General features: G+C 39.5%; 22 protein-coding genes and 3 long non-coding RNA genes across 38 annotated transcripts in view; 15 read left to right on the top strand and 10 right to left on the bottom strand.

The window, feature by feature from the left end:
* The window catches only part of LOC146470217 (uncharacterized), a 2,561-nt gene extending 1,831 nt beyond the window's left edge, over nt 1–730 (top strand). The window contains exon 2 of the long non-coding RNA XR_014867073.1: nt 1–730. This exon is cut by the window's left edge and continues 738 nt beyond it. This is a non-coding gene — a long non-coding RNA (uncharacterized LOC146470217).
* On the bottom strand, nt 537–2,091 carry LOC146470218 (lipase member K-like). The gene is made up of 2 exons (XM_085122346.1): nt 1,844–2,091; nt 537–698 (listed from the first exon to the last, which is right to left on the bottom strand). The coding sequence occupies exons 1-2, from the start codon at nt 1,943–1,945 to the stop codon at nt 537–539; spliced, it is 264 nt and encodes an 87-aa protein (XP_084978472.1). The 5' UTR covers nt 1,946–2,091.
* A 7,100-nt stretch (nt 2,092–9,191) lies between these two features.
* On the bottom strand, nt 9,192–16,450 carry LOC146470219 (uncharacterized). Of its 3 annotated transcripts, XM_085122260.1 has the most exons (4): nt 16,222–16,450; nt 15,806–15,907; nt 13,438–14,165; nt 9,192–12,031 (listed from the first exon to the last, which is right to left on the bottom strand). In XM_085122260.1, exons 3-4 carry the CDS (start codon nt 14,132–14,134, stop codon nt 10,260–10,262), a joined length of 2,469 nt encoding a protein of 822 aa, XP_084978386.1. In that variant the 5' UTR covers nt 14,135–14,165; nt 15,806–15,907; nt 16,222–16,450; the 3' UTR covers nt 9,192–10,259. The 3 variants fall into 3 exon arrangements, with proteins under 3 accessions (XP_084978386.1, XP_084978387.1, XP_084978388.1); XM_085122261.1 differs by lacking the exon at nt 15,806–15,907; XM_085122262.1 differs by lacking the exons at nt 15,806–15,907; nt 16,222–16,450 and having other exon boundaries at nt 13,438–14,454.
* Nucleotides 16,451–19,172: 2,722 nt separating this feature from the next.
* On the top strand, nt 19,173–20,768 carry LOC146470220 (uncharacterized). Its single transcript, XR_014867068.1, has 2 exons — nt 19,173–19,309; nt 20,282–20,768. It is a non-coding gene; the product is annotated as an uncharacterized LOC146470220 (long non-coding RNA).
* Nucleotides 20,769–22,677: 1,909 nt separating this feature from the next.
* LOC146470221 (non-selective voltage-gated ion channel VDAC2-like) lies at nt 22,678–33,567 on the bottom strand. Its single transcript, XM_085122311.1, has 11 exons — nt 33,483–33,567; nt 28,727–28,799; nt 27,740–27,789; nt 27,548–27,632; nt 26,982–27,049; nt 26,825–26,877; nt 25,625–25,735; nt 24,632–24,748; nt 24,231–24,270; nt 24,002–24,112; nt 22,678–23,020 (listed from the first exon to the last, which is right to left on the bottom strand). The coding sequence occupies exons 2-11, from the start codon at nt 28,794–28,796 to the stop codon at nt 22,871–22,873; spliced, it is 855 nt and encodes a 284-aa protein (XP_084978437.1). The 5' UTR covers nt 28,797–28,799; nt 33,483–33,567; the 3' UTR covers nt 22,678–22,870.
* Nucleotides 33,568–35,690: 2,123 nt separating this feature from the next.
* LOC146470222 (uncharacterized) lies at nt 35,691–42,843 on the top strand. Its single transcript, XM_085122321.1, has 8 exons — nt 35,691–35,849; nt 36,423–36,541; nt 37,773–37,805; nt 38,254–38,325; nt 38,756–38,814; nt 39,699–39,742; nt 40,287–40,485; nt 42,014–42,843. Exons 1-8 carry the CDS (start codon nt 35,762–35,764, stop codon nt 42,045–42,047), a joined length of 648 nt encoding a protein of 215 aa, XP_084978447.1. The 5' UTR covers nt 35,691–35,761; the 3' UTR covers nt 42,048–42,843.
* LOC146470223 (AN1-type zinc finger protein 4-like) lies at nt 42,434–57,708 on the bottom strand. The gene is made up of 13 exons (XM_085122280.1): nt 57,310–57,708; nt 54,518–54,593; nt 52,663–52,730; nt 51,751–51,805; nt 51,093–51,152; nt 50,090–50,167; nt 49,227–49,290; nt 48,422–48,502; nt 47,323–47,393; nt 45,572–46,136; nt 44,806–44,863; nt 44,165–44,303; nt 42,434–43,430 (listed from the first exon to the last, which is right to left on the bottom strand). The coding sequence occupies exons 1-13, from the start codon at nt 57,410–57,412 to the stop codon at nt 43,295–43,297; spliced, it is 1,554 nt and encodes a 517-aa protein (XP_084978406.1). The 5' UTR covers nt 57,413–57,708; the 3' UTR covers nt 42,434–43,294.
* Nucleotides 57,709–61,788: 4,080 nt separating this feature from the next.
* LOC146470224 (uncharacterized) lies at nt 61,789–62,604 on the top strand. Its single transcript, XR_014867074.1, has 2 exons — nt 61,789–62,255; nt 62,424–62,604. It is a non-coding gene; the product is annotated as an uncharacterized LOC146470224 (long non-coding RNA).
* LOC146470225 (uncharacterized) lies at nt 62,442–76,742 on the bottom strand. 3 transcript variants are annotated; one of them, XM_085122247.1, is made up of 12 exons: nt 76,345–76,728; nt 73,964–74,194; nt 72,907–72,970; nt 70,369–71,521; nt 70,068–70,166; nt 69,088–69,336; nt 68,543–68,632; nt 67,360–67,503; nt 66,160–66,191; nt 65,942–65,990; nt 64,486–64,549; nt 62,442–63,272 (listed from the first exon to the last, which is right to left on the bottom strand). In XM_085122247.1, exons 2-12 carry the CDS (start codon nt 74,163–74,165, stop codon nt 62,695–62,697), a joined length of 2,724 nt encoding a protein of 907 aa, XP_084978373.1. In that variant the 5' UTR covers nt 74,166–74,194; nt 76,345–76,728; the 3' UTR covers nt 62,442–62,694. The 3 variants fall into 3 exon arrangements, with proteins under 3 accessions (XP_084978373.1, XP_084978372.1, XP_084978374.1); XM_085122246.1 differs by having other exon boundaries at nt 62,443–63,272; nt 64,432–64,549; nt 76,345–76,725; XM_085122248.1 differs by lacking the exon at nt 64,486–64,549 and having other exon boundaries at nt 62,976–63,272; nt 76,345–76,742.
* A 4,378-nt stretch (nt 76,743–81,120) lies between these two features.
* On the top strand, nt 81,121–93,254 carry LOC146470226 (uncharacterized). Of its 2 annotated transcripts, none has more exons than XM_085122300.1 (13): nt 81,121–81,198; nt 82,992–83,066; nt 83,738–83,791; nt 84,752–84,830; nt 85,598–85,646; nt 86,311–86,434; nt 87,217–87,325; nt 88,780–88,848; nt 89,752–89,853; nt 90,838–90,873; nt 90,992–91,106; nt 91,905–91,991; nt 93,044–93,254. In XM_085122300.1, exons 1-13 carry the CDS (start codon nt 81,155–81,157, stop codon nt 93,166–93,168), a joined length of 1,068 nt encoding a protein of 355 aa, XP_084978426.1. In that variant the 5' UTR covers nt 81,121–81,154; the 3' UTR covers nt 93,169–93,254. The 2 variants fall into 2 exon arrangements, with proteins under 2 accessions (XP_084978426.1, XP_084978427.1); XM_085122301.1 differs by lacking the exon at nt 81,121–81,198 and adding an exon at nt 81,598–81,701.
* A 1,330-nt stretch (nt 93,255–94,584) lies between these two features.
* LOC146470227 (uncharacterized) lies at nt 94,585–97,366 on the top strand. The gene is made up of 3 exons (XM_085122318.1): nt 94,585–94,775; nt 94,870–95,009; nt 96,571–97,366. The coding sequence occupies exons 2-3, from the start codon at nt 94,880–94,882 to the stop codon at nt 97,203–97,205; spliced, it is 765 nt and encodes a 254-aa protein (XP_084978444.1). The 5' UTR covers nt 94,585–94,775; nt 94,870–94,879; the 3' UTR covers nt 97,206–97,366.
* Nucleotides 97,367–99,526: 2,160 nt separating this feature from the next.
* LOC146470228 (zinc finger HIT domain-containing protein 2-like) lies at nt 99,527–101,777 on the bottom strand. The gene is made up of 2 exons (XM_085122286.1): nt 101,165–101,777; nt 99,527–100,364 (listed from the first exon to the last, which is right to left on the bottom strand). Exons 1-2 carry the CDS (start codon nt 101,683–101,685, stop codon nt 99,596–99,598), a joined length of 1,290 nt encoding a protein of 429 aa, XP_084978412.1. The 5' UTR covers nt 101,686–101,777; the 3' UTR covers nt 99,527–99,595.
* Nucleotides 101,778–102,606: 829 nt separating this feature from the next.
* LOC146470229 (sec1 family domain-containing protein 2-like) lies at nt 102,607–121,869 on the top strand. 2 transcript variants are annotated; one of them, XM_085122268.1, is made up of 18 exons: nt 102,607–102,855; nt 103,585–103,617; nt 103,975–104,202; nt 105,026–105,166; nt 107,755–107,832; nt 108,344–108,475; nt 109,229–109,401; nt 110,272–110,368; nt 111,224–111,351; nt 111,517–111,634; nt 112,870–112,955; nt 113,091–113,190; nt 114,011–114,071; nt 116,235–116,334; nt 117,623–117,683; nt 118,161–118,255; nt 119,481–119,613; nt 120,478–121,869. In XM_085122268.1, the coding sequence occupies exons 1-18, from the start codon at nt 102,673–102,675 to the stop codon at nt 120,565–120,567; spliced, it is 2,037 nt and encodes a 678-aa protein (XP_084978394.1). In that variant the 5' UTR covers nt 102,607–102,672; the 3' UTR covers nt 120,568–121,869. The 2 variants fall into 2 exon arrangements, with proteins under 2 accessions (XP_084978394.1, XP_084978395.1); XM_085122269.1 differs by lacking the exon at nt 103,585–103,617.
* Nucleotides 121,870–123,658: 1,789 nt separating this feature from the next.
* LOC146470230 (uncharacterized) lies at nt 123,659–156,853 on the top strand. Of its 6 annotated transcripts, none has more exons than XM_085122232.1 (20): nt 123,662–123,873; nt 130,246–134,635; nt 142,463–142,546; nt 143,156–143,312; nt 143,398–143,486; nt 144,547–144,630; nt 145,325–145,418; nt 145,842–145,913; nt 146,415–146,479; nt 147,190–147,296; nt 148,364–148,424; nt 148,828–148,874; nt 149,598–149,702; nt 150,865–150,945; nt 151,085–151,177; nt 151,406–151,509; nt 151,890–152,008; nt 153,687–153,840; nt 154,991–155,091; nt 155,354–156,853. In XM_085122232.1, exons 2-20 carry the CDS (start codon nt 130,304–130,306, stop codon nt 155,465–155,467), a joined length of 6,063 nt encoding a protein of 2,020 aa, XP_084978358.1. In that variant the 5' UTR covers nt 123,662–123,873; nt 130,246–130,303; the 3' UTR covers nt 155,468–156,853. The 6 variants fall into 6 exon arrangements, with proteins under 6 accessions (XP_084978360.1, XP_084978359.1, XP_084978358.1 ...); XM_085122229.1 differs by having other exon boundaries at nt 143,156–143,311; nt 143,391–143,486; XM_085122230.1 differs by lacking the exon at nt 123,662–123,873 and adding an exon at nt 128,422–128,570 and having other exon boundaries at nt 143,156–143,311; nt 143,391–143,486.
* Nucleotides 156,854–158,314: 1,461 nt separating this feature from the next.
* On the top strand, nt 158,315–164,092 carry LOC146470231 (uncharacterized). Its single transcript, XM_085122263.1, has 3 exons — nt 158,315–158,609; nt 160,804–161,506; nt 162,210–164,092. Exons 2-3 carry the CDS (start codon nt 160,813–160,815, stop codon nt 163,952–163,954), a joined length of 2,439 nt encoding a protein of 812 aa, XP_084978389.1. The 5' UTR covers nt 158,315–158,609; nt 160,804–160,812; the 3' UTR covers nt 163,955–164,092.
* A 4,369-nt stretch (nt 164,093–168,461) lies between these two features.
* Nucleotides 168,462–178,423, top strand: LOC146470232 (uncharacterized). Its single transcript, XM_085122264.1, has 3 exons — nt 168,462–168,766; nt 172,757–173,438; nt 174,117–178,423. The coding sequence occupies exons 2-3, from the start codon at nt 172,766–172,768 to the stop codon at nt 175,853–175,855; spliced, it is 2,412 nt and encodes an 803-aa protein (XP_084978390.1). The 5' UTR covers nt 168,462–168,766; nt 172,757–172,765; the 3' UTR covers nt 175,856–178,423.
* Nucleotides 178,424–209,709: 31,286 nt separating this feature from the next.
* Nucleotides 209,710–228,507, top strand: LOC146470233 (putative N-acetylated-alpha-linked acidic dipeptidase). The gene is made up of 6 exons (XM_085122266.1): nt 209,710–209,858; nt 221,393–221,748; nt 223,878–224,088; nt 224,958–225,140; nt 225,485–225,782; nt 227,022–228,507. Exons 2-6 carry the CDS (start codon nt 221,453–221,455, stop codon nt 228,302–228,304), a joined length of 2,271 nt encoding a protein of 756 aa, XP_084978392.1. The 5' UTR covers nt 209,710–209,858; nt 221,393–221,452; the 3' UTR covers nt 228,305–228,507.
* LOC146470234 (uncharacterized) lies at nt 212,286–215,920 on the top strand. Its single transcript, XM_085122243.1, has one exon. The coding sequence runs from the start codon at nt 212,344–212,346 to the stop codon at nt 215,374–215,376; it is 3,033 nt and encodes a 1,010-aa protein (XP_084978369.1). The 5' UTR covers nt 212,286–212,343; the 3' UTR covers nt 215,377–215,920.
* Nucleotides 216,142–216,789, top strand: LOC146470235 (uncharacterized). The gene has a single exon (XM_085121920.1). The coding sequence runs from the start codon at nt 216,142–216,144 to the stop codon at nt 216,787–216,789; it is 648 nt and encodes a 215-aa protein (XP_084978046.1).
* A 2,884-nt stretch (nt 228,508–231,391) lies between the features above and the next one.
* LOC146470236 (uncharacterized) lies at nt 231,392–234,783 on the bottom strand. The gene is made up of 3 exons (XM_085122297.1): nt 234,605–234,783; nt 232,691–233,385; nt 231,392–232,098 (listed from the first exon to the last, which is right to left on the bottom strand). Exons 2-3 carry the CDS (start codon nt 233,145–233,147, stop codon nt 231,392–231,394), a joined length of 1,164 nt encoding a protein of 387 aa, XP_084978423.1. The 5' UTR covers nt 233,148–233,385; nt 234,605–234,783.
* A 2,184-nt stretch (nt 234,784–236,967) lies between these two features.
* On the top strand, nt 236,968–240,487 carry LOC146470237 (collagen alpha-1(XXII) chain-like). Its single transcript, XM_085122317.1, has 2 exons — nt 236,968–237,258; nt 239,505–240,487. Exons 1-2 carry the CDS (start codon nt 237,159–237,161, stop codon nt 240,200–240,202), a joined length of 798 nt encoding a protein of 265 aa, XP_084978443.1. The 5' UTR covers nt 236,968–237,158; the 3' UTR covers nt 240,203–240,487.
* Nucleotides 240,488–241,309: 822 nt separating this feature from the next.
* On the bottom strand, nt 241,310–244,605 carry LOC146470238 (von Willebrand factor A domain-containing protein 1-like). Its single transcript, XM_085122314.1, has 2 exons — nt 244,478–244,605; nt 241,310–242,482 (listed from the first exon to the last, which is right to left on the bottom strand). The coding sequence occupies exons 1-2, from the start codon at nt 244,578–244,580 to the stop codon at nt 241,764–241,766; spliced, it is 822 nt and encodes a 273-aa protein (XP_084978440.1). The 5' UTR covers nt 244,581–244,605; the 3' UTR covers nt 241,310–241,763.
* An 885-nt stretch (nt 244,606–245,490) lies between these two features.
* Nucleotides 245,491–257,382, bottom strand: LOC146470239 (tetraspanin-33-like). Its single transcript, XM_085122312.1, has 8 exons — nt 257,225–257,382; nt 254,777–254,962; nt 254,121–254,195; nt 253,568–253,663; nt 252,842–252,964; nt 251,466–251,507; nt 250,160–250,276; nt 245,491–248,471 (listed from the first exon to the last, which is right to left on the bottom strand). Exons 1-8 carry the CDS (start codon nt 257,291–257,293, stop codon nt 248,340–248,342), a joined length of 840 nt encoding a protein of 279 aa, XP_084978438.1. The 5' UTR covers nt 257,294–257,382; the 3' UTR covers nt 245,491–248,339.
* A 2,153-nt stretch (nt 257,383–259,535) lies between these two features.
* Nucleotides 259,536–277,484, bottom strand: LOC146470240 (uncharacterized). Of its 3 annotated transcripts, none has more exons than XM_085122241.1 (12): nt 277,176–277,484; nt 273,954–275,984; nt 273,070–273,266; nt 272,319–272,519; nt 271,306–271,475; nt 270,236–270,274; nt 266,455–266,669; nt 264,727–265,197; nt 263,128–263,220; nt 261,965–262,149; nt 261,057–261,170; nt 259,536–260,008 (listed from the first exon to the last, which is right to left on the bottom strand). In XM_085122241.1, the coding sequence occupies exons 1-11, from the start codon at nt 277,351–277,353 to the stop codon at nt 261,066–261,068; spliced, it is 3,885 nt and encodes a 1,294-aa protein (XP_084978367.1). In that variant the 5' UTR covers nt 277,354–277,484; the 3' UTR covers nt 259,536–260,008; nt 261,057–261,065. The 3 variants fall into 3 exon arrangements, with proteins under 3 accessions (XP_084978367.1, XP_084978365.1, XP_084978366.1); XM_085122239.1 differs by having other exon boundaries at nt 263,128–263,223; XM_085122240.1 differs by having other exon boundaries at nt 263,128–263,223; nt 272,319–272,516; nt 277,176–277,483.
* A 1,737-nt stretch (nt 277,485–279,221) lies between these two features.
* Nucleotides 279,222–281,124, top strand: LOC146470241 (uncharacterized). Its single transcript, XM_085122302.1, has 2 exons — nt 279,222–280,144; nt 280,710–281,124. The coding sequence occupies exons 1-2, from the start codon at nt 279,319–279,321 to the stop codon at nt 280,877–280,879; spliced, it is 996 nt and encodes a 331-aa protein (XP_084978428.1). The 5' UTR covers nt 279,222–279,318; the 3' UTR covers nt 280,880–281,124.
* The last annotated feature ends 3,683 nt before the right edge of the window (nt 281,125–284,807 follow it).

The following is a 284,807-nucleotide window of genomic DNA, read 5'->3' on the forward strand; positions in this document are numbered from 1 at the left end:
TGATTGATTGATTGTTTGTGAATAGCCGCATGTCCAGTTTGGAGCTGATTTATACGGAAGACATGAAAGACAGACTCGCTGACTTGTCTTGAGGATCATACTACTCATCTGATGAACCTGATTCACAGTAACACTAATCCTTTGCTTCAGAAGTTTCAAAATGTTGCTGCAGAGAACAACGAATTCCCTGCAACTCAAATCGGAAACAAAACTGCGGACGAAAAGGAAAACGAATCGAGTAAACGTCACTAGTCCTTCGTGATTTTCATGAGACATTACATTGAAGATGAATCACATGATCTTCCAGCATTTGGTAATGTCAATCAGAATGGTTTATATCCAAAAGTGTTGCAGGCGGAAAATAACGACAAAGTGTAACCTGGTAATCTAAATACCAACCATGTGGAAAAAGAAGATGATGAGATTTATGCTGGGTTGGAATCAACTCCAGAGTTTGCTAATATAGAGTTCTGCGGTATGTTCCTCGTAAAACTCTTGTTGTTGAGGAAAATACCCCGAAGCTGAAAGATGAGTCTTCAAATTCCAATCTCAGACTTCTGTAGTGGTCCGGTGACACGGAAGTCTGAGATTGAAATTTGATAACTTCTGGACGCAACAAACACAGTTAAAATATTGCCATCCTCTGTAATTACATCGTACTCTTCAGCAGGGTAGCCATTAAAATGAATCATCTGAGTCTACAGAAAAATACAATATAAATACATATTTACCATTGTTTCACATTGTCCATGTCTACAAAAAAATATGCCAGGTAAATAAATTAACACTTGCAACCTGGGCCCAGTTGTTTGAAGCCCGATCAAGCTAATCATGGATTAACGTGAACTTTAATTCGAGTTTAATAACTAATCAATAAACATCCTTCCAATGAGTTTTGTCCTTCAGTCTGGATTTAGACTTTACTTTTAGCTTGAAGTTAGGCTTTGAAATCACTTTTAAAGAGCGAGATGAAAAGCTCGATTAACTTTTAATCGTAGATTAGCGTTAATTGGCTTTCGAACAACCCGACCTTGCTGAAGAGAGCTTAAGTACCCGGCTCTCCAGAATACATAGATACTAGTAGGCCTAAGAAAAAATCTGGGCATTTTACCCAGGTACAGGCATAACCACCAAGGCTAGTACTCGGGCACCGTTCCTGGGTACAGGCACTGGTCTGAACAGGATTGTCGGTTCCCATACTAATAAGTTCCTCGTGTCTCCACACAACACCACTGTCAACAAAATGTAAACAAAACGGAAGGCGCCTAACCGACAAACAAGAACAAGATTTCTTCTTGGGCACCAAGCAGTCTGAACAACATCTATTGCAGTGTCTGGGCACAAGGAACTGGCACAGGCACCTAGTGTAAACAGGGCCTATAAAGCCAATAATGACTGTTTTGTTTAAGAATATACTGTACAGATGAGATACACGTTTCGTCAAGGTTCATGGCTTTAATGTTTTAGTACTTTCTCTAAGTAGTACGGATCCTCTTTCAATAAAAAAAGTAAGCTAGTCCCTTTCTGCGCTTTTGCAAGTTCTGAAGTCGTTCTTTATAGAGATTGCTTTGCAAGACGCAGCGCACCCTAAATCAAATCACGTGATGTTTAAGAACTTTTAGTCAATAGAGTAGATTTCAAACAAGGTAAACACAAATTATACCGCTTAAGGAAAACTCAATGATGCATCGAAGATTGAAAGCAGTTCATATATGCCCTAGTACACTACTCGCTACTACGATCGTTATTACGTCAGGAATATATAAGCTTCCTGGTGGTATACAAAGTCAACATTTGATGGCCGCCATTTGAAAACAGAAACAAGAGTCAAACTGAAGCTTACCACGTTCATGTTCTCTTCTGGAAGGGGAGCATCTTTGGCTGAAATACCACTCCATAAGGATATAGCTAGTAAACAAACAACTGCCCTCTCAAATGTTTCCATCGCGGCTCAGATTAAACAGAAAATAGAAGAAAACGAGGACAACAGCGGCAACGGCACGAGAATATAGACTAACTCGACCCAGGACCTTCCACTTGAAAGCATTTGTGGCGTTTTCGATTTCACCAAAATTTCTCAATCGATTGGCAGCAATCCGGGCTCCAATCTTCCTCTTCGTTGCTGTTTCCTAACAAAGTGTTATTCCAATGGCCAAATAATCGTTGTTTGTTGTGATCGGCATAGGCGTACCGGGAGCGTGTTAGGGACACGTCCAATATACCCGGGGAGTCAATCGATAAAAATCGATATCGACTTATCAATCGATCAATCGATAAAATTCGGTAAATCTGATTTGCTTAATATCGATTGTATCGATGAAATCGGCAGAAATCGATGACGCACTCGTTTCGTTTATCGATTTATTTTGGTTTTTACCGATGTCATCGATTTCATCGATTTTCACCGGAGGATTTTTTTGTGTCAGTGACAACATTTGGAGAAGAAATGACAACTGACTTCATGCAAACAGTACGATTATTGACGAACGATTTTGAAATATTATGAGCGTTCATCACTTTCCGTTGATGGCTGATTACGGCCAGGTTAGTACGCTCCAGATTTTCCCCTATTTTTGTGATTTTGAAAAATAGACAGGCCAGACTCGACGACTACGTGGTGTGGTGTTGTGAAAAGTGGCCTCTTGTTATAGCAGGAGTACCTAACTACCCTTTTAGAGAAAATTAATCGTATGTTGCACTTAACACTAGCTGAGTGTCTCTACGTCAATCTTGGTTACAATTTAAAGTTCCTGGAAAAAATACCCGCTCTTCACTGCCAACGAGCAAGACTTTTACATGTAAAGGGGAAGTATGATGGGGTTTTTTTTACCTCTTTTGTTAAAAATAGTAAAATAGCTACAAAATAATTCTAGAACAACGGAAGGAAAGAAATCAACTCAATTCTTGAAAGGAACAACTCGTGATCTGTTCTAGCGCATTTTGGAGACAAAAATGCGAGAACCTGAAAAACGTTAGCCTAACGTTTTACCTACTCTGTCTCTGGCCAGAGGCACTAGTCGACAGCTTTATTGCACTGGGGTGATAATTTATGACAAAACTAGACAATTGTTTTTTTTGGTTTTGTTGACAAGCAAACATTTTTGGGTTTTGAAATGACATCAAACTCGCGTGATACTTCCTCTTTAAGAAATGAAAATCCCAGTCAGCTGTAAGTGTGATGTCTATCAACAAGCCAGCGAGCAAGTCAGCTTGTAGGTACACAGTATCCTCCTGAGACTTAATTTGTTTATACAGTCGAGCCTCCCTTTGCGACCACCTCTCGTAAGTGACCACCTCTCATTAGCGACGTACCACCTTTCCAAAATACTAAAAGTTTTCAAGTCAAATCACTATCATGATGGAACCTCTCGTTGGCGACCACCTCTTGCAAGCGGCCACCCGCTCGTAAGCGACCACTTTTAGAGATAATTGTTTAACATTATCGATTGTTTTTAACCTCCCGTAGGCGGCCACTTAACACACAATCTGCTGTATCTCTTACGGGTGGAAATTGAAAAATGTGTCGCTGTAACATATTGCCCACATCATTACAGTGGACGCCGTAAACCTCACAGTGAGAGCTACCGATATAGCTTAGCATTGAAACAATTAATAAAACACAAATGCACCATACTTCACACTGAAATAAACTTTAATCAGATTGAATCCCTTGTAGGAAAAAACTCTCTAATCTTTTATCTTTCTTATCCTTTTGCGTATGTTCCGTTCCCTAACAAATTTAGACAGCGTCACCTGGAGTAATAAAAGAGTCAAGTTTTTTCTCAGTCGCTGTATTAAGTAATTTGTGAGATACAAACAATAATCACCATAGACCCTCAGATTTTTTGCTTAAAATAACTTTGGACCAGTCTAAATTTACTTGTAGCAAAGAAAAGTTATTACTATGGGTTTCGATAAGCACTGACAATAGGGTTAGGTCTACGCAATTACCATATGTAAATAACCCGAAATTTAGACCCCCTGTGGTCTGACCTCTGGTAAGCGACCACCTCCCGTAAGCGACCACATATCCTTCCCATATCTTTGTCAGCAAACATGGCAACAAGGCTCGTCAGGACCGAATCGGGCAAGTTATTTTCTTAGAGGAGAAATAATGTCGGGCCTAAAATGGAGCCCTGAGGTACTCCGTAGCTGACAGTCAGTGGATCAGAGGTTTAATCCAGCACTGTTAAACGTTGCTAGCGACCCATCAGGTAAGAGCTAAACCACTACAAGAGGCTGCCTCCAAATCCGAACTCGTGCAACCCCTTTGCAGCAGGTAGCCATGGTTCACCCTATCAAAGGCCTTAGACATATCCATATAGATCATGTCCACTTGTTATCCGTCGTCTAATACGGAGCCCACGTGGTCCAAAACTTCCAAAAGGTAGGAGGTTTCATGATTTCCCTGTAATGAATCCATGTTGAAAATTTCTTACCACCTCGTACAGCCTATCTTTGAAGTGCTAAATACTCATCGCACAAAGACTTTGTATACCAGTGATGGTAATTCTTTGTGTTAACTCGGCCTCGCCCTTTTTAAAAACAGGAACAAAGTTAGCTTCCTTCCAGTTCTGCGGGAATGAACCAGTATTTCAGATCAGATGAGATCAGATCCTGTTGCTTTCGTGACATTAAGGGTTTCGAGCATGGATTGGACTTTGCTAACCGTGAGCGCGTTGGCAGGTCAGTCCAGATGAAGGGAGAGGGGGGGGGGGGGGGGTGTCATGGCGAAAACTGATGCGAAGTAGGACTGAGTCAAATAAATTGGCGATTTCCCGAGGATTTTCAGCTGAAGATCTTAACGGCGTACGATCACCTGGGTCAGTGCACTGGCTGATATTGGCATCAAGACTCGATCAGGAATTTTTGGATGCGGTTTGGAATTCAGCTTTAATATCGACAGAAAACGCTTTGGGTTTGCAGGCACGTAGGAGGGGGGATTCGAGGGGTTCGAACGAACCCCCTTTGACGATCAATAATGGCGGAAGAAAAACTTTTACATAAAGGTTCTGTGGTCGAAATACATCAACCAAAGAGAAATAGAGATATAAACCCGTTCTTTAGGCCTTATATCTTATCTTCAGTAAAAATAAAAATTGTTAAGAACCCTTGGAGATTAATTTTAATGACGTTTTATTTTTGCGGTAAAACCGCCTCCGCCCGAAAAAGCCATAGAAAAGCATGCTTTGCGATACGTTTTGTTCTCTGAATGCGATTCACTTCAAACTTAATAGTTCAAGCCTTGTTGAGTTTCACGCGTAATTACGTACAAGTTCGCCTGAGAACATTCACTTGTGAATGTGAACGTTCCATAAGCGCAATGTGGAGGTTGAACAACTACATGAGGTGTACCATGAGAGAGAGTAGGTTGTCCGCCCTGGCTCTAATGCATATCAAAAATGATATGCCTGTCAGTCTTCACGAGATAATTATTTGTTCGAAGGCTTACACCCGAAAATGATGCAGTTTACCAGCTTGGTGTATCACTATCAGCAGATCGAATAGCTATCAGAACTTGACAGGGCGCGGAATGTACATTGAACTTTCTTGTTTAAGTGGAACAATTATGCCGTTGAAATGATGTATATAGCTTAAAAAGCTGCTGTGAAACAAAGTTGTGGTTTGCCTAAAATGGGTCTCAAAATGCAGGAAATGAGGTTTCTGGGAACCTAGATTTTCAAAAATTTCCGGGGGACCATGCCCCCGGCCCCCCTAGTAAGAGCGCCTCCGGCGCTCAGCAAGATTTGGGGCTCAACGAACACCCCTTTCGAAACCTTAGTTACGCGCCTGGTTTGTGTTGAGGTCGGACTCGACGAACCAGGAAACTTATCACTGCTGTTCCGCAGCACGCTCTTAACTCTTTTGTGCAAGTTTTTTTAACTTCTTCCTTTGATGCAGTGGCTTGAGTTTCAGCTTTTGTCTTCTAGATTACTTTTTCTTGATCAAATTAAGGGGCTGTCCACATGGAGGGAGGAATATCCTAACACTAGGAAGATCCCTGAGGGCGGATCGACCTAGCGACATATGTTTTCTGTATTCAGTTTACATGCAAAAAGTTGTACTTGGCCCTAGTGTTAGGATCTTTTTTAGAGATAGGACAGTAAACTACCTTCGCTCGGAAGATCCTAGTACTAGGGACAAAAAAGAACAAAAATGGCGGCAGCCGAGCGTTCAACTGCTAAAGGCAAACAATTTTTTCTCTTTGCCTTCAGACCCTCAAGGTCGTCTTTTGCATAATCGCAAAAAAAATCTCAGGGTTTTTGGTGGGGCTTTCATAAATGCGTTAAGGAGGCTTGCACCAGTTTTTTTGGACTTAAGGTGGAAGTTTTGAGATTACAATCTCGCATACAAGATAAACTTCGATCTCCTTCACACTACATCATCATTTTAACATTGTGATCAAAGTTAATTTTCTCATCGATTTCCAAGCAACAGCTATTACCATAGCAACGAAAGCGCATAGCCTCTCATTTTAAACATTGTCGATTATCTCGAAATATAGTCAAGCACTTTACGACGAAACTTTAGGGATTTTAACTACTCAATCAAGACAACTTGAAGCGAAATTAGAAAAAGATCTGTAAGAGCGTTTTCAAGTAACTAATGAATCAATTTTTATGTGGTGATTATGTTTATTCCCGCATTTTTCACCAATATCTATGGCAAAATAAAACTATGCCATGGATTTCCGCTTCATGGCCCACCAAAGCAATGCTGTCGAAATAGCCATAGCAAATGGACACAAAAACAACAGATTAAGATCCGATTAAGAACAAAGACGACGATAGTGGGCGAGATTTGACCGCCATCTGAAGTGCATTGACCGATTCTCCTTCCTTTTTCGAAAAAACATTCGTGCACATTTTGGGGATTGTAATAGTATAAGTAAATCATATGCATGCAGATTGGTCAAATATAACGACTGGTGTTATTAAGAAGAAAAAAAAAGAAAGGGTATAATGTTTAAATCCACGGTCCAAATTTGAGTCCATTCCATTCTGTATTTATGGTGAGGCGATCGGGGATCATTTGCGGTCCAATCTGGGGATCATTTCCGGTCCGGGGATCATTTGCGGGCCTGTACAGCCCTTTTAGGTACTCCTGTTATAGTTTTGCTCTCACGAGTATATCTCTTAAGGATTTACCTTTTTTGTATGAAATAAATGGAGGCTCTTTCAATATTTCCCGAAGTTATGGTTGGTTTTGAATTAAATGGCAATTGCTCATCAAGATGTTATGTTTTTAGCCGTTTAGGCAACTCCGAGTGGTACGTTGTGACCAAAGATAGAATTCTGTTTCGCACTTTCTCTTTTTTGTTGTAAAGAGGGTTCTGTTTCGTGAATTTAACCTCAGTGATAATTTTTTCAATGAGATTATGGTGATAGCCTCTAGCTCGAAAGGGCGTTTTGCAATAGAGGGCGTACATACTTTCACATATCATGTGATTGTTTCAATATACAGAAGGAGTAAAAATTTGCCAGTTTCGCAATATGTAAATTAAACATCTGGTATATTACAGATCGAAACCTCGCTGTTGATCATCGGCGAAGTGAACCTTTTCTGACCACTGGTGGTTCTCAGGAAGAAAAATATGTGTACTGAAAAGTCTCTGTAGGTTTAAAGTGTGTGCGGATGTCAAGGATTCTTGATTGTAGAGTCTGGCTCTCGCCTTTGAGTTGTGTCCAGAAAGTTTATTTCTTTTTTTGAGATTTCAGTCGTTAATTTAATTGTAAGGTGGTGCCTGTTTGCAAGGACAATCGAAAATCTTCTCTCCTTCTTATCAGCACTCCAAAGTGAGAACATGTCATCAGTATCTTTACGACACAAGCGGCTTTGTTTTTCTTTGGCTGATTATTTCCATCTCAACCGAAGCTAAGATATAACGATGTTTGCAAAGCGGCGGCCATTTTTTGCCCATTACCGTTCCGTGTATTTGAAGATAGTTTTTGCCGTTGAATTCAAATGAACTCTCTTGAAGGATGATCCTTAGAATTTCTCTGAGAGAGTGAGTAGAGATGGGGGTGTTATCCCTGTAGTAAGTCTGGTATGCTCTGCATGCCGCCGATTTCCTCTCCCTGCCATGCGGGATATTTGTGTATAGGCTTGTAACGTCAAGGGAGACTAGGAACGTTTCCTCTGGGAGGGTTGTCCTTCCTATGAAGTTTACAAAGTCAGGAGTGTCCTTAAGATAGGACTTTTGTGATTTAGCCAATGGCTGAAGTATGCTGTCAACGAATGCTGAAATTCGTTCGGTGGGTCCGTCATTTCCTGATTTGACTCAGCGCCAAAAATGGTGGATTCTTCACTTCAAAAGGGCAAGGGAATTTGTACACCTCTGTCTTCAAAATCACACGGCGATTTTCTATTGGAGTTGCCTGGCCACTCTTCTTTCTTAATGAAGTTTGGCGGGTTTTTCTTGATAACATTTCTGCACTAGCTTTCTGATGTTAGCTGGAGTGTGTACTTATCGGAAAGCGGAGGTTGCTGCGATTCTGTACAAGTTGTTTTCTGTAAATTCCTACTGAACGCGTAAATCTCAGGAAATCTTCAAGTCCTTTTGGAGTATCTAGTTTTCTTTGCCGCTTTTTTGAGAAGATCAAGCTCTTGGCACTATTTGAACAAGCCTATTAAATCAGTGTTACCTAATTTGCCAAAATAAGTTGTCCCAAACTACTCGCAAAAAAGGAAGACTCGAAAATCCAACCGATCTTCATAGGGAGAAACAAAACCCGCGGAATCGAAAGAAAGCCAGACGTACAGTATAGCCCCGCCTTGTCGAAGCTCCAAGGGAAAACGGCTATTTTCCCTGCCCTGGTAGTCGGACGCGAAAGGCTTTCCAGAATTGGGGAAGGAGAGATTTGAACTTAACCCGGGTGGGGTGGGAAATTTGAACTTTAAGTGTCAAGTCTTCTCCGGCTGAATACACGTGGTTCCTGATCCACAGACGAGTTCAAGGGGAAAATGACGCTTTTATGAAATATTGGCTCACCAAGGGATCACGAAAGAGGGTCTACACAAACTTTGCAGTGTTTCCGCCGATTTCTAAGGAGTGTATAGAAAATTTATTTGAATGTAAATGAACCAGTTTTGGGGGGAGGGTATTTGATCGCCAAATTCGGCGCTAGGGGCAGGACAGTTTGAACGGCTCTTTGGTCCCGTGGGGCAGGAATTTGAACAAGCCAATTTTCAAAGTTCAAATGTTCGTGGGAAAGATGTTGGAGTTTCAAATTGATCGGCGCAGTTCGGAGACTTTGAGTTAGCTGATAGTGTGTGGTCAAATTCTTAATCACATTTTGTTCGAGTTGGCAGGGTTCTATGGTCATTTTATTTCAAAAACCGTATATATTCAATAATAATCTTACACTTCACGGAGCCCGAGCAGGTTACTTCATTTTTCACAAACCATAAGCTATAAGTGTGGACTACAACTAATGAAAGGCTCCTTCTGTAACCACACATTTCTAGATATAAGAAAACAATAATAATAAAACAATTAAGCTTTAATTTACAAACGATGTATGGAATTTTTTTTTGCAAAATTAAGCTCAATCACTAATTGAGAAATAACTTATTGAAAAAAATCTCTTTTTGGAGTTCAAAAACTCTAAGAAATTCTAGCACAGCCAAAAATTTGGTGCAAAAATACCTTTAAATTAGCAGCGAACGTCCCTAAGAAATCAGAGTTTTGGGGACAATCCTGACATGCGCAGAACGTATACGCAGTAGCAAAGTAGGAACCGTCCTTAATAACTGGAACTTCTCGCTAATTCGAATAAGAAGCAGTTTTCCTTCTTTGATCCTTACTTAGCAGAAGTTTAAACTCTGATTACTGGAATAAAGTTACAATTCCTAGTAACTCGGCCTTTTAACTTTCTCTAACAAAAACTAGTTTCTCCCGATTTGATCCTTACTTTATGGTTATTTAACCTCTGAATTTTTTTTAACTCCCAAACAATTCTTCGTTTCCCCTGACGGTTCAAGTTTCCAAGAATCTACTTTTTCTCAAAAAACATAGTTGTCAACTCAGTAAAACGCGTAAAGTGAATTAATACAACAGCTTTTTTTTTTCTTTTTTTTTTCTTTGTTTTTCAAAGCGGTTACCGGGTTTGTACCCATAGCTATCACGTCTTTTTTCATTTTCTTTTCCAGAAAATCGACAAGGAATGTTAGTTAAAAAGGAATAAGTTAACTGATATACTAAAATCGGTTCTAAAATGGGTGCATTGCTATCTTGAATTCATTAAAATCAAACTCCTCTAATGGAAAACATGAATACAGTGTTTTCTTATGTCAGTAATATACAGCTGTCCAGTGGGTGACACAGCAACAGAACGCGGACTAACAAGACCAGTGTGTTTACCTTCTATTTTGCTAACAAGGTCGCCATCAAGCGTGAAAATCTGAAGTCTACTGTTATCAAGGTCGCACACCACCAGGTTTGAAAAACTGTCAACTGAGACGGCAGTAGGATAACGCAGCTGTCCGTCACCAAACCCGTGTGTACCGATACTGTGCAGAACCATTCCATCCTTGCTGAATACCTTCACATTACTTGTCGAGTGATAGCAGGCAACAAACATGTCCTGATGAGAAACGGCATAGCCCGGCGTCTCATGATCTGGATCACTGATGGTGAGTAACAGCTGTGTACCGTCCGGGGACAGGACCTTGACTGTATTGTCACCCCCGTCACACACCACCATGCGTCCATCACGTGCAATAGTCAAGTTCATTGGGTACTTCAGGTGTTTGTGTGTGATGTTTTTACCTACTTTGCCGCTTTCATTTAAACAAGAAATCTTATCAGAAGCAATGACTATTACGTTGCTAGATCTGGTGAATGCTACCGAAGTGGGTTCAAGTATTTTTTTACCACTCATAGTGTTCAAATGTTTTCCTTCTGAACTAAACAACTGCACCGTATTGTTAACATAATCAGGGACTGCAACGTTTCCTGTGTTATCATCTATTGCAATGCCACAGGGAAACTCAAACTGTCCTTGTGCTTTCCCGCGTGACCCAAACGAGAACAAGTGTCTGTAATGATGTGGAGACACATGGAGACTCCATGGATTACCAGTCAGCGGCTGACTGTTAACTTCAATTACCACGTCATGTTGTCCAACGCAATCTGGTGTGTAGGTGATGCTGTATTCACCATCTTTGCGGTGAGTGATGTTGTGATTTAGTTCCACTCCTGATGGTGTCTTTACTTTCACAGTAATATAATCATCGTCATCGTAACACTGCTTTTGATTGGAATCTTTTGTTGTTATCACAACCTCAGCTTCATTTCCGACATCTGCTTCTTTCAAGCCTTTTCCTTCTGCTACTGACTGCAAATGGTCCGTGTTACTAACAACTATTCGACCTGGAACAGCGCATCTCAGAGTCTGAACAAGCTCGTCATTGATCTCGTACCTGGCGTGCAATGCTGTGTGCACCGGCGTTTTAATATTCACTTTCTCTACGTTTAGAAGGCCTCGATACCTTTCGACGAGAGGCTGACGCACTTGAAGAATTTCAATGCTTTCGTTTCTTTGTAAAATGGCTTCACAATACTCCACAGATTTTTGTAACTTGCTTATGGAAGTCTGGAAGTGTTCCAGTTGTGTCGCGTGACCTCTTAACTCTGTTTCTTCCTGAAGATCTAAATTGGTCATCGTAGTTGTTTCATGCTTCTTTAAAAGCTGTATTAGTTCCTCAAGAGATGTTAATGCTTTGTTTCGAGCGGCGGCAATTTCCTCTCTGCTTCTCCTCGTCCTTTCTTTAGACCTTTCCACTTGTATCTGGAAATCAGCAACCTGTTTCTTCATTTCTTCTGCAATCTCCTCTATATTAACTTTGCATTCCTTGGCGGCTTGGTGGATATCTACTTTGGTGTGATGACTATGACGTGTCTGCCCACACTTGTCACAGATGCACACTTTACACTGTTCACAGAATGACGTAAGAAGTTCATTCTCGTGATGTTTCTCTCGGCACACCAAAGAGGTATCGAACAACATCTCTGCGTTGAATATTTTACCTTAAGCAGATCGAGTATAAAAAGGGTAAGTAAAATCATATTAGTACTTAAGAAGGTTGTTACGGCTAAAATGAGAATTGGTATTTGCTTTTTTTTTCACTTGAAAAATGAGATTTCGTGCATTGAGAGTGGAAGTTGATCATTAAATTTGGACACTGGAAATGCTATCCAAAGCAAAATCTGGGCTGGAAGCTGGGATTTGAGCAAACTTCAGGCACGGAGGTGACATTGAAATACTCAAACGCTAGGTAAATACTAAAAGGGCAGAGCGATTAAATGTTCTAGTTGACTTTAATCTTAAACTTTTTAAGTTAACGACCGGAATTAAGTTAAAACGTTCTTGGTTGTGGTGTGTGTTTGGGGCGAGGTTTTGTTAAATATTATTCACATCATTGGAGAGTATACAATGCAGGTTATAATAATGAGATTACTTGAGTTTTTCCAAAAAAAATTCCCAAAATAGAAGCAATAAAAAATAACTGTATTACGAGGCAACACTTGACGTTGCAAGGCAGAGAAAACAATGGATCTCGCAGCTTTATTAAAAAAAAGAAAATGTGTATTGTTCTTCCCCTGCCAATAGTAGCGCAACGTAATTTTCTGCACAGCGAAAATTTGCATAGAGGGAAGTCACTCGGGCAATTGTCCGCAACTTGTGTCTCAAAGGAGTTGCGTTGCAAGTTGCAAGGAAAATTGCCTGGTTTAATCTTATTAATAATTTTCTTAATGGGACGTATCAATTTTAGCTTTACACCTTTTGATTCGGGTGAATAAGCAGGAAAAATTAAGGAGGGTGGGAGGTCGGATGAGGAGCAGTTGGTCCCCCTTCTATGTTGTATTTTTTCATTGCAGTTAAAAAGCGAATCTATAGTTTTAAATGGAAAAGACGCATTTATTCCTAAACACTGCTAACCTTCAAGATACTCTTAAAAACATACAAGTGGCAAAAAGTAAAAGATTGTGTTTTTTACCATTTCATTTTGTTGAATGCGATGGGTTTCTTTCTGGAATTTGCTGGTACGAAAAGCTTTGATCATGTACTAGTGGGAATTTATTTATTTATTTATTTATTTATTTATTTATTTATTTTTTAATTGGTGTAAAGGTTCCAGAGCTCTTGGCCACTCAAGTTGGATTTTCATCGTTTTCCAGAACACATGTTTGAAAATTTTCCCGCCGTAGAAAATGATGTTAAATGTAATAGATTGTTGTCCCGTAATTTACATTATGCTGTGCGGTTCTGGCAAGGCACGATACTTTTGAGCCCAGTCATGCTAGAAAATAGTAGGATCACAGAAGCGCCCCCACTTAAATCATCTCACCTTAGATCCTTGATACGCAACAATGAAATATGGTTTATATAAATAAATTAACTGGGGTTTACATGGAAACGTAACACAACTCACCTTCATCACTTGTTTCAGTCCTTGAAGTCACAGCGGCTTCTACCAAGTCATCGATCTTTTTTGTGAGTTTTTTGATGTCGCTGTCCATTTCGTTCAACTTGTCCTTTATGTTGTCTTCGTCGTTTTTCCATTGACGAAGAAGTTCTTTGTAATGTTCCTCCACTCCAGGGTCCATGCAGTCTGTTTCAAGATTGTCAACAGCTGCTTTATAGGCAACTCCTCCCAGCCGTACCAGAGTGTCCCGGATCTCACTCCAATATTTGTTGAACGTTGTATCGTCAACAGAAGCACGTTCAGCGTGAGCATAAACAGTGTTTCTGTAGTACTTCACACGGGCGATGTCTGCCTCAAGACTTATATCTGTTGAGGGAGGAAGGGCGTCCCAGCCTGATGCAGGAGCAGCTAGACCACATATGTTTCGAAACAGAACCATTAACAGAGTGATGTCAAAAGAAGCTGATGAAACGGAAGAAGGGACAGCAGGGAAGAGTTTGCCCCACTGAGTTGGGTTGATTATCTTCCGTGCTCTCAGTGACTGCAACATGGGTTTATTTCCCGCCAAGACAGCTTGTAGATTTGCTGGTGAGTGGATGCCATTGAATTTGTCTCTCAATGCCAGGGTACCAACGTCCACCAACAAACGACACAACCGGGCATAATTGGTCGTCTCCTTGGTGGATGCCGCTGCTGTTGCCATGGAGACCAATTAGTAAAGCTTTCTTGCCAACCTAAGAAAACAAATTTAAGTTTAATTTCGGCGGGTAAAATCTTTAACAACAGTGGTCACAGTGGGTTATCTAACATGCAGTACTTTCTTGTGACACAGTGCATTGTGTTACAGTGGCTGTTCTAAGTGAAAAACCAAACCTGCCTGTCGCCTCTTTTATTTGATACAAAATGAGGCCAGAGAGCCAAAGTTGTTAAACTTCTGACACCTTTCTGGTTCAGCCACTGTCCTACCTCGTCGTGTTTTGATCCAGAGCCCATTCGATAAGAAGTCTTGTATGTACAATTGTGTTGTACAGGGTCATGGAACTTTTAACTCCTTGAAGGAAATACTAAAGGGTGATCACTCAATGGATAGCTAAGGAACAGTGCTTTCCTAGAAACTGCTTTTCATGATGAACAAGATATTTCAATTACTGGAGTCGGAGGATACCCTGAAGTATGATGATCGCGATGGTCAAGGTGGTTCTAGGTTTTGAGTGCGTGGTTGTATTTCATCTTTTGAGTCCGCTGTTTGTATTTCATTTGAGATCGGAGAGTGTCATGTTTTTATTTAAATCTAACAAAGATCTCACTTTTAAGAATTAATAAGGTCAAGTACTATTCCTTTTCCTTCCACTTAAACTGTCTAGTATTAGCTAATTCATACTTAAAAGGTACGGAAATTAAGATTGCGTATATCTCAACACCTATAAGCATGAATAAGCTGATACTAGGCGGTTAAGTGGAAGGAAAAGGAATAGTATTTGACCCAGTTTATTCTAAATAGTGAGATCTTTTTTAGAATTTGAATAAAAACATACCATATAGATATTCAGGAAAGCTTTTGTCTGTTTGTCTTTTTCTCTTCAACCATAATATTGTCTTCTGTCTTCATAGTCAGATATGTAATCTGCTCCAGGTCATGAGGTTTTCTGAAAACAATTTCTAGTATGATCTCCAATAATGAAATGCCGTAAATAGGAAATATAAATAGCCTTGAAAAGCGCGTGAGTCAGATATGTATCCGCTCCTGTCATGACGTTTTCAGAAAGAAATTTCCGGTATGATCTCGAGTACCGTAACGCAATATTTCAATTCCAAAGGGAGGATAGCTTTAAAAATCTGCGAAGGGTACAATAAAAATAAATCAGCATCACGCGTAATGCTAGTATAGCCATCTTATTTGACACCAAGATAAGCCAATGACTGAAAATTGTGGTCTTCGGATCACTTGTCTCTTGCCCAATGATGCGTACATGCATCTAACTAATACATTTCAGGACATAAACAAAATATGTTTTCTCGATCAGCCATTCAGGCAAACATCACAAGCAATCACATTGGAAGATTCATTCGTGTGAACAAAACTGAATCCTCTTTTTATCAGAAGTTAATTGAACAGTTGCAATAGAAAAGTCTCAAGGTGACAAACAGATTCAAATTTGTGTCTGAATGCAAATGACGTGTTTTCTGGTCACGCCGGATTCTTTTCTGAAATGCATTTAATGATAACAAACAAGAGTTAAGTTCCGTTCATGGCTACTAAAATCGAGAAATCACGATCGATCTTAGAACCGATCAAAGGTGTTATGGGCACGCTTGCGTTACTGAAGGTACAAGTTATGCATATCCAAGATCGGTATCAAGAATTGAAACAAACCTGAAATGTCGCAATACTGATCACAGATCAGGGAGACGCCCCACAAGCTGAAGTCAGTAGACCGTGGATCGGAATGGAAACCAAAATGTGCCTTGATAAACCCTGAAAAATAAATAAAATTCATCTGAAATTATGGCGTATTATTTGTACCGCCATGACTGAGGTATGATTAAGTCTTTGATTTGCTTTGCGAGGTACCAATGAGCAATATTTCTTTTGCGTGTGTTCGTGATCAGAAGCGACGCCACTCACGCGAGCGTCGTCTGAAATCTTCCAGTACGCTTCTGTTCTTTTATTCCTTCAGCACTTAAGAGTTGAAAAATTATCACTGATCAGGGATTGGAAAAAGAATACCATGATTTGTGACCAAGGAAATAGTATCTCAAGTCAAAATAAAGTCGATTTAAGAGGCATACCTGTGGTGAAGCCGTTTCTTTAAGCGAACCAGGAAGACACTCGTGCGACTGAATCTCAGCTTTCTTTCCTTTTTCTGCACAATTTAGGAACGATTTTAGTCGCTGTTTTAACCGCAGATCAATGTGACTTGTTTATCTTGCCAAATAGAAAATTGCGACACTGAAATGAATATCAACCTGAAGTGATCTTCAAAGTTACGAGATTTCTGAGAAAGAAGGGAAACTTGAATGTTGTTTGCATGGTAACAGACTCGAAGGAACAAAGGTTGCTTTTGATGGATGTCAAACAGTCTGGGATACTAACTGGGATGGGCAGGGGAAGAGTGGAGGGGAGGGGTGGGAGGACAGAACTGAGAAGTGAAAGGGAAGTAAGCAGATGAAGTTCGTTTCCAGTTTTGTCTTATTTGTGGATTTTACCTTTTCGCAATGTTTTTTCGTACTCATGGAGATCAGCCTTCTGACCAAAGAGTTTATAGTATTTTAATGCGCGTTGAAAACTGGGATTTACGCACAAATTCAATCCGAATTTATGACTCAAATTTCTGCAAGGCTGATCGGACTGCGTAGAAAACTTAACACGACAGCGACATGATAGAAACTAAACCAAGAATCAACAGAATGCAGCACCCGTGGACAGCTGTTTTGAGCTTGTTGGCTCTCGTCCCAGCTCTCGTCAGCACGGCGTAGCACAGCAAAAGGTAGAACAACCAACGCGAGTCGAGTGGTCTACCAAATGCACGTCTTTTTAGATCCGATATGCTGTACTTTTTAACATGGTCTGGCCATGCACCTGTGAAGGAAAATTTTGCTTTTCTCCTTTAACTTAATATTTCAGTTCTTTTGTTCATTGCTCGTAGTCACGCGCTATGACATGGACGGATGTCTGAATTTGGGCCCATCCGAAGTCAGCTACTACGTGCATTTGGTAGACCACTCGACTCGCAATGGTGTTCTACTTTTTGCTGTGGTACGCCGAGAGCCAACCAGCTCGAAACAGCTGTCCACGGTTGCCGCATTCTGTTGATTCTCGGTTTGGTCTCTATCATGTCGCTGTCGTGTTAAGTTTTCTACGCAGTCCGATCAGCCTTGGAGAAATTTGAGTATTTTATATTTTGGCTGATTACATCTTTACAGATCCTGCGTACACTTGCAGCATTTTCGATGTGCGGTTCCTTGCTTATTGTTTGCTTTTAATCTAATTTATCACTTATTTCCTCCTGCAGCTATGTATTTAATCCCTTTTGAAATGTTACCATGTCTCATTTCATATTTTGCTTGAAAACCTTTAGGGTAAGGAAGTCTTCTAAATGACATGGCTCAGTTGTGGATTGCAATTTTGTCGCTGAGCATCCCGGGTGAGCATCGAACTCGTCCATTTCAACTGTAGAAATACAATCTCTCTGTATTTCAACGGCTGTTGAGAGCTATTAGCAAGATCACAGTGAATATCTCGAGCATGGATTCTCTGTTGGGACAAAAGAACATGGCTACAGTAAAGACGTTGTCTTTATGGGGAGGAGGTCGAAGCTCGTGGCGGTTCTTTTACCAAGCGAAAACCTGAAGCGACGATAAGTTATGATGTCACATATATTTGTTGACCTATCGTGATGCTTGAGAGCTCAGATCACCTGATAGCTCATGATAGCGTAGCTCCGCGCGCGCGTCCCGAGCCCTATATATAGCTAAGAAAATTTGGGAAACCCATGAATACAAAAAATTGGAGTTTAGTTATGACGTCACTTATGTCCATCCGTACGGACGTACGCAGTCCCACAAAATGCTAATGCGCCAGTGTTTGTTTGGTGGGAAGTTGCATGGCGAGATGCCTTTACAACGGAAATGCAAAAGAAAAAAAAATACAGAGTTAATTTATATGTATTTCTTGGATATGTTGACAAACGTGGAAAGAAAAGAAAGAGAGAGAAGAGAAAACAAAAAAGCGGAAATGATTAAGCAAAGTATTCTCCATTTAACGTTTATTTAGAGACTAGAATTATTACTATAGGACCAGAATTCATGAAGTTTTGAATTTCCAACATTTTTCCCCGGGCCGCTCTGACTTGCTCTTAATACACAAAAAATATTATTATGAGGTGTAATTCGACGGACGTTTACAAATCATTTCTGAACAAAAATGCTTTCTTCCAGACAATAATCGATAATTGTTGTTTATGTTACGTGTTTCGAGCTTTACACATATACTTTAAACGTTTCCATACCACCAATATTCGCAGAGAAATTATTATAGCAGAGTAGTTTGTTGAACTTTCTACCAAGTGTAATTAGTACAGTTTCATTAATGTGTCTCGTGTATTTTTTTGTTCTTTCACACGGCTCATGGGATGGAACTAGACTTGTGCGCCGAAAGAGTGACCGACGAGCTTGAGTGAACTCTTACGAAAACAAACTTTCAGAACGTCTAGATGGAAAAAGAAGGCCTTCGTGTCAGACTTTTCTTTCCCTTGAGGGCACCGTGAATGAATGAGGTCTGGGGTAAACTTTGGGCTGGAAATATTGGGATTTTTTAGCCCCCTTCCCCCCTTCATTACAGTTTACATTTTGTGCTGTAAGCCTGCTGTGACTTTAAACCGCCGGGCTTTTCGCTGATGGTGAAATCCACGGAACAAATCTCTAATATCTTTGATGTAATCAAGATTGGACATGGAAGGTTGTCAAGGTTATTGAGTAACGGACCCAGAGATTTCTAGCCATTCATGTGGTATAAAAAAAACGAGAAAAAAAATTAAAGTATTTCTGACAGTTAGGCTTGCAAAACCAGCCCTTTTGCTTTTTAGTTTTTGTCTAACTATTTTGCTTTATTTATAAACTGAATCGTAGAAAGCCAGATAAGCCGCCTCAACAAAAACGTGGACGTTCGATAGTTAAAGCGCGCATAAGTTGATTGCTACAATTTGCTTTGATGACGTTGTTTTCAGTTTTACTTCGTTTTGCGACGCGCACTTATTCAGTCGTGCCGCTTTCAAGATGGGAAAAGTTATTCATGTTAACATGAAAATGCGTTTGATACTGATTGGCAATTATAATCCTATCGTCGTTGGAAACCTCCTCAACAACGCTAGCAATGAAGGTAAGGCTTGCTTTTAAAATTCGTCTAAAATTACGAATCCTGGGATTTTTTCGTATGGCGTTAGTGGCAGGAACGTTAGGTGACGTGCTAAAAGTCGTTGGTTAACTAATTGCAACATATTTTTTCAAAGGACTATTTACTTCTGATTCCTTATATCTGCAACCGTTAAAAGTTTTCGTTAAAATCTATAAGTATTATTTTTAAGCCTTCCCTTTGCCGACTCCGGCGCTCAATTTGAAGTATTATCTTTTGTTTGGGTTTCGTGGCCATGGTTTCTCTTCTTTCTGACGTAAATGATGTTTTCGCACGCGCTTTACTCGGCTGATTTGTTGGAAACGTTACATTTCGTTTTGTTACGAGGAAAAATGTAGTCAAGGACTGGAAATGAATTTTAGGAAACCAAAAGAAACATGTGAGGGATATGATATAATCTTAAACGGTACGACTCTGAAAACTCGAAAAACGTATTTTCATCCTGGAAATTTATAGCTCACTCACGTTATTTGTTCTCTCGCGCGTTGATCGTTTTCAGTACGCGTCGTCAGTGTGGCACGCGCAAAGTGTGAACCGTTGGATAAGCGTTTGCTTATTTGTCATTTTTTAAACCCACGAAGGCCGAAGATTTTCTGCCGAAACGTTTTTCTTAGTTTTGTGACAAACGGTTTGTTTTTAACGTTTTTACAAGTCAGAGTCGTACACATTTAAGATCACTAGTTCTGACTGCAGTTTCAGTATTTTTCATATGAGGGATATAATTTAGCTTATCAATTTTTTGTATTTATCACCGCTATCCTGTTCTAAATTAATTTGATTTACAAACGTTATCAACTTCAGCTGTGAGCCTCGAATTAATTTTATTAGCCTGTATGTCCGTTTAAAAACAGTGCTAGCGTCATTACCCTAGAAATTTTTGTTTTCTGGCTTTTGTTGTCTGCGCCTAATCCAAGCTTACCTTTCTTTGTTTTTCAGTAGGTACAGAAGAAGAATTGTTTTTCCGTCGATTCGCTGTCCATGTTCAAGAAGACTTCAGGCACTCGGGTGCAACTATTGATGTCCGCCTTATGTCTATTGACAACCTTGTTTCCGTGTCGGTTGACACAAAGAACAAGATTAATCCTTGGAAGTGTGTGCTGGTGATCAGATTAATCCTTGGCTATGATTGATATGATCGCTACCACATACTTACAAGGAAAACCAGACTGGAATGAAGCAAGTTTTTAATTTCGAGGCCTGGGAACAATATCTGGAGACGCGAATTGCTTCCAGCACTCAACAGTAAACAGCAGACCAACTGCGTATCGTAATAAGAGGGTTTGAAGCTTGACTGGCATTTTGCGCACTTGATGCAAAGTCTATGCAAGTCAGATTGGCTCACTGCTATTAGTGACTTTAACCACAGTTCCAATGTTCGTTTGCCAGTAATAACTTAGCCAGTATGTCAACTAAAAAGATTTTGTCTCCCCTTTTACTGAGTTTGTGAATAACCGCATGTCCAGTTTGGAGCTGATCGGAAGACATGGAAGACAAACTGACTTGTCTTGAGAATCATACTACTCGTTATATGAACCTGATTCACAGTAACACCAATCCTTTGCTTCAGAAGTTTCAAAATGTTGCTGCAGAGAACAGCGAAATCCCTGCAAATCAAACCGGAAACAAAACTGCAGACGAAAAGGATAACAAACCAAGTAGACATCACAAGTCCTTCGTAGTTTTCATGGGACATTACATTGAAGATGAATGACGTGATCTTCTTTCAGAATTTGGTAATGTCAACCAGAATGGTTTATATCCAGAAATGTTCCAGGCAGAAAATAACGATAACGTGCATCCTGGTAGTGGATACCACACATGTAGAAAAAGACGATGATGATATTTATGCTGGGTCGTAATCACCACCAGAGTTTGCTAATGTAGAGTTCTACGGTATGTTCTCAGTAAAACTGCCTCTGAATACTGTTATTATTATATTATTGCAGGGACAATGCTCAGTTTATTAGTAACCGGAATCCGACGAAGTGTGTGTCACGGGAGCCATTTGTTGAGGAAAATACTTCGAAGCTGAAGGATGAGTCTTCAAATTTCAATCTCAGACTTCTGTAGTGGCCCGGTATTGCCCGTGCCATTAAAGAAGTCTGAGATTGGAATTTGTTTACTTCTGGACGCAACAAACACACTGAGTTCTCGAGGATAAAGGTAGGTTGCCTCACCTTGTTGACATCGGGAACCGCATACCTGCTTTAATATTTGGAGAAAACAGACAAATGCAACGGGGGCGTTAAAGCCGCATCTACTTTAACGGATATTCCATCCAATGGTTCCTTGAACCAAAAGGAATTGATGTGTCCAATTTGGACAGTATTTAACATTTACCGCGGGATGATCCCACTGTAAATGCTAAATACTGGATGCAGGAGGACAACCATATTTTCGAATATGGCCCCCTCAATTCCCTTCATACGTGGCGATAAACCATTACAAGTAGCCACCGTAAAGAAAAGGAAGGACAAATGAATGACAATTTTTTTTTGGCATTCCATTTCTCTTTCCTTTCTTTACTAAATATTACGGTTAGTAGATATATGCATATCTGACAAAATAAAACGTTAGTTTTTTTCTAGATAAATTGCTTAAAATCCTTTTCAATTATTATAGTTCTACGGTGTTTCCTCGTAAAACCTTGCTCTAAATACCAGTATTGCACGGACCATGCTCGGTTTTATACACCCTGAGAGCAGAGCCCCCTTTCGTCTTTTTCTTTGCGAACGAAAATCGAGCAAGCAAAAGAAAGTAACCGGAATCCTACGGAGTGTGTGTCACGGGAGCCAATCTCAGACTTCTGTAGTGACTGGCACACTACAGAAGTCTGAGATTGAAATTTGTTTACTTCTGGACGCAACAAAAACTGTTCTCGAGGATTAAGAATGGTTGCGTCATCTTGTTGACGTCGGGAACAACATGCCTGCTCATCTGGAGAATACAGACAAATACACATCTGCTGGAACGGATATGTGTAACTGCTGCAATTACTCGTGGACATAAAGTCGTTTGGCAAAATCTATCATGAAATTTTATAAATTTATGTACGAATTAACTGAATTCAACTGGGCTATGGGCCATTGAAAATGTAGTCTTGGGATCCGTTTTTTTTTTTTTTTTGTTCCCATGTCTGCAGTTTTAAAAGGAACAAAAAAAAGGTAAGTCGATAGTAATAGAGAACCCTCAGTTTGTGGAAGAAACACAAAAAATGACGAGTTAAACAGAACTTGTGAAGTAGATGAAGGGAATCCATTTTGGGTACAAGTTCATTTGAAATTAGAGATTGTATTTACAAGCTCAAGACAAGATAAGGAAGTTAATGACAAACAAATATTAATTTGAAGTTTATTCAAAACAAAACAATTGCATACAAGCATGACTTTACACGAATTTTAGCCTTAAGCATTCCACCGTTTCAGAAGGATTCTCACACTGGATGAAAAACACTAAGTTCAAATACACACTGCGTGGATTTGGCAGTTAAAATACTGTCAGAGAACAGTACAGTACACAGCTAATTCATTAGGCTTCTAAATCTAGACCCAAACCAATCTTGTGTCCACCTTGATTGAGATTCTTGGTGTCAATCAGTGAAGACAGCGTGACCTTGATTCCGTCACGCAGACGCTGGGTATAAGCCAGACCCACTTGACTGGTGTTGTTCACTTTGGTCTGTAAAAGAGTAAGGGAACAGTTTTTGAAGGGACACTCAAATGAAAGTGCTTATTTCTTGGCATTAAAGAAACTTTTTCATTGTGATGCAAAACCAGAAGATCCCAAACAAACAGGCATCAAACAAACAACTCCACAGGTGTAACGGCCTGAGTAATAAATAATGGTAATTGAACTGAGTGGAGTGCAAATTTGGTCAGAAATCATACGTGTGATTTCAAAATCGAACGAGCGCGCAGCGCCAGTTTGATTTGAAATCACACGTATGATTTCAGACCAAAATTGCACGACACTAAGTTTAATTACCACTTTATTACACCTATTTTGAAATCATAGAGTTTTATTGTCAATTTTAATACTCTATTTTTGTTACTTAATTTCCATTTTGATGGGCTAAAGAAAGGAATGCGATTTAGAGCAAAAAATGGTGTAATTTGGGAATAAATGACACCGTTGAGAGCCAATCAGATTTCAAGGATAACCAGTGATTTCAAAATGGGTGTAATAATGCCTTTAATTGAGTGCAACCACAACAAGAACAACACAATACCAAAAAATACCCCTGAAAGCTACTGAGCAGCACTTGCATGTAGCCCTGTTTGTTAGTCAGTTGAGTCAAACTACATAGTGATAGATTTGTTGGCAGATGAAACCTTGCAAGAATATCCAATGGTTTGAATGAAAGCTACTGAGCAGTGCTTTTCTATGGTGGAATACCTGATGCAAATGTATATTTTGTGAATTTTGTATTTCTAATTTGTAACCTTGTTTCTAAGGTCCACCCCAACCAGTTGAGTACAAGACACTTGCTTTCTCTATGGCTCCAGAGAGGGTAGAGAGGGTCCATAACTAGTGGAATTTTTTTCCTGTTCTGAAACTTAGTCATACTTCAGAAATGACAAATCGATCAATACTTCAGCTACTTGCAACAAAATAATGATAGAAAGGACTTGAGTAGTTGACCTTTTTATAGTCACTTACCCTAATAGATGTATCCTTGTCAATATCATACTTGCAACCAACTTGGAAAGAAGTGTTGCTGCTTCCAGAAGCCCAGTTCAGCTGTGCAGCAGCCTCAAGATTGCTATTAATCTAACAATGAATAAAATGATATCTCAGTTTTTGGGGAAGCACTTGCAAAAACTCTTGACTACAAGACTTGTTGGATCAGTTTATGATAATTATTTACACACCATCCAATTTAATGTACCTTGTGATAAATTGCTCCAGTGAACCTAGAAGCATCATTCCTAGAAAAATGAGGACAATTATAAAAAACTTTAATAGAAATTCTTTTTTTTAAGCTAAAGAAGACTCCTGCTGGTTAAGAAATCAAATAGAAAACAGAAAACAGACAATGAAACAACTGCTTGAGAAATGAGAAGATGGGACTCGAGATGTACAAAGTCAAGGTACCACACAATGTGGTCTTCCGTCTGAGACAGTAAGAGGTCCAAGAATCATTATTGTTCAACATTGCCAGAGACTAAGCTATTTGGGCAAAAAAAAAAAAAAAATATGAGTACCCAGATTCCACAAACGCAATGACTCTTGATTAGTTTTGGCAGGGTTCCTTTGTGTTTCACAAAGAGTAACTAGTAATATACTCACACAGAAGAGTGGATGTTGAAGTCATCTGATCGGTAACCAAATGAACAGTTGTTGGCAATTAGCTTTGACTTGGCAGTGTCATAAGCAGCCTGGTAACCAGCTATCCAGCCTTCATATCTGTAGATCAAAGAAAAAAATTGTCCATCAAGACTATTCAAAGTGGTAAATGTCCTCTCAATCAGGTAAAAGCAACAATTGTTCTGAGAAACCAGGCATTTATGGAAAAGTGTGGCATACTTTAAGCCTGGTGAATAAATGAGAACGATGAACCTGGTTTAATGGCCTTAGCTTCAACGAGTCTCCTGTAGCTCAGTGGCAGAGCATGCAAACTATTTGGAAGGTTTTAGGTTCGACTCCTAATAGGAGTACTCGGATTTCTTTTTTTCCAAGCTTGCCTGTGTCACTCACTGAATAATACATCATTCTCAGATATTTATGATTTTATAAAAACTTGTGCACAGCCACAAAAAATTCAAAAACAGATTCTAAGGGTGACTTGATGTGGATAAGTTTTACTTTGTAGAATTAATAAATACTTTGGATGTAATGGATTGGTGGGGGTGGGGGGGGGGGGGGGTAATTTCTGATCCAAAGAGTAAATTTTACAAAGAACAATTGCATTTAGATGGGATTGACATTCTCAAAGTATGATCAGTCACCAGTTGTTCAAAGAGTGGACATATGTATCCAGTGGATAAGTCGCTATCCGCCGGATGTAATCTATTATATTAGTTGAAGTACATTTTACCCGCTGGATAGTGATTTATCCACTGGATAAAGTTATCCTCTCTTTGAACAACCTGGGACGAGCACAGTAAGTTAGCCAATGAAATGAAATAAAATTTACATTTTGGTCTTAAATAGAAGGAAATGATAGGAAGTACATGTAATACAAGTAGTCAACTGACCAGGAAGGAAATTGAAATATAAACTACAGACTTGCATGTAAGCACAATTAACAGGACAGATGAATCCCAACTTTCACACACATACCCCACAACTGCTGATGCCTGGACAGCTGGTCCAGCAAAATCAAAGTCAACATCTGCAGTTCCATGGAAGTAATCCAGCTTGTAAGCACTCTTAATCTTGGCTGACTTCTTTCTAAATTAGACAAAATAGACAAGACTTTAGCTTCTTATTATTATTATTATTATTATTATTATTATTATTATTATTATTATTATTATTATTATTATTATTATTATTATTATTATTAACATTCTTGAGGTGTGTTTGAAATAAATCACCTGTCAGGGAGAGGAAAAAAGTGCCTGCTAGCTTGTACATCTACAGGGCAGGGAGAGTGGTTGTTCCTAGGGGGGTGGGGGTGGAGTGGAGTGGGATACTCCCCTACATAAGCTATATTGGTATGTGCAACATCAAAGGGTATGGTTTTGGGGCCATTTTGGTCAGAAAATGAGTAAAGATTTTAACCCTTTTGGTTTGAAAGTCTGAAAAATGTGTACCGATTTGATAGAAATGGGAATGCATTCCAGAAACCAGGGGGCCTGTTTCTTGAAAGTCCCAAAACTCACCAGGCCCGATAAGTGTCTGGTGATAAATGTTTCTTATCAGAAGTCATTTTTGTTAGCTATGATTACTAAGTTTTAAAATCTTATAATTCTATGAAAACATTGGCCAAGTACCATGTATGTAATCACTGCATAATCGGCGAACAAACATTAAAAAATATACTTATCGGGCCCAATAAGTTACCAGGACTTTCCAGAAACGGGCCACAAATGTGAAAAAAGGGTACTGGAAAATTACATATTATGGCCTGAAAGAGAAGAAGAGTTTGGAGGACCAAGCTCCACACCTCCACCAAAAATTCCAAGGAGAACCCATGTCTATTCAGGAAAAAGAAAGTCATTTTCAAATAGACCATATTCGTATTCTCGGTATTGAACTGGATCGAGCTTACAATGGAGGCTATTGCGGGGGAATATATTAGAAACTTTTTGCATGTGAAAAGATTTCCCCGCATAAGCCTCGTGTGCAAGCTAGTTCCAGTTCAATACTGAAAATACAGCAGAGGTTTCAATAAGTTTTTAAGCAGACGGCAAAAACTGCAAAGTAGGTGGCAAATTTAGGTCAATTTGCTTAATATAGAAGGCGAATTTCGCCTGTTGCCTGCTCTTATAGAAACCCCTGAATTACGGTCTATTGTATTATTTTGTAACAACTCACCCAGTGTTTGGTGCAAAGCTTGCATCAAATTCCATCTTAAGTCCTTTTGCTAACTATAACACAAAAAAGTCACAATATATTACATACTATTGGAATCAGGTATACCACAGTGCTAAAAAATATATATTGTTGAAAAGGAAAGGCTTCTCAGAGCAACCTGGTCTTCCACTGTGATATTGGTGGTTATAACATTGTCCGTTGTCCACTTGTCAGAGAAGGTAACACCTGTCACATCAAACAAAAAATCATGATGTCAGCTCAGACAGTACGACAAGTAAATTGCTTGGGTGAAAAGACAAAAGGCAGTTAACTTACATGGAGAACTTCCTCGTGAAAAAGATTAAAGTAAAAGCATAGTGCACACGCTTTACACAGCAGTGGCATGGGATTTCATAGCGCACTTACATTCTTTCAATTTCTTTTTTTTTGGGGGGGGGGGGAGGGGGGGAGGGAGGTAGAACAGTGAGGTCAAGAAAAGTTTATTTTTTTGCACTTTGGTGGGGGTGGCATAATCTTCCAATAAAGTACACCTCATTTGTAATAATATTATCATCGACCTGCAACGTAAAACTGGCTTAAGTGTCAAACAATGTTGTAAGTTTGGTGCCATCATTCTGGACTTGGACTCACAACAAAGGTCTTGTGTACAAAAAAACCTGTTAACATGGTATGTCACTGTAGCCTTCAACAATAACTGTTCATGTAAGCATCCCTACCACTTACCATAATCTGAATACTTGTATTTTGTCTCCAAACTACCAAACACCTTTCCTGAATCATTATTTGATGAGCCAGAAGTTACAAATTCCTAGAAATGTAATACAAGCAAAAAAAACACACTTAGGATGCTACATGCACAAACCATTAAGTTTAATTGTTATGTTATTCTTAATTTTTTGCCAAATAATTACTCACAACTCCTTTCTTTGTTTTTGTCTTCAAGTCAAGTTTAACTGCTCCAAAGCCTACAACAAGAAAAGAACATACCATCAACACATTCTTTTAAACCTTACAATACAACAGAAAAGCCTTGACAAACTGACAAGGTAATGGCACTTAAAAACTCGGCATTCAGTGAATCTTACGACACAATATGGTGATGGTAAGGAATTCCAAAAGGACAAAAACAGGCATGATATTGTGGTATTGTCGAGCCTCTCAGGACATTATCTAGAACTACTAACTGTTCCCAGGGAGACTGAGTTTCACAAAACCTTCTGGTTCTGGAAACTGAAACACCTCTATCATTTTAACAGACAGTCACCCTGTGTCCCTTTGGGGATATTAGAGAAATTCAACCGACAGTATGCTAATGATCTACATTATTCTTTACAGCATTAAAAGTCCTGTCACATACCATGATGAAATTCTTTAAAACTACATGTAATTCTATCAGGGAACCTAGCAACAAACTTGTTATGGATTCTGAGTTTGCTTAGGACTGTACACCTCAATTGCAATGCAATGCGGACGATACAATTAAAACGTAGATGTAAAAGGGACATTGTTACTAACATTTTACTTGAATTTTGTAAAAAAAAAAAATGTTCAAAGAACCTTTTCTCTGAAATGAACTAATATTATTGTTCTTACAGCACCAGAAGGAAAATGTTAAGTGACTTCTTCAAGGAGGAACAAAGTATAACCAGTTTTAGTGATTTCTTCAAAATACACAAGGAGAATTTGAAAACATTGCCATAATCCATTTTAGCCCTGGCCATCTGCAGCCAAGAGAATTGATATTTGTTCCTATGCACTAGGAATCATTATTTTAGCATTTCCATTGATACAAATATATTTTTTAGCTATTCACAGTGATGCAAAAATGGCGAGGTTGACCCTTTAAACATGGTACTTGGTGATGAAAACCAGTTATTGCTCAAATGTCGATCAGCAGCTTACCATATCCCTTTCCAAACACATCCTTGGACTCTTTGCCAAGGTCATCGTACTTTGGTGGAACATTAGCCATCTTCTACAATCAAAGAATGCAAACATCAATAAAGATTAACTCCACCTGATACTTGACGTTGTTCAACTATAAAGCCCTGGTCAACTGAAGATGCATAAAGATGCAAACAGGAAAGTTGCATCAATAGGCCATTTCCGAGTTGCTATGAACTTCTTTATGAAAGCGAGGCTAGGTGCAAAGCTTTTCATGCGAAAATTACTTTTGTTTGCATATGAATGAAAACTAATTTCCATGATAAAAAGTTTGCACTTAGCCTTGCTTTCATAATGAGGTTCAAAGCAACTCAGAAATGGCCTATTTGTGACTATCTGGAAAATCAAACCTCTACTAAGGGCTACTCTCAAGAAAAAGGCAACTTTGTGCCAAAGGAGTTGGCCATAAACAAGCCTTGGATGTGGTTAAACATTAAATGCCTTGTGTCCAGTGGTATACATACAAACACACTTGCTCATAAATTATTTCCTTACAGAAATAATTGCTGAAGAAATATTCTGATCACATTACTCCCAGTCAAAAACAAAACAATGGACACAACAATAACCTTTGGTGCAGATATTTTCTAGCAGTGTTAAACTGGTTCATTGTGAATGCAATAAAATAATGTACAGTGCAACACCCACGTTGTAGCTCACATTTCAGACTATTTCCTTTCATAATTTGAGTTCACCAAGGTTAAGAAAGTCTAGCAAGTTCCTGCTGCCAATTAATCAGAAATGTGAAAAAAATCGTTCATGGGTATGGCACAAAGGTGTTTACATTGTTCTAACTTATTTTTGGGACTGACATCTAGGCCCGGTTGTTTGAAAGCCAATTGATTTAATTATTCATCTATATTGCCCAAATATCAACATGAAGTTTTCAAATGCACATTACAACAACTTAAATTAAACAATACAATTAAATTCTATTGGGCAAAAACGGTTAAAAAAAACTGAATAATCACTAAACTAAAAATGCATGTGAAGCCCACACTTTGGTTTAATTGTTCGAGAGCTTGTGCAATTCAAAATCCTCAAAATCCTTTTTTCCGCAGTCAAGTGATCTTTGGACTATTTTATTTAATTTTGAACTCCAAAAAGAGAGAGCCGAGAGAACAAGCAAAATTTGCCAAAAGTTTACGACACAACGAGGGAGCGATTGAGTGAAATTCGCCTCGCATTATAACTTATTCATTGCGCATGCACACATTTACAAGTCTAAAATGAAACTGTATGAAGTTATTTCTATAAAAATTGAGTAAAAAGTGAAATATTCTAAGAGTTAATCCATGATTAAAAGTTAACCAGGGTTTTCATTTCACTCAATTAAATGTATTTAAAAGCTAATTGCTAATGGTAAATAAAAGTCTGAATCAAAACTGACGAAGAAACATAATTTTGCAGAATCTTAATTAAAGGAGAAGTGTTAAATTTGAATCAAAGTTCACAACAACCCAGGATTAGCTTAATCAGGCTTTGGACAACTTAGCCTCCCACGCAGTTGTTTTTAGGGGACTCGTATTACCTCCTCCCCACAAACGCCTGCTTACCCAAGCGCCACATTCCTTTCCGCCGCTTAGCCAATCACAGTGAATCTTCTAAAATCTGGAAGGTTGACCTTGACCTCAGAACGCCTCTCGCAGGAACAGTGAAAAACATCACCGGGGAGACAGAACTTGACCGAGCTTACGTAAGCTTTGAGCTCACGTTCAAAATTTCTTGTTTAAATGCCTATCAACTGCATGCAATCAAAGAATTTAGGACGGGAAATAGCAATATTTTCGTCAATTTGCCGACTGGTTACGCAAAGTTGCTTTGATATTTATCAAGCTTTGCCTTCAATTTTGTCGACCTTGTCGGTGTGGAGGAAACCGAAATATTACCCGATATGTCGGTAAACTTTGAAGATTTGGCAGTTGAACTCGCTTTGTTGTAGCAATTTGTTCGGGGGCACGTGCGACATTTTCCACAAGGACCCGACCACAAGTTGATCGGCTCTTTGTCGTTTAACTTCCCGTTTAGTAGTCTTTAATGGACTGATAAATACTGCAGATCTCGCCTTGATACCTTCTACATTCTTCTTTGCTTTCTCGAATCAGGTAAGTCTCTCGTGGCACTTCGTACAAACAAACAAATCTGCTTCAGAGTTTCCGCACCCGTAAGAGATGATATCTTTATCGATTGTCAACTCAATCAGGCGGGGAAGATCGAGAAAACGTCGCACAAAAAGCGCTTGTATTCTAATTCGATATTTGTTTAGGCGTTTCAGCCACGACCAGCCATTTCAGAAGTAAAATATATATATGTATATTCCAACTTAGCTCACTCATCTCTCAAGACTCACATGTACCAGAGACTTTACAAAGCTCGCGGTAAACGGAAGCGGCCGTTGTAACCAGCAATTTGATTTGATATCATCAGACAATAACTCGATGGTGACTGGCTAGGGTGCTTGGGGAGTAAAACAATGGGAAAGGAATGTGGCGCTTGGGTAAGCACGCATTTGTGGGGAGGAGGTAATACGAGTCCCCTAAAAATGACTGCGTGGGAGGCTATGGACAACTGGGCCCTGGGGCCAGTTTCTCAAAAGTCCCAGTAACTTCCTGGGCCCGATAAAAACAAATATTACCAAAGATACTAATCAGGCCTGGTAAGTTACTTGGACTTTCAAAAAATGGGCCCCTGACCAGTAAAACTAAAAAAGAAGATTAATAGCGGGTTGGTTAATGCAGGTTGGACTGTACTCATAATGACTTACATTCACTTTATAGAGTGTTTTCACATGACGTCACGGCGGCCATGTTGGTTTCCCAAAACAAAGAAATGGCGGCCATGTTGGTGTCCCAAACTTAACCTCTGGGAATTGAACTCTATTTTTATGCAAATACTTTCTTTTGTTTCAGTAAACCAATATAGCCGGTAGTCACGTGAATGAAACCACTCTATTTGACACAGCTCTAATTTGCAGGCAATTTGTAGGAGTGTAAGCAAGGAGATGGCATCATCGGCTCTCGAATCTCTTTGTGATGGCCAAATTGCCATATCAACTCGGCTGATAAAACAAGTACTTGTGAGCCATTGCAAGTTAGTGTATGGAGGTTAACATAATTTTATTCAAACCTGCATTGAGTGGCACCTGCATTACTAGGGATTATTGGATTATAGGCCTTATCATGGTTTTCAACACCATTTTTGAGGAGTAGGCAAACACGTCTTGAAATAACAGTGTTTGTTCGGAAATCTGATGTCAAATAATTTTCATAAAACATCACTTCCAAAAAATTAATGAATTGGAAACTTTTGCACTAGGAAAAGGATCTTAAGAAAAAAAATTGGAGGGATGTAGCTGTGCCTGAAAGCGTCCAGTCGTGTTTTGAACTTTCCATACATTTCCCTGTATTTTTTCCCACAAACTATTTTTAGTAGCAGTTCACAGCTGGTTCGCTATACAGACAAATGCATGGAAATGTCAAAACACAACTAGATGCTTTCTAGCACGGCTACATTCCTCAGTTATTTTCTGTAAAAGCCTTTGCATAGTGCCTAAAGTTTCCAATTCAAGAATTTTTCAGAAGCAATGTTTTATGAAAGTTATTTGACAAAGGATTTCCATACAAACACTGTTATTTCCAAGACGTGTTTGTCTACTCATCAAAATGGCGTTGAAAACCATGATAAGGCCTATTAGCAACTCTCCTTCCATGGCCAGGCTGTGTTTTACCAAACTAACCATTATGAACAGCAAATCCAGGAAAAGAACAGCATAATGCTCTTCAAGACTCTCAACAAATTCACACATATATTTTTTCATATTGTTGACATTTGTTGTAATGGCAAAGTAAAAGATACCATGAAGCCAGGATAATCACATCATATTTTTCAAAGTATTCACAAAGAAAGCAAAAGATTCCAGGACTTAAAAGTCCAACCAAAACGAAAATTCTTATAGTAATCCCATTTCGATTTCTGAACATAATTTGGTTCAAATTGATATGTACATCCCATAATTTACGGATTTCATTTATATTTGTACATTGAAATGTACACATTTCAAAATCACGAAAGTACAAATCGACTGAAAGAATTCTGGAAGGATTCCTATCCATATTTCAAGAGCTATATTAATAATGACGAAACAACGTGGAAATTCACCGCGACATGTTCCATACCGAAATCATACGCCGAAATATCGCAAGGGAAGGTAGACTTACACACGCATGCCGGAAGAATTGTTCTCGTTTAGCTTTTAACATACAAAATCTTAACAATAATGACGAAATGAGATGATGACTATTGCATGTAAGATTTCGTCAACTCCCTCTACCATCAATTCAGCTTAACCGCAGCGTCGACTTAATTCGGGTCAATATTTTCCTGTTAAAACAAAGATTAGTTCTTACAGGTACCTCAGAACCAGTAACTAGTTTTACGAATTTTGTGCTGCAATGCTAGTCTTGTAGATGCAAGTTTTTGATGATGGAGTGCGGACTTGAGGTAGAAAATAGCATGAATCATCAGAAAATTCAATATGCCAGTGGCCACGCGCAACATGCATGTGCGCCGACTGATACTCCAAAAGCACGACAATTCAGCAGCAAGTAGCTTAATTCTAACTTCGTATCCTGTCCTATGAGGGAATTTTGTGTTTGATTATTCGTTCCTTTACGCTGTGTTTAGATGTCAGAGGAAAACACGGCTTAAATCTTACCTTGTATCCGTCCGGACCAAAGAGTCTCGACTTCCAATCTTGTGCTTGACTTGGCAGAGGCTGATGTAAAGTAGCGTGGGGCGACCGAAGGAAAATGCAGGGGCTACGTCATGTAAAAATCTCGAAATATTATTCTTACAGTACCGTGCAAATGTAAGTTGACAGTCTCGACTCGAAACTCGATCCTCGATCCTCGAAGCTATCGAGAATCGAGTATCGAGGTTCGAGGCTCGAGTTTCGAGTTTCGAGTATCGAGACGCTCGAAGAATTTTTCGAGGATCTCGATGGCAGCTTTCGAGGAAACGATTAATTTCTCGAACCTCAAACAATAAGAGAGAACAAAAGCGATTTTCCCATGGCTCTTGCATGTGGTGTTTTTTTTAGTTTGGTCGAAAGTTGAAGTAATTCAAATCAGCGGCAGTGAGTGTTCGATAAATCTGTTTCGGCGCGTTTCTTCCTTCCGCGTATTATTTAAAACACATCCGTTCGTCGTTGTTGTGAAATTAAAACATGCTTAAATTTTTTCATATGCTACACCAATTCTTTTTAATCAAACTTCAAACTCGACGAAGCGAGCTTAAAACTACAAGATTGCGGCCTTTTTGCGGATTGTAACACGATCGCTTCTGAAATATCTTCGCTGCGCAAGGATCATACTTGATTGTATTTGAATCCTTCGAATGAAAACTTCGAAAAAGCATATCCTTATGTAAAAACGCACAACATTTACGGTAGATTCGGCAAGGAACCGGGGAAACTTCAACGTGGCCGTTCGCTTGTTTTTGAGCAGACTTCGAAAGCCGCCGCGAATGTTTATTGCGGCGTAGCGTTACAAATTTGCATAAATATTATCGAGATCATCTCAAAAGGCAATGTCACGTTTTCTTCATTTTCTATCAACTGTTGATTGTAACCGTGTCCTTCTCTGACAGATAACTGGATTACTTGTTTACTTAACCCTGTTTTAACAGTGAAGGAAGCGAAACTAAAAGATTCCGACTTTTTCGGCCGCTAATTCACAAGCCGAAAATGGAAACGCGCGATCGGTTTTAGCCTCGCTAAGTAGTACGCTGCACATAATTATGCTTGATTGTCCTTTAATCTTTCGAATCAAAACTTCAAAAACAGCATTTCCTTGATTAAAAACGCACAATACTTTCGGTTGTAATCGGCAAGGAACCGAGAAAACGCTTGGAGAGCTAACTCTTTCCAGTTCGAGCATACACGTGCGCACATCGCTCCAACAAAAACGTAAACACAGTTGGCCGTCTCGCGGAGTTGGTTCCTGTAAAAAGGAACTGAACTGTGGCCTCGGATAAGAAGTGTGAAAAACTAATCACGCGAAAAGTTCTTTGTTCCCTGCCTCGAAACTCGATGCACTCGACTCGATACTCGATGCACTCGACTCGAGCCTCGATACTCGAAGCTTTCGAGTTTCGAGGATCGAGGATCGAGTCGCGAAGTTCGAGTTTCGAGGGACTGTCAACTTACATTTGCACGGTACTGTACCTTCTTTCTTTCACGCTCCTTCAGTATAAAATTAGTCAGAATCGAAATAAAAGCTCAAGTTGGTGTAATTTCTAGCTGTAGGACCCGAGGAGCATAATAAAAGCACGGAGCTTGGGAGTGAAAACAATTGCCAAGTTCATGTCTTTCCGGTTCGGGCCCAAGCTCTCTAGATTTGATAAGCTACATTGAGCTGATTGAGAGAGAACCTTGTAAAATATGAAACTCTGCATATATCAGCGTAATTGATTTTTCCACTTTGGAACCTTTCTAAGTTTGCAAAGTCAAGAGACCTCGTTCCCAGGCTCTCCCCTCTTCCATCCCCAGGGAGGTACGGTGTGGTATGGATTGTTGCCTCTAGTGGGAGGTTGTATACAGATCGGTATGTGCCCTTCCGCGCGGTTTCGTTAGGAAAAAATATCCAAGCAAACTATGCAGAAAGGCTTTGCGTGATGCTGGCAAATTTCGAATTTAGGTAGCTCGATTCGTGGTCAAATATATTATTTTAAATGTCCCTCTTCAGTCTCGGTGTGCCCATATTTGAGAAATAGCTGATTCTTTTCCTTCTGTCCGTTCTCCACAACAGAAATATGCTGACTTACCTTTCATTGAATAAGGCGTTAATCTGATTAAACTTTTTTTGAATTACTCTGAGTGAACAAATCAATAGATTGCGTGACAGAAGGTATACCTGTTGAACTCCCAATTGCACTGTCGCCTAGCAACAGCGTCAAGGTCAGCAGAAATACTGAAGAAGAACAATCACAAACAGTATGTCTGAAAAGGCCAGCGTTTTATCCTGGCGAGGATCAGATAAATACTACAACCCTTATATTGGCCGAGGAGAAGTACTTTTTACAGGTGAGATATGTAATAATATAGCCTTTTTGAACGAAGAAATTTTATTCTGCTGGCGTTGGAATGTTTGCGTCGAACCCACACGTGTTCATAATGCCGGGCGTTTCGACTTTTAGAATAACTTACTTTTACTAATATGCTCTCCATCTTTATTGATCCTTGAAGCCACTTACAAGGGAAGAATATTCGTAAAGTACTTACAGATAATTGCATTCTTTGTGGTCAAGACTAGAGAACCGTGCTAAATGACTTGTACACACTGACCAATACGCATTCCAATATCCGTCTGATCTATGTACACAGCCGAATTAATTATACTGTGCATTCGAACCTCGAATCCGCTTTAATTTTGACTCTTTAATGGGTCTTTAATTTATGTGCGTTATTCAAATATAAACTATCCATGCTTCTGTGTTGAACCAGTGTGATTTTAATGTTTGTCTTTGCATTAAAAATAAATTTAAAAAAAGGAAAATGTTAAAAGGTTAATAGATGTGTGACAAGCCTGGAAACCGAGGGGTAGTGGGATAAAATTTACCCATGGGTCTTACCTCTTCTCTTATATATATAACACAGGTCCTGATGGCATCCGAGATCACCAAGCTTCAGTCCTTGATCCCAATACCTATGTTGGAATTGGTACAATGTCACCGGAGGGGACCAGTGATCTAAACTACCTCTGGAGACCATCTAGGGTACATGCGATACTGTCTAATTGTATAGTTTTGTACCTTTGGGTGTAAATATTTGTCAGCAAAGATAAACAGTCCATTCCTCAGAATTTTGGGTGTGGCTGTTCTCCCAGGGCTCTGCAAGCTCTCCTTGTTCCAGATCAGGACAAGATTAATTATTTACATTCCATATTTTAGATCTAAAAATTATCATGCATGCACCATATATTTTTTATAGGTTTTCCAATCCAAATTAGTTTACTTCGGCCCTCCTACATGTACCTCAGGAATTCACATTTCATACAACTCCAATATTTCCTACAAAAGATCAAACAATCAAAAAAACATTATCAATAAAAAGGAGGAGAATTCATTACAGTTTTGTAACAGGTTTCACACTAAATTAACAGAAAAGAATGCAATCAAATCTGCTGTTACTTCTAGGAATTTCCTGTCGTGATAATTTCTGTGGAAGTCTAATAACAGCTCAACACAGAATTTATTTTTAATGTGATTGACTTTCCACAAATCATTCAAAAAAAATTCAGGGATTAGCTTCTGGGTGGGGGCTACTCCAAAGATATGTACCCCGCCCCCCAGTGGGTATGGTTTTTGAGCCACGTCTGAAAATAGGTATGGATTATTAAATACTTTGGTCTGAAGTTTGAAAAAGGAAATGGATTTTAGAGGGTAGGTCTGTAAAAAGGTGTGATTTTCAGTGGCCAGGTCAGAAATTAATCTTCGAAAATAGATGTATTATAATGTATTTTAGATCTGGAATTAAAGGGCCTTAGTCAGCCACACCTTTGTTCTTGTTTATATGCGAGAGTTTGGCATTATATTTTATTCGGAGCATGTCGAAATGAACGAAATCACTGTGAAACTACTAAAGATAATGAAACGTACTTTCAGGAACACAGCTTACAGTTATACGGTTTAGCAATAAGATTTCGCTTCACCATGCAATATCAATAATTTCGATGGCATCGAAAATGGCGGAGGCTGACAAGGGTCCTTTAATTAAGGGTCAGGGTTTGGGGACCCCAGGAAAAGAGGTCAGCTCGAGTCAACAACTGCCTTAAGTTGGCTTCCTGGAAGTTTTTCATGAGTTCTAATTGGATGGTGGATCTCAATAAAGTATACAAATAAAATTATACGTGGTCAGCTGACTTCATTATATTTAATTGCTCCTACTGTAACAGTCAATTTTTTTGGTTTGTTGATTTCTTTCTTTTTGCATTATTATTTCTCACAGGGCTGCCCTCATCCAGTGCCCAAGTCTGCAAAGGTAACCTAGCTTACCGTTCAATGTTTTATTTATGACTTTAATTTCAGTAGAAACTTGAGTTCATTTCAGTTTCAGCCCCAAGGGGTATTCCTGAATATCAGTGACCTTGCAGGTGTGAATGAGAGCCCAAAGTCCTGTGACCCAAAATGTAACCCCAGCATGCATACTAGTCTACTCATCTTCAAACAAAACCTTTAAAAAAGTTCCTGCCAAAATGTTCTTACCCAAAAAAGTTAAGTCACTTATTCAAGCCCACCAAAGCTGCTCGTACTTCCCTGTCACTAAATTATGTCACAGTACTTCCCCTGGGAGTTTGGGTTGCCCACTGGCAACAGTATAAGCCACAAATTTTGGCAGGCATCACATCCTATGGAGGAAGAAACCCTGATCTTTTCAAAGTTAATTTCCTTAAATTTGCAGGTTAATTTGTAAACGTCCTTTGTTGTAGGTTGGTGAAGTTGGGTGGGGTTTGCAGTTTTACACAGACTACCGGCTACTGCGAAGTGGGCACCAAATCAAGGTATGAAGTTATAAGTTTTCTGATCAACCTTAAAAAATCATAGCTGCATGAATTAACTCAAGGGATACAACATTTGCATTTCCTGTGAGATAATTGGTTTGCCCAGAAAAGTAAAATAGCTCAGCCTGATAAATTGAGGGTTAATTCAATTACATGTAGTACTACATTGCAATAATTAACACTCAGCTAGTATTTAATTTTGACAGTCACCATGACATCACTGACCAGGCCTCTATGTAACGTTCAGAAGAATAATTCTTCTTATTTAATTATTAAATACTATAGCTAGAAATATACTACATTTTTGCAAAGTAATAACAATTATTATTAAGAGAGCTATGATAGGAGCTAAATATTGTCCACAAACTGCAATATCTACAGAAAACTAAATTTTCAAACAATCTTAATTTAATTGTTATTTATTTTACAGCGCGGTGAGTTCAGACAAGCTACAGAAGACAGACACACACACCTTTATCAAAATCCTTGGTATGTACGACAGTGCTTTAAATTGTGATTTCATTAAATTATCCATAGACAAAAGTATTACAACCAGAAAATACAGATATAATTTACAGAAATGTATGTAAAGTACTCATGAAAAGTTTTGTTTCCACGGATGTATCATACACAATGACATATTATTATCATCATTGTTTAGGGACAAAATGGACAATAATGAGTACACCAATATATTAATTTTAATCCATTAAATTATGAGCCAAAATATTTTGAAGCATAGATTGAAATGGCTGTTTAAGAGATGAAACTTAAGCTCATAGGGGGTAAAGGGCAGGGTTTTTTTTTACCAAAATCAGAATACCTAAAAAAAATGCATATGTTATACCTACCAATTCTCACGCATTATGCGTGAGTCTCACGCCTGCGGACTAAAGACAGCGATCTCACGCATCAAGGATAATTTCTCACGCCTGACTCACAAATTTGTTATGTATTATTTCTTTGCTCTTTATAACAATAACAAAAGCTTTCAAATGTCTACAATCCGTTCAAATCGTAAGTGTTCAAAGGTCGTCAAAATATCTTCCGACATTCTCGGCAACGTTCGGAAGTCTCCGGAAAATCGTCAGAAATCTTCGGAAGTGGTTCAAACATTTTCGGAAATCCTGCTTATGACGTGGCAAAAATCTCACGTGTTTGACTCACAAAAAGTTTGCAGGTATAATATGTATATTCTTCTTCTAAAACGTTAATCAGATGTGACAAGTCTTTTACTTTGGCCATTTGGATATTTTGCTTTACCGGGCAACAGATGCAACATACATGTAGATTTTCAGTGTATTCCTTTTTCAGAGTTAAAAAATACAATGTCCCCAAAACACGTTTAAAGTAACTGTCACATATTTTTGTAGGTATGCAGGTCCAAATGATGAACAGACTGAGGACTATAGCAAAGGTCAGTTGTGGAAATTGTCAGCGTTACCACTGCAGGCAGAATTATTTCTGGAACTTTTTAATTGCCTTGGTTATGACCATTTTTTTCAGATGGAAGACAAAAGTGTGATAGCAAACCATTAAGCTAGTTTGTCACCCTGAAAAGTACCCTCTTCTTTCATTGATTCCAGAAATACAGCTGTCAAGTGACACAGTGAGGGACAAACTCGCAAGTTTCTGTGAATAGCACTTTCATGTGTGCTTTCTACTTGACAACCACTGAGAGATGAGATACTGTTTTTAGTCTGTGTATATCTTTGCAGACTGAATTAAAAGGTTCCTTTTGAGACATTAAAATTCAACTTGATATCGACATCCAGAGGACACAAACAACAGAAATGAATAAATTTTGATTATTCAATTTCCTTTGTTTGTGTACTCTTGGTCTAATTGTCAGGCTGAATTTGAATATATTGAAAAGAGTCTATTGAAAAAATTCATTTCATTTCAATACAATTCCTCTGCTAATTACTTTTTTAACACTGTATAACACTACATACATGTAGATGAACAGGTTCCCCTGTGCAGTCGGAGTGAAAGGCACATGGCAAATGGAAGGCCCAGTTCACGTCACTTCAGGTCCCATACACCCACCCCTCGGAGAACCCCTCAATATAACAATACCCCTGGACAAACAACACCTAGACCTCGGTCAGCAGTTCTTGGAAGTAAGCCACGGTCAGGCACTCATTCAAGTTCGACATCGTAAGTGTGCAGCAAATTGTGCTTGCTGATCAGATCGATGAGTTATGAAGAAGCAGAGGATTAGCAAAGACTAGCTAGGAAGATGAAGTGTTTGGAAAGAACTTATCAGAGACCAATCGTCTTTTAACCAGGCCATGTAAGACACACATTCCCATTCCCCAATTCCAGTGCACCTTACAAACTTCTTTAGTAAGCAGTTACAATGAAGTTAAATTGGTTTATACCTGCCAACTCTCACGCATTATGCGTGAGTCTCACGCCTGCGGACTAAAGACATCGATCTCACGCATCGAGGACAATTTTTCACGCCTGACTCAAATCCGGACGAGTTGTTCTTAAAAAAACTTAATTTCCTTTCAGATTTGCTATGTATCATCTCTTCGCTCTTTATAACAATTCCAAAAGCTTTCAAATGTCTACAATCCGTTCCGAATCGCAAGTGTTTAAAGGTCGTCGGAATATCTTCTGACATTTTCGGTAACGTTCGGAAAATCGTCGGAAATCTTCGGAAGTGGCTCGGACGTTTTCGGAAATCCTGGTCATAACGAGACAAAAATCTCACGCATTTGACTCAGAAAAAGTTGGGAGGTATATTGGTTGTCATAAATAAGAAGCTGTTAGAGCATTAGGTATACATGTTGCAGGCCAGGCTTAATCAAATTGACATTATTGTATGGCATGTACAGAACTCATCACTACAGTGCTTTAGAACGTCTGATATACAGCATAGTTAGCTAATAGGCACACATTTATACAAGATGAGTTTAGAAGTTGCTTTTACATGGTGTAATGGCAGATACTGTCAGGCATTATTAAACTTCTGTAGAAGTAGTTATATGTAAAATGTTCAGTAAGTGACAGATTAACCTAAGGGAGGGGGATTATCCCATGTAAAATATTACATGCAGATATAGCAATAATTTGAGTGAAAAGATGAAACATATTGTTATTACCTGTATGAAATCTTATACAACCCCCAAAGTTGGTATGCAGCAAAACAAAACCATAAGGAAGCCTAGAAGGACAACTCCAAAATATCAGAACTGTTCACAATTCAAAGATGGCAATGTTGGACTGGAAGATAGTATATAAAAAAGAAGTGACTGGTATGCATTTGTGACAAAACTGTCACAGAAGTCTGCCTTTTTGCTTACGTCAGAAGATAGTAAGCTCTTTCTCAGCCAACTGATGAGATACAACTAAATTAAATAGAAAAAGTACACTCCAAGTAAAAGAGTTGTGGAAAATTGTACAAGTCACTGTCACTGTTAAATTATAAACAATTATAGATTAGGGAGTTGTTTCTAAACTAAAGAAACTGTGGTGCTAAATTGGTGGTGGAGTGAAAACAAATATTTGCTTTTATCAACTGAGTTGATAAAGTAATTTGTCTGCTGAAAAGAAATAGGAGTGCTGATGTTGCGTTAGTCCTTCGTCATTCACTCTATCGCTTGAAACATCAGCACTCGAATCTCTTCACGATGGACGAATTACCTTACCACTGTTAATAAATGTTGTTACTTTGCAGACTACACAGTCAACACACAGACCACAACATGTAAGAAGAAAAAGAAAAAGGAAAGGATGTTGGAGTGTACAAGACACCAGTGACTCAACCTGACTATCTGTCTGATTGAAACTTTCTTTACCATGTGATGTGTTTGCACCTATGCACTGTCTTGTCTCCAAAGATCAACACCTTGCACACCTTGGGCTGCATAATTTTTAAAGTATTTTGGAATTTGAAAGGATTTGATGTTATAAAAGAAAGATATTTAATATAATTTGTTATTTTATATTTTGAAAGGAAAACAACATGGTTGAAGTAAATAAAGAGTGTGTGAATAGACAGGCTGGTTTGAAATTGAATTTACTGGCTCTTTCCCTTTCCCCTTTTACCAATTTCCTGCCAAATAATTAATTACTCAACAACAACAAAACATTCTCATCTGTTTGAATTGATTTTATTCTTACTCTTTCACCCACAGCTCTTCCTAACAAGAAAGCATAGTTGAAAGACATAACTACAGCTTTATATGTACAGTAGGATGTGATACAGATAAAGGACCTCTATGACGTTCTTGTGAGAGATACATAACACTAATCATTAATAAATTTTTGTCGTATAATTATTACACAATAAAAATTTATCTCTGCAATGAATACAAGTTTAAACCAAACAAAACTAAAAAAAAGAAGTAATCTCACCACACCATTTTTCTTGAGATATGAAAGAAATTACAGATACTGTATTCATTTAAAGTAATTAAGAAAATTCAGCAGTGCTAACAGAATTTCGGAAAATCTTCAAATTGAAACCCTTTTAAAAACACAATTAGAATAAATTATGAAGGGAAAACAACAAACATAAAAAGGAAAAACAAACCCTGACGGATTATTATATAATGTTGTGTGACATAATATCGTGGACCTTTTGAAATCCTAGTTTGCACAATATCAAACAAAGACTCAAACAAGAACTATCTAGTACCAAAAACAAAACATTACATTGGTAATGCTTGGAACCATGGCTTGTTATGCCAAATGCTACAAGAAGATCAAAGTAGAGTATCATGAAAGAAACAATGTTTGCCATTTTCAGACAAAAGAAATAACATTTTAGCTTACAACTCTCACAGATTCCATCCAAACTTAATAATCAAAACAGGAATAAAATTTAATCTATGACAGATGCCTCTCTTTCTTGTCTACACGTTTCATCTTGCGGCAGCGTTTTGTTGAATTATAATTATTTACAAATATGTTTGTCTTATAAAATAATACATCACTGGCACTGAAAGAAGAAGAATCATATTTTTGGCAGCTTGGGAGCAGCAACTACTGGATTATTCTGTTCAATTATTTTTCTTCCTTCACTCTTATAGTCGTATGTACAACTGTGAGCTTCTGCATAGCGGTGTGTAGCACAAAATGAATTTCCACATCTGTCAAAATAAATAAACAAAGGAACTTGGAAATATATGCATTGTTTTCCAAATATTTAACTTAGGATTCAAGGGATCAACTTGAGACTTGAACCTCTTTTACTGCACCTATCAATAACATACAAACTCTGGTACTCACGATGAATGAATGAAAACTTTAATAATTTGTCGTGGCTTCTAGCTTCAACAACCAACAGCAACATTTTTCACTGCCATCAACCAATGTAACATACCTCATAGGAATTTGGCTCAAAAGATCAGTTCAAATACTGTGATTGGCAGATCTCAATCCACTTCGTCAGTTTCTAAGCAGGGATGGCACAGTGGTAAGAGGACTCACCTCTGCCAATGCCGCCCAGGTTTGATTCCTGGACTTGGTGTAATAATTACATGTATGTGGGTTGAGTTTGTTGTTGGTTCTCATTCCTTGCTCCAAGAGGTTTTTCTCCAGGTTTCTGACCCCCCCCCCCCCCCCCCCAAAAAAAAAAAAAAAAAAACAACATTTCTGAATTCCAATTCAATCTGGAAGATTTCCCTTAATTAGTGCTCTGTGCTAAATACATTGACACTCAAATGAAGTGATTTATTTATTTATTTATTTTTCGTGTGGTAACACAGAATAATGCAGTGCTTGGAGTGTGCTAGAGTGCTCACTCTAAGTTTGTTTCATCCTGGTTCCTACTGGTGAACAAAGCACAATTTTTCCTACTGCATTTATCAGGAGTAAACCTCACCTGCACTGATATGTGGTGGCTAGCCCTGTTTTCTTTCCACAAGTAAAGCATCTAGTTTTCTTTTTAGGGGGTAAAAGTTGTGGCGGTGGATGTGGTTTGGTTTTTACTGGAGGAAGGTGGTGGTGATGTGATGGAGAATCTGCAAGTCAACACATTTAGACAACATGATCAGGGATGAACAAGTAAATAAGTTATTATTTTACTCATTTCAGTTGACAAAAATTTGTTGTTCGAGTAGCAAAATTCTCAATACTTTACTTATGATGTTTAAATCTAATTCGAACTGAAGGAATAGTCTGAAATGTCAGCTGCTTCCTCCCCCTAACCCATAAGGGTTGCAGGAGAAAGAGACTATTAATGCTTGGAATTTAAACATCACTCTCTCGAGTGCCCCCTTTGGTTTGGGGGGAGGAGACAGCTAACATTTCAAACTGACTGAAGGAACTACTGTAACAAAGAAAAGTTTATTTCAGTTTGTTCCACACAGTTGCCATTCTGGGGAAGACAACTTCAGACAGTTGTCTTCAGATCACCTCAAAATCTAGACCAATATCCATCATACCATGGACATAATTTTGAAGGGGCTATTGCGCTTACACAATTAGAATCTTTTGTCAAGGTTATAATTTTGAAGAACTTACTGTTTGAAGCACTTGTACTTCCATGGGAAATTCGATACGAATATGATAGAGAATCATTCTGAAAAGAAATTAACAGCAAGTCATCGTAGGAATATCTTTACATTCCAGGAAAGTGAAAGAATGGTTTCACACTTTATAATGGAAAATAAAATTGCTAAGTAAACAGTCAGGTGGGGTACAAAAAATAGAATAATCTAAACAGTAGCCACTATTTTGCAAAATCTTGAATAAAAACAATTTTTGTTATTGTCTAGATAGCAAATGGAGTCAAAGTTTGAGTCATGTATATTGCTGTAGTTTTCACCTTGATTTGGATCTCTTGGTTAAATCTCAACATGACACTACATGCAAATCTGAAAACTGTTGATGCTTCAACCCATTAAGCCTCTATTAACCCCAAATACTGACCAGCATTTTAATCTCTCCTTAGTAATAAGTATGTTGTACTTAATCAAACATACAAGTCATGAGAACCAAGGAAAATGCTCACAAAAGATGAAAATGTCTTGATGTTCCAACAAATTCTCAAGACCCAGATGTTTGATCAAGTAGAGATATTACATGTAAAAGGAGAAACTGGATGCTTGTCAATATTGCGGCTGAAAGGTTACAGTACATGAGATCCTTGATTAGTAGCAGCCACTGCCATTGAGAATTTTACAGTTACACAATATGGTGTTGCCAAAGGATTTTCGTACCGGAATCCATGGGATTGCCTATAGCTGGTAACAAGGCGTAGCGCAATTAAACTACCATTAACACTTACTAAGAGACCAGATCTTCTTCCTTCTGGAGTTGGTATTCTGTTTTCCATTGCACGGATCCTTCTAAATCCACCACTTCCTGATGCTATATCCAGAGGATACCTAACTTCAGAAGAATCTTCAGGAATCCTTGATCGCCGTAAATTAGCGCTCCCTGAAGAATAATCTAAACTAGTGGCCCCATGCGAGGGGCTAGAAGTCCTTGTTTCTTTGTGATGGTGATTCACAGGTTTTGAAATACTACCTAGAGGTTTGATTTCTTTTGAGTCTTTCACAAGCTCTGATATAGTTTTTCTTCCCTCTTTGAAAGCACTCCGTGCAAGAGTTCGACTTGAGGGAACAACTTTTGCCTCCTGGCTAGACTGTACTAAAAAGTCTGATACATCAATCTGATTTGCTTTTCGTCTCGTATTAACAGGTGGTAGAGGCCCTTTAGGTGTCATCCTGCTTGTTGCACTTGACTGTTTTGCAGGTGATCCCTGGCCACCACTTACGCTTGCCTTTTCAACAACTCTAAATGCAGTGTCATGAGGTTTCGATGCAGCTGATGCAGATGATAATTGCAACCTTTGAAAGAAATTCATAAATCAATAATTATTAATGAGCCACACATCCTATGAGCAGGGCAGGCATCATATGGACACCCACTTTTTGAAAGGAAATTTCACCAAAGTTTTAAAACATGTCATGAAAGACCTCCCTCTTACATGCAAATTTTCAATTTCTGACTAAAAGCCTTGTTTGTCCATTAAATACCTTGAAACTTTAGGAGCCTGTGTCCCACTTTGCAGTTAAACAATAAAAGCAATTTGGTAATGTATTTGGTAAATCTGTATTTATTTACCGCACATATCAAATAGTCTCATAGTAGTTTACAATAAAATTATTCTTCTGTGGAGTGAGATCCGACGTCAGCATGTAAAGGAGCAACTGGTAGTCCATATTTTGGTCTCATTTCACTCACCCAACTCATGCATGAATGTGAAAGACATATGAAATCAGAGATAGAGATAGACTACTGCACCAGACTCTTTTCAAACAGTGTGTGGGGATTTTTTTATGTCCCACAGATTAGTAGGAACAAGTGTTGTGAGGCCGGGCCTATGGTTTATCGTCCTTATCTGAGATGACTAGAAAGTCTAACTGTTCACAGACGTCATTGCAATGACAGCACTTTCTCCTCAGTTAACAATCATTTTGAAATTTCTACAAGATCAGTAACATTGAGCATGACGCTCCAGAAAGCAAGTCTATTGTGTTTTTTTTTCTGTTGTCTGTTGGATATCAGGTCTGCATGTCTGGTGATGTTGCGTCTACGGTATCCTCTACCATAACGCAATTTCCTTAGCTAGAGCTTTTCCTTGCTCCACATTGTCTCTGTTTACCTATCTATGTAAATGATTACCAGCAGCATACTGCTGGGAGTAATGCAGCAACTGACTAGCAGTCCTTCATGCTGCAGAAGCCAGATTAAGCCCCACCCATGTGGATCAATTGTAACATTTGTTTGCAAGTTTACCCAGCTACATGAGCCATCGTCAAGTCTGTTGTGTTGTTGTTGTACACAGTCTAAATTGTTCCCTGTAGTATCAGTTTTTTTGCAATACATCTCAAGACAGCATTTGGCTCAGCACTCACACGGAACTTGCCACGAAAAATTTACACTAAATGTGCAATTACCTTGTCCTTTAACAAAACCCTTCATTAAATTTACATAACTTAAATGTACATGTAATTTAATATCAGACATTACCTTCTCCTCGCACTAAGTATTGATGTACTTGTAGGTTTTTCAGTAGTTGGAGGCTCAGGTTGACATTTAGGCTAAAAAAAATAATAATAACAAAACAAAAGTTGAGCACTGTCAAGGTAACTTTATGTATTGCCAACTCTAAGGCAAATACCCTAGACTCCAGCTCTACAGTTACATGACTCTCCAAGAGATGTGTCTGCCTTAAGACAGTTTAGTTACAGACAGACAAATGAAATTTGACAAAGCCAACTGGGTGATACCATATTTCCCCAAGTAAGTGCTCAAGCTCTTAAAAGCGCCCTCCCCTGAAAAAGTGACATCTTGGTCAAAATAGCAAATAAGCACTCCCTCCGATCCCCCTCACTTTCTTAAATAGCAAGGTTATCAAAAGGAAAGCCTTGGTGTTTCTATTGCCACATTTATAATCTTTTCAAAATCAACTACACTGTGTCAATATAGGAGAACAGTTTCTTCCTCAAAAGGTCACTTCCAATTCTATCCCTATGTGCTCGCATCAGGGGCACCCAACGACAGTTTTCTCTCAAATCCTTTGAAACACAATTTTAGGCTATCTGGAGTGCCTTTAAAGCTCTGTAGGTTCATTTCAGGCCGCACTATAATATTTTTATATGTTCGGTCATTCTAGGGGAACTTGAGTCTTTTTGAAATTACTAGGGCATATTTGTCCATTTCTCGAAAACCATCGGTCTTATTTTATTTACAAAAATCTTAGTTGACCTTTCTTCGGTACCCGAAACCAAATTTTTATCAATCCGAAAACACTAGGTCTTAAATTTCCCATATCACGAACCTTCGAGGTGGAAATTCCCTTTAGAAAATTGTAGGGGATTAAGGACCTTCTAAACAGATAATTCACCGAAACGATCCATTGGGTGCCCCTGTTGCATTTGCATGTATTATGTTGAAGGTTTTTTTTTCCATAAGATGATTTACACTGTAGCCAAAATAAACTTTTTTCTCAACTTTCAACTTTCAAGGAAATACATGTATGGTAGCTGCCTTACAATGCCCACTTTAAGCAAGTCCGCATATGAAAAATAAATTCACAGCCTTGGCTGTACCTATTTTCATTCTATACCTTCAAGTTTTTCTGTGATTCCATTTTATTTTTTAGAAGCCTCATTTTGTTCATTGTAACACTGTTTTCCTTTATGGCCTCCTGAAAAGTGATAAACATGGTTTACTGTGATGAAGAAAAGAGGCCTACTCACAGGCAAGGTGTAAAAATTGGAAAGGATTGACCTTGATTCAAGAACAAGGCTGCACTCCTGGGGGTGGAAACTTCCATAAAAAAGTGATGGGGTGATCATCGTACCTTTTAGGGGTTAAAATTAGTGGTTTGGTACTCCTTAGGGTGCTAAAATCTAAAATGACTTCTGTCAGAGGCATTGTGGTACCTTTTAGGGTATTGAGCCGAAAAATATGAGAGGAAGTAAATGTCAGTTAACTAATTTGGTACCTCTTAGGGGTGAAAAATTGTTCGGACCACAACCACAAAACAGAATTATGGTACCTTTAGGGGTTCTTTTCAAATTTTCCGACGATCACACTGCATTCCTCATGTAGGCAATCAAAATTAGGATCTCAGCAAGGCTTTTGTCTTCATTTGTAGATGAGGTACAGTATACACATACAAGAGTTTATTTGTAAACCTTTAAATCCTTATTCATTCCCATAAAAGACTTACTTGACGGTATTCATCACATATTTCAGATATGTTTCTAGATATGTTTTGTTAGGAAGCACATGTATGTATGTATATTTGTACATGGTTGGGGATGGGCAGACGTAGGAACTAACTCACACCGTGGCAAAGAGCATAAAAATGTTACCATTCAGACTAGACAAAAAAGTTTGGGCAAACTAACAAAAGTCTTACAAACCTGGGATATAGGGGGTGGATTATCCTCTTCTTCTTCATCATACAAATTGTACATTGACGCACCACTATGACATAAGAAAGGAAGTGTCAACTTTTAGTTAGTTACCACATGTAGCAGTTACACCACTTTTTATCAAACTGGTGGCAAAAACCCATAAAGGATTTAATCTGATGGCAAGGGAATGCAGAGAGCTGATAGGTTTTGACAGTGGATGTTAACCACTCCGAGGAACAGTGATTGACACTGCACAAAATTATCCACTCTTTGAGAGTTGAGCCTTCTCTTCTTCATTTCTCATTATAACCTAAAATAACAAAGGTCGCTGACATACAACTATTTTCAGCGTAAATATAAAATACTAACTTTCCTTGCCATGGAGACCTAGCATTGCATTTAGGTCAGTCTCCATGGCAAGGAAAGTTAGTATTGTACATGCTATGCTATGTAACGGTGTAAATAAATAAATAAACAGGACAAAAAATTGCCATGGAGACCTTTATAACGACAGCTTGTATTGTGCAGTTCCAGAAAAAAATCCATATCCACCCCATGGAAGGTCACTGGAAATTCCTAGGGGAGGGGGTCTTAAAAGCCAAAATTTTAAAAGTAAAGTATGAAGCTAAACTGGAATTTCCTTGGGGGAGGGGGGGGGGGCTGCAAAACAAAAGCCCTTCCCTTCTATCTTCCATGGAGGAAGTAAGGAGATTTTTTGGAACTACAAAAAAGAAGAATACACAAAAAGGTTATTGAGGAAGCTTTAACACGTACAGTAGTCTGCACCCAGAAGAAGAATTTAAACTCTCTCCGAGGAAAAATATTTTACTTTTATCCACAATAAATTTGACATAATTTTCAACCATTACCTTAATGAGTCAGAAAGAGGAGTGAGAGTCCCATCACCTCTATCCACCACACGAAAGAAATTCAACTGGTCTCCATCCCTGATGACACAGAACAACGTTACAATCAAACAACTTTTCTTTTAAAAATATATGTCGTGGTTTAAAAATTATTTTTCAAACCAGTTTAATTAATTTTTATTATCCTTTGTGTAGTATTAATTACCATAATCCGCGACAAAGGGAAATAAAAATCAAACTGGTTTGAAAACTTTTAAACCAAGAAATATTTCAACCACAACATGTATACTTGTATGTTGCAAACAATGAAAAGTTTTCATCAATAAATTAATTGCAAGCACATCATCTGGAAAACACTCATGATCCTTGCAATAATAATATTATTATGATGATATTAGAATTAAAGCCAGCACTAATGAAGTGAAGGACAAAATCTGATTGCTTAAGTTTTGACTGTTATCAGAATTTTTTTTTCATCTGATTCTTAGTTCTTAGCTCTTACAGTTTTTATAACATGAATTGTTGTTCATTTTTTAGTTTCTAAATTTTAGTATATACTTGGCCGTGGATTACCTGTAAAGTAGTTGATTAAGCTAAGCGTAAATCCTACGTTAAATAAAGTATCCTCATTGTTATCATTATTATTGCTATTTGTCCGGACAGTTTGCAGAAATCTGTGACAGTCCTTGTACAATTGATGGGTTTCATTAGGGCTAGGAATCTGGCAAATTAACCATTTGTGAACACAATTCAACCAGCTTCTTTTAACATCTCAACTGACTTCTTTTCCGTAAATGAGCATATCCAAGTTAACTATCCTGCCCACTGGGGCACTAAGCACTTTACCTACATTTTTTAAACGAGACATATGGGGTGAACACAGATGCTGTATTATTTTAAATCAACTGGTTGAATGCCATTTGAAATGATCTGCTGGGATGGCAACACAGAGGCTTGACTTTATTCATATTTCTAAAGACTACTGAAATGTTATTTTTAATGTTACCTGAAAACAAGCAAGGTCACTTGGCGATTGTCTTTCGGAAGTTTGTCCCAGATTTCCTCTCTGCAAAAGCAAGAACACACATTTTCAATAAAACTACCATAAATTATTCCAACATGTAAACCAGGAACATTACAAAGGCCATTATAATGTCACAGCATAATTTAACATATATTACGTATAGCAGCCCTAGATAAACCTGAAATTAAAATACCTGTGATTATATTAGACAATTTAGGCCCTATAAGACACTAATACACTGTTGTCTTTGGTTATCAATAATGATTTACTAATGCAACAACAAGTAAAAACTAACTAACAAAAAAAAAAGACGTTTCGGTGTCATTGTGATACCATTGTCAAAGTAATTTAATGTGCAAATTTTGAGCGGATAGAAGACAGAACGGACTTAGTTACTTTAATTACCTTGACACTGGCGTCTTGATGATACCAAAATATTGCTTTGATCACTAGTTTTTACTTGTCTATGTAACAAAAAAACATAGTTTATACTAATGGGTTATATTATTCCACTCCAATAAAAGGTAAAGGTACCCAAATACTGGATTCACAAACTGTAATTAACCATTGACACTATAAATTGCAATAAGAAATACCGCAATATGAATAAATGACTAATTTGTTATCGTAACCATTTTACCTGTTGACTTCCATGTATTCCGCCATTTCCCTTAAAGTGGGATCTTCAACAGGTACTAGAAGAAATGTACAAAGACAAAACCATAATGACCACCGCATAAAACATAAACCATGGAACACACTAGCTCCCTTTCATGCTCATACCTGTTATTCATGACATTACCTAGCTACGCCCAAAGAAATTCTTGGAACAGTTCTTCAGTGCCAAAGAAAAGTTGCCAATGTGTATGGTGTGGTTCAGTCTTATCTTTGGTTTAAATTTTATTTTCCATTGATTCAAACTCATATCGTACATTACCATACCCAAGAACAATAGCAAGATAAAAAATTAAGCCAATGATAAATTTGGACCACTACATACATCATATATACTAGGGAGGTTGTACAAAGTACCAATGAATACAAGATGGCAAGTCAGTTTAAATTTGGCCACTACAGGTAGACTTCGAAGATTTGTTGTCCATGAAAAAAAAAATATATATGGTTTGAAGTTTCAGTGAAATAATGTAAGCTCACTGTAACAATATATTTTTTTTATTAACCTTACATGACACAATATATTATTATTTTACAAAACTGAACACTTACAATAATAACAACACTTACAATGTTTACAATACAGGATTAAAATACACATACAAACAAAAAGAAAAAGAAAGACAAAAGAAAAAACACACACATTGAGCAGCATGAATCCAGAGAGAAGAGAAGAACCAAACTGGAATGAGCTACTCGTTCAGGGATTCAACTGTAACAACATTGAACAAATTGTATTTTACACCCTTAACTTCTTGTTGCTGGTATTACATGTAGATTTCAGCGATACAAGCTTTGACATCAAACTTCTCTGCAAACTCCAGTAACTTTAACCAAATTTATCCAAAATACTACAACAACCAACAGCTCTACTCACTTCTTCTTGTATTAATGGGACCTCCTCTCATTGCCAGAACCAGCTGTAAGGTAGCCCCATCAGTGATACTGGAAAGTATAAATCATAACATTATGAGTGTGTCACAGAGTGATAAGAACACTTGTTTCTGCCTGTGATTTCTTAAGGGTCTATTTTGTGACCAATATTGAGAGTGGTCTACTGACTACTGTACTAAAATCAAGTCAGAGATACAAGTTGAGAATTATGCCAGAAATAGAATGAGTGTGATGAAACTAGTAACAATGATAATTTTAAGGACTCTCATGTTACTCAGTGTACTTTTCTTGTAACACCTGCATTGCTAAGGGTACAGTTACACTAGAAAATTTTTTCTGCAATTTTCCATGCAATCTCATTTGAACATGCCCTGAAAATAAACATGTCTTGCAATGTTTTTGTTGCAGTCCTCATTGCACAAAATAAAACCAACTTCTACTTCGTGAAACAATTGCGGCAACAAGAAATTACAGGACATGTTCATTTCAGGGCATGTTACACTAAGCAATAATTCCTGTAACTTGCGTCACAACAAAATTGCGAGACAAGTTGCAAGAAAAATTGCCTAGTGTAACAGCGTCTGTCTCGGATGGTGGGACAAAATAATTTTGTCTTCTGTTCGTACATGTACATGTATGGGAAATTACAGCCTGATTACCAAGATGAAAAAGGCCTGATTATTCGCTTTGGCCATGTCCTACTTGCCATGTCCTACAATTGGCAACTGTAAAAACTACGAACCGAATGTATACATCATCCACAAAAAGATTTGCCATCTCCACTCCCAGTTCTTGATACTGAATTTGTTTATCAGACTTGAAATCAAGGCTTTTATAGGCCATGTTTTACCTGTCCCAGTAACTGGCTGGAGTGTTCATGTGGGAAAGATTTTTCAACCTGGTTAATAAGATCTTGGTAAATGAGCTGGCCACCTTCTCAAACGAACATGACAAATTTATTTCAAAAGAAATAACAGTGAGGCGAAATCTCAGAAACGGGGCCAGCCTGGTTGACCATGCTAATAATGATACATTGTAAAGAGAGGCCCTTAATTTCATTACAAAGCACTAATAATCCTCCTTTACAATAAATTGATGTTGGACTGGCCCGGCCTAGTTTAGCAACTGCTTTCTGGAGGCCACTCCATGATAAGATGTAACTAACATTGTCTAATAAAATAATTGTTGTTGTTGTTAAAAGAAATGATTTAGAAATACATGAAACAAGAAATATGAGTGATAGGAGCCGACGTTTCGGTGCATCTTGCGCCATTATCAAGGTTACATAATTAATGATAAAAAGCAGTTTGTAAAAAGGCTGAGTTGAAGCAAATTTGCATAACATAGCGGCAAGCTAATTACTTAAATACTTTAGCACGAAGAGAATCGGACTGCACATTCAATGTTGGTTTGACTGCCTTGTTAATGAAATGTATATTCAAGAGCTTAAGCCAACATTGAATGTGCAGTCCGATTCTCTTCGTGCTAAAGTATTTAAGTAATTAACTTGCCGCTATGTTATGCAAATTCGCTTCAACTTAGCCTTTTTACAAACCTCTTTTTATCATTAATTATGTAACCTTGATAATGGCGCAAGATGCACCGAAACATCAGTTCCTATCACTCATATTTCTTGTTTCACGTAGTTGTTGTTGTTTTTTAATCTACGAGCTTAAACATTTCAAAGGAAATGTTATGATAGTGGGGGCTAAGTCAAGTAACCCTAGCTGTAAAGATTCATAATAACAGGAAATGAGATCTTTACACCTGGGAAGCAAGTTCACAAAACAGGTTGGCATAATTTGGATGATTGCAATGTAAAAGATAATATCACTCACTTATAATCATGGAGGCAATAATCATCTTCAAGCTCCACCGATCTCCATATCAAGTGTTGTTGAGACATTGGGATTCCTGCAAATTAGACAAAATCTACCTAAGTATAAATTAAAGTAAATTGAGCGGTTTCAGAAAAATCTTAATATCCATGCCCACCCCAAAGATGGCATTGGAAATTTCAAGTAAAAGAGGTAAGGTTGGTAAAGCCACACTCTACCCCCAAGTGGCCCACAGGGACAGAGTTTAAGCCAGTTTCAGTAGCACCTACTCCCCATCCCCACCCCCCCTGGATGGAAGCAAAGTTTCTTGTCTAAGGAAGCAACACACTTGAACTTTCCAAATTAATAATCAAAAGGTCACTGGCTCAACTCTCATCTTTCTGGTATAATCACTACGCTTAAACAATAGGTAATCAAATTTCGTTCATCGCTCAATTCCACTCATCCACATTCAGACCCTAGTACTATGCAGGATATTTATCACATGTACCTAGTTTGATGGCTCAGGACATCCAAACCAGTTATCAGAAGATCATAGGTTTAAACCTACTGGGAGAACTCAAATTCTTGCTGACTACTGTACGCCTGTACTGTGTCACTAATTTAAAACATACCATTGCATTTTCTCATAATTTTGTGCATATGCAATCACTGACATTCAAACTCTTACTAGCAATATACACAATGTTTGTCATATGCACTTACATTAATGGCCTTAGCTCCCAAGAGTCTCCTGTAGCTCATTTGTAGAGCATCCTGACTAGTAATTGGAAAGTCTTAGGTTCAACTCCTTTTGGGAGAACTCAAATTTTTTTCATAAGCCTGCCTCTGTAGCTGACTTGGAAAAACATCTTTCTCAAGTTCAAATTATAGTGAGAATAGGTATCTTAATACCATTCTTTAGTGTCACAGCTTATTTAATTACACACGTCAAAAAATTTCAGACATTTTACTAGGATAGTTCCTATGACCATTAACTTAGATATATTGAGGCTATCATTAAGGGTGCATTCGATTAATCCTATATACCGGAATAGGAATACATGCACCGATTACAAGAAATCTCTCATAAGAGGGTTTTGGAGTTACTACAGTACAAAATCCCTCTTAAACTATCATGTGTCAGCGAAATTTTGAAGAAATGTCTTCACACATTTACTTAAAAAGAGCTATTTCGCATATTCCTATTCCGGAATACATGTACAGTCATTGGAACTCAACCTAATTCTCGAAAACCTGTCAAAATAGGTCTTTATAGGTGACAAAAGTTCATCAAATTCTAATCAGTGAACAAACCTGATCGCACGTTACTTATCTCTGTATGCACTACAACTTTTCACTGTCATGCAAGACAATTAATTCTTCTCACATAAATTGCTGAATACACATTTGAGTAAATGATGTGCTTTACAGAGATCCCCTTTTGTGATATGAATGTATGAAGGTGTAAATGGAGATTTTCGTGCAGCTTCTAAAATTAATATTCTTATAAACAAAGTGGAATTCTAAAAGACGTGACAACAAATCTTTAGAATTTCGTGGAGCTAATACAAAGCCATACCAAAAGTTCAGCTGGTATAACACTTGTTTACTTATATACACACAAATTATGTTCTGCCAATGATATGGGTTTGAATCATGTTAAAATCTTAGAGTTTTTCTACCCCAGTACTATCGTTGAAGCTGATCAATTTTTATGGCTGAAATGATTGTTTCATGGTTCAATCTTTAACAAGCCGAAAACTCCTTCAAACACTGTGGATGAAAGGTCATGAAAACCTAACATGTAACCATTTACATTGTTCTGAGACCTACAAAATGCTATCGTTTATTTCTGGTTACTTTACAAAAAATGTATATTAAAATTAGCATTTTTGATTAGTTTCAAACTGGAAAGTGAAAGGGCAAACAATTACTAAAAGTCTGCATTTGATCACTGATCATATCAAGATCGATAGGGAAGAAATTTGTACAATTTCGACGAGAAATATAAAACAGGTCGTAATATCTAAATCCTACGGGGATGTTGGCAGAAACGATGGAAAAAAACAAACAAATCAATGGCCTAATTTTGAGTTCCATGAAGATCTGGTGTAAAGATACACAACGCTGTTGTATATTAAAATTGTAAATTTCAAGTTATTTCGTGCACGTAAGGTCTGTAACGTGAAAATATAATTATGAACAAGTATTTTCTGAAGTATAACAGCACAAATTTACAGCCACACATGTACGTATTTTTTTCAATTGGAACAACCAAAGGAGAGGTTGAAAAGCGGCACATTATACCAGAACTTTCGTTTTAGAATTTATGCTAAGCAAGCCTTCCACACATATTTTGTCGACAATTTTTGCCAAGTCGTTTTAATCAACCATCGCCAAAGGATGGAGGACATGAAAACACACGTACAATATATAGATGTAAGCTAAAATATTGTTTAAATTGGTGTGCCATTTTTTCACCTATACTTGGAAGGTTTTTAGGTTTGCAATCCCACACACGAAGCATTTTTCAAATGGAGTTTCATTTCGAGTCGGGTTTGCCTAGTGAAAATGTGTTTACAGATGGGGCAACACCACACATTTTAAATTATTTATATACTTAATGTAAAGACAGACCTTCGAGAACACGTCCATAAAGAGAGAATATTCAATCTGAAGAGATACATCTTGTATAGCTTCAGGTTAGCGATGAACACAACCACTGTTTGATTTTCTTTTTCTTAATCGCTCTTCACATCCCCCACGCACTGTTTTAAGCCGATCTTTTGAGAACCTGTGATTTAACTCACCTTCTAGTCGTTGAATCTTGGCTTTAACGCTCATAATAGTTTCAAAAGGACTAACACGCAGTTCAAAGGCAGTTCCAGTTAATGTCTCAATAAATAGGTCCATCTATGGACCTTTCCAACGCTGCTTTGCACCGCAACTCAGCACAGAGAATTCTTCGCTAAACACTCTTCGCCATCAATCCATGTTTTCATGTCCGCCGTATGTAAGCGACTTTTCGTACACATCCTCAGCTTTTTGTCCATACCACAAAGATGACAACAAAATTAAAGGAATATAACGACGATAACCGAGTATTTGAAGGAAATCGTCGAAATATTTCAGCCTCAAACATCTTGGGAACAAACCATTTCCGCACGTGTCGGCTCCATCGCACTTTCTTGTTTGTCCCCAGGTTACCCGGATGAAGGTTTGTTGTCATGGAAACTCCCGCAAAACTTTCTTTTGCTTGTAAACACAGGAGAACAAAAAGCAGAATGACTTCACCAATCAAATTATCGAATCCCGCGTCCTTTTAATTGGTTTTTGAGTTAATTTACGTAAGACTTATCTTAAGAGTACTTGAGAAAACAGTTGTCTTTCACAAGAAGACAATAATCCAGTGTGAAATTAAACCGTCAGTCAAGTGAACATGCACATGATTTACTTTACATTCTGTTTTCAATCAACAAAACTTCTGATCATTAGTTTCCAGTCGTCTAATGCGATACTTTGTTAATCACCGACAAACTTTCATATCCGTCTTTTTCTGCATGGATTAATTGCAAGACTCGAGTGATCTAAACAAAATTTCTGTTTTTCATACTCGCTGTTTCTCATTATTTCATGTTGTTGAAAATAGTGACTCGTCATAAATTATTAAAATTCCATCACGTACAGATGTACTGTAAATTACCATGGATGTTTTCAATTTAAAAGGATCTTTTTTCTTTACCGTGGTTAAATGCATTGCAGGAGTCTTAAACATAACTCTGTTACTCTTTATATTCAATACTATTTGGCTTGAAGATCGATCAGCGAATTACCGGTTACGTACGTTTATTTGACTGCCCGAAAGAAACTACGGTAAATCCTCACACAAAATCACTGAAGCCCCTTTGGTTAAAAACTCCCCTCGATTAAGTGCCCTTCTTATGGTAGCCTGAGAGAGCAGACGCCTTTCCGTTGTGTAACAAACCCCGGAAAAGGCGTCTACTGTCACAGGCTACTCTTATGGCCAAATTTTGAAATAGATCCCCCTTCAACGTACTATGTGAACCATATTTTCACATAGTATGTTATATCTTGCTTTTACGCGTTAACTTACTTTGTTCCTTTCATATTTAACAGATCATGCGATCATTACAGTGATCCTATGTGAAAATATGGCTGATTCACTTAATGCTAATATTCCTTGCTGTCCCATTCTCCAAACCTTCTCTGTTTTCGCTCCTATGCGAGACGGAGGAAACAGTAAATTTATGTGGAAGTGAAATACACGAAATTCAATGGTTCAGTATAGTGCTGGTCGTTTCAAGGTTGAACCGCTCTCCCGTGATACAAAAAAAAACTTTATTTTCCTTGGGCTCCTAATGGCTTCATAAATGCTAACACACAGATTCATGTTGTTGTTTTTGTATACATTTTACGCCTGGTATTACGAAAATAAATGACCATCTGACCATGATTTAAGAACAAGTAAAAGAGTGCCACACCCGCCCCACCCCCTCGAATACGCGAACCACAGCCTACTCCATCTTCACCCAAGGGCCAGGACGGAAGTTTGGTACCACCTCTAGAAATTTCAGGTTTTGTTGAGCGCAGGGGGCGGGCGGAGAGAGAGATTTGAGGAGTGTAGTGACGGTTAATCCATAAAACTCGATCCTTGAAGTTTTTACTTCTTTAGACATTGAATAGAAAAACCATCCGCTACAACTGTCTATAAGATAGGAAGATATCATGTTGAAATTCACTGCAGCGAAAATTGTCGTCTTTGTCACATGATCACACGCAAATTTGCAAACGCTTGCTGATTGAAAGTCACTTTTGCAACAGTATTGACGGTTTTTCGGCATCAAACAATTAAAAAATTTAGATTAAAAGGCTGCATGTCGAGGCTTCTATAACAAAGGGGAAAATTACTGAAATTACAAGCTTGCCTGTCCCAACATGCGCAGTGAAAGAAGAACACGAGAAAATCGAGTCAAGGTGAGCACGAAATTAATTTTTTTTCCTCACCTCGTGCGGTGGCATTTCCATTCAATTCCCGCCGTTTTTTTTCTTTCTCCCTTGTACTCGACAATCTCATGAGCAAATAGCTGTCGAGCACGAAGTGACGGCGTTTCAACCGTCAAACATTGCGCCCCGACACTATCATCCAAGTTTTGATACAAAAATGGCTGCTACTTGAAAAATCAGTTAATATAACAGAAAATAAACATCAACGGTCAGTTTCTATCCTTATTTAACCTACAGACAGCTTCCTTCTCACAGACAATTTTTCAAGATAAACATTTAAAGTTGGCCTATGTTCTAGTTCAGACATAATTGACTTGCTGGCCCGTAGCAGGCATAATCGGGCGGGGAGAGGGAGGGCCGGGGAGCGAGAAAAGTGGGAGAAAAAAGTGGGGACCCTAGTCGCTCCCCCTAGCCTCCCACCCTTCTCGGATTAGGCAATCCGGGTTCGCAGGCCATTCACTTCCCTTGTGATTTGTGCCTGTCATAACAAGTCCCTTATTTCTCGGACATTCAATTAGAGTTCACTCCGCCGGGCCCTCGTGATCTTACCCTTTAAGCCCCAATCTGCATGTTTACAATTCCTTCTTGCACTGTATCAAAGGCCCATCACCTCTGCGGGTAAAATATACAGTTCATTAGAATAAAGAAACTAATCACCAAACTATAAACTCTTCAGGGTGAAATAAATTTTACCGACAAATACCTTTATATCAAACACATGAAGTACGGTGTCGGAATGATCATGTTGATATTAAAGCCGGGGTTGATAAGTCTCCTTGAACATGCGCGTAGAGATCATCCTTGTCAAGCTTGCCACAGCGGTACAACAATCTCTTATTAAGGCCAATATCTCTCTACGGCAGAAACTTTATCGTAAAAGGTCCATCACCTCTGCGGGTATATTACGAACTCACAATATGACCAGCTCCCGGTTGGCTTGATAGCTCAGTTGGTAGAGCACTGCACCGGCATCGCAGAGGTCATGGGTTTGACATTGTTCGAATCCCGTTCAAGCATGAATTTTTTTCAGGATTTCTTTTCGCAACTGCTTAAGTTGCGTATACAACTGCGATGATCATTCACTTATTCCTTCGTTCTTCTGCAGTTCAAATGTATCAATTTTCATATATTCACTTTCAGAAAAAGGTCCCTGTGGTACGGCATTTAAAGGTGAGCACTTACGAAGGAAATAAACCCGTACATTTCATTGGCGGGTCATGTTGACTTTCTGTTTATTTTCGTTTTATAGAGTATAGATATTAAAAATAAATGAAAGAGAACAGGATTTTTACACTGGTTATGGCAGACTGTTTTGGCGTCAATTAACTAATTAACCGCAATATTTATTTTCATCGCTGTAAAATCTTATTTTTTTCCCTCAAGGTCCCGGAAATTCCATCTCTCTTTTTAAAATTAACATTCTCAAACTCGTTTAAAAAGCTCTTCAATAATTATAGGGCCTAGTTATAGGATTCAATTCATTACGGCGTCAGTTTTAGATTTCTCAAACCTTGAAATATAATTAACCCTTCACACCTCAATAGCGACGAGCATGAATTGTCTCCTAACAACACCACTTGCTGACGAAACATTCAGGCCACGAAACTAAAGAAAATCGCCAAAAATAAAACATTTGCATAAATTTCCCCCTATCTCGGTATTGGAGCTCAAAGGGTTAAACTAAAATACTTAGAAGACCTTACATTCAAGCAGGCTACAGTGGAACCTCTCCTTACGGACAGTTCACTTGGTCCCTGAGAGACCGAAATCCATATAAAGCCTACTTCTCTAAAACGGACACCTCTATAATGCGGATATTATTCCTGTCCCCCTGGGCCTAGTTATTGGAAAGCCGATTAAAGCTAATCCACGATTAAAAGTTTATTGAGGTCTCGCTCGTTTAAAATGGGTCTAAAGGCTAATGTCAAGCTAAAGGTAGAGAAAAGTGCATGAAGGACAAAAATCTTTTGGAAGAATCTTCATTTATTAGTAATTAAACTCTAATCAAAGTTCACGTTAATCCAGGGTTAGCTTAATCGGGCTTCGAACAACTAGGTCCTGGTGTCCGTAAAAAAGAGGTTCGACTGCACTCCATTAGTTTTATTTCCACTACGACAAACAACTCCCTAAGAGAGGCATTTGGTAGCCTGCGTAGCAAGCGTTTCCGTGCTGTTTCGGAGCAAAGAAAGACCGAGGAACGAGATTACTCGCGCCATTTTTCGCGCGGTCCTTGCTCGGAAACAGCACGGAAGCAGGCTAGGCATTTGAAAGAAGTCAATACCAGTCATCCCCAGACTCCTCTCTATTCAAGACCAACACCCAACATCAACCAACCTCATTCCCGCGAAAAATCCTGGGAACGAGGCTCAACATGAGTAACACCTATTCAAGAACAACACAAGGCAGAAACATCTCTAATTAAACAGTATTTAGACAAGCGTTTGCAAACTCGTGCTGGCAAATACAAAATAAGGTGTGTGAATGTGGTGATAGCCGCCTTTCACATTGAGTGTTGAAAGTATTCGCGTTTACTTTGGCTTTGGCTTTGCTTTGCAGCGCTCTGTGATTGGGTAGCAAGACTCGCAGACCTTTTTCAACCAATGAGAAGCCAAACCAAAACCAATCATGGCTTGTTCACACGCGTTTTCCCGCGCTTGGCACCGATTACATGTATATTGCTTCGAGTTCTGATTCGTTCATTGTGATGTTTGTGCTGTCGTGATTGGCCAGAGTATTTCATTTGGTTTTGGTTTTACGACACCCAGTTGAAACCAGCTCTATGAGTATAATGGACTTGAAACAGCTCTTAACAGTAAGTAAACAACCGTAAATGCTTTAAGGCTAGCAAACTTGCATTTGGTAACCATGTGCTCTTTACTCAAAAACAAAAAAAGAAAAGAAAAGAAAAAAACCGACAGAGAAATGGAAATAGAAAGAACCCTTTGTCAAATTTCGGATTTGGTCGATACCGGAAAGTTCATTTATACAGATTTGTCGTGTGAACAGGCGAGTTTCACAGCCTTTTGGAGTTGCCAACACGAGAATGCCAAGTTTCTGAAGCTCCCTGGAAAAAAGAACAACACATAAACCCGTTGACTCTTGCTGTACAAGTCTTCGAAGCTGGTTCCAGCTCTTTTCCGGCTCGCTTCGTCTTGTGTACTGACGTAATTTCATAAAAACTGAACGTGAGATACATGTTTTAGTGTCGGCTTTTCTTCCTCTTTGGCTTTCTCCTGTGACGACGTAGGAGACTTGGCCTCCCTCCATGACTTCACTATTTTTTCGATTGCACCAGGCGTCCATGAATGCGACAACGGTGACGCTTCTATCTTAGTCATTAGTTTGGACCGCGATAGCTTCCTACTGCGTAGTGGCATAGGGCTTGTCTTACTCCCTTTATCAGTGTCCGTTACCTCAATCTGCACTCCTGTTTTTGCGGAATTATGATCTAAATCTGTCCTATTTATCTCCTCACTATTACGATCACAAGAGGCTGATAAGATGGGTCTCCGGCTCGATTGCTCATAGTCGGGATCCGAAGCTCTTCTTTCACCTAGGCTTCTTAAGGTGCTTGGAGAAGCGCTACGCCTTCTCACGGAGTTTTCAGACTCCCAACCCGAGTCTTCGTTGTTTCTGTTAGAGCGCGCGGACGCGATGCCTCGCTTGCTACACTTGGACGAATCTGATTCGGATTCTCGGCCGTCTGAATCCTGGGGATCGGATCTTTGGAACGAAGGTCCCGATTTGTCTGAAAAGGAGTGTTACAGAAAGAAAATAAGCAAAGTGCAAAGGCAAACTGATAGTGCAGAGGAATAAATAACAACACTTCAATGCAAACGATTGCGTGACACAAGTAACTTTAACCTGTACTGCTGCCTGCTCACAAGTGAAGCGGACACCGGCATGTCACACAACCTTCTGAACTAACGAACGACATTCTCATAATCACAACCACAAACAGGCTATTCTGTTAGTTTCTCACAAAACGAAGACGAGTGAAGTCGGTTATGATGTTAATGTTTTCACGATGTAGGTTACCACTGGATTCCAAGATTTCGTATTAAAGAATGATTACGTAAAAACGGGGAAGAAAGCAATGAACAAATATAATTTCTTCTCAAGAATAGCAGTGTAGCTGTTCATTGTGTAAGAATTCCATTTGGGGGTTATAGTTCGCCCATGAGTTGTTAATCCCAAGACAAAAGCAAATACTACTTCAACGGCCGGTTTGTTAAGCTTGTCCCTATTTACGCCGACGGCACGTTTGCGTCACAGTAATCCAACCATATAACATAAGACAGATTTAGCATCGCGTATACGTGAAACGCGAACGGTAAAAATGACCACGTGGCCATGATTTTCCCGCCACTACGTGTTTTTTTTTTCTTGTACATATAAGCAGTTAATTGCTGAAAACAAGTACCCCTATAATTTTTCCGGCAAGTCATACATACTAGGGCAAATTAAGTTTCATGTTTAAAAATCCTTCAGAACTCATTCCTTACCGCACTTTTCTTCATGAACTTACCACAGTGAGTCGCAAACCAGCTTCATCGAAACTCTCTAAAATTAAAACTAAAGTCTAAAGTTTCACGCTTTTTTACGTGAAACGTGAAACGGCAAGATGACGTTTGCCGTTTCACGTAAACGCGATGCTAAATTTCTCTATTAAGCCTCGAGGCCTCTGAGCTCTGTAACTCGACTCGCAGCTCGTTAGGAGAAATGATGCTACAAAAAGTACATAAGCAACTCGGCTTTGGTAGATATGTAGTTTGATCTAAGAACTGCCAAACAGTGTTATTCTTGAGAAATTTGTGCGTGACAGTCATGTGTGATCGTTGAGTGACAGTTGAACACTAGCTGCGTGAGAAAGACATGAACGACGAGTGAAGTGCAGTGATGACCACCTTTCGGCAGATGCTCTGTGCTGGCGTGAGGTGATGAATATAACGAGCTAAGACCTTTCTGCGCCATGCTGATGCTCTGCTCCGCTTTCTGGATGTATTTGCTCAGCTGAACGTTGCTCTGAAAACAGGACGCAACAGGAATACAACTCGTTACATGATGAATGAGGCACATGATTGAAGTGATTTGTGTTTGTGGGTGACTTAACAGCGCATGCTGGTGAGTTTATCGTCCCACCCTTCTCACATGTTGCCGTCTGTTTGATTATAAGCTAGGCAAAGTGACACGATATCTTCGAGTTGTCAATCACCTCTGCTTCAAAGCGAGTTCTCTCTCTCTTTGAAATAGAGGGAAAATGCCAAAAAAAAAATGGTCTGGGTTGAAAATGACACTGGTCAGTGAATAGTGGGCCATCTGACAGATGTTGAGTTGAGGAATAATTCTTATTAATTACAGGACCTCCTGCTAGCTTGTTCCAGGCGTCAAATAGTGGGGAATGGGATGAGTAATAAAGGAGAGGAGACTGGACTGGAGAGAGAAGGCGCCCTCTTTCTCCAGTCTCTTGAGCGCTTTTTTCCCGCTTCCCACCATTTGAACGCCTGGAACAGGCTACCTCCTGCTTAAAACAACAACAACAACAAAACAGCTGCAACAACGCCAAAAATAACAACCATTCTTCTAGAAAATGACAGATGTCACGCCATCCTATCTATTATGAATAAAATATAAATAAAAGTTGACGACTTTTGTTGTTGCCCGGCCCGTTCTAAACACGGCAGTCATTTTGAATAATTTGGGCGCGGTCGTGTATCGAGAGGAATGGGACGAAGTTCCTGAAGTCAGGAAGTCCTCGGCAGAGTTTTTCGATCACGCTACGAGACTAATGATATTACGAAACGTTATACGGGTTCGATCCCAAAGGAAACTCCGTCCCATTCCTCGCGATAGATGACCGCGCCTAAATTATTCAAATGTGCAACGCTTCCGAAGCAACGAAGGTAGATGTGATTACTCTCTGTTGTTATCGTGCAACATATTTCCAGTATAAGACAACCAACACTATACCAAAAAGCAGAAAAACGACCACAACATTGCAGAATGCAGACAAACTCTAACATAGGTTGTATATTATCCCAGCAGGCCTGGAGCAGGTAAACCTAGTGTAAACCTAAACTAGGCAAACTACTTGTGGGATTACAGATAAGGGAAAGTCGGCACCGAGTCATAGGACACCCACACTGCCGGAGCTGTCTCTGTAACAAAGAGTATTGCTACATCTCCCTGGATGGGATGCTAGTCCGTTGCAGTGTTACCCCAGCAGTATGTCGCCAAAAAAACGCAACAGCCGAAGCGAGGCGTCGAGGAAAAGACGTTTGCTACACTTAGCAACTTAGCCTGCACCGCAGACGGTCTACAATACCCGGTAATAACCGGGGTTTATAGTCCGTCTACGGCGCACAATGTGGCTACGTCGGTACATGAAGGAAAAAGAGAATAGGAAAGTGTAATAACCTTTGATGATTCTCCCAAATGCTTCACAAAGGCATCCCGCAAACGGTTTCTGTAGAAAAAAGTTGAGACCAAAGGAGAATCAGCTTAACATTAATAAAACAGACTAAAAAGGAAAGTCTTATAGCCGTTTACCTATTTTATTCCCAAGCTGGGATTTCCAAGTAATTACAAGGTAAGTCACGAAGAAGTTAGTTTAAAATCTGAATTTGAGCACAAACCTGATATCTGCTTTCACTGTTTCCTTGGAAATCTGCCACCAGTAAAGAATATGTTAGCGCAATTTTTTGAATGAAGAAAGTATTAGTGATGGGCTGGGTGTGTGTGTGTGTGTGTGTGTGTGTGTGGGGGGGGGGGGGGTGTGGGGGGAAGGGGAGGGAGGGAAATCAATTGTCACAACAGCAAGGTTAGGACGCTTACAGTGCAGCACATCAAAACTTGACAATGTCCCAAGAAAAGTCGGTAAAGTAGGATTGCCCAGGTTTAATGTGGTTCTAAGAAGAACGTGCTGGTAACATTGATCGAGATTCGAAAGCCTGAGTCAAGTGGATTGTGTACTGTGAGTTGATGATGTCTAGTTACTGAAGCGATTGGTAAATGAAAGCATTGAACAGCAGTCCTCAGGAATAGAATGACCTGGAAGATCACACTTCACTTACTTAACGATAAGATTCCTGGGTTAAAAGCATTAACAATTTTAAGAAAAGACACCCAACTGAGTTGTCAAAATCTAATAAGAAACTGCACTCGGTAACAACAGCACAGTTTGATGATTTAAGGATTACAGCAAAACTTCTAAAGCCCTTCAGTGTATGATAAAACACATTTGATTGATAACCTATATGGAGCTTGTATGGCCTTGTTCAATCTGAGTCTCCCGCAGCTGAAGCATCCAAACTATACCTGGGACCGTGATGGCCTCAACTCCTTTTGGAAAAGACTCAGGATTTTATTTTTGTGACATTCAGAATCAGATTACATCTTCATTTACTTAGTTCAAGCTGCTTCCTTTCGTTACAAGAAAGAAAAGCTGAATCTCATATTAGACTATTAATTTTGCTACCACAAAACCCAAGCAAGATCATTTTATTCAGTAGGTCTTTTGCAGCATGTACCATTCTGTCTTGCACCTGTTATTATATAACTATTTCCATTTTGATTGCTGAAGCCTGTTAGAAAATAACACAACAATAACAAATAAAGGATATTACATGACGGCCCAGAGATACGAAATTTCTCTTTGAGTGTTGAAAAATACTTCACTTGTTCGCTGTGTTCACTCGTGAAATATTTTTTAACATGAGAAGAGAAATTTTGCATCTCCAAGTGGCCATGTAATGTTCTGTTTATTATTAATATAAACACAGATGAAATACCAAATCATTACAATAATATCTATTAACACATGAGCTTGCCCTTACCGCTCCCATGGTCACAGCTCCAGGGCTGGCGGTTCGATATCTTAGTTCTGTGATCTTCTGTTGTTGCTGTTGTATCTGATTTGTTAGGGACTTCACCTGTCTTTTTAAATATGCCATCTCATCTTGACTGTCAGTTTGAGATTCCTGATAAATCATTGGAAACAAATCAGTCATGCTGCAGCAACTACGCTTATCAATACGCTATTAAAACCTGTACATAGTTTGCACCATGTAATGTCTTTCTAACTTTTAAGTCTGTACACAAAATCCTGTTCAAGGCCATTTAGGTGACAGTCTTCCACACAGCCGTTTTTAAGTAAGGACAAGGGTAACATGATTCCCTTAAAAAACAACTGCCTGGGAGGCTATTAAGTGAAAGCTACAACTAAGATGTTTGTTCTATTGGTACTGAAGTACAAGTATCAGTACAACTTAAAGGGGAAGTATCACGAAAATATGATGTCATTTCAAAACCCAAAAATGTTTGTCTGACAACAGAAACAAAAAATAATTGTCTAGTTTTGTTATAAATTATCACCCCAGTGCAATAAAACTGTTCATTAGTGCCTCTAGCCAGAGACAGAGTAGGTCGGAATGGATTAAAACTTGAAAAATATTAGGCTTATGTTTTTCAAGTTTTCGTATTTTTGTTTCCAAAATGCGCTAGAGCAGAGTACAAGTTGTTCCTTTCAAGAATTGACTTGATTTCTCTCCTCTCGTTGTCCTCGAATTATCTTGTAGCTATCATTATGTGAAGGTCTTATTTCACCATTTTTAACAAAAAAGGTCAAAAACCCCATGATACTTCCCCTTTAACAGTTTTAAACCAGTCATATGTTCCAAAACTACTAAGTAACAAAAAAGAAGGTACTTCTATCTGGAGCTCCCCAATATACTACTAACAACTAAGTCTGTGATCAAAATCCATTCATGTGGCCATTCAAATGAAAGCTGCTGAGCAGTGCTTTTTATTTATTGTGCTGTGTGGTTCTATGTTATTAGTCTTGTATGAAATCTTGAGGTGTCACCATTCTAATGAAACCTACTAAGTAGGCCTCTCCTGTGGCACTCTTTACTGCTAACAACGTACAAAGCGGTTATTAGTTTTGCGTCTGTGGTACTTTTCTGTTCTGTGGTGCTGGACTGGTGTTCTCAATTTTGTCCCCTTTTTAAACCTGCTTACCAGTTGCTTCTGCAGCATTCTGATGGTGTGATTCTTGCTGTCTAGTTCATGTTCCAGTTCTTCTCTGGCTATCAACAGCGAGGTTCGCTCCTACAAGAAAAAATACAGTAGAGTTAAGAGGTAAAGAGTGGCAGGTATGTGCTTTGTAAAAGCTTCTTATTACAATGATAAAAACTGGATTATTGTATGATGCAATTCCAGTGATTTGATTGGCTTAGCAGCCATGGTATATCAGCGAAAATACCATGTCCAAGAAATAGCAACCATTAAATTGTTTAGTGGTTGTTCTTGCAAAGCGAAATCAGCAAGATCTAGTAATACCTCTTGATTCCACTCATACTTGTCGGATAATAATGAGACGATTATACTTTACCCAACTCGGTGCTACGTGCCTCGTGGCTATCTATCATCTCATATCCACTGAACCCACACAAAGTAATTCTTAATTATTATTATAAGCAATACAATATAAGCCACGCTGTCAGTAGCCCTGCTGAAAGTAGCCACCCATCGGCATCGAGTAACTGCATAGTATTCTCATGTACCGTAGTTATCTCAATGAGCTTCTCTTTCATTTCTCCTAATTCTTCACGCAGATTCTTCACTTCTTCACTCTCTCCAGCATTTGACTCAACTGGCGTCTGATTCTTTGGAACAGATGGTTGTGAGAGGGCTGTGATGAAATCCAAGTTGTCCACTCCTCCACTAGCATATGGTGGTAATGAGGGTGTTCTCGAAAGCCTCTGCTGCAATGTTGTGGCATCCATTGTCATGGTTCTGTGTAACAACATTCTCTGTTGGTGAATGGACAGAACTTGCAAGTTAGCAGATGCAACTGATTACAGGAGCACTGCCAAGAATCCTAACTGATAAAGCTGCATCAATTTTAAAAGAAGATGTTGGTAGTAGGTGGAGTACTACCCCTTGGCATCACAGGAACCATTGTTGGCATGAAAGGGTAAGCTGGTAGTCAGAGACAAGCACACTTAGCAAACAGTGGTTGAGGGCATAACCTTTTTAGTCCCAAAACAACATATGAAAGTGAACATACAAGTTTATTGTCACAGATAGTTGGTCTGGCCATATTGGGCCTTGTCAACATGGCGAAGCTTTAGGAAAGACAATCCCACATGAAAACTATAAAATGATGAGACAATGCAGGTACAAATGTGAGATTACTCATTACGATGATATAAAAACATCATGAGTAAAATGGGTAAGTGTTAATTCATCATAGCTGCCCAAATGCAAAATAAAAGCCCCCATTCAAAATAATTTAGGCTTGAAGGGGATTCAAACCTGTGACCTTGCAATGCAATGCTATGCTTTCATCAACTTAAATGTCAAGTCAACCAGGAGCTTGAAAATTGTAATTATTTGATATATACCAAAACATGGACGGCTGATATGTGTTGCACTCATAAAATGTTTCATCCACAGCTCAACGATATATCAACAATAAAAATTTTATAATTAATATTAACTTTTGGAACTGTACAAATGGATATCACATGTGATGACCTACCTTTCTATGTACGGAGTTTCTCTCAATTACATCTGTTTCAATGGAACCCCTTCTCGGCACACAAGAGTGTGAAAGCATCAATGGAGATACCACATCAGCCTAACACAACAACATTACATACACTGTCATGTCTTGAGACTCAAAACAAGTTAAAAAATTAATGTCATCACTGAAAAACTAGTCAGAATCTACTGGGTGATCACCTAACAAGTTGCTTCATGATCAATCATCATGTAGGCATGAATTACACATTTTGTTAGATCTATCAGAAAAACCTTTTGCACCTAGACCACATACCTACCTCTTGCAGTTCACGTTTCAACTTCAGCAACAGAGTCTTAAAGGATTTCAAATCTGTCAACATTTGCACGAAACCAGCTTCATCCATTTCTACAATGTCACTCTCTCCTTCCTGTACAGTCATTTGCTTCGGAGGGCGGAATGACACAAGAGTGGTGCGTCGGCGCACCAGTCCAGGTCTTTTGCCAGTTTTACCTTTTGGCAATTCAGAGGCATCTGATGGCACCTTTGGTAGGCAAAATGGTGACTTTGCAAAGCCATCAGATACCCCCTGGCTGCTTCCTGGAAGAGCTGGACTGTTATCATGAGATAGTTTAAAACTTGTTGACGGTTCATCTGAGCCATTTGACTTAGATACTCTTTGAGAATTAACATCCGTTTCTGATGGCAATTCGCTATTTAAACTTAAATCTCCAATTCCTGATGATACACCATGAATAAGTGAATCCAGTCTATCTTCAATATTGGTTGTATTTTGATGCAATGATGCACCAACAGTGCTTTCACTCCTTCCTGGGCTTTCCACAGAACTTTTCCCAACATGTTCATCTCTACTGGTAGTTAAATCATCACATTCTATGTCTGTGCTAGAGCCATTTTCTAGGCTAAGCCTTTTGGAAGCTTCTATCTCCTCACTTAAGCTAATTGAAGCTGACATGGACGAACTATATCCAGAATCACTTTCATTATCTTGCTTAAATCCTTCAATATTACCACCTGGAAAACTAAGAACATTGCTAGCATCAAAAGAAATCTCTCCATTGTTATTTGGCTCTTGACGGGCATCACGACGAGCATGGGACCTTTTCCTGGTGAAGCTCTTCTGTTTAGAAACAAAGGTCTTTGAATCCTTGCGCTGCCTAGAATAGGGAGTTTTGAATCTTACTGGCTGTTCATTGTTAGAGATATCTATTGTTTCAGAAGAGGATCCAACATCTTCATTCAACAAAGATTCCAAAGACTCCTCGTCCATTTCCTCCGTAAGGTCATATTTTGACGGTGAGATTTTGTCAGCAATCTCTGATAAATTGTGTGACAGTACATTGAGTTGCGATTCAGAAAGAACAGAGTATTTTTCCTCTTTTTTATTATCTTCTTGAGGGAGTGGTGGAGGTGGCGATGTTGGCAGTGGTGGTAAACTGCTATCTGATGACCTATCAACAAAAGATATAATCTTAATGAGTTTATATTATGCACAATGGAATGAATGTGATGGAATATTTTTTAAGCCTAGTGAATAAATAAGAGTGATGTTTTCTGAGTATGCCTGTGTCACTTACTTTATAATACATCATTCTCCCATCACACTCATTCCATTGTGTATATGCCACACATGACATTCCAATCCTAGTAGCAATTGCAGGACGTTTGTCCCATGAACCTAGTTTAATGGTCTTAGCTCCCACAAGTCTCCTGTAGCTCAGTGGTAGAGCATCCAAACTAGTAATCGGAAGGTCTTAGGTTCGACTCCTGATAGGAGCACTCGGATTTTTTTCGGAGTATGGCTGTGTCACTTACTGAATGATACATCATTCTTAGTTTCCATTATGTAATATGCTAGAACAAGTTTCAGACTGTTTAGTCCAAAAGTAGTAACACTAAAGGTTGCTTCTTTCTGATTAACATCTCTTGGGATTAAAATTTAGAAAAATAGGTTCACTTGAGTTGCTTCATATCAGAAAACTGTCAGTTGCCACAAAATTTCAGACTGAATCTCGTATGAAAGAGGCCAGACCAGTTCCTTTTCATTCATTAACAAGCCTGGTTAACAAGTTTTTCCTCATTGTCAGTGTGGAAAATATGACTCCATTGACAAATTCTTGGTAAAGAATACCTCATGGCAAGATCTGCCATCTCTCATACTTTGAATCACGGTAAAACATCACCCTGATATTTTTACGTGATTGAAGTAAAATGAATGGATGTGTTACTAGACTGGTGAAAAATACTGTTACATGGCACTTATAGTATTCACCTGATCAGCTGACCAACAAAAGGTTTATGATTAACATCAGAAAAGCTAATCACGATTTGTCATAATTTAATTTATAAAGCAAATTCTTCACATTTCCATACCCACCCCACGGAAGGTCATCGGAAATTCCTTGGGGAGGGGGGTCTTAAAAGTCAAAATTTTAGAGGCAAAGTATAAAGATAAACTGGAATTTCCTAGGGGGAGCAGGGGTGCAAAACAAAAGACCCTCCATAGGGGGAGTATGGATATTTTCTGAAACTGCACATTTTAAGTCACACATTTAGTTTTGTATGGAATTTCAAGGTCAGAAGAAGTGGGTTGTAAAGAGCATTGGAACATCTCAGCTGAAACAGCTACTAACTTAATAATTTACTATAATACACTCCAATTGTTATGCATATGTTTGGAGTTTGTATGATCACTCAGGCAATCTCTGGTTATTTTAATGATTTGCACAAAAGTAGACAAGTTAGATATACTGTAAATGGCATTTATAACAGGAAACAGTGTAGAAATTAATATTAATAAAAAATTTTATTTGATCTAAATAATAATTATACTCACCACACATCTTGATCACTCGTGACTGCGGTTTGTTGAGTAGATGTGTCAATGGGTTTAGAGGTATCTAAAGGAAGTAAAAACCAAATTGAAAGTTAACTGCTGATTTCTGGACCTTCCAAATGCAGACTCTAAAGTTCACGATTCAACCAACCATTACGCTTTAGACTGCCGTCAAACACTGCAACGGACCTCTCAGAAAATATATTATGTTTGGCACAACAGGGTCAAAAGCCCATGTTCTTTCTCTATGATTGGTGGATTTCAATCCACTTTGTTGGTTTCTGTATTTCTGCAGTCAGTAAGTTGTTGTCCCAATTATGATTGATGGCAGTAAAACACAAATTGTTAATTGGAGTTAAATTTCAGAGTCTGTATGTTTTTTAAAGGCAGAGTAAACAGATTTATTGTCAGTTCAGTGTCACTGGTATCATTACAGCAGTTTTTCATCAAGTATCAAAAGGAATTTGTGTTTGTTTTGGTTTTGTTCACTACGCTCTGTAATTGGTTATTTCAAAATTTGGGCCACTTTCTCAACCATGGATGTCTGACACTGTTCAGTCGGTCCCTTGCGGTCTTTCAAGTGTAGACATTTCAGTATTTCTATTGCAGGCATTCTACTGTACTTCAGGCTTCAGCTATCTTTGTTCCCTACAATACATGTACAGCTCCCATACAAATTAGGCAAGGTAAAGTTTTTCTCAACTAGTTTGACAACAGTGATGTTATCTCAACAGTAATTGTCAAGCAAATTAACTTGTAATGCAATTTGTCACTAAATATTACGTAATTCACAGTCTGAGTGACAGAAGGTACAATTATTCTAGAAATCTGCAGACTGCTGATAACAAGTATTGGAAATAATACATCTGGTCTTCCTCTTTTAGTGATTAGGGAAAGAGAAAAGGTCAGAATGCATGTAGATTGTTTTAATCTAACCACTAGCCTTAAGCCTTCTAGCCTAATATCTTCAAAGTCAATATTCTATGGGTGACTGTAAACAATAAATCTAGTCTTTCTAGTTTAACATGTTTAGATTCAATTTAGTCCACTGACGTACCCGGTAATGATGACGATCTTGTGTTAGCAAACCCAAATGAACGTAGGTAGCCTGGTGAGAGTTTAGAGTTTGACGTGGACGTGCCATGCCTTTGAGTCAAAACAACTGATTTATACCTCCCCTTGGGTGCTGTGTCGTTAGATGTTGTTGCTTGTGGACTGTTCCTTGCACCAGGTGGTGGCACTGTGTTTGTCCTAATCATTTTGTTGATTCAACTAGTCCCTGTTGAGTCTAAAATAATTTATAAGGACATCATTTAAAGTTGCCAGACCAATAACTTTCAACAATGGAGTGGATTTCCCCTAACAAGAACTTGAATAGTAGATTTTCGATTTATGGCAATGATACGGCTCTACTATCACACATTCATAGCCAGACATTAGGGAAGAGTGAAAAAATGATTTTGTCATGACTCACACTATCTTTTACCAATCCCCATAGTCACACAGTCTCACCCGACCGCTTCTATTATATGTAATAAATCTCATGGGAAAAAGGCCAGAGGCAAATTCAACAATTGCAGCTGGAGAAGAGATAGAGAAAAGGAAATACCAAGCCAAGACCTATCATGGATTGATTTTGGTGGTGTAAAGTTCTTGATGGCCCTACACCTAAGGGGGAGGGGGAGGGGAGGTATACGTAACCTCTATAATACCTTTTTTCAATTCATACCCATTTTCAGACCAAACTGGTTAAAATTTACACCATATTTCATATCAAAATGGCTCAAAATTCATACCCTTTGGCACCAAACATACCTGTAAAACTTATATAGGGAAGTATCCCCCCCCCATTCCCCCTTGGGGCTATGCTCCACAAAGGGCAATGGGCCTAAGAAGTAAGTCATGACCACCACAATAAAAATGTTGGTACAAGCTACAGTCAAACCTCCCGTAAGCGACCAGAAAAAATGTCAGGCCTAGGTGGTCGCTTATGAGAGGTCAGAGCAACAGAGACGTTTTTCAACTTTCCAAAATTACATTGCCAAAGAATTTCTGATTATCCAAGTTGACGGTTTGCCTGTAACAAATTACCTAATACGGCGAATGGGACAAGTCTATTTCGGGACACTAAGTGCCTCTGAGATTCATGTCCCCTGAACTACCCAAGAATGTACACCTGTACATGTGATAATGTTACAAAGGCAAATGATCCAACTCCTGACAGGGGATAGATATGAGGACATATGATACGTATGAGACAAGTGGTCGCTTATGGGAGGTTAAAAGCAAAAGAAAATTGCAATTTATCATCTCTAAAGTGGTTGCAATTGCCAACGAGAGCTGGTCACTTACAAGAGGTTCCAACTATAGTGATTTGACTGGGAAAATTTTGGTATTTTGGAAAAGTGGTCACTTAAGAGAGGTAGTTGCTCCTGAGAGGTGTTCGCAAAGGGGAAGTTCGACTGTAGTTAAATGTTTCACAACTTAGTTCAGAACTCACGCTATTGGAAGGTACTGAAAATGTACAGAATTAAACTAAATGAAATCTTTGGTTTTGGGCCAAAGGAGACACTTCAAATTGCCAATTATTTAAAAAAAAAAATAATTTCAGATGTTTTTGTCGACTGGACAGAAATTGGTGAGCCATCTTATGGATTCAATATTCCAGGAATGCTCTATTAAGCCAGATGGGTGGCTAAACATCTCGTTAAGATAAAATAACTGTGCCCTGCAGCTAAATAAAATTAATAACTATAGCTATGACAGCTGACAATTGACTTGCAACGGGATCGAACTAATTAACAAAATGAGTTACATCGCCTTTGTCTTATTCTTGATAGATTGTTTTTTAAAATGACGAAATCTTTAAGTTAAACAGGAAACTGTCAAATTAAAAGGCTTTTGCGCGAAATCGCGTCCGTTTAAAATCCAATTTGGGTCAAGGTCGTCGACCAATCTGATATGTGTGATGAGCGATGGATACTGTTTACAGTTCTAAATTAAGACAACGGCTTCGTTAATATTTTAAACGACGTTTAACACCATAACCTCAAAAGCCACGGGAAAACAGATCAGAGGAACCGAAATAAGAATGATCTTTCCCTTAGGACTAACCGTACGAGAAGATCATCATGTGTGATAAAACATTCGACAACTGATCATGATCGAAATGCAGTTTTGGTCACAAGCTGTTAGACACCTTTAGAGAAACCTGCAGAGGTATTAAATTAAGACGGCTTATCGTACAATGGACAACAGCTGTTACCCTATAACACGTCCTCCTTTGAAAGCGATCATTATGAAAGGCAAAAACTTTGCAAAAACTAGTTGTCGATTTGTAGAGAAACCGTAAGCTTTGATCGACAAGTTTTTCACGTATGCAGCGACCCAAAGCTTGTTACAGCGAAATAAAGGGAACAATTACACAAATAAACTTACCTCGACAGGAAAATAGATGACGACGTCTACCTAAAGAGTCACGGAACCTCTTCTGCTCATCACAATTCATGAGAATCAAATGCCATTCATGTTGAGTTTATTCCTGTTGTCGATCAGTTTCTTGAATACCAAGGTTGCAAAAGGTTGCTTGAGAGAGTGCTAGTCCCCAGACCCTCGCTTGTATTCAACGCTGTAAAATGATATAATTGCGCAAAAGCAATCAATCATTTCCACGAACTTTTCTCCGATTCCTTCAAACAATAACTAGCCGAAAATCCCCGTCGAATTTGTCAGAAAATGGAGCTTTAGCAGATCCTAAAGTATGTGAACTGAGATATAGGTCGACAAATAAAAGCCCAGAGAATCAATCATTTCAACAAAGGTTATGATTTACACAGATTTACATGACAATGCTTCAAGCTAATCTGCCTTGCAAACAGCATCATGTTCAAGAAAATTAAGCATAAAAAAGCAAATAAAAAGGAGTAGATTAATTCAAGAGAATATAAATAAGATTAACAAAAGAGACTTGACAAAGCTGATAAATTTCATCATTTAGCAACTCTTTGTTGCTGTAGAGGTCGCGGTTTTCTTTCTGTCCTTCTATCCGCCAAATCTTGGTTTACCAAAAATTTGTACTTCATTTTAACATAAATTTCATTACATGTACAAACGTTTGAGGGCTGTAAACACCGCTTTCCGGCAGTCCGAATTATTAACACCTCTGTGTCAATTGTACATGTTCCATCACTATTTTCCAGGTAGAGATATGTTGAACAAGTTCACCGATCAGCATTCAATGCCTTGCTATATATCACTGAAAAATGCGTAAAAAACGGCAATACGTTAGCTTACGCTCCCTGTCTATTATAGATGACCTCTCTTGAAGTCTGAAAATGATTTTTTTTTTAATTAGCGCTATTAAAAAAAATGGCGCTTGAAGTTTACGCCGGTTTCACATTCGTCATAGAATTTTTTCGACAGGCGTCGTGAGGTTATGATCTGCGAACGCAGACGCATTTCCTGCTGTGGCTTCTCTCCGCTGAAGCGACAGCCGGAAATACGTCTTCGTTCGTAGGCTATGAGGTTATAGCTTTTCCTGCTAAAGAAAACAACTCCAGTTCCAATATCTATAGTTTTTTGAAGGGCGTGATTTGAAAAACCTGAAAAGGAACCCGGCCAGGAAAACATTAATTCACATACGCAGTTAGTCCATTATCATATCCACGCATAAACACCAAGAAATTAACACTCCTCTTTTAACAGTAATAGTCCCTCGTTTTTCAGGTTTTTTCCTCGTGTTTTGCCGTTCAAGTAAACACGCGATTTTATAATCATCTACTGCCTTTTTGCAGCTCATTCTTTGTAGTTTTAATGTTCACTATTTCCTAGAAACTAGGCCCCATCCCCCTCATTTCATAATCCTCCTCTGCGATTTCGGATCCTTGCACTGCGAAGACCCCCAGGAACTTTTGCTCCTTAATTCGTGTTACTTACAAGCAGCTATTCAAGAAGAATCTTGAAGCAAGTGCGTTACGAGTAGCACCTTATGTTTCTTAGTGATAAAGCAAGCGAACTGCCTCGCGGGAGCAAATCGGGGAGCAGATGAGCGTTCAACAATCCCATGCAGACCATTGAACCATTGCGGAAGCCGCTAGTCCCGTCAGAAGAAGCAGAATTGGTCCTTTAAAAAGGAAATTAAAGATGGAAGCCTTGCCGTAAACGACAAAGAAAAGGCAAAGTTGATGAACGAGTTCTTTGCTAGTATCGGCACAAGACTTAATTGGTCGAGCCAATTACAGTTTTCAACAGCAGAACGATCGTATTAGGTATCCATGCAGTGCCTTCTGTCTCGGACATCCCCCTGTACGAAGATTTGGTCCAACGTAAACTAAAAGCAATTAAGCCAAATAAATCTGTAGGTCCAGATGACATACCACCTGAATTATTAAAACTAGCCGAGCCTGCCATCGTACCTCCCTTGACTAGACTATTTTCCGGCATTCAGTGCTTATGTCGTAGAAACCTTTACTGATTGGAAAAAAGCTCGTCTGATTCCGGCAGTGTATAAGAAAGATGATAAAGCCGCTATGAATAACTATCGACCAATATCGCTTCTAAGCATTCCAAGCAAGATCATGGAATCCTGTGTGTCAGGCGCTGTCGTTCGTCATGTCTACCATAATAACTGGTTACAGATAAACTATCGTGAGGGGCACTCTACAGAACTATTACAGAGGCGAGAGCAAAGCGGTCCCTGTAGCGTTTGTCGACTCGGTCGACTTCAAAAAAGTTTTTGACTGTGCCCCCATGCGATTTTACTGCATAAGTTGGAATTCCAATTTGGAGTTGAGGGCCCCCTACTATCATGGCTGACAGACTACCTGAACCGATCGAACTCAATATTAGATTGTAAACGGCCAGTACTCAACGGTGCTAAATGTTACATTCGGGATTCCTCCAGGGTTAGTACTGGGCCCCACGTTGTTCGCCTTATACACCAACGACCTGTCAAATCCAGTTCCCCTGGCACTGTTTCATGTATACGCGGAAGACACCACGGTCTATTGTATTGGCGACACTGTTGACAAGTATGTTACTTCTCTAAATAAAGCCTAACTGTTTGAATCGAACAAGTGGTGCTTAGAGAACTCTTTAACTCCTCACTCGGTAAGGTGCAAAGCAATGCTAGTAATGAGAAAACTGTACATCGGGCCTCTAAATTCTGTGTTTATTGGAGAGGATAGGATCACACTCGTCTTTTGGGCGTCACTATTGCCGGATGAACAGCTTTCCTGGTCACATCACCTTACTGATATAAAAGGTAGTTTCGCAAATAAGCGGAACCTCCTTTCTTCCTAGGTAGAGAAGCTCTACCGGTGACTTACCGGGCCCGATAAGTATATTTGTAAATGTTTCTTCGCCGATTACACCGTGATTTCAGACATGGTACTTGGCCATGATTTCATAGAATCATAAGATTTTAAAATCTAGTGTTCAAAGCTAACAAAAGTTAACTTCTGTTAAGAAACATTTTTCACCAAAGACACTTATCGGGCCCGGTATGTTACCGGGACTTTCAAGAAACGGGCCCCCAGGTCTGAAAATGGGAATGAATTTTAGAGGCCCAGGTGTGTGTTTAAATCTATAAATAAAAATAAGCTTAAAACTAAATATTGTTTCAAAAAAGATTTCAGATCCGAAGACTATTTTACATGCACAAAATTCATCACAAAAAAAAAAAAAATCAGTTTTTGGTAATTTTGAAAGCAGAAACATTTTTGAGTTTACCGAGATTAAGAAGCACATTCAGTTGGTTTGTACAACAACCAATCTTGAATATGTAGAAAAGGGATAAGAAAAAAAAAAAACTTTTCGGGCCCGAAAGCTCTTCGTTAGCTTTGAGAAACGCAGACCTCGTCTGGAAGAGTACCGGAGAACTACATACCCTTAAACCCGTATTGAGGGGACACCCACTGGGACTGATACCAAGTAAAGGGTTTCGCCATAAATTAGCAAAAGGCCTGGTAGAAACATCAGCACACTTGAAGGTTTGGGACAACTGTTGCACATTATGGGCAGCCCCTTTTTCATAAGTCCAATTAAAGTTTCAGTCATAATTGTTGCAAAAAATTATATATTCTTAGTTAAAAATTTCACTACTCCTCTCAAGAAAATTTCGTAATAAATTTTCAACTACAACAAGAACCATATAAAGTAAGTCGCTATGTGTTATAAAAAGGCAAACGGCTTAAGAAAAAAAGAACTGAAATATCCGTAAATGAAGAAGAGAGCGTTACTTAAAAGGTCCTGCAAGATCCTGCAAACGTATCTGTCGCTAAAGAAGACGAAGTTTCAACGACTAAATTCGATCATTTCATCATTTATTTGTCGATTACTGGGCCTTTTACAGGGTTTATTGCTACAAAATCAAAAGATTATCTCTTAGCATAGTGACCAGGAAACTCAAGACAATGATAAACATGTATTTGAATTTTTTTTATCAGTTGTCACCTAGATCGGACTTTTAACTTTAATTAGCATTTTGAAAACAAGGCCAGACTAAATTAGATTTAGGTAACTTTGTGTTTTCTTCGCTATTAAGTACGCTTGGTATCCAAAAAGAAAATTGGGGGTAACCATGCATTTTTCAGAAATGATGAAGCTTCATTTTAGGAAAAAAGTCCATACATCGCTTTGTATTTTACTGCTTTTTAGAATTATTGTTGCTTAATTATCTAAAAAAAAAAAATGCTTGGTTACCCCTAATTTTCTTTTTGGATTCCAATAGCCTTTGCCAAAACAGGCTTTTTCCGCATAGTCATAAACTGCGCAAAAATTCTTCTGTATTAGTAGTCACCGTCCTTAAACCGCTATATAGGTGGCCACTTAATAGGGGTTCGACTGTATTTGGTCTGAAATAGGGTCGTAGTTTGGAGAACTGAACCACACACCTCCACCAAAAATTCCGAGGAGTATTCCCCGTGAATCGGCGTTATATGTGGGTTGGGGATACGGATGGTCTTCATCGTAGAGGTAAGGATTTTTCTCTGGGAATTCGGGTTGTGAATTCTTGTTATGGATTCTATTGTAGGGAATTGACCCCAGGTGTTGGTCAGGTGGACGAAACTGTTAAAAGTGGCGAAGGTCGAAGGACCAGGAGCCGATAAGTAGGCTCCTAGAAGGATTTTGAATTAGGTCTTAACCCACATTACATGCCTACATTTCAGTTCAAGATAATGAGTTTCAGGGGTGGGGAGAGTTGTTGTCTGGACTCTTTAGCATCCCCTAAGGAATTCTTTTGGGGAAAATGGCGGGCGAACCGGAGGCGAAGAAGACTCGTTTAGAAATGAGGTAAATAACTTAATTTTTTAATGTAATTTATTGTAGTGATAAAATATCTACCACAATTTTTATTTGGAGTTATTTCAAATTATCCTTTTTGAGATCTCAGTGCATTTCCATGGCGGGAGTACTTATGACCGATCCTACACGTGTGCGAATCCATGCGTTGCCAAGCATCAGAAATTCCGAATGTTTCGCATTTTCTCCTCAAATAGTCAGTCAGAAATCACGCATTACAGTCTGCCTCTCGGAAAAGGTTCGCAGATTTCTTGTTTAGGTGTTAAAATTTTAGTAGTTTTACTGTAAACTGAGATTGACATTAGCTGCATGTGGCCAGTGAGTGATCATGATTGGGTAACATTCTTGCCTTCAATCGCACCAGTCCTTTCTTAGCATACACTGCTTAGCATATAAAGCCGTTGTGAACTTGTGATCGCCCTTTTCACACCCGGCATTTACGCTGCATCATCTTGTTGGTTATTCCTTACTGAAATTTCGGCGTACAACATGAAGTAAGTTGCAAACGTTTTGGAACTTCCCAAGAACTTATCACATGAGAGATGAATGTCACTTCGGTCGTAATTTCTACAAGCTATATATGTTCTGTTTCGATTTCTTGTGGCCGGTATTTTGTACTACCTTGTATGCTACAAAATCTGTTATCGTTTTATTTCCGTTCTTGATGCGTGTAATTGTTCTCCTGTGGCAAATTGTTTTGAAAACGAAAAGATCTGTTCTTAGCTTACTGCATAATCCATTCTCTATCATGGTTTATATATAAACATTACAATAATATTTACAGCGCATGATTGTGAAATTACTTTAATAACTAGTGGAAGTCTGAAAGATTTTCAGTGAAAACAACTAACTATACAGTGTGATTTGAACAAATATATGGCAGTTTACTGAAGCAATATTTAGTTTTTTAAAGCTTATTTTTATTTTTATATTTAATTTACTTTACTTTCCGAATGAAAATATCTAGCCTTGCTGCAGAACACCCAGTCAGCTGATGTGTTAATTGTATTATTCTTGCAAAAAAAAAAAAAGAAAGATTGTTGGATAGAAATCCAATGTTGTGTCATCTAGATTAATCTACCAATTTTCTGTTGTGTGGTACCGTGTTCACACCCCCTCCCCATCAGTTTGGTTTCTTTCGGGGTACTGTAACTGCGAACTGAAATTGTGGTTTGGTTTTATCAACTGAGTTGAAAAGGTATTTTGAATAATTTCCAGACCATTCAAACATGTAACAGTCTGCGTACGTTCTTTCTACATAGAGACATCTCAGAAAGGTACTTTGGAACAAAAATAATAGATTGTTTAAATAGGCACTCTCAATCTCCAAAGAATTAATTAACAAATGCTTCTATAATATATTTTTATTTTTCAGGTTACCATGTTTCCACCAATAATAATTATTTTGTATAGCTCCACTGTTCATTGTATAAACTATCTACAACCCACAATTTGTTGTTACGGTCTGACAGAGGGATAGTGCTTGAGACATCAGCTTTTGTATCTCTTTACAGTTTTCAATTTACATTTAACTGATCAGCTTACTTGGACATAAAGACTAAAATAATGTTGTCAAAATTTATTTTTATTCCGTGCTTTGCTGGCGTTATCGTGAATGGTTTTGTGTTTTCCTCGGTGGCTATGATCATTTTTGAGATTTTAAAGTGATTTTACAGTGTGATTTACAGGTTACCCTTACCATACTTTTCCATTTAAGGTAGATCTTAAAATATCTATTTTTCATTATCATATTGGATAAGTTTTTTTTTTTGTTTTTGCCACAGGGAAGGAATCATTCTTGGAATGGGAAATCCTCTGTTGGATATCTCAGCTACAGTTGACAAAGATTTCCTCGACAAGTAAGTTGATTTCAAATGACATCCAAACTACACCTCAAGCATGTCATGGCGTCACCATTAATTTTTTTCAGGGTGAAGCTAAAGCAAGACGATGAACAACTCTTTTATTAGGTTTTAATTACCTAAAATTGCTTCAAGTGTTTGCAATTAAGAAAGAAATTTTCAGCCAGCAATTTTATAGCTCTCTTTCAGCTGATGAAATTTACCAGTACCAATACTGTCTGTTGGCTTTTTCCTGTCAAAAAGTTGAGTTTATTGTATTTCCAGAAAAGTGCAAGTTGAGGGATACATTGAATACCATGTAGCCTGTGTAAGGGATTTCGAGTGAATAGGGCAAAGAGAGAGAGCCAAGCACATATTGGGGCCCCTAGACTGCACTTGGCTTGCTGTACTTGCCCATTCTCTTCCCATAATTTTACTCCACTTGGGAACCTGTTCACAGGCCCAAGTAATGCTGTGTACTTGCAATGGGAAACAATACCTCTAGAGCACTTACACCCTGTAATTTTTGTAATTGGCAAGAGTCTCCCTCTGAAATCAATAGCCGTCTTACCTGACAAAGAAATGTGCATTTAAAAAAAAATTACATGCATGTTCACTTCAGAGTGAAACAAAGTGTTCATTTTGAATGATGAACACTTTGCTTTTTTTTTATTTTCTTTAACTTGCAGATATGGACTAGATGCTAACAATGCAATTTTAGCAGGAGATGAACACAAACCAATGTGAGCTTTTCATTGTCTTTTGTGTATATACCAGTAATTGCAGTATTTTTGTAACAGCACTACTGCAAAAACGCCTAAGACAAACATCCAGTACAATCCTCTTCAACCGTTTTTCATAAAATGAGACTGTTGTACTGATTAATTGTGATTTGACTAAGTGTTCATTTCTCTTGAACCACCACAAAAAAAAAAAAAAAAAAAAAAAAAAACTTAAATTTAATTTGTTTACCCATGGAGTACCAAAGAGCTCTCTAGGAACTTATTTCAAAGGTGTATGTGCATTCCGGGTCGAGTAATTATTGGAATTTGGAATTGTTGGTTTTTGAGGACAGAGGAAAACCAGAGAACCCTGCAGCAAGGACAAGAACCACTAACAAACTCAACCATCATGTGGCACCGGGAATCAAACCTGGGTCACATTGGTGGGAGGCAAGTGCTCTCACCCCTGCGCCATCCCTGTCCCCCACACTTTCACTTAAATTTCTTGGTTTTCTTTCTTGCAGTATTGAATGCAATTTAGCTTTGTTTTTAATTCAATGGAGTTTGCTCTCTGTTTATGAACAAAAATGTTTGGTTTCCTTTGTAGTGTCAAAACTATTACAGCAATGTTTCACTGGTGAATTCAAGTTTATGAGAAAAGGACTGCCAAATTTTAGCAAAGGCCAGCAAATAAACAGAGGAAACATAACAGGCCAATTGAGGCAAAAAAAAAATCCAGATCCTACCATGACGTAGTTATGCCTCCAGCCCTTAGATTTTCTGTTTTCTTTCAAGTCCCAAAGATTGGCTGACATCAGCACTCTAACACATTCATTATGTGTTTTGCTGACGGGCTAGAACTAATTTCATTATTTCATATATATATGAGGTACCAAACCAGTTTTACTTTTAATAAAGACATCAACTGTTTGAAATCCTGTTTTTTTTACCCCATGAAAATTGCCAAATTTGTGTTCTCAGGTACAAAGAAATGGTGGATAAATTTGATGTGGAGTACATTCCTGGTGGAGCTACACAAAACACTGTGCGCGTCACACAGGTATGTACAGTTTAGGCCTCAGTTGTGCAAAGAGTGGATAATGTTATCCGGCAGATAAATTGTGTTTGATCCACTGGATAGCCATTTATTGGCTGAATAGCATAAAATGTACTCCAACTAATGCATTTGATCTACTGGAAAGCAATTTATTGGCTGGATTACATTGTCCACTCTTTGAACAACTGGGGCCAGGGGTTTTATTAGAAACCTGGACCCAGGTACTCAGGCCCCCATTTACCCTGAACGTGGTGGAGCGATTTGAAGATACTAGTCTGAACAAAACAAATTAAATGTGTGATGCCCATCAATTCACCATTTAGAAGGTTCCCACCTTCCCCAAACATAAATGAAAACCCTGACAATGACAGTTCACAGTTTGATGACATATAAAAATAATGGGAATATATTCTTTGTAATTGGAGGGTGTATTATGAGTGCTGCAATGAGGCAAAGCAAGTTTCACCACGTGCAGAAAATAGATACTCATAAATGGTTACATCGATCCAGCATCTTTGTAATAATGTGGGTTTCAAAAGTGAGGTTATGAAAACATCTTTTGTGTATTAGACTAGTTATGAAATAAATAAACAAAGGAATGATTACAAAGGTTGTCTTGATACTCAAACGGATTCTTTTATTTAAGTGCCTTCAAAAACTATAAAATTAATGGAGAATACTGAGGACAGCATACATCATTGATGATGGGGCTTTCGGGGCTAAAAATTATGAAATTGAAATGTTTTACTGATTTTATCATTGTATTGCAGTGGCTCTTAGGAAAGGATGCCAAATCAACATCCTATATAGGCTGCATCGGTAGGTTTTGTGCACAAGTTTTCTCCTAAAGATACATTTAATGCTGAAATAGCCAGAGGCCAACCAAGCACATTAAGGATTATATAAAACAAAGAACAAATTCTTCCATCTTGTCCCCATACATTTCTTATAAATTACAGTGCAATAACTTCAACCGGGGCCACCCAAGGTTTTTTTAACCAATCAGAAGCTGATTTGTTAACAAAGAATTTCGACTTTGTGGTTTTAAAAGCTAATCAGATTTATTCCTAAATTTAACCTGGCGGTGGGAACAGACATGCCAGATCCTAAAATACATGTATCCTGAAGCGACCGCGATCAAACTTCGGTTGAAATTTATAAACAATGTTTGAAAACCAGAAATGGCCTTTGTTCCAACCAACAAACCTCATGAAAATAGAGAAGCTGAAAAATGTGGATCTAAAAGGAAATCCGCTGACGGCAGAAGGCATTTCGCGCCTTCTTTAGCCGACTCAATTTCTAAGCTAACCAGCAGACAAATTTCTTAGCTACGACCCTGATTAAAGGGATAAACCAGCGGGAAAAAAAATACAGACACTTATGAGCAAAACCAAAAATCACCCTGAAATTTAACATAAGAGGGTTTTGCTCTCGGTCCTTCATTTACTTACCAACATTTTGATTTATTTTAATTTGTTCACAGGCGATGATGAGTTTGGTAAAATTCTCTCTACAAAAGCCACAGAAGCTGGTGTTAGAGTAAATTATTTAATTGATGGCGAGACGCCAACAGGGACTTGTGCTGTGTGCATCACTGGAAAACACAGGTACAAGATTTTACAAATTATGAAAAATTTAAAAACAAATTGCTGTAAATTTGTGCTCAGTACTACAGGCAAACCTCCCGAAGCGACCACCCAGAATGCCAAGATTTAGTGGTCATTTACGGGAGGTGGTTGCTTATGGGAGTCGAGCCAAAGGGGGTCTTTTCCATGAACAAGTTGACACATCTACTTATTCAAACATAATTTACTGCATACATTTTCCCAGTTACAGTACGAGCAGTGGTAGGTTGCCACTAAAATATCCTTGTAAACTCTGAGTAGCGTAGTACATAGAGCGAACATGGAGATCAGACCATGTGTCAAGTGGTCGCTTACAAGAGGTTAAAAACAGCGAAAAATTATGATGCCATCACCTCAAAAAGTGGTTGCGGTTGCTTTTGAGAAGGGGTCGTTTACGAGAGGTTCCAACTATAGGGGTTTGACTGGGAAAAATTTGGTGTATTAGATAGGTGGTCGCTTATGGGAGGTGCTTGCTTACGAGAGGTTGTCGCACATGGAGGTTTGACTGTAATATAAGTTTGAGTCAAAACTGTGGGACAAGAGTCTTTTGGAAGCATCCTTACTGATTAATTTTATAATTTAACTTTAATTTGTAAATGTTTAATGATCTTTGAACAACTGGGTCCAGGTGACAAGCAACAGTTGACACTTTGACCTCCAATAATCATTATTAAAAGTAAAATATTGCTAGGTTTTTAAATAATATGTTGTCTTATCTCCGCTAGTTTTTCTTTAATGGCAGGCATTATTAATATTCTTTGTAGGTCTCTTGTAGCAAATCTTGCCGCAGCAAACTGTTACAGCAAAAAAAACCATTTGGACAAACCAGAAAACTGGGCGTTTGTTGAGAAGGCTCAGTATATTTATATCAGTGTAAGTATTTAACAGTAATTCCATTACAAGGCGACAACCTTGCAAAAGTCTGTAGCTGCCCTCTCAGCTGTCAACAAATTTTTCAAAACTTTATAATTACTAATTTCTGTAAATAATTTACTGATTGAAATAAAGATTTCATTGTTACAAGCCAAAAATGTTTTACAATATATATGCATAGTTATACCAGGATTTCACTGCTTTTCTTTTCCATTAGGTAGGTAGGTAGGTAGGAACTTTATTTCAATTTAGATTATAGAGTAGCAAGATAATGCTAGTATCTCTGAATACAAAGTGTGTAAGAGTAAAGTAAAATAATAAACTAAAAAAAGAAATCTATGCAAAACTATTATATAAGATTGTTGTATGATTATCTAAAAAAATTACATTTACGAACTAACCAACTTAAAGTATTTGCAGTAGCAGCAGTTTGCATTTCATCTGGTGAATTGATCCATTAGAATACTCAGGGACCTAGAAAGCCTCAGAAAGCAAACAGGACATTTTGTTTGTCACCGAGTGACTAGTGTTACTTGGACCTTGTTCATGATTTAGTGCGAAAAGAGCATTTAACTTTCAAGTTATGTTCCAAGTTCAAGTGCTGCTTGCACCAAAAGCATTTCCGTTCAGTTCTGGGTGTACATATGTGTGGGACCGTAAGTTACATTAGTTGCTCTGTATTTAAACAAGAAGTTCCGTTATAAAAGGGCAAGCCCCTCCTTCATTTTACACCTTTTTGGGTGTGAGATGCAAATTTAGACGCTGTTCATTTGTGGCAAGTTGTTGACTCAAGCGTCCTCTGAAAAAAATGCCTCAAATATTATAATATCACTACAGCAATATAAGATGTCAAGTTCTAATACGTTTAACAAGGGTTATTCTGAAAACTAAGCTGATTTTATCGGTAAAAGCTGAAAAAAAAGGCACATGTTCTTTGTCAGTTGTTTATGCTCTGATGGTTGATTGACAACTGAAGGCCAGGCCAGGCCAGGCCACCTTTTATAACGGAACTTCCTGTTTAAAGATCAGCCAACTGGCCAGAGGTATCCTAGATGTAGCACGCGCTCCATTTGTCAGAACCGGCTCGCCAGACCGGTCAGTTCATAAATGGAATTTACCAATTTGAAGGATAAGTGCGTACCATTTTTGGAGTGATTATTTTTCAAGATTTGGCAGCACCATCCCTTCAAAATGACGCATTCAATCAACAGTCTGGCTGACCAGTTCTGGCAAAATGGAAAGCACACTAACGTTCCTGTTTGTTTACCAGTGTTTTGAGCATGCCCCAATTTTGCAGGCAAGGATAGGAATTGCACCTGATCGGAGGCTCATAAATACACTTTGCTTTGTGCTTTGAAAATTACTGAGTTGAGCAGAAGGCTACTCACCACTGCAGGATCCTCAGCTGCTTCAAGAATACGGAATTATTGATCAGAATTTATCTTTTTTTTCAGGGCTTCTTTTTAACAGTGTCTCCAGAATCTATCTTGGCAGTAGGCAAGCATGCTGCTAACACAAACAAGGCAAGTAAAAACACAATGCTGATGTTATGACAACTTATGTTAGAGAGATTGAGAATCATGGTTCAGCAAATGGAAAATGCCAGATGCATTTGTTTTCTTGTAAAAATGAGTGCATTGATGAGAACAGTGCAAAACAATTCTGGCATTCATGCTCATGTAAAACTACTCAATTTTACTGAGTAACCAAAAATAGCAAGCAGCAAATGACGGAAAATCATCGTTACATGGTCACCTCTGCTGTTTCCCGTTTGTTGTAAGTGCGATTTTAAATCTTTCTATTACTTGGGAGGAGACAAGTTTTAAACCAGCTTATTGTGTTCGATGTAGAAAGAATGCACTCCTAATACAGATTGCAGTCAAGATTGTGTGGGACAACTAACATTGATTGCCGTGAATGATATATCTTGGCATCCCCGCAGATTTTGCAGGGGAGGATGACATCATCACCATCTTAACAAAGGAGAGAGAGCCTGGAATCGAGATTGTCAAACGCACTCCCTAACCTTTGATTATTACTAGTTTATTGTAACACTTCAATCATAACAGATTTAAACTGCACAGAGAAACAATGAGAGCTCAATCCCAACAGTAACCATCGCCTAATTACTTGTTACGCTATCAATACCAGATCAAGCATACAGTTGATGAGATTAAAGAAACTGGCCACCACAGATAAAACGTCTTGATATTCAAAGAAATTCTCCTAACTGGTATCATAAAAAATATATTGAGTTCAGTAAGGAGAAGATACAGGCTTTTGTAAATTAACACCAAAGCAAAATTACTTGACACTCAACTGAAAACTGCCCTGAGAAAAATAATCCAGAAAGGTTACTTTACAAAGGTTTGTAAATCATAAGGCTTGTGCACTAATGATGATGACATCATTATTTTTACTTATAGCTTTTCATGATGAATCTGTCAGCACCATTTTTATGCCAATTTTTCAAGAAGCCGATGATGGATGCCATGCCATATGTGGATATCTTATTTGGCAATGAAGATGTAAGTACAAAATCATCCTGCTCCAAGTTTTCCTCGACCAGGCCCCAGTTGTTCAAAAGGCAGATAATTTATTCACTGGATAGTTCGCTATCCGGCAGATAAAACATGTGCAAGATTTTCCCCGATAGTCCTATAATCTGTGAATAGAGTAGAAGCATCTGTCATATTTAAGAATGGCATTGTGTGGAAAACTTGCCAAAAGCATTGGTTGGAGTACATTTGCTGCGCTGGATAGCGACTTATCCAGTGGATAAAGTTATCCGCTCTTTGAACAACCGGGATCAGAACTAGATAATTTCGAATTCCAAGTCTACAGTTCAATATAACAACACATACCATAAAGGGACCATATAGACGAGAAACTAATTTTCTTCATTGTACTAAGTAATTGTCAGGGGTTAACTCTGTGGTGGACTAGAGTAGTAATACTCCTGGTTGCTTCATACTAGCAACAGAAACCCTGGTTAAGCTGTGGCTAAGAGTGCTATCCATTAGTCAGAACTGGTCGGCCAGGTCAGATTGTAAACGGAATATACCAACTTGAAGGATAAGTTTTATCCTCGTCCTTTTATTAAATTCTTCAAAATAGCACGTACCATTTTCGGAGTGATTATTTTTCAAGATTTTGCAGCAGCATCACTTCAAAATGACGTGTTCAGTTTACAGACTGGCTGGTCTGGCCGGCCAGTTTGGATAGTTGGAAAGCGCCCTACGTGAGCTACATAAAACTTTACTTTGTACACTTGTACACAATACCTAAGATGGTGATAGAAACCCCGCTCTGCCCGAGGTAACGAGAAACTCCTTAGTCAAGTTATTTTACTTTGAAGATGAGTTGTGCTCAAAAAGCGAACTGTGGAAACCATTTGAGGGCTCAGTTTACGAGAAAAAAACAGCGGAAAATAGTTGGACTAATTGGAAATTAACGTTAGACATTTGATGAATTAGTCGGTGATATACAATTTGTATTTTTCTTCCATGCAGGAAGCTGGCGTTTTTGCAAAGGAACAGGATTTTGGAGTAAGTGCATGTGCAACATGTAATTTCCGTTGTTCCCTTGCGAGAGAAATTGCGCTGTAGACACCCATCTCTGATTATAGCAAGTTTACTCATATTTTTGTTGTTTTCGATTGAACAGACAGAAGACCTGAAAGAAATTGCACTCAAAATGTCTAAGTTACCTAAAGTCAATGAAAGCCGTCCCCGCACAGTGGTGATAACTCATGGCAAGGAGCCAGCCATCGTTGTGAAAGGTACTTCCAAACTTTTTTTTGCTTGTCCTTGTTCTTTTGTAAGTCCTACTCAAATGGCCTACACGCAAATTCGTCTTTTATTTCCCCTCCGTCGGAAGAGGAAATAGCATGAGGCCACGTCCACACCAATCTGGATTTATTAAAAAAAACCACAGCAACAACAACAACAACAACTATTTCTGTTGATTAGGCTTGGCAGGCCTTACGCACTCCGGATAGCGTTTTCAAAAAGATTCAATTTCGATAGTCAAAAACGCCCTTCTGTTGTAGATAGGTGGCCAAATTAGAGAAAATTAAATGCATTTTCAAAGTTATCCGGATCAGTGTGGACGGGGTGCGAGTTGGGTGGTGAATCGGCTACAACTGAGTTGTTTACAAGTTCCGCGGTGAGTCATCTGTGTAGCAACCGAGACCAACTTGTACCAGGTGCGTACCAAAAGGAATTGCTTTTGGATGCAAGTTGCTCGAAAGTGATACATTGTTGCTCACGTAAGGGATAGCAAGGTAAACAGTACTCAGGGGAACTTGAGTGCGAATTTGATGCAAGCTATCGCAAGCACATACAAACGAATGGAAAAACAAAGGTGCGGGTGTACGTCAACTTGAGGAGACTTGCGTGTCCATTTGGCGAGTTCGGCTCCAAGTCTTTCTAATTACGTTTGGGAGAAGTGAATGTAAAACTATTCGTACCTTTAAAAGGAGGAATTAATTCAGTTAACACGCTAAATCAATTTTCAGTCCTTCGTCTTTCCTTTTTTTATTATGGTCTTGGTTGACCTGTGCATGATCTCTTTGCAGATGGAAAAGTCACAGAGTACCCAATCATCCCAATTAAAGAGGAGGACATAGTGGACACCAATGGCGCGGGAGATGCTTTTGTCGGCGGTAAGTGCCATGACATGCTAATTATTTGTAAAAGCTGCTCTGTTTGTTCCTGAAACGCAATCTTCCAAGTTTTGTATTTCAACCAACGGTTTATGTTTAGATCGTCAGCACTGACCCGTCTTTTTCGGCCGTTCGCCATTCTCGCATCAGCGCCCTATTGTCTTTGAAGGAAAGTCAATTAATGGCTGCTCGAAGACTCGCTGATTTTACACTGCTGTCAAATATCACTTCTCGTCAGGAATCGAAAAAGCGTTTTTTCGTGGTTTGGGGTTTAATTTTTGGGGTCCATCCGTTGTTCGCGTATTTTGTGGCATTTTGTTGCAAAATTTCGGAGTTCTTCATTTCTCATTTTCCATCAAATTGCAGACCTTTTCTTTCAAAAGTAACGATGCATGCAAGCAAGAGCGAATAGCAGAAAGTAGCAGGACATTTTGTGCGGCTGCGCGTTAGTGTTCGCTTCTTCCGCGCTATTGAGACAAAGGGGAACTTTTTGCTGTCCAACCATTCCCCCCCCCCCCACGCCCGCCCCCTTCGTTCCGCGCACCTCCCACATCTAGTTAATATTATTTTAGCAAAATAAGGGCGCGTTCTTTTGGGACTATTCCGGAATAGGAATACTCGGAATGGACGGTATTTGTGTTCTTTTGGGAGCTATTCCGTTTTCGGAATGAACGGAATATCATTCTGTTCATTCTTCTCCCAATAACAGACTGAGCAGAATGGAAGGAATTCGGTTTATTCGGAATAGACAGAATACGCGTTGTTTTGGGAAATTTTTGGCGGGAAATCCTACGCGGCTGCTCGCGTGCAGACATAGTAATTCTCAGGTCACCTCCGCCATGGGTATTCCGTTTCCAGATTTTAAGAGCGTTCTTTTCGAAATTGAAATTCCGTGTATGCTGTTATTCCTAAACCGGGATAAGAATAGTTAGAATAACCCCAAAAGAATGCACCTTAAGTCCTTAAGATTCCATTTCGGATAGTTTTCATTCTTCTATGGTACTTTGTAGTTCTTTCTGAGTGTCTTTGTTGTTGCTGTTGTTTTTTTACAGGATTCATTGCCCAACTTGCCCAAGGAAAGTCTATAGACGAGTGCGTTCGCTGCGGACACTATGCCGCCAACTACATGATCCAGCAGTCGGGTGTCACGCTAACCCAACCACCAAACTTTTCGTAGTGTTGCGTGACCACAAAAGGATTTTACGCTTAGAAAATGAAATTCTCCCTTTCTGAATTGCGGAAATAAATATAGCTTACTTTTTATGTGTCAGTTTTTTTCATTTTTTGCTCAGCCCTATTCGACAGTTTAACGTTAATCAAACAATCTTTCAGAATTGTCACCACCACCTGGCGAGTGAGTTCACTTTTAAAACCTCTTGTAAGAGAACAGGCGCCTGACTACTCAAACATGAGCCTGTTCAGTCTATAAACAGTCAAAATCCCCTCACGTGAAGCTTCAACCTCCTCGGCCTAGCCTCAACCCAAAGTCTTTAAAGTAACTTCCCACCCACCCACTTCGTCGAGCTCTACTTACCACATTTTCCAGTCAACTGTTTTTCAAATAATAATCTGTTCCTTCACTCATTCTAGATTTCCCGACCGTTCTCTCTACTTTCTTCTATTCATTTTGCTCAAGATGGTTAAACTTGGCGAAAAGAGAATAATTTCCATAGGAAAAAAGTCCGAAGCTGTACGCAGTGAAACTTTTGCCTTTCTTTGTCCAACTGCAGATTACCACTGCGTTGCTGCGTACAATATACATTAACATCTTTTAAGTACAGACATCTTGGAAATAACTACCGCATCAGTGACTTGCCCGTGAAATAAAATTGCTCTTACTTAGAAACCCACTCCACTTACATTTCGTTTCCTTTGTGCGGCAAATGAAGGGTGGAGAAAATCTAGAATAGGCATTATTCAGCCCCTGTGGCACGCCCCACACTGATGTACAAACCAGAAAGTCAATTTGAAATATTTCCGCTACTTTAAAGGGGAAGTATCATGGGGTTTTTGACCTCTTTTGTTAAAATGGTGAAATAAGACCTTCACTTTGCTACAAAATAATTCTAGAACAACGAGAGGAGAGAAATCAACTCAATTCTTGAAGGGAACAACTCGTACTCTTTTCTAGCGCATTTTGGAAACAAAAATACGAAAAATTGAAAAACATTAGCCTAAGATTTTTCAAGCTTCAATCCATTCCGACCTACTCTGTCTCTGGCCAGATGCACTAATCGACAGTTTTATTGCACTGGGGTGATAATTTGTAAGAAAACTTGACAATTATTTTTTGTTTTTGTTGTCAGACAAACATTTTTGGATTTTGAAATGACATCAAATTTTCGTGATACTTCCCCTTTAAGTTTCCTGAGGGTGTCCAGTTCTTTTGGTTAGTCTCGAAAGGCGCGCGAGCAACGTTTTCAAAGTTGGCTTTGAAGGAATGGAAACAAGCACTCGGATCACAGAAAATCATCTTTGAACTCCACTCTCGGCAACAGCAATGGTAAACAAACCATAGATTTTATTCCTGCTTTGAGTTTTGCTTTCTTTGGGGAGAATTTGTCGACGCGCGCGCAAGAGTTAACCGCGCGAGCCGTTCCAAAATACGTCATAAAGGAGATAAAATGACAGCACAAAGGAAAACAATTGCGGCAATCTTCAGTTGCAAGCTACCTTCGGTGGAGAGAGGACGTGTTTTATTCTCTTCCGTATGAAATGTTTTCTTGGTACGCATAAAACAGTTAAGTAAGTCAAGAATAAATACACGGTGTAGTGTTCTTGAAGGTAAGAAACCGCCTGAATCGCGCATTAATGCTTTATTTTTCTGCGAAAATACGTTGAAATACTGGTTGTAAAGGGCGCTCTATTCTCACACCAGGTCTCGCCCAATGAAGGGTACAGTCGTGTTGATCTTCATTCTGCTGACCGCGGCGAGCCCTACTGGTCAGTCATTGTCCCAGTCAAGGCATGCTCTGGATAGCAATTCCTGGCATTTGACCCGTCTGAGCTTGCGCAGTGGTAAGTAAGTTTGCCTTGATCTAGCTGGGTATTCAAGTGCCTTCTCATTTTCCTTCTGTCCTTATTTGTCTACGAAGGGTCAGGAAGTGGCAAGCTGACGTGGGGGGGGGGGGGGGTGGGGGAGGCGGTGGTCGGGAAGTGGCAAGCTGAGGTTGCTTTTGTTCGTTTACTTACTTTGTTGTTTTCATATAACAGGTCATTGCTGTGATCCTATGTGAAGATATGGCTGATTCACTTAGTATGAATATTCCCTGCTGTCTCTTTCATGTTTATTCAGTTTGCCCAATTTAATTTTTGCGTGTTTTAAGTATCCCTTAAATGATAAGAATTCAAATTATTGCGAAAAACAAAACATGATCTTAAATTTTCTGGTGTCATTCCATTTGAAGGTTTCATACATCATAATAGATTTCGAATCTAATCTTTGATGACAGAGTTTTCGCCACCATAGTGCCTGGAACGAATCATTCAAATTGGTATCATAACCAGCAGACATCAAAATGCGGGCTGGCGATTTTAAAGCTTTTGAAGCTTATCAGGAAGGCCTTTGTTACAGTTTCCCCACACCTCATTACAATAATCGAAATGAAGTTGAACAAGACCATAATAAACATTGATTAAAATATTAAATGGGATTTGATGTCGTATCGGCTTGATTGCACCAATCTTTAAAGCAATCTTTTTAGAGATATTTTCAATATGACATTCCCAATTCAAAGTTCCCAAGAGATTTTGGCTGATGCTACCTGTTCCACAGCCATGTCATTTATAGTTAGAGAAGGACACTCTGAAACAAAGATTCGATAACTTCTGCCTAGATGCAACTAGCATAAACTCCGTTTTGTCAGGTTGAGGGTAAGCTTGTTGGCTGATAACCAAGTGTACACTTTGCTTTGATCGTAATTAAGACAATCGTTTAAATGGTTAACGTCAGCACTAGCAAACGTCAAGCTGACCAGTATCGTCAGCGTACATCCTGGTCTGGAAAACACGCTAACTCTTCCAAAACCACGCACCGATTATTTGAAGAGAAGTTTCTCATACAGTGTAGCCTGTGCAGCAAGCGTTTCCATTCCTGCGTTTTTCGCTGTTTCTCGCCTCATTTCGCGCGCATTCAAAATACAGAAAGCAGAAAACTCCACGGACACGCTTTCTTCACATGCTACATTCAGTGGAGCTCAGTTGTGGAACAGTTTACCAGTAGAATTGCGCCAAGCGACTTCCTTAAATGATTTTAAGACTAAGTTGAGTCGCCACACGTCCTTTAAGAAAAGCAGCATTTATTGTTTTATTTTTTTTTCTTTTATAATTCTAGTTAGGTAGATAGATAGTTAGTTGATAATGATAATTATGTAGCTGATGGAAATAGCGTGTATAAATAAAGTCATCCTATCCTATCCTTACATTTTTGCCTGACTAGAGAGTCGGGGTCCCCAGCTCTGTCACGTTACTTCGCCGCTATGATCCCCACCAGAAATTTTGAGAAGTATCTACCCCTACCTCCCCCCCCGTCTGTTGCTCCTTTGTGTCATAGTCTCACTTCAGTTAATTGATCTTTCAGGGTCCCTACTGCCGTCGCTTTTAGCCATATTCGGCAGTGTGTTCACATTGTCAATAATTGCAGTGGGCGCCAAAAGTTCCTTTTGGCCCAAGGAGAGAACAACTTGTGCCAAGGCCTCTTGCCTCTTCGCGCCTGCTTACGTCACACCTCTTTACGTACATCGCATCACGCAAGCAAGGATACGATTCACACAACACAGGGTCACGCAAGTTTGTGTAAATACGTGTATTGGACGGCTTGCGCAGAATAGCAGCTCAGATATTGATACACAAGTTGACTTGGAACTGTGGACGAAAAAGCGCGAAAAAATTCGCGAGAAGAGGAAAAATCGGCTGTCGAAAGGACCCAGAATTGACCCTGAAAAGCTAAAGAAAATCAACCATGAATGGGGCCAATTGTATGGCTTTAAGAGCCGTGATCTCTTCCACATTGAAAATGAACTGGATAATATTGTTTGTAAGGTGCCTCGCGCTGATTCAAAGAAAAGCAAAACCATCAAGTTTGACGACTCTGTGAAAGTCATCTACATCACGAAAGCTAACACTGGGCGTCGAATGAGCAGATGGAACGAACCGGGTCATGTATCGAGCCACTCTCCTCCTGAATTCACATCTAAAGGAGACGCCATTGTGTAAACCAACAAAAAAAAAATGACTTTTCAAATCTGTTAGCGCATAATACTTTGAATTTGCCCCAGGACTTGCCTTTACAAAATTTGTATTTAAAACATATGCGAGCGCGCGTACTTAATAGTTCCATTGTAGATATGTTATTAAATTTTTATTCTGGCCGCAAACCTTGACGTTCTGCAGTCCCTTTTTGAAAACTGTTGTAAAAGTGTATTCTGTGACAAAAGAGTAGGAGGGCGAACCTGGCCCAGTTGTTCAAAGCCTGATTAAGCTAATCCTGGATTAACGTGAACTTTGATACGAGTTTAATTACTAATCGGTAAAGATTCGTCCAAAAGATTTTCGTCCCTCAGTTTTGGCTTAGACGTTTCTTTACCTTTAGCTTGAAATTGGGCTTTAAAACCACTTTTAAAGAGCGAGATGAAAACCTCGAGTAACTTTTAATCATAGATTAGCGTTAATCGGCTTTCGAACAACCCGGCCCTGAACAAGAAGAGTGTGCGACAACTGTCGCCGGGTAACGGCAAGCACTTGAGAGACAATGCGGCATGATATGGGCTTCCAGATTACGCATCACACCACAGCACCCTATAATCACTCAAGCTCACGCTACACAGACTACCATCTCCGAAAATGATTGACGTTAATAACGTTTGGGTTCAATTCCCTCCGAGGCCAAATATTTTTCTTTGCCTCGTGCGGTCTCCCATTTCCCTATCACGGCTAACTCTCGGTGGAAAATTCATGCACGGGTTCACTTTAGCACTTTAACTGAGTTTAACCGAATGGACCGCAGAGTTAATTCCGGATGCATCATCTGTGTCATTGATGCTGAAGGCACAACATTTTTTCTACTTTCTCCACACTCGTGAGGACGTCTTCAAAGGCTTTTTATTACCAACAATTTCTACCTCTTCGGAATTGCCCGTGAATGTACAGCTTGTGATAAGAACTGGCTGTCGTCCTTGTTTATACCTACAAAAGACTTACGACACGCCCACCACACGAATAATTCATGTTTCCTGTAAGTCAAAACTGCAACTTAAAATGTGATCAACCAGTCGTCTCGAAGGCGTTTTGTGCTGAGCATATCGCTTGCGGGAAAGGTATGCCTTTTAAGAAATTCGTAACAAAAACTATTTATACTTCCAAGCCATTCAACGCTTATTCTTGAAGATTCAGGGACAAATAGTCGTGAGGAATGGAATTCACTTTTTCGCCTTTTACTTACGATTTTAAGTATACAGTCAACTCCCTTTATTGCGGACACACTTGAGACCTTGAGTTAGTGTCCTTTAAATAGCGAAGTGTCCGCAAGGCGAGAGTTGACTGTAATGAGTACATTGGCAAGAAAGTAGCGAGAGAAGGGGACAGTAACACTTGACATTCATGTCTCAAGATAAAAAACTGTTTTTCCTTACTGTAAATGTATAAGCTGTATTTTATGGCCATTAGCGAAACAACTCATTGAACGCGAGAAACGACCGGTTACCGCTGAAATGGGCAAGACAAACGTTTTGGCTTACCCTTCCTCCCCTCCTTCGAGGGAGAAGGGAGACCAAATTTCTTCAAGTTGTGTGGATACAAACCTGAAGCGAATTTGATTAAGTATTACATATTTAACGTCAACTCTGTGACCTAAGAATGTATTTAGCATGTCCTCAATTAAGGACGGTGCCTACTATTGTTACTGCGCATACGTTCTACGCATCTCGACATACTCGGGTCTCCTATGGGTGGTGCCTACTAATACAGGGATAATTTTGCGCGGTTTAAAACTATACGGAGAAAGCAGAACTTAGCAAGTGCTTTTGGTATCTCAAAAGAAAATTAGGGGTAGCCATGCATTTTTCAGAAATAATTAAGCTTCAATTTAGGAAAAAATCCCGTACATTGTTTTATATTTTGGCGCTTTTTAGAGATATTATTGCTTAATTATCTCTGAAAAATGCGTGGTTACCCCCAATTTTCTTTTTGGATCCCACGAGGCCTTGCTAAGATCTTTTTTTCCCGCATAGTCATAAGCCGCACAAAAATACTTCAGTATTAGTAGGCACCGTCCTTAACAGAGTTTAATATTCCACCCGCAGTTCAAATATGTATTTCATACATTCATACTTATTTATTCATCCTTCACTGGTATTACGATATTACAACATGACCAGCTCCCAGTTGGCTTAAAAGCTCAGTTGGTAGAGCACTGCACCAGTAATGCAGAGGTCGTCAGTTCAAAATTTTTTTCAGGCTTTCTTTTCGTGACTGCTTAAGCTGTGTACTAACTGCGAAGATCTTTCTTCTATTTAAATGATGCTTAACACACTGACACCAAAATAAAGACACTTTTAATGTATATTTTGCTCTTGCCGGTACAAACTTCTTGTCTAAATAATTCTTTCCTAGATTTCTGTGATAAGTGTTTTTTTCTTGGGTGGTTTTGATCCTCCCCAAGCCTTCTCCAGTTCCTCTCTTTGTTTTTGATGTTGTTTATAGTTTACAGACAGTTCACTATGTACAAGTTGTATGCTAAGGACAAGAGAATGCAAAATGTTGGTGTTGGTGTGAACCCAGGCTAACAAAAATTCTGCTTTCTTTTTGGCAAGCCACATCGATTTGTATAAATCTGTGTCTTTTTGCTTCACCACAGAGTTTGCCTTGAGCTTTTCTTTGCTTCCACTGAGAAGTCTACACAGATGAGAGAGAGCACATTCTACAAAGCTTACACTCTGACCTTCACCACCATCATGTCCTTTGATCAATGATACAACATCAAGAAGGGCACGATGAGACAATTCCTCTGAACAATACAAATCCTTATAACGTCGTACAACACTGAGTGAATTATGAACCACTGATTCCACGCTCTCAAACACTGCATTCTCTGACAGAACAGGAGAAAGCTGCAATAAGTTTTCTGCTGCTTGTTCTAAAGAGTCCTCTGGGCATCCATTGTACAGCCTCATGACATAAACATAGGAAAAGAGAACATCGATACAACTGAACTGCACATTAGGATTTGGACTTGAATTTTTCATGACTGAACTCAATGATGGAATTTTCCTTTTGACAGGTGGAATGTTATAACATCTATTTTGTTTCAGAGCTTCAGGTTTTTTGTGAGTTTCCTCTGTAGTACTGCTCTCTTCACTTATGTCCTCTATTTTCCTCCTAAAAATAATACAAAAAAAGAAATGTTTGCCAAAGTGAACATAAGTAGAGATATATAGTGTGCACAAACCAAAATTATTTTTCATGATATCCCTAAGTGACACCAGACCAAAACCCAATGACCCCACCCACATCCCACATTTCAAACCAAAATGTCACAAGCCACACCCAGTTTCTAGTCAATAATTCCCTTGACCAAGGGAGAACCCTCCAACCTCCTTCCCCCCCCCCCACCCCTCCCTACCAGGATGCCATTCTCCAGCTGGCTGCTCTTGCTGGAAACGAAAAATCCAGACTAAAATAATGTTTAAGATCTTAACGCGGCTTAACTAGGGAATACCCCGCCACTCCAAAAGTAATCCTGAAAAGAGTGGCTACGTGGCTACGAAGCTACGCGTACGAGCCGAAACAAACGCTCTACACATGAATATACCTCGCTCTTTAATCCAGGAGCCGAAACCACGTAGCTGCATAGCAGAGGTCACGTAGCTATGTAGCCACGTAGCCGAAGCCACGTAGCTGCGTAGCCACGTAGCCGCGTAGCCACGTAGCTGCGTAGCCACGTAGCAGCGTAGCCACGTAGCCGTGTAGCCACGTAGCCGCGTAGCCACGTAGCTGTGTAGCCACGTAGCTGCGTAGCCACGTAGCAGCGTAGCCGCGTAGCTGCGTAGCCACGAAGCTACGTGAGGGAGAGGGGGTGGTATTTACTACTGTTTCTGCGTAGCCGCGTATCCACTCGTTTCAGGATCACTTTTGGAGTGGCGGGGTATTCCCTAGTTACTCCCTTAACGCAAATTTACCTGCTTTTACTATCATCCCTTGAACTCCACCAAGGAACCCAAATGTCAATGACGTTGGAAATTGCTCCACTTTCCACAGCAGATTCGAAATCTCTCCGCTCTCTGTCTGTCAGGGCTGACCAAACAGCTTCAGGATCCGCGCTGTTGATGTCGATCTCATCGAGGCGTTCTTCTAGATCTTCAATTTCCAAATCGTTTTGAGCCTGTCTGTCCTGCTCCTCAAGCTTCGTCAACATTTCAAGCATTTTACGCTTGCTTTCATCACTTCCTTTCCTTTCATTCATCGCTTCCATGACGCACTCTTTGTAAAATAGCTCCGAACATTGCATGTGTTTCTCGGTCTTATAACACGCACTGGAGCAGTAACGGATATTACAACGAGGACAGGTGTACTTGGCAGTTTTTTTCGCGCAAAATGCGCAAGAGGAGTTTGCCTGACGAGCTGAAAGAACGTCCGCAAAACGCACATGCACTCTGTCCCCTTTGTCCGCCATGTTGGTTTTCTCGGGACTCGTTCCCATTCTTTTTCGGTACCATGGAGTGTCGTCCCACTCGCACAGCGGTGGTCTCCGAGAGAGCAGGCACGGAGGAGCGTGAGGGACTCTGGGAAAAGGCGCGATCTCCGTTGTGATGACTTGGAAATGTACTTTAGTTTTATTTAGTAAGGTTTTTTACACTTTCATACACTTCATAGGTCAGTATCGATATCTTGAGTGTTTGCATGAACAGCCACTTCTTGCTTGTTGAACTTCAACCGTAGCACATATGAAGGTCTATGAAGCTTGAGCGTTGTTGACACGCCGATACGGTAGTCTGAAATGTCAGCTGTCTCCTCCCCCTAACCCGCAGGGGGCGCGGGAGAGAGAGAGACGTCTGAATTCTGAGCGTTATAATGCCGTCCGGTGACGTCACGTACTTTTGCGAATATATATGGTAGGTAGTCTCTCTCTCCCGCGCCCCCATTCAGCCGCCTGGTCCTCCTAGCCGCTGGAGGCTGGGCACGAGGACCAAGTGCCAAGTGCCAATCAAATCCTGTGTCCCCAGAGCCTCCTTTCCCTCGTGGGAAGGCCCCGCCGGCTAAGAGGGACAGGAGGCTCTGGGAACGAGAATGCCGCGCCCCCTACGGGTTAGGGGGAGGAGACGGCTGACATTTCAGACTATATTCAGTTCCTACCGTGTACTTTGCCGTTACAATTTCTCATGTATTGCTACTTTCCTTAATAAACGGATCAAAAAATAAAAAATACATTTTGGTATTTTGGTCCACTTTGGCCTCGTTAGCGCCCCCCCCCCCCCCCCCCCCACATAAAATCCTACCAGATCCTCATCATGTCTAGCCTCCCACGCAGACGTTCTTAGGGGTTCTTCACGCGTGCCCCACTGCCCCACTGCGTGGGAGGCTACATCACTGTCTGTTCATGAAGTTTTTTGTGCTATTCACCAGTCCCCCTCCTGGTCCTCTCGGTCCCATCGGACTACGCGCGAGAGAGACTGGGTAGCATGTAAATATGGCGGCCAAAAGTGCATTAGAACGTGGAATCAGTACAGTCTGGCAAAAACTTCTAACTGTTGTTAACAATGCACTGGTCTACCTGGATAGCAGAACGGCTGAATGGATACATTGGTGTGGCAATCTTCAGGATTTTATAGACGCAGGAGCACTTAATGTTTGTGACATTTCTTCTGGGAGGGTGAGTTCAAACAATTTTAGAAACTGAAATTGTATGAATTGGATATTAAATTAAACTTAATTTGCAATAATGAATGATGCTAAATTATGAGTTTTGCCTTCTTGAGTTAAGGAGGTTGAGATAAAGCCTTGGGTTGAACCTTGAGAATTTCATATTTAAAATCAAGCCATCGACCGTCATTTTAAAAACAGTACGTAAGCTTATATTGCTTTGCTTGATGTAGGGTAAGCCTGAGTCGACTTAAGCTTATATAATTTTCATTTCGCCATTCATAAATTCTTAATGCCTGAAGACGTTTTGTTACAAATTAAAGGCATCTAGCGAAATAAAAGTGTGGGAATTTTCCTTAAATTCTTTGATGATTGTCAACTTCAATGATTTCCTTCCAATATTTTAATAAACAAGACCACGGGAAGTTGCTTTAATTTTAATTTTTTTTTAACAGATTTCCTTTGGATTCTGTACATTTAAAGTTGGTTAATGTGTCATAAAAGGCGAGTGCTTTAGCATGGTTCATGCTTGTGACAGTACGACATAACATTATGAAATTGAAAATGGTTAAGACATTAATTTTAGAATGGACAAAATTTTAAAACAAAGCTGTGCAAGTTTTTCCCTTGATACTGTTCAATTTAGTCTTAAACACAAAAGCAAGAATTTAAACGTTAATATTTCTATACCGCTTGATCTTTTTTATCATACACTGGGAATCATTCTTGTTTGTCTTAGGGGGACACACCAAAAATGTTGAAACATTCTTTGGTTTGTTTTTAACATTATTTTTGTTTAAACATTATTGTTAGCCAATCAGATGGCACATAGCTCTTTATTTAAAATTGAATTAGTTTTCATGAGAATGATGTATTATTCAGTAACAACACAGGCAAACTCGGAAAAAGAACTTCTGAGTGCTCCTATCAGGAGTCAAACCTAAGACCTTCCAATTATTGCTAGTTGACGGATGCTCTGACACTAAGCTATAGGAAACTCGGGGGAGCTGAAAAGGCCATTAAACTAGGTTCATGCTGCTAGGATTGGAATGTCAATGAGTGGCATATGCACAATGAAAGGAAATGTGATGTAATATTTATACAATGTTTCCCGAAATTCTCTTCTCAGGGTGGAAATGAGTCAGAAACAAAGGCCGTCTTTGTTGTTGGAACCCTCCTGCAAAGTGAAACACTGGACTTGATCCAGTCCATTGTAGAATCCAGTGATTTTCAGCACTGTACAATTCTTTGCACAGTACCAGAAAATGTTCACAGCTCTGCCAGACACACAGAGATTGCAGATGTTTCACCATTTGGGGAACTGTCGCAGAAGCTCAGGGAGTGGATGGGTGACATGGTGAGTAAGACTCAGAAATGTAGGAATACCTATAGCTAACCTGAAAATGGTCCTCCTGTTTTGCGTTGGTCTATTGTTTTGATACTTGTGGTCATCAGAGATGAAAGATGTGTTCAGAGCATTTACATGTAAGCAAGTGAGAAAATGGATGGGGAGACTTTGATCTTCCTTTAAACCCCAGTGGTGACCAGTGTTTCACAAGCAAATACAATCTTATGAAATTTAGAAGGAGAATCTTACTAGCTATTTATCAGAAGTCACTTAGGGCTTTTTTCCAGGCACCCCTTCGTTATTTGCCCTTATAATGTTACTACTTGATCAAAATTCATATGTTGGTCACAAGAATAAAGGACATGGTTATCAAAAATAATATTCTCCCAACTAGTTCAGTGAGGAGAAATTATATCCATGTTGATATTGGGTCTAATGATTGTGGGAGGCTCATACATGACAATCCATGCTTGAAGCACTGTAAACCTCACAAGTCTGCAGTCATGGCAAATTGTTTCTTGCATTATGCAGCAGATGAAGCATTGGAACAATGTTTCCTGAAGGAATTCAAGGACACATGCAAAAACTCCAGTGAATCTGAGCAAAAACAACAAGAAGCAATCGCTCTCAACCCTTCAATTATACAACTGAAATCCTTTGAAACTCAACTGTTCACTTCAACTGTGGCATGTGTTATAACTGACAGAAAAGGTGTAACGTTTTCCAATATGGTTTGAACAAACAAGGGTAAACTGTAATTAATAACATATTTACTCTTGATTGTCACCAATTGACTAGACTCATCCTAACCTTACTTTATTATCAAATACAGTATGCTACTGTTGATGTTCATTACCTGCCCTTATTTCCTGCTGTGGTTTGTCCTGGACTGTTCATAGCTCCTGTATTTTCAACATTCTTTCCACTTCTGCCATCAGATGTACCTCGGCTGCAAAAGTTCCTCAGGAGCACGGTATGTGTTAGGTTTTTAGTCATGATGCAAACTGAGACACCTTTTTGAGCTTGTTCTTTTTGGTAACAGAACACACATCCACTAATTAGGGTTCTTTGATATACACACTGAAAAAGTTGAGTTTGATCATTATCATGAATTATATTAATTATGGTGGTGGTGGGGCGATGGTGTAGTGGAAAGTGGTAAGCATCTATTTTTCAATTATACAGGGCTTCTGATATTTTGCGCGGTCGCGGAGCCGCGAAATTCAGGTATATCCGCAGAATCCCGCGAAATTCACATAAAAAACGCGTTATACCGCGAAATTCGTTAAAAATCCTACCAAATACATGTCGGTACAAAATATTTGAAACTTATCTTAGCTACTGGGGCCGTTTACTTCCCATAAATGCAAATTTATCTCAAAATTTCGTCACTGCCACGAGTAAACATAATGTACCATAACTACCAGGCGTTCCTAGATTAATGTTGTGAAAAACTGGGCACAAGAAATGAGACAACTTTTCGGTGACACTATACGGAGTGTGAAAGGAAACTGCTGTTTGTAGTAATGCAGGCACATGTTTAATCGTACGTGCTGGGCCCAGTTCCTCGAAGCCCGATTAAGCTAATCCTGGATTAAGGAGAATTTTGATTCGGGTTTAATTACTAAACAATAAAGATTTTTCAAAAAGATTTGCATCCCTCAGTTTTGACTTTGGCTTTTCTTCACCATTGGCTTAAAATTAGATTTTAAAAACATTTTTAACGAGCGAGCTGAAAACCTCAGACTTTAACTTTTAATCGTGGATTAACGTTAATTGGCTTTCGAACAACCGGGGCCAGGACACGATCTAAGACACAACAATGTTTTGACTACACAAATGGATTTGAACCTTCGATCACGAACAATCTTGCCTTGTAAACTGCAAAGCAACACAAGAGACCAAGGAGAGAAAATAAATTGTGTTCGGCTCTAAATTGCAGCTGTAAAAGGAGGTTAACCGGTCGGGCGTTTCAGTGAAGCTTATGTTTTTCTTGTAGCTCGAAACAAGTGCAATTGCCTTGAGAACTGTGTTGGATGAACTTTTGTGTTTTCTTTCTTGCCCTGAATTTGACATCCTTTCAATATTTTTTTTCTGGAATAATTCTTCTTGGCTTTCTTCTTTGTTTTTCGGCGAAATTTGCCCCCAAAATTCCCGCGAAATTCCCGCGAAATCGGCCGTTTTCTCCGCAAATTTGTCTCCAAAAATCCCGCGAAATTTGACTTTTTTCCCACGAATTATCAGAAGCCCTGATTATACAATTGGAAGATCGCAGGTTTGGTGGTTTGAGGCTGCATGTAGGTTGATGTCTTCATTGCTGTGTCATTCCCTCAGACATGAAACTTTGCTCCACATTGTCTCTCTTCACTCAGTTGTATAAATGTGTACCAATAACATTCTTCTGGGGTTACCTCTTTGATGGACTAGCATCCCATCCAGGGGGTAGTAGCAATACTCCTAGGTTCTTCATGTTACAGAAACCTGGTTAAGCTCCCGCCATGCAGAGGCGTAGCTACCTGTACGCACATACGCACCTGCGTTCCTGAAAAAGTCGAAAATAAAATAAAATAAAATAAAATAAAACCAGGTAAGATAAATTAAAATAAAATGAATAACACGAGAAATGACTAGGATGCGTCATAAGTGGTTGTTGGTTGAAAATGGCACTCCCCAGGCCTTGGTGGAGATGCTCGACTTTTCTATCCCAGAATTTTACCCTAGAATTGCTGTAGCAGTCAAGAACCTTCTCACATACACTGTGTCTACATGTGCTGCAGAGCAGGGCTTTAGTAGCATGAAAAGGCTAAACTGATGCCACTTCGGAATGCTATGTCAGATGCGAGGTTTTCCTCGCTATCCGTAATACATAAATTATTCACAAAGAGAAGGAAATAGACCTAAATGAGGTCTTTTCTGTCTTTGCTGGAAGGAAGGATAGACAGTTAGCTTTTTGTTTGTATCCGTAAACCGTTATGTCCCTTTTGCCTTTATGAAAGATAAAGTATCTATAGTTATGTTAATTTACAGTGCCTCAGTTTATTTTGCTCTTGACGATGTAGATCTATAGACATGTACACTTTGATGTGGCCCACAGTTGTAAAAAGTGCTCATTTGTCATTTGGCTTAATTAATGAATGAAGAGATCAAAGCACTTCAATAGTTCAATGAACCCAAGAAAGCAGCAAATAATTTAATGGCTTAGTTGCCATTTCATATCACGCTTATACTTATAGCATAACCTCACCATCCCAGGTGACGATAAAGAAAAATTATTCATGTCATCATGGCACGTGAAAAAAGAAATGAGAGGAGGGAGGGGGGGGGGGGGTGCAGGGCGATTTGAAAAATTGTGCGTACCTCTGAAAAAATCCTGGCTACGCCTCTGCATGTGGGCCAGTTAGGCTCATAGTGTTATGGAGACCATTGCCTGCCAAGGCAGATCCATTGCATGTATGGTGAATTAGAATAATACACAAAAAGCAAGACTAATGAACCTCAACACACATCTGCTTTAACCACTGATAAGTTTGAGTTAATTAACTTCAGTTAGTTATTTTTTAGGGTGACAAGAGAGTTTTCAATAACCTTAATGACTTTGAGATGTCTTCACTTCCGCATAGTTTACAACTTAAAATCAAGGTAGGAATTTCGAAACATTGCAATGTCTTTGTTTAGAGTAGGCCCTGGAATCATATACAGCAGGCAAGTCCTTCACGAGCAGGGCAATTCTCCTTAAGACTTACATATTAAGTAATATCTGAGACTTTGGCAGGGGTTGCGTTGTTGTCATACTTTCATACCACTGTGCTAATTGCCATGTGTTGCATCACTTTTCAGTTGTCATCTAAACAACAGTGGTAAATATTTTCTGCTTTCTTGACCATTCCTGTATGTGCTGAAATGATACTGTCCCCCAAAGTTTTCTTGAAATGTTTCTCTTTCCTCAGTCATCACTGTTTTTAGTATTTTCGGGGAGTTTAGTTGTAGTTTTTGGTAAAACCAAATATCAACTTCAATTTTGACGTAGCTCTCCACATTGCTGGAGAGTACTCCGCCATTTCTGAGCCACACCTGATTAAATTAATAAACTCTGTAATATTATTTTAACTATACTACAGACAGTTTCTACTTCTTGCTTGCATTGTTGCAGATGTTTGCATTTGGTCTGAACAGTTTGTTTGAACTTCTGGATGTGAATGAGGATTGTTATGGTGTGGGATACTTAAGCAAAGTCATTGCTACAGAGCTAGCGAACTTACCGGCAGCGAGAATGAGGAGAAAGGTAAACAAGGCAACATGTCTAATAAGTGCTGTTACGCTCTAGATTTTACTGTTATTAGATATTTACTGGGAATAGGCTATTGTGAAATTAATGTTTGGTTTATCACCAGACTTTATAACTAGAAGTAGATTGGCCACCGTAAAGCCTCAGATTCAAACACTGACATTTCGAACATTTGAAATTCATCAGTTGAGAGCAAATCAAGGAGTTGTGGGTTGTATATATTTATCCTATACCATAGAGAATACAGCCAATCAGAAAGCTAGAAACCTGTTGCATATTCTGCGGTATGCAACGGGTAACTATTCTACAAAACAATCCTGGCGTTCCTAGCTGCCTAAAAAATTTTTCCCACCAAAACAGGTCATAATTTTCATTGAGAAAAAAATACTTTCAACTAAAACATGGAAGAGGAATACCCCAATTTTGACCTTAATTTTGAATTCCTGGAACCAGACACCAAACAGGGAAGTTAATTCAATGAGTGGCATGGGATAAATTAGTTATACAGTGCTTTCTCTTGGTATACCGTGAGTATTCCGCTCATGACTGATTTTTCTTTGTATACATACACACCTAAAGGCTCCTGTGTATACTAAGAAAAATCAAGTCACTCGTGGTATATTTCACTGGGTTTAGTAATGAGTCTACTGAGGGTTATCTTAGCTACTCCCCTGGTTATTTTCTGATTGCTATAATCATTTATCTATCCTTAGCCGTTTCTTGATCCAGATGTCTGTTTTATTTCTTCAGGGCTCAAGCGGCCGTGGATCTCTCATTTTGATTGACAGAACACTTGATCTGGTTGGTCCATCAGGACACTCATTTGACACCCTTGCTGACAGAATCATTCAGTTGTTACCTCGGTTACCACAACACACCAGTGACATTGCTGTGGACATGTCTCCCCTCTGTTCCCATGGCAGGTACATCCTGTGCTCTAGACCACCTATTTTGACTACGTAGGTAGCACACAATTAAGCCGCAAGTGACTCACATGGCCAGAACCCACTAGAAGTCTCTTAAAAGCATATAAAGTAATAAGAGATGAGTATTGCTACTCTCCCCTGGGCCCAGTTGTTCAAAGTCCGATTAAGCTAATCGTGGATTAACCTGAACTTTGATTCGAGTTTAATTAGTAACCAATATAGATTTTTCGAAAAGATTTTTGTCCTGCAGTTTTGACTTAGCCTTTTTTTTGCCTTTAGCTGAACATTTGTTACCTAAAACATTTTTAACAAGCGAAATGAAAACCTCGGTTAACTTTTAATCGGGGATTAGCGTTAATTGACTTTCGAACAACTGAGCGCTGGATGGGAGGGTAGTCCATCACATGGTTATCTTGTCTGAGAGAACAATAGGGAACTTAAGCACAGACGTTTTTTGAGCCACGGACGGCAACTGGAAATTGAATTTTTCCCGTTTTGGAGCATTTTAACGCCATTGTGCTTGTAACGTCTAACCACAATCATCAACAAGAACTTTTCCTGTCCGGGGTAATTAGCAAAACCATGCCAAAAACAGAAACATTCGACTTCCAGTTGCTGTCCGGGGCTCACGAACGTCTGTGCTTAAGCTCCCTAATGTCATGGCAGAGCAGAGGCTATGCCTCACGCTACATTCCTTGAGATCTGATGTTCAGCACCCTAATCACTACACCACCAAACTGGGTATAATGACCAGTTGGCAACTATGAAAATCAGCAGTCCTCCATATCCAGCCCACTCTTTGCTTGTCATTTGTGTCTCAGTGTAATTTTGATACTGAATTCTCTTCATATTGTATGGTTTCTATAGTTCCACTCCTGATACTGTAGTGCCTGGTTGCCTGGCACATCCGAGAGATCCTCCTACCCAGGCTCTTCTCTGTTCTATGATCACCAAGAGACAAAAGGTAATGGCTACATAGTGTCTACTAAATCATGGACCATGTTCCACATCAATGTATTAACTCATGAATTAAGACAAGGAGAAGGGGTGATATTGTAAAGTTTGAATGACCAACCTGGGTTGATATTGCTTTAGGATATGGCATATACAGTGTCTATTAAGTCAACAAAAGGAAGCTTTATTTCCCCCATTCAGTCACGTTACAGTTTTAATTAATTATTTAAAAAAAGAGAGGGGCGCTGGCTACCTGGAATAATTACAAAGTAAAAGCAGGCAGGTAGCCAGGTTAACAAAAGTAATAATACCAGTTTAGGTCGGTACACTCACATGAATAAGCAAATATGACACAAAACACAGACATGGACCATGGACCATGTGCCACGTCTATGTATCAACTCATGAATTAAGGAGAAGGGGTGATATTGTAAAGTTTGAGCGAGCAACCTCAGTAATTATTGCTTAAGGATATGGCATATAGACAGCTGTGTGGCAAGGTTTTATGCGAGACTGAGCCAAATGTACAGATTTGTCATAACCAATGCCTTTTTGGATAGTATAATAAAAAGATAAGCCAAGGCATAAGCTCATGGATCGACAGTTCTTGAGTAAATTTGGGCTGAAAATCTAATTGTCTATTTCAGGTTATCAGAATAGGAGTTGATAAAATTTGAGGTGGCTCTGCACCCTTCCTAAAATATTTTTTTAAACTTTGCACAAAGTTGTAAATGCCTTAAATCATGCTGATCACAATTATTCATAAGTAAAAAGTGAGGGTAATTGGGCTTGTTTTGAGTTATGTTTTAATCAGTTAAGGGTCATATGTTTTTACTTATTAATACATGTTTTTCCTGAAATCAAGGAAAGCCTGGTTGATCTTTCACGACAGCTGCAAGAAGCTTTGACCAGAGAATCACTAATACAGAAGAGCAAAGGCATACAGAGTAAAGTCACATTAGAACAGCTGAAAATGATGACAGAACATTTCAGGTACATTTAATGTTGTCTATGACACTTGGTATGTGGACAAATGATCATGGTGATGATGATGATGATGATGATGATGTGTGTTGGGTCTTTTTTTGCAAGATGGTGTGATTTGTGTAGATGTAAGTAAGGTTTCCGTTTCTTTTTAAAATCCTGTTTGTCTTGCAGAGGTCAGCCAAAGTGTTTGCAAAGACATGGTGCTCTGCTACAGTTGGTGAGAGCAACAATAATGGCATTAAAAAGTGAACACACTTCACAGGTGGAACATTTACAAGCCATAGAGAAAGTGAGTGCTACATCAGTAAATATGTTGTTAGGGTGGTCAGATTATCTAATATAAGATTATCTAATATAAGAAAGATTGTCACAGTTATTACGCAACTTAAACAGTTGCAAAAAGAAAGCCTGATTTTTTTCAGGCTTTCTTTTCACAACTGTTTAAGTTAATTGCATACTTACTGCGAGGATCTTTCTTCTACTTATCTTTCATCCGCAGTTCAAAATATATGTTTCACATATTTACATTCATTTAGCTAAGATTAACTAACAACAAGAATAGCAAACTCAAACGGAGGGTTGCCCAATACACCCGCAATGTAATGTCCATGAAACTTAAGTTCCGCCTCTCATGATTTTGAGAGGGGTCATTGGATTTGACTGTCTGTTCAGTTTGTTCGGACTGTGATCTTGAAACACGAACCGTAAGGGGAAGATGACGGTAGGTAAATTGCTTCTCATCAAGGGGACTTTACAGCATATTTCACTCTTTTTCTGAGGTGATTTATTTGTTTTGACAGCCTGTACAGTTTTCAGTCCGTTGTGAATCTGAGAGAGGTCATTTGTTTTGACTGTCTGTACAGTTTGTTCAGACCATGATCATGAAATACAGGTCACCGTGAGAGGGAGATTACAGTCTGTAAATTGCATATCATCAAGGGGACTTAGAATATTCACGCTGTTTCTGAGAGGAAGGAGAAGAGGAAGAAGAAGTGAGAAGCTGGGCTCCTGGACTGATTACACCTGCTACACCGACAGGCTTTATTTTTACATTAACATGCAAATTTACTCTGTATTATTCTCCGTAATGTTCTCTCTCTATATATATTTCTTATGCAACTTATTATAAGTTGGTAGAATTTGTTTAGAATAAGAAGACTTCTTGTCTTTGGTGATCATCTCCTTCATTCCCATAACTTGTATATTTGATCAATTAGTAACGCTGCAAGGACAGATTAGGTGCTTGTCACTCTTGGGGTTTAAAGCGTTAAACAACAACAATGCCCATGAACCTAGTTTAGTGGCCTCAGCTCCCACGAGTCTCCTGTAGCTCAGTGGTAGAGCATCCGAACTAGTAATCAGGAGGTCTTAGGTTCGACTCCTGATAGGAGCACTCGGATTTTTTTTCCGAGTATGCCTGTGTCACTTACTGAACAATACATTATTTTCAACAACAATGTACTCGCTAAAGAATTTTCCATTCATATGACATGCTCTTCAAACAACTAATTGTTAATTCTTTAGGGTTTAATTCTTCACATTGGGGAACATGGTTCACAAAGTGCTTTATCTGAGTTAATAACTGCCCTACAAGCTGACAGTCAACAAAGGTGTGTATCAAAGTACATCACTGTCTGGGTGCTTGTGGCCCAGTTAGTACAACGTTCGTTTAAAGTCCTGAAGTCAGGATTTTTTTGAATTAAAGTGTCAGCTGTAAAATGATTTCTTTGGTGATTTTCCTGCAGGTTTGTTGATGTAGAGGACATTCTTCTTGTCTTGGTATTCCTGTACTCCCTTACTGGACAAGAATGTTACAACTCCCCCATGGAGGAGGAGCAGATTAAAGTGAGCAATAATTTTAATTCGAATAGCAGCAGTTTGCTTTGACACCACTTCTCCCTGATCGACTAGTCTTGTTTCAAAGGCAGTTACATCAAAACAGAAAGTAAGGTGAAGTCATACTTCAAATGTCCAAGGCCCACACAGCCAGTTTAACAACCCCCCCCCCCCCTTCAATGAGATGCAAGTCTGTTGCAGGGAGACAGGCCCCAGCACATTATCACTGCATTAATTTTATACATCATTTGAAGAGAAGTTTCTTGTCTAAGGAAAAAACGTGATGACAGACATACATACCACTTGGCCTTGAACCTGTTACCGTTGAAACCAGGGCATAACAACATTAGAAGGACACTGTTAACTGCGGTGGGTGAACACCTCAAGGACGTCGGTTATGCTCCTTCCTGTTATGTTGCCAACCGCTAAAGAACATTTTGAGAGGGTTGATTAGTAAGAACCTCAAGCCATGTATGACACTTAGGGCGTTTTCCATTTGTCAGAACTTGCCGGCCAGACCAGCCAGTCTGTAAATTGAATGCGTCATTTTGAACGGTTGATGCTGCAAAATCTTGAGAAATAATCACTAGTGCTATTTTGAATGACTAGGATAATACTTATCCTTCAAATAGCTATTGGTACAAACCGTTGATGAACTGATTGGTCTGGCCAGACAGTGTTGACAAATAGAAGGTTCCCTTAGTCCACAACATGAACTCGGGCCACTTTAATGAACTCGAGCCACATTAGTAGAAGGATAGCTGCATTCTTACAAGGACACTATCGCCGAGGCCTAAACTCTGATGTTGATTTGTTAAATCTCTCATAGAACATGTTGGTGAACAGCATACTCAGTGGAGATCTCAAATGCAGTAATGAAGCATTCTTAGGTCAGTGACATCTTGTCAGTTATAATAACAATGTGCAAAGCTTAACAACGGTCAAATGTAAAAAAAAAAGTAAGAAAAGTTAGTTGAAGGTAAAGTCAGTTTACCTCGAGAGGTCAAGGCTGATAAGTATTTCTGAATCTGTGACTTTACTAAATCATTTTCCGAAAGTACAAGTGCAGAGAGCAAACTCCTCTTACATGCGATGCTGGGTTTGGGAATTGATCATAGGCCACTATTTTCCCATTTTACTTTGTCCCAGTAAAGACCTGTTTTATTCTACCTTAGACCACAGTGAACACCTCTGTTAATTAACAATTATTCCACGAGCGCGCGTTGGATATGAGATGATAGATAGCCAACGAGGCGCGTAGCGCCGAGTTGGCTATAATCACCTCATATCCAACAAGCGCAAGTGGAATAATTGTTTTATTAAAAACAACCGAGAAATATTGCTAGATCTTACTGATTTCGCTGTGCAAGAACGACCAGAAGGCAATTTAATGGTCGCCATTTCTCGACCATGGTATAATTGCTCATATACCATGGCCGCTAAGCCAATCAAATCCCTCGAATTGCATTATACAATGATGCAGTTTTTAATAATTTCCCATACCTTATGGATGTGTGAATATTACGCTGGTTTGACCCTGCTTAACAACTCCTCAGGCTAATGCCACCCGCTAAGTCACTGCATTTTAACGAGGAAATCCAGTTAAAAGAGTTCTTTTGCAGATTTAGGCCCGGTTCGTACGTCGAACTTTACATGAGCCGAACCTAATACCTATTAAGGTCAACCCAAATAATTAAGTTCGGCAGTTGATTCAGACGTCGAACCTAACTGAAGTCAAACTTAATTAAAGCTCATTTGAGAAAGTAGATTTTCGTGGTCAGCGGCTGTTGTTTTTTCTCAACAAGATTCAAAATGGCGGGAAAGATGAGTTCTGACATGGAAAAGCTTGTTTGGTAAAATGGAATTGGGGGTGGTCAAAAGTTTATTTTAGTATTAGTTTTTATTGATATTTCTTATAATTCTTTATAGTTATATTTTTATATAACATTTTTAAATTCATGTAAAGCGCTTTTGATCATTTTAATGTTAAAAGGCGCTATATTAGGTGAATATATTATTATTATTATTATTATTATTATTATTATTATTATTATGATTATTATAATGAAGACAGGCCAAACACGGCTCCTATTGGTTGAGATAGGAAGAATATGACCTTCAATACTAATTTGTTCTTACGAGTACGTCTTTCAAAGATCTCCCTTTTCTGTAGGAAAGTAGGGAAGGGTCTTTATAGATCTCTCTTAGCAGAGGCTGATTTTCTATCAAGTGTCATTTATTCATCTGAATGGTTTTAGGTTAGGCACAGAAGGGTGATATTCCTTAACAAACGCCAAAATGTTTTTGCGCGTTTTTTGTTTGTTTTGTAGTGCCGACATTCTTTCGCTGAAATTGACTTCTGAGAGAGTTTTATCCATGAGGTTATCGAGGTAACCTCTGTAGCGTAATCTCTGTTTGAATAGAGTAATGTTTTCTTCAAATGTTGTTTTTAAAGATTTTGTTCTGAGAAGTCTTGACGCTTCGCCTTTGAGATAGCCTGTATTGGCTGTCGGTTTGAAGTGCGTGCGCACATCAAGAATAGATTCTTTTTTTTTTAAATCTTTCTCATATCAGACAAGTATATTTAGTCGTTTTGAGACAAGAAGAACAAGCACATTCCTCTTTTCCCGCCATCTTGTTCAGAATGAAGTCCTTTGCACATGGCAAGTCGATGGAACGCGCAGACCTCTGGGATAGATATAATTTATATAATTTATTCGTAACGTATGCATTTGGTTCGGCAGATGTAAAGTTCGACGTATGAATCGAAGTCGAACTTTTGCCGTTCTATTCGACTGGCGTAGTCGAATAGAACGGCGGGTCGACTCAAATGCAAATCTGTCGATCCTAACTGATTCATACGTCGATCTTTACATGCGCCGAACCAAATGATTAGGTTCGGCTCATGTGAGGTTGGACGTAGGAACCGGGCCTTAGTTTTTGAAAACGGTTGATATTCCTTGTTTTCTCCTCTGATAAATGGATTCCTTAGCTTCCATATTACTCCAAAGTCATAGTTGGGAGTGAATTTAATTTCAGTTGCATTCTTCTAGGTTCAGAGCTGTCAGAGAAGACTGTAAGAAGCAGAATTTCAGATGCGTTCGAGAAAGTACGAGGGGTGAATTTGGCAAGGCAGGAACTTCAAATGTTCAGGTACATTTAGAAAAAAAGAATAGCATTTGCTGCAACATGGTCACGATGCTGTTGGGTGAGTGTTGCATCATATTTGGTGCAATGTTGTAACAGAGATGCAATAAAATTGAGCAAAGTTTTGTATCATAATTACCGGTACTTACAAACTGCATTCAAGTACCCTCCAACGTTTCCTCCTGAAATTGTCTTTCTCTTTTATGTAAAAACTCAGGCCCTGGTTGTTCAAAGAGCGGATAACTCTATCCAGTGGATAAATCGTTATCCAGTGGATGAAACTTACTCCAACCAATACATTTTATCGGCTGGATAGCGACTTCACCACTCTTTAAGCAACTGTGGCCAGATGGCTCTGCACTACACATTTCATGAAAAAAAAAAAGCAACCTTATGTCTGGTTGCCCGAGAACATGATCACTTTCAAGGGCTAAAGGAAAAATTATTTGTGCACTGCTAGCGTGATCTTACCAGTTGGTTAGTAGTCTGGGTATGTCACAGAAGAGAGAGTGTTACAAGAACAGATAATGTGTGCTCTGCAAGATGACTTCCATATCTGCTGTTTTGGGACTCAAGCAATGGAGAAAACAAATGGAGAAGTGGGGGGGGGGGGGGGGGGCTCTCAAGTGAAGATGGTTTTCATAAGAAAGTTTGAAGAAAAAACCCTGAAGAGAGTCAGAAACCTGTTTATGGGTGTCTCGAGTTCATTTTCACCCCTAAGAGGTAACGGTTCTGCTAAGATGACCCTATTTCCTGCCTCATTTTTTTAAGCTATTAACCTTAATTAAAGATACCAGAATAACTCCAGTGATAGTCATTTTAGATTAACATACCAAACCACAAGTCTGGGGGTGGTTTTCTGTTAAATATCGAAAGTTATTTACATTTGCTTTGGTTTTGGTTTAACACGCTCTGTGATTGGTTTGAAAACTCACACCTCTTTCTAACCAATGAGATCGCAGGCGTTTCCCCGCGTTTGGCGCCGGTTACATACATTTGTTCCGAGTTGATTGGTTCGTTGTGTTTACGCCTGTTGTGATTGGTCAGCGTTGGTTTTGGTTTTACAACAGTCAACTAAAAACCGCTCTAACCTCTACAAGGTTCAACAAACAACCCTGTCATTTTAATTTGGAATCCAACCTTGTTAAACCAGGGGCACTTTTAAAACAATGTTCTAGTTATGTCATTACAGTGTTACAACTTTTATAACAACGCGTTGAAAGTTTGTCATAACAGTGTTGCAACGTATGTTGTTGTAACCAGTAGGGTTGTCTTTTTTATTCTGTTTCTACAGAAATGTATTTCAGGGAGGAACAGCTCTTAAGCCTGCACAATACCAACCACTTGTTAAACAGGTTCGTGTTTTGAGATAAATTGTTACCATGGTGAACGTGAAAAAAATATCAATTCTTTTTTCTTATGTTTACGGCTCTTGCTTTGGCTGCAATTGTGGACAAAACGTTTTGTGGAACTACAAATTTCACCGTTAGATTCATACATCGACAATTAGCCAAACAACATTGAGTGAGAGGGAGAGGCATGGTTAGTATCTATGGGAGGGGGGAGTGAAGATTAAATACTCTCCTGTCGGTGTTTTCTTCAAGGGAGATGGAGATCAACGCTTACAATAAGCATTTTGCTCAAGTAGTTTTTTGTCCGAGGTTGTGGTTCCACGGAAGCAAGTTTCCGTTGACCTCGCAAAATAACGCCACATCTGAAACTAACCACCTTGCTTATACTGCGGAGACTTTTGTGCTTCCGCTCGTCTTCTTATGTCTGAATGCATTCGATCAAATGTGGCAAAACTGGCCCTCCTTTCTTTCCCTTGTCAGATCATTGATGGTGTATTTAGTCCCGAGTCGCCTGATCTCCCAGATGTGGAGTTCAAGTCGCACGGATTAAAAGATTTCATCAAAACTGGATTTAGGTAAGCATGCAAAGTGACTGTAATAAGAGTTTGTGCTGCGCATACAGATTCGTGATTGACTGACTTTGTGGCAGGTTTTCCTTTTGGCCCGATCTATGCGGCATGCGGGCACATTGCAAAGGGGCTTTGATCATGGAGTTTTCTACGTTTTATTTGTCAAAACTGCGCATAATTGAAATTAAGTACCTTTTCTGGGACACGAAAAGCTCCTGGAACGCCAAGAAGACAAAGAGATTGAATACCAGTTTAACCGGCTTTTTTTTCTGTGCTTTTATTTGGACACCAGGTTTTAGTTGCATCACAGTTGTGAAGTTTACATTCAAGGCTGATACTCGCTTTATCTTTGTGTTTGGTCAACAGCTAATAAAAAAACTTCTTCCACTTAACCGATAGTCTTCTTTTAAACTTTCTTGCTTCATCTACCCTCAAAGGCTGTCAATCGCATGACTCTTCTTCATTACAGCTTTTTGCACAAAAGCTCTCGCGTTGTACCTAAGCAAAAAACGTACGTTAAGAGACGAAAGGCATTCCAGGAGTACGGCAGGCTACTTAATATCCTTTCATTCCGGCATTAGTTTTTTTTTCTTTTGCATGTAATGGTACCCGTTCCGTATATTTAAAACGAAATTTCCTCCCTTTTTTTATGCCTCAAAGATCGGTTTCAACCCTGGGGGCCTAAAACAGTAGATAATCTCCCGTTTAAAGCGTTTAAACAGCTGTTGGATAGCTTTGCCAATTAACTCTTAAATCCTTGAGAGGCTCATCGTTGCGCTGTAATTTTATCAAACGTTCTTTCTTATGCTTGAATTAAGTTTTTGTCTCTTCCTCTTTACAGTGCATTCCGATTAGCCTTTCCACTTCTAAAATAGCCTTAAATCAACAAGTATTCGTAAGTTCAGAAATGAATCGCAGAGAAAGACAGGGAGAGAGAGAGAGAGAGATAAGAAGAGTGTTGAGGTGTCATGCTAAAAGTTGTTAGACTTTCGTGTGGATCGGAACCTTTCAGGCGATTAGTCGGGAGGCTACGTGACACGTGCATTTCTATTCTCCCTGTGGTTGTCGGCGGTTTCATTCGACGTGGTTTTGACTATTTTCCCAAATGCCCCACCCCGCATTGATACCTCACAACACTCGGTGATAGGTAGCCTTTTTGGTCAAAGTCCTCACTCCACCTAATAACCCACTATAGGGAGTTTGACGTTGACTTGTTTTATTGTTGGTTCAGTTTATTTATGAATGTGAGCAAGCCTCGGCCCAATGACCATCCATTGCTGGTGCTGTTTATCGTTGGAGGAATCACGTGCTCAGAAGTTCACCAAATAAGGGAAGCGCTTGCGGCGTACCACCCCAACACGCAGGTGAGTTATTACACTCCAGATTTCGTGGCATTTTAGGACAGTTTATCATTTAGGCCGCGCCACAAACCGCTCTATAACCCGCAGACACCTTAATCCTAAAAAAAAGTATTTAGTGATGCGATCGATTGGGTTTATTCAGGATTATGGCTTCTGATTTATTTCGGCACAATGATTTCTACAAATCATTAAATCAGGGTTTTAGAGAAGAAGAATGCGAACTATGTCTTCACGTGGTGTGTGGGCACGAGTAAAGCAGATCTTGTTGTTAAATTCAACACTGTTTGGTTTATTCAAACACACACACGCGTTGTTCTGCTAAAATAGCTTTGTGAAACCACATGCCCCGGCACTGCTCATTACGCTGTCCAATATGGCTGACTGTGTTACTGGGGTTTGGTGAGTGCGACTTCCACAGTCAACTCCCTTTATTGCGGACACCCTCGAGATCGCGACGGGGACTGTGGGGATTGTGGTCTGGAAAAGCACTTTCTTTTCCTAACAATCTAAAAAACATAAACAAAAACAAAAACAAGAAGAAGAAAAAAGGATTGTCTTTTTGGGACAGCCCTAGGACCATATTCACGAAGGCCTCGTAAGTTAAGATGCAACCCAAGTATTGTTTGTTTACAAGAGCCTATTGTTTGAAAACGAGCGATACTTCGGAGGCCTTCGTTAATCTAGCCCCTGGTCCATACACTCCACCAAATTTCTAAAGGTGAGAGAGTTTGTTGGGGAGAGGGGGGTGGGGGCGCTCCAGGTCACACACATTGCAGGAAGCAATTTTGCTCAGAGAACTTCGGGGTACAACTGTTCAATTTTCAAGAAACTGCCCACCTGAATTCTTAATTTTCCATTCCTTTGCAGCTTTTAATCGGTAGTACAAGACTTCTGAAAGCTGGTGACTTGTTCAACCAAATATTACTTCAAGACAACCTCTTTCCAGCTCTTCATTGACAGCTTCAAACCAAAATAGGAGAGATTGTAACGCAGCCAAGCGATCTAGAGCTATACAGAATGGCTCAGCAGAAACACATTCAGTCAAATATGCATTGAGTGGATCCAGTGTCTGCTTTAATTCTTAGAGGATTGCGAGCATTAGAAATTAATATAAATTTGAGCGTGCCGTACCAGAAGGAAGTGTGTTAGGGTGTTACTTGGACAAATGAAAGCCGTAGTTGTTGTCCCAAGGAAAAGACTTCTGCTGAAATCCGATTATAGAGTTTGAGAAAAGAGCCCATGAGAAGTTCATGCCAGACGAGGGGAGAGTAGGTTTAACTCTCTAAGTCAGTTGCTGTTGGCAAGGCGTTCAACGTCCCGTTCCTCCAAAACATTTCTGGTTAACGAGCTGAAAAGTCCATTTTGATAGCTTGCGTAACAGTTGGACGGTAACAGCAAAAACACAGCCATAGCAACAGTGTTTCAACTTTCATTTTTGTTATACTTCCTTCGAACACAGTTCAACAGCACATACTCAGATGTTAAATTATTGGTTTTTGGCACTAAAACAGCCTTCGATATTCCAGTAAGTGATCACGTGATCAGTATCGAAAGGGATAAAAACGGCCGATATTACACTCAAGTATCGATATTTTTCAAGGAAACCCCAGTATCGATTATATCGAGTATTTGGTATCGACCTCAGCCCACCTGCAACGGCAACGTCAACACGCAACAACTTTCAGGCGCGGATCCATCCGGTGACAAGTTCCCCTTGGAAAATTTAAATTTAACTCTTTAAAGTGCTATTGTCTGGGTTTTCAAATCATTGTGACAGACATCTTCCATACTTAAACCTGGGAATTTTTCTATTCTAAAAATATCTATTTATTGTCAAAAATCTGACCGTTTTCCGTAAAACGATGGAAACCTGTCTGGATCCTGGCCTGACTTTTTCTAAATGCACCCATGCAATAACAAAAATTATAAACTTAAGAAGAGTAATTAGGAATGGTAGCTGTTGATATTGACGGAAACAAATATAAGGGCAAGTTTAATTTTATTCTAAGAGAGAACGGTTTTTAAGGTCCTTTATTTAATCCACAAAAAGCTTCATTGTCGACATTTTCTTGAATATGTATTTGTACGAACCTGTCATTTACAGGAAATGAAAGCTTTTGAAAATAGCTGATTGAAAATAATTATATTTATACATATAGGTTTACGCCTTTATCTGGTATTTTCACAGTTTGCGAATGTTAGTAAACGTTGTTTTTGGTCCGTCCAACGGAAAACGGAAAATAAACAATGAAAAAAGCACACTGTTTGTTGACATTCTTCTGCGTTAAGCAAATAACCTGTACTGTATGCACGGGTTTTATTTTCGTTATTTTCAATAAACATGCAACCTCTTTAAGCGAATCCTTTGTTCTCAGCCCTTGTATGAGACTCATCGATCGGTCGCGAACATTCTACCGGCTATTTTTGCGCGACATTCATTTCGTACTTCGTGTCGCATTTCAAAATTAAACTCGTCCGTCACCAAACGCGACTTGTCAAATTGCTAAAGCTTTCCAAACCTGTGCGTTTACGCGGCAAACCTCAAAAAACGTCCATTTATTGCTGAAATCTGAGTTGACAGCATTTTTTTAGCTTTGAATCTGCCGTTTAGCCATCAGATCACAAATCAGCCAAACCCTATCTAAAAGATACGACTCGGGATGCGACGCCGCCTTGCGGTTCGCTGTCGTGGCTAGGCCTCTAACACACGAGAATCACTAAAAATAAAAAGCTCTGGCACCCAGTGGTAAAAACAGTTTTCTTTTTTGTTTTCATTTGAATCAGAGCACGGGAAAGAATGCGTCGTAATTTGAAGTTTCACCCCAGGAAGTCTTGAAAGGGCTAAGTGATAGCTGGAAGAACTGGCTGCATGAAGCGTCGCGTAACTTCGGTCAAACTGCATGTATATAAACTGAAAATGATGTCCGACAAATTGCCGAGTTAGAATTATGAACCTCGCCCACCTCTGATATGTGAAAATACAGGGGGCTCTTCGGAAATAAGCTTTGCTTTGTACCTCGAAATTTTGAAAAGGAAAAAAAAAAGGTGAAAGGTTATATATAATTGGATGTCGTTCTTGTTATTTCTGTTACCTAATCGGGTCTTTAAATTAAATCAGTTTACCTTTTTGACACACCTGTATCGAATTAACCTAAATCTGCTTAGATTAATAATAAGCGCATTAAAATGCGCAATAATAATTTTTAGTATTTCAGACACACAAAAAATGAAAAAAAAAAAAAATGCAGAGCAGACGCGTTGTTGGGACGCGCTAGAAAAAAGAAGAACACTTTCTCTTTTTTCCCGTCCAACACGGTTTGCACTGCGAGGCAGGCTACAGGTAAATTATAACAGAAATACACATGATCGAGAATTGGGGATATTTATGAAATGGAAACATATTTTATGACATGAAATCTCACTGAAATCTAGCCTAATTTAATTTTTAAAGAATTTTGAGAAAAAAAAAAGATATATATATATATAAGCCAGCACATGTGTTTACCAAAGGAAAAGACTTGACCATGATTGCGAGAAGGCGCTGGGTCTTCCTTGTACTCTGCTACGAAAACAATTCGAGAACAGAGCATAGTTGTAGTTTTCCTGTTTAGACCAGGGATAATTTGATACAAAGATTTGAATCAAGATAAAAAGTGGTTTAAATGTTCGGAATCTTTGAAGTAGAAGGTCTGGTTGATATCCTTTTTTCCTTCTTAGAATGAAAGCTAGTCACGCTAGTTCTTTGTTCATCAAGCACGATTCTCATTCAAACAGGAAACGGGAAATTGTATTTTTAAAAAGGAAATTGCTTTCACAGGAAAAAAAAACATTTTTTTCCGCAATAGATTAACTCCATACTCTCCCTCTTGTAGTTTTTCTTTATAGCTTACAGGTGCTTTTCAAACTTTCTTTTTGAACTAAATATCCGGTTTTCAATGTTAACGAATGAGGTCTTTTGTCAACGAATTAAAAGAATCAAGGAGTACGGTATTATTTGCATACAAAGATGATAATAATGTTGATGTTCTGCATCGTAAAGAGGCTCGTGACGTCACACAACGGCGGTTTCCGTCAGTTTTCAAGAGCTTGGCAGTTGAATCTCTGTGGTACAGTTTTCGTTCATTACGCTGGTGTTATAAAAGATTGACATCGCTACGAGATAACGCCTTGCTGAGGTCAGGGATAAAGCACGCTTCTCTTGAGAGCAAAGACCCGCAAGAAATATGGATAAACCTTCGATGACACGAATCTTGTTTAGAAATGGTAAGTGAGAAGGAGAGAGCGATTACTGAGTTGACAGTGCAATGTTTGAGATCCAGTTGAATTGAGCTACGTATTGAGCGATTTCAGCGTGGTTTGACCGCGGAGATGTTGTGATTCTACTATTACGCTCTTTTCGAACACGTGGCTCGGTTCTTTTGGATTATTATTGGTGGTGTGTATTGCCTCATTATTTTCGGCCGACGTGATTGTAGAAGGAAATGCACTTTGACCAATGGACCAGAAATCGTCTATAGTAACTTCACTCGATTTAGCTTTCATGTTTCCTCTGGAAAGCCTGAGTGCAGCTCTACAAACAGCGATAGCTTAGTCTTAACTTTCGTGGTTTCCTCAGCCTAAATAATGGAAAGCCCGCTCGTGATCAATCAGTCAGTGTTAAAATTGTAAACGCTAAAGGGAATGAATCGAATGTAAATTAAAATGAATCGAAATTTCGATGCCGTCACTGTACACGTTAATGTTCTTATTCTTTTACTCCAGTCAAGGTTTACTGGTATCAAATTGTTGATCAATCTGAATGTATAAAGAGGTCGACCGAATAATATTTGCAGCGGTAGAGATCGTTTTCCACTAATACAGGCATTGTTTACCATTGAGGTACGGCGTCGGTTGAAAGGTACCCGGTTAAATTTAGAAACTTATATCAACCTTGGATCCGCTTCATACAACTCGTTGAGAAATCACGCACAGACATTTTCTAAAGAGTTGAGGTTCATCTTATCTTGGCTGTTACCTTTCAATGAAGGATATAAGTTTACTTAGTTTTTACGTTATCATGATTAAACGTTTTTATTTTTGAATGAATTAAACTTAACTCAAGAATAACGTGAAAACGTAATTACGTTCCTGGATTGGCACTCGTTAGCACATTAAATCACGCCTTACGAGAGGAAATGGCTCGATTAGAACTCGCCAATTCTTTCTTTCTCTTCTGTATGGCGAGATGCTAAATGACTGTTAGTTCGTATTGGCCGACCTTACGCATTCTATTTAACTTACAATTTCTTTAAACGGTCTTCTTTTAGATGTAAGCTTAACAAACAATTGGTCGATTTCATTGTGTATAAAATACGCAAATCTGTATGTTGTGCTGTGCTACCAATAAACGACAACTCAAGGTTTTTTCCTCCAGAATATCATGGCATAACTTGGTGTTTGTAAGCGCTTGCGGTTTTATGCGCCAGTACTTTAGTGAAGTGCGTTATCTGCAGGCGCTGTTGTATGTTGATTTTATTCATTATTAGTTCAAGATCATTCACTCTTTCCAAAATCTTTGTGTTGTAAATTATTGCTTCATGCCGTGAGGCATGCCAAGCACGGCGTGTTGAATAGATCGCAGGAAAACCACCTTGTGAGGTCGAATAAGTTAATCTAGTCGTCGTAGTTTTGTGCATATGCTTTAATGTTTGCGTTGTTTGCTTTGTCGTCTTTAGATACATAATGCACTTGAAAGTGTCACCTTTTTACATGAAGAAAAAATCTCTTTTTAAATAGTCTGTGGTGGTTTTAAAATTCCATGATACTTTTCGCTCTTGAAAAACAGCCAGCTAGCTTCACTCGTAAAGACGGTATCTAAAGCTACTGCTTAATAAAGGAACGCGGGGCTTTTTGTTAATCCATCGTAAATGTAGAAATGCAAACAGCGGTTTGATTGCTTTTTGTTACTTTCATTTGGCATCCCATTAGTGAATTTTCCTTACCTTTAATTAATAATTATTAATTTCAGTTATTATAGATTCTCAATAACTAAAAGAACAAATGTCTTGACATCTGCAGTTATGTGGTCAAGAATTGTGCAAATTTATACATTGTATTTTCATTGATCAATTGGCCTGGGAAAAACCCAGTTGTATATTACTATCAGATATGATAGATTTTCAATAACTAAAAGAACAAATGCCTTGACATCTGCAGTTGTGTGTTCAAGAATTTGTATTTTCAAATTGAGCATTCGTTTATTTATAGTAAACTGATCAATTGGCCTGGGAAAAAAAACAGTTGTATATTAAAATATGATAGATTTTCAAAACTAAAAGAACAAAATATCTTGACATCTGCAGTTGTGTGGCCAAGAATTGTGGAAATTACATTGTACAAATTGAGCATTCGTTTATTTATAGTAAACTGATCAATTAGCCTGGGAAAACCCAGTTGCATAGAAACAACTGGATAGTAACTGTGCAATGCTTTTAACAGGTGTTTTTCTTCTTTTAATTACTACTTAGAAATTTCATGCCAAAAAGTAAATAGACTGGTTATAGTTTTGATTTGCACTTACAAAGCAAAGCGTCAAAGATGTTTTGGTAACATGTGCAGTTTAGGTGTACTAAAGGAGATGGAGAGCAGTTGCTAAGCAACATGTGTAGCTTGATCGAAGTTCATTTTTCAAAAAACAAAATGCTTGACATGATTTGTACTATAATTAAGAATGTGTTTTTTTTTATTTTTTCTGCGTTCAAATGAGTAATATGCTATAGCCCAAGAAGTCCAGATCATTATTTTGTGTACATTGGGATGCTTTGCTTTTCATTCGGACCAAAAGCTCCCTACAATAATTTCAGATGGCATTTTCTCAGTGTGAAAAATATTGAACTCTTATTGACCATGCTTTTTCAGTCCATACCTAGATGTATCTGGAAATATATGTCCATATTGTCTTCACCGTTTATATGACCCTTAGGAGTTGATGGTGATACTGTCAATGAGATGATGAGAGAACTAAAAGAAAACGAAACTGTGTGGTATTTTTCCACTGGACCTTACCCCTGGTCAGTATTAATAATTAGAGTGATGAAGTTTGCTGGCTGATATCTCCTTTTTATCCACCGTGTTGAAAAATCACTAGCTGCATTATTCTTCCATCTTTTTTTATTTTTATTTTGATGACAGATGTATAATTATCAGTTGTTCCAAGAGCCCTTGTTGGATATGAGATGATAGATAGATGTTTGTGATGTTTCATGTTTCAAGAAAGTCAGCTTTAATGGCCACTTTTCTTGGGCATGATATAATGACTGATATCCCATGGGCACTTAGCTAATCAAAACTCTGGAAAATTATATCCAATGATCCATAATAATAATTATTAGGGATAGCCAAGAGATGATCAATTTCATCTTACAACAGTGAATTTGAACTGAGATTAGTGTAGCCTTTGAGAGCTTTGGATAGTGTGGAAAGTTTTTTATGTCTATCAGCAACATCAACTTTCTTTTACCATCTTACGTTACAGTAAATTTACATTCTGTAAATATGCTACACAATGTAAGCCCTGTGCTTGTATTTGTTAAAAGGTCGATATTTTTTTATATTTACTGGGAAGAGGTTATTACTGGAAGAAATTAGTTGGAAATTAGAGATGTCCTTGAAAAGGTGTCGGTAAGGAGAGGTTCCACTGTATTATTAAACAAAGATAATGAAGGGTTTTAACGTTGGGGGGGGGGGGGGGTGGGGAGAGGCTTATATTTGGAATATAATAACAATATCAAAAAAATATGTGAGAAAATAAAATAATAATTGTTACCTGATCCTGTCATATAAAGATTGGAAAACAAAATTAGCTTTCATTCATGATCTAAGAAATTTAAAGCCTGACAAGCTTTTGATTCCTTCATGGAATTTTTTTCAAGTGAGTGAGAGGTTAATTAATATTATTTATGTCACCTGACTTGAGGTGGTGTGAGTCATGCTCAGGACATAATTGAACCTCTCACTTACTTGAAAAAGATTGAAAGCTTGTAAGGCTTTAAATTTTTTCGGTCATGAATGAAAGCTAATTTTGCTTTCTAATATTTAAAATTAATGTTCTTCCATTATTGAGTTGTGTGTGCATTTTCAGTTTTGAGTCTAACAAAAATGTGATAGCATTGACTTGCTGTCTGTCTGATTACTCAGTAGTACTCTTCTGCAAATTTTCCTGCTCATTTTGAACTTTTCCCTGTCACAAACGTGCACTCAATTTTTTGTTGTCATGGTTGGTTGAGTGTCGTGTGAAATGAGAATTCTGGATTGATGGATATTGACAACTTCTGTACAAATTTGATATGATATGGGCTGAAGATTTCTTCCTTGGGAGTGGTTGACAGTGGTATTTTTGTGTGTTCAATTATTTTGGCCATCAGAATTAGTCACTTTGTAATTATGCATACCTTATCAGTTTCAGAAATGAACTGAATTTCCTGTTCTTCAAGTAGAGTACATAGCATGCTAGCAGAGATAAATTAAGACAAATTCCTTTACAGCTGACTGGCCCTCTACAGGTATTGTGTAGTTGTCATGTCATCAAGGGCAATTAGATTATTGCAGTGATTTATTTATTTGTTTCATAGACGCTTTGTTAAAGGTCACCTGTGTCAGAAGCAATATGTAAATGACATGTTTTGCATTCTTCTAGCATGTTCTTCTCTTCCCCTTTAGAAACAGTTAAATGTGCATGTATTAAGTTTCACATGGTGTCTGAATTGAAAACGGTGTTAAGGTTACGTAAGGTTACAATTAAGAGATCAGGTTTGTTTTACTTTACCTCTCTTTTGAAGTTAAAATAGCCATATTTTTGATGATTGATCTAAAGTTATTCTGCATTGTTCATTGAGACAAAAGAAGGAGGTTCTCTTTGTGACTCTTGTTGTGCATAGGCTATCTACATGAAGAAGTTATGATAATTGTTATTCTTTAACCCGGTAAGATGATACTTTTTGCATTAAGTAAAATTTCTGTTGTCAAAATGACATCGTAAAAAGTTTACAACCCAGAGTAGATTCACAAACAAGTGTAAGATTTCATAGATCTTTTATTCAGTTGTACTGTATCTTGACTCAGATGCACATGGTTTGCTAAGGAACATACAAGGTGTGTATTTTCATTAATGGAATTAAGTCTGCATTGCAGACTTAATTCATATACCATACATGTACGTGTACGTGTGGGATCCAGTGTAAGGATTGGAGTAAAACCTTCAAGACAATGCTATGGCAAGAATTCAATAATTCTTCTTGGTTGTAAATGTGTTCATGATGTATATGCAGAGGTTTAAAATTTGAGTTCAAGAAGTCAATCTGTGGCTCAGTTTGATAAGGTGCGAAAAATCTTAATGCTGTCATTTAGTAAACATAATATTATTAGCATTTAGCTGGCGTTGGGCTGATTATGTTGTAAAATCTAACCTTCATGAACTTTGATTTGATTGTGTGTCAATTAATAAATAGTAAAGATACACTGTAATCTTGTTGAAGCATGAGTTGGGATGTAAATAACATTACTGTAAATAACAATTGCTTGTTTGCGATGCTATTTTTTTACACAAACATTGCAAGCAATTGATGAAGCTCATCCAAACTACTTCATATAATATGATGTTTGTATCAATTTCTAATTATTAACTATGATATTTCGCGGTTGTCCTAGCACAAACAGCTTTAACAACCATGTTTATCTAGTTAATTAAATTAACGGGTGTTGCCGATTGCTCCTTTGTAACATTTTAAGTTGACAATGTGTCTTGCAGACCTTCAGTTGAAAGAAAACTTTCCAAAAGGCCCACACCTTGAGGCACTTTTATTAATCATCTCTTGGTGCAATGCAGCAGGGTTTCCTGGTCGTGTGGTTATCACAACTTCAGGACCAGTATGGAAGGGGGTGGGGGGGGGAGAGGGGGGCAAGTAAGAACACCTCTGAACTGAGTAAACATCTGAAATCAGATGTTTGCTCAGTTCACAAGTGTTATTACTTGGACACGAATGTACAATGAAAAGAGACTGAGAAGATGGTGGATGCTCCCGCGAAGGTTTGGGGGGGAGGGGGGGAGGGGGAAGCAAACACAGTACATGTTTGTAATTAAAAGTTTATGTAGTGGTCAGCGCTGTCGTAAAACTTTTCAGCACATGTTACATTGAGCTTTATTGCTTTAGGAGTGAAGTGAATGCACAACATTCAAGATCACCTGCAACATCTTCTCATAAAGAAAGATGCCTTCTAATAATCAAAGATCCATGTTTTTTGTGCAATTTATGCTTGCATGAAAAGAAGGTCTTAACAAGGCCTTTTTAAAACCAAAAAGAAAATTGAGGGTAGCCATGCATTTTTCAGAGATAATAAAGGTTCAATTTGGAAACAATGCTATACATTTTATGTATTTTAGTGCATTTGAGAATTATTGAACTGCTTAATAATTATTATCTCATAATTCTTTTTGGATTTCAACAGCTCTGGCTAAGCTCTGCTTTTCTGGCCTAGTCATAAATGGTACAAAAATATTACACTGTTAGGAGGTACCGTCCTTAATTACAGCTCTGTCAGTATAGCCATGTGTAATCGCCCACAGCAGCTATACGTAATGTATGTACTTCTGTATTTCAGTGATCAGCTTGCAGCAGTAGGCTAGAATGACAGTCTTATGGCAAGGTGACTTACTGACATGAGTGGTAAGGACAAGCCGGGAGTGACTCGCCGACTGAACCGTGGAAGAGGCACACAAGACAGCAAAAGTAAAACTGATTCTGGATGTTTTGTCGACGAGGAACTTGAAAGAAATGGCAGCAGTGACAGCTCGCAAGGATCGATCAGTTCATCACCAGTAAAGGAAACGGATTCTAAAAAGGTCAAAGCTATAGATAGAAAAATTGATAGTGTGACTCCAGTGTCTTCTCCTGAACCAACAATTGTTCATGGAAATGCACTGAAAAGTGCTCTTAATGGTAAAGAAAATGCCATGAATGAGAATAGAGGTACAGATGACGAGAATGAAAGCACCAGTACAGAAAAAACGGACAAAGTTTGTGACATTGTCGAGAAAACTCGACGCGCCAGCGATTTCTATTGCTTGTATTACAGTGCATCACCTGAGGGTACATTGACAAAGAGCAAAGTTGTTAAAGTGAAAAGTAAACCCCCAGTTCCTCCCAAACCAAAGACTAGGCGGGGCAGTGCCCCTCCATCCAGCTTCAATAACCTTGAAAGCGTTTGTCTGCGAAATAAAGACATCACAAAGCGTTTGTCTTACAATGAATGTCATAGTGAGAACTCAAAGCTCTCTCTTGAGAACTGTGAAGAACGTGAGAAAAGAAAATCTGTTGAAGAGCGGATCCTCCTGTTTGAAGCATTTGCCAAAAATGGTTTGGTTGAAAGCTCAGTCAATAATGTGCAATCATCAGCATTGAAAAAGACAACGGGTAACTATACAGAAGCAAGAAAAGCATCACAGTCTGAGAATGGATGGAACATTGTTCTTGATGAACAAAATGAATTAGAAAAAGCAGCTCCTCTAGCAGACAGTAAGACATTTTCTTTCAAAAGTAGCAGCAATTCTGAGTCTTTTAATCTCAGTGGTGAAGTACAAGAATACAGTGCTCCACTTGTGGAAGAAGATGAGTTTACAGTTGATGGAAGCATCTTAGGCCAATCTATAGTTAATTGTGATACTGTAGATGGAAACTGTCACAGCAGCAATGCTGAGAGAGATAACCTTGGCTTTGTTAATGGAATTGATGAAATTGAGGCTCCTGACATTGTTGTTAGTGATGAAAATGAAAATGGAGGCGACATTACTATTCACAAAAGTGATAAACACTTTGATCAAATGGTGACTGATGAGAAAAAAGTAGATGCGTGTGGTGATGTTGCTGAGAATAATTGCACTGGACTCAAATCTTTTGATGTCTTGAGGTCAGAAGATGACCACCGAGCAGCTGTGGCAGAAATACATTCTTCTTTTGGAGAACTGAAACAAGTCAACGATTGTAACAACACTACACCTTATCTTGAAAGTGTACAGGGGAGAGGTTTTACAGGAAATCTTATGAACCCTCGAGTGAACGAAATCAGACAAGAATTGTTAAGGAGTTCAAGACGACGGGAAGGAAATGGCAAGCAAAGACGTCCAGGATCAATTGCTGGTATCTCTAACCTTGAGAAAGATTTTAGTTCTCAAATGAAAAGAAGATCTTGGTCTTTTAGTGAGCCACAGCCAGCAGAGTCTAGCTCACCTTTTGTGCGGCAAGTTCACCATGTTCCTGCACCCAAACTCACCACATCATCTTGGCAATCAGAGGATGGGCTTTCATCACCATTTGTTCGTTCTCTTCACCAAAACAGACCAGTGTATGGCACACCAAGTGTTTCCCAGGAAAGGATTGGGTTGGGTTCTCAGCATAGACCAGGGCTGACATCGTTTGAGCACTCGGGGTATACGTCTGATGACAGCAGTGTTCATTCAGAACCTTTGTTTCAGCCAATGAGGTGCCGACCTCAAAGTCTTAACAATGGCCACATTTTCAAAAGCGTGTCTTATGATTCTAGCATCTCCACAGTGGACACTCTGATGCCCTCTTTAGCTAAGGTGAAAGGAAAACGATTTCGACATTCCCTAGGGAGCAAGGATCCTGTTCATGCCCTGAGAAGACAACCTGCTGAATTTGGTAAGGACTCACCTCATTTTCAACCAGTAAGTCATGTCCAGGTTCCTCAAATTCAAAACCTACGGCGAACTTGGTCAACTGCTAGCTCCTCAAGTGATTCGGAAGTTGAGAGGATCTTCAGTCGTTCAGAAGCTGCAGGTCCTGTTTATCCACAATTTCCCAAGCCCAAAATTCATGATGGTCTAGTGGGTGCTGTCTCCAAGCGCAAAGTGAGTGCAATGGAAGCACTGTTTGGCCATCAGTCTTCTAGAAAAACATGTAGTGTATTGAGCTCTGACTCTGAACAATCCAGACAGAAAACTGTTTCGGAGAGGTTTTCTAAAATTTCATCTCAGCACCATGAGGATGATTTATTGCCTGAAGAACTGGCAGAAGAATCAATAGAGTTTGACGAAACGGAGCAAAAAGAGATTTGGGAGCCAGGTTTAGAATTTGACGACACTGACTACAGTGAGTTTTACACTCGTTGCGAGGACAAGCAGAGCATCATTACCGCTGAAGCATTGAGCATTAAAAAGCTTCTGCAGTCGCCACAAACAGTTCTACCTGATCCTGATATTGAGTCTGTGGTGATGTCTGTGACTAAAAGACAGGTGTTACCACCTCAGTCAGAAGATCTGGAAACCCCGGATGTTCAGGATGTGTCATTCAATGGTGACACAATTGACACAACCAGTTATGAGCCTCAATTATGTGGGGAATGTTGTAGACATCACAGAGGAACTCAAACCCCACCTGCTGAAGTTTTCAGAGCTCTGTCTCCACCATCATCAGTTGGCACTCAAACTCCTCCTTTGTCATTGTCTCAAGAGTTGCTTCCACCATCGCTTTTGAAAGAGCTGCAAAAAGATTTGCAAACCCCTGCACCTACACTGCAAGAAAAGCAGTCGTCTTCACTGGAGCATTTTCGAGCAGTCTCCCCTGCCTCCGCTCCATTTGCAGATACAGACATGCTCTTGTCTCTTCAGAATAGTGACAAAGCTGTGTCTGTGGAAGAACTTCTTCAGATCCTTGCCAATATGAGGGTAGGCCCTCCGGAAGAAGCACCGAAACGAAGACCTGTCTCGGTGCAGAAATATAACTCTTCACCCGCTCAGAATGTTAGCAGCAGAACCAGCACCAACAGCCTTCCAAGCAGCTGGCATCATTTAGATAGCCCTGCTGCCGGTAAACAGGATGGTAGTGGGGATTTCAAACAACCTAGTGGTATTCCACCAAGGTCTTCAAAGAGTTATGACTGTTTAAGGCGGGGAATTGTTAACAAAGACAAGAGAAGTCGTGTGATTCAAGCTCAGGCTGTCGGGAACAGAGATAGTAACGAAAACATTCGACGAAAGCTCAAGGAATGGCACGTAAGATCGCAGCTCTTTGAAGAAGAAGTTGAGTGCCTGGAGGAGAAACGCAAGTTGTTGAAAGCCAATGGAGAGAAAGTTTTGAACGTTTCCTATGATGGAAGTCAATCTACAGAAAGCATTGAAACTGAGAGCAAGTTAACAAGAACTCACAGTCTGAAAAGACCACGAAAAGACAGGGCTTTTTCTCAGAAAGAAAGAAATGAGCCTGTAGCTAGCAGCTTTGATGAAAAACAACGGATTTCATTTCCCACAGTGACTGAAACACCTGATGGCAAAAAAAGTAAAGGCAGCGAAAAAAGCACAGAAGAAGTCAAAGATTCCCTCACGAGTTCTGAAGCAGAAGAGAGTAAATTGGAAATGACTTCAGACTCTCTTGTTGTAGAAATGCTTCAGAATGCTACCAATGAATCTCAGACCCATGAAGTAGCTAGCCCAGAAGGTGTCGATGTGTTCATTGATTACAGAAAGAGGAATGGAATGCACATCACAAGTACTCCAAAACCCCCACCCTACCCCGACAAGAGTTTACTTCGTAGGGAAGGTGGGGTGGGTAAAACAAACATAGACAAACTGTCCCCAGACAGCTTAAATGCTAGTAAGCCAGTCAGTGGTGGAGCAACAGAAGAAGTTCAGACAGACTTGGAATCCCAAGGTGATGCTTCATCATCGTCTTACTCCTCTGATGACGATCGGTTTGGAGAATTTTTTGGGAGTACAGACACTGTTGTATTTGTTGACACCGAGCCTAGCTCTGGAATTTCACTTGTACCTGATCTAGATTCATTGGACCTGAAACTTGTTAGCAGCAGCAATCTGTTATCGATTGATAGTGATGAAGACGAGAAAGATGAGGGCAGACTTGACGTCTTGTTAGGAGAAGTACGCAGATCACTTAACTTGGAATTTGTGGACTCAGACATCTTGGACAAAGCCATTGAAAGGTTCAAACAGCGTGTGTCCCCAAGGTCGGAAAATAAGGTAGGTGTTGATAATAACTGATTAAAGTGCACCTAACAGTAGATCTTTTTATTCGACGAAATAAATCTACTTTCTTTCTAAAGTGTTCCAGCGAAAAAATTTTTTGATTTGGTTGAATCCTCGATTTTTGGTGCTTCAGCGAAGGTTTGAAAATCGGGCCATTTTTGTTGCACGGCCGTGTTTTGGCGGGGAATGGATCGAGCTGCTGTGACGTCACGCCAGGGACGCAGGATCTTTCGCTTTCCAGTCTTTCTACTCATGTTTTGCAATTACATCAGTGATTACATGACCTAATATGCCTTCCCGATGTGTTGTTGGAGGCTGTGGTAACGTACCAAATCTAGAAAAGGGGAAAGGTCTCCATTTACTACCATATTATGGTGACCATCGTCCCGTTGCCTTGAAGAGACGGAAACGATGGGTGGATTTTGCAAAACTCAAGCGAGCGAAGTGGGAACCGACGGAATATTCTCACATTTGCTCGGCTCATTTTGAGAAGGACTGTTTCACAAGACAGTTCCACAATTTACTTGGCCAAGTAAAACCATTCTGGCCACATTTAATAACAGATGAGATGGGATTCACTGTCTGGCCAAAAATTCATGCCGTTGGAGCCCCAGTCGATGTGCCTCAGTCTGACCGAAGCAATGGGAAGGTGAGAAAATCTTCGATTCTTTGTATATTATCCAATGTTGTGAAACCGATTTCTTCCCTTTATTCGAACGTTTCGTCTTACTTTCGTTTCTATAGGTCTTAAAACACTTGTAGTGTTTAGAAAAAGATGTATTGCTGATGCGCTGTATATAAAAAAACGTTTTTAAGCTTCAAAACATTCAGAGGAAATGTCGCTGTGGGCGAATTTTTCGAGAGCGCTTAAAGACTTCATAAATTTGAAAAATTATTTTGACTTCAATTCGCTTGACAGAATAAAAAGAAAGCATCCAGCAATTAACTAAATTGTTCTAGTATACAGATCAAACAGTGTTAGCGAAATAGAATCGGAATTATAAAAGAAATCGCCGAGCGCGCTGTTAATGTATCCGCGCCTCGCTAAGGCAAAATTAATTCACAACAAACAGAATTATCACACTCGAAAATTCATATCTCTGCGAATTCGTGTTCAAATGGTTTCATTTTGGTCTCTTTCGAAAGCTTAAGACATGTACTGGATAGAAAAAGGAATATTCCTGATGCGATGTATAAAAGAAAACTGCTTTTAACCTTGTAAACACAAGAGGAAATGACACAACGGGTGAATTTTTCGAAAGCGCTCAAGACTTCGTAACTTTGAAGTATTATTTTGACTTCAATTTCTTTCGCCGAGTAAAAAGAAATCACCCAGTAAATAACTTCACTGTTCTAGTATACAGATCAAACAGTCTTAGCGAAGTAGAATCGAAAATAATCGAAAATAGAATCGAAGTAGAGCGCGCTGTTTGTGTCCGTCCCTCGCGAACGCAAAATTAATTCACAACAAACAGAACTATCACACTCGAGAATTCATATCTGCGAATTCGTGTCCAAATGGTTCATTTTGATCTCTTTCGAAAGCTTAACAATTGTAGTATTCAGAAAAGTCAGGAGCCGATGATGCGCAGTATAAAGTGTTTTGTATCTGGCTGTCTATTCCGGGTCGGCACGCGGCTCATCCGCATTAAAACAGGTCTTGTTCGAGGTCGCTGTTATCGAATGGGTTTGCGCTTGCTGAAGCTTCTTGTCGATAAGCGTCCATTTCGATTTCGGAGATGTAAATCATTTTGGAGTCATCCGAATCTTCTAAATCCTCCTCGATCTCGTCAGACTCCTCGGGCTCCTTGGACTCTTCTGATAACCGTAAAGAAGAAGACAAACACATTCTGAAACGGACTATGTGGAGTAAATCGCAAAGAAATAAACCGAAAAAGAGACGCATTCGATATCGTGTGGTCCCTGGGGTGACGTCACAACCATCGCTCGTCCCAGGCTTCCTAAAACGCGGTGGTGCAACAACACAGTCCCAACTTCAAAAGCGCATAGAAAATCGAGGATTCAACCAATTCAAAAAATTTTTTCGCTGGAACAGTTTAGAAAGAAAGTACATTTATTTCGCCGAATAAAAAGATCTGCTGTTAGGTGCACTTTAAGTGTTTGATTAAAGATAGACATATGCAGTGATAGACCAGTTTGTGGTAAATTGCACTGTACTGTAGACTTTGTTGAGTGATAGATGTTTTCAGGCTATGCTATTTTTACTTTATAAGAGCCTGTTTCTATCAGAGTATCTAAACTACATGAAGCAAAATGTTTAGCCTCCACTCTGTTAACTACAACCTTCGGGGAAACAACATTCTTGCCCTGCGTAAACCTAGGACCACAACCCATGGGTTGAACTCTTTTAAATATCTCTCTGCAGAACTGTGGAATTCTCTTCCTGACAATTTACAAACCTGTACAGGAACTACAAATTTAAGACTCAAGGAGATCGTAAATTGTAAATTTTAACACGTTAATCCTAGTGGTTACGCATTTCACTTTATTTGGTGTCGCTCCAGCGATTCGCAAAGAACACAGTCTCTTTTACTGATGTTTCCAGACTTTAATAAGGTTGAACTTGTCTCTCAACACCGTGAGAACTAAAGATTAAAATGTTTACAAATTACTCAACTGTACAAGATTACGCGGATGAAAAATAATTGTTGCGCTAAACAAAAGGTAAAAATTACAATTTACGCAAATGGATAAAAACAACTAAATGAAAACGCTAAGTACAGTGACATTGACTTGCGTTAATATAAATGAAAATTAGAAAACAATACAAAGCAACAAAACTTAAGTTACAAGCGTCGCTAAGTACGCGTACGCTAATTGAAACATTAACTCGTAATAACATAAGCAGCGAAAATATTTACCTTGGTGCTGCCTTCGAATAACTGGAACGATAGTTTCTACTTTAGCTTGGTAGACTTTAACTTGAACTTTCTTGCACTTTGTTGCACTTAAAAACCTTAACTTAACTTGGACTTTTACTAACTTCTTGAACTTGCTTACGACTTGTGACTTGTGACGAAAAAACTGAAACAGTTTGACTTTTTACTTAACTTGCGCTGTCGCGTGCCCTGTCGTGATCGTGTCGTGATCGGCAAGAGCGCGCGCTATTTAAATTACGCGCTTTCTAGAAACTTCTAGATAGTTCTACGAAAGACTAAAAGCATTACTTACGGAAAACCATTACTTAAATAAGCCGATTCCTAAGATAAATTACCGGCCTTTCTTAAACAAATAACAACTTGATAAAACGTTAACAATATAAACAAATGCCGTGACTCTCACGGTTTCTCGCGGTAGCTACATTTGGCATTTGGTGTGGTTCCAAAAATATCCATAACATTTCATTTATGAAATGCACAAAACATGGCACAAAAAACTGTTTGTATGTAAAAATAAAAAAAAAGACACTGTTTTGTCATGCCACATTTGCTTGAAAGTTTCCAAGTAGCAGATTTTGCTTCAAAAAGGTTGATTTTATGTTAAAATTCAATTGCTGTAAATATTTATTTTCATGTAATCACCCATCAAAACCTTCTGGTTAATTCCATTTGCTTGAATGTTAAAATAGTTTTGGTTACATGTTTGCATTTTTCCTTACAGCCAAAGCAACTTAAGCCAAGCAGGATTAATATCTTTTGTTCTTTAGCCCTTTGAACCAAACAATGGAAATTAACAAGGAATTACCTCCTCTGTTGCTTTGTAATATTTACATGCCTGCATAATTCTTTGAATTAAGCCTCCTAATTATGCCAAAAAAATATATAATCATATCTAATTATAATTTAGAAGTTCTGGTGTCTAGTGTTGCTATTTTTTTTTTATGAGTTGTGCAAAATACAAGTTTAATTTGAAACATGTACACTACAGCCATACTGCTTGCTAAAACATCTAATAAGAGATTTATTATCCAACTTATATGAAAGCTTTTTCTGATAAGTAGCAATAATAATAATTATTATTATTAAGAAAACTTTGAGGAAAAACTGAAGCAAGACCAACATGCATGCATGTGTTAGAAAAACTGTTTTGCTCTGTACAAATGTACTTGTTTTGCATGTTGTTTGAACATTAAATATTCAGTTGAATTGGATATAATAAGGAACCATTTTCCATTCGTGATATCCACAGACTATATGCTGAAGAAAAATGATGGGCTGTGTGAACAAGGCTCTATCTTTAGCCTGGTCAAAGGAAGGAAGTAGCAGAGTTTATTGATTCCCCTTTTTATTTTTATTTTTGTTTAAGTATTTATTTTTTCTTATTTCATCATAAGTGATTTGGATACATGTTTGCCCAAAACTCAGTGGGGTGGGGGGGGGGGGCTTATTATCACATAAAATGATTAACATGGACATGAGACAAGTATACAATTAATACATGAAAGTTCGTTTTGATATAGAGGCGCTAAACATTAAAAAAGAACATGCAAACAAGAACAAAAAGTTAGTTTTGACAAGAAATAGAAAAACCATTTATAGACTCTCTTACGTGTATAAAATGCCAAATATAAGAGATCATTTCAATGTTTTCACTGTTTGTCGAATACGAAAAGCCAAACTGAAAATGTCCAACTGTCAGCTGGTCAGGATATCTAAACCATTTATCAGAAGCAATATGAGCAGCAGTAGTGAGCGAACCAGTTTCCCTAAAGTTTTCTGGCTTAGCCCACAAGCTTTGATCTTGATCATGCATGTGCAGTTATTTTATTCAGTTATTTTAATTTGTCCCTGTATAAATGTTAACCTGCTGATAAGTGGTTATCTTGCTTCTCATGATGATTCATCAGCAGATTAATTACTTACCTCACTCAGCAGCATTTAGACAATCAGGAGTCAGATTAATTTGACCTGTTTTCTCGAGCTCTTGATACAAAATTCTCTGTACAAGTCTCTACATTTGTGGACAAAATTTTGTATCTTCTTAAAGTGCATGTACAGGTATCTCTTGCCAATTGGCTATTGATCTGTTCATTTCAGTTACATGTACTATGATGTACAAGCATGTGTATTTGTACAGTAAACAACATAAGACAAAGGCATGTTTTCCCTATGTGTAGTGTATCTTTAAAGGTAGTGAAACAATCCCAAATTATTTCATTTTGAGGAATTTGTTGGGGGGTACCTTGTAGACATTGCCTTTTTTCATTATTCAATTCAATTTTCCACTGAATAATTGCATGCAAGTAGTTTCTCCATTTCACTGTAGGTTAATGAGACATTGACTGTGTAACATGATCTGCTAAAGTTGTGTTTTTTGTCACTGCCCTTAATATAAACCACTTGTCAAAATGGTGATTAAAATCAAGTTAACATGTGCAATATGTAACACAAGGGGAACCAGTTCAGGGCCGTGTGCTGGCATTGTATTTTACAATATCTGGATCAGAAACTGACAGTTCATTTGTGGTGTGGTGTGCTGTCTTTGTTGTAATTCAATCAGGTATTGTACTGAAGTTGTTTTATGTAATTGGCAAGTTGAAAACTGATTTAGTTTTGTACAAATCTTCGTAATCTTTTTCCAATGGTCTTCTACTCATGGCATGCTTTCAACTGATTGATACATGTACTTTCTAATCTGGGTTGAAGGAATTTTCTTGCCTACAAATAAACAAATTTTCTTGCAATTGTTTAAGCTCTATTTACAATTATGTGTTATAAACAGCAATAAAATGTTTTTGTCCAAATGTAAGTGTAAAACTGAAGGCCAGAGTCCCAAGCCAAAATAATGTTTCCACAGATTGTTGCTCAATCTATGGTCTTGAGCCTGTGGATGAAATCTGTTTATAGGGTTATCTTGCATTGAAGCGAAAGCTACTTAATTGGCAGCCAACTTTCTTTTGAAGAGTCTGCAAGCAAATGCTGATTATATAAATTTCTTTCTAAGAAGAAATTTAACTTAATTTTTTAATTTTCTTTTATTTAAATGCGTACTCTAATGATTACTCATTTGAGTTTGTTGTTATGATATCAAGCATAAAAGTAATGATTTGCAGTCTGGTACGTACCTTTGATGTTGTTCTGAACTGCACAAGTGACAGTAGAAATTTGCCTCATACTCAAGCTGCCATTTCAATTTGTTTTTCTACCTTGTATGAGCTTGAACTAATATTGACATCCTAACAACTACCTTTATGCCATTCTATATTAAAATGAGAAAATAATGGCATTATTTGTGATATAACCCGAGAGTGTTACGACATATAATATTGTAAATTCCACTTAAAGACTTAGTGGTAATGTTATGCAGAGAGCTGCCAACCAAAGAATATGTTGACCAACAAATCTGTTTCAAAGTGGATGAAATTTTAGTTACAAATCTTTAGCCTGGGTAAAATCCTATTCAAACTAAGGGTAATGAACAGGACTTTTCTACACGTGACTGGTGCTTGAATTTTTAATGTTTTTCACGACAAAATTAGTCAGCTATTAGTCTGGCAAACAATCAATGCAAGAAATTTTTTTTCTGACCCTCATTTGAATAAAATAGAAAATAAATTATTATAATCATTTTCACAGTTATGGGAATTATATGTTGTTATTGTTGTTATCGTTGTTGATTTAAGAATTACTAAAATTTAAATAACTTTTTGTGATTTGCTTGGTAGTGCTGAGATTATTTAGGATCATGACCGGATTTTGTTTGAATGCTACATTATCTTTATTGAAACAGGCTTTGTTTATCTTTATCCCTAAAGAATATTTGACGGAGTTGATATACATGTACAAGCAAAGGTTGCACCACAGTTAGTAATTTAAAGCATTAAGTGTGTTCGTTGACAGGTCTTTTAGTAACAAAGAAACAAACTGTTTTAGAAATATAGCTTACAAAGTTTTAAAGGCTCAATTCATATATAGTGCATGAAATTCTGAGTTAGTTAGTATCTTCAGCTTGCATGATGTAAAAAATAATCAGCCATTTGGCTTGTGATCTTGATATAATGCATTGATCCCTTAAATGCCATAAAACTGTTATAATTGGCATTTTAATTACAAAGCTAATGGCAACCACTACATGTGCATTTGTAATTAAAACTGAGTAGCCTGCCATTATTGCATTTTTTGTACCTCTCTTGGCACAGTGAAAGTGTGTAAAAGTGAGACCATTTGAAGACTACGTGATGCTCACTTATTTTATTATTAGCCAGGTTTTTAGCAGTGCAAGGATTATATAAAAGTTGATTTGAGAGTTGAGAGTGATTTGCATGATGAGTTACTGTTAGAGATGCTGGTGTTTTGAAAACGCCAAATCAAGAAGTGGCAAATGTTCTCTGAGTCAGTTTCTTTCCAGCAAGGTGATTGAAGAAAGTCTTGGGCTGCTAGTGCCACCTTCTCATAGTCTTGAATTTTCCAATCTTGTGTCCAGAGTCCTCACGCTCTTTGGCTAGTGGTTGGTTGCAAGGAGAGACTGGGTACTGGAATTTTAACACTGCAGGAATCCCACAGTAAAAATACAGAACTGTTAACAGAGTGGCCAATCAAATGATTTATTTTTTTAATTTCGCCAGAGTCCATCCAGGTGACCAACCACTGGCCGAAGAGCCTGAGGACTTGGTATAAGATTGCAAAGTTCCCTCCATTTGTTTCTCAGGTCAAACTGAGGTTTTTGTGTGAGGGAAATAATATTGTTCTAAAATGCTTGGCATGGTTGTTTTTTGGTATAATTTGTTACTTTTGTGAAATACAGTAAGCTTAAGATAGCAATAGACTTTAATCATGCTTATTAAAAATTTTTGTTTAAAAGCAATTTGAGTGCAAAAGTCCATGATCCATTGATTAAGACAAAGTTTGTCTCATTCCACAGGTTCTTTCTGGTGAACTAAGCATGGAAGCCTATGTCGCACTTCATCAAGCAGATGAACTACAGGGAATCATTGGCGAAATCAAGGTTGAAAAACATGTTGTTTGGGAGTTAAAATGCCAATCTTTTTGCAGAGTGCAAAGGTGTTGCTGGGGCATGGTGATACAGCTTTCAGATTATTCTCATACTTAAGAGAAATAGTTATTATCTTTTAGTACATGTATTGTTCAGACAAACTATGGTACATGTAGTTACTTTGGCAGACGGAAAAGGAACCATTTGTTAATAATTTGATTAAGTAGCAAAGATGGGATCAAATTTTTCCTGTTCCTGCTAGTTTGTGGAAATTTGAATTGAATGTAGATGTTGATTATTTCTGAAATAATATTGTAATTTAACAAAGGTTGATTGATTGAGTGTTTCAAGAAGCTTATAGGATGGAGTTTACCTCTAATCCAGAAGATTTCAGAGATGAGAATTTGCCATGACGTGTCCATTTCAAAATAGTTGATAACAGAAATTATTAATCTTGCAAGTATTCTTGAGATCAATATTTTTAGATGCATGTTTTTGAATGTTGTACACCTGTAACTTTTATAGTTCTCAGGTGTGCAAGTATGTCGCCGCTTCAGATTTCAAGGGTTAAATACACTGTATTGGTCACTTATCATTGTTTATCAATGCTTGCACCTCCAGGGAGAGCTCAAACTACTCCATGATGAGAATGATATGCTTCGGGAACAAGTCGTTAGCCTGGCCAATCAGCAAACAAATGGAGAGGTAACAGAAAACAGCAGCACAGAGTCCTCGGAGAGACTTGAAAATGTCTACAAACTGTACAAACCTAAAACTGGTGAGTCAAGGTTACAGACTGAGTGCATAATATACATGTATCAACACTCAAGAAGAAATTAATCACTTTTTTCTTTTGGTTGCAGTTGATACAGATGATGAAGAGGAAACAGTGGAAGTTGATGTTTGTCTCAGAGGATTTTCCATGGTACCTCTTAGCCACCTTCCTGCTAAGGTATAATTATACACTTTTAAGATGTCATCCAGGAGATGACTCTTTTTGAGGAGCCAGCTCAGATGGAGGAACCTCCATGGCTGGCAAATCCTGTTTACCCAACTACAATCGGACATACTTATATGATTTTCTGCACACATGCAGACATGTGCATTCACACATTAAGGAAAGCAGGTGCTGACAGGACAATGGACATTTAAATCATTGGGGTGGGTAAGGGCTACCCCAGCCTGTGGTCCAAAATCACCATGAAATGCCATACCTGAATGACTTTTTGGCTTTTTTCACACCAACTTGTATTCACCTACCTTACACAAACTTCACTTCACTTTACATTTACTTGAATAAGAGCATGTGGTGGTTATTGTAAAGTCAGTACCTGGGAGGGTATGTTTTTTCAGGGGAAGCATCAAGGAGGCCTAATCACTTCTAAGCTTAAGTTTATAGTTTCTTCCAGGTCTCCTCACAGCTTTTTCTTTATATTTTAGTACATGTAATTATTGTGTGTTCCATGTCGTAACTGCTTTCGTGATGTGAAAGAAATTGATGGGGTATTATTCTTCAGACTCACAGAGGTTTTAATTTATGTAAAAAGAACATAAATAAGCCTGGAAACCAATGTTGTCTTCCAGGGCTTTGAGCCACAAACTTGGATTCCAAATGCATTTGATCTACCAGGAACTGCACTGGCAGTACAAAAATTCAGTTGTTTTCTGGCATTCTAGACTGCTTGTCAATCTACCAAATAAAAACCACCTCTCCATTAAATGTCTGTGTCGTAGATGTTTAAGGAGGCATAATTCCAGAGAGGCATTTAAGATAAGAGGAGCTATTTCTTTGCCATAATAGCAACTGTATACATGTATAGCCCAGGCCAAAGATTATTCTCTTGGCCACGTGTGGTCTCCCATTTCCCTGCTAACCCATGAAATTCTTACTGAGCATTAGCCCTCGCTTAGCTCTTAAACAAACTCTACAGAGTATCCATAATAATTTATATCTTTGTGTTGGTCGGTAAGTTTTGCAAACACCTCAAATAAATTTTGTTCTGTTCTGACAGAAAAAAGACATCCACTTGGGAACAGTGACTGTGAAGGGCGCTGACTGGAATGGCGTCATGGAAGCTGCAAGGAGAGCATTTGTGGTGAGCAGTAACATTATTACGATGACAATTTCATGTGCGGCTGAAAATCAGTGAACATTTTTAACACTGTTCAACTATGCACTTCCTAAATCAACCAAATGTTGCCTCAGGGAAAGCAACAACAAAATAAGTGCCACCTATGTTTAGTGTCACTATGAATACCCAAAAATCATATCTGTATTGACGGAAACGTTAAAATAATGGTTCAGTTTTGTTTACAGTAATAATTATTACCCTACTAGTGCACAGAAACTAGTTTTCATTATCTCTTGCTGAGGATGGCCAGGATTGAAGTGGATTAAAACTCGAAAAAAAATGGCCAATGATTTCAAGTTTTTTCCTGTGCATTTTGGAGAAATCGCCAAAGAACTGATGATAGTTTGGTCTTCCCAGGAGACATTCCTTACTGTCATATTCTCGGTGCTCTAAGAGCAATTTCATATTAGAGTTCTAAAAGGTATGTGGTCAAATATTTGAGTGGTTTTGATTAACATGCAGAGAAATCGCCATGACAGTGCCCCTTTAAGCCGCAGTAGTGACAAGCATCTTATTTCCTCTTGATGTCTAAATATGTATGTTGATTTTGGGGCATAGAGGGTTAATAGGAGATAGTTTACTCATCAATAGAGATTGTGTGCTCTGACTGGTGGATAACTTTGTTTTCTAACATTGCTTTTTAACACACTTGTTGTAGGAACATGTCAAGAAAATCGATCCAGACAATTACCTGGGTCTAGGAGCACACAGCATTCAAGGTGTTCAAACAGGAGTCATTGTCTGGAGTCCAAGTATGTATCTTATAGTTAATATCAGCATAAACAGACTACTGGGGTTACCCCTGGAACTTGCTACTATAGGCAGGAAGAAGAAGGTTGTGTGTTGAATACAATGGTCCAAAAGTCTTGCAAAAAAGGTCTTAACAGTACCCTTGGTATTCTACTGGTCTACAAGGTAAAGTCTGTGTGGAGGCCAGATCTGTATCATAACTCCTTCCCCTTTTCTCTGGATAAGGTGCTTGTGTATTGCAAGGCTATTATCCCCCATAATTTTGTTAGTCCTCTTGTACCCCTTTAAACACCTGGGGTAAAGGAGGCAAGGTAAAATAAGATTTCTGTCTGAGGGAACAATGTGACAAAATACGGACGTTACTGGTCTGAAAGGTGATTTTCTCCGCGAGACAATATTTATCAAATTGTTGCTTTTTTTCCCAGATTCACTGAAGCGACAGTCCCCTCGTGTAGAACTGTCACAGAAGAGCAACCCTTGTGTTATCCAACTTAAAGGTGAGTCAGTGGTCTTTGTTTATATTATGGAGCCATCAGAAGTTATTAATTTTTTCTGACTGTTCATTGTCCAGTAATGCCAGTAGCTGGCTTATCCAACAGGATGGCTGAAAGAGGAGCATGCTACATTGTTTTGTGACTAGCTTGACAGTACCAAATCTCTGGGTTGGGAGGGAGGGGGGTGGGTGGGGGCGGGATTGAGAGGCTCTACCCATAGAGTCAACCCTTAACCTTTTTTCCAAAACAGGTATCCCAAATAAAAAATAAATAAAAAAAAGCTGTTACTGGCATAGCAGGATTGTTCACACTGATCCATGCATGGTAATTTTGTGCCAGGAATTTAAGTTCAAAAAGAACTATTCCCTTGTATTGTACCTACCTCCCTCTCCTCCCCTGTAACAACTTGCCACCTTCTCAACACCAGAAATAAATAAGCCCTGGTTCTTTTCAGAGGATTTTGCAGTATTTTTGTCTGAAATATATCCATACTTGTTCTTTTAGACGGAAGCCATTTTTCATGTGATTCACTTGTTTATGACACATTGCTACCAAAAGAAACAATAGAGGTGAGAAAAGTTTGTTGTATAATTCATTACCCTTAATTTTATTAACTTACAAAGAGCAGGTACGGTCCATGCAATTGTGAAAAGCTCTTCTATAATTTATTATTGTGACAGTAAATTATCATGAAAGGTCCTTGAGGCCTTGTAATATACTGGAATGGATTTCTTGAATAAGTGTTGATAGAAGGCCTGCTTGTTGCAAACATTTTCTCCCCATGCATTTTTCCCCACAGCTTTTCATGCAACTAATTTATTCTCTTTTTTTTCACAACACCGTGCTTCCACCAATAGCGTTACTCCAAAGTTCACTATACCATATTCAAAATTTTGAGAATGACGTATTACTCAGTAAATGACACAGGCATTCTCGGAAAAAAATCAGAGTGCTCCTATCAGGAGTCGAAACTAAGGCCTTCCAATTACTAGTTTGGATGCTCTACCACTGAGCTACAGGAGACTCGTGGGGAGCTAAGGCCATTAAACTAGGTTCATGGGACAAACATCCTGCACACTGCCAGGATTGGAATGTCAATGTGTGGCATTTGCACAATGGAAATAATGTAATGGAATATGTTAAGCCTGGTGAATAAATGAGAATGATGTATTAATCAGTAAAATGATGTATAAATCAGAATTTTATTGTTGATTGCTGAAGGGTTAATTATTCAATATTGTGATGATTATGACTGAGAAAATTGCTCTGATCTTGACAGAAATATGTTGAGCAGCTGCTGGAACATAGATACATTGTCCTTTGTGGAGAGCAAGGATTAGGAAAGTCATATCTGGCTGCGAAGTTAGCAGAACATGTTGTTCAAAGGTGAGAAGTCGTTAATAGCCTGTGAACTGAATTGTTGGGATTTCCTTTAAAGTAAAGTAGAGTAAATTAATTTATTTAATGTCAATAACATGGGGAGTGCTTCTGCAATCTCCCGAGCCAGAGGCTCATGATAAAGTGCTTGACAATAATCCAGATCAAATTAGAATTTCCAACTGCTTGCAGTCCAGGTGCTGTGGTGTATTGCTTAGCTCACTGGGTGTCTGATCTGAAGGTCAGTCATGCAAGGCCTAGCTTCTGCCATATTGTTGTTCCATTAGACAGCAAATTTTATTCCACATTAGCTCTCATCACCCTGGTGTTATTTAACAAACTGATGGCAGTTTTCTATGGTCTATACTCTTACTGGATCATTGTATAATGCAATTCCAGGGATTTGATTGGTTTAGCGCCCATGGTATATCAGCCATTATACCATGCCCGAGAAAAGGCAATCATTAAATTGTCTTCTGGTTGTTTTTGCAGGGCGAAATCAGCGCAATCTAGCAATATTTCCAGATTGTTTTTGTTGGATATGAGATGATTATAGCCAACTCGGCGCTATGCGCCTCGTTGGCTATCTATCATCTCATATCCATTGCGCGCTTGGGAATAATTGTTAAATATACCATAAAATAACATCATAAAATATTCAAAACTCAAGTAGGGCCACTAACTGCAAGCAAGTGGTTTCACTGCCAAGTTTTGACTATTTAATGACGGCATTTTCTAGTCTGTAACAGTATAGACCATAGAAAAACTGCTATCAATTTTTTTTACAATAACTTGGAAAAAGTACAAGGGGAATTGGCTTTATTTTCCATTGAGGAAGCGTACACGTTACATCTGATGTCATTTTTTTTGTCTGTACTCTTAATAATAGACAATAGTAATGAGTTAAATAAGCGCACGGGAATTTTGACAGTTATTGTAAAAAGGGTTTATTTGTTTTAACTTGGGTGTGAGCATGAAGCACGTTTGCCACCCCTTCCCTGCCCCTACGTGGCCTTTGGTTTTTAATTCTCGGTTCAACATTGTCCTTATCTTTCACTATTATTGCTTTGTATCAGAATTGGATGGAAGAGTTCACCGGCAGTGGTAACTTTCAATGTTGCCCAAGCAACTCGAAAAGTAAGTAAGACATTGATTCACTTGAGAAGTGACAGTTCTGTAATTTGTTACAAACAGTGTAATAATCTAATCACTTGGTTTGATCAAAACTGCATCTTAAGATCTAGGTATAGGTTTGATTGAGTAATTGTGTTGCCTATAGAAGTGTCATAGGAGCCAAATTCGCTGAATGTAGAGAAATTGAAAGTCTGCATAATAGTGTGCTATTAATTTGCGTAGTCATCAGAAACACGTTCTTGACTGTCTTGACAGTCAGAGTGCAGGAAATGTTTGCAGAGAAGCTCCACTTAACTTAAGTTGTTTTAATTGTTTTATTAAGCCCAGCCCTAATTCTCGGCTGGTCAGGCTAGATCAGTGCAAGGAATACAACTCATGATTGATCTTTTGTGGATTGCTCTTACAGGAACTGAAACAAAATCTTTCTTGTCTCATGCAAAGCGGCATCTCAAGGTACTGTTGCCCTATAACTGTAAATGTCAAAAATGTTTCCAGTAGATTTACAGTGTAACGAACTCAACCGGGGCCACCCAACATTGATCACCCAATCACAGGTCATATTTCCAACAAAGGAGTCTGGCTTTGGTAGTTTGTAAACCAATCAAAAACGAGAACATTTCTTTTAATTTCAAAGTGTCGGTTTTTTTGGTGGCCCCAGTTGAGTTCTTTGCACTCTAATGGTGTTGAGACAAAAAAAAAATAATACTGTCACATCATTGTGCTGTGTTGCTGAGCTTAAAGGGGCATTGTCACCTTTTTTTTTAGTGTTACTATAAATAGCCAAAAAAACGTATTTGTTGCTATAAAAACGTTTAAATGATGGTTGAGTTCTGTCAAAAAACAACCCTACTAGTGACAGAAAGTGGTGACAGTGGCTAGCATTTTAGAGAAATCACTAAAAATCTGATTATAGTTAGTTTCTTCATTTAATGTTTTCCTTCCAGTTCTGTAAGAACAAAATAAAAATTTGTGGTAGAGAAAAGGCTCTTCATCAAATATGAGCAGTTTTGACTACAATGCAGCAAATAATCTTTGACACGACTAAAATATGAGGCGAAACTAAAATTAGGAGAACTGTCCCAAGGGACAAGTCAGTTTTCTGATAACAATCAAATCTTCACTCTGTTTGACTTTTGAGTCACTCATTGCTGCCTTGCCTGTTTATACTTTTCTCAGTGATCAGGACGGCAGGCCAGCCGTCATTGTTCTCGATCAGTTGAATTGTCTGGCTTCACTGGCCGATATCTTCGACCTTTCACTGCTGGAGAAGGACAAACACTGGTGGGTAACATCGTCAGTTAACTAGACTGCAAAACAGCCGTATTTTGCGTTTGGTCGAAATGCGAGTTCTCGTCAAGCGAAAGGTCTGGAGCGAGGATGGAAACGTAGAGTGAGACTGGGGAGAGACGCTAGGCTCGCGCTTCGCGCGCGAGAATTCGCGCATTCACAAAAAAAAGAGACTGTTTTGCAGTCTATCAGTTAACCTTCTTAAGAGTTTTGCATGTACTACTAAATGAAAGAACGTCACATTTGCTTTGCCGTAGTATCACTGAGGTCATGAGTTCAAATCCAGTTCAAGGTTTTCTCGTTACAGCCTTTCTTTACACTGGGGGGCGGCGTGGCCTAGTGGTTAGGGGCGCCGGACGTGTAATTTGGAGGCACCAGGTTCACGTCCCGCTCCAAGGCAACTCTTTGTAAAAAGTCAACTGATTTGCCTGCCACCAGTTGGGATTTTTAACAATGTTATTTTCAGTTTGCATATTTATTTCACTGGTTTATAGTGTCCTCAATTAGCACTACAGCGCTAAATACTTCAACACTTAAATAAAAGTCCCCTGAACACTCAAATGCACTTCATTTAGCAGGATCCCCACTTACATGTGGAACACGTCTGACTATGTAACACAAAATTAGCAAATTATCTTTGACCAGGGGGTTAGCTTCTATAGAAACTGGTGCTGCAACACTGGGTGCTGCAACACTGGTGCTGCAATTTTGTCAAGAGCGAACACAGAGGGCAAAATTACTGAATGCTGATTTGTCGAAACAGAGGGCATTTTTTCTTAATTTTTCTGTCACCGAGGGCAAAATTACTCACTCCTGATTGGTCGAGCGGCGAAAATACTTGCTCCTGATTGGCTGAGCACGCCATTTCTACATTTTGCTGGTTTTTTCATTTAGTGCCAACAACGACTTCTTTGCGAAAACTTTGAAAATACAAGTGAAAATTAATCCATAATTCTACTCGGCCTCTTGTAATTACATATACAAACAAGTAACTGTGGGCAACAATTCTCCAACTTGTTTACCGGTTCTTGTAGTGATATTTATGGTTACATGCGTTCCAACACTAGTGTTCCAATTCTACTTTGCCGTGCGAAGGTGCCTGAATGTGTCGCTTATTTAGATTGTGAAGCTAACAGCTTTGGGATGTTTGTTGCAGCCCGTACATCGTTGGAGTTCGGGACAAAAGCAGAAAAGGCCCTTTCTCTTCTAAGGAGTTGAACTTATGCCATTACTTCAGGTGAGTCAGCCTTGTTGCTTTAGTCAGTCAGTCAGTCAGTCAGTCAGTCAGTCAGTCAGTCAGTCAGTCAGTCATTAATCCCTATTCTTCTTGTGCTACCCAGAAATGTATTTATTATGATTATTTTATTTTTTGCCAGGTGGCTGCGAGTGTCAATAAAAGACAGGCAGTACTCTGGACTTCTTGACAGATTCCTGCGGCGTAAACTAAGTTGGAACCAACAGAAAACCAAGTGAGCAACTCTGCAATTAGATGAATTTGGAACTACTATTCTCGTCTATTTACTAATTCGTTTGAGGAAACGTAAACGCGCGTTTATCGTTTGCTGTGCTTTGTAAACGCGATTCTAAATCTCTCTCCCCCATGCCCGTGGTAGATGAACATTCCGGCCATCTTTGTAGGTTGTTCTTTGTCGTAATTCCTTGTAGCATGGTAAAACTGACATGCATGTTTCTGTTAGGGTTGAAGCTGACGATCTACTGCAGTTGTTTGATTGGCTGACTAAATTGTGGTGCCACCTGAATGAAATCCTGGAAGATTATTGTGAACCAGACTCCACTGTTGGTGAGTGTGTTAATTTTGCCAACATTTCGGTGCAGTGCCATTGTTCGGTATGTTTAGATGTTTCTTTAGAGTTCCAGCGAGCCTATTGTGTGGAGTGAAGCCGCACAAAACCCTTTTTTATGGTAGATGTTTTTATGGTAGACGGAAAGAGAAAATCCGAGTTCTCCCATCAGGAGTTTTGTTTTTCCGAGTATGCCTATGTTACTGGCTAAAAAAGCTCAATTATTTATAAAATCACCACATTCTTTTTCAAAACCCTTTTATGTTTCCCAAGTCAAGTTGGTTTTTCTTCGCCTCAACTTGTTTGCTCTGTTTGGTTCGATGATTTTTTTGACGGAGACCTTTAAACCAAATGTTTCTTATCTGAATTATTGTTTCAGGCCCCTCGCTGTTCTTCTCATGTCCAATGGATTACAAAGCCGCAGAAGGTTGGTTTGGCACCGTATGGAACTACAATGTCATACCGTATCTACACCAGGCCCTTAGGAATGGAAGAAAGGTACCTCTTAAGCCTGGGCTAAACTGTCATGTATTTAGCAGTTATTCCACGAGCGTACGGTGGATATTGGATATAACATGATGTATAGCATGCTGAGTTGGGTATAATGATCCAATATCCAACAGGCGCAAATGGAGTTGTTTTATTAAAAACAACCAAGAAATATTGCTTGATCATGCTGAGTTAATTTTGCACGAAAGACTGGAAAGCGATTTAATGATCATTATTTCCCTCGCATGGTGTATTAGCTGATGTCTTGTGGTCGCTTAACCAATCAAAGTTCTGGAATTTCATGACTAAGATTTGAATCAAGTCTAAAAAATACGGGACAGCTGAAGTGAAGAATTACGCCTTATGTTGCATTAACCTTTCAATAGGGAACTTAAGCACAGACGTTTTTGAGCCACGGACGGCAAAAGGAAAATGAACTTTTCCCTTTTTGGAGCGTTTTCATGCCATCGCGTTTGAAACGTCAAACCACAGTCATCAACAAGAGTTGGTAAGGAGCAAAACCACGCCAAAAAAGGAAACATTCGACTTCTTGTTGCCGTCCGTGGCTTACGAACGTCTGTGCTTAAACTCCCTGATGTTAAGTCGCCTACCGTATCGATTCACAGTAACATCCATGCACAATGTGTTGTTCAAGAGTTTGCCAATAAAAAAAAAATAATAGCAAAACAAAACAAGAAGAAAAAACAATGAATCTCAAGACGGTTAACGAAGATTTTACTAAATCATGAAGTTTGGAGTTCGCAGTAACAAGAAATAACAAGTAACGACCTTTATTTGGACAAGCGAATTGTGAAAGCCAAAAACTTGCGGGGTTCTGTCTAAGGCCGTGTTTACATGGAGGGAGGAAGATCCTAAAAGGCGAAACAACTTTTCGTTTGATTTACATGCAGAAATTTCGGACGCGGTGGTTGGCAAGTGAAAAGAGAAAAATTGTTGGGTTCATCAGCTAAACGCCTGGCCGACGCCATGTTTTGTTTGACCTTCCGTGTGAAGGTAATTTACATGGTGTTGGAAGAAATCCTGTCGCTAGAAATATCCTAGCATTAGGGCCAAGTACACCTTTTGCATGTAAACTGAATACAGAAAACATATGGCACTAGGATAATTGTTCATGTTGTATATGGCGCTAGGATGATTCGTCTTCTAGGATCTTCCTCCCTCCACGTAAACAGCCCCTAATTAGTCTGTCTGAGTAAACAGACGAGGATTTACGGTGTAAGAGCAGTGCTGACACCTCGAGACGTTTTCTTTTAACTCAGACTACAATCTTGGCCAATTGATTTCGAGACACTTGACGTTTCTTTTACAAGTTTTGTTGTGAAATTACCCAACTACCGATAGTTTGAAGTCCCAAAAAGAATCTTAGACACTTACTCCCCCCCCCCCCCCCCCTTCCCCGCTAAACAATGTTGAAGGTGACAAAATGTACAAGATTTTCGAGCCATGTCTGACTCCTGACTCTCAACATTGTTAAAGTGGGGGGGGGGGGGGGGGGGGAGAGGGGAGAGAAAAGAATTTTCGTAAAAAAGGCCAAGTGTCCCGAACGTTTTGGCCAGGATTGTATGTCACAATTATCACGGGACAGAAAAAAGAATTGTAAAATACAGTGGCGATGGGCTTAAAAACAATAGTAAGTTACTAAGTTTGCAACACTTGTTTTGAACAGATCTTTGATCGATGTATCAGTTGGGAGGACCCCACAAAGTGGGTGGTTCTGAGATACCCATGGAATAAGGACCATAGCAGGGTCCTTCACACGCTCCGTAAGCTGCGCCAAGTGGATGTGGTCCTCAATAGGAATCACCTGGGCTCAGATAATGGTAAGTAAGATCCTACTTTAACTTCCTGTCAGCGGCGGCTCTCACAGTGAATCAATCTCGTACCTAGAGTCCTCTGGACAGCGGTTGGTTGATTTTTTGATTGGCTGCCCCGTAACGGCTTGCAATGTTTTACCCCAGGAATCCTGCGGTACTGAGTAAAATTCCAGTTTCCTAGAATCTCTCCTGGCGATCAACCGCTGGCCAAACAGCCTGAGGACTCTGGGTACGAGATTTAAAGTGAACTTTAATTCTAGGGTCTGGTAGAGACGAATTCCCATAGTGCGAATTTTCAAATAAAAGCAACAGGACGTTGCTTTTACGTGGTGGTGGTCATTTTCCAATCTAACGAGAGAACACTTGTGAAAATTTGAAGTAAAATGAAACCTTGTTAGTTGAAGGTATCAATAGCAAGTGTTTCCTTACTGGAGGTGTCGGTTTATAAGGCGGATTGTGACGTGTGTTCCAACGTTTGAGAAAACAGCCACTATATGATAATGTTAAGCCAATGAATAATTCACCGTCCTAACAATCTAACATGCACCGCTTACTATGCTTTCAACTTTTTTTTTATTAGTGATAAAGTGTTTTGATTTTATATCACTTTTGAATAGAGCGAAAAAGGCGAGCGCGTTAATTAGAATGGCTCAGGACATTCTTTTCTCGACTGTTTACAGAATATATATGTAGTCCAGGGTTTTTGTCTTGTAGGCCAGTAACGGAAATTGGCCTTGAACTGGGAGCTGGCACAAATATCAGAGAATTGACCAAAAGTATCACTGTCAACTGAGAAATAATGGGAAATTTCCGAGTTACTTTGAACCTCATTATTTAAGCGAGGCTAAATGCAAAACTTTTTATTACGAAAATTAGTTTTCATTCATATAAAAACAAAATTAATTTTCATATGAAAACTTCAAAAGCTGTGCACGTAACCTCGCTTTCATACGGAGGCTCGAAGCAACTTGGAAATAGACTATTGTTTTTCTACTTGCAGCTGAAAAATCTGACTATCAGCTGAGATCGTAAAATGTCAGCGCTAAGGATTGGCCAAAATAATTGAAAAGTGAAACATGACCAACCCCATGTACTTTTGACGCAGATTGTATTTTTTGCGATATTCAGTAATTAGTGTTTTGTTAATTTTTCTCAGTTTGTTTCGCTGAGTGCATTGAAGAGAATGAGAAAATTCTTCGTGCCCATTCCACAGTGTCGAAAAGAGTTCGCACTGTTGTCCAGCAGAAAGTTCCAAAGGTAACAGTCTGGTTATCTTCGACGCTCGCAACTTCACGGCCATTTTGCTTTGCTTTGCATTCTTCTAAACATCGCTGTTAAAAAGCTTCTTTACATCACGGCATCCACGAGCACTAAAAGCCTTTGTAAACTGAACACGCATTTATAGTTTAAGCATATTTCTTTTCACCGCAAATGCGCTTTTGCCAATGCTTCTATTCACAGTAAAATGAAAGAGAATTTGACCTGCAAATTAAAAGGCAATTTATCTTTGCTTTTGCAGGCAGAGTTAAAAACAAAGCGAAAATCCGCTGAAAGGATGGAATTCCTTGGACGCGACGAAGACAACGATTCTTCCTGTTCAGAATCTGACAGCTATCTAGAAACCAGCATTTGAGCCCACTTGCAAGACCGCGCTAAAACCGGGACCAACATTGAAGAACACCAGCCGAAGAACCCAAGTTTGAGCACTCGTTGCAGACCTCTCCAAAACACGCGAAAATTGAACACTGATGAATGAGAAAGATATTCCGATTGGTCTAAACCTCGTTTAGACCTAACACGTGTAACTAACTTTTGTAGATAGATCGGAATTTCTACTTGCTAGAATACTTTAACATCGTTGTTCTCATCACAGTGTTTGCGACAATCGGCGGTTGTCAACGGTAACTTGTTCGTTCCCGTCGCAGCGGTCAGGTCATATGGAGCGTTAGCAACGACGAAGTCGACGGCTGCAAAAGCGTCAATTTTAAAATGGTTTTACGTTTTGTCAAACGTCGTCGCGATTATTCCAACTCAGTCACTTTAAATGTCAAATGTAGGTGAAATTTCCTGGAGTTGAATTCTTGGAAACCGCACCCAAGTTGAGAAATAAGAGAAAGCAAAATTCGTCGTCGAGTGTTTACGTCCTCCATAAAACTTCCCATCAGAAAATTTCACATCCTAGTCGTGCAGTGGCGGCAAAGAAATGTACCACAAAGTGTAATGAACGTTTTTGGCGTTCTCGTTTTCGTCCCCGCCGTCGTTGTTAAAGCTCCCTGTTGCTTCACTCCGCAGGAGTAGGAAACTGGCGTTGCGTGACATTTCGAAAAACAGAGGACCAAAGAGAACAGTGATTCAAGTGGTCACGATCCGTTCTTGTTATACCGTGCACGATAACCACCAGAAAAAATTATTCTTCGTACATAATTTTTGGACCGATCTCCCCGGTCTTTTTTTTTTTTGGGGGGGGGGGGGGGGGTGCTTATTATAACCGTCAAAACTCAAAACCCTTGAGATATAGCCATGCATGAAAATTGACTTTATTAATATGCTTTTGATTTTTGTCAAGAATTCGTATTGTTCCGTGACTGTCAGGGCAAAGTTTTCATTTTATCGGTAAACAGTTGTGAATATATTATGTATTATGTAGACAGGATTAAGCATGTAAGAGATATAGCTTATGTAATGACAAATTGTTGGACATTGATTTCAGACCATGTTACATATTAAGCAATTTGGCTAACAATATTTTGACACAGTGAAATTGTGTAATTTGCAGTACTATTTTTCAACTTGAGAGAGAGAGTTTTTATCGATTTTTAATCTTTTTGAAGTGTTTTGCAAAGGGAAAACAAGAATTTTGTTTGTAAACTCTAAAGCGGAGAAATTTGTTGTGAACTCTTGGTAAATTGAAAATCGAAGTTTTTATCTTAAAGCAAATCATTCAGTGTACAGGTACGTCAATTTAATGTATTTTACCTTTTGGGTTTTGTTGTAATATAGCTTGACAACTTTAGTATTATGACTGTTGTACTGATTCACTGAGTAGGCTGTGGACAAAGATTTTCGGCATTAGGGACCTTAAGATTTAGGGTTTGCTTTTCACCCCCAAACGTCGACCAGCAGTTTACAGTTTGGCGTTCGCCGTATGTACATAACCCGGGCTAAGATTGAGGGTTACTTTTTACCCTTGTAACGTGGGAAGCTCCCAGGAAAACAAGATGGCGGCTGCACGAAGGATAGTATCGATGCATGCACTAATGTGGTTGGTAATTCTTGTAATCTCGCAACTGAATCAAACAAACCTCTCATTCATCGAGATAACTCTTAAAGGAAAGTAAATTTGACGTTTAAAGGTGGTTTTATAGTTTTAAAACTAGGGAAAACTCTGCCGTAATTCACTTTATACCTCTAGACAGTGTTCTTGACGTTGAAACCTGAACGTCAAACGGGACGGCAGGATTGGAGTTACATGACTTTTTGCGGTTTTCGGGAAACGAGAGAAAACCTTAATCTTAAGGTCCATTTTTGGCTTTTTGATCCCGCGAAAGTACTTCGTCCCAATTTTGGCGTGGCCGAAAACAGAGGAAACCCTGCGCAGGCCATACATCGATACATTTTGCTTCCAAGCATACGTAATTGAATAACGTGCGAATCACGTGACATGTTTACCAGGTGGGGAAAAATCGGGGCGTTCCCACTCGTTGCATTTGTCGTTAAATAGGCCCAAAAAAACGTCGCTTGAAGGGTTTTAAGAAAGGGTGCGTTTTCTATCCCCTCCCCCACCTTTGAAATACATTGATAAATTTCAGTTGAGTTTGTACTACAAATTACCGGCTGTATCATACAAAACAAGTCTGCCGTAAAGCTAGATTCTACTCACTTCTCATCTAAAATTGTCTGTCACGGGACGAGAAACGGCTCGTCACAGACCATGAACTGTAGGGCCTTCAGTAACTCGATCTAAAGTTTAACTTCTGCTCCCTTCACTTCTTCAGTTTTATCTTTTGGTTCTCATTTCAAGTTTCAATCTAAAACAAAACGTTACTTACCAAACACCTCCGTCAATCCTTACTTACATGTCTTCTCTATCAAATCGTGTAAAATTTAAATCAGCAAGGTCAAAATAAACTTTTAGACAAATAAGTTAAAAGTTTCTTAGAACACCTCTCATGTCGCCTTGACACAATACAGTCAGCTCTCGCCTTACGGACACCTCGCCATTAAGAACACCCCGATAATACGAACAGCAGCTTTATCCCCAGCAAAAATAAATTACAGACGTTTGACTGAAAAAAAAAATTGCCGCTATTACGGACTCTCGCTATTAAAGACACTTACTCGCGTTCCCGAGGGTTTCTGCAATAAAGGGAGTTGACTGTTTTCAGATAACCATGACGTCATGGACGTACGCACATTTCGCCCCCCCTCTCCCCAGTCTCTTCGTTTTTCCTCGCTCCTCGCCTCCTTACTTCGCGCCGCACCCATCTATCTGAACGACTGAAACAGGCTATTTCGTCGGTGACCAATTGCTCATTGTGTGGACAGAATCCGTATTCAATCCTTAACTGTTTACAGAGTTACCTATAACATTCTAAAGCCATTTCCATCTGCTGTTCATAAGAAGCCGAGTAACAAGCTAATTGCCGGGCATTTGTCTGTACCTTGGTGATATTGTTTGCAGAGTCAGCCACCGACAAAGTGTCAGACCTCAGTTGAACGAACGACTTCCCGTTTGCCAGTGCTGCTATTTATTTATCGCACTTGTGATATCACAGGTTGGTTTATTTGTTGTTCGTTGTTAGATATTTAGTAATGATGCTCAATAAGATCGTTTCTGATGTCTATAAAGTTTTTCTCTGATATGGCTTGTTAATTACTATCTTTTATGTAACCTACATACTAACTAGTTAGACTTTAGATGACACTTCTAAACTGTAGTTTAACAAATGTTCTCGTGTCAGTTAATGGTTCCTAATATCACATTCACAGTGATTTGCACCAATCAAACAACGTCTCCAGACTTCAGCACTCAGCGATTAGCTATTGAGGCAAACTAACAAGTTTTGAATTCTTCGAGAAATTGTTTTGTTTTCACTGAACCAGATCTTCCTAACTTATCTTCGAATTAAGCCATCTCAGGATGAGTTGCAGTAGCTGTCAGTTTTAAAGGAGTTGTTTGCGGCCTTGGAAACTCCAGTGTCTTAAAAGAAACGGGCAAGAGAGTTGTGATATTTCCTGAACCGTGAAAAGTGAAAATGCTTAGTTGTCAGAATATTTAATGCCCTTTTTCGGCTATAATTTATGCATTTCAATTTAAATTTTGTTTTGAGATGCTGGGCATGCATAACGTTAATCGCCGAAACCAAGCTAAGGAATCCCGTTATTCCTTCAGATCACAAACAGAGATTGTCGTGCCGTTGATTGAAGTTATTTGGAACCGTCTCCGAGGATGATTGAATTCAGGCAGCGGGCCAAAACTTACATTCACGTATTATTTAACAAATTCATTCCAATTAATGAGGAACAAAATCTTTAGTTAATCTGTTATGTAAAGTTTCCAGCCTCCAAGTGAATGAAATGCTGGTAATGAAGTTTATTCAGTTCAGATGTCTCAGTTAGTGCCCCATGCCCCAGTTAATACGCGAATTGACTGATTAATTAAATAACCTATCACCGAGTTCATATAATACAACATGACGCAGTAACTTACTCAACAGCTTACCTAAGATATGTTCATTAGAGCAGTATAGCGCAAGGTTACAGAGAAAAAATAACACTATTTTTTCTAAATACGAGTGGTGAAGCGACTATGAAGTCATTATAAATTATATGTGTTGCTCATGTTAAGTTGCCTACTTGTGCGTGGAGTTGATATTCATTTTCTGTTAGCTGTGCAGAGTGCGCTTATGACTTACTTTTGACTGCGCATGCTTTAAATCCCCTGTATGCTGTTCAGTTTCCAAAATCAACCGATTACTTAACTCAGAAATAGAAGAATGAAGACATTTAAGGTGTTCAGAAATTGTTTATCTTTCAACCAAATCGAAACGATCACCCATCCATGCTCTATCAGAGGCATTGAATGCTATGTATTTTCCTATGATTAGAAAATGGTTTTTCACTTGAACGGCTTCTAATCTCAGCTTTTTCCATTCAAACGACAAAACTATGTCGTGGCCAATCTGGAAAGAGTTGGATATTCGCTTTAAAAATGCGGCCTAGCAAGAAGGAATAATGTAGGGTAAAAACCGACAAACCGTGAAAAGTGTTCGATTGTGAATATTTAATGTGTCGGTCATTTTTCTGGGTACATTTTTTTGTATTTTCAGTTTCCGGCATGCATGCCGGCATGCCTGGCAGCTTCCTCAGATCAAAACCTAATCATTTGGAGAAAACGCTTAAACCCGTTTTCTACTGCTCACAATCTAACTTGTTGCAATTTAATTTAGCGTTTGGCTATTATTCCCAACACAAATTGAGATCATTTTAATATAATTAATATTGAAGGTAATTTTGTAACCAAATAAACTAAACCTCATTTCCCTTTTTTGTTTTTGTCTTAACCTTTTGTCTGTGAAAAATAAATCTTGAATTAAACTATGAAAAGGTATCAGAGATAGCATGTCAACCCAAAAAGTTACCTTGACTGTGAGAGAATAGGGCTGTGCATAAATTGGCAAATTGAATAACTGTCTTTCATGTGCTGGTTCATAATAAAATGTCAAGGCTGATAACTTTAACAATTTTTTTTACATCATATCTTAACTCTGCTGTTTTTAGTGAATTATAAAATGGTAATTTTTCATTAAAATCTTAACTTAAATTGTTCCGCCAGGATGGTAACTTTAACTTGACCAAGAGGGTTTGTTTTCTCTATATTATAGTCGTACTTGTCCACTTTAATGAAAATGTGATAAAAAAAAAACTTATTGCTGAGCCAGAAATAACTGATATATTTACATTACACAGGAACTGTTCATGGCTTGTGCAGCTCCAACAGCATCATCTACCAAGGAGACTACAAACTATGCTCGGTTGTGTCGCTTCCTGGTGGATCTTGGCACTGAGGTCCTCAGGGACAAATTCAACACTATCCACTCATCAGCAAATCTGCAAGCTGTATTATCCGCAAATGTAACTACATTGCAGTCACTGAGATCACGGAGGATAATAAATCCAACACAGTGGGGTAAACTATTTCCTGCCATCTCGTCTTCCGTTTCATCAGCTTCTTTTGACATCACTCTGTTGATGGTCTTGTTGAGAAACATATGTGGTCTAGCTGCTCCATTGACAGGCTGGGACGCCCTCCCTACTGCAACAGACGTGAGTGCTGAAGCCGATATTGCTCGCGTAAAATACTTCAGAAACACCGTGTTCGCGCATGCGGAGCATGCCTCTGTTGATGATGCAACGTTTAGTAGCCACTGGAAAGACATCCGGGATACACTGGTGCGGCTGGGGGGAGTTAAGTACAGAGCAGCTATCGACCATCTTGAAATCGAATGCATGGATCCTGAGGCTGAAAAACACTACGTTGACCTTCTTAATCAATGGAAAAAAGATGAGGACAACGTGAAAGAGAAGTTGGACGAGATCAAGAGCCATCAGTTGGAAATTGGGAGCGGCATCGTAAAAGTGATAAAAAAGCTCGAGGAAATCAGCACCGAAGGTTAGGTTTCATCCTAGCACTTGATAGAATATTATAAATTTTAATTACTTCACAGATTTGAGATAAATCAAAATTAAAAGAAAAGAGATGTGAATGACGCACAAGTTGGAGATTGGGAGTGGCGTCTTAAAAGTCCTGAAACGTAGCTCAAAAACATTAGAGAAGTTAGTTCGATGTAGTTTGCTTGCACAGAATGGAAGGAAATATTAAGATAAAGTTGAATATCAATGTAGCAAAGAAATTGAAGTTATTGCTTGTGATGTAAATCATTACAATTTCTCTGATTGAAGAACCGTCCTAAAAAAGGTAAAAAACGTTTTTTTTTTCGCAGATTTCGTGCGTAACCTTCCATTAAGCTGTCTTTGTTCATGTCGAAATATTGGGTAGTGCTTTCCACGCAATCTTTGATTTGAGAATTCAACATTCTGTCGTAATTGATGCCCGTGAAAGCCCCCGCAGGTGGGAAAAATTATCCTGACAGCCCGGCAAATAAGATGCGCGATTGTTTAGACATAAAAATTGTTATTAACTAGTTGAAAAGTACGGGTAAGAACGTGCAGGGCATAACATACCAACTAGATGGGGACCAAGAAGTGATCTCGTGCGTAATTTCATTTGCATTAATTCACGGACTGTTTATAGACAATGACTAAGATACTAATAATTTCCATGATTTAACTTACGCAACATCTTGCTTTTATAGAAAAAAGCTTGAAATCCAAAGAAGGAGCCGTCACGTGTAAGGAGAAATATCACGAGAATGAACTTGTGGAATATTATTGCCAAGACTGTAGCGTTTGTATTTGTCACAAATGTGGACAAACACGTCACAATCATCATAACAAGATTGACGTGCGGCAAGCTGCTGAAGAAAGAAAAACTCAAATGAAGAAATTGTTTGACAAAATCAAAAGGAAAGTTGTCGATGTTGAAACGAAGATGAATGAAGAAACGGAACTGATAAAGAAAAGCGGAAACGAAATCTTTTCTGCGGAAAAGAAGATGACAGAAATTGTGGAAGAGAGAATTCGAATTTTGAACGAACATAAAATGGCTATGAAGAAAAAGTTAGCTGAAATTCGTGAAGCGGAAGAAGCACAACTCGCCAACAGAATGAAAAGCTTGGAGATTTTTGCAACTGAGCTAAGAAAATCTCTTGAGTGTGCTGAAAATTTCGTAAAACAAGGCACCAGTCTTGAGATTCTTCAAGAAAAGGGTACAATCGTCTTAAATCGCTGTGAAGAGCTTGCGGATGTTCAAGAAAAGGAGATTTACGTTCCTAGGTGTGTTACTTATCATGTACATAAAGAAGTTCTACCGTTTATTCCTGGTAAAGTAGCTGCCTTCCACATTGATCATCCTTCTCAATCGACGGCTGAAGGAGAAAGTTCAAAAGAATCAGAGTGCGCAGAATGTAACTTAACAGTTACTAAAGGAGATTCCAAACGAGAGAGGTGTCATGTGAAAGTGGGAGTACAGGTCAGCTGTCCAGATGAAGAAGATGTTCAAATGAAAACAGAGAATCGTGAAAGTGGTAACTACACAGCTCACTGCAAGTCACAGAATGACGCTGTAGATGAAGTTTATGAAAATCCGTTGACTGATAGTCCTTCGCGCGTGCAGGTTGCCCCACACATGTACAAATTAACTTGTTCCTTTGGACCCTATGGGCCAGGATCGGGTGAATTAAACGCACCAATCGGTGTTGCAGTTAGCAAAAAAACTGGGATCATTGCCGTAGGAGATGGAAGAAATAGTCGAGTTCAGTTGTTGGACTTAGAGTGGAAATGCCTGAGATCGATAGGAGACAAGGGCTCTGGGGATCAGATAATTGACGAACCACTATCAGTCGCATTTACAAAATCTGGTGACGTCATAGTCATTCATGGAGGCGTTGGTCAAGAAAACAAAATGTCGGTATTTACTGAACATGGTGACTTTATTACACACATCACTGAGCACCTGGTTATTCCATGGGCTGTGTCTGTTGATGCAAATGGTAACCTGGTTGTGTGTGACGGTGTAGAGAACACAGTCAAGGTTCTTTCCCCTGACGGTAGAACCCTGATACAGAGCGCAAGGGATCCTTACTCTGATGAGGCGCCGGAGTTCGCTGTTTATCACCAGGATATGTTTTTCGTTTCCTATAAAAGAGAAAGTTGTGTTAAGGTTTTCGGCAAAAACGGACAGCTGCTTTACAAGATAGGTTGCAAAGGAACTGGTGACGGGCAGCTGAAAAATCCTACTGGCCTCACTATAGATAGATTTGGGAACCTGGTTGTGTGTGACAAGGGTAACAAAAGAATCCAAGTTTTTTCGTTAAATGGCAAATTTCTAAACTCGGTAAGTAAAGGAATGAATCATCGCCCCGCATTTGTGACCGCTACAGAAAACGGTGATTTGTTGGTATGTGATCTTTTTGGAAATTATATTCATATCTTCCAATAAGCCGTAAGCATCGCAGCTAATGGCCTGCAGCGACTTGCAGACACACCAAAGCATTTTATCCGGTTAAAAACATGTACCTGCTTTTTCGTTTCTGATAATTTTATCGTCAACGAAAATTAGTAATAAAAAAGAAAATAAATATCGAAACAGACAGAGCACTGTAACACGGTACTTATACCTGTTGGTCCATTGCATCGCCCCCTTAAGCTTCCGCCGCCAGCCCGGCTCAGTCATGGGATGATAGTTTTTCCCGTTTGACCACGCGCATGATAGTTAACAATTATTCACCAAAGTGGAGGTAAATATCCATCACTTTCACCGACACTGAGGTGAATAATTGTTAATTAGTGTATACCACACAAGCTGAATAAGAAGTGGACCAAAAATTACTTTATTTTTGACAATATACCGACAAATGGTGGGAAATTTTAAAATCTCGCGTGCCTTTTCTTATTTTAGAAAGTTCCGTCTCGCTATCTTGCCGACAAATAAAACTTCTGGAGGCACTTGTTTAGTTGCTGCGTGTCTTTTCTTCGATTGTTGTGTGAAATTTGTCCTGTTGTTGAAACCATACTGCAAAACATTAGATGCTTCATTGTTTACATTGTAATTATAGTGCTCGACAGTTTTCGAAACAATGCATTGTATTTTTATTTTTCGCCTTAGAATATGAGGTTTGAAAGATTAAATAACTTACCATGCAATGCCGTCAAACCAAAATTTGTTGCCATTTCTGTTTTTTTTGTAATACCCGTCTCTTTTATCGAAATATTTTCCGTTTAAGTGTTTTAAGTAACCGTGGCGAAACGGGAAGCCATCTTCTTTCTCTTCGGTTGCTCGGAGGTGAATAGTACTTGGCTAATCACCTCCGAGCTAGCCAATCAGCGCGCGCGAAAAGCACTATTCACTTGTGTGGTATATACAATTGATGATAGTTCTTCGGTCAGCTGTTTTCTTCACCAGCGCTCTCAAGATTAATTTTCAGTGACTTCTTCCAACAAATGAAGGAAAACAAAGCAGGCAGCTGCTTTCTTTCGCCGCGAAAAATTCATCCCTGCGAAGGTTTGTTTGCGATGTTGACACTCGGCAGGTGCCTGACACTAGAGGCTCACGGTAAGCTATCGTCAGCCATTTATCACGAGTTTCTTTGAGCCGTTTGACCACCCGTTTGATAGTTGATAATAGTAAATGATAGTTTTGACTATCATCAACTATCATCGACTACCATACGCCGTTTGACCAGGGCTTAATGATGGCATAGCAACCTCAAGAGGTAATCAACAAATACCCATAAGGGGGGTTATAACCATAATACGACTACAGTATTACTCACTCGTATAGCGGGAATAAATTTCTGCTCGTCATTTTGGGCCTCAAAAGCATTGAGAGCAACGGCGGAATTCATGGAGTTTGAGGCGGATAAATCTTTATCGTAGTCGCGCAAAGCAATATTCAATGGCTTAAATATCGGAATTCGTAGAGCTTATGAAATCAAAGCGAAGAAGGATTTGCCATCACGAAAGATTATTCGAATACCAAATTTTTTCTGGAAATTCTCGATCGCTTCTTCGAAAGAGTAAAGTACATTATGCATGATTGGTTGAACTCAAATTTCAATGCATTTTGGTTACCAGGGCTTGACAAAAGTGGAAAATAAACGAAAACTGCATGTTTGGCAGGGCCCTTATGCCGGCGCGAAAGTCCACAAAGTGCAGTAAAAGATGTTTTATGCTTTTTTGTTGGCGTAAAGGATGCCTGAAGTTTCAGCTCAATTCTATGAGCTGCTGATGTTTCAAGCTGTTTTAAAATCACGGTCGATAGTCTTTAATAACAAGAGGGAGGAATAGCTCTATAGAGAGTTTTAGTTCCGAGTTTACCGTGAACCTCTAACCGCAGTTTGCAGTTACCCGTTTGCGGTTCGACGTTCAAACGTAATTCGATTGATTTCTTCTTGCAAATTTACGACGGCCATTTTGAATCAGCAGCCATGAATGGCTTTCAAGATCGAATAGGATTTATCAAATCAAGCATTTCGCCCAAATTTGTTCCTGCTTCTAAAATTCTTGCATCATTACGTTAGATAAAACAAGATTACATTATAAATGACATACGTAAAAACCTACCTCTACACTCGATTGCAGAAACGTTGACACCTAAAAAGCATAAACCGTTTACGATGAGACCCAGCGGATTTGTGCGTAGTGTTTAAACAATAATCTCATTTCCATAATCAATAATTTATCATTCTCATTCTTTACAATAAAAAATACAGTGCTGACTTAATTCTTCCGAATAATTTTCTAGCAAATATTGCTTAAGTTCATTGACTGATTTGAACTTAGGCAAATCGCGAATTGTATTTCATTCAAATTGGCCCTTGTAGGCAAACTTGGACAGTTTCCATCATTCACCACGTGCAACTAATTTTGGTCATCAACTCTCGCACGAGAATAGAATATTATGCAAATAAGTTTAGTACACTTATACCCAAAAAGCCATTGGGTCTCATCGTTCACGGTTTATGCTTTTTAGGTGTCAACGTTTTTGCAATCGAGTGTATACGTTGAAAACGCACCTCGAAAACCTGACGTGAGACGTGACGTGAAACGTGAAACGTGAAACGTGACTTGAGACTGGTCACGTGACCTCCAGCGGTTCGCTATAAACTCGGATCTAAAACTCTCTTATAAGAAGGCATAACGGTGACCGAAAGATCAACATGATCAAAAGACCAATTTCCATGACAAGACATACACCGGCTTGCCAATTCAAAAAAAAAAAAAAAAAAAAAAAGAAATTCCGATTGGAAGGAAATGAAACACGCCTTTTTGGCTCGTCGGAGTGGAAAATTTCCAGGAGAAACGGAAATTCTGAAACGTTAGTCCAGTTTTCCTGGTTGGGACTTTCCCAATTCAAATTCGAGGCCATGTTTAAGTTTCTTCTCTTTCGCTCCGTTCAAGGCCTTTGGCTTTCATGCTCATGCCAAGGTATGTATGGTCTCAATCGATATGGTAGTTTCTCGGGGTAAATGGAACACTTTCTACCCGAAAGAAAACTTCCAACCGAAATTTCCCGATGAATTTTCTGTTAAATGCTAAACCAAAGTTTTGCAACAATAAGAGGTGGCAGGCCCGGGATAACAAACCTTAAAGCGAAGATCATGGTGATCTGAACAAGAGAAGTTGTTATTGCACGCTTAAGCCGAACCAAATTATTGAAACATAGCGATGCCTTAATCGGCATAATAAACTAAAACTGTTGTTTCCCCTTGAGGTCAAATTCAAAATTAGGAGATTAAAAGGCAAAAGCTTGAGAAAGGAATTAATCGTTGAGATCAAACTGCTAAACAGGCGACGTTTAACGCAGGGCTCTCTCTCGGGGGGATACTCTACAAAGTTTTATACGGGTAGGCTCCGCCCTGATGTCCAAACCCTTTTACACACCATTTTTGACAGAACAGTTAACCCTTTCACCTACCTACAGTAGAAATACGGCATCTCTTTTATATGCCATTGAAATTTCTGCAATGAATGATATCCCCGGAAAACAGCAAGTTTTATTCAGTTCACGTAGTTTTCCCCACCCTTGTCTATATTTCAGCTCGTGAATTCCCTACACTTTTATATACCTCCAGTCTGACAAAGGTACCATTTCTGACGGAGGCTCCACGCGTGAGCATCATTCAGTCACGATCAAATTATTTAAATCATATAGTAAAGCCGACACAAATGTACAATGATGATCAGTTGGTCGAAAGGCGGAGAGAAAATCAACATATGAAGAGTTTGTGTACAGCTTCGTCTACCGAACATGCTGGTACAACCGCCGCTTTGTTGTTTTGTTACATCATTATGATTGTGTGTATCAAGTGGCCAACTGGATAGCCGCGTTCATAATAAAGACTTTATGTAAACACACGTGCGGACAGGCGTTCAATTATTTCGTAATCTGGCCTCGCTCGCGCTACGCTCTCGCCTCCTGGCTTTGAGCTCTCCTCTCGCGGGAAAAACACAATTTAAAAAACTTTATATAATATAATAAAAAAATCCTCGGTTGCCTCTGCAGGCTTACACCACTTTTGAGAATTTTCCAAAAAGTTATCTGGCAACAATTTGCTACGGTATAATGTTGTTCATGTGACTTGACTGTACCATAGCAACAAGGTTCATTTTTTCCCGAAATTTGGATTTTTTACCTTTTAATGAAAATGTTAAAATTACCGTTGCAACCTTTGAATTTTAATTCGATTGTTATTCTTTGTTGGGTGTTTAGTTAATTTGAGTCAATTTGAATGGCTTTTATACAGAGGTCTTCAGAGGGACGCGAGCCTAAGGCACGGCCTGGTCCGGGACAAAAGAACGACCCAGTCTTGGACAAAAGAGTAGGTGTTGATTTTTCCTACCTCTTTCCACTTTTCTACATCGCAATGATCTTCTAACGTCTACTGGAATTGGAATTTGACAGGCGGAAGACTTGCGCACACCACCCCAGACGGAAACAATTCTCAGTGGGCGTCAAGGTCACGAGACATCGACTTTCTAAAATAAGAGTCACCTTTGGTTTTGTCGCTGATCAAACATTGAATTCGCGGAAATACGAATTGCCCCTGCTCGATCATTTCGATGGGTGAAGATAAAGTTTTTTGAGGAAAATCGATTTGAAAGTCGTAAGTGACAGCGTGACGAGTTGATCTTTACTGTCTTTACTCTGCTGTGTCGGTAGTGTCGCTGTTTTGCGACAAAACCGAGAATCAGCAAACGAATTGACATTTTTGTCGCTGCCTTGGATTCATCTCACTTGTGATAATCTCAGGTTTGTTCTTGTGATGTTACATTGTAAAGAAATACCGCGATTTTGCGTTAAATGTTGTTCTATGTGCACACTGTTTCTGTTGTTTTCGTAGCTAGTGCCTTGTTAAGCCTATAATTCTGAAATTCACTCATAAACGATAGATCAAATGATCAAGTTCCCAGTACTGATCATGGCTGCCGTTCCTCTCGCTCGCGGTTCTCGGTGTAAACAATAATATCATAGGTCGTCCTGGAAAACGCTCGGGTGAAAACGTCTTGTATTTGGCTTCTGGATGTCGGGGGATTCCACGAAAGGCATTAACTACGTAGTTTGCCTCTATGAAATCCTTTGTTATTGTTCTTTTTAATGAGCAACAACACATTATACATATTGCACTCGGGATAATGCATCGATGGATGCCTTCACTTACTCACTCAGTAAAGTGCTACAGCTTGAATACTATATGTATTCTTGTAAGCGTACCTCATCTATTTAAATGAAATGAAATATATTTGGCCATAGATGGCCTGGTTGGAAATATCTGCAGGGAAATGCTGGTTGTGTCAAGTCCTTTCCACATGTTATGATTTCTGTCAGTTTAGAACTGTTGGGAATATTCAGATTTACTTCAGGAAGTTTTGCTAATTAGAGTGGAGGTTCGACTTCTTATAAGTTTAGTGTTTTTCATTTGTAAATCTGTTGTAATGGCATTGCAATATGTAAAAGTGTCTTGACAAGCGAGAAATGTTTATGGAAATGCTACTTTTGACATGTGGTCACGCAATGCGAAACTGAAGAAATTTAAATTGAGTGGATTATTTGGTTCGCCTTGTGCGAGACAACAACATAAATAAATGAAAAATAAATGTCCCTTTCCTCTCTTTGTCCGCCGTGAGTGGCCAACCAGCCCTCTTTCGGAGGTTGGAAGGATTTATTTGGTTTTACAGTTGTGGGCAGCCAACCCTAACAGGAGGTAAAATCGAAATAAGGCTGCTGATTGTGTGATATTTTTCCTAGACCATCCGGTATAGCTTAGCCTACCAGGTGAAAGGATAAGGCCCCAGTCGACACATGGCCATTGTATATAAATCTCTTAGGCTCCGTTAAAGGAGTCTTCGAGTGAGAATTTTCAAGCTCTTCCCGTTCCTGTATGAGCTTCTGTAAATATTCTTTTGTGACAAATCACTTCCACAGAGACTAGCAAATTAAAAAAAAAAAGAAAAGAAACGAAAACCCTCTGAAGCTAAGCTTAAAATAAACGGTGAACGGAAATTTCGTTGGTGATGCGTGACACTTGGAATTGTATATCTGGTTGGATTGATATTAAAATAAATATCAAAAAGTGTCAGTAATGGTTAAGAAAACACAGACGTTTCGAGAATATATAACCCTTCTTCTGAAGCTTGCGCTCTTATCACAAGGGCTTTGTCACCATCTTCTACCTTTCGTCTGAAACCAATCGGCTCCTTGTCTAAAATACTTGTGTTCTTCTCCCCATTTCACCTTGTGTCTTGTATTGTCAAGATGTTTGCGGACGGCGGGAAGAGGGCTGTAAGCGGTGTTGTTTGAGTCTCTTTCCTAACGGTCTAGATGTCTCTCCAATGTAGTGTTGTTTGCCGGTGTCGCACTAGATGTCATGTACGACTGTGGCCTTGTCTGTATTAGGCTTATCTTTGGGGTGGACCAGCAGAGACTTAAGTGTGTTGTGCGGTCTACTGTAGGAGGGAATCCCGTACTTCTCAAAGACATGAGATACAAGGGAGGCCTACAGGAGGAATGTTATCCGCTTCCCTGTCTTTCTTGTTCTCCCTCCGGGTCTTACGTAGGGTTTGAAAGGCCATCCTCTCGTAGCCGCTGGCTCTGAGAGCCTCACTGACATCTCAGTGTTCCCGTTCTCTATCTTCTTTCTCAGTGACTAAGAGCTTGGTTCTGTTCGGTAATGTGTGGATAATAGACCTCTAATCAGTTGTGTTTGATGATTGGACTGGAAGTTTAGATACCAGGGTTTCCTGTAGGCAGTGGTCTTGATGCTCTCATCATTTTTCCCATGGATCCTGGAAAGCCAAGACTTCCTCCCCTTCCACCTCTATGGTAACTTTTGTGTGGGTTGATGATATTCAGGTGTACAGTAAAGCATTCAATGTTGTAACAGTGCAACGTGGTAAAAGTGTCCTGTACGTACCCCTGCCAAATATCGTTCTTCGAAGTCTTCCATGTACAAGTTGGCCACTATGGGTAAGACAGGGCCATAGCTGTACATAAAGTAGGTGGTGCTGAGATAGAACTCTAGTAAAAGGGATGACCTAATCGATGTTCAGGCTCGTCTTTTTTTCTTTGGCTTGAATCTTCTTCTAAGCGTTGCTTGATGACACGTACCGCTTCTGGAATGCTGGTGAAAGGGGTAGTTTACGTCAAAGGACACTAGGGTCTGGAGAGGGGCAATTCGAGCTCCTTTATTTTCTCCACAAAGTCAGCGCTGTTCTTAATGTTGTGCTCAGTTTTTCTCACCGGCGATCCTATGATATCTGCTAGGAACTTGGCCGGTTGGTTAGGAGACACTGCCGATGCTGGAGACTGTCGGTCTCAGTGGAATATCCCTCTTATGGTCCTTAGGTAGCCCACTAAATTTCGAATCTTCCTCGAGAGTGGGATACAGACGCTTCCAGAGGTCGTAGGACATCACCCCTTTAACCTTCCATCCCTTCATAATCTGCCCTTTTACTTGCTAGTAGGGTCGGACTGCAGCCTCTTACGTGTGTTGGTGCTGCCAAGGAGCGTAAGGGCTTTTATATCGTACTCTTGCGGGTTCGTGATGTCTGTCATTCTTCCCTTATCTGCAGGTAAAATGGTGATATTCTTTTCCCCCTTCTGATGTTCGATTTATGAGGTTCTTAGTGCTGCGCCGCTTCAACAACCTCTCCCCGGAGTCTGTCACTGCATCCTTATCCTCGATGTATTGACAGGCTTACAAATGAATATTTTGCCACTAGCACTAAGGACACAAATGATGCATCAGAGAAATAACTCTGCGCTTTTTTACCCTCCACATTCCCACAATAACCCGCGACTTGCTCCCGTCTGGCCTTGTAGCTTGTAGGTCGTGGTTTCGATTCCCGCCGACGTCGGAGATTTTTTCTTTGCCTCGTGCGATTTCCCATTTCCTAATTAGGTCTAACGCGCAGTGGAAAATTCATGGGTTCACTTTAGCACTTTAACATACACTACGGAGTTAATTCTCTGATCCATCATTATTGACAAACTTGTTCGGAGGTGGTGACTATTTCATCCACAGGGGAGCCCATAGTCTTACAAAATAATTCAGGCCTTTAGGAAGTAGATCTGTTTCTTTTTCGGACAAGCAACGATCCGAAAACTGAAGCACTCATCTGTTCTTGTCGATATTACTGCTACCAGGCTTAGAAAGATGAAAAACCTCTCTCCTGCGTCATATTTTCTCAAACTTCCGTTGTTGCCTGTTTTGTTCCCCCGTCTGATAACGAAACTCTTGCGATAAGAGCGATAGCTTCAGAAGGTATTTGATTTTAATTTGTTAGTCTCTGTAGAAGTAATTGTCACAAACGAATATGAATATTTCGGAGATAATAATCAACTTTTAATCATTTCTTATACTTCTGTAACTAGTGTTGGTATACACCCCTCAGTGTGGCACAAGGTGTTGAGCCAGGATGGTGGCCGCTTGAACTAAGGGTTGTTTAACGATCGCACCAAACAGAAGACTTACAACCACTTAAAGAGAAAGATTTTAACTTTGACATCTGTGTTTTGTATTGGAAATGAAAAGACATAGAAAACGTTTCAATTTCTCTCAGATACGGGTTTCTGCTAGTTTTGTCATCAAAAGTTGTTACAAGCAAAATATGGAAAACCCTACCTGTATTGCTATCACTGTAAATTCTTTTATAACGGCAGCAGCTATCTATGATTAATACAGCACCATTTTAGTGAAACATGAGGAAAAAAACCTATTGCTGATATATTAACATTACACAGGAACTGTTCATGGCTTGTGCAGCTCCAACAGCATCATCCACCAAGGAGACGACAAACTATGCTCGGTTGTGTCGTCTCCTGGTGGATCTTGGCACTGAGGCCCTCAGAGACAAATTCAACACTATCCACTCATCAGCAAATCTGCAAGCTGTATTATCCGCAAATGTAACTACATTGCAGTCACTGAGATCACGGAGGGTAATAAATCCAACACAGTGGGGGAAACTATTTCCTGCCATCTCGTCTTCCGTTTCATCAGCTTCTTTTGACATCACTTTGTTGATGGTGTTGTTGAGAAACATATGTGGCTTAGCTGCTCCTGTAACAGGCTGGGACGCCCTTCCCCATTCAAGCGATGTGAGTCTTGAAGCGGACATCGCTCGTGTAAAATTCTTCAGAAACACAGTGTTTGCGCATGCGGAGAACGTTTCTGTTGACGATGCAACGTTCAGTAGCCACTGGAAGAACATCCGGGAAACTCTGGTGCGGCTGGGAGGAGTTAAGTACGGAGCAGCTATTGACCATCTTGCAACGGAATGTATGGACCCCGAGGCTGAAGATCACTACATTGATATTCTTAGCCAATGGAAGAAGGATGAGGACAACGTGAAAGATAAGTTGGACGAGATAGGTAGCGGCATAGGAAAAGTCATGAAAAAGCTCGAAGAAATCATTTCTGAAGGTTAGTTTACACGAGCAGAATTTAAAAAAGTATTGCTAAAAGCTAAGAGCGTTTGGGCTGTTAATCATTTGATTGTTGGTAACCAAGTTTAGTTACCCTTCGTTTCTCATTCTCAAAAAGAAGAGTCTTCTAACAACGGTCGAAGGCCTTGTAGAATCCCTGTAAGTGTTTGTTGAAATTCTCGTGACGTCTGATTTGGCTACTTTTTAACTAAGACTAGCGTCCAGTCTCTTTTCTCGACAGTTCGTTCTTTATCTTCAAATGTAGCCATACCAATCAAATAAGTTACGTGTCTCTGATGCCGAAAAATGGGGTGTTGCTTTCAGTACGATTTTCAATTGGAAAATTGAAAAGACAGCATTGGGTCGAAATTGATCTCCCCGTTTTTCTTTGTATAAGGCTCGAAAAATGAATAGACCCACGCGTGTCTAAAGATTTTCATAGAAAATTAGATGTTGGATTATTTAAACATGACAATTGTTAATTGGCGCTTCTGCAGTTTTCCCAAAAGATCTAGGTCATAAATCACAGTTTTATAGCATCCGAGCTACATATGGATTGGCCGACGAATTCGCTTGCAATTTACAGCTGTATCAACGGGTTAGTTGTGGCCAGTTACAACTGGGATAACAGCAATTGCCGGATCTAAACTTTTCTACAACCCATTTTTGTTTTTAGAGCAAAGCATGAAACCCAAAGGAAATGCCCAGAGAACCATCAGGTGTAAAGAGAAATACCACGAGAATGAATCGGTGGAATTTTATTGTCGAGAATGCAGAGTTTGTATTTGCCTCAAATGTGGACAGACACGTCATGATCATCATGTTAAGATCGATATGCAGCAAGCTGCTGAAGAAAGAAAAGCTCAAATGATAAAATTGTTTGGGAAAGTCAAGGCAAAAACTGTCGATGTTGAAGAAAAAATGAATGAACAAACTGAATTAATGAAACAGAATGACGAGCAGATCTACAATGCTTATAAGGACATGGCAGCATTCGTGGAAGAACAAATTCGTCTTTTAAATGAACATAAAATGGCCATGAAGAAAAAGTTAGCTGAAATTCGTGAAGAAGAACAAACAAAACACGCGACTAAAATGAAAAGCTTTGAGATGTTTGCAAGTCAATTAGGAAAATCTGTTGAATATGGTGAAAATTTCCTAAAGCAAAGTAGCAGCTTTGAAATTCTACAAACAGAGTCTACAGCTGTCTCAAGTCACTGCGAGGAACTTTTAAACGCCGAGGAAATGGTAACTTACACGCCAAGGTATGTCACATACCGCGTAAATGAAGAGACCGAATTTGTTCCGGGTGAAGTTTTAGCCGTGCACATTGATTCCCCACAATGGATGGCCGAAGGAGAAGGTTTGAAAGAAACAAAACTGGACGCAAAATCTGACTACACACGAGGGTCCGAGGGAAAACGTTTACAGGGTGAAGAACATTTCGTGAACTTTAAAGTGCGACCTCCAAAAGGAGAAAATCTGGAAAGGAAAAGAGATGACCCAAAACATGTCAAACCAGCAATGCGTCACAAGCCAGAATGTTTTAAAATTCATAACTTGCTTGATGCTACTAAAAAAATGCAGACTGGTAAACCACATCGCTACAAATCAGTCCGATCTTTTGAATCAAGAGGACGAGGACATTGCTTTCCATGGAGTATTTCAGAGAGTAAAATAACTGGGAACATTGCCTTAGCTGATTACTACAATCACCGAGTTCAGTTGATGGACTCTGAGTGGAACTTCTTGGGAACTGTAGGGGACGGGGAAGCTGGTGACGAGAGAATATATAATCCAACATCAGTGGCATTCACCGCGTCTGGTGACGTCATAGTTGTTCATGGAGAACTTGGACGGCGAAATAAACTGTCCGTATTTACTGAAGATGGCTACTTCATTACACACGTCAGTGAACATGTAATCAATCCTTGCACTGTGTCTGTTACAAGTGATGGTGACCAGTTGATTGTTAGTGATAAGGGAGACAAGACTGTCAAGGTCCTTTCTCCAGACGGTACACATTTGATCCAGACCATCTGTGATCGAGACCATGACGAGCTTCCTTGGTTTGCCATTTATGACAGGGAACTATTTTTTGTTTCTTTTTCCTCAGCAAATTGCATCAAGGTATTCGGAAAGGATGGGCAGCTGCTTTATGAAATTGGCTACAAAGGGTCCGGTGAAGCACAGTTTAACCATCCTACTGGTCTTGCTATCGACAGCTTCAAAAATCTTGTGGTTTGTGACAAGGGTAATGGAAGACTTCAAATTTTTACATTGGAAGGGGAATTTCTGAATGCGGTTAAAAAAGGAATGGTATGCCCCCATTCTGTTGCTGTCACTAACAATGGTGAATTGGTGGTTTGTGACACCAATATCAATGCTAAAAGCTATATTCATGTTTTCCATTAAGACAGATTTTTTGTCGGACAGTTGCTAGGTTCAACATAATCGATAATTGAAACAGACCTCTTTCAGCTGAATGAATTACCAAAAGCAGAAATTTATCTGTTTAACATGTGAAACATACTCCACAAGTGTGTACAGGACAACAAGATTAAATCTATCTAGAGACCGTCTAGAGGAAACAGACGCCACTAAACTTGTTGACTTTTTGAGACATCTATCTGGGGATCGAACAATTTGGTGGGTTTCAGGTTAATGTTCATGAAAGTTTTTGTAACCGTGCCAACCAGTTTTGATACGCGAGTTTCTTAAAATATCGAATGAAGAAATTTTTATTTCTGATGATAACTGCCATGTTTTTAACTAATTTTAAATTTTAAATTGATTTTGATCAGTTTTGATCGATTTGGTGGGATTCTGAAGTTTTGGAAGAATCAGGGAATCCAAGGTAGCTCCAATTTGAAGATCATCATAGTTGCTTAACGCTAATTTTCCACTAAGCGTCACACCAAATACAAAAAAGTATTATCTCCGCTTCCACAAGGTATACAGCGACGATTAAAACGGCAAAATACTGTCTTTACGGCTGGTATTCGCTATAAAGCTGTTTACGATGTGCCGTCTAGTAAAGAGTAATTTTCTCGTACTCTGTCGTTTTGTTTCTCCCGCTACTGTGCCATTCGCACTGGTTTTCCTGTGGTACTGCGTACGGATGGACGGACGGTCGGACGGTCAGTGACGTCATGACCAAAACCAAAATTTCTCGCATCGATGAGTTATCATTTTTTCTTACCATGGTGCGCTCGCGCAGCGCCGCGAACACAAAATGACTCGGGTGAAAAAGGCAAAATCCGGTTTGTTGATCAATAGGCGGGATCAACTAGACATGCAGTCGTTGCGTGACATTTAACAATTGGTTGATCAAAATATACAACTTCAGTATATCGCGACACAAGATAAGGTGTGTTAATTTCCGCTCGCAGATACCTATACGGGTATACCTTTTTTCCCGCGCATACTGATCTTTGGGATGTTCATTCAGGTAGAACAGTTATTCGTCTGCCATAACAAGAAAAGACCGGCCAAAATAAAATCATAAAATAAAGTTTCCATCAGTCAAACAGAGCCAGAATTAAATAATTAAATCATATAAATATCAGGGACTTTATCTCACCAAATCAGGGGCCAATTACCCGAAGCGTACGACTCTTATATAAGCGTGTAAGGGCGTTTTGACAGAAAGACCTATTTATTTTTAGATTTAAGTTCCCACAAATTCAGTTTCTCAGGTTTTCAGTTTCAAACTTCGCATAATTCTCATGTGAATCGGAATTTAAATTTGAGCGGTAAAAAGTATTCCCATGCGTATCTAAAAATAGACTGATCTGTGAAACGTCGTAGCATTTCGTAGCATAGGGTTTGTGTAGGAGCTGTACGCTCCGAGTAACGGGCTCCTGACCACATACAAATAAGTGTTAACTGTTTGAATTAAATTTTTATTTATTTATTTATTTATTTTATTTTATTTTTAATACTTATATAGCGCCCTTTAACATCTAAATGATCAAAGGCGCTTTACAATCCAAGAAAGCTAATTACAAATCAAATCAAATCAAATCAAATCTTGGTTTTTGAGGAGAGGGGAAAACCGGAGTACCCGGAGAAAAACCTCTCGGAGCAGAGTAGAGAACCAACAAACTCAGCCCACTTATGACGCCGAGTCCGGGAATCGAACCCGGGCCACATAGGTGGAAGGCGAGTGCTCAAACACTGCGCCAACCCTGCTCCCCAATTAAACAAACAAAACGTTGCCCCTCCTAGAAGTACTGTTGGAGCCTGAGATTGCTGATTGACGTTTGGTTGCAAAAAAATTTGTTAGACTTTTCAGTAGTGAGTTAACCAATAGATTTTATCAGTTGTTAATGATACCGGCAGATGACAGCAATCTGATACACAGCCAGGATTGCGAGTTCTTGTCTGTGCATGTGAAGTATAAGATAGCGCTTTATTCAATTGTTATCCTTTTTTGAGAGAGATAGCGAGTATGAACGAACCTTGTTGTGAACGTAACCGCCGAATAAAATCAAGCTCTGTACTGTACTTGTCGCCTGATTGTGATTTCGTGTGAAACATCGCTACTGGAGGCAAGCATTTCCCACAGTACCATGGGAACGAGAGGTTCTTTTCTAGCGCCATGAGGACTTTCTCCCCTTTCCCCTTCCTTCGTTTTTCTTTCTCGTCTCTATTACCGCGCGTTCAAACAGCGGAAAAAAGCACAAAGCCCCACTGAAGTGCTTGCTGTGCTGCCTAGTCGTCGGCCAAAGACAGACACTAAGCCGCGAGAAAAAAAAAAGGCTTTTCAGGCGGGTCATAATAAACCACGCAAGAAAAACCTATGGTACCCAAGTTATCCAAGGAGGGTTTCCAAAATACAACACTGGAGGATGACCTTTCTAAGAGGGTGACACTATCATGATGAAAACAGGGTCCTGTTACCCTAGAAGACAGATAAAGTGATCCTGGTCCTGCTCCTAAGGTGAACCCACCCCTCATATAAATGGAAACGCAAAAAAAACAAAACAAAAACAAAAAAAAAACAAAGAGAAAAGAGAGGACGGTGTGTAACACAGACTTTTCGACTGACCAAACACAGCCATTTAATGCTTCGGCAGCCAACTAATTACAATTGTACACCGAGCAGTTTGTAGCTCAACAGCATGGCACAACATGATGGTTCAGTTCGGTTCGGTGAAAACTAGAAAAATACAATACACTGCATAAGTAAAGGTACCAAAAAGGAAAAACCAAAAATAAATACAATACTTACAAGTTCTGTGCGCGTACAAGATGAAAATAATAGCAAAAACTAAACTTCCAACTGCAACTGTTATTAATGTTGTGCTCACTTTTTCTCACCAGCGGTTCCCAACCTCGTTCCCAAGGTCCCCTCCTACCCAGTGGCGTCTCTCTCGCCACGGGGGCCGAGTAGGAGAGGACCCTAGGAACGAGGTCCCAGCGGTCCCATGATATCTGCTAGGAACTTGCCGGTTGGTTAGGAGACACTGCCGATGCTGAGACTGTCGGTCTCAGTGGAATATCCCTCTTATGCTCCTTAGGTAGCCCACTAAATTTCGAATATTCTTCGAGAGTGGGGTACAGACGTTTCCAGAGGTCGTAGGAGATCACCCTCTTTATCTTTCCACCCCTTCAGAATCTTTATACTTTTGCCCTTGTACTTGCTAATAGGGTCGGACTGCCCTCTTACATGTGTTGGTGCCTCCAAGAAGCGCAGGCCCGTAGCAAGGCTAAAACAACTGAGGGGGCTTAGCAAAATGGTGAAACAAAACTACCCCCTTCCCCCCCGTCACTCAAAAACAGACTGATTTGGGAGTTTAAGATGCAACGAAAACATAAAAATCCCCGGTAGATTTAGTAAGTAAAACAATAACTTTGCACCTGGATCACACTCTAAGGTACATGTTTTTTTGACTTTTCTATCATGTTGACAAGTACGTGAAGTTTCCTAATTTCACGTTTGGAGGAGGACGTAGACAAACGACGACAAATTTTTCTTTCTCTTTTTAAATTTGGAATCGGGCAGTAAGAATCCGACTGCAGGAGAATTTTTTTCTCTGGTCTTGAAGACATATTTGTGTGGCTTTTTTGTGTGACATAGCGGCAACATTAAATTGTTATAAACTAAGGACATTTGTATTGCTTAAAATTAGCCTGCGTGGCCGGCGTAATCGGGGAAGAGGAAGGGGAGCTAGGCGGCGAGAAAAAATGAGGGGGAAACGTATCATCGCTTCTTTTGCTCAAAAGCCCTTTCAAATAGCTTTTTCAACCGTCGAATTGACAGAGATCTAACAACTTAAAGGTTAGTTTTTTAGCTTTCTATGAATCTTTATTGTATTATTTCAATACAACCAGGATCTCTTGTGCTAATAATAGTCTTTTTGTCATTCTTTCAGTTCAATATTTCGGACCTCCTTTTAATTGCAAATTGCGTGATGGCTGAATAACCACGAACAATCGTGATAAGAGAACGCTGTTTTCGAAATCTTTTGGCCCACTGATAGATAATGGGAATAGGAAAATAAGATAATTTTTAAGGGAATTCGATTTTGGAACCTCGAAGTACCTCACGATTTCAATATGTTTTATCGCCCCTAAGTTTGGTATTTTTCGGCATCACCGGCATGTAGTCGCCGTGCTCTCGAGGTGTGAATTTTTGTGGGAAAATACGCCAACCCTGCTCTAAATGATTCCATTTTTTTTTTAATTGTATCGTTCGTTTTCTTGACATTCTGTCAGTTTTTTGGTTATTATTACCTTTGTCTCTAATTTTTCTAGATTATCGTTGCGATGGATGAAAGAGAGAAACGTCCATATGTTGCGAGTGGAAGCACCCCGAACAAGCCAAGAGAGAAAAGGCCACGTGAAGTTGTGCTGGAACCAGAAAGCGAAGAAAGACCTGCGCGAAGAACGTGTGCTTTTCAGGGAAAAGGAAGCCCTTTGCAAAAGGCACTGGCGTCTTAAATTATTTTTTTTCAACTCCACTTGTTCATTCAAAACGAAAAAAATAAAAAAGAAACACACACATTTTACTTTTTCCTTAAGGCTAGTTGCCAGATTCTTAAAAAAGCCAGGCTTGTGAGATCCCCTTAAAGCCCGAAGCAGTTGATTTCACCACAAAAGAGGAAGACAGTGGCCGTTGCATGGGGCAAAAGCGAAGAGATTGCCTCGCAGACATGCTGGCACAATTACAGTTTACGCTTTTAGGATCTAAATAAGGCATAAAAGCGATCGAAGTCAGCTTAGAGGGAATCTTGGCTTTAACTGAACATTGAGAGGCAGTTAACGATAGAAGAACATCATCCACGTCGAAATCCCAAATCAGCATAATTTTTGTCGTCTTCGACTTCATCTGGGTGAATCCGCAAATCGTAAAAAACAACAATCGGTAAAGTAAAACGTTAACTATTCATTAGATTTTCCAAACAGACAGTACACTTTTATGACTTTCAATGATTCTTACCTGGAATTTAACACTGGATATAACCTTGATAACGCAAGGCGAGACTACATCTTTCACTTTATCAAGCAAACGCTTGCTCTGTGGGAAAACAACCATTCGCCGCTCCGAAAGAGATCCAGGGAAACTCACATGTCCAAACAAACATTTCAACTTAAGAAAAGGTAAACTAGGTACCGTGAGCTCGGAAATATACTCGGTATCGACACAATACAAATATAAGAGCTGTACAGGCCCGCAAATGATCCCCGGACGGGAAATGATCCCCAGATGATCCCCGATTGCCTCACCATAAATTGAGAATGGAATGGACTCAAATTTGGACAGTGGATTTAAATTTTATTTACTTAATTTTTTTTCTTAATAACATCTGCATGCAAATTTCACAACTTTAAAAATTATAATATAGCAGCTCAGTGCAACAGAACAATTTACTTTGTATAAACTGGAACATGCATGCCAGTTCTCTCAGGTGTGTAGCCTGCGAACGCAAACGTATTACCTGCTGTCGAGATTCTCTCTACCGGAATTCTCTCGACAGCCGGAAATACGTCTACGTTCGCAGGCTATCAGGTGTGTCTCCTGAGAACAATAAGTAATTGGGGTCGTCGCCTTTGCTTCGTACGCCGGCTAACTGTGATATATTTAATAGAAATTTCTTCAGAGGGAGATTTTGAACTCGGCCGTTTAATACTCGCTGCACATCGAGGATAACTTTATTTTACTCCGGATTTTTCAATTGTTCGGAGGTTTTTGACTGAAGCGGAAATAATCGACTGCACGCAGTGAGTGAATGTTGATTGCTGTGAACTTTTTACAACGGGTGAGACTCGTATTGCACGGAAAATGTGGTTTTAAACTATCAACAGCACTCCCGTAAACAATTGGCCTCCTGTAGCGAGAGACGAAAAATTTGGATGGCAAAATCGGTTGCTAAGGCATGAGGCTCGCCATGGCGGAGGGGAACAATGGTCTTCTGTAGGTCTATACCGACGACAGTGTGTTTTGCAAAAAAAAAAACTAATAAAAAAAGACTGAGATTCCAACTAGCGGCAAAACGAAAACGAACGACTAAATTAAAATCAACACATTACACGATAACGTATTGGACGACCGAGGCTTAAACGTTATGCTTAGAACTAAGATCCGTTAAGAACAAAGGCGACGATAGTGGGTGAGATTTGACCGCCATCTGAAGCGCATTGACCGATTCTCCTTCCTTTTTTGAAAAAAAAAAAAAAAAAAAAAAACTTGCGAAAGTCTTAACTGACCCGCTCTTTAATTTGGAAGAGTTTCGTACAATTCTTGGACATTTTAGGCATTGTAATGGTATAAGTAAATCGTATACATGTATGTTACAGTTTATAGCTGAATTGTTCTGTTGTACTGTGCTGCTATATAATAATTTTTAAAGTTGAGAAATTTGCATGCAGATAGTTAAATATAACGACTGGTGTTATTAAAAAAAAAATGAATTCTATAAAGTTTAAATCCACTGTCCAAATTTGAGTCCATTCCATTCTAGATTTATGGTAAGACGATCGGGGATCATTTGCGGTCCAATATGGGGATCATTTCCCGTCCGGGGATCATTTGCGGTTCAATTTGGGGATCATTTCCGGTCCGGGGATCATTTGCAGTTCAATTTGGGGATCATTTCCCGTCCGGGGATCATTTGCAGTTCAATTTGGGGATCATTTCCCGTCCGGGGATCATTTGCAGTTCAATTTGGGGATCATTTCCCGTCCGGGGATCATTTGCAGTTCAATTTGGGGATCATTTCCGGTCCGGGGATCATTTGCGGGCCGGGATCATTTGCGGGCCTGTACAGAGCTTTGATTTCTGAAACATTGGCGCTTGCCACATCGCATCCATTTTGAAATTAGATGATCATGTGACATCGACAGTTTGATAATATAGTTGGAAGCGATGCATTGTGGGCTATGTGGTTCGTGCATGCAATCGATATTATGTTTGCATATATATTTCTGTGGGACATTAACGTTAATCGGTTTGTGACGATTCTCATCTGTGGTGGACTCATGCAAATAGGATAGAACAAGGGAAAGCTAAGGAAGGATCACCCTACCACAATGTAAACGGGGCCTAAAGCGATTATTAATTCTGTGACTTTTGTTTATGCCAGAATCTTATTTTTATTCGGTCATATCATATATCAATCATCATCCTGTATTGCGTGACAGTGGGTTACTATCGACAGGCGTGTCGATGTTTGCATAATCCGGTTGATTGACCATCATGGCGGACTGTAGTGTTGCCGAGGCTCAGTGGAGTTCCTTCTGTTCGAACGTTATTGCCGACTGGTCCGGTTCATGGACATTCTGGGATCCTAGCACTGGAACGGTCAGGAGATGTTTCGACTGTGTACGCTCGTTTAAAGCCCTCAACGTTGAAAAAACTATCGTGCTGCATCAAAATATTCGCAAGGATCAGCCGCAGCGACCCGGCCAAGGTGGTCCGTGGAAAATTCACAAGGAAGACACTGATGACAAAGGATTTTGTCATCCAGCATTTCCTAAAGCAAGAGCTGTGTTGCATGCGAACGGGGGCGGTGTTTTGACTTTCTGGAAACTAACTGACAGCGATTTGCATGTTTTCGAGATTTATCTTTGTCGGGGCGAACATCGCTGCAGTGTCATCGTTTCGTATGACGAATCCAAGCAACTTGGATCGTTCGGGGCCATCAGAGAGAAGCAGGCGAACGCTCAGATTGAGATTTGGTCGTCAAGTAAAGAATTGCGGGAAGGCTTTCCGCATTGCGATTTCAACAAGGATTTCATTGGAGTAGAGAAGACCTTCGACGACAAACTCCAGCTTAGTGTTGTTCCAGATTGCAAGTGGGACAAGGACTATTGGATGGAAGCCAAAGAAATGGATGACTCGGAAAATTTATGTTTTAAATTTCTTCCAGACACAATCTGCCTGTCGTTCCCAAGCCAACTGACCAGCAACCCGTTCAGTGTGCGTGCGTGCGTATTGTTTTCAAATGGAGATGAGAAGGAGCTCCAAGAGTTGACGTTGACTTTTGTCGACGGAAATTTAACCTCGGTTAAACAGGGACTTTATCACTGACAATGCCCGGATGGATAACACCCGTTCACGAAGAAAACCTCCCTGATTTATTCTTCAAATTCATAAACAAACAGATTACTTTCAGTGTATTTTTATTCGGTACTCTGTTCGTCTTTTTCATTTAAACCTTTCGAATCGGTGAGCTGTAAATTGGAAATGCCAGTGTCAGTGGCTTTTGAAGGGAACAAAATTTAGTGGTGAACAATAAAAACAATTGAGTGCTTAATTCCTGTAACGGAACTATCGGCTGATATTTGCCTCTTAGAAATTTGATGACATCAAATTTACGTGGGGCGACTATCAGCCGATAGTCCCTCGACCAAATCATTAAAAAGTCACTGAAAAGTATGGGTTCAAAGCCCGATTTCTTGATTTGTGCCCCAGAGACTTATTAAAGTTCAAGGGTAAACTTAATTAGAATTCTTACTCTGTTCAATCCACCTTGGTAACAAAACATGGTCCATTAACATTCAGTTTGATTCAGTAAATGTTGCATCAGTGTAATTTGCATAATACACTAGTATACGCGGCGGCCTGTATTGCTGTAGATTTGGTGGTTCATTTTGCTGGCCATTATTGTTCTCAGTCTGTACTAACAGTATATATATATGTAGTAAGGATAGTAAGTTGTACGCACTATTGTTACTTCATAAGTGAGTTTATCATTCAACGATTCGCATCAAAGGCGTAACAAAAGGGTGGAAAAAAATTACAACTTTTAACTCAACTTTTATCAGTGGCGCTACACAATGTTCAACATATTCTGCACTTACAGATTGTATGTCAAGGGAGTGTCACAACTCTAAGTATGAGAGCAAGAGAACGCTGTGGGCTTTTGTTTCTTAACAAGTGGTCTCTGTACTCTGATAACGCACAGATGACGTCAAAAGGTCAGTAAGAGCAAAGAAGTACGCTACGAGCCGCAGGTGAGTAGTGAGACAGATGTGCTTAGCACGTTTTGACGTCCTGTGTATCTTATCAGAGTACAGACGCACGGCAAAATTGTATTACTGTTATTATATAACAACTTTACAGATTTTTTTACGTGACCCGCCATTTGCAATTCGCTAATTTTGTTCTTTGAGTATTATATAATCTTTTCATAGATTTGTGGCCGCATCACGTTATTCACAATAACCTATTGTTTCTACCAGAGGTCACGCAAGCATAATATTTGCTGAATTTGTATACTTATGGAAAAATATAACAGTTTGTTTGGTATTTCTAAAACAGTCAAACTGAGGAAGAAATAAAAGTCAGATTACTAAATCAGTACATCACTGATCCTGTATGGTGTTGTTGTCTATCATCACATGCGTTTTAGAGTACAGTTTTGAGCCATTCTAGCGTCTGTGTTTAGCACGTGTACATATTCATTGGCGAGGATGCAAAAGCGAGTTTGGACATACGACTTGTTTGCAGACTGCCACGAACTCGCCCATAAAATTATTTTGTCGTCCCATTCTGACTTAACGACACGAGAAAAGCAAAACATACAGATGATTTCTGAACACCAGTAGCACATACCTTATCATTCTTGAGAACTAGCAGCTCCACAAGACCAGCAAAGCGCTGCAAAATTGCCGATATGGAGTTCGTGACTAACGGCAAGAGACCACATTGATCGATCATCACTGCGAACTAGAGACAAATTGAGCCCTAGTGAGGGAGGGGCGGGGTGTTACTGATCACGACTACCGTATTTACTCGAATAAGCGCCGCCTCCGAATAAGCGCCGCCCTCGATTAAGCGCCGCACATGGAACGGAATGGTTAATAAGCGCCGCCCTCGAATAAGCGCCGCAGCTCCAGTGCGGCGCTTATTTGAGTATTTCCATAAGGGACTGTGCAATAATTATCAAGAGGGGGGGGGGGGGGGGCTGAAAAACCAGAGGGGGGGGCATTACCTAAAATTGCTGCCAAGATAGGGGGGGTCAAAGTAAAATCACTCATTTGACAGAGGGGGGGCCTTAAGTTTTATTCGAAATGTAAATAAACTTAAACGCAATTAAAGATTCTCAATACAGGCCTCATGATAGACTGTAACAAATATCAATACGAACAGCTGTTAAACGATTATTGAAAAAATTCCATCAAAATGAAAAGATAACTGATTAATTTTAACCCTTCTTCTATTTAATTAAGCTGACCCTATGTAAAGCAAAAATCATGCACTTGTTTTTTAGCATCCCCCGTAAAACAATGGGAATCAAACAGATCTCGTAGACAAGCTTTGTCGGTTTTTGATGTGAATAAAAGTAATGTTTCTTCATCGACTGAATCGATTTGCTGAATTCCATACATCTCTGGCTCATAACAAAGTTCAACAGGCTCTCCTCCCAAGGATCTAAATATAATGCAAGCCCTTTTTCGTCTGTTATTTGAAGCGTTCAATCTCCTGTTCTTTGATTTTTTTCTCTGCTCCTTTCTCTCTCTGGCTTCAGAAGTTTTGGATTTTGAGCCAATATGGTAAGCATCCCGGTACTTAGCAAATGCTTTGTCTAAATCTTCAATCAAGCGATCAATATCACTCTCAAACGTTTTGTTCAACACCGTGAGTTTATTGCATTGAAAGCTAAAAAAAGGGAAGCTGAGCGCAATACCCTTCCAGACATTAACTGGAAAGAAGAAGATGAAGTCAAATCCCTCACAGCAAGACAAATTAAGATCTATCTTAAGCAGAACAATCTTCCTGTATCTGGAAGCAAAGCCGTGCTGGTAGCACGTGCTCTTGATTTCTCGCAAACTGGAACACGAAACAACGAAAGAATTAGTGCCAATGACAGTGACACAGAACTCCTATCCAGTGATTCCGAATGCGACTCTGATTCTCACACAAGCACTTCCGAAAACAACTCTGAGTTGGATTCAGATGACTCCGAAACGGATGGCTTTGTTCAACACACATATGAGGTATTATTTGTTCCAGACGAAGACATCCAACAAGTAAGCGTACGCTTACAGTAGCATGACAATATAAAAGGTATGCACTTAAAGGCATCTATGGTAATGGTGGCGGCGAGGAGTGAGTGCGTGTGTGTGTGTGTTGGTGGTGGGGGGGGGGCGACGTTATTTTTAACATAACAGAGGGGGGCTTAGAACTAATTTTTTAGTTTTGGAGGGGGGGTACTGTCTAAGTTTTTGCTAGATAACTCTGGTTTTTCAGCCCCCCCCTCCTGATAATTATTGCACAGTCCCTAAGATGATGAAAATACACAGTAATCGCTGCAATGTGGTTGTAAGCCAGCAATGAGAATTTATTTTCATCAATAGTGATGTTTTTCAGTTCGAAGTGAGTATATCTCAATATGCTCTTTCATTCAGTTCTCTCTTCAAAATGTTCGCGTTCTTCAGTTCTTGCGTGAAGGCTGTAAACTTCGCCGGTACGACAAGCCCAACCTCCCTCTTTCTCTTCCCTGTAACTGTTGCAGTAAGGAGATTGTCAGCGTTTGCTTGTACAATCAAAATGTTTTGGCTTTGTGGTATGAGCCTTTTAATAAGCGCCGCCCTCGAATAAGCGCCGCACAAGAGACACGAAAAATTAAATAAGCGCCGCGGCGCTTATTCGAGTAAATACGGTACCCGGAAAGGACAAAATTGTCACACCACTGTTTTCTCCTCGCGAGAAAGGTGGCACGGTAATGTTTTCAAAATTAACACAGTTTCTACCACTCGAACACAACAAGACAATTGCAACAGATAGGAAGGCGGACCGCATGCTTCTCTTTGAGCTCATTATTTGAGTCTAAGCAGAAAATATTTGCTAAGTTTCATGTGTGTGTGAGCTAGCCGGCTGAAGAATACCACTGAACTTGCGGCGTCTTCAAAAAAAGTTAATTTAACTAATGTGCCTATTTACTCGAATAAGCGCCGCGGCGCTTATTTAATTTTTCGTGTCTCCTGTACGAAGCTTATTCGAGGGCGGCGCTCATTTAAGAGGGAATGTCGACTAACAGGGTCTGGAAGGGGGGGGGGGGGGGGGTTGGATCCCGAATCACGGGCTAATTTTTCGTAAATTCCCGAATCACGTAGCTTCTTCACGTCATTTCCCGAATCACGTACTCTGGAAAAATGTTTTCCAAATATATCCTTGTTCTGACCGTTTCTATCTATTCATGGTTAACTGTCAGGGGCGGGGGAGAAGACTCCTCAAATTTTCGTATCAGAATCATCCAGGGGCGGGGGGGAACACTCCATAGCGCCTGGCACTTTTTTTGTATCTGAATCATCCAACAAAACTTGACGTCACATCCGGTCAAATTGGCGCCCAGCAGCCTGTCTCGAATGATGAAGTCGAATGATGGCGTCCGGGTCGGGCATGATTTCTTCGGATTTTTGAGCCATCAGTTTCAGGAATTGTGAACTGTGGATATGAAAGATGTTGTAAAGATATTGCTTCGACTTCATGAGCAAGGGTTTTCCAAAGGAGTCATTTTTTCTATTGTTTTGACGGAAAATACGAGACAGCTAAGCGTCGTGTCATGGCGAAAATTTCACACTCTCAAAACGGGTGGCGTTCAGACTTTTGGCTCTTGTGGCTTCTGATCGTTCGAAAGCTGAAATTTTAATAGCCTATCCCGTGTGCAACATAATGGAGGAAACATCGTCAGTCATAGTTTGCAGTGTTAACATCGGGAACCTAATGATCTCTCGACATGAAGTGTTGGAAGCCTGTATCATTGAAGCTGCTCTAATTGTCTTCGTTGTAGAGACTCGTAATCTTCCAGGTGAGTAAATGTAGTTATCTTCATTTCCAGCTCTTTTCTGCCGACGTGAGTACCTTTACATGTGGGCTTTAGAGTAATAAGTAGGTTTTGTGCTTCGTAGTTCTTTAATAAAGACGCAAATGACGTTCAATTAAGAAATAGCTATAGTAATTCTGGTAATTCTCTTATCTGAAATGCATTTCATATCATGTTGTCCTGCCAGTGCAGGCTTGAGGAGGGGCTAGAGTCAGAAAATGTATCTGCGTGGCCTGGTTCATATTGCTAGCGTCAGACAGTTGTTAAAGTTATTGATGTCAAGCCATCTTAAACAATAAATTAAATAGCATTATTGCGAATGACATTATTTCTCAAGTATTAAAAGAAACAACCCCTTCACCCTTTACCTCATCTGCACTCTCACCACTTGGGTGCTCATGGGTTAAGGCTTTTTATACATTTGCACTATAATTATGCACCTGTGACATCAAATTGTGGTAAGAACAAACAGTATGCAACAAGCCACAGACAAGTGGCATGACTTATGTTCTTACCTTGTTTTGAAGTCCTCTTTGGGTTATCAAAGGACACATGGAAGGCCAAATGGACTTTGAAACCTCTTTATGGCTGACAATGTCATTTGTACATCATATAATTACTTACTAGTTATTTCAGTTATGTTACTTGGTGCCAAATATTTAAGGGTGGGGAATTGTCTTTTTCTCTGTGTCCAAGGTTGGGGAGGAGAACATAAAGTAAAAAAATATATATATATTTGCAAATTCCTGGAGGTTATCTATCAGCGCTAATTGACCCATACATTAAGTTCAAATAACATTGTCTCCTTTGAACCAATGAAATTCAAAGTTCATTTTGACAAGGAATGTTGAGTTCTGTTCAATTCAATGAAAAATCAAAAGTTCAATAACCACACACTCAGTTCAAAAACCACACATCAATTCAGTGAACGAGCCACTCGCGACACTTGGAATTGTTTTGCGCTATATTCACGCACACGTCACGCGATTAGAAGAGACCGTACAGCGACTGGTATTTGCTATTCATTTGGGATTCCTATGAGTATCAGTAAAAATTATCATTAAATTTAAGAATCGCTAACCTGGTTGAGAAATTCAGACAACTGATCCTGACCGGTGGTATACTGATTAAGCAGTTCCGTGGACTCCCGTATTCCCAACCTGCGTGATGCTATTCGTACGGCCAGAAAGCCGCGAAATGGGAGTTTCACTTAATGAAAGAATTTACCTATTGGACACTCGCATTTCCGTACAGAAATTATGTTGAAGATAACAGAACACACCTCTCCTTCTGACACAGGTATAAATTTTCACTGCAATGACTGAAACTGCGCCTACTATAGAAGGAAGAAGAATTCCCGTATGAATAGCAAAAATGCGAATAATTCGTACGGGATTACCAACGTGAGTTCAAATTCATTGAATTACCAAGTTGTCACTTACCCCCCGATCCAAGCCAGTGTATTATAACTATTTATAAGATATAAGAAATTCTTTTCGCACATTTTTAAGCTACAGCGTACTAATTGTAGCCAGTTGATCTGTGAAGAAGAGGTTGCGTGACATGTGCGAGTTTATGTTAGTAGCTCGCAAAAAGTTTGAAGTGTCGCGAGTGGCTCGTTCGCTTAGAGAGCAGAGAGTACGCAAACTTATCTCGCTCAAAGAAAGGGCACTCACTGGATTCGCTTATTCCTTCTAAAGGTAAATATAATAATTTCGATAAGCGAGAATCAGGAATTACAGAGAAATCCTATGAAATCTTCGGACTCCCGTACGAATAGCAAATACAAGTCGCCGTACGGGTGCCGTACGAATAGCCACTGCGTTAATTTATTGTTTAAGATGGCTTGACATCAATAACTTTAACAACTGACTTACACTAGGAATATGAACCAGGCCACGCAGATACATTTTCTGACCCTCCTCAAGCCTGCACTGGCAGGACAACATGATATGAAATGCATTTCAGAAAGAGAATTACCAGAATTACTATAGCTATTTATTAATTGAACGTCACTTGCGTCTTTATTAAAGAACTACGAAGCGCAAAACCGACTTATTACTCTAAAGCCCACATGTAAAGCTACTCACGTCGACAGAAAAGAACTGGAAATGAAGATAACTACATTTACTCACCTGGAAGATTACGAGTCTCTTACAACGAAGACAATTGGAACAGCTTCAATGATACAGGCTTCCAACACTTCACGTCGAGAGATAATTAGGTTCCCGATGTTAACACTGCAAACTATGACTGACGATGTCTCGTCCATTATGTTGCACACGGGATAGGCTATTAAAATTTCAGCTTTCGAACGATCAGAAGCCGCAAGAGCCAAAAGTCTGAACGCCACCCGTTTTGAGAGTGTGAAATTTTCGCCATGACACGACGCTTAGCTGTCTCGTATTTTCCGTCAAAACAATAGAAAAAATAACTCCTTTGGAAAACCCTTGCTCATGAAGTCGAAGCAATATCTTTACAACATCTTTCATATCCACAGTTCACAATTCCTGATACTGATGGCTCAAAAATCCAAAGAAATCATGCCTGACCCGGACGCCATCATTCGACTTCGCCGAGACAGGCTGTTGGGCGCCAATTTGACCGGATGTGACGTCAAATTTTGTTGGATGATTCAGATACAAAAAAAGTGCCAGGCGCTATGGAGTGTTCCCCCCAACACAGCGGCAAAACGTCTACGCATGCGCCAATTTTTTTGCATTTCCGGTTAGGGTGACAGGTTAAGGTCGGTTAGGGTTATGTTTTGATCTGTTGAAGTTTTTAAAAACTTTCCTGCTGTGGATCATTAACCACATGTTAAAGATGAAGTGGACCAATGATAAAGAAAAGGTAAGCTCACCATAATTTCTTACAATGATTGATTCTGAAGTCGAGTGGTACTGATTATCTTTTAAAAAACGTCCAAAAATGTGATTCTATGCGTGTTCGCCTGCCATTTCAGCCCAAGTTATGAATATTTTGTCGGTTGGTGAATCGTGTTTTAACACCTAGCTCTATAGCTACTATTGCAATTTGTCCGTTCTTCAACACATGGAATGTTCTTGGAAAGACTGCTGTTACAAATTCTCATTTATATATTTTTTTATTAATTAGACCAAAGGAAGACGCAAGGTCTATCTGTTTCAAATGTTATTATAAGCAACGACGCAAAGCCTTTCACTCAGTCATCTTGTCTGGTAAATGAATGACTTCAAACTTTGAAAATTATGGTCACCAAAGCATTTAACCTGAAGCTAATGTTAAAACATGCGTGCAAGTATGGCTGAAAAAAGTTCTGGTTGCGAAATAAGTTGGTGAAAAGCGTCTGCTTCTGTTTGCGACGCCAAGTTTTGACCCAAGCAGGCTACTTGACGTTTCATTTAAAATGATTTGTCATTTTATTTTAATTTTTCTCTTTCTCTCTCTCAAAAACTGGAAAATGCCCCTGAAATGCTCGAACAATGGTTGGTGCTTTTACTTCACCAAAATGATCGAAAAAATGCTAGCATAATTTGTGCAAAAGCCTAAATTTGCCCAAGGTAAAAAATGATAACTAAGAAAAAGATTGGATTGGTGCTGAAGCCTAAACTTCTGGCAGAATTTATCACATCTCTGGATGCCCCATGTTGCTGAATAAATAATCCTTCTTCCTCATGCATTAAATGTGTCTTCTGTGACCTGAAATAATAATAAATATTATTTGTAGCCCCCTTTTTATATACACTGTAAGTAAAAATGTAAGAAAATAATTAAATTTTTCTTGTTTATTTCATTTCAGGGGTTTCGTATGATAGTAGTATATTCTGTATGTGGAAACCTCATGGTGAAAGAAGAATCAAATGTGCAATCTTAGTATAGGTAGATTCTAGATTTGTCTGCTGTTATGGTTGATAAACATGTTTATTCCAACTTAGGAGTGTTCCTCATATGCATTAGGAAAGGAAAATAAATATACCTGAGACAAGTCAAGTCAGCTTAAAAGAAAGTATTGTGTAAATCAAGATTACCAGAAATATGCTATGATATGCAATAAAACAACTGTTCTCTTTTCTTGTAATACACGATGCTCATCACACATTCTTGGATCATCTCGCAAAATAATATTTTGATTATGATCCAAGAATCCAATTATAGTGTAGAATAAGATTAAAAAGACCAGGTGCATTTTTCTCTGCAAACTTTTCCATCTCTGAGGGTGTGTACAGTGCAAGTGCAATGTTGCCTTCATGGTGTTGGTGCAATGCTCTCTGGAATCTCTCTACCAGGTAATCAAATGAATGTTTGGAAAAAAATAACGAAGAAGGGATGCAGAACTTTTTATCTTTATAAGTAGAAACTAATGGTCACCACATACTCCATCAAGATGTTTAAATAAACTCTCACAACTAGTAACATAAGAAATATGTGGAGGATAATTATATTGTCCACATATTTAAATTGTGATCAGAATATGCATATTCATACTGGGGCTTAATTTCATTCCCTCTGGGGTTGGGGGTGCCTTTGTATAAGTTACATTTGTTCTCCTCTAGCAGATGAAAAAAAAATTACAATATTTATATTGCTTATTTTTATAGTGAAATATACATGTTGAGGCATGTTGATGATCAGTGTAATCCTTCAGAAGGATGTTTGGTAGAAATACTGTTACTAAAATATCTCTATTATATTACTGGGATTCTTTTTTTTCTTTTTTGTTCAAGTAGTTGTGTAGTTAAACTGACCTGATGAGGCTTTGAAAACTGTTTCAATGCTGTTCTATACATGTCTTTCTACTAGGACATCTCCATGACAATTTGACTTTCACAACTCCAAAAGAAGTTTGTATTGTACTCCAGGTGTCCTGATTTGGAAGCACTATTCTACAATCTCTTTTATTATTATTATTATTATTATTATTATTATTATTATTATTATTATTATTATTATTATTATTATTATTATTATTATTATTATTATTATTATCATTATTATTATTATTATTATTATTTCTTTTGCTAAATATATACAATAATTGGGGAAAAATGCGTTTACTTTATTAAGGGTTACTATTTGGGGTTGCAAACTTAGCAACGTTAATAATCATGAAGTTATCTTTGTATGTGAAAGTAAAAGGCAAACTTAAAAATTATGGAACAAATAATATAAAGAGCAAGGCAGGGTATGTTTGATGAAGAAAGGCCGTGCCGTTTGAAATATTGGAAAGGAAAAATATATTTCTCTGACTGTGAAATTAGCCTTGCTCTTTATATTATTTGTAGTGCAATTTATTGCTCCTTTACTACAGGATCCGGTACTTTTATTTTATCACGGTGGTTCTTGCAAGCACACCTGCTGCACATCCACTGGAAAATTATGCACAACCCAGAACCGAAATTGGGCCTCTTTCGGCTTATATTCTGCATACGTGGTAAACTTTTCTTCTTGGTCGACATTCTCAGCACATTTGTTGCAGCACCTTGTTCCCGGACGATAAGGAACATTACCTGCCTTTCCAACAGCGTCCAGCACGGCATAAAGTCGAGAAGGTATCCCGTTTTTGTGGAGAGCTCGAGAGTAGTTTTCCTGAGTAACCGAACACCGGTTGTTTCGTCCCAGTGAACCCGGCAAACTATCGAACCAACTGGAAGTTCAGCGGCCCTGGCTAACTGAGGTGTCAAGAAGTAATGACGGCCTCCGCAACTTTTACCACACTTCTCGTCTTGCGAGGAACAACATTTTAACAACAGGACAACAAAACTTTTCTTCACAAGCGCGAGCAAGTCGCATCTTCGAGCATGGTTTTCGCACTTGGTGCAAGCACCAAACCCCTTGGTGCAAAGGTTTGAAAACAGCAAAATAAATTTACTCACCAGGAAAACAACTTTTTTGCTTAAGTTTGTTTCGTAACTCTTGAGTTTTGTTTTTAAACTTCGCGCGACGGGAGTTTTTTGTTTACGCAATAGGTTTTAATAGCTAACCGGAAATACAACACAGACCGGAAGTTCAGTGGTTGGCACATGCGCATTGCGTTTTGCCGCTGTGTCGTTCCCCCCTGCCCCTGTTAACTGTTGTAGTCAAGAAATTACAGAAACATCGAAGAACAAGCTTTTCAACAACCTCGTTCCCAGGGCCTTTTCCCTAGCTTGGGGGTGGGGCGGGAAAAGTGTCATTGGCCCAAATGAACTATGGGCATTCGCATTCATTCACGGTTAATCTTTAAGTACCGGAAGGGTTTGGTTTGCCCATCGTTTTTCCCAAACCAGTGAGGTCTTTGAGATCATGATTATCCCTCCATTTTTTCAGTCACAGCTTTCGGTAGACAGCTTTGGGTAGCTGACTGCAACCGTAAACGGACACTTGTAGTCATGAATTTTAGAGAAACAGCTCATTAAACAAACACTTACTATATTTTTAATGTTGCCTACCTTTGATATGACGAAAGTGCTCTGTGCGATAACGTGATAGTCCTCCCCGGTCTAGTGCGGATCGTTTTAGACAAAAAGTTCACAGGAGTCTGAGTGGTTTCAAACACGTCACTCCCCACTTCGCTCGCCATTTCTTCAGCTTGGAGATCCTCCTCGTCCGACGCAGAGTCATATCCTGATTGCTGTTCATCATTATTTTCAATGTTTTCAACTTCATCCGTGTTGCTGTCAAGGATGGTAGACTGTGTGGCGATCTTCTCTCCTACAGGTAGCTCTTTCCGATACATATGTACATGGCAAAGTTCCTGCTGCATGCTTTGTGTTCGTTTGCCTGATGGTTAATTGCCGCACAGCCTTCCTGTGCTTCGTAACCAGTTGTAACATGACACATGATGACAAAGGCCGGTCGTTAAACACTTTAGGTTTAAACTGCCCGTTGTGAGAGTTAAAAAGTTTTGACAGGTCGCTATTCAAATGATGAAGTATAACATTGCAAAAAACTCATTGAACATGATTGAAGTCAGGTGACCGTGAATTGATACGGGCTAAAAAAAAAAAACATAACCCATAGTTGTTATTTGATTTTCACGGAATTCACGGAATTTTGTCGGTGGAAATTACGAATCACGGACTACAGATAAAGAAAATCCCGCGTCACAGCCGATATAGAATTCACGAATCACGGCTGGATTTAATCTGTAATTTCGAATCACGCGCTCAATTTCGGCCAAATCCCGGATCACGCAGAACCCCTTTCAGACCCTGTACTAACTCCGAGCGAAATCATAAATAAGTAGCACATGATGAAAAATCAAAACTCTGCATATTCCGTCCAGAGATACCCCATGGTAGTTTTAAAAACGTGGTGGGATTTTTTTCCTGAAATATATTTTTAAACCGGAAAAATAAAAAAAAACAGTGACGGCCCCTCGTGGTTTAAAAATAACCGAAATAAACATGGTTCACACCTTCTCGTAAACTTCGCTCTGTTCAATTCACATTAACAGAAACCCAGTTTTCTACTTGAAAATTTGCTTTTGAAGTGTTCATTACCACCGATTTCATTGATACGCGACCCTCGAATAAAAACGCCGGCGACCATTTAGCGATTCGCGTCCGTCAATCATGCGCTCCTTATATGGTGCTATAGGAATGCCACTCTTCTTTTCAAAAATATGGCGGCCACTGTGTAGCATGTCATTTTTTTCCTGCTTGATCACCTTGTCAGACAACGGAATTATCCGCAAATTTCACAAGCTGATTTCACCCGGTCACGACCAAAATGGCCGTTAGAATGATTGAAATTATCGGGAAATTATCTAAACGCATCGTAAATACATAAAATTACAAAGTGTTTTATAATATAGAAATTTTGTATATTTGGCAATTGTTCCAGCATCATCATTGTATGTCCATCAGGTGCGTGACGATATTTCAATCAGAACAACGGCGATGTTTTATAAGACCAAAATAGATCATTGTAACTAAAATAAACACAATTAAAAAAAAGGGTGCTACAGATCAGAGAAAATTCACGATTAAACAGAAAACTGAACTTTTTTTTAAAGATCTTGTTAACAAAGAATTGATCCACCCGACCCTTTTTCAGGTACTGTTATCATCATAGTGATCACGGAAATCTTATCTGACTGTATATCTTTTATCTTGTTAGCTGTTATTTATGTTGGCAAATCCGACACATGCGAAAAGAACAAACGTCATTATGGTTGAGAAACTGAAAAAGTTCTTGTTAAGTCGTAATTTTCTTATATCACCTTATACTTGTATCTGTTCAATTTCCTTTCGTTAAAACATGATTCAAGTTCTAAGTTGGTGAATAAACTATACACGCACGCGCCATGACCGTGAATTAAACAACCTGAATGAACATCTCTGTTCACGGTGAAATTCAAAAGCCGCCTTACCTTTGCATGTTCAAATAACTTTAAAGGAACTAGTTTCAGACTTCCTAAAGTTTGGATTTTTTTTTTCCATATTGGCCATTATGTAAGAAAAACCAATCACTCCGAAGTAAAGACAGTATTGCGTCACCGAAAACAAATATAGTCAAAAACAGTCGAAAACGGAAGATTATAAAGTTCGGCGGTTTCTGTGGTGACTATTGAGAAGGGTAGCACTAATCTGCGGAACTCATGATTTTGCGAGTCCATCGACTAGCTTGGTAACCTCTCGGTCGATTCATGACCGTCGAATCATGCTTTCGAATCAGGAGAAAATCTCATTTTCTCTTGGTCGAATAATGTCAAAAAAAAAAAAAAAAATCGGGGTTTATACACAGCAATGAAATCAGCTGTAACCTTTTACCTGGTATGTAAGTTGCAAAAAAAAAAAAAAAAAAAATTGTTTAATATTTCTCTAGGTTCGGCAGGTTCCGCGGCTCCGCGGTCTGCGGTTCCTCAGATTAGTGCTACCCCGTTGAGAACTTTACAAACGATTCGTAAACACTTCAACTGCATATTTCCAAGCTTAAAAGGAGGTTTTCTTTATCGATGCGAATTAAACAGAGCGAAGTTGAGAGAAGCGGTATAGGACACGTCTATTTTGGGTGCTTTTCTAGACACGTGGGCCCGAACAGATTTTATTCAGTTTTTCCGGGTTTAAAAAAGGATTTTAAGAAATCAAAACCACCACGTTACTAGAACTACCATAGGGTATCCTTAACCAATTTATGAAGGACTTTCATTTTTTATCATTTGCCACCCGTCGCTCGATGTTAGTAGACAGTCGCTCTTAAAAGGCTCATACCACAAAGCCAAAACATTTTGATTGTACAAGCAAACGCTGACAATCTCCTTACTGCAACAGTTACAGGGAAGAGAAAGAGGGAGGTTGGGCTTGTCGTACCGGCAAAGTTTACAGCCTTCACGCAATAACTGAAGAACGGGAACATTTTGAAGAGAGATTTGAATGAAAGAGCATCAAGATATTCTCACTTCGAACTGAAAAACATCACTATAGACGAAAATAAATTCCCATTGCTGGCTTTTTGTCAGGGTTTTCAACTGTTTTGTAAAGTAGCGGACATACTTCTGAAAGCACCGGACGTGAATGTTTTCTTGGCGCCGTAATGCGCCTCGCGAGTGCCGAAGGCGCAAGCACCTAGGGGCGTCTGGGGGCATGCTCCCCCAGGAAATTTTTAAAATAGAATACTCAGAAACGCCATTTCCAGCGTTTCTGGAACCAAGGAAACAGTTTCCTAGGCAATGCTGGCGCTCACTAAAATTCTCTTTAAAAAGTAAATTACTGAATAAAAATGGTTAGTTGCCGGGTAGGGGGAGGGGGAGGGAGAATGGCAACAACAGAATTTTCATTGGCTTATCATTGCGCATTTATTTGATTTTCAAAAATGTTTGGTAACTTGATCTCAAAGTACCGGACGTGGAAGGGCAAACGACAGGACGAAACGTCCGGCCTCCGGCCTCAAATGAAAACCCTGCATGTGCGGCGCTTAATCGAGGGCGGCCCTTATTCGAGTAAATACGTTAAAGGCAGTGATGTGACAATTTGTCCTCCCCGGAGGTTGTTGTCAGAAATAGTGGACATTATGGCGTGATCAAAAACAACTCCCCCCCCCCCCTCCCCTTACTAGGGCTCAATTTTTCTCTGGTTCCCAGTTTTGATCGCTCGGTATGGTCTCTCGTGTAACTTATAATCAGGAACTCCATATCGGCAGTTTTGGAGCGCTTTGGTTCTCTCCCGAAGAGTGAGAAAATCTGGGACGAGATTAGAATAGAACAATTATTATCTTCTTTTTCCATAATTCAAAATCTATGTTTCATATATTTACATTTATATTTTCCATAATTGAAAACTATTTCTTTTGGGGAACTGCTTCAAACCTGCTTTGTACTAATCCAGTAAACGTTGCCGTCATTTTCGTCCGTTCCAATTAACTTAACAAAATGCTGCTGAAACCTCGAATGGTGACCCGCTCCCGTGGCTGTCACTGAGATAGCCTACGAACCAGTCCCTTGTTTTTCTTAGGGATTCGTCGCGTTTCCTCTTGAGACAAATCGTAGAGCTTGGGCTACCTGTGACTGTTCGAATATTTTTAAGGGGTAGTTTCATATTTATTCAAGTATATTAATTGGAGTTAAGGTTTATCATGTCCTATGAACTGTCTTTTTGTAAAGTATGTAAGCAGCTACGATTTCAGTCCTAGGCCTGGGTAACAAGTGAATTATTCAGTGGAATGCCCTGGAAAACCACATGAGATCAATTTGCGACATTGACGCCTTTAAAAGGTCACTCAAGAGTACTTTTCAGCCACATATATTGTAAATAGGTAGAATTCTTATATTACTTTTATTGTGATAAGTTAAGGAAGTTTAATTTTATTGACTGTGCACGACCACATCAGCTTTGCTGTACGTTTAATCGTGTTTAAGAGCGGCTGACTGAGAATATCGAGAACTCGCGGTCAAAACTGAAATTTCGGATTTCCTCATATTTTGTCAGAAGAATCCCTTTAGAGAACTATTTACGAAAATAACATTAAAACTTTCCAAAGATTTTTCGTTTTCGAGAATTCCGGCATAATGTGAAATGCCGTGATCGCGGCGCAGCCGGCGTTAAATTTTGACGAGATTTGGTGCATTTTCAAATCGCTCGGGAAGGAAGACGGCTCAGCGTATTAAAACGAGCTTTTGAAGTTAAGTTAAGTTAGGCATCCTTCTGAGAATACGGTCTTACGAAAATATTGCTGGAGGATTCTTATTTACATGCAGTTTTCAAAGTCCGAAGAATCCTATTTTCAGCATTTTTGTTGACACTTGAAATTGTGGAAACTTTGCGGACAAAATTCTTTTCCTGGTACATCGAAATTTACAATGAAAGTTACAGTAGAGCAAAGCTCTATTCTTGTGCTGCAACATATCAAAAATTCAGCTTGGGTAATTTAAAAGCCAGTCTTTGACGGAATAAAACACATAGGGAATTTTTGACATATTTTTTCAAAAAATTCCTGTGGTCACGCAAGGACAAGATGACATGTTTCAATAAATTATTGTTTGTATGTCATTTTTACCGGAGAATTATATAATTCTTGTTCCAAAACTAAATCTAATGACCTAATAAGTTTTGAATTGTTTTATATACCTTAAATAAAATAAGTCTAACTAGGGAGTGAGATGTAACCCCAAATTTGAAAAGGTCAAGGTGTCATCTCAACCAATTTTTTTTCATTGTCACATGGTGCATCTAGAAGTACTTCTAGAACCAAGTATTTATGATATATCTTACCTAAATAAGAACTTGTTTCAATAATAAAGCTAATAGCAGGCGTTAAAATCACTTTTGGGTTTGTGGAGCTGTGCAAAGCAGGCATGTTTTCTAGATCACAGCCTATCAACAACATGCTGACTGTTGAACTCCTCGCATGTGAACACTTGAAAATGAGGAAATATTTCGAGGCAAAATCTTGCCCTGGTACATCGAAACTTACAACAACAGGTATGCTTGAGGTACGATCTGTTATTTTACTGCAACATGTAAGAAATCTAGTTTGGGTATAACATTTATAGTAAAGTGTTAACTAAATGGTCAGTCAGTGGTCAGTCACGCAAGTACTAGTTAACACATTTGAAATACATTTTATAGTTTGTATAATATATTTTCCCGAGAGAACGACAAAGTTATCGCTACAATACAAAATGTAATACTATAAACAATTTTTCGTTGCTGAATATTCCTATACAAAAAATTATTCACAGTTAGAGTGAGTGATAACTAATGCTACAGCAAAATTCGTAAAGGCCGATTGCCGTGGCATATAACGCAAGGTCAGAATGATCGACAAATTTCATTATTGTACTTCACGCAACTAGTACGTTTTTCACTAAACAGAAGGGTGACAATCTGCTCAGTTCTTATTAAATGAATCTGTACGAAACAGCGACATTTTCTACCTCACAGTCGGTAGCTAGGGTTAATGACATGTTTACGTTTTTATAACTACAGTGTAGTATCGGCTTATTGTACTTTGCGAAACGAAATGGAACGAAACGAAATGGAAATCTGTACTTTGCGAAATAAACAAGTAACAAGTCGAAATTCGTCGTACCGTACAATCCACTGAAATGAATGACCGTTCCATTTTGTTTCGCAAAGTACAATAAGCCTGTAGTATCCGAGTTGTATTTGCCTGCCGCTTCGATACCGCTGATATGAGATAAAATTCCATTTTGCCCTGCGCTTTGGCATATTTTCGAGTAGAAGGTAGATCACCTACACGTGGTATTGCTCACTGAAGACGAAACTTCCATCAAACAAACGTTGCGGTATTTTCATCTTTTTCGCACTGAGGAGTTCAACTAACCCGTGTAGTCTGTTTGTCTGTCTGCCTGTCAATAAACGACCTTTATCGTAGCTAATTAAACAGCATTTTCTGAGTCTTTTTGAGTATTTTCTTCCATAGTAAAGAAAATAACATTGATTTAAAGCTGGTTACAACGCATTCAACTTGTTTATAGATATATAAGTTTGCTGAAAATAATCCCTAGATCCCAGGCGCTTGCTTTTTCCAACCGGCCCTCAAACAATCTTGAGTGAATATGACATTTAAACAAGATGCCTGCTATACTGGCATTACGCGTGATGCTGGGGCTGATTCATTTATTCCAACTGTATGCTTCGCCGATTGATTAAACTATCCTTGCTGATGGAATAGTTTGAGTCACGACGATCGCGTTACGTTGTTTACCTTGTGTTACGCTACTCAGGGTTTCAAGGGAAATTGCGGGAATTCCATCGCGATAACGTAAACTTCTCAATGACCTCTTTTCAGTCTTGCGTCGTGGTCTAAGACTGTCAAACAAAGCACGATTCCTTCGCCAGGAATTTACCAATTTCCACCGTTTTAAATGTCGAATGCTTCTTAGAAGTTATTCTTTCGATTTGCCGCTTCAAAATGGTGAAATTTCCGTTTGAAAACGGCACACTTGAGTCCAGAACATGTTAACAATATGGCGCCAAATTTAATCTGTTTTTTATAAATAGATCAAATGATGCGTTGATGTCACACAGGTAGGGGTGAGTGGATCCCCTCCCTCGCGATGTAAGTGACAAGAATGGATTTTAATTGGGCTGCTTCTGTTGAAGACAATCAGAGCAATACACCCCGAGTAGGAGAGGGGTGAGTTTAATGAATAAATTAATGTACCGATTTGTAGCTACGAGGAAGAAAAAAAAACAAGATGCCTGCTATACTGGCATTACGCGTGATGCTGGGGCTGATTCATTTATTCCAACTGTATGCTTCGCCGATTGATAAAACTATCCTTGCTAATGCAATAGTTTGAGTCACGACGATCGCGTTACGTTGTTTTCCGTGTGTTACGTGACTCAGGCTATCAGCGGAAATTAGTGAAATTCCATCACGATAACGTAAGCTTCTCAATGACCTCTTTTCAGTCTCGCGTCGTGGTCTAAGACTGTCAAACAAAGCACGATTCCTTCGCCATGAACTCACCAATTTCCACCGTTTTAAATGTCGAGTGCTTCTTAGAAGTTATTCTTTCGATTTGCCGCTTCAAAATGGTGAAATTTCCGTTTGAAAACGGCACACTTGAGTCCAGAACATGTTATAAACAATATGGCGCCACAATTTAATGCAGTTTTAATTAAGAAATCAAATGATGCGTTGACGTCACACAGGTAAGGGTGAGTGGGTCCCCTCCCTAGCGATATAAGCGACAAGAATGGATTTTGATTGGCCTGCTGTTGTTGAAGACAATCAGAACAATACATCCCGAGTAGGAGAGGGGAGAGTTTAATGAATAAATTAATGTACCGATTTGTGACTACGAGGAAGAAAAAAAAAACAAGATGCCTGCTATACTGGCATTACGCGAGATGCTGGGGCTGATTCATTTATTCCAACTGTATGCTTTGCCGATTGATAAAACTATCCTTGCTAATGGAATAGTTTGAGTCACGACGATCGCGTTACGTTGTTTTCCGTGTGTTACGCGACTCAGACTATCAGCGGAAATTTGTGGAATTCCATTACGATAACGTAAGCTTCTCAATGACCTCTTTTCAGTCTCGCGTCGTGGTCTAAGACTGTCAAACAAAGCACGATTCCTTCACTAAGAACTCACCAATTTCCACCGTTTTACGTGTCGGGTGCTTCTTAGAAGTTATTCTTTCGATTTACGGCTTCAAAATGGGGAAATTTCCCTTTGAAAACGGCACACTTGAGTCCAGAACATGTTAAAACAATATGGCGCGACTTAATCCGTCTTTAATAAATATATCAAATGATGCATTGACGTCACACAGGTAGGGGTGAGTGGGTCCCCTCCCTCGCAATATAAGCGACAAGAATGGATTTTGATTGGCCTGCTTTTGTTGAAGACAATCAAAACAATACATCCCGAGTAGGAGAGGGGAGAGTTTAATGAATAAATTAATGTACCGATTTGTGTATACGACGAAGAAAAAAAAAAAGAAATCGACCCGTTTTAAGACACGGTATGCCCCCTCAGGGCATCCCGCGTAACAAGATGCCTGCTGTACTGGCATTACGCGTGATGCTGGGGCTGATTCATTTCTTCCAACTGTATGCTTCGCCGATTGATAAAACTATCCTTGCTAATGGAATAGTTTGAGTCACGACGATCGCGTTACGTTGTTTCCCTTGTGTTACGCGACTCATACTATCAGCGGAAATTTGTGAAATGCCATTGCGATAACGTAAGCTTCTCAATGACCTCTTTTCAGTCTCGCGTCGTGGTCTAAGACTGTCAAACAAGCACGATTCCTTCGCCAGGAACTCACCAATTTCCACCGTTTTAAATGTGGGGTGCTTCTTAGAAGTTATTCTTTCGATTCACCGCTTCAAAATGGTGAAATTTCCGTTTGAAAACGGCACACTTGAGTCCACAACATGTTAACAATATGGCGCGACATAATATATCAAATGATGCGTTGACGTCACACAGGTAGGGGTGAGTGGGTCCCCTCCCTAGCGATTAAAGCGACAAGAATGGATGTTGATTGGCCTGCTGTTGTTGAAGACAATCAAAACAATACATCCCGAGTAGGAGAGGGGAGAGTTTAATGAATAAATTAATGTACCGATTTGTGCCTACGACGAAGAAAAAGAAATCGATCCGTTTTTAGACACAGTATGCCCCCTCAGGGCATCCCGCGTAACAAGATGCCTGCTATACTGGCATTACGCGTGATGCTGGGGCTGATTCATTTATTCCAACTGTATGCTTCGCCGATTGATAAAACTATCCTTGCTAATGGAATAGTTTGAGTCACGACGATCGCGTTACGTTGTTCCCTTGTGTTACGCTACTCAGGGTCTCAAGGGAAATTGCGGGAATTCCATTGCGATAACGTAAGCTTCTCAATGACCTCTTTTCAGTCTCGCGTCGTGGTCTAAGACTGTCAAACAAAGCACGATTCCTTCGCCAGGAATTTACCAATTTCCACCGTTTTAAATGTCGAATGCTTCTTAGAAGTTATTCTTTCGATGTGGAGGGGGACAGGGGGGCGGGAGCCCGGGAGAATAGGGGGCGGGAGGGGTACGGGAGACGGGAGAGGAAAGGGCGGGAGTCGGGAGTTCTAAGAGGACGGGAAGCGGGAGAGCAATACAAAACGGTGAATTTCTTTACTTATTAATGCGTTAGAATACTATCAAAAAAAGAACTCAACAATGTTGTACAATGATATTTGTCTTCCATTTAGCGTCGTCCGAGGCTTTACACAATATTTTATATCCGAGGGCACACGAAAATTCGTGCTCAGGCGATAAACAGGGTTACTTCCGGTGAAATTCTACGTCATAGCTTCTGAAATGTCAAGCGTGGCATGTGTACACATGTGCATGTGAGTGCCGCGCAAGTTTTTAGAAGTCTCAAAAGAGGTGAGCAAGGCAAGCAAGTACGCGTCTTGTAAATTTAGTATCAGAGATTCAATGTCGTGTCCATTTTAGTAGTTCTTAGTATTTTTCAGTGCGGTAGTGAGAAATCTGGGGCATGGACGACTTCTCCCAATGACCGTCAATGGGACCGTACTAAAGATTTTGCTGCATGATGTATGGGAATTTACGAACGGAATGCTGTTTCAATGAGCGCGTGGAGAGTGCAGAGTGGTTCGTTTCAAGACACCGTTTTTCTTTTTGGACAAGGCAAAATTGATTCCTATTACAATAGGCAGCCAAACAGCATGGGAAGCAATCAGGAACGACTTTATAGAAAAGAGGAGTAGGATTAGGAATAGAAGGAGATCAGTGCAGCCTCCTCGGCACATTGATGAAGACTTCTTTTTGATGAACAGTTTGTCCGGCCTAATTTCGGACGCTTTTTGCATTTAATGCAGTAATTCTTTCCTCAGAGCAGTAGCAACGAGCTTAGAATTCACCACCAGTAACCCAGAGATTTAAACCTTGGATTGAAAGTAGGTCCTAAAGTTTCATTTTACCTTTTCCCAAACTAAAAGCAATTTTTTCACGCCGTTTTAGGGAGTAAGGATATCGAGAAAGATATCAAGATTATAATTAGTGTATCAAGTAAACGCGATGGATCCGCAATAAGGCGCCGAGAATTAGGGAGACATACCGAAATCTAAACTGGGGCGTTTGGCTGCCAGCTCGCCATGTCCTACTTCCCTATTTGAATTACATGATCCCAACAAATGAATAATTAAGAAATGCAACAACTATTACACTGCATGATGGACAAGACTGTTGTCACTGAAAGAATGGTTAAACCGTCAAACAAGACGAACATGTTAGTCAAAACTTAAATACAGACAGCGGTGATAAACCGTAATAAACTTGCGCATTTTAGCTTGACGTAGCATATGAAACGTCAAGTTACATTAAATGCGCAAGTTTATTATGTTTATCACCGCTGCTTTTATTTTATTTCTGAGTCAAGCTACGATGGCTCAAGAACAGAAGTCTTTATGTTTGTCAAAACTTCATTAACTCAGCGTACAAAACCTATCAATAATGTTAACGTTATTCAAAATATATATAGTAAAAAATGAATAATGAAAGGCCTAAGAATGGTACGTCCTGGTACAGCTTTGTGACTAATACGGGTTTTGAAGCCTTCTAATTTACTCGGGGACGGGAGAAACGTGAAAAAGGGCGGGAGGCGGGAGGCAAAGGTACGGGAGCCGGGAGGTTCTGACCCCCCTGTCCCCCCCCACTTCGATTTGCCGCTTCAAAATGGTGAAATTTCCGTTTGAAAACGGCACACTTGAGTCCAGAACATGTTAACAATATGGCGCCAAATTTAATCTGTTTTTTATAAATAGATCAAATGATGCGTTGACGTCACACAGGTAGGGGTGAGTGGGTCCCCTCCCTCGCGATATAAGCGACAAGAATGGATTTTGATTGGGCTGCTCCTGTTGAAGACAATCAGAACAATACACCCCAAGTAGGAGAGGGGTGAGTTTAATGAATAAATTAATGTACCGATTTGTAGCTACGAGGAAGAAAAAAAAAAACAAGATGCCTGCTGTACTGGCATTACGCGAGATGCTGGGGCTGATTCATTTATTCCAACTGTATGCTTCGCCGATTGATAAAACTATCCTTGCTAATGGAATAGTTTGAGTCACGACGATCGCGTTACGCTGTTCACCTTGTGTAACGCGACTCAGACTATTACCGGAAATGTGTGAAATTCCATTACGATAATGTAAGCTTTTCAATGACCTCTTTTTAGTCTCGCGTCCTGGTCTAAGACTGTCAAACAAAGCACGATTCCTTTGCCAGGAACTCACCAATTTCCACCGTTTTAAATGTCGGGTGCTTCTTAAAAGTTATTCTTTCGATTCACCGCTTCAAAATGGTGAAATTTCCGTTTGAAAACGGCACACTTGAGTCCGCAACATGTTAACAATATGGCGCCAAATTTAATCCGTCCTTAATAAATATATCAAATGATGCGTTGACGTCACACCGGTAGGGGAGAGTGGGTCCCCTCCCTCGCGATTAAAGCGACAAGAATGGATGTTGATTGGCCTGCTGTTGTTGAAGACAATCAGAACATTACATCCCGAGTAGGAGAGGGGAGAGTTTAATGAATAAACAAGATGCCTGCTACCCTGGCATTACGCGTGATGCTGGGGCTGATTCATTTATTCCAACTGTATGCTTTGCCGATTGATAAGACTATCCTTGCTAGTGGAATAGTTTAAGTCACGACGATCGCGTTACGTTTTTTCCCTGGCGTTACGCGACTCAGACTATCACCGGAAATTTTAGCCTCCCACGCAGACGTTCTTAGGGGAGGAACGCGTGACGAACCCCCAAGAACGTCTGCGTGGGAGGCTACGGAAAATTTGTGAAATTCCATTACGATAACGTAAGCTTCTCAATGACCTCTTTTCAGTCTCACGTCGTGGTCTAAGACTGTCAAACAAAGCACGATTCCTTCGCCATGAACTCACCAATTTCCACCGTTTTACGTGTCGGGTGCTTCTTAGAAGTTATTCTTTCGATTTACCGCTTCAAAATGGTGAAATTTCCGTTTGTAAACGGCACACTTGAGTCCAGAACATGTTAAAACAATATGGCGCGCTATTTAATCCGTCATTAATAAATATATCAAATGATGCATTGACGTCACACAGGTAGGGATGAGTGGGTCCACTCCCTCACGATATAAGCGACAAGAATGGATTTTGATTGGCCTGCCTTTGTTGAAGACAATCAGAACAATGCATCCCGAGTAGGAGAGGGGTGAGTTTAATGAATAAATTAATGTACCGATTTGTAGCTACGAGGAAGAAAAAAAACAAGATGCCTGCTACACTGGCATTACGCGTGATGCTGGGGCTGATTCATTTATTCCAACTGTATGCTTTGCCGATTGATAAGACTATCCTTGCTAGTGGAATAGTTTAAGTCACGACGATCGCGTTACGTTTTTTCCCTGGCGTTACGCGACTCAGAGTATCACCGGAAATTTTAGCCTCCCACGCAGACGTTCTTAGGGCAGGAACGCGTGACGAACCCCCAAGAACGTCTGCGTGGGAGGCTACGGAAAATTTGTGAAATTCCATTACGATAACGTAAGCTTCTCAATGACCTCTTTTCAGTCTCGCGTCGTGGTCTAAGACTGTCAAACAAAGCACGATTCCTTCGCCAGGAACTCACCAATTTCCACCGTTTTACGTGTCGGGTGCTTCTTAGAAGTTATTCTTTCAATTTACCGCTTCAAAATGGTGAAATTTCCGTTTGAAAACGGCACACTTGAGTCCAGAACATGTTAAAACAATATGGCGCGACTATTTAATCCGTCATTAATAAATATATCAAATGATGCATTGACGTCACACAGGTAGGGGTGAGTGGGTCCCCTCCCTCACGATATAAGCGACAAGAATGGATTTTGATTGGCCTGCCTTTGTTGAAGACAATCAGAACAATACATCCCGAGTAGGAGAGGGGAGAGTTTAATGAATAAATTAATGTACCGATTTGTAGCTACTACGAAGAAAAAAAAAAAGAAATCGACCCGTTTTAAGACACGGCATGCCCCCTCGGGGCATCCCGCGTAAAAAGAAATCGACCCGTTTTAAGACACGGTATGCCCCCTCAGGGCATCCCGCGTAATTAATGTACCGATTTGTGACTACGAGGAAGAAAAAAAAAAAAGAAAGAAATCGACCCGTTTTTAGACACGGTATGCCCCCTCAGGGCATCCCGCGTAAAAAGAAATCGACCCGTTTTTAGACACGGTATGCCCCCTTAGGGCATCCCGCGTATAAAAGAAATCGACCCGTTTTTAGACACGGTATGCCCCCTCAGGGCATCCCGCGTAAAAAAAGAAATCGACCCGTTTTTAGACACGGTATGCCCCTTCAGGGCATCCCGCGTAAAAAGAGGACAATGAATGAAGATAATGCGGGGAGAAGAGGAAGCGGGGAAACTATTGTTTTATCTAAGAGGAGGGTACGATGTGGTATAGGGAGACAATACTCTGGTCTTAGAAGGAAAGGTGACTGATAAAACTTAAAAAAAAAGAGAGAAAATAATATTCAAAAACCGCTATGGTCTCAGCAATCATTCTATCGCTGTGGCTACTTTAATTTGAACGAATTTTGAATCTCCTCCAGTACACACATACCCATGCACGAAAAAGGTATTCAACAATAATCCGAAGTATTTCCGCACTAGCAGATGTCATTTAATAGTAACTGCAGGTTTCTCATGCTCACAAAAAAAGCAAAGGAATATGCCGTACCTCTAAGGCCTTTATTCGATTCACCAATGATGATGATGATGATGATGATGATGATGACGATAATGGTGATGGTGATGATGATGATGATGATGATGATGATAATGATGATGATGATTTTAGGGCTTATTCAGGCATATATGAGTTTCGCGAGCGCGAGGACGAGCAACGCTTGCGGAATGCTAGTCACGCAGATTTCTCCCCCTCGGCCCCTTCCGACTAAACTAGACGGTCCTCGTTGGCGGTAGCCTCCCACGCAGTCGTTTTGAGGGGACTCGGGGAGGAGTTAATACGAGTCCCCTAAAAACGACTGCGTGGGAGGCTAATCGTAGACATCTCGACGGCGCGGGCAGATGGTCTGATTGTTATTCGACTCATCCTTTCAGAATATCAAATTCCATCAATGTAAAGACTTTTGTTCTTGGGTCATCGTAGGTTGATCAGAAATATCACCGCTGTTTGTATTCCATCAATGTAAAATGCAGGCATTGGAACGGTAAGTGCTCATTCAAATATATTATATCCGCAGTGTAGCCGTTAAAGATAATATTATAGCCAGCCTTGCATTAAAATGAAAGCATGATTTTCTCTACCGGCTCTGATATCTCAGTTCTGTTTATGATATATAGTCTAGGGCCTGCAAATTGAAAACACAGATACCTTGTTCTTCAGCTTTTAGAATTCTCGTCTTCGCTTGTCCAGCTCAATGTAAGTGCCTGTCACGACATTTTATTGACAGTGAGGATGAGATGCAGCTTTGACAAACCTAGGATTTATAAAAACTGCGACTTTTGCGCAACTTTTCTGAACCAAAGGCGTTTTTACGCAAGTCGATTAGTAATATAATGAAACATTATCGCCTGTTGGGGGTTTCAGATGCATTTTGATATGAAATATTTACTGATTTCGTTTCGTATCCTTCGCATTGTTGACGCTGGCGTACCGAGGAAAGCGTGACATAACACCTGAACGTTTCATTTTTTTGTTTGCGATCGGTGATCACCTACTAGGAAAGAAATTATTTTTTATAGGGATAAACCCATCAACACATGAGATTTTGTTTCCGAATAACAACTTAGTTTTATTCCAACAGATCTGAAACATAAACAATAAATTTATTTTAAACTTATTTTAAAACTTGTCCTTGCGTGACCACTGCCATTTTTGAAAAAAAAAAAAAATTAAAATTCCCTATGTGTTTACTTCCGTCAACGCTTGGATTTTAAATTACCCAAGCTGGATCTTTTATATATTGCACTACATGTATAGAGCTTTCCTAAAGTATAATACTTGCTTCAAATTTCGATGTACCAGGAGACGATATTTGTCCGCAAAGTTTCCACAATTTCAAGTGTCAACAAAAATGCTGAAAATAGGAATCTTCGGACTTTGAAAACTGCATGTAAATAAGAATCCTCCAGCAATATTTTCATAAGACCGTATTCTCAGAAGGATGCCTAACTTAATTTCAAAAGCTCGTTTTAATATGCTAAGCCGTCTTCCTTCCCGAGCGATTTGAAAATGCACCAAATCTCGTCAAAATTTAACGCCGGCTGCGCCGCGATCACGGCATTTCACATTATGCCGGAATTCTCGAAAACGAAAAATCTTTGGAAAGTTTTAATGTTATTTTCGTAAATAGTTCTCTAAAGGGATTCTTCTGACAAAATACGAGGAAATCCGAAATTTCAGTTTTGACCGCGAGTTCTCGATATTCTCAGGCAGCCGCTCTTAAATAAATACTGTTATTACTATTATTATTATTATTATTATTGTCGGAGACTTAATGACTTCGTGTGCGCGCGTGACAGTTGTTTGAAATAAGTCTAGACATCAAGAGACAATGAACATTTTGGTGACAGACATTTGATTGACCTTTTTTGATTATCACCTAGCAACGACCAATCAGATTCCTAATGTACCCGTGTAAAACCAAGCGTTTTTTTGTGTGTGTTCAGAGTAGCTCTTACACGCCTGTTGTAAAAGTGAATACTGATACGTGAACCAGAAGAGATTAAAAAAAGAGTGGTACAATCGACTCTACTGTTTGTCGTAGTTATAAGTTCGGGAAGAAACCCTAGTGGACGGGGCTAAGTTCTCAACACGTGGCACCTCCGACGGGACTACTGAAGAAGGAATAAGGACCAGTTTGTAAGTATTATTAGTCCTGATTTCTTGCTGTCCGAGTGAAGAACGAAGAAATGGAGGCGACCGAAGCAAGTTTGGACATCAAGTTCACCCAGCTAAAAATGACTATCGGAAAAACGAACACTGTTCTAGAAGCAGAAAACCCAGAAGCCATTGAGAGACATCTTTCGTCTTTACGGTCCCTCACTACTGAAATAAATCGAATGCGTCTGGAATTGGAAGCGACAAAAATCGGAAAGAAAGAAGAGATTACAGACATCGAGGCTTGGAACACTGAGATCGACGCACAACTGGGAAAAGCGGACTGCGAAGTAGAGAAAGCGCGCACATGGATCGAAGAACGAAAAAGAGAAGCGCAAGCGATTGCCCAAGAAGAGCAACTGAAGTTTCATAAAACGAAGCTAGAGATGCAGGCAGAGATCCAAACTGCGCCACACCCCCAACAAGCCACGACACCTAGCGCGGGCATACAAGGGAAATTACCGAAACTGGTGATTACAAAATTTGACGGAAGCTTCATGGACTGGCCGCGATTCTGGGGACAGTTCTCGGAAACGATTGACAAAACAAGTGTATCAGCGATTACCAAGTTTTCGTATTTAAGAGAACTCTTGGACACTAAGGCGAAGCGCTCAATCGAAGCACTGCCCTTCACTTCCGAAGGATACAATAGGGCGAAGAGTATCCTACAAGAGAAATACGGAAAGGAGTCCGAGATAGTCAAGGCCTACACGAAAGAAATCTTGGATCTGCCCACAGCACCGAACGCGAGTCCGAAGAAAATCTGCGAATTTGGCGAGAAGCTAACATATTGTGTACAAGCGTTGCAGACAATGAAGAAACTCGAGCAAGTGAATGGGGCGGTGTCCATGACGCTAGACAAGTTGCCAGCAATCCGGGGAGATCTGGTCCGGACCGATCCAGACTGGGAGAAATGGGACTTCCCACAACTGTCCGAAGCTCTTCGTCTGTGGATAACAAGAAATCCAGTTGACACAAGCCAACGCGAACGTGAGCAAGAACAACAACAAGTGAAAAGGAACATACGCCCCCCGATACGCCCTTCAAGAATTTTTCATGCGCGACGCGACGCCGACTCGAAGCCCCGCTGTTGGCCTTGCGTTTACTGCGGTGAAGATCACAGAGCCGCCGAATGTACTAAAATAGCAAGTGTCGCTGATCGAAGACAAATTCTCTTAAACAAGCGCCTGTGTTTTAATTGTACCCTAGGAAACCATCGCGCCATCTATTGTCCCAGCAGATCCGGCTGTCAACAATGCCACAAGCGTCACCACACGTCCATTTGTGAAACGCCCACCCAGGAGTCTAATCAACCAACGCCTGCAAGAGGAGTCGCCTTGACAACAAACCAAACCGGCGAAGGTCTGTTCCCTGTGATTGTGATTGAAGTCAATGGTATCAAGTGCCGAGCGCTTATCGATTCTGGAGCTGGGAGCTCGTACGTATCAGCGAAACTGATCGAATTACTTCGCGTGAAGCCCACTGAAGTCCAGACGAAAACGATAGATATGCTAATGACCTCAAAAGTTGCCAAACTCGAAGTCTACGATCTCCAGTTACAAGCTGTCAACCATCAGTTCTCGCTGTCAGTCAAAGCGACCAAAGTAGACAAGACAGAACTGTTGTCCATTGGAAACCCCAATTATCGCGCGCTAATTGCCAAGTACTCGCATTTGAAAGGTGTTAATGTAAACGATGATGACACAAAAGCGTCTCTACCAGTTCATGTGGTGCTTGGCAGCGAGGAGTACGCTAGAATTAAAACTGAAACAAAGCCGAGAATCGGGCAAGAAAATGACCCAATCGCGGAACTCACTAAGTTCGGATGGTTCCTAATGTCCCCGGGAACGGAGTTTGACAAGAACACCATGCTGCTCACCCAGACAAGTCAAAGCAACTATGAAGAACTGTGCAGGCTGGACGTTTTGGGATTGCGTGACATGCCAGATCATGACCAGTCAATGGTGTTTGACGAGTTTAAAGAACGTTTGACGCGCTCGCCAGAGGGCTGGTACGAGACCACCCTCCCGTGGAAAGCTAACCACACAGAATTGCCCTCGAACAAGGAAGGGAGCTTAAAACGACTCAAGAATCTTAGCAGAAAACTTCAGCGCGATGGATTAACGGAACAATACGACGCGATAATTCAAGAGCAGCTGACAGAAGGCGTCATCGAAAAGGCACCCCCTATCTCACCTGCACAACCACTGAAAGAATTTTACATCCCTCACAAGAGCGTAATACGCAAGTCCGCCGAAACTACAAAGATGCGAATCGTCTATGACGCCTCCGCTCGAGCGACACCCGATGCACCATCACTGAACGATTGCCTGTACCCAGGACCTGCACTGCAAAACAAACTATGGGACGTACTCATCCAGCAGAGAGCCTACCCAGTAGTCTTAGCGGGGGACATTAAGAAAGCTTTCTTACAAATCCGGATTCACGAGATTGAACGAGATGCACTCCGTTTCCATTGGCAAGCTGATCTCAACTCCGACGTGCAGACATACCGATTCACGAGAGTACTCTTCGGGCTCGCCCCCTCGCCCTTTCTACTAGGCGGGGTTCTTGAATGTCATCTCGACACCTGGGCTGAGAAATACCCGGAGGAGGCAGAGCGACTACGCCGAAGCTTCTACGTCGATGACCTGTTGACAGGCGGTCAAGATGTAAAACAAGCACAAACACGCAAGAAACTCGCGCAAGAGATCATGAGCGACGCTACATTTGAGCTTCACAAGTGGCACTCAAACTATCCTCAGCTAGAAGGCAATCCTCAACCTACACAAGGAGAAGACAGCTCCCAACCTGAAACAAGTGAAGATCAGTCCTATGCCAAACAGCAATTATTAAACAAGCCAAGTGAAACTAAGCTGTTGGGTGTGAAGTGGAACAAATCTGAAGATACTATCTCCGTGCAGTTCCCAAGTGAAAGTAGCGCACCGACAAAACGTGAAATCCTATCCAAACTAGCGAAAGTCTATGACCCCCTCGGTCTAGCGTCCCCTACTACGCTGCAAGGGAAACAAATATATCGTGAAGCGTGCGACTACAAAGTATCTTGGGACGCAACTATCCCAGAGAATCTCCGCACACGCTGGCAGAAGTGGGAGCAGTCACTTCCGGCGGAAGTAACCACACGAAGAGCATTAGCACTGTACCAGCAACCGGTTAATTCAGTTGAGTTGCATGTCTTTGGAGATGCGTCAACCCATGGGGTCGGAGCAGTAGTGTACTCAGTCGTACGTCAAGAAGACGGAATCACTCAAACCCTTGTTACAGCGAAATCAAGATTAGCCAAGAAGGAACTAAGCGTCCCAAGGTTGGAGTTGGTCAGCGCACACATGGCTACCAATTTAGTTGCAAACGTGAGAAACGCACTGAGAGACCTACCTGAGCCCACGGTCTACGGTTGGTTGGACAGCACCGTCGCCCTCCACTGGATTGTAGGAAATGGCCAGTACCGACAGTTTGTCGCCAACCGCGTGCAGAAGATAAGACAACACTCACAGATCCAGTGGAGGCATGTGCCCACTACTGACAACCCAGCAGACCTGGCGAGCCGAGGAGGCCAGGTTGCCAATGCAGAGCTCTGGTGGAATGGACCGACGTGGCTACGTGATCCTGAAATGTGGCCAGAGAATCCAGTCACAATGAAAACTCAAGCGTCAGAAGAAGAGGCGAAAGTAATTAGAGAAGTGCTTAGCCTAGCAAATGAAAAGCCTAAACAAGAACGAAACGTGTTCGTCGAACTACTCGAGCGCCATGACCTCCGTCGAACTCTGCGCTCCAAGCTTGGGTGCGACGTTTCACAACTCACAGAGCACGCAAAGGACCTCTAACAAATGAAGACTTACAAGAGACGAGGAATTGGTGGATCAAAAGAGTCCAGTCCCAAGACACACAGAAGCCTCACTTTCAACAGACCAGGCGTACGCTCAACCTCGTTCCAAATGCCGACGGAGTGCTAGAATGTCATGGCAGAATCCAAGGACAGTACCCAGTCTATTTGCCAGCCGACAGCCTATTCACCAGGAAACTTGTACAGCGGATTCACGCCGAGACCTTACATGGGGGCGTGTCCCTCACCATGGCAGCGATCCGTGAAGAATACTGGATCCCAACTCTGAGACAGATAGTGAAGTCTGTGCGATCTGCGTGTTGGGGCTGTAAACGCTTCAGAGTGTTACCTTTAACAGTACCACCCCCTGGACCACTACCCACAGACCGTACTCATGGTGGAGCAGCATTTGAGGTCATCGGAACCGACTTCGCAGGACCAATCTACTACAAACTGAACCAGAAACGAGAAGGGAAAGCATACTTGGTGATATTCTCGTGCAGTCTATCAAGAGCGGTACACCTAGAGCTGGTTCTCAACCTGGAAACTAGTACGCCTCATAGCCAGACGAGGACGCCCGACTGTCATTTACTCTGATAATGGCAGCACATTTGTCAAGGCAGCCAAGTGGTTAAGGCAAGTACGAAGTGACGAGCAGTTTCAAGGCTTCCTTGAGTCCCATGACATACAGTGGAAATTCAATCTCAGCCGCGCCCCTTGGTGGGGCGGCCAATTTGAACGCTTAATCGGTATCGTCAAGACAACGATGTACAAGGTGATAGGGGGAGCTACCCTGTCCTGGAATGAACTAACTGAAGTGCTCCTTGATGTAGAGACTCAAGTCAACCGTCGCCCACTCAGTTACGTTGAAGACGATGTAGAGTTACCGATCCTGACACCAGCCAGTTTTATGTTCCAGCGAACTAACCAGCTTCCTGAGGAACAGACCTGGAGAATTGAAGACACGAATTTGCGGAAACGAGCCAAATTCTTGCAGACTTGCAAAAATCACATGTGGAACCGATGGCAGCGTGAATACCTGAGAGCCTTGAGAGAGCGCCATAACCTTGTCCACAAGACAGCTAACTACCAAGTCAGAGTTGGCGACACAGTGTTAGTGCGATCTGACACCAAGAATCGCGGAAAATGGCCACTAGCGGTTGTCCAGCAGACTTATCCAGGACGTGACGGCCACATCCGTGCAGTGCAGCTGAGAACAAGTAAAGGAGTCTTAGAGCGTCCTGTTCAGCACCTCTATCCCCTAGAGTTGCAGTGTGAGCCCACAGTTCCAGCAGAAGCAGAACAGCAGTTGAACTCTGACGCGCCAATTTTCAGACCGAGAAGAGCCGCTGCGGCTGCGGCAGCTGAGAGAATCAAAGAAATTGCGGATGATGAAGAAACTGAACAATTATGAACTTGAAAAAAGTGATTGGTAGCAAATTTTTTGATTTGACTTTTTCCTCGTTTTGGAATCGTCTTATAGTTTTCTTTAAGTCTCCTAAGTAAATGCACCCTTGCATACAATGCTGCATGGGGGAGTGTGTCGGAGACTTAATGACTTCGTGTGCGCGCGTGACAGTTGTTTGAAATAAGTCTAGACATCAAGAGACAATGAACATTTTGGTGACAGACATTTGATTGACCTTTTTTGATTATCACCTAGCAACGACCAATCAGATTCCTAATGTACCCGTGTAAAACCAAGCGTTTTTTTGTGTGTGTTCAGAGTAGCTCTTACACGCCTGTTGTAAAAGTGAATACTGATACGTGAACCAGAAGAGATTAAAAAAAGAGTGGTACAATCGACTCTACTGTTTGTCGTAGTTATAAGTTCGGGAAGAAACCCTAGTGGACGGGGCTAAGTTCTCAACATTATTATTATTATTATTATTATTATTATTATTATTATAAGTCCATTCATTGGTTCTATTATTTACGATTTGTAAGAGCAATGGTAACCGTAGCTTCGTTTTAGGTTTTCAACTAAAAGTTTCGCGTAAGGTGTTCAAAAGATCTTTAAGGCCCTCTATTTGTTTGTTGCTGTGTTGTCACACCAGGCGTTAGAATTAGTTACCCTATCATGCTCGTTACTAAAAAGAAAATAATTCAGTAAAAAAAAGCCGACAGTGGTTATTCAAGGAAATATTTCAATTATTGTCCTAGACTCGAATAAGGTCAATCAACGTAGCGTTTTAGAAGTGTTGTTCTAAGTAAATAAAACTCTCGTACTGAGTTCCGTTCTGTAACTCCTTTTTCAACTGAGAGCATTCAATAAGATAAATCAACAGCTTGTTAAGTTTGTATATTGTCGTTTACCTGTTAGCCTTTTTCGGATTCGCTCCGTTCTGTCTATGAATAGTCAAAATTTTCAGGCATGAGTACTTAAGCGAGTTCTATGTCAACTGTAAATTACCCGGCACGAGCCGTTCATTAACACTTATGAAACTCATTACTTGTTCCTAACTTCTACGCACTCCGAGATCTTTTAATTGAGGACAGTTTGAATAGACCAGGTTTTCCTTGATTAACTGACGAGTGTTTTTGATAGTAAAATTTTGGTATGAAAACTAAGTTTTTGATCTTCTGCTCGTTATTCAACTGAGTACTGCAGCGTCCACGGTAATTCTGACTCAGGTTAGCATTCTTATGATGGCACACCTACTATATTATAGACGCATGTACAAATCATATCTAAGGTGGCTTACTATAGTTTTTGTACTACGCGAGCGTAATATGCGCGCTCTCCGAAGACGAAATTGCACACTTTTTGGGCATTTGAATTTTTTATTCTCTATTGTATTTATTGTGCTAAAAAAAATCCAAGAAAACTCCTATTAGCGTTTTTCTTAAGTTTAATTCAAGGCCCTCTTTCACCCTTGAAAACTGTAGTAAGCCACCTTAAGCAACTCAGCATGTAACACTTTTGGGGGCGGATGACAACCTCAACTGCTAGGCGAACTTATGTCAGTCCTAACTCGAAAATAAGCTGCTGTTTAATGGAACCAAAAGTCAAGTTGTCCCTGTTTAAATTCTACTCGGTCCAGTTGTGGCTAGCCCTTGGTACCTCAAGGAAGTGATGACCCTTCCCCGCAAGCGAGTTTTCCGTTTTAGTTTATCATTCCCAAGAATTTTCTCAGATCTGGAAGTCTTGAATTGAAGCACACAACCCCGCAACATCCCCGTTCGCTTAGACTGGAAAAATCTCCAGTCACAGACCCATTTAATCGCCACGTTTCCTTCTCAAGTACCTTGTCACGAATGACTAGTTGGTGGAAAAATTTGATTATTGTCGTCGAAAATGTCTTAAAAACCGAGACAACACACAGCATACCGATCGCGCACAAAGCTGTGTTGAGAAATTTAAGCCAATTCGTTTTTGATTAAGCACTGAAGGATTTCGTGTTGGAAACAGCTTACCACCGATTTCATTGATACGCGACCCTCTAATAAAAACTCCGGCGAGTATTTAGCGATTCTCTTCCGTCAATCATGCGCTCCTTATAAGGTGTTATAGGAATGCCGCTCTTGTTTTTCAAAAATATGCCGGCCACTTTGTAGCCTGTTCGTTCGACATGGTTTCTTCTTATTCTTCTAGTTTACGTTGACGACTGGTGTTTTTGTTCGTGCAGGGGTTGAGCGCGATCGCTATAGCAAGACTTCTGAAAGTGGGGTTGACATTTGTGAAGAAAATTCGGAAAAAATACAGAAATACCTCCACGGTTGATTACCCAGCCCGGACGGGAAAAGCAAGACAAATGGATAAATAAACGAGCTTGCAGTAGATGACATTGATCGCCTTTTATCATTTACAGCACGTGACGTATTGTTTATAAGGAGAGTAATCGAGCAATATCCAGGAGTGTACGAAGATGAATACAGGAATGGCTCAGTTCAGTACTCAAGAGGAAAGACAGTGTGGCTTCCATCAATCGATACTCAACCCCTGCAAGAGTAAATACACCAGTCGCTAACGTAAACTTGAAGAATAAGAAGCAACCATGTCGACCGAACAGGCTACACAGTGGCCGCCATATTTTTTGAAAATAAGAGCGGCATTCCTGTAACACCATATAAGGAGCGCATGATTGACGGAAGCGAATCGCCAAATGCTCGCGGAAGTTTTTATTCGAGGGTCGCGTATCAATGAAATCGGTCGGTAAGATGCTTTCGATGGGTATGGAATGGACAAATGAAACATACTCTTAGAAGATTTAACGCTTGAATTGGATTACCGAACTTTCGATGCAATTTTTACACAAAAATGTAAATTATACATTTGTGCGGAAGGGTACTTTCGTATTAAGTAACACAAATGATCAGCTACAATAAAACTTATAAAGGAACCGTTACATGTTATCCACCATATAGCCATCAAGCGAACGCTGTGTGTAGCATCAATAATAAACGCACAATAATTTCGAGATTTGAGCCCACGACAAAACATTCGTCAGTTAATTTCAGTAGCAAGACAGGAAAAACAAATTTCGCTCAGTAGAATTAACGCCGAACACGAAAGGAACTCCCACTTATTGAAATTCTTCGCGTAACACCTGCTTCGACCATTGCACAGTTAAGGAAATGGATGCAGACCAATTTTTAACTCGCTAGACGGTATTGACTCTTTTGGAGGCAACAAGACTCAAAACAGTTAATGACAGTAAAAAAAGAGGGCACACGGAAATTTATAGACTACCAACTGAAGATGCATGCTAGCCTGAGATGTAGCTGGCCTGAATCGAAAATGCTGTCTCTACGGCGTACTGATACCAGGGGCACCCAACGTATCGTTTCGGTAAATTATCTGTTCGGAACTGTCTTTAATCCCCTCCGATTTTCTTAAGAAAATTTTCACCTCAAACTCTTGTGATATGAGAAATTTAATGCCTCTTGTTTTCGGATAAAAAAAACAAAAAAACAATAAAAATGTCGTTTTGGGAAAAAGGCCAAGGTTTTCGGGAAATGGGCAAAAAAAAAAGCCCTAGTAAATTCGAGACGACTCAAGTTCCCCTAGAATGACCGAAAAGATAAAAATTTTATTGCACCGCCTAAAATTAACCTACAGAGCTTTAAAAGCACCCCAGATGACCTAAACTGCGTTTTAAAGCATTTCAGAGAAAACTATCGTTGCGTGCTCCTGTGATACTGGCATCAAGTTAAACCATTGTTCAGAAACCAATTCCGGCTCAGGCACACCGCTGAAGTACACCTGAGGCACCAAGACCATACTGCATCATAGCCACAGCTTAGTGTCTTGGTTTTCCGATCATAGTTTATGCCAAGTTAAGCTTGTGAGGAAAACCAACTGGCCTGACGACTTTATACACATACTAACCAAGGCATTAGCTAGTATTTATTGTATCTGATCTGTATCTTGACTGCTTGTGTGGCTATAAACAAACGCATGAATGCTTCAGTTTGCAATCTGTTGGTAAGATAAATAAAAATTTCCCCATATAGCTTGTTAGGCAGAGTAACAAAACAAATAGCCAATTTCCTCTTCGGAATGGACGTGACTGAAAGTAACTTAGAAGAAATTTGCCGCAAGGCAGTCGCATAAAATAATCTTTGCGAAGTTTAACAAAAACTTAATAAATACGAAGGATATCAATTAAAGCAAATCACTCAAGAATCAGTTGGTTTCTAAATTCGCGTGGGGTGGTCGCATGGAATATATAATAATCAGTAATAAATATATGCGCATTAAGCGAACTGTCTTGCAGCGCGGCGACTGCAGGACAAGTGCTGAAGGCATTTAATGAATTTTTTATCAATTCATTCACCAAGAAAGCGGGATAAAACTCTGCATGAGCAAGCAGGTGAAGGTGTAATATATTTTGCCTTTTTGAATGCCTCTACCGGTAAAGCTTAAAATAGAAACCGATGACTAAAGGCTAAGTACTTTTAATTTGTTTCTCAACAAAAAATGGCTTTTATCTTGTCACGGAATCAAAACAAGCAAAATCCCAAGGGTAATCTGTATTTGCTGACCTACCCTCCTTTATCTGCTTCATCCGCAGCACAGTGAAGTAGCACAGAACTTACTGCACCTGAGTAATCCGCTTCTCGTGCAAAAGACTATGGCTGAAAATAGCGTTGAAAAATACGGCTTTATGACCGAGGAAACAGGCTCACGGAGAGGAGCGCAAACAATTCAACGCAGAAACCGAAAATCGTCGTGGATTGTTCTGGCTTGCATTGTCAGCGTCGTCGCTCTGTTTGCCATTGGATTTCTTGTGGGATATTTCGCTCGGCGACTTCACAGCAAATCCTGCGACCTGGAGGCTAAAGTTGCTGAACAGAAAAGCGACTTTGGAGAGTTTCATGCGATGTTTAAAGAGTCGATTAGTGCGGAAAAGCTGGAAGACTTGATGAGGTGAAGCAACAATTATGTTATTATAAATAAAGGCAGATTGCTGTTAAGTAATTTGTTGAAGTCTGTGTGTTAAAACACATCAGTGAAAAAATGAAAAGATGAAAAATTTCGTTTGACCTAATTTTGTCTAAATAGACTAAAAAACGTCTTCGATAATCGCCAAAATTTTCCACAGCAAAAGGAAATCCATAGCAAAAGGAATCTACGTGAAATACAGGTCTGGAAGGTCACAGGTACACGATGATATCTTCTTTCTCAGCCGGAATCACGACCTGTCTTGTATGTTTTATTACTAAACAAAGAGCTAAAGTACTTTAGTAACTCTAACTTGACAATGTTTTACTTTAAAACAGGTAGCATTTTTATTCTCTTAATTTCAAATTTTCCTTAACAGTATGGTAGTAAGGGGGCAGCGTTCAGTCTCACAAGTCATATATATCATAGTCGAAATATTTTCGTGCGTAAGAGATTAAAAGTGACATGATCGTAAAGATTAAGGATTAACAGTGGCTTGGCAATTGTAATAAAGCTAAAGACTCCTGACGTTTAGAGATTAGTGGTAAAGTCGGTAAAGGACTTGCCGCATGTCTGGGGGCTAGACCCGGGGGGGGGGGGGGTACTCCTCGGAATTCTTGGTGGGGGTGTGCCGCCCGGGTCTTCAAATCCCGACCCTATTTCAGACCTAAACATGCCATTTTCCACACCCTTTTTCAGACCTGACCTCTAAAATTCATACCCATTTTCAGACCTGATAATTATGCATCAGTGCCGAACGGAAGTTGACGGAAGGAGTAAAAGTAAGCTGGAATGACATAGTTTATCTATTTCTTTTTCTCGCTGTCAGTTAGTCGTTCCAGTTACGTACTGAGAAGAAAAATATGTTTGTAAGCTTTCGTAAATGTTCCCGGCCCCAAAAACCCGACCCGATTTCAGACTGTAATTGTCAAAATCTATACCCGTTTTCAGACCAAAACGGCCCAAAAACCATACCCTTTGGGGCGGCACATACCTATATACCTTATATAGGGGAGTACCCCCCCCCCCCGGGGGGGGCTAGAGGCCCGGCAAAATTAGAGGGGTGTCTTTCTCATTATCTTAGACCAGACGTTTTACAAAGGACAGCTAAAAGTAACCAGCAATTCTGGTCGGAATTACAGCGCAAAGTGACGATGAACGCTGCTTGCGGCAAAAGAAAGCAGTTTCTGGCTTATCTTTGAGAAATCGCAGGAGTTTGTTGGTTATCACCCTCTCCCCTCTTGTATTGCATAACAGATACTTTTTCGGTGTCTACAGTAGCCAAGCTCGTCAGAGAATATTAATTCGCCTCAAAGAATGCTTTTTTTCAACAGTAGGTGACTTTTTCCCTGAATTGCATTAGCTCTTTGGTCACTGAACGTAAATATTATACATGTTTCGTTGTAGACATGTAAACAGTCCTTTCCGTCGTAAATCATTTCCTTCGTTTAATCATTTCACATTGCTGCCCAGGGGGAGAGTAGCCAAACATAATTACCAAAAGACGGTGCAGACGGAAATCGGAAAAACAAAAACACCACCGTGGTAATATTTCACTGCCGGCTTCCAGTTTTTCATGTACTATCTCTGTTAAGGCTTTTTAACCAAATTCCTAAATCTGGTAATTAGGCCCGAATAGGTAAAAAGGATGAATTTTGTCCATTTTTTCGCATCCAGTGCTTGGTTTCCCGCCAAACTTTCAACGCATGCGTGACCTTTGTACTATGGCGCAAGACAGATCACGACAGCCAAAATATTGAACGAAGCACGCTCACGTTTGATTAAAAAGAAGGTACATTTATAGAATTTTTTTAAGGGCAAGTTGTTAAGGACCAGTTGTTGAATCAACTCAGTCCATCTACAAACATTTCAACAATGTAATAAACCAACTAACAATGACAACAGCTCGCAAATAACTAGACAGAACGCTGATAAGGGTTCCCTTCAGTGCTCAATATAGCATTTTAAAAGTCAGCTAGTCAAAATATGCACGGGTAGTCTCAAAAATAGCCATCGGGGACACATTGCTGGTAAGTGGTTGCATTGTTATCGGCATCACGGGGAGAATTTACTTTATAGGACAAACGCTCTAATTCGAATTTATTTTTTAAAAGGGAATTTTCCTCTCAGCCTCACATTGCTGGATCTCCAAGACAGCGCGATCTTGCAGATGAACTTGCCACTCGTTGGACAGAGTTTGGATTTGACAAAGTGGAGAAACCCGAGTACAACGTGCTGCTTTCATTTCCACAAACAGACAAACCCAATACGGTCACTTTAATGGAGGGCGGTAAAGTCATATATAACATAACAGGGAAAATAAAGGTAAGAAAGCGTTTCACCAGTTATATTGTTTGCTTACAAAACAAACTGATGGTGCCTCTCCCAACATCTCATAAAATCTCGTCGTACGCAGTTCACATACATTTAGTTTACTCATGATAGTTAGTAACCCTTCAGTTGCTAAAGTGCCTAAGTACGTAAATTATGATCGTCCTGGTGAGTGTAGTCCTGTGCAGGACTGTTTGAGGTGGCATTGACTGACGTTTCGACAACCCGAGCGAAAGTCATCTTCAAAGTCAAGTAAATTGTGGGGCGTCAGTAGATAGTATAAATGTCTCTGGTTGTTGACCTCAGTGATTGGTCAACGAAGTCGAGATGTTATTGGGCGTTTGTCAGTAAGCCGTGATGTTATTGGCTGTGCCTAACTTCTTTGCTATGTCGTGTGATAGGTTAAGACAAAAACTCAACCAATTTCTGAAGCAGCAAGAACGAAGTCACAAAATGATTTGTTCCCACGTGCAAGTTCCGCCAGTGATGTAAATAACATGCATTTTTCTCAAGGTCTGGTTGTTTCTTGTTTGGGCTTTTTTGTGGTCCTTGTTTGACAACGACCAGGTCAGCCTTATCATTTTAACTCTTCATTTTACAACATCCATTCCAACATTCCACAGGTAATAAACTTTTCTAACTGATTTTTTAAAAGAGTGGCGTACTCTTTGACAAATTACAGGGCAAACGCGAATTACTTTTGATATTGAATTGAAAACCGCTTTGAAAATCGTTTTTCGATGCTGGAGCTTGCAGCCTCTGTTGTCCAATCGTCGCCCTTCTTCTTACATTCTTATCTGACCTTCGAACAGTTCAAAGGCCCTTGAAACACCTCATTTCCACTTTCTTCATTCCTTCCTCAGATATCACCGGGACCAAACAGCTCTGATACTTTTGACCATTACCCTTACTTGGCTTATGCGCACAATGGCACAATTGAAGCGGATCTTATCTACGCTAACTATGGTAGAGATGACGACTTTCAAAAGCTTTCAGAAATGAACGTAACTGTCCGAGGAAACATTGTCATCATCCGCTCACGAAATGTAAGTTTCACATAACCCTTTCTCTCAGGAAAAAACAAACAAATAAACGAAAAAAAACAAACAAAACAAAACATACGCACAAACAAAAGCACATCAACGAGGACCTTACCATGCACGATTTACCCCTTTAGAACTCTCCATTTTCCCCCACTTTACTTCCTCTTTCTGTATAACGGTTCTCTATAAGTCGCCGTCTTCGAGACAAACAGCATAAATGGTCAACGCGAACCATGTTTACATTTGGTCTTGATAGATGAAAATGTTAAATCGCTTTGTCGGAGCATAACCGCAGTATTTAAAGTTTTAATTCATATCAACTCACATAAGTTGAAAAACACTTTTAGGTTGACATTGCTGAGAAATATGGTGCTGCAGGCGCATTAGTCTACGCCGACCCAAGTTTCTCCGCGCAGCAAGGTTACAATGAAGATCAAGTGTATCCCAATGGATGGTGGCTCCCTTCCAGCGGGGTGCAGGAGGGGTCTATATTGTTTGCTTCCTACGTCGGAGACCCTTTGACGCCAGGTCTTCCTGCTACTAAGGGAATGTACCGTAGATCCGTGAATGAAAGCGATCTCCCAGGGATTCCAGCGCAGGTGATATCGTATGGTGACGCTATGGAACTGCTGCAACGATTGGGAGGTAACTATAAAATTGTATTGCTGACAGTTTCATTTTCGACGGACATTTCGGCAGCCTGATGGGAAGTCATCATCACTTCCGTTTCCACTTATAGTGAACACATTTGTCATAGCAGTTCGGATATTTGGGACTGGTCTGCAGATGTTAGCTAGAGACGTAACTTATCAGTTTAAAGTTTGCCTGTTGGCCAGTTTACTTCGTCTTGACCATTTTCGCTCCCTCCTTTTTTTGTCGTAACAGCAAACTTACCGCGGCGTTTTGGCCAGTTTACTTAATCTGACCATAATCTCTTTTTTCCTTCTTTTGTTGTTGTCATAGAAAACTTACTGCGTACTCAGCATTTTCGTCATTTTAGTGAATCCAGATCGTACATTTTCGATTTGTTAGTAGCAACACAGAAACGACGCAAGAAATAAGCTCAAATTCCAAATAAAAATGCACAAGGAAGATTGAAAGTGCTATGATATATAACATTATGTAGAGCTACATAGACCCTAAGCAAAATGGCTGACAATTTAACATTCCAATTAGCCTTACTACCCTCGTTCTTGAGTCCAAAGATCAACAGAATATTTCACTTGAACGAGGCTAGCCAGGCTAATTTGAATACAGACAAAAGAATATTAAAATGTCAGCCATTTTTGCATCAGGTCTATTGAACTCGTGTTTCTGATGACCGGAGGTGATCTAAGGCGATAATTTGAGCTCCATTATTTGAGATTGGAGAGATTGATGGTTTTATCAACACACCATCCTACACAGCTGTTTTTTTTTTTATTTTTATCTAAGGCACTTCTATCGTATAAAGCTATATTTTGCGGATCTTAGCAACGGCTACTGTAATGGAAAAGAAAATTGGGGGTAACCATGCAGGCCCTTTTCAGAGATTATTAAACCATAATAAATCTTAAAAGCGTCAAAATACAAAACAATGTATGGCGTTTTTGTTTCCAAATTGAAGCGTACTTATCGCTGAAAAATGCTCGGTTACCCCAAATTTTCTTTCTCCCTTTAATAGCCCTTAAGATCTTCTTTTCCCATATAGTTAAAAACCGCGCAACTTCCTTAAGAGCTTAGAAGTTCTCGGACTAAACCGAGATACACGGAACGTTTGCGCAGTAGCCAAAAGAGCCACCGTCCTTAACTTGGAGAAACAACAATAGCATTTTATTAAGGTTACGTTCGGTCAGTCTGTCTCTGTCTAATGTTATTTTAATGTGCGTCTTCATAAATCGTTAGGCACAGAAGCTCCTAAAAAATGGCAAGGTGGGCTAAATATCACATACCATGTTGGTCCAGGCTTTAAAAACAGCAGCGCCAAAATCAGACTGGAAATCAACAACCAGCTGGAAAATAAGACAATTTATAATGTGATCGGCACTATATTTGGCAGTGACGAACCCGATCGATATGTAATCGTTGGTAATCACCGGGACTCGTGGTCCTTCGGGGCGGTCGACGCACTGAGCGGAACTACAGTAACCAATGAAATTGCTCGTGTACTTGGAAAACTACTGAAGAGTGGATGGAGACCACGAAGAACAATTAAGATTTGCAGCTGGGGCGGAGAGGAGTTTAACTTGATCGGATCACATGAATGGGTTGAAGAAAACGCTTACATTTTAACGCAGCGTGCTGTGGCGTACATCAACCTGGACATAGCAGTGTGTGGGAATTACGTGTTAAGAGCAAGGGCAAGCCCTTTGTTTAAACAAATAACTCACAAATGGGCAAAGGAGGTCAAGGATCCTAATAATGTGGAAGGAAGTGACACGATGTACGATATCTGGCTGAAAAAGACTCCGTCTGATACCAACAGCAACGAGCCAATGATCTACAACCTCTTCTCGGCGAGTGACTATGTGTCGTTTTATGAGTACTTAGGGATACCCTGTGGAGACTTTGGATATTGGTTTGGGTACGGTAATAAGTCGTCTTTATATCCTGTTTATCACACTCAGCAAGACACGTTTTATTGGGTGAAAAATTTTGCTGATCAGACATTTGAGGTACACAAAGCAATGACACAGTTTGCGGGTGGCATGGTATTGGATCTCGCAGATCAGCCTCTTCTACCATTTGATATTATGAACTACGCGCTCGCCTTGAACAATTCATTAAAAGTCCTTGCCTCTTCTTCGAAATTCTCAACCCATGGGATATCTTTATCTGCACTTAAAGAAGCAGTTTCTGGTTTCTTAAACGCAAGCAGAAAGTTCGAATCCAGCAAGGCTGAGCCAGCATTACTGAAGAGCCCTTCCAAGTTGCGCATGTTCAATGAGAAGATAGTGGAGGTGGAGAAGGCATTCATTTACCCATATGGACTGCCGGGTAAAACTCAGGCCCGTCACGTGGCCTTCAACTTTGGCTTTCAAAACATTCATCCCCAGAAGGCGACTTTCCCTGGCGTCACAGAAGCATTGCATGTGGCTGAGAAGTCTGGAGACTGGGACCTTGTTCGACAACAATTATCGATAGCAGTTTACAGCGTGCAGAGTGCAACCCGAGTGCTGGAACCTTAAGAACGTTAAAGACGAAATGCGGTGAATAATGAAAACAAAAACAAAAACAAAAATATCTCAGTGACAAGAATGTATCGGTCACATCAGTGTGGATGGTATAGGAAGAAATTAGGTGCAGATGAGATTCAGCAGCTGATTTGAACTTGAGAAATGCTAGATATAGTTACAAAAAATTCACGAGGACAAAAAAAAAAAGAAAGAAATTACTATCGTGAAGGAGATTTGGAAACGTGATCCTAATTATTCTATATTTTGGTGAACTTTTGCTTTGAATTTCTCCTTGTCTGTGAATAGGCTCCCAAGTGGGGTATAGGGAGGAGAGAAAAATCGAGCTCGCCGATTTTTCTTTTCCCGTTGTTTGGGAGCCTGTTCACAGGCTAAATTTCTCCGAGAATTATTGATGGTGTTTTGACAAGCTATGTCAAACACTCGAAAGAGTGTCACATCCGATTTCCAAACATCTCGAAGTTGGTTTAAGTAACCCGTCTGCACCTTGTGTTTTTTGGATCCACTTGTCGTTGTTTGGAGATGGTTTCATGAAACACTCTTTCTTGTGTGTGATATATTACATGTGATTGGTTTACTCTCCTCCTTATAATCATAATAAATTTTAAAAGCGAGAAACCAACTAAATAATATCTTTGTCACACCAATACGTTCAGCGAAAAGCAGTTTCGTGCGCATAGCATGCCCGTTTGAAAAGCGTTTGTTAAGCAGAGGCGTTTGCGTGTTTTTCATCTAGACAAAATGGTCCTTCTTGTGATCCATTATATCAATCTATTGCTCGCACGCCTTCTCAATATGTTAATCATTCGATACCTACAGAATTTAGCTTTTCATTTTCCTCAGCATACAGTAGTTCTCAACAGAGCTGATATGCAAAATATTCGCTCCTCAGCCTACATAGTGCTGGTTGGGAATTCTTAGCGCTAACAAAATACTTGCTGGGAAACGGGTTTTCTGGCTGGTCGGAAATGATTTTTGCAAAGGTCTCTTCCTTCATGACCACAAGGTCCTGGTTTGAAAAATACACAGGCGGTAGCCGGATCGCTGAGTGTTTGCGTGCTTTCAGTGTGCTTTTTGGTCGCTTGTGGCCTGTACTGAATCGATAAAAGCGTCCTGAGCATATCTGCATTTACAGGATTTACAAACTGGCGCCAGTAGGGGTATAGATTATAAGATAGAAGTCGTAACTAGAAAATAACGTTAGAAAATTAATCCAAGGAACCCTCCAGGAGAGTAATAATCGGTGACCTTCTGTACACCAGCTAGCAGTATGCTCTAAGCAGTGAGCTGCAGGAAAACTCATGATGCATTAGGTCCTAGTATTTCCGAGGTCCTTCGTATTTGACACACATTCAGGGATTTAAAAAGAAGAAAAAATACAAGTGACAAACACATATTCAGTTAGGAAAAATAATAATAGCCTAACACCCAGAGACTATGTATCATAATGTACTAATACAAGGAAGCAAGGGAATAACAGCAATTTATAGCAATTTCCAACTTAAAAGTAAACTGACCTCATAAGGTTAAGAAATGTACACAACGCCAAGTGAAACTTTAAAACAAAGTAAGACTGTAATAATTGAGTTATCACATTAAGCGACTACAAACCGGTCACATAATAGAATGAAAAGGAATGAATCCTGCTTATCACTAGGATCAGCGAAGAATGTTTGCGCCCTAGCTACAAGGCGATTGAAGCTACTCAATAGATTTAGCCTCACTCACAATTTTCAATGATTTGTTTAATTCGAAATTGAATAAAATAACTCATGACGTAAGATTCTTTATAATCTGAACGTCAGGTTCAGGTTCAGTATTAAACAAGAAGTTCCCCTATAAAAGGGCAAGCTCCTCCTTCACGTCGTCACACCCTTGTGGGTGTGTAACGCAAATTTAGATACTGTTCATTCGCGCAAGCTGTTGACTCAAGCGTCCTCTGAAAAAATATTCCTCATAATTTCATAACGTCACCACAGCAATATAAGACATCGATTTATAATTCGAATAACAAGATTTTTTTCCCGAAAACTAAGCCTATTTTACCAGTAAAAGTCGTAGAAAATGACGCATGTCGTTTGTCAGTTGTTTACGCTGCGAGGATCGATTGATATCTGAAAGTCAGAATGGCCAGGCCAGGCCCCTTTTATGACCGTAATTTCCTCTTTAAAGATCTTCAATACGCTCCTCTATGTACCCTCAATGTTTACCCATTTCATTGTTCTCCCGGGGAGCGAAAGTTTAGGATAGGAGGGTAGTATAACTCAATAAAATTCACAGTTCGGTTGTGAGTTCCAGTTTGTACCAGTCACTTGAAAGAAAACTGATGCCAAGTCCGAGACACGATTTGTCGCTTGGTTTGCAAGCGTAGCTATAGAATGCATTACTCACTATATGATACTTTCTTTGGATTATCATAAGAACTTTTCACATAAAAAATGTTTTGAGATTCTCATTCGAAAACAAAGGTTGGTTATATAAAGCATTTTCCACTTCCACAAACTCCTGACAAACGACTTTTTCATCACGAAGAGATTTAAAAAATTACATTGTTACAGATTCAGCTTTGAGAAAGTGCACAGGCAAACTCGGAAAAAGGAAATCCGAGTGCTGTTACAGTATCAGGAGTCGAACCTGAGACCTTCCAATTACTAGTTCGGATGCTCCACCACTGAGCAACTGGAGACTCGTGGAAAATAAGGCCATTTCAGTTTTCTTTCGTGACCAGATAATAATGTCATAGAAAAAAACAAAAATTACCACGTTTCTGGCGAAACCCCCTTTATACGTCCCCAGGCTTGGACTGCTTGCACCAAATATATAAATTGCTGATTGATTAGCAAGTTGCCCATTATCATCACGTACACTGATTGAAGAGAAAGCAAACTCAGCTGAAAAGGCCATTTTCATGATGGCATCATTTGACTACAACTACCAGAATTCATTTCGTTTCATTTTCAAATTCAAATTTTGTAATCCCAGATGAGAGCAAAGAACGATGGCACTAAGTAGCACGAGGAAACAAAAATCTGAAGGATTCTGGCAGTTGAGTCAAGGGACGTCATGGCAAAAATGTGCTATTCAACCTGAGCTCAATTCAAACTCAAACTCATGGACTCCTCGATCTCTTAAATCCTTTCCTTTGGCCTCGGATTGTGAAGAATCTACTTGAGTAGCTACAACTTGGCTTGCCAAAACCGATCGTCTTGCCACATACCTAACATGCTTTGGTTTGTAGATTTGAATTTCCTCAGCGTCTAAAAGTTCTTCACAGCGCCTAGAGATATGCTCTACTTCAAGAGTTTCAGACCCGCTACCTTGTTGCACGATACCCTCGCCATTTTCAAGACACATTCGTAAAAGTGAAGCAAACTTCTCAAAGCGTTCCATTTTAGCACGGTGTGTTCTGCGTTGTCTCTCACGAATTTTAGCTAAATTTGCTTTCATGGCCGCTTCATGTTCGTTTAAAAGTCGAATGCCCTCCTTCACTGTCTCCGTTATTTCTTTTTCAGCGTAAACTATTTCGCCTTCGCTTTTTTCCATCAGTTCTGTTTGTTCTTTCATCTTGGCTTCAACACCAATAGCTTTCGCCTTGACTATGTCAAGCAGTATCTTCATTTGAATTTTTCTTTCTTCAACAGCTTGCTGTATTTCCCTCTCATCATGATCATTATCGGCACGAGCTTGCGTATTGTAAGTGTAAACGCTGTTGTCTGCAGAGTCTTTCTCGGCGTATTTTCCTTCACCTACGGCAGCTCTATGCATCTCTTTAGGCTCCAAGTTTTCTGCTAAAAAGACAATGTGTTGTGCACAGCTTCAATTATACGGAACTTAATAGTGTGTCAGTTTTCACCAACTTCAAACATTGGCTGTTTCAGATGTAAAATGGTCTAGAATTAATCTCACTCATGGATGCCCAGCTGCAGCGTACAATTATCGCTGTGCTCGCGCACCTCCACTTTCACAAAACCAACAAAATGGAACAAAAAAATCGTAACAAGCACAGAATCTAACTTTTGACAATCAACTGACAAAAAAAAAATGTCACCTACGATTCAGGCGACACTCGTCGTTGCCAGAATAATGCTGCTTCTACGAACAAAGCGTAAGCAGCATTTGATCGCTTTGTCTGATGTCACCAAAAATCCCAGCTGATAATAATGAATGTGCCTTGTTTAGGACCGGGACTGAGTGTTCATTAGATCCTCGCAAAAAGATTCGCAAAAACACTCGAAAATCTCTCGGTGTCTGTCCGAGCAAAATTCATTGATGGTGACAAAAGATACTATTGAGATTTAGTGTGATTGCATCATCATTTATGTATCCGATGATAATGTTTTCAATCGAGTTTCATTGTTACATTCTCTCGTGCCAACTAACCTTCATCATTGGTTCCTTGTTTAAGAGCAACGCTTGTTACTTCCAGATCATCAAGTCTTTTTATAATCTCTTCCAACTTATCTTTCACGTTGTCCTCATCCCTCTTCCACTGGCCGAGAAGTTCAATGTAATGTTCTTCAGCCTCGGGGTCCATGCATTCCGTTTCAAGGCGGTCGATAGCTGTTCTGTAGTTAACTCCTCCCAACCGCACTAGAGTTTCTCGGATGTTCCTCCAATGGCTACTGAACGTTGCATCGTCAACAGTAGTGTGTTCCGCATGCGCGAACACGGCGTTTCTGAAGTACTTAACACGAGTGATATCCGCTTCAAGACTCGTATCCGTTGAAGGAGGAAGGGCCTCCCAGCCTGTTGCGGGAGCAGCTAAACCACACAAATTTCTCAACAAGACCATCAGAAGAGTGATGTCAAAAGAGGCTGATGAAACGGAAAGGGGCATGGCAGGGAACAGTTTGCCCCACTGTGTTGGATTTATTATTTTCCTTGCTCTCAGATGCTGTAATGTAGTAATGTTTCCGGTCAAGGCAGCATGCAGATTTGTTGGTGAGTGAAAGGAATTGAATTTGTCCCTGAGGGCTTCAGTGCCAACGTCCACCAAGAGACGGCACAACCGAGCTTAATTGGTAGACTCCTTGTTGGATGACGTTGTTCGTCTTGCACAGGCCATGGATAGTTTTCTGCCATTTACAAATATTAACATCTATTTAATAATTATCCCACGAGTATTCTTTGGATTTTGAGATGATAGATAGCCAACGGGGCGCTTAGCGCCCAGTTGGCTATATGGTCATTTCTAACAAGAACAAGCAGCTAACAAATGTTATTTTATCTTAATTTCGTTTCATTTATTTCATTTATGGAAGAACGACCACAAGACGATTTACCGGCCACTTAGTTCTCTGGTATGGTACAATGGCTGATATGCCATCGAGGCTAAGTCAATCAAAACTCTAGAATTACGTTATCCAATGATCTAGTTTTGAATATTTTAAGGTGACTAGTTTCCACCTTCCACTCAACAGAGGTACTCGATGGAGAAGAAGACGTAAGTGCGCGGGAAAATCACATGCAGTACGGAAACGCGTTTGAGTGGGTGGTGAGATAGGTAACTGTTACTTTGAGGGTGGACAAGTCCCCATGGAATGTTGAAGGTATCTAAAAAGTGGCAATCGTAGTTTGCGTTTTTGAAATTCATATGTTGTGGAATGGCTTGTCCACCCGCATCCACGTAATGTGTTTGCAGGAGGCAGACGATTTCACATGCTTTCGCGTGTTCATCTCGTTTGACTATCTTGAGCGAGCGAAAGCTGCTTGCAGGGACCAATCGTCCCCTAATGTTCTGGTATAGGAATGGCATTCTAAAGGTCTCATTATCCACCATTTGTCTGCTTAATCGAAGCTAACCCCACTACATGAGTTATCAACTTATTCTAAGAGATTTATCATGATCTCATGATTAGTTAAATTTACATGTTGACTAAGTTGAGCTGCTAAATTGTACAAAAAACTGCCACCAGAGTTTTCTGTCGCACAGTGACACATTGTAAAGGTAATGTAAAGGTTTTGCATTAATATTTGGGGAGCGGGGGAACGTATTCCATGTGGTGAGGCTCCGCTTGAAAAGGAATGCCTTTTGCACCAACGTGTTAAATATAAATACATGCGAAAGGGTGGCTAAATTTAAAAGTAGACTTTCAACCGGAAGGGTAGGATTGAGATCTAAAGAAAGGTATTCTTTTGCCCTTAGCTCAAATGTCTTTGTGGTATAATAACAGGTAAAAGTTTCCGTAGTTATCGTCCAGGCAGAGCTTGCACGTATGAAACTTTATAGTTACTCCCTCCCCTTTCTCAGGTTAATATATAAAAGAGTACGTTACACTATACTTAATCTCGTACCCGGCTTTTTGGTTAGTAGTTGGTCGCCAAGAGAGACTCGGCGGAAAACTGGCATTGCTTTATCGCAGAAATTCTGCGATGAATAAAATTCTAGTATCCCAGAGTCTCTCCTGGCGACCAACCGCTGTCCGATGCAAATTAAATAAATAAGTGCTCGTCTTGGATGCATTGAGGGATTCCGTGGGCCGGTCATATCCGGGCAGTTTACAACGCAGACAGCTTGAACGCATACTCAAAGAAAAACAGAGAAAAAAAAAATAAAATAAATAAAATAAAATAAATAAATAAATAAATAAATAAACAAATAAAGTAAAAACTAATAAAAGACATCGGAATAGCGTAACAGTCCCTTTCGTCTGGTCGTCTCCTTCACTGACCTTCACTGGGGGCTATTTTTAAAATCGTCACGCAACGCGTCATGTAGTTGATCGGTGTGATGAACTAATAACACACTAGAAGCTTGTGACTATAGATCGGACCAAATTCAGTCGCGTCGATCGAAGCAACTCTAGTTAAAGAAAAGAATGGCAACTTCATTCTGTTCGACTTTTAGACCTTTCAACCTCTCAAAGTAAAATGGGTTGCTCGTCTCCTGCAGAGCGCAGAATAATGTGTTGCAAGCCCCACGACTAGTGAAAATTATGCGTGTATATATTAGTCCTTAACAGTTCTCGCACTCTAAAACAAACTGATCTGTCTTTATGTCAAATTTAACGTGAGAACAAGGAAACTAACCTCAAGGTTTGAGACGTTGCCTACGTAGTAGCCTACAACGTTGGATGAAATGAAAAATGTCCAGTAGAAGCCGTTCCTACCACTGTCGCTGTAGTACGTTTTGATCTGTATCACGACATTACAGGGAAGTTAAACTGCAACTGTATTCATTCTCAGGCGGCCTTCTGAAGAGCATCAAATCTCTTGAAGTTCACAATAGATAAGATTTTGTAAATTTGTCCTCATTTGTTCGAATACCCGAACCACTGACCGGGTAATGACCGTTTGACGTCATCGACTATGTTACGGGGATGCCTCCCCAGGGACACAAAATCCGACCATTGCATTAGGGCCAGGGCAGGAGACTGACCATTTTGGGTGCTCTGCAAAGGCTTTTCTGTACGTGAATTGCATCATTAAAAAAAAATAACTAAAAAATAAACAAAACAAAAACACAAACTGAGTAAAATAAAAATGCGTATGCCTGCAAGTAAGCAAAAAGAAAATAACAATAGAAAGGAAATATACATGTAGTTTTTCAGCCAGTCCATGGGTAGCTGCTCTTCTCTCACCCATTTTTCCTCGATTAATCTTCAAAGCGTGAACTCAAGATCGATGAGTCAAGAAATTGGACTCATTAAAAACACGATAAGAAACACGGAACGAAGCCAATATCCAACTGTCTTCGCCGAACAAAGTTTTGATAAATGATGGATCTATTCTGTGGCTTCACTGCTAAGTTACACTTCACTGGCAATAGAGGAATAACTGAATGGTCTTCTGATCTTGGACACGTTTTAGAGGAGCTTTGGCAAAACTGGGAAATTTCATCACCCACACTCACAATAGAATCGGAAAACACGACATGTGGGTGGAACTTATAAACAAATAAAGCAACGTGGGCGATAAATGTTTCCCTCATAATTGTCTGCTTGAACTGGTCTGAACTGGCCAATAAAATCAAGATCTGCATGAGGCGACGCAGGTGAGGCACTGAACCTGGCCGGAGAACTTGGCAACGCCTCGCACAGACCTTGCACTCTCATTGCAAACTTCTGTTATGTTACAGATTTTACGGAAAATACGGAATTGTTGTCTTAAACGGGGGTCAGGTTTTACATAGTCTTCTTCGCAGGCGACATGCTTGACGAGCCCAAACGACGGCTGCGAAGGAGACCAGGAGTATTCTCAGGTTAGACGGTATTTTAAAACAACATACCTTAAACTGTGTTCTAAACTCGCAAAAAATTGGATCACCTTAAAAGACAGGTTACTATTGTAAAAGAAAAGATGACTTTTTGTGTAACTTTGGTGTCAACTATCCAAGTTGCATGAAGTTTTATATTCCGTGATGTATCAGTGCATGACATCACGTGAACGAAGAAAACAGAAAGGAGGTGTTTTGCGGGTAAAAGGCATGACAAATCATCCAGCTCTTATCTGTGTTGCACAATTAATGACAATTTGTAAAACTGAGAACGATGTGAGATAATAATCGCCCGAGATATAAAATATATCGCGATAGTAAACTTCAAATGGCAAAACTGGAGAGGTATAGGAGTTCAACTACAATAGAAACGACAGTGGAGACAGGAATAGCGTGTAAGGTGTTGCTAACAAATTGTGAAACTGGTCAACTACACAACAGATGTGTTGATTTATGAAACAAAACACGATTGGGATATTTTCGCGATCGGTATCACTGGGTGAGGCCGAGGTGACAGTAATATTTTCAAGGTCGCCTTTGATGTTGTACGGCACCGAAGTGTTCACTTTGAACTGACAACTTGTTGGGGAATTCCTTGATTGCTTTTCAGCCAAAATTCCAACAAGCACCAAAATGCACTGTCTCCTTGTTTTGTTAATGGTTATCCAGTTGCCTATTTATGACGTTTTCTGTGATTTAGAGAACGACAGAAGACTTCTGGAAGAGTATGACAGTAAGTTGTTTACACGCGCCTCTTAAAAAAAATCACTTGTTTTTGTATGTTTGTTAGATTTTGATTCAACTAAACGGGGACAGCACTTACAAAATAACCGTGACTGCAATTCTCAGTAGTAAACCTTTTGGGAAGGTGACAGACTGCTATTTGCAATTTACTTGGCTAATTTCTCCTATACAACCTGGAATGGTTTAACACTCCTAAAATTTATAGTTAACAGGAGTTATCCATCACGCTTTGTCCCGTACATGCAAATATATCTTACACTGATGCTGAAAATTAATCAATGGATGAGAAATTGAATCTCATTCTTGTGGACCGAAGGTGCGTGGTGTAAGGAGGGATAGTAATTGCTGCCGACTCTTGAATCGTTTTTTACTCACAAAAGCATACATGCTTAAAATCGCTGCTCTTGATGGCCATTTACCTGGAGAAAATCCAAGGGCAGTTATTTGACTCAGTAAAATGCAGTTAAGTATTGCTTTTAAAATCACGCAGAAAAAGCGCCCCCTTTTATTTAAAGTCTGGTTCAGTTTTGACAAGTTTGCTAATGAATTACATGCCCGGATTTAGGTGCAGTTCACTGGGAATGACGGGTTTTACTCTGAGTGTTGAAAAATGTGAATATAATTTCGAAGTGTCTTAACTATGGTGACATATCGTTTACTAATTTATACATATTGGCCACCTCTTCCTTACTTACTGAAACAGTTCATTAGGAATATAGATGACCATTGATGGAGGACAAGTTCTCTCACTGAACTGCGACAGTGATATTTCGAGTTTTCATGTAAAGTGCATGCTTTCTTCAGTTTGAGTTTGTGTATGGTTGAATTACGCTGTTTATCCTCCGAGTGAAAATTTTTGGAAAGTATAACCAAATTTTGTTTCAATCACTTTGTTAGTGGGACACACACATCCATACTTCGTCCTAAATTAGCAACAAGTTCAAAGCGTACCATGTAGATGTGTTTATTTCCTTTGTAAAATAAATAGTAATTACATATTGATATCATCTAACTACTTAACATCTTCTTCACATATGTGGCTGAACGAATGTTTTAATATTCTAGTTTTTATCTTGTTTTCCAGACTTTGACCTTTCACCGGTTTAATTTTTCAAGATCAAATCATGCACTGTTGCACCACCTCGAACAATTGTTTTTGTCGTTCCATGTCGGATGCATCTAAGAACATTCTATCTGGAATGATGAAAATTTGAAATTTTAACGCTTAAAACGACCTGCACTGACTGTGTTATTTAGGCACGTTCAGCTCAAAAAAATAAAATAAAATAAAATAAAATAAAAAATAAAATAAATAAATAAATAAATAGTTTCCTAGGTTTCCGAAATGTTGAAATTCCTTAGTCTTCTTTGATCACAATTATTTCTACAAGCACTTATGTTCGAATTTTAACTCTAGTGCCGTTCACATGTACACGAAAAATTTTTTGATAAGATTTTAATTAGGTTGGCCTCTCGAGATACGGGTTGTATAACTATAAACAAAAGGGAATTTCAGTGTCACATATACAGAGTGGTTCTTCACCCTCTTTTTGGATATTTAGCTATATTTATTATGTTTGCTTCCCATAATGTGAAAAAATGGCTGTCGCCGTTTAAAGGCATTTCGATCAAATTTCAATAATGCCACTCGATTGTTTGATGGAGAAATTTTGCTAAAAATATTTGTAGGATCAGCTCGGGTGCATACGATATGGAGGCAGGATCTGGCAGCTATTTCATGTTATTCAAGGAGAGAGAGCTAGAAAGCGAGAGAGAGTGAAGGAAGGAAAGGGCGATGGACATACATTACAACGACACAAGAGTACTTCTAGCAAACTGTTTTGTTATCTCAATTTTTTTTATTGCTATCATTAACATAATTTTTGTCAATTCGTCTTAATTCACCACACCTTTCTTTATTACGTTTTACTTAACATGAAAAGCTCTTGAATATTTATGAGACTGAGCACTATAGAGCTTTTGGCACTGAGGTTTTGGAATAGTCAAAGTTGTGAGGACTCGAAGAGATAAAATAGAAACAGGGCCGGAAGGCCGACAAAGGTAGCCCCACTAAATTTAAAGGTGAGAAAACATTTTAATTAAAATACACCCACCTACCCACTAGGATTTCAGGAAAAGGTCAACGTTTATCTTAAACTAAATACAATAACGTTTATACTGATAATTGATTTCTGCAAAGACTAATAATATATTATACATTAATTTTTGCCAAAGAATTCCAACGCATTCCAGCGGCAAAGACCACAAGCAAGAAGCTTCAGATGCACTTCATAAGTACCAGAGACTCTACTCGCCTTAAACGACAATTACAAGGACACCACGACATCATATACGTCATCGATTCCTCGAGCTCGATCAGCCGAGCAGAGTTCCGAAAGGGGATAAAAGCCATTCAAATGCTGATTGACAGGAGCGCCTCTGAAACCATGCACGCAGCCGTTACAGTAGCCAATCACGCTCAACCAGTATTCACTTTCTCTTCAGGTGAAGAGGCCAGTCAAAAACTGGAGAGGCTTGAGAGAACAGGAGGCAAAACCAATATGCAAGAGGCGTTGGAGGAAAGCTTAAAGATGTTTCAAAGTGCCTGGGCTGGGAGCCGTGTTGGAAGTTTTAGACGCGTTCTGGTCATCACCGACGGACAATCCAACATAAAACGAAATAAAACACTTTGGAATGCGATGGCGCTTAAACTTAATGGAGCCGAGATCTTTGTGGTCGGAGTTGGGGAATATCTGGACGGTATTGATGAGTTGGCTCTTATGGCTAGTTCATCCGAAGCACATTTGTACAGAGCTGGCGACATGCAAGGGTTTGTTGAAATCGTTAAGCTCATCACGCCTGTCAGTTACAGACGGACCTGGGCGGCTGAAGTAAAGCGACTGAGGGAGACTTATGTTGTAGGAAGACACTAAGCCATAGATGAAAAACTGAACTCACATTGCGGGCGTTTGTCTTTGGCGAGCGCTGGCCGACTATTCGTCGGCCGTGGGTAAAACGGCCATGTTCGGTTGACAAACGTTTACTACAGTGGGAACCCCATCATTCTCGCTCCCACTCCCTTGGTTAAGTTGGTTTGTTTTCCTCACTCCAAGTTTCCCCTGTTTTCTATATTAGTCCAATATGGCAAATTCAGTTTATACTCTCCCAAAGAGATACGCCTGCAGTGTAGTGTACTCCGAGTATACAACGCATCTCCACGAATTTATTATTTTATTATTATTTTAATGTAACTTGTAAGGCGCATTTGAATATATTCATATAGATATTTGCGCCGAATAAGCAATAAATTATTATTATTAATTATTAATTTAGACTGTTCACGGTCCCCTGTTTTCTAGTTTGTTGGCCGCTGATGGGGAAGCTTTCTCTCTACTAGGCTCCGCCCTACTTAGTCCAGTGCTCTAATAAGAGTACACTCTCTCCACTCTCCCAAACTTCCTGCTTACTCGGGAGATGAGAGTAACTTGTGAAATGGTCCACTGTCAACTGCCCATCCTTCATTTTTGTCTTGCACAACTTGCTTCAAGTTAGGGATGAAAACCACGTTCAACCACTTATGCTATATTCCTTGTTTATTATAAAGCCAGTGATACACCGTTCAACGTTTGTTGAGTAAGAATTGCTGAACCGTTTGTTCAACAAATGTTGAGTCGTAAATCATGCGAACAGCTCATTCAACGTGTTGCACGTTATTGAACGGAATAGAACCTGGCTGTATTCCGTTCAACAAATGTTGAGCTGTATATCATGCGAACAGCTCATTCAGCGTGTTGCACGTTATTGAACTGAATAGAGCCTGGTTGCATTCCGTTCAACAAATTGAAGGGCAAGAGAAAACATTAATTAAGCAGTTCATTTTGGAGCCTGCCCGTCTACTGTGAATCATATAACCAACCCAATAATTTCCGCGCGTCCTCATTGGACAAAACACATCACGTGGTACAAAATCGGACGGTGAAAATTAGACGATAACAGTCGCCAGATTTTTTTCGACAAGGCCGAAACAAAGAAAGAACATCACAGTTTTAGCTCACTTTTAGTAGTTGTAACCCAAAAACGTAGTTTAATAAATTCTAGTACACTAGTTAGCCTACATTTATTTGGCTGCAATACAATACAAGACATACAATGACTTATTCCAGTGGTTCAGATCATAAGGAGCAAACTGAAGGCAGCTATCACTTGTGGGAAAATACGATAGGAGAAAAGGAAATGAGCCGAGACGATGGTCCTGACAGCTACTCGAGCTCTCTCTTGCATCCTTCCATCCTTATTGGTCTGCGGTTTCACCTTTCTCCAATATCTAATATGAAGTTAGTAGTTTGTCTAATATTTATGGTTGAAGGCTTTTGCCACTTGTTTCTTGGCACAGTTTTGAAACAAAACAACAACAACAACAACAACAACAACAACAACAACAACAACAACAACAAAACATACAAAAGACATAAAAATCTCCGTGAAGTAGCGCCTTCAAAGTCTTCCCAGAGGACCTTCATCCCCATCTCCTTCTTCTGAAGCTTCTCCGTCAAAGAGCTCGTCAATCCAGGACTTTTTTCCAACATTGGGAATGAGTTTAACAATCTCCACCAGATCCCCCATATTCAACACTCGGTACATGTGAGCGTCGGTGGAACTTGCCATTTGCACCATCTCCTGAATTCCTTCCAAGTACTCCCCCACTGCTATCACAAACACCTCAATTCCCAGTACCTTCAACTGAAAAGCGCTTGGAACGGTTTCATCCCTCTTTATGTTCGACTGGCCATCCGTCACGACAAGAATTCTTCGAAAACTTCCTTGGCGGGCGCCGTATTGGTCCCCAACGTACATTTGTTCGCATTGTTTAAGCGCGGCTTGCGTGTTCGTTTTCCCGCCAGAACGCTTGAGTCCGCGAAGTTTTCCCGCCGCTAGGACGCTCGAGGTGAAGTTGAACTGGATTATTACACGGGTAGCGAAAGTGATAGCTGCATAGTTCGTGTCGTTACGAGATTTGGAAACGAGATCTTGCAAGGCGCTTAAGCCTTTCGCAAATTCTCCATGGCTAACGGAGCTCGAAGAGTCAAGCACCAGGATCACATCAAAATAGTTTCCAAGAATCTGTCTTTTGTGGAGTCTTCTTTGTGCGCCACCGAGAAAGTTCTTGTACAACTTCTTGGCCGTTTCTAATGCCGGAGGAATTCTCTGAAATTCTAAACAGAGAGTTCACCTTTAAATGATTGTTGAACCAACAAGCATTGCCGCGGGAATTTAGCAGCTGTTAGGTCACAAGTGCGCATAATATTTGACAAAATACCTTTGCTAAAATTGCTGTGCAAGCTAATACAGTTTGGTTTGTTCTGATACTTAAGCTGATAGTGTAAGTTGCGGAAACTTTCAGGAAACGGAATTTACTAGCTATTGTTTGCTTTACGAAAATGCTAGCTGACCTTATTTCGCCCCTTTATAAACAGAAGGAGTCGATTAGTTTTCCATTGTTACGAAATGAGGGCAAATATTTGCGATTAATGCCTTCCGAACAGACTGATCCATCGAAATGAACTAATGCACCCCTGATCTAAAGAAACACACACAAATCGGTGCTTCCTTTCGTTTAATGTGTTCGCATTGCGCCCCGAATGCCGTAAGGGGGGATACTCAGGCCCTATAATGGACTTTACGGGGAGGCTCCGCTCGAAAGGGGAAGCTTTGCAGGCTGGAGGTATATAAAGGGTAGGGATTTAACGAGCCGAGGTAGATTAAGATATTTTCTAAGGGCCTTCAAAAGTGTCTCGAACAGACCCCCCCCCCCCCCCCGAAAAGAGATGCAGTGTTTCTACTGTAGGTATGTAAAAGAGGTACCATCTTCCACGAACCCTAACTGATGTTGTAATCCGGATATAAATGTTGCACAAACGGGGGCTAAAACTTCGACAAATACTGAATTAATTATCAACAGAAAATGCATCTAGAGCGTAGCGTCACTAATCTGATGGAATGGGTGGTACATACCCACCATCAAACTACTCAAGTCAACCCCCCCCCCCGACCTTGTGGTATGGAGCGACTAGGAACACTTCTAAACTTTACCGCACAAATAATAACAAACTGTAAAAGCTTATTTACCTCAGAGTTGCCCCCCCCCCCCCGCCTCAACTTTTTTCCTTGTGGTTTACGGCTACCCAAATGTAACACAAACTGCAAGGCTGATACTACGTGAAAGAGTTGACTTTGCGAGACAACAACCCGACAGAAACCGACAAAACAGGGCTGCAACCGTGGACAGCTGTTTCGTTCTTATTGGAACTCGTCAGCACGGTGTAGCAGTTCTATATGAAACCAGCGACAGAGCCAGCTCAAATAAAATGCAACAAAACCCATGTCCTATCAAGTCTCGTACTTTGAACCTGCCCGCTCCCCGAATCACGCGTTGCCACACCACGTGCCTCAGGGAGAAAGCAGGCAAAGCATCGAATTCCTGTCTCGCAAAGTCAACTGAATGTAGATGGCCAAAACCATCTTAACATTGAAACGCATGGACAAAACCATGCTTAAAAGGCACAGCATATCGGATCTGTAAAGACCTACGGCCCCAAAAAATAAAGTAGACGTGAAAACTGCAAAGGACCGCGAACGATAATGCTGTCAGTTGACGTAGGATCTACAAGAGACCTAATCAGCCAAAAATAAACTGACAAACGACATCCTACGTCAACTGACAGCATTATCGTTCGCGGTCCTATGCAGTTTTCACGTCTACCCAAATGTACACTCATTTCCAAGTGTCAGAGGTCCAGATTTTGAGGAATGGGTAATAATGAATAATAATGTTTATTTCTTATATTGCGCAGTCTAACATGCTATAAAGATATGATCGAATGCGCATTACAAAATCTCAATGGTGGCACATACCCACCATCAAACTGCTCAAGTCACTCCCCCCCCTCCCCCTCTCCCTTGTAGCATGGAACGACTAGGAACACTACTTTACTCCACATACTAGCAAACTGTAGATGCTTATCTATCACAGAGTCACCCCCAACACTTTGTTACGATTCCCTTAAGGTTTACCGCTACCCATATCTACACTCATTTCGTTTTGATTTTTGTTGTGTACCGAGCTCTGATTCTTACCCTGCGGCCATTCCAGAACACTGAAGCTAAACTAAGCTGACTAGGAATTGAACAAATTAGTCCGTTTCACTTACTCGCATAGTAATCCTCTTCGCTAATTCGCTTATCTCCAAACGAGCCTCCAAGTCCACAGATGACAAAAATAACCAAAGAAATTTCCGTCAAACGCACCATCATGTTGTGTTTACTCTTTTGCGGCTTGGTCACGCGATATGCAGCATATCATCTTACCACACAACAAGGGCCTTTGTTCAACTTGCATGTTGGATGAGGGGGGGGGGGGGGGGGGCTAGGGGAGGAGCGTTCAGGGCAAGGCAAAGAATCTAGGTGGGGTACTGCATTTAGCAACGTTGAATATATTTGTTAAGGGGAGAAGTCGTATTCTAGAAGGTATGTTCGGAGGTCACGAGAAATTCCTTGTTATAATTAAACTGTCGGTACTAAAAAAAAAAAAAAAAAAAAAGAAAAAGAAAAAAATGCAAAACAAAGAAACGAAAGCATCCCTGTAGGGTTGGGGGAGCAAAATTAAGAGTTATTTCACAAGTGGATGTTCCCACTCAACAGAACAAAACAATGAAAAATCGAACAAGAACGCATCTGAATAACCAGGGAAAGGAGCAGATACTGCTAAGAGCTTTTGTTTTTATTCAGAGCCGGGAAACTTCTAGATGATTCAGTTTTCTCTCTACGTGGCATTTTTATACCTATGTTTTACTTATTGGACACTGAGAGCGAGGTTTCCGGGATTTTTTGAAATTCTCCTTTTCTTAAGACCCCTGAACGGAAAATATGGTACTGTAGCCCGGATGTTTTCCTCTACAAAAACCCCAGAAGTCGAGGCACACTCGCACGTACGTGAACAGGTTTTAAACAATCTCATCCCCAGAGCACGCGCACGAGGTAAACTGAGGCCAGCAGAGGCAACACGCCTTGCTTTCTTGTTGCTGCTGACTAAATGGAACGCACCCTTTGGGAACGACGACAGCCCACAAGGCCAGAGCGTGTATTCAGAATGATGTGAGATACTACAATGGATGCAACTTCTTGAAGCATAGCCGAATTGAGGAAATGTGGTATGTAGGTACACTGAAGTTATACAACTAATTTATTCACTGGCAAACAGCAATTTTAATAATGACTCATTACACCTTCTGTCCTGATTTTACTTATAAATTGTCGTGACCCACATCAGGGCTCGAGATTAATGGTAGCCAACTAATTTCAGACTGGTAAAAATTCAGTTATGGCTGGTAGGTTTTGTGCTTTCACTAGCCAAAATGTATAAGGCACTGGAGTGCTGGACAGAAAACAAAGATGAAAATAATTATTTTATAATCACGAAAGCAAATCAAGAGAACAAGACCCACGTTTGGAAACGTTTTGTGCTGCATCCCTGGAGTTACGGCTTTTTCATGTTAATTAAGGTCAACTTGAAATTTCAATCGCAAATAATGCAATTTGTAATCAGTGTAAAACCTTTATAGGCGTGGGAGATTTTTCTTAATGATTATTACATAACTAATAAAAGAAATTAGTGACACTGCAGCTAGTGAAAATTTGGTTTTGGCTAGTGAAAATAAGACCTGTTACTAGCCAATAGCCTAGTGAGCTACAAAGTTAATCTCGAGCCCTGCCCACATGTACAGTACTAAAAGCTACTATGGAAGCCAACGGCGTGACACCGCGTTTACTTTATCTAACTACCGTTATGTCAAATATAATTATTAACACCTTTATGTATAAAGTACAAAAGTAAGGAAGCATAAGTTAACGTGCAAGTGGTACATTAATGCTATCAGGGGTAAATGCAACGCTCCACAGAGCGTCTTCTACATGTAGGAGTAGATTCAAGGGGGGCCAGATACTCATGATAAAACCTTTGTGCTTAGAAATGGTCTGGTGACAAACAATGAAAATTCTACCGTAAACTTAAACTTCATTTCTATGTGGAATTGCATCTCTCGTTTCCTTGAAGGTCGTTTACTTTCTCTATTTTATACGCTTTACGGTCCGGACGTTTTGCATCTGTTACCAAAGGTTGTATTCAAGTATCGAAGGCTCTTCCAGAGAACTGGTTGAAAAGGTTCGAATGACAACGACGATTGTCTCTTCCACTAATGCTATCTTCATGATTAGAGGGTTGCTTTAACCCTCCGCTCTTTAGCGTCCCCATGAGTCATGCGATTTTGTTCGAACTTTGCATCTGCGGGTGAAATCCTGACGTGGGACCATTCAAAATGAAAGCTATTGAGCTGTACGTTGTTGCGGTAGATTGCATTACAATGCATAAGATGATTTTAACTTTTAAGTTTGTGGATGACATGCTTAAATGGGACTACTTAGCAGTATACTCTTTTGATCCTGTTTAGTTAATGCTGGATAAGCCCACTACATTAACTGTTGTCTGTACATAAAACAAATGAAAGTTCTCAAGTACTACCTCTTTTGGTTGGATTCGCGTTTTTGTTAAAGTGAGCTGAAATTTGACAAATGCATACTTTGATAACATCAGAAGGGTAAGATTTGAAACGTTTTGAGCCACAACACTCAAGCCATAGTATTTCCTTTCTTGATGAAAAATTTCTTACAGCTCCTCCTAACAGAAACGATGTTGCACAACTTAACAGTTAATTTGCCTTAAAAAAAAGCTTCAAATACAAACGGAAACTTACGAATGTGTGAAAAAGGAAAACAAAACAAAAATAAAGCTACATTTTGCCATAATAAGACAAACCACACGAGTTACATGTTGCGTGCTTCATGTATAAAACATTAGTTAATTAATTTAGCAAAACTCTTATTTAGAGTACCTTGACACTAAAAATGACCCAGTGATTTATATTTAGTATAATCCAGATTGTGAATTTACCTCAATAGTCGGTCCCTGGTTGGTTAGGCAAGAACGGTCTAATCAAGCACTCGAATCTCTTTACCTTATCAACTTTGTTGATAAAACTAACCACTAATTTTTGAAAGACCATGCTGACTTCACTTGCTAGTTGAACAAGTTCTTTTAAAGCGACATGGAAAGCTAAATGGTTTTGCAGCTGTTATAAATTTAGTTTAAGAAACTAAAACATTGCGTATTGGTTTTGTTATCAAAATTTTCATCATGATCAAATTTTTTCTGCCGCCAAACTATTTAACAGCTTGCCATGTCGCCTTTTAGTGTTAGTCAAAAACCAGCCAGCTAATTAGCCCTTTAACTCCTAATATCAAAGAACAAATTCTCCATCTTGTTCCCATACTTTTCTTATAAAAGTACTGGGGAGAAGTTATTAAAATATCAAGAAAATTCACCTTGGGTGATCATACATGTATCCTCAAATATCATGACCTCAGGGGTTTAACAAGGAGAAAGTTGATTGGGGCTTAAAGGGTTAACCACATTTCTTTCTTGAACAGATCAATTACTGAGTTATGCTGAAGCAATCCTCTATTCTGACAATTGGCTCGGGGCATTATCAATCAGCTATTAGTATAAATCTACTAGTGTTCTGTCACGAATGCCGTTCTCTGATTGGCTACGCGACTTGCTATCTATTCTGTGATAGATACTGAGTAGCGGTTTTCAACAAAATGGCGGCCGCTTCCTCGCGTTTTCGAAGTGTCTGCGATGAGGATATAGATAATTTACTTGTTTAGTTTTGAAAGACTAGTAGATTTATACTAAAACAATTAGATTATTCGCTCTCGATTTCTATGCATGATAGCTGATTCGGGCTGCGCCCTCATCAGCTATCAAGCCATAGAAATCTCGAGCTCATAATCTAATTGTTAAATAGAAACAGGAAGCTTGCAGTCAAATTGTAAAGTTTTTAACATGACGTGAATCTGACGCAGCTTGTGAAAACAAGAAACATCGTGCATTGTTTTTTTTTAAGAAACTTTTTTCAGGTTATCTGAGAGATTCGTTGTCAAACAAGGGAGAGAAGGTTAATAAAACGGGCCGCTTCGCCCATTAACTTCCTGACTGGGCCTGTATTTGTAGGTTTGTGGATTGCCCCACGCTTCAATCTGCTCCTGAATCTGTTTGATGAACAAATGTGTCATGACAATTCCTGCGATCTGTGCGGCAAATAAAGGGAAAAGAATTAATAAAAGCAAATATACATTACATGAAGTTCATATTACTTCCAAAAGAGAAAAGAATTGACAAAGGCTCTTGCACATTTAACTTCTGTAAACCCAACACAAAATGCTATAAAGAAATGTAAGTCCCGGACTAATTTTCGTTAAAACGACTCTTTTTGTTGTTGTAGTTTTTCTGTTTGGCTTTTTTACAGGGGGTGGGGGGGATGGAACTTCGCATTTTCAAACTTGACTGGGCTTGAAAATAACACCAACCTTAAACAGTTATCTAAATGTACAAGGGATAATATTTAGAAGGGCTTACTATTGAAAGGAAAATTAAATAGGGAAAGTAATTTACAAAGGCTCTTGCACTTCTTGCGCATTTAGCCTTTGTAAACTCAAGACAAAAATACTCTAAAGAAATGTATTTACCCTGCACTTATGTTCGTTCAAACGACTTTTTTGTTTGGAAAAGGGCTTTCTTTCTTTCAATTTTTTTTTTTTGGGGGGGGGGGGGGGGGGGCTGCACATTGCCAAAATTGACCGGGCTTGAAAATATCCGAGGCAGTAAACACTTTTCTTAGAGCTTAAAACGGTACACCTTGAAAATCCATGGGTTTATAATTATTCAGAAAGGCTTACTATCGAAAGGATGTTGCATTGCAGATTTGTGGGGCAAGTAGTAGTCACTATCAGTTTCAGTCATATATGTAGCTGGCCGAAAGCGAAACAAGTGACCACCCGACGATAAAAATCGTTTCAGTGAATGTTGCCTTTCTTTGAAGAAAGCAATTCTGACCTGCATAAATCCTTCCTGTTCAAACGGTACATGTATATTGTTGTTGTAGTAAGAACAAATTCAATGAGAAAGATATATTTTATCAGCCAACGGCACAGTACTTCAGATGCTCTACCACTGATTAATTTAAAAATTTAAATTTATACATTTGTATAGTGTATAATTCCATGAAGAGATGATCAAATGCCCTTTACAATAATTATCATATGAGGACACTCTCCAGATCGAATAAGAATTTCGAAATGTTGGTTTTGGAGAAGAGGGGAAACACCTGTCAGAGAAACCTGTCAGATACAGTTAATTGAAAAATAATCTTAAAAATTCTACACTCTCAGGAAACCAAAGCAATTGCTGACAAGATGGCTACTAATGAACAATATATAGATGAATCTTTGTTTACACTTTTGCAATATATAAATGAATCTTTGTTTACGCTTTTGCCTCATTAACATATGCTTATCACTATCTGATGATGCTAATAAAATAAAAACTCTGAATATTGAAAGGGCATACAGTTTCAGTTTTCTCTGAAAATTTGAGCCCAATACATTGAATGGTTTCGGAGATATTCTCCTCCAAAAACTCGAAATTTTACAGAGAATGTATGGCTCATTAACTTTTTTGCCACCAAGCAATTTTGCAGGTTTTGATGGCTGATATTTCCTTTAATGTTGCTTCCAAAGAGCTGAAAATTGCACAAATTGCTCAACTTAATCAGCTCTTTCAACTTTTTCATTTAGTTCATATGTACGGCCACAGCTTCTATGAGTTAAGTCATATGCTAATGACGAAAAATGTAAACAATGACACCAGCAAAGATTCACCTATATAATCAGGTTTACTCCTGCTGGGTTATTTGTGGTCATTATACATGAATACTCACCTCGGGGAAGGCAAAGGCTACAGCAACTGCTGCCACAACAATCAAATGGTTTCTGAACCACTCCCACACTGCATCCAGACAGCCAGTAATGTAGATTCTATCTTTTAGGGCCAAGCGCTGTCAAGGAGAAAAGCCATCATCAAGAAATTATCCCTAACACAAAATTTATCCGAAGCTTAATTAGGTTGCACGAGAACTAATGCCTAATTCACACCAAGGCTTAAACACGTTTAAAAGTTGTTTAGTTAAGCACAGTTTAAAATTGTTTCCTTCATAAAAACGTCTTTCGGATTTTTGTCGACTACAGATTTAGCCCAAATGAAACCATAAGTTAATGTTTACTTGAATCCTATGTTAAATCCAATTGTTCAGCTTTCTGTTACCAATTTTAATTTTGTTAAACCTGGTTTAATTACACATGTTTTGTTGGTGTGAATGGGGCTTAAGATAAGGGTAATTCCTGAATGGACGTTCATTAAACAGCTTATTTTTCTTCTTCTAAACTTAGAACCAAATTAAGTAACATATTTAGGTTTGAGGACTGACAATCTTGAGCTTCTTGCTATCTTGAACAAGACTGCAAATACAGCTGCCTCTTTTTGTTTCCTGTGAGGTGAGAGGTGACTGTTTTGCAGTCTGTCATGCTTCTAAACATTCAGCATTGCCTTAATTTCTGTCACTTTAATGATATTTGATCTTGTATGCAATAAGCAAGAAATAAACAGCGTAGCACCTTTAATATCATACTCAAAGTCGAGTGACAGTTCTTCACCATCATTGCAACAATCCTACTATTTTTGAGTCACTGCCTCAAAGTGTGACCATTCAATCCAAGCTACAGCTGTATTAAGCTGGCTACAGCTTCAAATTAAGTGATTTTTGCTTCCACAGACAATTTGAGTTTCAAAGAAGTCACATTACCAGTGCATATACTGTACATGTTGCTGCTCTTGCACAGATGATACAAAAGGACCACACTTTGTTTTACTTGCTTGAAATAATCATGCATTTTTTCCGTGATTTTTTTAGCTGCATGTCCTGTTGCTTGTGCTAACAAAGCAACAGTTTTGAAAAAATCACAATGCCTTTGCAGGACTTTAAAAAATGACTCATGCAGCCACAGCATTAAGCAGTACTATTGTAGTGAAGTTGTATGTTTTTCACTTTTCAAAATGAAATAAAACAACAAACAAAGTGCTACATTGTACATGTACATGTAGAGCTCTGTAAACGTTGGAGCTTAAAGTGAAACTCAACATGGCAAGTGAAAAAATGCTGGTCCAATTATCAGGGATGCAGTACTCACATGTTCTTCCCTCGAGTGCCAACCACACTGTATGTTAGGTCGCTAAGGATTGCAGAAAGAAAAGTTGTCACATGTAAAGGATGATTCTAATTTTCACATCATATTGATAAACAAACAGTGCCAGACCTAAGGGAAGATCCCCCCGTTCCCGTTTTGTCAGAAGTACCAGGGGTGAGTTGCATAAAATTTAACGTTGGGCGTAACTGCTAACGCCAGACCTTCAGCCCAGTCACAATCAGTATTTTAACGTCTGACAATAGCATTTATGCCCGCCGTTAAGTTTTATGCAACTCGTCCCAGGACCCACAGGGATGAAGGTTTTACAATTCTTCTGTTTGCACCTCACTTGCTTTTTGGCTCTGGGTCCCCACCTTACTTACAGCTGTCATTAAGGACCATAACCTGTGAAAACTGTTAAACATGAAAACCCTCGACAGGATCTTAATCTTACCAGTGACATTGGCTGTTAGTTATGCAACTTTGTGTAGTAACTGCTTCAAAGGCTTAAAATTCAAAGAACTTTATTCCAACACATCTGCCCAACATGAAGTCCACGCACGCACACTCACTCATGCTCGCTCAATCAAGTGTCCCATATCCAGTTCCTGTAACCGCTGTACACTACAATGACTGTGGAGCCCTTAAAATGTCATGACAACCCTGTTACATACATGTACAATGTACTGTAAAAGCTCTATGAAGTCCCCAGGGGATTTTTTTTTCATTATTGTTCAGGCCTTGAGAAGAAGCACTTATTTCAAACCACATATTTTGAACAAAAGTTGAACTAGCTTTACCAAAAGTCTACTTCACAACTGACTGAAAAAGAATATATAGCAGTAAAGGGTTGTATATACATGAATGTATCACAATACATGTATTACATGTAGTAGTAAACCTTTATTTAACTAGGGTAATCCCGTCAGAATACAAAAAGTATATCTGTTATCAATAGGAACCCTACATTAAAACTAATAAGAAAAAATTCTTATTACTAATTATTCCTATTACTATTTTTATCTGGTCACCATAATCATCCTGCATATTGAAGACCAAGCATTACTATAGACAAGCTGTTTTAACAATAATTGTTGGGTCGGCTGAGTCTTGAAGTATTTCTCAGCAAGTTTGTGTTTTCTAACATGGATGAGGGGAAGAGGCAGGGGGAGGGGGGGGGGGGCAATAGAGACAGCTTGGAGGCTTACAGTGTATATTAATATTATTTTGGAGTCTGGTGCTTGATCAAGAATAGATGGTTAAGTTATATATACTGCACATGTACACTAATAAAAATGTTATACCATATATAATGTGGTCACCATGTCGATTGCTACATGTAGAGTTACCACTACATAAAGATACATGTATATTTATACCTCATTTGGTTCCCGCACACAACAGGAATGTGGAACACCGCACTGCTCTGGGGAAGGTCCACCGCACTTGAAATAGCGGTTGATATTCCAGTCATTAAGATCTGAGCTCCCACAACACTTGAACTGCAAAATGATGTGAAATGTGTGAACTGTCATCATATGCTGTACATTAATATTCATCATTCAGTTACATTCATACACACTCTATATACAGGCTGACTTTGAGCTTTGTTTATCTGCTCAATGATACACGCCTGTTTATGTGCCACCAACTGTTTGCCATAATTCCCAAAAATCTCAAATCTATAAAGACAGGCTCGGTCCAAAACCAACCTACAGTTGAATAGTGCAATTGTTAGCTGGTTGTTTGCTATTTAGTTCACATTTGCCAGATTTTCTGCATACACTGTACAAATGGCCTTCCATTCCCTCAAAATATGTCACCCAGAAATTAATTTTTTCCCTTTTTTTTGCACTTTGGTTGGAGTAAAATCCAATGGTTACAGGCAAGCAAAAAAAAAATCTTCAGCTTCTACAGTGCACTTTATTCTTGTGGCAATGCTTCTTGAAGGAACTGGTAAATCTGACCCCAACCAAACCTATAATCCAGCTAAAAAATACTACCAACAGTGAATAATGTACATGTAGATGTATGTGTTGGTCATGTACCAAGCCATTCAAAAGAACCATGCATGTACATGCAAAAAGCTATAATTCACTACTTACACCCTGTTGTACACTATCAATAGCATTCTGTAGATCAATGTTGTCTCTGTACTGCTCAATGGCTTTTTTGAACTGATTGTCAACTGACTTCTGAACCTAAAGATCAAGAAAATAATAATTAAAAACAAAAACTGGGTTTTACTGCAAATGACATGTACAGTATGAATCTTAATTAGTTTAGCACCTTTTCCCTTTTCTTACCTTAGCTGTCTTAATGACTCATGACAAACTGCTATGCAAAATTATTGCAATCCTGGGGGATCTTCTTATTGCACTGAGGCAACGTTATGTTGCAATATTATAATATTATCTAAAAATGACAGTTTCTGATTGGCTCAAAAACTGTCATGTAAGCAATTACATGTAGCAGCACAGCACTTAAATGGGTTCGGCGCGCACAGATCAAAATTTTACTTATGTGAATGAACATATATCAAAAATAATGGTAGCCATTTTGGAATAAGGTCTATTGTGCCTTTCAAGCACTCTCAAACAGGTGTATCATAAACAAGATCATTAATTAAGGATCAGACATACAAATTTTATAACACACCTCAGGCCAAAAGGCAAAAGCGAGGAGTCCTCCTATCACTTCCAAAATGATGATAATTATCATAACAATCATGTACTGCAAAGTAACACAAAACATTGATTATTTCTACAGTCGCACACTTCGCAAAAGCTCCAATGATGCCTTTACAAAACTATCAATTGAAATTTTGTCTCACTACAGCTGTATTTTTGAAAAGTTGTGAATGAACACTTGGACTTTTCCACTTTTCTGACACAGAAACACATTTGTTTTGCCCCAGCAAGGTTCAGAATGATGCATAAGAGAACAAGGGAGAAAGGAGAGAGAGGAGAGGGAAAACAAGACTACAGTCATGACTTGAGTGGGGCCATTTTCAAAATCCAAGTAAAATTTGTTTTATATGAAATTCCTGACATGCATTCACATTTTTTCAAACTTTTTTTACAAGTTACCAATCATGATATGCAAATTTGATTAACGGTCATGCCTTCTTGCAAAGTCCAACAGGCAAGTGACGCAACAACGAATTATAGAAAGCATGATGTTTTGTATTTCGTGAACAAGGAGAAAGATATCCTAATTGGCTAACTTGTAAAAAAAGTTTGTTGGGTGGCCATGGTAAGGCGCGTCGCACTGTAACATAATCACTTCAAAAGTGCTGTCATTCAGTTACTTACAGTTCTGAGAAAGCAGATGTTTTCTCTAAGAGCACCCACTGTACCAAAGAAGGAGATAATGAAGATGAAAGCCCCAACAGCAATCATGATAGCTGCTGGGTCGGTTGAGATGCTGGAGAATTCACTGTAATCACTCTTTTGAGTCACAGCCCACAGGCCGACACCCATCATCACACCACCAATACCCTGAAAACACATTTAAACATTTTAAGACATTCATACATGACTAACTACTGACCAGTTACATGCGGTCCAGAATTAAAGGTTTAAATTATACATGTATCATAGCATATTAGGAGGTAATTGCACATGTATATCACTTACATGTAACAGCAATCTAAATGTGTAAATTTAAAATAATGCAAGATCCTTTGGTGCAATGCAGCCATGAGCATTGGTAGAAGCAAAACTTCTCTCACTGTTTAGCGACCTAATGTCAGCACCTCACAGTTCTTCCAATTTCATTTGAGAAGTAAAGTGGGAAGAAAAATCTATATTGCAGAACAATGTCATTGAATTTGTAAAACAAGCTTAATTTGAACATGACTGTCTGTGAATATCAAACTCTCATTTCTTCTTATTAAAGATGCTTTGTAAATTCTGTATTCTAGGAGTCATGCAAAAGTACCTCCAAAGATTTGAAGAATTCGTGGAATTATCCTTTTTCTTTTACACTTATGACAAGATGACTGGCAAATTATAAAAGAACTTTTCCACTCAAAGTTCTTTTCTCTGACCAGACTTTACAGAGACTTAGAATTATATTTAAGGCAAATGGCAGAAATGACCATTTGACCATGTTTACCCTGTATTTGCTGCTCGTGGTTTTCAGTTTCTGGACGCTTGCAGTTTGTTATTCAGCCACAACGGGAGTGGTAATACCTTTTCACTTATGCCCAACTAGTCCCATTGTAATTCCTTCAAAAAGACCTGGAAGCGCTCTCTTCTTTCGTCGACTAGCATTTGAGCTTTCACCAGCTTTCACTAACCTTTGCATTGCTTCCCGTTTCGAAAGGAATTGTGCGAGTGAAGTTTAATGAATTGTTTTGCGCGTTAAGCAAAATAACTTGTGGCATAATCCAAAATATTATTACATTTACCAGTTCAATTCATGAGTTCGCTCACAGAACGCTTTGATTATTTCCCTTGAGAGTGAGTGGCGCCGCTTCCGTGAAATTTATCACACCTAAAACTTGGCAGTTCGCGTATTGTCCTCGAAGAACATGAAAACAAAGCGAACAGTAGCCTATTCAAACCCAATCGCGACATGCCCTTCACCGCGGCTTAAGTCAAATGGAAAAAACCTAGGCTAAACTGGGGTTTTTGTTGTGGTTGGACGGGGTTTTGCCGAGGTGAAAACGCAGATGAAAACCGCGATTCGACCAAGGCAAAATCGCGGCAAATGGTCCAATAGTTTCAGGCGGCACTGTAGTGTACAAATAATGTCTTTATAGTTACACTGTGTACGTGAAGAAGTTATTATTTTAAAGAAGATTTTCTCCATACAGACAGTCAGCCATTAAGGATTGTGTCACATTTTAAATGTCATAAGAGAAAACATTAATGGTCTAATAACCTGAGATGTTTATATTACTTTATTTTTATTTTATTTTCTTTAATTTTTGTGTTAGTGTACATTACCCCCTTAAACACCTACAGTACTGCATTTATGTTAGTTAAAAACCAAAATCTAATTTACACAACATTTATTATTACAAGGAATGTAGACCGCACATGAATAATATTCCATAAACTTGGAAATTATTGAATAAGTTATGTATTAGCAAATGAAATATGATAACCTTAACATACTCAGCCAAGTATACAATGTACATGAAGAGTTCAATTTACAAAAAGCTTATTTGATTAATGATAATCTTAAATTGTACATAAGCAGAATAAAGATTTCAATTCGATTTTTGACGTAAGCTTATATTGTAGGTGTGTTTGATGTTCCGAAACCACAATGAAGACAACTAGAAATAAGCTTTCAAAACAGTAATTGTGTTCGGTGATACTTGGGTTTGCGAATTTCCCGGGTGTAAATCTGGATCACAAGGTAATCTTTAAACGAAGATAAAGCAATGCCAAATATGACACAGATGATATTCATCGAAAACGAATCAAGGAAAACGACAAATAGCGGTGAATGCTCTAAGTTTAAACTTGACGTAAATATTGTGGAATTTCGAGCGACGATCCTGGCCTAATGGCTTTAGAAGACCTTGGAAAAGCTCTTGAAAATCCGATTGAGCTGTTTTCTTTCACAGACGATAAACATAAGCAGGAGAGGTAAACAGTTTCATTTAATGGCAAGAAACACGTCTGAAACTCGAAAAAATTAGTTCGAATTAGGGAGCGGGAAAGCCAATTCGATATCGAGCCATTCGAGCGAATCACAAGTCAAGCTCACATAAACACATTTGCACCAAGGTTTCTTCAACTTACCCAGTACAGGAGGTTGAAAGCAAACAGTAGGTACTTTAAAACCTTGCTAACTTTTCCTTGCTCAGCCATCTTTCGCGAGAGAAGCCTGAATTATTGCAGCAAATATATATTGAACCACATAAAATTCCTTGTGCTTTGTAGAAAGACGCTGACCTATGCATACATTAGCATACATTTCGCCTTTTCTCTTTAAAAAGAAACTTGGTTCCAGACTCTTTTAAAACGTCGTTACGCGCGAAGAAAACACATGACCCTCATGAGACACAAGATGATATAGATCCACAGATTTGAAAGCAGAATCACCAAAGGAGAGATTTTATGGCATTTTCAGCAACTTAATGAGGATTTTTAAAAACCAATAACTTTGTTTGTAAGGATTTGTGTGGCCGCCATGTTGGAAGACATGACTTGGCGGCCAAACTCCAACTTACTGTTGTGAAAAATGACAACGCAGTGAAACATTGCTAAACATTCCCAAAAGTGAATCAGGTTACTGGTGCCATAAAAAAGGTCTCTCGGGCTCAGTCTGCAAACTTCGATTTTTAAAAAGATGACATACATGCCTAGTACGGAAGCTTTATGTGCGACTGAAAATAAAATCAATTCTGGTCATATGAAGGGATAAAATTCCTAATATTTTGAAATTAAGAATGCAAATTTGTGCGTTTAAATTACCACCGAAAAGTCAAGAGTCATCATTTACATGTGAGAATTCGAGAGGGGGCAGGGGCGCTGGAGACGAGAATACCAGAGTGTTGATCTTGGATGTACATGTAAAATGGAAGTGTGGTGGAGGGATTGGGGGGGGGGGGGGGGGGAAGCGGAGGACTCCAATATAGAATCAGATATTCTGGTGGGAAAGTAGCAAAATGGAACCTTTTTAAATCCTTTCATAAAAGGTGCTGGAGATTTTCTCTCTGTTGGCCTGATTTGAATTTACTTTTATCCTTTAAAAGAGGTACCCAGAGGGACTGACCCTGACAATCAGGGTGACGTCTCGTGTACAACTTGTTCCTATTCCGTTTAGATAATAAAGTTACGGAGATTACTTTATTTAATCGTAGTAGTCTCAGATGTAATGACCTTATGTTTTAAACGGATATGTGCAGATAGCTGCCAAGCCATTGAGTAGTTCAGGAGCAGCTGGGTTACTGCACACGACAGTCGCTATTTTTTCAGGGAATTGACACGATTCCCCTGGTCAAAGAAACAGATCGAATTAAGTCATCGACTGCAGTAAAAGCAGGAATGACATTGGCCTTTTTAGGTAATTTTTATTTCCTTAAAAAAGGTACTGCGCTAAAAGGTTGGTTCTACGTTTTGAGTGTGATGATTCGGAATCTTGAGTTCCATGTGAGAACCTTAGAGATAACTCGCAAAATGCTCCTAAGGATAAGAGATAATTGCCAAACAATATCGGGTTAGAGCGGTTTTCAACTGAGTGTTGAAAGTAATTTCGCGTTTGCTTTGGTTTTCCATTACTACGCCTTATGACTGGTTAACAAAACTCGTGCTACTTAAGCTTTCTCAACGAATCGTGTTTTCGATGCACGCGTTTTCCCGTGCTTGGCGCGAGACACATGTATTTGCCTCGAGTTTTGATTGGTTCGTTGTGTTGTTTACATCTGTTGCGATTGGCCAGAGAAATAACTTTAGTTTTTGGTTTGACGACACTCAATTGGAAACCGTTCTAATAAGGCATAGTACGCGAAAGCACAGGTTACTGAATCAATTATCTCAGGGGTGATTACAATTCTGGTCAGATTTCAGTTCCACTCTTGTGGTACTGCAATACAGAATAACGAATAACTTCCACAGGTGGAATTATCGGTATAAGGGCCTGAAATAAACTCAACTCCGCCCCCTCCCTCACTAGCAGGGCCTATCCCATGGCAATAGTTAGTAACCAGAGTCCTCAGGTTCTTTGGCCAGCGGTTGGTCGCCAGGACAGACTCTAGGGCCAATCGAAAAACAAAATAAAGTTTTTGATTGGCTGCTCCGTAAAAGGCTTGTATAGTTTTGCCGCAGAAATCCTGCGGTAATAAAATTCCAGTTCCCCAGAGTCTCTCCTGGCGACCAACCGCTGGCCGAAGCCTGAGTGAGGACTCTGTGTACGAGATTGGTATTGATTAAGATGTGAGACAAATTATTTCTACTAGCTCGATACAAAATAAAACTTCTTTTTTGTGGTGCCAGTGATGAACGTTTAAACGAACTTTAATGTGACAGAACAGCAAGTAATAACTGTTTCTAACAGTTGCTCCTCTTCCGGAAGAATCCCATCGAAATCAATCAAAATTCAAAAGTTAAATGCTGTAAAATCTCGGTTTTATTTGGTTGTCTTTAATATTTTGTATAACAGCTGTAAGTTACTTATTTTTGGAAACTGGTAAATACTATATCATTTGTCGACCAAACGCTCTGAATGCTATTTCAATGGTGGTCTTGTCTTGTCATGAATTGTGAACGATCTATTGAGATATTTGGCAATGTGGTTGATGTAAATTGCACCTCTATATTGTATTTTTGCAGACTTTTTCTTAGAAGATTCAGTAACTGGAGTATGTATTTAATAGAAATTTTCCCGGCAACAAAGGTCCTGTATCATGGGAGAGCACTAATCGACAAAATATGGTACCTTAGGGTACCATGTGAAAAATTCAATGTCATTTTATACGAAATCTTTTCTTTTTATTGTTGCGATTCTTTTGGAAATCCATGTGCTATTGCCTGCTTCGTATAGGCAATGGGTGAGCTTTGTACTTCAAACGTATTCCTTTGAACCTAAAACAAGTAATAAATAATGAAATTAAGGAATAGATCAAAGACTTGTTTAAGTAGAAATCTACAAAACCAACCGACAACATAAATGTGACATGCATTATTAGCCAGGTGTTCTCTTATAACAAACACCTTACACAGCTAATATACTGCTGGAAATAATGAAGTATTGATATCTTCCCATGTTGGTGCATTTCATTCGAGGGACGAAGAAGCAAAGTCAACCAACCCACAAAATTTACATAGGAAACAAACTAATACTGTTGATTGTTTCACAATCAGAGTGCCTTTTCTTGTTTCAATAAATGTCATGAACGAGGGTTAATGAGGGTTGCGAGGGTTGCGACTGAAAACCTGTGGCCTTCAGATTCCGGATCGAATTAGAATTTGGAAATGTTAGTTTTTGATGAGAGGGGAAAACCGGAGTACCCGGAGAAAAACCTCTCAGAGCAAGGACGAGAACCAACAACAAACTCAACCCACATATGACGCCGAGTCCGGGTCACATTGATGGGAGACGAGTATCTCACCACTAGAAGAAAATTAATTTTTATTTTGGAAAAGCCTACTTTGCTGGTGATTGACTCATTTTAATTAGATTAGTGGTCCCGACCGAAAATGGCATTCTCCAAGATAATGCGTCGGAACTATTTAACAATCTACCAGAAACTGTTAGAAACTGTTAAGACTACAGAACCTTTTTAAGACTCTCAAGGAATTTTTTAAGAAAAAGAGTACAAAGCGATTAGTTAGTTTTACCGTAATTGGTTTCCATTAATCCTGTTTCTACTGTATAATTTGTAAATCACTTAATTTGATTTATTTTGTCATTGTAATTAACGTAATTTCACAGGGAAGAGCCACCCAGTGGATCTGTTAATAAACCATTATTATTACTATTGTTATTATTATATTATTATTATTATTATTATTATTATTTTTCAATGATGTCCTTTCCTATTCCCTCATCCCCTCTCCCGCATTTCGACGGAGGATGAACCGAGTGTGGGAAGTCCTCGAAAGAAATCGAGGAAATTGTTTTGGTATTCACCTGAATTCTCTATGACGTAACCTTTCTTCTTGATTTGGAAATTTTTCCTTTATTGTGCTTCTTGCTTGGTACTGATGATTTCTTCAAAGCAGCCAGTTCTGACTGCATGTTAAACTGAAGAGAGAACATGACAAAAGTCAAAAGTAGTCATTCATTTTTAAGTTTTAAGCAACGTATCAAAAAGCGTATTTTTAGCTAGTTTTTAATAATGTTATTATTTCTATAGCGCGAAATTCATTAATCTATGGAATAACGCGTTCATTAATTCATTAATATATGATCTAATTCTTGTTCCTAATTTTTATTCCTTATTGCTGTCTTTGTATTTTCTACTTTTAAAATGTTTGTAATTTTTTTAATCATTTGTAAGTTTTTAAAGCATTATGTATTTTGTTTTTATCAATCTACAGGGCCCCCCTTTAATATCACTTTCGCGATTTGTGCTCCCTGTATAAAGATTTTTATTATTATTATTATCATTATAATTACTATTATTAGTTGCTTCAACGAACTGCCGCAAAATCGGACGATTTCACGGGCAGATTAAATGCTTTGTCTGTTCTTGAAGAAAGCGTTTTCGCTCCTTATTCTACAGTTTGAAAGAAGACATAATCAGCATTTAGGATGAAAAGAATGCCTAGAATTTCACAAAAATTGAATTTAAATCTTGAAGCATGCTGCTTTTGAACAATTATTAACCAGGCCTTGATGAGAGGAACCGAAAAATGTCTGTTTTAATTTACTCAGTGATGGAATACTCAAATGAAAAGATTTGTTTCTAAAGTATTTTTTCCCCCTGTTGATCAGATCTGAATTTTAAAATAGCAAAGGTACATGTATACTTGTATAATAATTCTATAAAAAGTTGGGATGCATTGAGCGTTGAAAGGTGCGCTAAGCGTACGTACATTACTGGATTCTAATAGTCCACTATCCTCAGGTAACTGCCTGATAAACCCGGCCATCTCTCTCTGTGGACCCATTGAAAGTAGCCCGGGTGCCTCAGAACCACGTCCCTCTTGGGAAAACATGGGCATGGGTTGTTGCTCAACGAAGTTCATACCCGATGGCGCATTAAAACCAGCCACCTGATCTATGAAGGAGGCAAGAAAGGAGAGAGAAGAAGAGATTTATTTGTTTTGCCACGTATTACAGGACATTACACACTGTAACACATATACAAATTAGGTTTGGTGACAGGAAGTCTGAATTAGAAGCCGAGGGCTTGTGAAGTTCAGGCTTTCCCTAGCTTAGAACTTAGACCCCGTCCACACGTATCCGGATATATTTGAATCCTCAACTTTTTCTTTACGGATACGAAAATATCTCGCGTCCACACGTTATGTAATCACAGCGTATTCAAATCGAATTCGCCCGTCCACACGTATTCAGATTCATTCCGGATTCACTCTAGAATCGTCGAGGACGGTATTGCTTTCCTACTCGTTTAAGTTGTTTCTGCCGGCCGTTTTGTCCGGTAGACAACGTAAAGAGCTTGCAGATGTCAAGCCGCCTTCTGTTATAACTTATTTCAGCATTTAGTAGAGCGATATTTAGCTGCATACAAGTTAAAAGACTGGAAATAAGCCCAAGGAGCACAGAAGCTATTTGCCTTCGATCGGCGGCCATAATGAAATTTGTGCGGTAAACACTGGCGCCAATTTTGTGACGTCATCGTATCAGAAAATATCCGGACTCGACCGTCCACACGTATCTGAAATGTTATCAGATTCAAAAATTTCCACTCTGGAGAGTGGATTCAAAAATTTCCGGATTTACTTGCGAATTCGCCGGATGCGTGTGGACGATAGCCGTATCCGGAAAGGAAAAGTTGCGGATTCAAAAATCATGATCAGGATACATGTGGACGGGATCTTAGAAATACAGTTTAGGGCAGTGGAAAAAAGGCAAAATTGGCAGTATAAACTAAATACAACAAAGTAAATTACATAACCATTACATTAGTTACAACTTCGGCCCTCGCCCGAAAATGGGCATCTGATTGGAGCTTATTCTCAAATACGTCTACTTAATAACCAATTGCAAAATTATACAAATCTGATATATGTACCTCCATTCATTTGAAAAGGTTCCGGGGCTCCACCCTGTTGTTTCATTTCTTGTAGCAATGACCCTGAGTTTCCCTCAAAACCCTGAGGAAATCCTTCTGTCAAAAAAAAAAAAAAAAATTGATATATCACCAAAGTGAACTGGATAACCAACTGTAAGTCATTTGAGTGCTCTTTCCATAAATCCTAAATTAGCTAACTAAGAGTGCTTTTCATTTTCCAGGACTGGCCGGCCTGATCGACAAGTATCAAGAGACTATGAGGTAAAAGAGCGAATCCCCCATACATGCCTCTCTTCCTATGAAAATTTTTTACAATCTATTTTTGTTTGCGTTGCTATATTAATGTCGACATCTTACTGGTCAGTTAGAGTGACGTCATTTAATTTGAAACTCAAAATAGCATGGCGCGAACTAAAAATAGATTGAAAAGAAATATCATGGGGCACAGGAATTCGCTCTCTTACCTCATAGTCTCTTGCCAGTATGTAAATCAAATGCGTCAATGTCAAGGGATGATGCTGCAAAATCTTTAAAAATAATTACTCCGAAAATGGTACGCGCTATTTTGAAGCAATTCGAAGGATTAACATAAAAGTTATCCTTCAAGTTGGTACATTCCGTTTACGAACTAAGCGGTCTGGCCAGCCAGTTCTGACAAATGGAAAGCCCCCCAAATAAGTCCACGATTGTACAATTCGCTGTTAGCATAGGTCTGTTATATATTAAATTAAATGAAATCGTGGGTTCATAAGTAAATGCGTTGTCCTGAGTTTTGCAAGAATTGTAAATTTTCATAGGGGTCTCGAAATGAAACTCTCGAGAAACTGTTTTTACAGTTTGAACTTCGCCATTTTACTAAGAAATGTCGTGCGAGGGAACTGTGTGCCCACCGAACTGTCCATATTTTGGACATAAGGAGAACAGTGAAAATAAACGACAAAAATGAACAACGTTTCGGTGTCGTCATGACGCCATTACCAGGTTCGGAGTAATTGAAATAAAACCAATCTTCTTCCATTGGCAAGCATCTTCTTAATAAACACCGTAATGTCCCAAAAGACCTTGACAGATATATTTCTGTTCTTAAGAAGTGCATGAATAAGTTCAATTGTTTAGTTTAGTTTACGAAATGTTGCTAATTAGAGAGTTAACACCATCTCTCAATGTCCAATCGGACTCAATTCAAGCAATTCGGATATTATGTCAATTTTGATGAACTATTTCTGTTACTCCGAAATCGATAATGGCGTCATGACGACACCGAAACGTTGTTCGTTTTTATCGTTTATTCAATTGTTTATGTATCTCTAAACCTTTACTTATAAAGAGAACAGTGTTTTTTCAAATAGAATAATAAATATTGTTATATACCTAGACTTTCACTCAACAAAATGAGCACTGTGATTGGTTGATCAGTTCTTAGTCACGTGCCCCTCGGGAAACTAGTTAGTTTTGTTTTCCCTCGAGTCCTGATGTTTCCATCGACTTCGTCCGGCGGGAAACATCAGGACTCTCGGGAAAACAAAACTAACTGTTTCCCTGGGGAACATACATTAAGTGTATAGAGTTATAATATAGTGAAGGCATTTTACGACATACCTCTCATACCACCGCCAAAGGCAGGCCCAGGAGCAATTTGTCCACCTGCAGCACTGGGCGACCAAGCACCTGCGGCACCACCACCGAAAAAATTGACATTCTGCGGTTGAGGGCTTTTCAGAAAAGGGTTATTTGGTACGGAAGGAAAACCAATGAAAGGTGATAGTCCGGAGATAGGCCCACTTGGGAAGGAACCCATTCTCATTGCTGACAAACCCGGTTGAGGTAATCTGGGGGAAAAGACAGGTGGATCACTCGATCTAAAGGCCATCGGGCGCGTTTGTGATGTAGGGATTGAGGGTAAAGCTGGTAACCCTGCACCCGAAAATGGTGCTCTCGGTAAAGCAAGTGGGGAGATGCCTCCGTACTGAAATCCTTGAGGAATACCCGCCAGGAACTGCCGTTTTGTTGACTTTTTGTCTTTCTTTAGCACCTTTTTTGATGATGATCGTTTCTTTCTTGAGGCCATTCCTGTCCAAAATCAGACAAAGAGTAACGATGATGAATATTAACGTCTCCTTTCTTTTTCGTTTTACGTCATCCGGTCTGTCAGTCAGTCAGGCTCTTAGTCCGTCTGACAATTAATCACTTAGCTCATGATTCGTGTAGCCACTTTTTCCTTTTGTCAGTTTTTTCATTCATTAACCTATCAGTTATTTAACGGTCAGTCTGATCCACTGCGTCAATCAGTCATTTTGTTAGTAACACTCACTCCCTAAATATTATTTTACCGATGTCGCAAATACGGCTTCAGCTGAACAAGAAATCATCTTGTTAATCAGTCTGTCATTTTGATTAGAGGAGTTTGACAGCCAGCCGGCTGGTTGGCAGTTCATTCATTCATTCATTCATTCATTCATTCATTCATTCATTCATTCATTCATTCATTCATTCATTCATTCATTCATTCATTCATTCATTCATTCATTCATTCATTCATTCATTCATTCATTCATTCATTCATTCATTCATTCATTTATTCATTCATTCATTCATTCACTCACTCACTCACTCATCCATCCATCCATCCATCCATCCATCCATTCATTCATTCATTCATTCATGCATGCATGCATGCATGCATGCATGCATTCACTCACTCACTCATTCATTCATTCATTCATTCATTCATTCATTCATTCATTCATTCATTCATTCATTCATTCATTCATTCATTCATTCATTCATTCATTCATTCATTCGTTCGTTCGTTCGTTCGTTCGTTCGTTCGTTCGTTCGTTCGTTCGTTCGTTCGTTCGTTCGTTCGTTCGTTCGTTCGTTCGTTCGTTCGTTCGTTCATTCATTCATTCATTCAGTCTGTCGGTCTGTCAGCCAGATCAGCCAGATCAGCCAGATCAGCCTGATCAGCTAGAACAGTCAGTCAGTCAGTCAGTCAGTCAGTAAGTAGGTCAGCCAGGCATTTAGCCAATTAGTCCTTACTTCCTTGCTTAATTTGTTCGCTCATCGATTCATTCAGTCCGTTATATATCTGATATTCAGTCTCTTATTCAGTGATTCAGTCAGTCAGTCAGTGAGTCAGTCATTCAGTGAATCAGTCAGTGAGTCAGTCATTGAGTCAGTCAGTAAGTCAGTCACGGAATCAGTGAGTGAGTGAGTGAGTGAGTGAGTGAGTGAGTGAGTGACTCAGTTAGTCAGTTATTGCAAGGCAGTAGGCTAGTTATGTCATTGAATTCATCAGATATTCCTCCTTCATTCTAATAAGCTCACCTACTATTCCCATTCCAGGCTGTACAGATATGGGCAAACTGATACCTGTAACACCAGACAACCGACGGGAGTAAGCCATCTGAGAAGGATTCAATGGAGACCTAATCGCAGGAGTTCTGAAAGCTGACGTCAATGATGGAAGACCAGACCGACCCATTGCGTTTATGTTAAAAGGCTGTACTTGTTGAAGCGTTTGCTGCAGAGATGGGTCCATGCTGAAATGTAATAAGATCGTTTAAACTTTGGTTTCGCTTAATTCTCATCCCGTTATTTTTGTTTTGTTATATACAAATTGTCGCAGTTACGGTCCATTAGACCTAATAACAAAACGTTATAACAAGAACCTGAATGCTAGGTTTGGAGCTTTAATTTAAAAACTTCCAAACTAAGAAGAGCTTCAAGGGCATCTATATCAATTTATTCACATCAGTTCATATTCTGCGCCCCCCGATCGCGATTACGGCAATTTTCTGAGCCACGTAGTTTGAGCTCTGTGATTCAATCAAGCTCATTCAAAGTAGTTAAAGGGGAAGCGCCTGAATTCTGTCTTCCAAATGAGCAACAAGTTGTTTTGATTCAATGTCATTATAATAAGAGGACTCTAAAAAATAAACATTCTCTTATATTAGAATTATGTATTATTCAGTAAATGACACAGGCATACTCGGAAAAAGGGAAATCCGAGTGCTCCTATCAGGAGTCGAACCTAAGACCTTCTGATTACTAGTTCGGATGCTCTACCACCGAGCTACAGGAGACTCGTGGGAGCTAAGGCCATTAAACTAGGTTCATGGGAATTGGGTTACAAGCGCGTCAGGAATGCCAAAATCGACTAGATCAGTCATCGCCTGCTTTTTAAAGAGTAACTATATCATACCTTATTTTGCAAATTTAATTATTTACTGCACTATGCAAATTTCATCCGCCATCACTGACCTTGGCAAAAGTGAGATCGATACCAGGAGAAAATGACAGAAAAATTAATTATACCAAGCTATCTTTTTGTCATAAATGCATATTACAGTAAACTGCATGGCACTTTTCATTATAACATAGCGCGCGCGCTTCCCTATGTAATATCTACTGGCGTCATCATGGTACATTTCTACGCACGGCCGTGCGTCCATAAATTGACGTGTGCAACTTGCAGACAAACTCGGGTTTCCGTTGCTTAGTTTTAGTTTGTACAAACTAATTCAAAGAAGCAAATTGCCATTGATAATTTCAGATGAAACGTTCTCGTTCAGACCATACCATTGCGGCGTGTTTGTAAACAGCTGATAAGAACCTTTGTTTTTCGGTACAGCGCATAGAGAGAATTTTGAAATCAATCACAAATAAAACCTGTTTTCCGCGTAGTACTTTTCGATACGTTGTTGTCACTATGTTATAAAAGAATTGGTTCATCCTTTTAGCTGTGCGTATATCGAGTTATGGATGCACATGGGAAGTTTGGAGAGCACTCAAGAAGCTAGAGTTGCTCTCGGCTACGCCTCGAGCAACTCTCACGCTTCTCTCGTGCTCTCCAAACTTCCCGCGTGCATCCATAACTCGCTATACGCACGCTAAGTATGAATCAATTCTTAAATGTCGTGTAGCTAATATCAAGACATTTAAATATAAATCTAGCAGCGTTTTTTTTTTCATAAATACTGTAATCTGATTGGCTGTGCTACTCCGCTATGCTCAGTAACAGATAATGACTAGTTGAATATCACAGATACTGTAACCTGATGGCCAAGACACTCGCTATATTTCAGTGAAATTAAAGATAATGAGAAGCTTCAAAATGCACATGAAATGAATTAAAGTTTCCATTTTAGTGGTATATATATCAAGATTAACACTAAGACAATGAGATTATTCAGTTCATGATAGCTGATTTGAACTGGGGTCTCATCAACTTTCGCGTGAAAGAAATCTCAAGAAATCGCCAATTGCATAGTCTTATGCATGCAAAAAAAGACCTACTATCACTGAGGCGAAATCGCGTCCAGAGAATTATCGGTCTGTTCATTTATGTGCCTTGCTAGAATTCAGTTTCAGTTTATTTTTTGCCATTATTCTTGCACATCGTTACAAGATAAATATATATTAAAATATAAAAGTTAAATGAATAACAAAAGAGAGAGAAACATATGGCGAGGATGCCCATCTGGAATAAGTGCTTGGATTCTAAATAAGAACTTCCGGGATGAAAGGCTTTGCACCTCCTTTTAGTTACACCTTCCGGATGTGAAACAGAATTTTACACCGGTATTTTAGTTATGACACGTTGCGACACGTATCCTGTGAATTTAATACTCTTGAGAATCACATCAGAAAACCAAATGTACAGATTTCTAATTATTTTAACAGAAGTAGGAAAATTAAGGAAATTTCGTCAATAATGTAACTAGCTTAGACGCACGTTCGTTGTTCAACTATCTGTTGACTTTGTGGAACGTTGCTGGACGACTGAAAGTAAGAATGGCTAGGCCATGTTCTTCCCGTATGGTAACTTCTTGCTTAAGAGTCTTGTATAGGATTCTTTGTTCTCTAGAGTTCAAACATAGCCGTGTTGGTATCTTATGGAATCTCAAGTGTTCAACAAGTGAACGTCCTGAAATGCTGATCTTTAGTCTACAGATAAAACACAAATGCAGCGGCCAAATCCGCCTTGGTTCTTTAAATACTGGAGCAGGTAAAATGCAAGGTATAGGAAACTAGAGAGCGTAAGACATTAAGATGAAAAAAAGATTAAGATTAAAGTAACAAACAGAAGTTGGGGTTGGTAGGACGAATCTTGGTAAGTTAAACCCCAGACACATTGAACTAAAGCCAAACCTATATGTTAACGAATATTCTTAATAGTAGGTTGGTTTTGGTGAAGGTGACATTGTATCACAGGTATACGCCTGGTAAGTTTCTCTAAAGAATTGCACGTGTTGACAGGAATCGACAGAACTGCCTTTACACCAGAAAGTACTTGTAACAGGTGCCCAAACGAAGGCGGAACTTCTCGACTCGAACTGTCGATCAATCGTTTACATGTAATTAAAGAATCAATAGCCAGAAGTTAACCTTGCTCATAAAGCATAGTTCAATTTAGCGTCAAAAAACCTCCCCGAAGTGATTTCTATTGCCAATCAAGAAAGACGCAAACAAAACATGCAACTATAATACTGAAGAACTTGAAGCAAATCGGTGTAACTAACGGAAAACGAAGATTCTTTTGATATAACTGGCACCAAGCACGGGAAAAATCGCCCAAAATTAAACCTTGGTTTGTTTCAGCTCTAATATTGGTTAGAAAAGTGCCACAACAAGTCTTATTGACTAATCATGAAGCCTAGTAAAGGGAAACTAAATAAATTTCTTTGATTACTCAAACGAGGACTACTCTGATGAATTGACTACTTGAAAGTAAGTCCCATGATGATCAACAAACACCACATGCATAACGTGTTTTAGCCTAATTCGGTCATGTATAATTAACTATTATTCCACGAGCACGCGTCGGATATGAGATAATACTGATAGCCAAAGAGAGTTGGCTATAACCACTCACATCAGAAAAGTACGAGTGGAATAACTGTTTTTATTACAAACAGTATTACTAGAACAGTATTGCTAGATCTGGCTGATTTTGCTCTGCACGAACAACCAAACGCCAATTTAATGGTCGCTATTTCTTGGGCATGGTATAATGGTCCATATACCTTGGCGACTAAGCCAATCTAATTCCTGAAATTGTATTATACAATGATCCAGTTTTTAATAAGAAATAATAGCAGCTTACCTTTGTTGAACGAAGCTCGCCGTATTGGGAACCGGGTATCTACAATAAAAGCGCTGGGGTAAAGAACATGACAAATTTGACAAACACCATTGAGTCAAATAAAGGTGAACCGTGGCAAATTTAATACATGAACTGGTATTTTGCGTTTTTAGATGAGTAGGAAGTTAAGACCATAATCTTTGTTTGCTTCATACTTCATACGACGATCTTTTTGCAAATTTATTCTTGACAGTCAATAAGTAGCAATTTCAAATTATTAAGTTTAATTTTGGTTTTAATGATATGGGGAGGTTAAACTTTGTAATACTCTACCACGTGCACCAACGTTTGACTCAATGGGCATGCGTTTTGATTGCGAGAGAGGAATGGCGCATGCGTATCGGTGTCATGAGTTTGCGTGAATTTTATCTAAGTCACGGAGAACAGAAGTTTCTTTAAACTGGATGGCAGTTCTTGGGCTTGAGAAGAGATAAGTAAATGTTTCCGACATAGAATGGCATGAGACATTCCTTTCTCGCAAAATGAAAACAAAAAGATAATATTTTAGAACGATATTGCACATAGCGAGGTTTCGCAGAATAATGTCTCACGTTAATTTGAAGAAACAATTCAAAATACACTTGCTGGGAGAGATTTAAATCGAACATGCCTTTTTATCGAAAACATTTACCTGCAGTTTTGAACATCCGCTGACAAGACACTTTTCGACAAAAGCATCGATCTTAAAGGCATTTTAATAGCATTTCATTTCCTTACAAAATTAACACGATTTTAAACGTCTCTTCGAAACGTTTTAAATTATCCTTTTAAACTCTTGAAACATTGTCAAATGGCTTGGCCAATTATAACTGATTGCCTGGCTGTTGTCTTTCATTTTTTTTTTTTGGCATTATCTGTCATTACTTTACATTACCAAAAATTGAAATCTGTATCTCTTAACACCTCATAGAAATACTTCGACATGTTAATTGTTGTTAACGTTTTGATCAAATGGATGGGCAACTGATGATGTCTGTTTCTTTTTGGCATTAAACAGTGGTCATTACTTAAATTTGTTTTAATGATTAGACCTAATCTGCGGTGCTGAAAATCCCATCGGTCGATTCATCATTGGAGACGAAAAGGCGGAAGGGAGCTGCCTTTTCTCCTTTCTTCTCCTCTCTGGCGAATGACTCTTTTTCTCGTTGAATTTCAACTTCTTGGAAAAGTCTCTCATCATGTGTTTTAGTCTGCTCACTTTCTACAAACAAACACAAAAACAAAATTTGACCACATGACATTATCTATAAGGTCTTCATAAAAAGACCACCGGTTAAGGTTCAGTCTTTTCAGTACATTTGATTATATCTTCACCGAAAAATGTTTAGCATTACGCTGGATAAATTAAAGTGGTGAAGCAACTGAAGGCAATTCTCCACTATAATCTTCGATTTTCCTGGTCTTTTATCGTTTTTCAGTTTCGTTTGTGAAAGTCTGAATATATGAAAATTCATACATTTGAACTACGGAGGAAAGAATGTGAATGTGAATGAAGTGAATGAAGTGAATGAATAAGTGAATAATGATTTTTTGGGGGGCTTTGTTCAGTCGCAACTGCTTAAGTTGCGTATATAACTGCGATAATATATTTACTTATGAAAACAATATAATACAAGCTATAGTAAGCGAGCTCTTGGGATGCATGCATCCTGCGGAGTCTTTCAATGACGACAACAGTTAGCGATAATTAGACAACTTCAGATCGGGCTACGCCTTGAGTATCAGATTGCGAATGCAAGCAAAGTGTGCACGTTTAGATTATTAGTTTTCGGTAAAATCCCATTCAGGGAAACTCTTTTCTATACTGCTCGACAACAGAGAAGAGGAGTGACGCACCCGATGAAGGAACTGGTTTAAAACGCTAAAACCGTACTACAATTCAATTGCGCACTGGTAGTCTGAACTAAAGGTCGGTAATGGCAACTTCTTACATTGTGAAAGCCACAACTATGACGAAATAATTTTGAAAAAATAACAACAACAGCAACAACAACGACTATGGAAACAATAGAAGTAACGAAAGCAATAACAAAATACCTCATACCTGGTTTTCTGGGCTCTCAGCAATTCGTTCCCTTGATGTGTGAACATCAACATTAACACTGGGTGCACCCACGTGAATTGAATGAGAAGGGTGATTTGCTGGTAGAGGATAACCCTGAGTGACCTGAGTATCAGGCGAAGTAAGGCCAGGGTGTGTAATGGGATATACTGATGGGTACTCCATCACTTGCTGATCGGCCTGCTGATGAGGTGAAGAGAGGAAAAAGGTGATGGCAATTAAAGTGTACAAAATTTAATGAGATGTCTTCAGCATGAAAAGAGCAACTGGGGACTAAGTGAAGAAAGTCTTAGACTCCGAAGGAAGTCAATTGCGTGACAATCTGCAAATTTGCTGGATAATTAGGTACTGAGCTAAAGGGTGACTATGGGATAGTTTCTTAGGGAAGAGAGGTAAGGGGTTGAGAACATACCGTATTTATTTCATAAGGCATGGCAAAGTTTGGCGTTTGGGGGTTGATATTCTGAGTTGTCGACCACTTCAGCAAAGCCCAAGGCCTGAACATGAAAATTGAGGTAACTTCTGTGTAAACAAGGAGTTTCGATATTTTCGAATCATAATACGTATTTTCGCGTGTTTATGTGAGACATCATCAGCCCTTATTAATTAACGGGTGAATATGACGAATTTATTCCAAGTCCCAGAAGTAATCGCGAGGGTTGCTCGTATGACTGGGATTCTTACTTTGGTTATCGGTCCAACAACAAAAAAATAATAAGTTCGGAAATCTTACATAATTAACGGGTGCGTAGTGATAAAGCGGATTGACTGCTTGTGGCATCATGTATCCTGGGTAAAATGAACCGTATGGGTATGCCAATGCCTGTCTCTTGATCACCAGTCCTTCATCTTCACCAGGAATATCAGCCCTACGTGACGAACTTTCTGTGCTTTGTCCCTCTGCACCAGTGCCATACATGTTAGGGTTTCCTATCGAAAAATAGCACAAACAGTTGCTACGGCATTTTGATAATAGAAATCGAGCACCATACAGTAATTTTGAAGAACTCAATTGATTTTTGAAGGATAGTTAAGGTAGAACTACTTTACGATAGAATTAAGGTTAAGGTAGAATTGACGGAAGAATTACTTCAAGAAAGGAAATTTATTTAACTTCATAAGGGTAGGAATATGTAACTCTGTTTGAGGCATTTGGAGACTGGAATAATCTGAAAAGGGCCATGAATATGTGGAATTTATAAAATTTGGTAGATTAAATTATACCATGTCTGAATTCTATTGTGGCTTACTTGTTTCTCCTTTTTCGTCGAATTAGCCAAAACAATTTAGTTTTGCATGGTTCGCTCTCCATCTCATCCTTTAGTTGTTTGTTCACGAGCCCGCACATTTACCTAAATTTATATGTGGCTGACCTTAGGGAGCCTTATCCCTTCGTTGTCTTCCCGAATGAGACCGCAAAGGTTGAGCACATTCATGAACTGGGCTCCTGTCATAGCTTGTACTCACCAGGAAAATATAAGAATAAGTTGAAATGAATATATTAACTAGTTGCAATTGTGAACTATTAATTGACGTAACGAACTACGTGCGAGTCAGGGGAAAGAAAAAAATTATATAAAATACATGACTTCTAATGATCTATTCCTCTCGCTTTACCTGTATCACCAAACGCTTCGGCGGGAAGTTCACCCTCGGATGGATGATAGCTAAAGCTTGACAAAAGGTCCCCAGCCGATGATTGTTGGCCTCCCTGCTGTTCCATCATGTTTCCAAGCGATGCCTCCCTAAAACCCATTCCACCGTCATCAGGAGTGATACCTCCCATCCCAGCAATATTTTCAGTTGCCTCTCCTGGTGTGAATTCTGTCGCAGCAGCTTGAGCTGTTTCAGGAGAGGGATTTTCATTGCTTTCCTCCTCTTGATTGTTGTAGGCCTTAGCTGTTGAGCTGTCTGCCTCTTCCATTGGTGTTTGCAGTTTTTCAACTCCAGGAAATCCCATGGCCAAATTCTGCATTTCTGAGGTTAGTAAGGCGGCGCCTTCCAGGTGAGGATGCGTCCGCGGGTCTTTGCTAGCACTGTCTTCACCTTCGTCTTGTCCAGGATCCGCTATCTCTTGTCTCGATTCCCCTTTTTCTTCTTTGACATCCTGCATTTTAGGAAACTTGGATCGCGTCCAACATGGCACACAGTGGTGATGACGGAAGTGACAAGGGAGCGGCCAGGTCCATTTACCGATGAAACCACAACCTGGGTAGATACATCCGCCCCATCCACAACAGCCCGGGTGATAGTTTATTACTTGTCTACCCTGGCCAGTTTCGTCTCTATTATCAGGGACATTAGACCTATGGTACGGGCCAAAGGAGCCTAGTGGAGGTCCATAAGGACCGTAATATCCTCCATTCAGGCCACTGTAAGTGAAAGCACCAAGCAAGGGAAACACTCCGTGGTAGTTATGTCCGGGATGTATGGCGCCTCCCCATCCATAACGTCCTGGATTAAAATTTGTTACGAAGTGCCGGCTGGTGGCTTCTTCTTCTTTTTCAGCCTCTTTGTTGACCTTCTTCGATTTCCCGCTGGGGATGTCTGACTTAAAGAAACCGTTTCCGAAGGCGTATGGATAAAAGCCAACATATGGCGAGAATCCTCCATAAACTGGCCCTGGATAAGGAGCGTACCCGCCATAGCCAAGGAATGAGGAGCCAGGAATTCCAAATGGCCCATACGGGAAAGATGGTCCGTAGCCATTCCACGGGTAGCCAAATGCTCCGTAAGGTTGTTGTATGACCTGCCTTTTTGGACCTTCTTTCTCTTTTCCGTCCTTTTTGCCATGAATATCTCTACGGTAACCCAGTCCGTGGCCATATCCCAAACCAAAGCCATGACCGAAGCCGTACGGGCCTAATCCACGGCCAGAATAATAGTGGCCAAGCCCGTAATTGTAACCGAATGGGCTTAAACCGTGACCCCAATCGGCACCTAGAGGTCCCCACCCGGGATAGCCTGTGTTACCCAATCCCCAGCCTCCCCAGCCGCCCATGTAGCCAGGCCACCAACGCTTCTCTGCCTTATCTTTCTTGCTTTGTTTTCCAGGAACTTTACTTCGCAGAAATGGATGGAAAACATCGCCCTTAGCGAAGCCCCATCCATGACCAAGTCCAGCGGCATCAAAGCCATGTCCCCAGAAGCCACCTAGGGGACCCCACCCAGGGTACCCTGCATTTCCGATACCCCATCCTCCCCATCCTCCCATATACCCCGGCCACCATCTTTTGTTAGCACTAGCGCCTTTCACTGAAGATCTTGTATGCCCTCTTGATGGCTTCTCTTGAACTTTGGATCGATATCCTCCATACGCCCTTGGAACAAACGAGGGCGTAAAAGGGACTGCAGCAAATCCTAAAGATGGATAAGCATATCCATAAGTTGGAAAGACAAATTTAGGCAGCACTTGGCGCTTTGAATCTGCTTTATGTCCCGACTTTTTTGAGCTTGTTTTGATGATTTGAGATCGGTGCCATCCTCCAAGAGAAGGATATCCGGTCCATCCTCCGTGAAAGGCCACAGGCCTTGTCCAGTGATATCCGGGCCAATGGGACAAGGTACCCCAAGGATGGCCGTGGTGGTATGGACCAAGATGGATTGCATCTATAACTTGCTTTTTGTTTTCTTTTGATCCTCTGTGACCTGAAAATATTTGTTTGACGATTTAGAATTCTACATAATTGCTAAATAAGGGCTTGCAATTTTGATTACAGTGATCTTGTACTATTGCGATACTGAGATAGAATAAAGATATTTTTTTTACAAAAATTTACAAAACACGCTGTTGTGAGACAATACTCTCCGACACTTTATTGAAAATAAAGTCGAAAGGTCCTGTCACATGATACAAAATAGATGCCCATACCCCTCAGCTGGTAGCCTTCTTACTGCAAAACTACTTTTTGTGGCTTTAAAGAGAAGGAACTATTAGTCTGTGTCTCATTAATTAAACAACTTAGAAGGATGCTTAATTGACTTTGAATATTAATGTTGATGAATGCTTTTACTGAGCCATTAGATGAGACACTTTTCGTTGGTTGTAAACTGGAACGATATAGTTTAACAAACAAGGCCACCAGCTTCCAAAGAACTAAACCACTCAACCAGATGACTGACCTGTTTTTTTCTAAACAGCGGCCACCGTACAACCTGTGTTTGCGAGACACATATCGCTGGTGGCGGGTTAATACATACCGCTCGTAAACAAGTTTTGCTTGCACGGTCCGCGAATCCTTATTTTCCTGTTAAAATTGAATGGCCTGTACAGTCTCTTTACCATCAGGACTATTGCTTGTTTAACTTATTTGCTGGAACTAACGTCCGAACGATTATTAATTAACGAAACTCTGACATATCAGCACGTCAAGAAAGGCAAATTGACTTGAACACAATTATTTTCCCTCGAAATTGAATTCACCAGCTTCCATCGGTTTATGCTTCAGCCTTCCCAGCCGATAATAGTTCAATTAAGTTCACGCATGCCTAAAAACGTGAATTAAAACTTTCCAATGAACATGTTTGGCGGACGGTTTGAAGGAAGTGTTTTCTCTAAAAGACGTGTAATGATAGCTGTGCACGTAATTAGTCACAGATCAGATAGACGTCCTGGTAACTCTAGTTTGTTGTCAGAAAATTAAGGAAATAATAGTTCATTTCTTCCCGCCTATATACTGACACACTAACCACACGTTTAAAGATAACAATTAAATTATCACTGTCACAGTGAAGTTATGTTTTAGAGAAACCAGAACAAAATTAAATCAGTTTTAAAGAAAATGGTCAGAACGCAACAACCTTTTTCCAACTTGCCACAACAGAAATTATAAATCGTACCTTTCTTTTCTTCACCACTTCTTGTCTTAGACTTTTTTAACAAGTCGCTTTCTTCAAAGTTCATTTCATCTTCTTCGGTAGTTTCATCTACCAAATTGTTTGGTCTTCCTTTTGTCCCATAAATATAAACACCAAGGAATGCGATAAATATCAGTATTTTTGATGACAACACAGCCATCGTTGTCGGAGACTATATTATCTCCTAGCAGCTTCCAATTATAAATTGAGGCACTCGACGAAAAGGTACTCCAAGACCTTTGCCAGCTAGAACTTTCTTGATGAGGGTAGAATAAGCAATTAGGTTAGCATCTTAACGTGGCAGGCGATTGTTTTCATGCATCCTTTGTTCAGCAACAAAGTGGCACCTCTGCTATTGGCCAATTTGCCCTGTTCAGGTCAAAACGCTGCTTGTGTTATTGACTTAAGGAATATTTGATTTATTTTTCATGAATTATTAACAAGTTATGTTTTCTTCCCGAGCCTTCCCTCACCGTTTTCACACAAATACAATGTGCCGTCGTTCTCCTTTCAACCTGTCCGTCGGTAACACTAACGAAGGAGGAAGTCCCGAAAAGAAAGGTGCGGGAAATTAGCCAAGCGTTGTAACCACCATGTTCACATTATGTCCCTGACAAACGGGAACCAGCTAATCTCAATAAGGGAGGCAAAAGTTCAATAAATGATTCACGCACAGTACCCACAAGAAAGAGAGTTTAATCCTAAATACGGAGATAAATAAGAGGAATCACTGTCCCCATTGTTTTGCAATTCTGTATGGCTACAGGACAAAATATTATGGGACGCATCTCAAGAACCAAACCATGTAGCATAAGCTGGTTATTTCTTTCGTTTCTTCATTCAGTTATCTTGTTTCCCAGCTTCAGTCCGAAAATCTTTTCTGGCATTTAAACACAATAACCTTAAATTCTGTCTCCAGTACAATCAGATTCACACTTTGCTTGATCCGAAGTGCCGATCGATCAGAAACTTGTTTAATTTTAGCTCTTACATATGCATTAAAATAACCTTCAGTTTCCATCCGCTAAAGAAAATGATAAAATCATTTTTTTACCAAAAGAATAACGATATACCATATTTCATAGCCGATGACTAGAGGACTTTTCCAAAAATTTGCCTCCAAGCGGTTTCATTCAAACTTCATTCAGCTTTCTGAGAAACGATACAACACATCGCAAGGTTTTGACGGTCTTTTCGGATATATTCAGTGATCAGCACTTCGGTTTATGTTTTCTCTTTCTCTCAGGTTCCTTTCGTTTACCTTTTGTTCAAATTCTCAATAATTTGTAGAAAAATAAAATAATTATTCTTCCTAGGAATGCCCTATATCGAATCAATGTAACCAACTCGAAGGGTTAGTTATCATCATTTCATGTGCAAGTAGAGTAATTGTTAATGTTTATAAGTAACACGCATGTCGCTGTCAAGGAAAAGGAAATCCTGGGAGATATTGAATGTCTATGCAAAAAGACAAATTTAAAACAGATATTCAACCAACCTCTGATTAACAACTGTGAAAACTGGCTATAGGAATAGTGCCATGAGGGATTCGCCCACCCAATAGGCTGCTTCGATTCATCGCTGCTTCAAATCATGTAGCAGAAACAGTTGAGCTTTAAACGTTTTGAGAGAAAAAAAAAATAATTGGCACCTTCTTGTTAAAAAGCTTGATGGATTGATCTAAATCCTCTGTAATTAGTTTGTATTAGTTTGCCAGAGTTTAGTTCAGCGGTATCATAACCACTGTGCAAGCAACGAACGGATTAATCCAAGTGATACTTTATCGATTTACTTAGCTGATTCGACAACTAACTGCCAGTGAAACTAATTCATGATATCGTTTACTTAAGTGCCAGCATCTCTTTGTATTGGTTGCTACTGTTTTATATCGTAACCTTGGATATTAAGTAAACTTGAAGATTGGAAAAACAGATAAACAAAGCTTACAGGTGTTAATCAAGTATTTCTTAAGAAACAACAGGTGATTGTTTAAGCCACTTAGTCAGACAAAACAATGACTTAACATTACGTGCTAGTGAAGACCATTAATAACAAAACGTTTTTTACTGGAACAGTGCATCTAAGAAACGTTGACAAAATCACAATTCTTTTCCCTCAAGCAAGCATGAAATTAGTGATTTTATTTGTTGTTTTAGTTACTCTGTTTGCTCTGTCAACAGCAAAGCCTGTGATGGAAGACAATGAGCTTTTAATTAAGCGCGAAGAAAAATCTGGTGTTGATGATGAACTGGAGACGTCTGGGGATGAAGGAGACGACGAGGAAGATGGGAGTGCCACTAACGACGAGCCTCGGGATAGAGAGAAACGAGATGCATACGAGGAGCTCGAGGGCGATGAAAAGACAAAGGATTCAAGTGGAGCTGAACCAGAACAAGAAAGCGGAGACTCAAGTGGAGACGACGAGTTACAATGGAAAAATACATTGGGAATTGGAGGACCGTTCACCATAACTGCACTACAACCCCCCGGTTCAGAAATTTCTCCTTCGAAAGTGAAAAAACAGGAAGCTCAATTCTTTTTGGATGCTGTCAGTCCGCCTGGAAAAATCGAGATAACACCATTGTCGCCTAGTATCAACAAGTTGAAGAAGTTCCGCCGTAGGTGCCTATGCCCATTACCTTGTGCTCCTGGGCCAACATATCAAGTGATTTCTTGTAGCGGACCGTACACTGTTCCTTGTGGATGCCTCGGTGGAGTCTGGCCCAGTCCTGGATGCGGTGGGTGCGGTGGCTTCGGTGGTCCGTATGGTTTAGGTGGAATTGGACCAGGGTTTCCCTTGTTTGGTGGTGGATTAGGGGGCGGAGGTTATGGAGGGTGCGGAGGGTGCGGGGGATACGGGGGATACGGAGGCTACGGAGGCTGTGGAGGCTGTGGAGGGGGATTCAGAGGACTCTATGGTGACTGCTTTGGAAACCCCATGATGTGCTGTTGTAAGTGTAAACTCCTTTGTAGTAAATAGCTGACTTACCCACTCATGACTAGTCAGTTTTAAAAGAGAAGGCAATAAGAAACAATAAGTCAACGTTAATCGTCGTCGTGACAGTATGAGGACTGAAATAGAAATTGTTAGATTTTGAAGAAAATACTTAATCGTTAAAATTACGATCAGCTGGACTAAAGCAGTGTGTAACTTCCTCGTGCTTGTTTTAGAGCAACTCCGTATCGCCTACCTTAGCACCATTAAATAGGATCCAATACTTGTATTGTTGCTGCTGACACAAAAGGAGATTACCATCCCGACCACTTCGAGATTTTATTCCTGGGTTGCTAGTCGGTTAGCGATTTGCAAGGGCCCCTAAGAAAAGTTTTCATGCATCGGCGGAAATGACATGATATAATGCACCTTTGTTTTTTCGTTGGTAAACAATCTTCTTATTGATCATGCAAAAATTACAGAGAGATTTAAGGCTCGACGTTTCGATCAGTACACTAATAAACGTCGCAGGTTTTGCCTTTGTTTTATCTTTCTAAATGCTTTGTGTTGTTTCTAAACAGGTTGTAAGAAAGAGAAAAATAATGAACAGCCCGCAAACGACAAACCCCATGACTCGCTGAAACCGAAACCAAGTATCGTCAAGTCATCAAATACGCAGTGGGATAGACCATCTCCAGTTCAAGCAACATTAAAAGTGAACAAGCCACTGGTGAAAGTCCCTAAATCGTGAATAATTGCAAACCGTTTTATAGAAAAATTAAATCTAAGAAAATACTTTCAATGACGATCTTTTGTAAATTCTCAAGTAATTTAAACGAAGCAGAGCGGTCGGTTTTCCCTCTAATGTTAAGGAATTTATTTTATTTGCAATGTACTTTGTTAACGAATATCATTTATCTCCTTCTAAAATAACATGAGCTGTTGTTCTGCTTTGCTAAGATCTCAGGTTTAGTAAATGAAGTTGATTTGTGGGAAGTTCCAGTCTTCTTTATTGTGTCAAGTTTTAAAAGTACTAAGTTGCGTTGTTATATAAGAATGAGAATCTCTTAGTTGTCCACATAAAATCATATTCTCTCTATAAAACTCAAGCAGGGGGCAAAAGATTATATATTATACTTCAATTGAATTGGCACCTTGAGGGACTTCTTTTCAAAAGGATGAGGTAGAAGGATAGAAGGAGGGAGGGGAGAGGGGGACGCAATTAGCTTGCCTCTTTGGGCCTCCAAAGGTCTAATGGTCACAATACCATTCCAATTGCAATGGACAGTACCCTTTGAATTTCAACTTGATTGAGACTGTTTCTAATTGTTTAAACTGGTCTTTACGGATATCTGACATAGAAACTTTGACCAATAGCTGCTGGTATGGAAATGTAATCCGTAGTATACGTTTTCCAAATATCAATATTTTTGCCCCCAAATTTTTGGCACAAAGCGGAAACATTTTAGCTAAAGGACTCTAGTTTCGCAGGCGTACCGAGGAAAATCGACTTCGTACTGGAAAGGAAAATGCGTAATAAAAAATAAACGCAATTTTTACAGTGGGTTTCAATTTTACCGAGTGGTTTGCAGTTTATGGAAAAAAAGTACAACTTCTGAAAAAGGCATTTTGCTTTAAAGTGATCATTTAACTGACCTGTTTGAAGATGAACGGAAATATTACTTATTCTTCTGACCTGACAAAATTATGATAGGGATAAAAAAAGCACGTAAAAAGTGCTCTTGGAATTTGTACTGCAAAATTGTAGAAGAGGATAAAAGTCAAAATCGGCCGAGGATTCTATGATAGTTAGCAAACAATCAGAAACTGTTAAACATTTTATCGTGTGAAAATCAGGAAACAGACACAAAATTTGAAGATTTATTGACCCAGTTAAAGAAGGGCAAATTAACCAGTGCTTTCCTTATTAATCAGGATCTTCACTTTTAATTGATTTGACTCCCCGCTATTAGATCAGTAACTGCTGTTTGACTTCATCAGAAATAGCTGCGGGTCTGGTTACCTGAGCCACTAGTTTGCTGTATCTTTTTACCAAATTTGCTTAAATTTGCTAAGTGCAAATTTGGACCAAATCCATTTTTTCGTCCAGTGTGACGAATTGCAGCTTTTTGGAACCCACAATTACACAGCAGTGGTACCCGAGAGGAAAATCATATACCAGTGTCTATGTCATAAACGAAAAATCATTTTTACTTTTGAAAATATATTCAAATTTTTCCCAAATGTTAAAGCATCGGCGTATTTTTTTAAAAGTTAGGTTTTAACCTGACTTTTAGGGTATCTTCTATTATATACCCCAAAATCTATCGCTTTGAAAAGAGAAACGAATAATGTTATTATATTTCTGTACAACTGCTCCATGAAAGAGGCACTGTGCATTAAGGCTCACTACTTTAATTTTGTACTGATACACATATCTGGAGTGTCTCTACGAATGGCCTCTTTCCCTTGAAGATATTTTAACGTGAAACTGACATCTGTTACCAGTCTACGACGGACAAATAGAAGACGCAGCGCAAAGCGATCATGACAAGACAAAACTGGTGTGGTTGAGTCTGAAAACCAAAAGAAAAACATGTTCACTATGTTCCTGACAAATGGGAAGATGTAAGTCTTAAAAACGTTCACATCCTCAAGAGTGTGCTACTGCTTCGATATCGCTATAGCATTATGTTGATCGAGCCAATGTTGACCGTAACAAAAGTTATAGTGGTATCTGGGGTTATGTTTGAGGCTCACTGATGTCACATTGGGAATGTGAAAGTACGGCTAGGTCGGCGGAGGGTATGGATGTGGTCAACGTGGATGTGAATTTTATGGTGGGTGTCCCCATACACTTATTGGTGAGCATACCTGGCGTATTGAGAAAAGTGACTGAAAGTATTATGAGGTTAACACTGTGTGAAAGGTACAGAGGGGTAAAACAGGTTTAAGGGGCGGGGGAAGGCAATGTTGCCATCTGAAAGCAAGCCTTTTCCATGCTAAAACACGAAACAGGATTGGAACCTGTAATTTGCGCATTGATGTTACTTATTCCGCCATGCCTACATGGTACACGAGGCATGAGTTGCCTGGAGAAGCCAGGCAACTCTGTCATGGGCTTATTGTGCTGCTTTCTCCCAATCAATCTCACCCTAAGTAAAAGGCGTCTTTCATTTCCTCATCTACGTCATTTGTTGGAGCATAACATTGTTTTGTTAAGAGCTCTGCATGCTTGCCCTTACAATGACGGATTGAATGATTCAACGAGGCTCTCGATCCACTGAAAAGCTACTATGAAAAATTAAGAAAATGTATGTCTGTCTTGAAATGGTTTTTAAAATATTACCCGAAAAATGCCGCCGGGTTATTCAATTACTGAAGCTACAATCCTCGCCAATTTCTTTTGGGAAGGTTAGAAAACAAGCATGTTGTAATCCCACCAAGAATAATGTTTAAAGATTCACAGCTACAACTCAACATTGACATAGGGGGAGGGGAGGAAAGGGAAGGCAAGGTAAAAGTTAGCAATCTTCCCAAGAGTTTTAATTTGGCGACGATTATAGATTGTTGGAGTAGGTCTAGCTGTGAACCTAAACAGTTCTGGAAAGTTATGATGCGGCAAACTTGTGTTGTGCAGTTCTTCACAGCCTTAAGACGAGTCAGGTGTCAGACAGAGGAATCCATTTCCCACCGACCAGTGTTAAAAGATTTGGCACTGATTTGTGAAAGAAATCTACTCGATTAATTTCTCTTAAAAAACTTAAAAAACAAAACGACTTTTTTTAAAATTTTCCAGACATGTTTCGACGGTACATCCGTGACAGTTATGAAAACAAGTGTGGAATGTTATAGCGCGCAAGTCACAATGCACACGTTACATTACGCTACAGAATGTTAGCAGGTGTTACTTTTTTATACAAAGCTCTTCACGGAATAATTGATATTGATGTAGGACCTTACGTAGATTTCTACAAGGAAACTGATCACTATTCGTTTAGATAAAATGATAAGTTAACTCTAAAAATGAGATATACGAGAACGAATGTTCTTAAATATTAATACTTATATTCATAGAGTCGTGGGAACATCGAACTCCCTACCCCTTTCCAATCGTGAGGAAATAAGTGTAAATTCTTTTAAAGCCTTAGTTAAAAAGTGATCATTAGTGGTCTGCTTTAATATGGGGTCTTTGATTCTTTTGCATTTCATCCCTTGGCTTCTGTTTTTGTATGCCATAAATTTATAATAAAATAAATAAATTTGAATATTCTGTAACGCAATGTAACGTGTGCATTGTGACTTGCGCGCTATAACATTCAACAATTGTTTTCATAACCGTCATACTGACGATAACGGATGTACCGTCGAATCATGTCCCAAGAAACTGAGTTCTTTGTAACCTTCAGCTCGGTAATCCCTAATTTGTTTAACTATTAGACGTTTTACAGGCAGTAGCATTAAAAGTTATAATGCCAAATATTTTGTTATATCTGGAACGTAAGGGTTAGTGTCGTCTAGCCAGGAGAATTTCCTGCAGTTGTCCCCAATGCTTTAGTTTAAAGTAAGCTTAGAGGGAGGAACTAAAATATGTTCGGGGTAATAGCCGTTTTTCTGGCGTACAAGTTCTTTACAGTTTTTTAAATTTTAATGGCATCGAATTACACTCTAGCTCCAGT

This window comes from Pavona decussata, unplaced genomic scaffold, assembly GCF_977016875.1.
Source record: "Pavona decussata unplaced genomic scaffold, jaPavDecu1.1 SCAFFOLD_114, whole genome shotgun sequence".
Taxonomy (NCBI): domain Eukaryota; kingdom Metazoa; phylum Cnidaria; class Anthozoa; order Scleractinia; family Agariciidae; genus Pavona; species Pavona decussata.

Bases quoted from the DNA above. Each gene is read 5' to 3' on its own strand.
- LOC146470218 (XM_085122346.1), bottom strand. From the start codon at position 1,945: ATGGAAACATTTGAGAGGGCAGTTGTTTGTTTACTAGCTATATCCTTA. The intron at 699-1,843 runs GTAAGCTTCAGT...ATTTTTCTGTAG, and splicing joins CAGAAGAGAACATGAACGTG to ACTCAGATGATTCATTTTAA.
- LOC146470219 (XM_085122261.1), bottom strand. From the start codon at position 14,134: ATGGCAACAGCAGCGGCATCCACCAAGGAGACGACCAATTATGCCCGG. The intron at 12,032-13,437 runs GTGAGTTGTGTT...GATCTGCTTAAG, and splicing joins GACTGAAACAAGTGATGAAG to GTAAAATATTCAACGCAGAG.
- LOC146470221 (XM_085122311.1), bottom strand. From the start codon at position 28,796: ATGGCTAATGTTCCACCAAAGTACGATGACCTTGGCAAAGAGTCCAAG. The intron at 27,050-27,547 runs GTAAGTGGTAGG...TTGATGTGACAG, and splicing joins ATACAAGTATTCAGATTATG to GTGTTACCTTCTCTGACAAG. The intron at 25,736-26,824 runs GTGAGTTGTTAC...TGTCTAATTTAG, and splicing joins AGCTTTGCACCAAACACTGG to AAAGAAGTCAGCCAAGATTA.
- LOC146470222 (XM_085122321.1), top strand. From the start codon at position 35,762: ATGTCTGAAAAGGCCAGCGTTTTATCCTGGCGAGGATCAGATAAATAC. The intron at 35,850-36,422 runs GTGAGATATGTA...TATATAACACAG, and splicing joins AGGAGAAGTACTTTTTACAG to GTCCTGATGGCATCCGAGAT. The intron at 38,815-39,698 runs GTATGTACGACA...ATATTTTTGTAG, and splicing joins CACCTTTATCAAAATCCTTG to GTATGCAGGTCCAAATGATG.
- LOC146470223 (XM_085122280.1), bottom strand. From the start codon at position 57,412: ATGGACCTATTTATTGAGACATTAACTGGAACTGCCTTTGAACTGCGT. The intron at 51,806-52,662 runs GTGAGTAGAGCT...CATTTCTTCTAG, and splicing joins TCCCATTAATACAAGAAGAA to TACCTGTTGAAGATCCCACT. The intron at 51,153-51,750 runs GTAAAATGGTTA...TTGCTTTTGCAG, and splicing joins GAATACATGGAAGTCAACAG to AGAGGAAATCTGGGACAAAC.
- LOC146470225 (XM_085122246.1), bottom strand. From the start codon at position 74,165: ATGATTAGGACAAACACAGTGCCACCACCTGGTGCAAGGAACAGTCCA. The intron at 71,522-72,906 runs GTGAGTATAATT...TTTTGTTGATAG, and splicing joins ACGAGTGATCAAGATGTGTG to GTCATCAGATAGCAGTTTAC. The intron at 63,273-64,431 runs GTGGTCATCACT...ACTCCTTTTCAG, and splicing joins CACAGAGCATCTGCCGAAAG to ACAAATCGGGACCTTCGTTC.
- LOC146470226 (XM_085122300.1), top strand. From the start codon at position 81,155: ATGGCGGGCGAACCGGAGGCGAAGAAGACTCGTTTAGAAATGAG. The intron at 81,199-82,991 runs GTAAATAACTTA...TTTTTGCCACAG, and splicing joins AAGACTCGTTTAGAAATGAG to GGAAGGAATCATTCTTGGAA. The intron at 86,435-87,216 runs GTACAAGATTTT...TATTCTTTGTAG, and splicing joins TGCATCACTGGAAAACACAG to GTCTCTTGTAGCAAATCTTG.
- LOC146470227 (XM_085122318.1), top strand. From the start codon at position 94,880: ATGAAGGGTACAGTCGTGTTGATCTTCATTCTGCTGACCGCGGCGAGC. The intron at 95,010-96,570 runs GTAAGTAAGTTT...TTGATCTTTCAG, and splicing joins CCGTCTGAGCTTGCGCAGTG to GGTCCCTACTGCCGTCGCTT.
- LOC146470228 (XM_085122286.1), bottom strand. From the start codon at position 101,685: ATGGGAACGAGTCCCGAGAAAACCAACATGGCGGACAAAGGGGACAGA. The intron at 100,365-101,164 runs GTAAATTTGCGT...TATTATTTTTAG, and splicing joins AGGGATGATAGTAAAAGCAG to GAGGAAAATAGAGGACATAA.
- LOC146470229 (XM_085122268.1), top strand. From the start codon at position 102,673: ATGGCGGCCAAAAGTGCATTAGAACGTGGAATCAGTACAGTCTGGCAA. The intron at 104,203-105,025 runs GTGAGTAAGACT...TATCAAATACAG, and splicing joins GGGAGTGGATGGGTGACATG to TATGCTACTGTTGATGTTCA. The intron at 116,335-117,622 runs GTACATTTAGAA...CTGTTTCTACAG, and splicing joins CAGGAACTTCAAATGTTCAG to AAATGTATTTCAGGGAGGAA.
- LOC146470230 (XM_085122229.1), top strand. From the start codon at position 130,304: ATGAGTGGTAAGGACAAGCCGGGAGTGACTCGCCGACTGAACCGTGGA. The intron at 134,636-142,462 runs GTAGGTGTTGAT...CTCATTCCACAG, and splicing joins CCCCAAGGTCGGAAAATAAG to GTTCTTTCTGGTGAACTAAG. The intron at 155,092-155,353 runs GTAACAGTCTGG...TTGCTTTTGCAG, and splicing joins TCCAGCAGAAAGTTCCAAAG to GCAGAGTTAAAAACAAAGCG.
- LOC146470231 (XM_085122263.1), top strand. From the start codon at position 160,813: ATGGCTTGTGCAGCTCCAACAGCATCATCTACCAAGGAGACTACAAAC. The intron at 161,507-162,209 runs GTTAGGTTTCAT...TTGCTTTTATAG, and splicing joins CGAGGAAATCAGCACCGAAG to AAAAAAGCTTGAAATCCAAA.
- LOC146470232 (XM_085122264.1), top strand. From the start codon at position 172,766: ATGGCTTGTGCAGCTCCAACAGCATCATCCACCAAGGAGACGACAAAC. The intron at 173,439-174,116 runs GTTAGTTTACAC...TTTTGTTTTTAG, and splicing joins CGAAGAAATCATTTCTGAAG to AGCAAAGCATGAAACCCAAA.
- LOC146470234 (XM_085122243.1), top strand. From the start codon at position 212,344: ATGAAGAAACTCGAGCAAGTGAATGGGGCGGTGTCCATGACGCTAGAC.
- LOC146470235 (XM_085121920.1), top strand. From the start codon at position 216,142: ATGTACAAGGTGATAGGGGGAGCTACCCTGTCCTGGAATGAACTAACT.
- LOC146470233 (XM_085122266.1), top strand. From the start codon at position 221,453: ATGGCTGAAAATAGCGTTGAAAAATACGGCTTTATGACCGAGGAAACA. The intron at 221,749-223,877 runs GTGAAGCAACAA...ATTTTTTAAAAG, and splicing joins AAGCTGGAAGACTTGATGAG to GGAATTTTCCTCTCAGCCTC. The intron at 225,783-227,021 runs GTAACTATAAAA...ATAAATCGTTAG, and splicing joins ACTGCTGCAACGATTGGGAG to GCACAGAAGCTCCTAAAAAA.
- LOC146470236 (XM_085122297.1), bottom strand. From the start codon at position 233,147: ATGCCCCTTTCCGTTTCATCAGCCTCTTTTGACATCACTCTTCTGATG. The intron at 232,099-232,690 runs GTTAGTTGGCAC...TTGTCTTTTTAG, and splicing joins ACAAGGAACCAATGATGAAG to CAGAAAACTTGGAGCCTAAA.
- LOC146470237 (XM_085122317.1), top strand. From the start codon at position 237,159: ATGCACTGTCTCCTTGTTTTGTTAATGGTTATCCAGTTGCCTATTTAT. The intron at 237,259-239,504 runs GTAAGTTGTTTA...TTTTTGCCAAAG, and splicing joins ACTTCTGGAAGAGTATGACA to AATTCCAACGCATTCCAGCG.
- LOC146470238 (XM_085122314.1), bottom strand. From the start codon at position 244,580: ATGATGGTGCGTTTGACGGAAATTTCTTTGGTTATTTTTGTCATCTGT. The intron at 242,483-244,477 runs GTAAGTGAAACG...CTCTCTGTTTAG, and splicing joins CGAAGAGGATTACTATGCGA to AATTTCAGAGAATTCCTCCG.
- LOC146470239 (XM_085122312.1), bottom strand. From the start codon at position 257,293: ATGGCTGAGCAAGGAAAAGTTAGCAAGGTTTTAAAGTACCTACTGTTT. The intron at 254,196-254,776 runs GTAAGTAACTGA...GTTACTTTGCAG, and splicing joins ACATCTGCTTTCTCAGAACT to TACATGATTGTTATGATAAT. The intron at 252,965-253,567 runs GTAAGTAGTGAA...ATCATTTTGCAG, and splicing joins TTGATAGTGTACAACAGGGT to TTCAAGTGTTGTGGGAGCTC.
- LOC146470240 (XM_085122239.1), bottom strand. From the start codon at position 277,353: ATGGCTGTGTTGTCATCAAAAATACTGATATTTATCGCATTCCTTGGT. The intron at 275,985-277,175 runs GTACGATTTATA...AAATATTTTCAG, and splicing joins AAGTGGTGAAGAAAAGAAAG to GTCACAGAGGATCAAAAGAA. The intron at 270,275-271,305 runs GTCTAATCATTA...CTTTTATTGTAG, and splicing joins TTTTCAGCACCGCAGATTAG to ATACCCGGTTCCCAATACGG.
- LOC146470241 (XM_085122302.1), top strand. From the start codon at position 279,319: ATGAAATTAGTGATTTTATTTGTTGTTTTAGTTACTCTGTTTGCTCTG. The intron at 280,145-280,709 runs GTAAGTGTAAAC...GTTTCTAAACAG, and splicing joins AAACCCCATGATGTGCTGTT to GTTGTAAGAAAGAGAAAAAT.